Below are 281,466 nucleotides of genomic sequence, written 5' to 3' on the forward strand. Positions count from 1 at the left end.
TTTTTTCTTTCCTTCTTTCTTTCTTTCTTTTCCCCCTATTTTGTAAGCTTTAAAAGTAATAAATATCATTTTTAAAAAAACAACAAATGGAATTTGGCAAACAGTTTTGTAAAGGAATTGAGGCTATTTATTCAGACCAACGTGCAAAAATAATTATCAATGGTAACATCACAGAAGAATGTGTAATAAGAAAAGGAACAAGACAAGGATGTCCACTATCCCCACTGATATTTATTTTGGTTATGGAGGTGTTGAACAAAAAAATAAGAGAAGATAAAAACATAAAAGAAATAAACTCTAAGGGAAAAAGCATATAAGGTAAAGGCAGACTGCCTCCAAAAATGGCAAAGAGATATTTCCAAATTCATCTGGCAGGGTAAAAGACCAAGAATTAAACATAAACTATTGGTTGACATTAAAGAAAGGGGGAGGGTTCCCTGCCAGGTATAATATTATATTATGAGATGGCCTGTTTTACTTGGATTAGGGAGTGGTGTGTATTACAAGACCCAGACCTTTTAGATTTAGAAGGCCATGACAACTGATACAGTTGGCATGCGTACTTAGGATACTACAAAGTCAAGATTCACAAGAACTTCTTAAAGCATATCATAAGAAAACCGCTTTATACGGTCTGGGCGAAATATAAAGAACTGTTGGAACCCAAAACTGGTGGATATCACCTCTAGAAGCGACGGCCGTAAAAAGAAAGAACATGAGAGAAAATTGGCCAGCATATAAACTATTATTAAAGGAGGAAGAGAACCAATTGAAACTTAAAAACTTTGACTTCTGGGTTAGCGCCATCGGCAATGGCGGAATTCCTCTGATCGGGAGGAATTTGCCTTGTGGAAATTCGGGTCTGGCTGTCACGGCGAAGGCGGAGACCCTTCAAAAATCACAGGCAGGTGAAGCCTGTGAACGTGGGATTCGGCAGGCTCCTTTAGCGCCCCCCTACTCACGGGGAAACCCGGTTTCGGGGGTCCGGAGCGACGTGGGGTGAGCGGCGTGGTGCTTCGAATCGACTGCTTTTTCCATGGAGCGAAGCCGCACAGCCGTTGCCGGAGAGCGCTGACTTTTTCCTGTGGACAATTTGATTTAAAAGCAACTACCCGTGAGTAAAGTGAAGAATTGGACCTTTAAAAAGTTCTAATTTGGTACCGAAGTGGGGAGGCTCAAAACAGGAAGTCCGCCTCCCCTTTTTGTAAATAGATCAAAGCAAAGAGGTTGCAAGCTAGAGCCCTGGAAAGTCTACTGTAAATGATTGAACTTTCACCAGAAAAGGAAAAATTTTAAACCCCCTGGGAAGCGGGAGAAAAGGGGGGAGGGTTTGGACTGTATATATTCCTGCAGGAGAGAGTGAAGGAAATTATATACCACTGCTCTTAACCTGGAAACGGACTGCCAAATAAGACTGTTGTGTATTGGAATGTTCATTGACTGAATAGAACGTGTGTTGACAGCTAGCAAAATAGAGAGCTACATTGTTTCAATTGTCTCCGTCTGAGTTTAAAAGGAGTAAAAGTATCTGAAAACTGAAACTAATTTTTAACTGTGTTAAAAAAAAAGCAACTGTTTCCCTCTAGAGGAAACCTTTGTAATTGCTACAAGAGCTACATTAGGGACTTTCCAGTTGAAAAAATAAAAACTGTCTGACTGTGGGATTGACCTTGGACTTTTCAAGTGTTATGGCAGATGGGAAGGAAAAAACAGATTCGTCAATCCCAGAAAAAACAACAAGATCTGGGAAGACTTGGCAACAAACTAGGAGAGCCTCAGCATCTGGCCCCTCTGTCTCCTCTGCGGCTGTACTAGCACTTTCTAAACCAAGAGGAATGTCATCAGAAGAGGCCCTAGCGCTTGCATTAAGTAAGATAAATGCTTCATTGGAACAGCTTAATAAAAAAGTGGATGCTGCAGCTGCCAAAATTGACCTTAATACAGAAACTTTAAATAAATTGGGACAAAAGGTGAATACTAATACAGAATCTATTGGGAAATTGATACAGGAATCTACTTTGATACGGCAGACTGCAGAAGAAGCCAAGGAAAAGGTAGCTGTTGTGGAAGGTAAAAATACACAATTGGAAAAAGAGAGTGTACCAGTCCTACAGAGGCAACTTGAGGATCATAGGTTGACGCTTTCTATGATTGAGCTTAAGGAAAAACAGACAAATTTGAGGATCAGAGCTCTACCTGAATTGGAGAAGGATAGTTTAATAGATTTTCTCACGCAGGAGCTTGTGGATTTTTGGGACCTGGATTTTGAGCAGGAGGGCTTTGAAATTGTGAGAGCCTTTAGACTAGGAAGAGGAGGGAAGAAAGAGAAGAATAGAATAAGAGACTGTTTGATTACCCTCTGAACTAAAGAAGAGAGAGATAAAATTTTGGGCTGGCATTACCTGAAGCCTCTGGAAGTACTACAGTCAAGAGTGGAAATTTTTAAAGACATCCCGAAATATCTTTTGGATCTTAGGTCCAATTACAGTGACTTGGTTGCCCTGCTGAGAAAGAACAAAATCAATTTTAGGTGGGAATTTCCCCAAGGTCTATCCTTCAGTTTCAAAGGAAGGAAAATAAAAATAAGATCAGTAGAAGATAAAGTTAAATTTTTGAATAACTTCGAAGAAGACCTGCAGAAGGAGCTTGGAAAAGAGTCAAGAGCATCGGACAGAAGATCACCAGACAGAGGACTAGAACAAAAAGCATTGGACAGAAGATCACCAAAAAGAGGAATATTGGACATAGCAAAACTACACTTTGGACTGGACAATTCAGTGAATGTGATACCAACACCACCAACAGAAGAAGAGCAAGCACTGGGTGCAGTTGGAGGAAAATCAGAGTAATTACATCATGGCATTGCAAATATTAAGTTGGAATGTTAATGGACTGAACTCCCCCGAAAAAAGGCGCAGAGTCTTTCATTTATTGAAAAAGGAACAATTGGACTTGATTTGTCTACAAGAAACACATGTGATAAGGCTACACAGGAAGATACTGAGTAATAAAAGACTGGGCCTTGAATTTATTTTATCAGATAAAGTTAAAAAAAGAGGAGTTCTCCTATATGCAATGGAGAGCCTATCACCGAAATTTATATTTAAAGATGATCAAGGAAGATTTATTGCAATTGAAATCCAGTCACAAGGAGATAAATTTTTGATAGTAGGCATTTATGCACCAAATGAAGGAATAGTGGAATTTTTTAAGAAACTACATGAGACTTTGATGGACTATTTGGATTACAATATGATTTTGATGAGAGATATGAATGGAGTGGTGTCTACAAATATGGACAAGGCACAGAGACAGGTAGTTACCAAAGATGGTAGACTACCAAAAACATTTTTTGACATGACTGAAAATATGGATTTAGTTGACATCTGGAGAATGAAGAACCCTCTAGGAAGAGAGGGAGCTTTCTTCTTGGAGGCTAAAATGACATGGACAAGAATTGACCAAATTTGGGTAACTAGAGGACTGGTTCCCAAGACCAGCAAAGTGGAAATTTGCCCCCAAACTTGTTCTGATCATAATGCTGTGAAGATGGAAATGAAATTGACGCCAATTGGTTCCTTCAGATGGAGGATGAATGATGCTTTGTTTAGGAATGAAGAAGTGACCAAGAAGGCCCAAAAAACCTTGAGAGATTATTTTGAGATAAATATGAACACCACTGTTGAAAAAAGAGTGATCTGGGATGCAAGTAAAGCGGTTATGAGAGGATTTTTGATACAACAAAATGCAATTAAGAAGAGAACTCAAAATGAAAAAAATGAAACTTAAAAACTTTGATGAAATAAGAGAATATTTGTCTGATTGGCTTCAATACATTCAAAGCAGATTAAAAAAAGGGATTTGCGGCAGAACCCTCCGGACTAGAAACAGATCTGATAAACTCAAATGTGAAAACTCTTTCTAAAATGTATTCTCCTAAATGTATTATCCTAAATTCAGGTAGGTAGCCGTGTTGGTCTGACGCAGTCAGTCTCTCTCTTAAAAATAAAAAAAATAAAAATATTAACAAAAAATTAACAAAAAACCTAACCCTAACCCTACGTTACAAATAAATGTTGGAGATGTGGAGAAGCAGTAGGAACAACATTGCATATGTGGTGGACATGCAAAAAAATTAGTGAGTTCTGGGACATAGTTTATACAGAACTTAAAAGAATGTTTAAAGTTTCGTTCTTAAAAAACCCAGAGACCTTCCTTCTGGGAATCTCAGGTTCTGACATACCCAAGAATGCAAGGGAAATATTTTCATATGCCACTGTAGCATCAAGAATCCTGATAGCCTCAAACTGGAAAGGAGGGAAAGTACCATCAAAGTTGGAATGGCAACAAAAATTAATGGAATATGCAGAATTGGCTAAATTAACAGGGAAAATTAGAGAATATACAGATCAAAGGTTTATTGAAAAATGGGGCATGTATAAAAACTATCTTATGTAAGAAAATATAAATCTCTTAATGTTTAATAGCAATAACTTAGATAAACAGTGCATTAAGCAAATAAATACTTGAAGATTTATGGAGTTGATGGGAAGTCACTGGACCTTATGAAGATGGTGACAAAATGTAACAATTTTTTTATTACGATTATATTACGATGATTCCCAAACCCGACACTGATAGATTGAATATAAAAAATTACAGACCCATATCATTACTAAACAATGATTACAAAATTTTTGCAGAAGTATTGGCAAATAGACTTAAAAATGTTTAACAAATCTTATACACAGCGATCAAGCAGGATTTCTCCCGAATAGACAACTAAAGGATAACGTAAGGCATATTATAAATATTATTGAGTATCTGGAACTTAAGAATGAAATACCTGCGGCGCTGATTTTTATCGATGCTGAAAAAGCATTTGATAATGTACCATGGCAGTTTTTATTAAAATGTATGGAGATGGCGGGGCTAGAGGGCACATTTATGGAGGGAATAAGAGCGATTTACTCGAACCAAACAGCCAAATTGATTATCAACAATAATTTAACAGACTCATTTAAAATATTGAAGGGAACGAGACAGGGGTGCCCTCTATTTTCTCTTCTATTTATAATGGTGTTGGAGGTAATTGCAAATAAAATAAGGACAACATCAGAGATACGAGGAATTAAAATTGGTATTAAGTAATACAAACTGAAAGTGTATGCAGAAGACTTGGTGTTAGACTTGGAACTATTAGAGGAATTTGGTAAAGTATCTGGTTTCAAGTTAAAATAAAGACCAAAATGATGACTAAAATTCTGGGGAAAAATATAAGAGAGCAATTAGAGTTACAAAATGGAATTAAAGTGGTAAAAAGAGTAAAATATCTGGGAATTTGGTTAACTATGAAAAATATAAATTTAATTGGTGATAACTATATTACAACTTGGAAAGAGATAAAAAAGGATTTAGACATGTGGAATAGGGTAAAACTTTCATGGTCGGGAAGAATGGTGGCAATTAAGATGAATATACTCCTGAAAATGTTGTTCTTGTTTCTTTTCTTTTTTTTAATAATTTTTATTAATTTTACAACATAAACAAAAAACAAACAAACATAAGACGACTTCCCCATACCTCCCCTTCACTGCATCCTTGTTTTAAATTTTTTTAGCAATCCTTCATCCATTTTTATATTTAATTCTCTTTAAAATTTTCTTAAGCTTAAATTTTTACAGCTGTAATTCTTTATATCAAATCCCTTGACATCTTAACATTCCGAAATTTTACAACAATTTTTAAGATAAATTTTAAATTTTTTCCAGTCCTCTTCCACTGTCTCTCTCCTCTGGTCACGAATTCTGCCGGTCATCTCTGCCAGTCCCATAAATTCAGTCACCTTGGTCTGCCATTCTTCCAGAGTAGGTAGTTCTTTAGTCTTCCAGTACTTTGCCAAAAGAATTCTTGCTGCTGTTGTTGCGTACATAAAAAATGTTCTATCTTTCTTTGAAATCATTTGGCCTACCATGCCCAAGAGAAAAGCCTCCGGTTTCTTTGCAAATGTCCACTTAAGGATTTTCTTAATTTCATTATAGATCATTTCCCAGTAGGCCTTAATCTTCGGGCAGGTCCACCAAAGATGATAAAAAGTTCCTTCGCATTCATTACACTTCCAACAGTTGTTATTGGGCAAATGATATATCTTTGCAAGCTTGACTGGGGTCATATACCACCTATAGATCATTTTCATTATATTCTCTTTTAAGGCACTACATGCCGTGAATTTAATACCTGTGGTCCATAACTGCTCCCAGTCAGCAAACATAATATCATGACCAATATCTTGTGCCCACTTAATCATAGCTGATTTGACCGTTTCATCCTGTGTGTTCCATTTTAGCAGCAGATTATACATTCTAGACAAATTCTTAGTATTGGGTTCTAACAATTCTGTTTCTAGCTTTGACCTCTCCTTCTGGAATCCTAGTTTCCTGTCCTGCTTAAAGGTCTCATTAATCTGGTAATAATGTAACCAATCTCGGACTTTAGGTTTTAATTTCTCAAAACTCTGTAGTTTCAACTTTTCACCCTCATATTCTATAATTTCACAATATTTTGGCCAGTCTGAATCCATGTTCAGTCTTTTTACCGCCTTAGCTTCCATTGGTGACAACCACCTGGGGGTTTTACTCTCCAACAAATCTTTATATCGATTCCATACATTATAGAGTGCTTTCCTGACAATATGGTTTTTAAAGTTTCTATGAACCTTTACCTTGTCGTACCATAAGTATGCATGCCAACCAAAGTTATTGTCGTAGCCTTCCAGATCCAAGATATCTGTATTCTCAAGAAGTAGCCATTGTTTTGAAGGGAGAAGGAAAGGTTAACAGAATATTATAAAAGAAGCAAACGGGCTGCAGTTGTGGTCAGGCAGCTAGCAGAAACCGCAAATGTGTCAGCTCTGAAGCTGCTTCCTGTTTTCAGCTCTGCAGACTGGGAGCTGTTTCCTGTTTGAGCTATCGGTTTTAGAAATGTTTTAGAAATGTTTTTAGAAATGCAAAACATATATGCAGGGGATGAAAAAGGTTTCTCTCAATATTCTCTGTACCTCGTACCTAAGAAATCTGCACCTAGGCTCTGTACTTTGTACCTAAGAAAGGTTGCTCTCAAATACTATCTGCAGTAAAATCCTGTGCTAATCCTGTGCTAATCTTACTTCTGCAAATTTGGCCAGACAGTTAGCACATCGCCAGCTAAATTTGTCTGGCAGGTCAAAAGTCCATTTCTTAGCTTGCAAAAATATTTTAGCTGCTGTTTGCAGATTTAACCAGGCCCCTTCTTCCTGCCTTGTGCTTACTAATGCAAAAATAAGAAAAGACACGTGTAAGCAGAAGGGGAGGGGGGAGTGCTTAGCTAGCAGAAAGGCACGTATGAGGAATGTTTAGCAAGCATTAAAAATGTGTTTAGCAAGCAATATAGATGTGCCATATAAGGGAATAAGTTGAACATTTGCCAGCTGATTGGGCAAATCTGGAAAGGGTATGGGAGGGGGAAGAGTGTTCAGAAAAGTATAAGAACGTCTGCTGAAGTGTTTTGCTTTACAGCCAGTCTTTCAGGAGGGATCCTGCTGGTTGTCACTCTGCGCAGATTGCAATAAACTCTTTTCTCCAAAGAAGAAGTTGCTTTCCTGGTACTTTTGTTCCCTCCATGGTCCAGGGGATGGCGAGGCTAATGGATCCCTAGGTAAATAAGGCTTCATTTCTTTGGGGGCTCGTCCGGGATCAGCCCCCTCCCCAATACGGACCGGAGGGCCAGGCTCGACCTCGGTGAACAGCTCGGATCAGCGGTTGCAGGCTTCAGCGCGCACCCCATCAGATTCGTGGGGGAAGCCGGCCACACCGCTCCAGAGTGGAGACACAGGTCGAGGGAGAAAAGAGAACTGGCCAGGAGGGGTCCGCAGCGGAAAAAGGTAAGCCCGACGGGAAGGGCAGCCTGACAGGAAAAGGGCAGGAGGCTTGATCAACCTCCCCTGGTTGTGGCAGGGTGTCACAGGCAGTAGAGTGCCACCAGCAAAATAAGGGGATTGGTTGTGCAGTGCAGTGCCAGCCACCAGGAATAAGGGGACTGGTTGTGCAGGAGAGTGCCACCAGCAGAAGTTGGGAACAGAAGAGGGAGGGATATATATATTGTGATTTTTTTGGTGTGTTCTGTGTGGTGTGTGTGTACCAGGTATTATGTTATGTTTTAATAGTTGGATTTTGTTACCAGGTATTATGTTATGTTTTAATAGTTGGATTTTGTTGAGGTTTTAGTTATTGTTATACTGTCTTGTGTTTGGTTTGGTGTGCGAATTAGATTGGCCCACCCAATCTAATTGGGCCAAGCGATTGAGTGTGTGAGAGAATTTTTACTGTGAATAGGAGCGGAGTATTTGGAAGAGGCCTGCTGGCCTCTGCTACGAATGGTTCGTCTTGCCAGTGGTAAGAGATGGCGTGCTCATTGGCTATTGGAAACAGGGGTTTGATGAGGTTACCATATTGAAACATCCCACTTCCCCGTTGTGGCTCTTCTCCCACACCACTGTCCAGCACGCGTGGGCAGTGCTCCTACGGGAAGTTGCAGAGACGGTCGAATTCTATCAAGTTCTGGACTGCTCTTGCTGTTGGGGGGGAGTAACCAACTGTCATTCGGGGGGTAGAGCATTGTACCAACCTCATCTGATGGACCAGGTTCTAATCTTAATCCAGGCGTTAGATGGGACGGAACCTATCTTAATGCAAGTGTTGCAGGGGTGGGAGCCTTAATTAGGTGTGCATTGAAATTGCTGAACAAGTGCCAGTAAGAGTTGCCACCCCAGGATTTCAGCTTCCATATGCTCTGGTCAGTAGGGAGGCAGCACGAGAGTTCAATCCACCCAACAGGGTTAGTAGGAAAGTTGACCCACATAGTGGGAGCATCAGCTCACCGGTGGGCTCTCATCCTTGAGGCTCAACAGGTAATCGAGCACAAATATCAGTGGGCTCTTCAACAATGAGCACACCCCCTGAATATTGCTGGGAGGAACCATGGAGTGATTGGGGATGGTGGATGGGAGTTATTTCAACTGCCCTTGCCACATGGATGTGTCTCTTTTTCTGCTGGCATGAGCGTCATAGGCTCTGCGGGAGACGACGGCCCGATCCTTCTATCCCCTTGATGATCCTCCTAGTATTCCTTGTTCTCATAGTTGCAGGAGACAAGGAAGGTGCTGCACCTGGTAAACATGGACAGATGGGGACTAGGTTATTGAATAAAACATCACGAGGAGAAAATTATCATAAGATGTGGAAAGACAATATTTATATCAAGGATATGTTCAAGTTCACCACAATGTTAAATCTTTCCAATTGTTGGCTGTGTATGCATATACCACCTTATGCTAAATGGCCAGGTTTGATGCTACATGGAATTCCCATTGGTAACATCTTCAACATAGAGAGGAGTTTGTGTGTTAGTTCATTCTCATTGCTGTATGTTTATCCCAGATAATAATGTCAGCATTTCGGCCACAATTGACCACATGGAAACAATGATAGCTGAGAACCCGCTAAAAAATCACAGAAGGTGATCCATGGAATTGGTTATATTCTTGGCTGCCCGATAGTGGTTGGATCAGGAATATTATGGTATTAATAGCAGGGTCACTTATAATCCTTTTGCTTCTCTGCTTTTGTATTCCCTGCTTGATGCAATGCTTGCAGAATATGATGGAAAAGATGATGTCTCGCATGATGGGACCTCGTGTGATTGCTTTTATGAGAGGATATAGACCCATACCCCAGAACGAATCTAAATAATAGATTGTTCAAAAGAAGAGGAGGGAGTGAAGGGAGAAGGAAAGGTTAACAGAATATTATAAAAGAAGCAAACGGGCTGCAGTTGTGGTCAGGCAGCTAGCAGAAACCGCAAATGTGTCAGCTCTGAAGCTGCTTCCTGTTTTCAGCTCTGCAGACTGGGAGCTGTTTCCTGTTTGAGCTATCGGTTTTAGAAATGTTTTAGAAATGTTTTTAGGAATGCAAAACATATATGCAGGGGATGAAAAAGGTTTCTCTCAATATTCTCTGTACCTCGTACCTAAGAAATCTGCACCTAGGCTCTGTACTTTGTACCTAAGAAAGGTTGCTCTCAAATACTATCTGCAGTAAAATCCTGTGCTAATCCTGTGCTAATCTTACTTCTGCAAATTTGGCCAGACAGTTAGCACATCGCCAGCTAAATTTGTCTGGCAGGTCAAAAGTCCATTTCTTAGCTTGCAAAAATATTTTAGCTGCTGTTTGCAGATTTAACCAGGCCCCTTCTTCCTGCCTTGTGCTTACTAATGCAAAAATAAGAAAAGACACGTGTAAGCAGAAGGGGAGGGGGGGAGTGCTTAGCTAGCAGAAAGGCACGTATGAGGAATGTTTAGCAAGCATTAAAAATGTGTTTAGCAAGCAATATAGATGTGCCATATAAGGGAATAAGTTGAACATTTGCCAGCTGATTGGGCAAATCTGGAAAGGGTATGGGAGGGGGAAGAGTGTTCAGAAAAGTATAAGAACGTCTGCTGAAGTGTTTTGCTTTACAGCCAGTCTTTCAGGAGGGATCCTGCTGGTTGTCACTCTGCGCAGATTGCAATAAACTCTTTTCTCCAAAGAAGAAGTTGCTTTCCTGGTACTTTTGTTCCCTCCATGGTCCAGGGGATGGCGAGGCTAATGGATCCCTAGGTAAATAAGGCTTCAGTTTCAGCCAGCAAAAAGCTGCTGCTTCATAATAAAGTCTTAAGTCCGGCAGGGCGAAACCCCCTCTATCCTTTGCATCAGTCAAAATCTTAAATTTTATTCTGGGCTTTTTGCCCTGCCAGACAAATTTAGATATATCTTTCTGCCACTTCTTGAAACAGTCCATCTTATCTAAAATTTGCAATGTCTGGAACAAAAATAACAATCTCGGCAATACATTCATCTTGATAACAGCAATTCGGCCTAACAAGGAAAGTCTCAGCCTAGACCATATATCAAGATCTTTCTTCACTTCCAACCAACATTTCTCATAATTATCTTTAAATAGGTTCACATTCTTAGATGTTAAATTCACCCCCAGATATTTCACTCTTTTTGCAATTTCCAAACCGGTTTCTCTTTGGAAGCTATCTTTTCCCCCCATCGTTAGATTTTTTTCCAGCACCTTTGTCTTATGTTTATTTAATTTAAAACCTGCTACTTGACCAAATATTTCAATTAATTCCAGAACTCTTTTTGTACTGGCTTCTGGCTGTTGCAATGTCAAAACTAAAAATGTTGTTCTTGTTTCAAAATATTCCAGCGATTAGGGGAACCTCGATATTCAAGGAGTGGCAAAAAAAAATCTTTCAAAATTTATTTGGCGGGGAAAAAGGCCGAGAATCAAATTTAAACTACTTACGGACCGGAAAGAAAGAGGATTCTCTGTGCCAAATCTGAGATTATATTTTGAAGCCTTTTGTCTCTGTTGGATTAAGGAGTGGATTAATTTAAAGAACACGGACTTGCTGGATTTAGAAGGCTTTAACAATAGATTTGGATGGCACGCATACCTGTGGCTCAACAAAGAAAAGGTGCATAAAGGTTTTTTGAACCATATTATCAGAGGACCATTGTACGAGGTTTGGGAGAAAAATAAAAAACTTTTGGAACGAAACCCTGGTGGTTATCACCGATCGATATTTTAACAACTAAAAAAATAAATATGGAAGGGAAAAGAATGACTTATGAAGATCTACTGTTAAGAACAGAAAAAGGATGGAAAATTAGAACATATGAAGAACTAAAACATAGATTAACAGGCTGGTTGCAATTTCACCAAATAAACGCATTATGGAACGAAGATAAAAAGATAGGGATGAATGAAAAAAAGTCTAAATATCAGACAGAAATATTAGAAGGTAAAACTAAACTCCTATCTAAAATGTATAATCTTTTGTTAGAATGGGATACCAAAGATAAAATTAGAGAAAATTTGGAAAAAATTATGTACCGATGGTACATCACACCGGTGAAATTGGAAAAAATGTATAAAACTAGAAATAAAGCTTGCTGGAAATGTAAGACCAAGGAAGGGAATTTCTACCATATGTGGTGGACTTGTGAGGAAATCAAAAAGTTCTGGGAACTTATATACAATGAATTAAAAAAAAAATTAGATATACTTTTTCTAAAAAACTGGAAGCCTTCTTACTGGGAATAATTGGAGATGAAATTCAAAAAGAGGACCAGACAGTATTTCAATATGCGACAGCGGCTGCCAAAAAAGGAAGACTCCAGACATTCCAACTGTTAAAGACTGGCAAATAAAATTATTTGAACATGTGGAACTAGCAAAAATGACACAAAAAATTAGATACCAAAAAGGTACAAAGTTTATTAGTGATTGGAGTAAATTTATAACATATATTGAAGGAAATTTTAGAAGTTTAAGAACCACAGTAGGTTTAACATAAATCTTGTGACGTGTAGATTATTAACAACAAAACTGCAAAAAAGAAGATATATCAAGAAGCCCGAAACCGGGAGAGAGGGAGGTCAATATGCGTTTGTAGGGGTGATATCTACAAGATGATGTAACTAAAGAAGGATTGTAATGGAAATTTATATTATTTTATGTTGTTTATTTATGTTTGTCTTTGTTTTTTGTTTGTCTAATTAAAATCAATAAAAAAGAAATTAAAATAATAATAATAAGTGGGGTAAGAAAGGGGAGCCAACTTACTTCATAGCTGGAGCTGCTCAAAACAAAGGCTCACAGACTATGCTTTTAAATTTGCTGCCAAGAATGGGATTTTGAAACTGTTCAACTCACACAGGTGGGTGCCTGGAGGGATAAATTGCAATTATTCTCTCTTGCCTATTAAAACCCATTCCACAGTTATGAGTTTGGGGTAGGTTGGGGCACCAGTCAAATGAGTTCTTGATGATGATCAGAGGCCACTTTGCTGTGTTGCGTCACTTCAAAGGGATGAGGTAGGTTGCAATTAGCTGCATCCAGGTGACAAGGTGGGCTGCTTGTCAGCCAGAAGGGAGAAATGCTGAGAGAGCTTGGGGAGAGACATGTTTTGCTTCTGCGCTTAGGGCTCCCCAACCATGAATGGGCATTTATGGTTACCTGGAAGTAAATACAAACAAACTCAGTGGTGTTTGTTTCTGCTGTGTACATTCAACTTGTAAAACACATTTGGCTTTAATGAATGATACACAGACAGCTGAAATACAAGCGTTCACTTTTAATTAACACTAACGATTTTTTTGAAAATTCTCAAAAAACTGTCAAACAAGCCTATCTTTCCCCTTCCTCTCCTCCTGCAAGCACCTCCTCGCTCATATCCAGAAAAAAATCTGTATCCGCCCCGCCCCCCCATATCCCTCCCGATTTCCCTTAACCTCGCCCCCACCAGAGGCAGCATTCATTTGCATGATTAGTGGCAAACCTGTAATTTCACTACGTTGACTCACCTTATGTTATGCATGATCGCTGTATAATGTAACAATGCAAACAAGCCACACGGGGTTTGCAAAACCCAGTATGTTTCCAGTTTCCAGATATTTATATACTTCTTCTGCATTGAATGTTTTTTTTTTCTCATTGGTGCTCTCTGAATAAGGTCATTAGCTATAACATTAAGATCAATTTCCTGAGAGATCTGTTTATGTCTATTTTGAACAATTTTTTTGCATGCATCCTTGTCTCTTGATGTGTTTTGAAGATAAACATTCATGCTATTTGCTGCAGACCAGAAGATGTCACAGTGTGCTTTGTTACCAAATTACTAAAGATCCACTTACAGCTTTCCCCACAAATATCTTGGTACTGTTGTCCTGGTTTTCCCTTCACATCAGGAGCCATAGTTTTTGAAGACTCCTCCTCTCCCGTTGCTAAGTTTCCTGCCATGGAATAAGTAGTAGAGATTTGCATGCCAAGAACCCATGACCCAGCAGTTCCCTATGGAGTGAATAATTACACAAGACACGCAGCATGAACTATAGGTTTATGGGTTTGAATAGGCCACAACTTTTATTGGTTACAGATGTGAATGGTTTGGCATAGGCATTGGGTGAAGCCAAATTATTTCACCACATCTGCTTGTGGGGATTTCACCGCATCTTGTGGGGATGATTAGGGAGGCAGGAGAGGATATATTTAATGATATCCTTCCTAACTTGTGCTAGCAAGTTCCAAACACTCCCCTTTTAAAATTACGCAGCGATCAGCTTGTTGCTGACTCATCTTAGGCTTATTATTAAAGATTCCTTCCTGGTAAAACCCCTTCTAATCCCTCTTCAAAAGAATAAACACAGGAATCTGATTAACATTAATATAAAAGTATCTTACTCACAGATTCATTCAGGTTCACAGACATATCCCTGAAGGCAGGCTTAGGTTACATAACAAGTAGAACTATTCCATAAAGAAGTTAGTCCCAAGTGACTGCAGCTAAGCAGTCACTTCTTCAAACACACAGCAACATACAAAATGGAGAACACACACTGATCAGAACATGGAGGCTGTGTGCTCCTCCATGCTAGTATAACAGACAACTCCCTCTTCAAGTCATATGTAGTGGAAGTCTGTCCCAGCTCAGGAGGAAACAGTAAGTTTTCTCCTGAGAGGTACAAAGCATCTCCTAACATGTCCACTGCAGGAATGTTGTACTTGACTGCTGTAAGTTTTACATCGCACACATCTAAGGGTAAACCACCACAGGGCCCCCCTATGACCTACATCAAATAGAGGTACCCCCCAAAGGGTCCTCACTGAAGGAATGTTATGGCCCTAGCCCCCACCTGGATGTCAGATAGAAGTTCCCGCTCACAGATCCCTTTAAGAGGATCCCTTTAACCTTGGAGGAGCAGGCAGAGGCTACAACCTCCCCTGCACCCAAGACCAAGGCTTACCCAATGCCTAAACTCACAAAGTTGTGATGATTGCTATGAGGTAGGCGAAAACTAAATGGCCAGTGCCAATTTGCCAAGTGGAAAAATTCCTGCCTGGCCCTGAATATGGCAGCCGATTTGGTCCACAGCAAGGTCAAAGTGTAAACTGAAGCAAAATTAAAGGGTGGGAGATCTGGTGAAAGAAGGCAGAGTGAGGAGAGCCCATCTTGGCTGCAATTTAACCCCCCCCCCCAGATGGTGCTGATTGGCTGCCTGGGCCCACCCCTGGGATAGCCCATCCAAAACCTGCTGGCACTGTCCAGTCGCAAGCAGGCAGGCCATGCAACCCTTGCCATTTGCCGGATCACCGCTGGGCCCGTGGTTGGGCCACAACACTGCCTACCAGATAAGGTGAGCAGATTTCCCCTAGCGCTGCATTCAGGTCTGCATTCAGGTCTCTGCTGCAGGATGTTGTGGGTGTACTTTCACCAGTGAAAGCATCAGTCTAACAAATATTATTCCTAGTCCATGGTATCAGGAAAACAAACAAACAAGGAATCTGTGTCACTTCTAAAGGCAAACTGTATTTATTCTTTTTTAAAGTAAAAGTTTTCATAAGCCAGAACCTACTTCCTCAGATGCATGAGTCAGGTTCAATTACAGAGCTTAAAGCCACTAAGAACAAGCTCAAAAGAGCTTAGCTTCAACATGGCGTATTACTAAAATGAATAACCCCAAAATAGAAATAGACTGGAAAGAGAAGTTGCTGAATTGCGACTTCTTACCAAACTTAAAACCATGGAGAGACCTGGTCTGAATAGTGACATTGGATTCTTATCTCATTATACATGATAAAGCTATTTTTAGCCATCTCACCCCTTGCTTTTTCTTGTTAGACCAAATTGCAGTCATTAACAGTGGTCAACAGGTTTGCCACACCTATCAGCTAATCACCTATTCCCACCACCCTTCTGAGTAATACCCCTCCCCACCCTCTCACTATATATAAGGGTCTGGTGACTTCTGCTTCAGTGTATCTGAAGAAGTGTGCATGCACACGAAAGCTCATACCAATAACAAACTCAGTTGGTCTCTAAGGTGCTGCTGGAAGGAATATTTTTTTTTGTTCCAAAAATAGTTTGTTTATGATGGTCTGTTTCTTTTTATTGAGAAATCTGTTGTCATCTTTTGGAACTCTCTCTCCCTCTCTCTCTGGAGGTAGGCTCTGATCTACAAAAGCTTACAGTAATATCAACAGTCATTAAAATTACAGAGTTTCTGTTTTTTTCATGGTGATTGAGACACACCCAACCCCTCAACTGTAATAAAATTGTTATCGTCCCTGTGAAATAAGTTAAATATTTTGTTTATATTTAAAATGTGAGAACAGATATGATAGCTATCTTCAAATATCTTGAGTGCTGTCACATCGAAGAGGGAACAAGCTTTTTTCTCTCCTGCTCTGGAGGGTAGGACTCAAACTAATGGATTCAAGTTACAAGAAAGGAGATTCTGACTAAACATCAGGAAGAAGTTTCTGATAGTAAGAGTTGTTTGACAGTGGAACAGACTTCCTTGGGAGGTGGTGGACTCTCCTTCCTTGGAGGTTTTTAAGCAGAGAAGAAGAAGAAGAAGAGTTTGGATTTGATATCCCGCCTTTCACTCCCCTTCAGGAGTCTCAAAGCGGCTAACATTCTCCTTTCCCTTCCTCCCCCACAACAGACACTCTGTGAGGTGAGTGGGGCTGAGAGACTTCAGAGGAGTGTGACTGGCCCAAGGTCACCCAGCAGCTGCATGTGGAGGAGCGGAGACGCGAACCCGGTTCCCCAGATTACGAGACTACTGCTCTTAACCACTACACCACACTGGTTGGGTGGCCATCTGTCATGGATGCTGTAGTTGACATTCCTGCATTACAGGGGATTGGACTGGGTGGCCCTTGGGTCCCTTCCAATTCTAAGATTCTATGATATTATGGAGGCTCTTGACTTACCTAGTTCAGACTGCTTTTCAGTTTTCAGTCTGTTGGGCCCTACTGAGGTCTTGCAGTCTGTTTCTCCACATAAAGGGGATGGAGTCAGGCAGAGCTGGCACACCTGGTTTTGCCGCTTGAGGCATAACGGATCGAGCTGCCCCACCCTGTCGCCACTTTACCACCTGACTGCTGCTTCCCCTGCTGGTGAAGAAGCAGTGCCAGCATTGGTGCAGATTTCCAGCAACATCTTGACAAAATCTCGTGAGATCTCACCAGAAATCAGCACCGATGCTTCCGCCACTTCACCAGTGATTGAGGCAGCAGGGTGGGCAGGGGGACACTGCCTTGCCTCTGGGACTTCTGACGCCCAAGACGGTGTCACCACTCTGCCTCATTGGTGGGCTAGGCCTGGAGCCAAGTTTAAGGGCCAAGCCATCTTGTGAGGCAGAGTATAAATTCTTAATAAACAAACAGATAAACAAATACTGGAAAGCAGGATCAGTGCCCCTGGGTGACCATGGAAATTGTAGTATGACACAACAGAGAGATGGGGTAATACTGTGCTGCTGCAGCCGCTGTTCTAACCAAGTTCATTATGCGAGTCTAACAATATGCTTCTTAACAAAATAAAAAAATTCCTTCCACTAGCACCTTAGAAACCAACTAAGTTTGTTATTGGTATGAGCTTTCGTGCCCACTTAGTAGTATGCTTCTTAGTAGCTGCTGCCTGGGGGTGGGGCTGAGCTCCCTGAGGGAAATTCAAGCGTGGATTTGCAGCCCCCCCTGAAATTTACACCTGTGAGTTGGAATATAGTTTATAACGTTGAATGCAAAGACCTCATATATACTTTATAGAAACATCATATATACTTTATAAACATAACAAAAATTTCAGAATATTCCTGCACAAATTTGGCCCCGTGATAGACCACAGTTGGCTGATGACAGCCTTTCATGCTATTCTCTTCCCTTCAATTATTACAGTTCCACATACTATAATTAACCATACTGGTGGTGCAATAAAAATAAATGGTTCACATTGAATTAATCCCTGGAAGGCTTAATTCCAACACTATTATTATATGGTCTCAGACCATTAGCCTTATTGTCCTGTATAAAAGGGTGTTGCAAGTATATGTCTATGTAAATTAAAAGCCAACAGAGAAGGAGCATCCTACACAGCCAGAAGTGCTAGACGGAGACAAGTGCCAGAGTGAGAGAGAGAAGGCAGGATAATGTTTGGCATACGATTATATTTGATTGCTCTGCTGGTGGGTCTTTTGATTCTGTACTTCCTGAAACAGCTCTGGTGGTCACGCAGACGCTTCCCTCCAGGGCCCCTTCCACTTCCTGCCATTGGAAGCATGTGGCGGACTGCGATCAGGCTCTATCAAGAGACATTCACTAAGGTACTTTTTTCTAAATAATTGGCTGAGAAGGAGAATTCATGAAGCGAAGCATGAATTATTTTCTTCTTGTGCTAACTGTGGTTAACTATGGTCTTTGTGAAATCTTCTGGCATGAATTGTACATGGGAAATCAGTGTGTAATATCTAGGAGACTAAGGGTGCAGTCTTCCAGGACGTGGTGGATGTTCAAAGGCAGTTAGTTTAAGCACTCATGTTATTTTCACACCAACCCTGCAGTTGGGCTGAGAGCTAGAGACTAGCCCAAGGTCACTCAGTGAGCTTTGGGGCAGAATTGTGCTTTCTACCTGCTTCTCCCCAATCCCAGTCCAACACTCTGCCCATTGGAAAGTCATCAAAGAAAAGCATCTCGCCAGGGCTGGTACTCTAACAAATTTAACCTGAAAGGCATTTTGAAAGTGTCTGGCACACTCAAGAACTGACTTCTTGTTAGCATCTTTGAGTTACAAAAAGACCTCTGAAGTGTCTTCAGAGGCCAGTGCATTCTCACACACTTGTGGGTAGATTCAGGGACAGAAAATCTGATAGCTTAGTTCAGACTGGAGAATAAATAGGCTTCTTCTTTTTTCAGCTGCCCAGATAAAAAGTGAAATGTGCAAATACCGGTACTTTAAAATCCGATTCACAGTATGAATGACCAATGCCAAATGGGCAAACCCCCTCTTGCTCAAAAAAATTAAAGGTACAGGAAAGGTTAGCTATGTAGGCATGCTAGGATTGAAACATGAGGTTGTACAATGAGAGTGGCTCAGAAAACTTTACAATGAAACATGAGGTTGTACAATGAGAGTGGCTCAGAAAACTCAAAAGAGGGAAGAAAAAAGCTAAGCAATTTATCAGGAGCTAGTGATCTGTGTGTTTGTTTCAACTCAGAAGCATATCCAGTTGAGCCACAACGATGTGTTCCCTTTAACTTCCAGCTAGGAGGCATATAAGCTCATAAACACATGTGCTGATGCATTTATCTGTTTCAAAATGTTGCTGCACCAGCATTACTCAAGCAGCTGCTAGCAGTTGGCCCCAAAGGGAGATGGTTTACCAGTTAGTGATGTTACCAGGCACACCCATTAGAAACCTACCACACAGCTGGCTGAAACAGCAAATGTGTTACCAAAGTAGGTGGCATAAAACAAAGAGCAGAGGCATCTCTGGGTGCTGTCCTATCTGTTTGCAACATCGCTTTATGCATGATAAAGTATACCCTAGATGCTGCTATGCCATCAAACCAAGTCTGCATACTTCTCCTTTCTGCAGATCCTCTGGCACAGCTCACCAGCTCTTCTTAATGAATATATTCACACTGTATGTTGTTGTTCAACTCCCCTCAGTTAGTACTTCCCCACCCTCCCTGAATTCTAGAAACCTGAGGTCCCTTTTAGGCATGTATGCAGGTAGCTGATTACCTGTGCACAGACCTTTTTTATGAAGGGGGGGCAGGAGATGCAAGTTTTCTGATATATCAGACTTGCGCAAAACAGTATGCTAAAAATCAGTGTGTGTCTCGCTTGGCCCCACCAGTAGCCCACCCTCCTTCAGTTCTGGAAACCTGAGGTCCATTGTAGGCATGTACACATGGATTTGTTCACCTGTGTGTACACAGACAGTCCCCGCCCCGAGATAGTTTTCTGATATACCAGGCTTGTACAAAACAGTGGTTTGAAGGGGGAAATGTGGGGAAATGGCCAGCAGACCACAGAGGAATGTCTTGTTAGCAAAAGTAGGGGAATGTGATGATTAGGGATGGAGGGGAAATTCAAATTATTTAAAGAGCAGCCAGATAACTTCACGGCTTACTAGCAGTCCAGGTATACAGGTAGTGATAGGAGTGGCTGGATGGATCAGGCAAAAGTGGGGCCAGTGGGGCCAGGCAAAAAGAAGAGTGGCTGTCTACGTCGCCTCCAGACTTGAAGCACTTAGGTGTGGCTGCCTCGTTCTCAAACAATCTTTGGAAGCCCTGGGTGAAGGGATGAGGGCAAACAGACTGAAGCTGAATTGAGAAGTTGGAGGTGATACTCCATGCCAAGTGAGACAATGCTCATATTCCAAGTTAGATTTCAAGCCCGGGCACAACTGAAGTGAATTGATTACTGGTATATCCCTTCATTTTGCTGTGTCTTTTAATGCTATGGGAGCAACTACATTCTTTGCGAGCAGCTCCAACTGGAACAACTTGTAATTTGCTGTAACCCTGAATGTGTTGGAATATGAGTACTACGCAGCTGCAAACAAGCAGCTCGATGTTTACATCACATGATGTGGCTAGCCCTGGGAAAGGATGTACCAGGCAGTTCACAGGGCGGTTCACAGGGATTTGTTCTTTGTGTAATATGAGACCTTCCTGTTGCTTTTGTGAAGGAAGTCTCTCGCAGTTGCTCAGAGGAGACTGAACTGATCGGGCATGTTTTGTACAATTGTATAGTCAGAAATAAACCGTAGATGAGACTTTCTGACTTTCTTCTTTCTCCTGCTGGTATGCAAGGATCAAAGGGGGTGTGCATCTTCCACGCAGGGAGATGTTGCCTATCAAGATCTTCCTGGACTGCGGGGAAGCCGGCCAGGGTAGATCACCGGTAAACAAGCCCCGGGAGCCGGGGAGAGGGGCCAGCCTCTCCCGAGGGGGCAAGTTTTCCAACAGAATGTTGCTGCAATCATTCTTCCTTCTGGTTTTATTTCCATTTCCATTGGATGAGATGGCAGGACATCCAGAACTGGGATCATCAGTGTGTTGTTGTTGTTGTTGTTGTTGTTAAAACTAATAGGAGTGTGCCAGATTTAGATTGGATCACAGTTTGATTTGATTTCCACTTCCCAATCTACTATTTGCCTACTTGTGCAAATTAAACAAATACAAATGGTTGCCATATATTTTGACCTTTGCAGCAAATCTGCTTTAGAAAGCTATGATCTGAATTTGTTAAAAACAACCACCACCAAACATGAATTTTCCCATCGTGTCATCTTATTCTGCCTTCCAGTTAAAAACACCCAGCCCACATTAACAGACCAGCAGGTTAGCAGACACAATAAGGATATGAAAACTTGGGGCAGTTGTCCATGGAAGAGCCTTTGCTTTTTGAATAAAGCCATGCAGAAACTGACAATAACCTTGCAAGCGTATGATGGAATAGGCCTACAAGCATGCATGGATATGCACTGTATCAAAAATCAGATTACCATTATGTATCCTACTTTGGTGCCATGAATAAAGAGAACTGGATATAACCAGAAGACACAGACTAGGTGAGAGAACCTGAAGTTCACAAATTAACCTGAAAGAACTGTGTGACTAATGTCTCTCCTCTCTTTTTATCCAAATGGCAGTGGACAAAACAAAATGGAAACACGGAGCAACCTGTGATGCCTTTCCTTAGAGCCGTAGCAAATGAAAAGGGTAAGTTGTTCCAAGGAAGAAGTCTACTGGTCTTCTCTCCAGAGACATCTTAAGAGAGCAGTTCCCAAGTGTTAAAATGTAAGACCTGAGCCTTTCTGGTGTTCTGTTGAAGGTTGTAAGAGGTTTAATTGCAAGGTATAAGTAGTAGTCATCATACCTGTTAAATATTAAAAGTAATTATTTGGGGTTCATTTGTAAAGGGCATGACCCAAATACAAAAGTGGGTCATGACCTACAAGTTGGGAAATGCTTCCTTAAGCCAGCCCTGTGATAGAATCCCTAACAATTGAAGGGTTGTTTTGTTTTTGTTTATATTCCACCCATAATCAGAAGATCTCAGGGCAGGTCACAATCAGCTACAATATCAATTAAACAACAAAAATAATAACACCCAGCCCAAAATCGCGAACATTTCTCAGCTGAATATTAGTTACCAAAAGCCTTCACAAAAAGCCATGTTTTCTACTGGCATCTGAGTGAGAGCAACACAAAAGGGAGTTGAATTTCATGGGCTAGGGAGCTGAGGATCTCGAGCGCCAAAACACAGAAAGCCCACCCATGCCTTATTTCCAAAGGTATCGTACCTTTGGGTGGAATGCTGAGGATGGCTCCCCAGGAGGTCTTAATTCAAGGGCAGGACTATACAGAGAAAGGTCTCTAGATTATTCAATGCTTTCTAGATTATTCGTAACACCTGGCTTTTGGATCAGATATGTTTCGGTAGCCGATGCAATTCTTTCACAACAGATGTAACATGGCTCTGACTAGTTTATTATAATTTATATAATTTATTATAATTTATAAAAAATTATTAATATAGTGACTCATAGCCAAGCTGCCTATTTCACTAGTTGCAATTTCCAAGCAGATCTTACTGCAATGATCCAAACAGGAGGTTATCAGAGCATGCATTTCTGTGGCTAGTCTTGTTTGAGGAACATCTATAGCTGCCAAACAAACCAGGGCTGGGGGAAGACACTGTGCCCCCTGAGATCCTTGGGTTTCCAGTGATGAGACAAAGTCCAATAGTTACTTTCATAACTTGGAAGTCAAGTGCAGCTAGGGTGAGAATCCTGCAAGTGACGCCACAGTCATCACCAGATGCATGCTTTCCAAATTATAATTTCAAAACGAAAGCCAGGTGAATCCCCACAGGGGAATGTTACAGCCTTGGTGGTAGACATTGACAGCAGAAACCAAGTGTTCAAAGGTGCAGCTGAGTACTGTATCTACTTTGTTTAGAACAGCTAGTCCTTATGCCATAAACCTTGCTAACCACAGTCTCCACAAATGACAGAGAGTTTTGAATCTTTGTATTCCGTGAATAGTTGGCTTGAATATAGTATCTCTAAGAGGCATTTCATACAATACTTTTAATGGTCTCAGATCTTGTATTTTCCAATGAACGCATCTGGAAGCAGCAGAGACAGATTGGGCAGTCTGTTATGAAGAAGCTGGCGATGAGGAAGCAAGGGTTGGAGCACTATATAAATGAGGAGGCCCATCAGCTTGTGGGTACCTTTGCCCATGTAAAAGGTATGTGATACTACTAGATGATTTTATTTGTTCATATGAGTATTTATATTAACACCACCCTCACAAAAAGTGTCAGGGCAGTGTACAGCAATATAAAACCATTAAAAGCACCATTAAAATGACTAGCATGATTATAATAATCATAAAAATGATTATGCTGGCAGATATATTAGTCTCCAGGTTTTGCTTTGTTTCCTTTGCAATCTATGCATATTTTGGAGCAGAATTTGGTGCATTTTAGTTGCTTTTTAATATGTTAAGAAAATTGCTTCTTTAGTCCCACTATGAAATTTTACTTTTAGTATTATCGTGAAAACAGGATCGATGTCTTCACTTCATATAGCTGCAAAAATCTTCACTTGCAGGGCAGCCATTTGACCCTTTGTTACCCATCACTAATTCAGTGTGCAATGTGGTATGCGCTATGGCTTTTGGACATCGGTATTGTGCTGAAGACGAAAATTTCCAGAAGCTCACTGAAGCTATTGATCTTGCCTTAAAATGTGGAGGTAGCTTCATTTATGCTGTAAGTAGACTTTTTCTTTCCAGCTGAGTCACACAGGTGTCCCCAGAGCCCTAGCCTCCTGCTAGCATTCAGAGAGACACTGTGGTTGGTCACAGATGAAGGGAACCTGACCTGAAATGCCCCTTCAGCCTTGGGGCAAACACTATTCATCAGTATAACCCATTTCACAGAGATATTATGAAAAAAGTGGAGAGCCATACATTAGGTTATTTCAAGGAAAGATGGGGTTAATTTTAACTAATGATCATTCTTAGGCTACGTACGCATTCCATTTTCTCCTTCATGGATCACTGCTTTGTTGTGGCGAAGCAGCTTGAAAAACTCAAAGAAGCTATGAGCTATGCCGTGCAGGGCCACCCAAGATGGACAGGTCATAGTGGAAAGTTTTGACCAAACGTGATCCACCTGGAGCAGGAACCGGCAAGCTACTCCAGTATCCCTGCCAAGAAAACTCAATGGACAAAGACAACAGGCATATAAAAGTTATGACGCTGGAAGATGAGCCCCTCAGGTTGGAAGGCTTCCAACATGCTAATGAGGAGGAGCAGAGGACAAGTACAAGTAGATTCAGAGCTGATGAAGCGGCTGGGCCAAAGCCGAAAGGCCGCTCAGTTGCAGATATGCCTGGAAGCGAAAGGAAAATCCAATGCTGTAAAGAAAAATATTGCATAGGAACCTGGAATGTAAGAACCATGAACCTTGGTAAGCTGGATGTAGTAAAAAATGAGATGACAAGAATAAATATTGATTAATAAATATTTTAATATAAATATATAATAAATATTTTAAATACATATTTAATATTAAATATTTAATAAATATTGAATAGTGCTCACTGAAAGGACAGATTTTGAAGCTGAGGCTCCAATACTTCACCTCATGAGAAGAGAAGACTCCCTTGAAAAGACCCTGATGTTGAGAAAGACTGAGGGCACAAGGAGAAGGGGACAACAGAGAAGAAGATGGTTGGACAGTGTTCTCGAAGCTACGAACATGAGTATGACCAAACTGTGGGAGGCAGTGGAAGACAGAAGTGCCTGGCGTGCTTTGGTCCATGGGGTCATGAAGAGTTGGATACGACTAAACAACAGCAACACAAACTCTGCATCTGAAGCCCGCATTCCCAGCATGCTTGCACTCCTGTCTTGCCGACGTCTACACTGGCTTGATCATGTACGTAGATGGCAGAATCCCCAGGGACATGCTCTGTGAGGAGCTGGCTTCAGGCACCAGGCCATCTGGCAGACCAACTCTGTACTACAAAGATATCTGCAAACATCAGACATGAAGGCTAGCAACATCACTCTCTCACACACCCTTTGTAGGAATCCCTTGCAGATGACCACAGTGCTTGGAGACCGTCCGGTCATGTATCCACAGCAGTGACCAGAGGAGGAATGACTGATGGGAGGAGCTCAGAGACAAGAAATGCCATAGTGCATCCAGAGACCTCGCCTGTCTCTAGTGCAGAGGAGACATCCCCAAAAGTAATGTCATCCTCCTCCATCTGCTAAACCAAGTTTATTGCTTTGCAATACTGCAGGTGAACTTCTGGGAAAGTGATAAGAGGAGAAGGATAACATCACATTCTGCAATGTGTTCCTCACCCAGAGATTAGGAAATGGACAGTACTCCATTGACTCTCTTCCCTTGGAGGTGGAAGATGGGCAGGAAGATTGCTGGTAGGGAGGGAAGCTGTGATACCTTCCATATTAGGCAGCCCTACATCCTCATAATCCTGAATTAATCCAGAGTAAATGGATTAGGTTCTCTGTATGTTCGTTAGACAGCCATAAAGATATTATGGGTTAGTGCTGGTACTGCCCAAATGCAATGGGAATCGTGTAGAATAAAATTCTGCTCTTATATATTATTAATAAATATAATTTGCATGTTTTGGGAAAGCCACAAATACCAGTGTTCCCACAACTACTACTGTACCAGAAATATGGGAGAGAGTGATTTGTTCCAATGTCAAATTTTCATTTACAACTTCTACTAGGGTAAACTAGTGGATATGGGAATCAGAAAAAGGTGTTTCACTCACTGAGCTCCAAAATACCGGGATGCCAGCAGGTTAGGAGAGGCTGATCTCAACCATGATAACAAACAGGCGTCCAAAAGAAGTTGGGTCATGGAACATGTTACTTGGCTTCTTCATGGTAATTATTGGATTTTGTTTTTATATTCTTCAAAGCTCCGTGAAATGTTCCCTTGGGTCCTGAAGCGTCTTCCAGGGCCACACAAGAAGGCTCTGTCCTCTAGGGAGTTTGTGCTTTTATTTGCAAAGGAAGAGATGAAGAAGCATAAAGAACATCATCTCCTACGTGAGCCACAGGATTTCACTGATTTCTATCTACTTCAAATGGAGAAAGTAAGTATCTGTTTTGTATGTGAACATGGTTAATTCAAAGAGCCATTACATTCCCTGCAAGGATTGTAAGGCAACCATCAGGATTTTCTGGGTTGCTGATAATATTTGCATTCAGTCCCCCCTCAATGGCACTTCCCAGAGATTATTGTTAGCTAGTAAAGTGGATTACAAACCCCACATGAGCATGCATTGAGAATAATAAAAGAAATTTTTTCATATGTTTGATGGCAAATATGCTTGAATGGTCAAGGGTATTCAAATACATTCTTTGTGTAATTATGATATTTAAAGGACTAAAGATTAGTCTCCTTTCCAAATTAAAACATGTTCTGAGATTGCAGAAAAGATAATATTTTTTTATTCACCCTGATTATGTGAATTTATTTCTTACAATTTTGACTTTCCCTTTAAGCGAACTGAAATGCAGCCTACTTCAAAATCAACACTTCTCTGAATCTTACAGTGCAGTTCTTCAGCAAAGTAATGTGTACAAAAATGCATATACTAGGATAGTGAGCATATAAATGTATATATTAGTGTGTGGGGGGGAAATGTCAGAAAAGTGCACATTAGGCAAAATTACACTTATTTATTAAGAGAAATTAGCACTAAGATGCTGATGGAATTTCATGTGAACTTTTTTTTTTAAAAAAAGAAATTTGCAAACTAGTGAGGAAATGTGGAGAACCAAACTTAAGGTTGAGAAAATGAGAATGCGCGGCAAATTTATCTATTATTTAACTCAAATTCCACTTAGAACTCCCATCAGTTCTAAAAAAATTTAAAGGGAGGAAGGATCTTTAAGCAGAGCTCCATAGGGACAGGTTTCTGTGGGCTCAGTGGGAAAGTTGAGAAAGACGGATCCCAGAATCCACTTTATAGGGTCCAGGGGGATCCAAATCGAAAGTTAGTTCAGGCAAAACCAGAGAAAAGGGTTTGAGAATAAAACACTGATGTCTTAACCTTACAAGGAAGTAATCTAAAACACAAGAAATTTCATTTTTCCTGCTTCCATTCTGTTCCATGGCTCTGCAAAAAGAAGACCCTGTTTCCCCAGCACATTGGTGGGGGGGGGGGGAGTTGTGTGCATAAAGATCCTCAGCAACCCAGATTTGATATGCATGAATCTACTACACACTTACTTCCTCATAATCTCAAAATGTTTGGGAAGAACTGCTGCTTTGCTGTCTGCTGTTTCAGAAGGATGCCCAAGATGTCCTTTTTTTAACCCACCCACCCCTTCAATGTCAGTGTAGGATTACTAATTAAGGTACAGAACTGCATGCAAGGATTTCTTCATGCTCACCTGTCATGCCGGGATGGCCAGGATGCAATTTGTTACGGATAATCTTTCATCTTTCTATTGCCATCAACAGAGCCAGGGTGACCCCAACTCTGTCTATAATGCAGAGAACCTGGCCCAGTGTATACTTGACCTCTTTATAGCAGGGACAGAGACGACTGCTACTACTCTGCAGTGGGCACTGCTCCTCATGGCAACTCATCCAGATATCCAAGGTGAGTCCTGTGCGATGCCTTTCATGCAGCAATGTTTTGGTTAAGGGTGTGAGGCCTTATGAAATATGAAGAAAAATGACAAGATTCTATCTACTTTCAACCGTCTGTATGGAGAAACAGCTGAGTTAAGAATCTTAACAGTGAACCAACAGGCCAACAGGTACAAACAAGAGGGATAGCTCAGATTTCCTTTTTGCCAGGTCCCCTGCAATTTGCCCTGGTTCTGGAGTTTCCAGACTGAAATATATTTGGAGTCCTGCAGTGATTTCATGCTCTTTATTGCAGCTTGTAAAACAGTGACCGAGTTTCCTCCCAAACCTCAGGCTTTTATATACATTAATTACACAATGAGTCCCGTCTGATTGGCTGATTCTGCTTCCCTCCTGGAGCCTGATTGGTCTTCTCCTGCAGGCCAATCAGTTGTTGCATTCTAGGATCCTACCTGCCTATTGTTCTAGGATCCAAGCTTAGTACGTAACACAGACAGACCTGCTCCTATGCCCATTGATTTGGGATAATGGGAAAACAATTCTCTCCACTTTACTCAGGATAGTTTACTCTTCTATTTTCCTGACTCAAGCCCTCTCTCTCTCCCCCTTCAACCCCACACCCTGTAGCAGAATCTCCCTCTAGTTTCCAACTTCCCTTTCTATTTCTGACTAAAGGAATTGTGAAAATGAGATGGTTCCAATTTCTCCAAGCTTTGGACTGTATGTAAAAAAAAAACTTGTTTTATCTATAGTCAGTTCTGTCCAAGTGGAATCCAACTGCATCTGCAGGGAACTGATGTGCATAGGAAGACAACCATATTTTGAAGTGTATTTCAGCACCACTGAGTTTCCTTTAAAATGCCTGGATTTTCCACTTCACTCCATAGCTCAATTGCCTTTCAGGTTTCTTTAATGTAATTGTTAGAAGCAATACAAAAAAGAGAGCACAATTTCAGGCAATATTAGCAAAGCGTCCAGAATAAAGCTTCCATTCCCACCATTTTCATCAGAGAAAGTCCACAAAGAGGTGGAAGGTGTTTTGGGTTCCTCTCGGTCAGTCTGCTATCAAGATTGGAAGAAAATGCCATTCACCAGTGCTGTGATTCACGAGATCCAACGCTTAAAATATGCCTCCTTATTCAGTATCATCAGACAATATGCAAAGGATGTGAACATCTTTGGATTTCTCATGCCCAGGGTAAGGAAAATTGATACGGTTGCATTCCATATTCCATGAGTAAGGAGCAATGTAGAAGCTTCTGTGTAGCGCATAGACTGAAGGGCAAGCAATTCAATATCCCTTCCCCTGAAAAAATGTATTGCAGTGACCCAGGGTTAATATTCTTTCTAAAATAACATCCCCCCTGCCCTGCCCCACATTCTTCAAAAGAAAAACTGCATGAACAGTGCCTTAACACCAAACGCTCTTCATTTGGTTCCACTGATGGCCATAGCATCTGTGCCAGATTCAAGAATGAGGATTTGAAACAGAACAGCGAATAATGTGTTTTCAGTTTATTCTTGCTGAAATATTTTCCCTAGTGGTTTCACAACAGGACTCTTCTTCCCTAGCTTTTTGGCAATCTCCCTGAATATGCTTTTTATTACCACTCAGATGAAGCTTGGGTATAGAAGAAGTGCGCAAAGATTTGTACTGGGAACGAGGGACAACCTGAATAGTGCTGGCCTGGATGCATTCTAAGTCAATTTTCATTCATTTCAGGGAACTTTTATTAACCCAGATCTGAACTCTGCTGTTCTTGATAATAAGCAATGGAAGACCCCTGAAGAATTCAACCCAAATCATTTTTTGGACAAAGATGGGAATTTTGTGGCCAGGGGAGAATTTCTGCTATTTGGTTCAGGTAAATGTAGCAGTGATCTATTATTATTATTTTTATAGTTGCTGGGTTGTTTCAGAGAGGCAGATGCTTCTGTAAGGTTTTTATTTCCAAAGAATCCATGATTATTTGCTGCTCATAGCATTGGGGTCATGCTGCTCATGATCGTTGGACACTGAATTACTCTTATGAGTCTTTACTCATAGTGCTTTCAGGCCTCAAGTTTACCAGCTTATCAATGTAGATTTGCTTTCACATTTCTATACACTAGGGGTTCGTTAGTTACTGGTGGATAGCTCAGTCTGTAGATCGTGAGATTCTTAATCTTAGGGTCATTTGTTTGAGCCATGTGTTGGGCAAAAGATTCCTGCATTGCATGAAGGTTGGATTAGACGATCCTCGTGGTCCCTTCCAACTCTATGATTCTATGAGTTTGTGGGCCAAAGCAAGCCTCCCCCCCCCCCCATGGCAGCCCAAAGTTGAAAAAGGAGGTGTGGAGATAGCAGGAGTTATAACAACAAGGGGAGCTGCTGATGGAACACTTTGGGTAGTGGCAAAGGAGCTTCACCTCCCAACCTGTGTTCCCTACCCAGAGTCAAAACTAGTTGTTGTCTATGGTAGATGTACCTGGAGAATAAGGCTCCATAGGTAATACTCATTTCTTGCCTTTCCTTTCTTTCTTCCACAGTGGATTCTGTGTGCTTGGAGGAGCAGCTTGCAAGAATTGAGCTCTTCATTTTCTTCAGCAATTTGTTGAGGGCGTTCATCTTCCAGCTGCCAAGTGGTGTGAAAAAATCCAGTGAACAGCACAAAGTGGGACTGACAACCTATCCCCATTCTTATAAACTCGTTGCCATTCCTCGCAGCAGGGCATCATAAACTATCAACACAGTTTGAGCAGCCTATTTATTACCATAAATTTATCGGTTCTGCTCTGAGGTGGAACTTCTATCAAAAGTTGCATTAGACCTACGATATAATACATTGCTAAATCAATTTCTGTTGCCGAATACAGTTCTTCTTCTTTGTTTGCTGTTCATACACAAGTACTCAGTACAGATTTCTTGTGATGTTTAAAACCAGATGTTTATCAGTTTGTGCTTTTCAAAGAACATAAGGAATGCTTATTTATTGAATAAACTTGCTGCTATGGTTTATTTTATCAGCTCGTAGGAGATTGCATATGCTCTCTTAGGTGATGAATTACATCCTAAAAGATATCAGTAGTAGAGTTTGCAGGCCAAAGCCCTGTGACCCCATTGTTGCAGTAGCAACAAATAACTGGACGGGACAATAAGTATATATCGGGATCAAACAGGACACAACTTTGTTGATTATCGATTTGAATGGTTTGGCATCAGAATCGAGCATGTTGCTGCCCAAGGATTAAGGCTTTCTGGGAAATGATATATAATGTAATGAAAAAGATGTTTAAATACACTTTCCTGAAGAAACCAGAGGCCTTTCTCCTGGGTATGGTAAGCCATGTGGTGTTAAAAAAGGACAGAACTTTGTTTTTGTATGCCACAACAGCAGCAAGGATCCTTATTGCAAAGTATTGGAAGACATCAGATCTACCCACTCTGGAAGAATGGCAGATGAAGATGACAGACTACATGGGACTCGCAGAGATGACGGGCAGAATCCGAGACCAGGAGAAAGAGACAGTGGAAGAAGATTGGAAGAAATTTAAGGACTATTTTAATAAATATTACAAGATTAAAGAATGTTAGATTGACATGGATTTAAAAATATTGGTTTTCAGAGATATTAGAGTAAGAAAAGAAATGGAATTAGTAAAAAACTTTTGGGAAATAAGGGAATGGACTTGCTGATGGAATAATGAAATTAGAATACAAAATGGTGAGGTATGAGGAAGTCGGGGAAATAAGGTTGAGAAAATAAGTTTTGAAATTATACTTGTTATTTTTTGTTTGTGTTTGTTTTCATTGTAGTTGTTTTGTATTTGTATGTTCTTATTGGAAAATCTAATAAATATTATTTAAAAAAAAAAAAAAAAGAATTGAGCACGTTGCCTCCAAAAGGGGTAGTAGTGTAGACCCCCTTTTTAAGGAATAGTCACACCATTATCTTTCTTGTCTAATGATGCATTAACCACACTCTCAGCCACCCAGCCAACCCCTGTTGGCTAGCCAGAATAAGCCATGATGGGCAAGGGTCAACAGAGCATGGAGTTGGCCGAACTGCTGCAAGAGTCTTGTCCACATCCTCGGGGCATTAAAGCTAAAACCATTTCCATGAAACTGGGTAATATGGTGCACTGCACAGTTCATCAGATCTGTCACAACAGCAACATTATGCCTGTTCTGCCCCCCACAAGGGTCAGCCATTAATCTGTGTATTAGTATTAGGTAGAAGGAATAACAACACTGGCCCTTTTAGAAAAGATAGCGCCTTTCCCCACTTTTTAAACCTCAAGGCAGGTTGAGAAATGTAGGCACAGCAATATTCTAGTTCCTATTGGGTCTGCCTCTCAGAGCAGCAAAATACCTCCCTGCTTCCTTTGTTTCAGTCTAGTGCAGGCATGTCCAAAGTCTGGCCTAGTGGCTTAATCCAGCCCGCTGGTAGGTTTTATCCAGCCCCTGTGGCAGTTAATTTCCTTGGGGGGGGGGTGTCGTAAAAGAAGGTCAACAACTTCAATCCTAAAAAAGTTCAAGAACTTTGGTGTAAAATCCCAAGAAAAATCTCTTCAATCCTAAAAAAAGCTCAGCAACTTTGGTCAGCCCTCATGCATGTTCACTTCATCAAATCGGGCCCCCTTTGGAAAAGAGTTTGGACATCCCTGGTCTACTGCTTGCAAACCTAGAAAGAAGGGTGAACTCATTTGTTCTTACATAACCCCATGAACTCCAAAGACAACTTCATCCTATTGGAATATGATTAATATTTCTATTTGTGCCTTGATTCTCTTCAATAAATCTATGAATGAGAGCTTTGTGGACTTTTGCCCTATACTATCCAGATCGAGAGAGAAGTCTCAGGACGGAATAATGGCGACCCAAGCTTACGTATCCCAAGAGTGCAGTTGTGCTCATGTCCTGCTTGTGGGCACCCCCTAGACATCTGGTTGGTCTGATCCAGTGGGGCTCCTCTTCTCTTCCAATTTTGCTTTAGTTAGCAATTGTGTCTGGGTGATGTGAGAGTGAAACCTACGTTTTGTTAATAGAGCATATTTCTTGCTCCGCTTCCAACTGATACATCTGAGGAGGTGTTAGTAGTCACAGCAATAGAATGACTTGTTCACACCCATTTTATCTATGTTCTAGATCTCCATGAGTAGAGTGATTATTATTAGTCCTCGCAACAGAATGGGCTGTAGACGCCTGTTTTATCTACGTTTTGGATCTCAGTGACTAGGATGTTACATGTCTTCTCTCACCAAAATTGTCACTGTTGCCAGCTGAGGGAACTTAATAGTAGCCTGGACATTTTACCTTCTTCTTTGGTGACTAATGTCTCCCCTGCTCATTGTTTCTTGCTTAGAAAAACTTTCCTACAAAACTAAATTTCAATCTCTCTAGGGAGGAAAAATTATCATAGAAAATGTATTATCCCCTACCTTCTGCTATATGATAAGTAGACATGGTTATTTAGCAAAGGCTAAATAAACAAACAAACAAATAAATAAATAAATAAATAAATAAATGATTTTTTTTTTTAAAAGCACAAAAATGGATTTTTCTTTGAATTGGATAAAAGTTCATGCTTATACAGAAACTACAAAAGAGGCAAGGGCAGGGTGGACATATGCCCTTACTTTACAGTCCTCTGAAGGGCTCTCCAAACCAAATCCACTTAACAACAACAACAACAACTTATTATTTATACCCCGCCCATTTGGCTGGGTTTCCCCAGCCACTTTGAAGGTGGCTCCCAACAAAATATCAAAAACACAATAAAACATTAACAACTTCCCTAAACAGATAAAGATAACCTGAGGAACTGAGGGCAGGGAGCTGAAGTTGCTCATCAGCAAATAGCAGCTGACAGCAGACTAAATGGGCACACATGCCCCAGAGTACAGATGCCTTCAGGAGAGTGAGATGTATTGTATTTAAATTATTTCTAAATTTGCATTAATTTGAATCAAATTTCTCCTCCAACCCTACTCTCACAACAACCTTGCAAAATAGGTTATCATCATCATAAACTTTATTGCCCTAGCCAAAGGCCATGGCATCATTCACAAAGGGAACAAAAAGAAAAGCAATAAAAACCATAAAAACATCAGGCACTGCAGATACAATAAACCACGATCACGTCTCCTAAAAATTATTTGTTGCATACGATAGAATAGCAAGGGGTTCTCAGGTAGGATGTGCCAGCTTAAATATCCAAATCACCTTTGCATTTGACCGCTATTTTACAAAATAGGTTATGCTGAGAGTGTCTGCTCTAAAGTCACCCAGTGATCTTTCATGGTTGAGGGCTCATCCACACTTAGCTTTTGCCCTGTGCTTTCTAGACATGGGTTGGGGCTTTAAACTCTGCCAGTGGCACTTTCACCATGGAAACGCGCTCTTAAATGCTTCATCTGATCACTACACCAAACTGGTATTTTAGTCTAACTGGGTTGCCAGCTGGGGCTCACCCAGACTTCAATCAAGTTTCCTGCCTATTAGAACTCTTCAGGCCTTCCTCTTTCTCCTCCTGCACACTCCCAGTTCTGCATCTAAGCAGTTTACCCTGTCCCCACCTTTGGCATGCCCAAGATGAGTTTCCTACATGTTCAAGCCAAGATGCAAATCTCAGTACCAAAGCTGCATTACCCCAAAGGCCTTGCTCATTCTTTCCCTTGTGCCACTGCAGCTTGAAGGAGTGTGCCTTTGGGGTGAATGTATGATGCTAAGAAGTTTATAATTTTCATTTATATACATAATATTTTGCCAAGTTTAAACATTTTCAATTTCGACTCCCTCCCCCTCTGCAGTTCCTTTCATTTATTTCGGTCCTTTCCTGCATGCACCAAATTGTCTTAACTTATTCTTTTATATGTCTATTCTAGTATATATCTCACATATATTTTAAAAGCTGCAGGTTTTTAAAATAGTCCTGTCAATGTCTTGATCTGTTTACAGTTTGTTTATAAATATTCAATAAACAACTACCATTCCTTTCTAAAAAAATTGTTGTCTTGATTTCTTATTCTTCCTGTAAGTTTCATAATTTCTGTATGCGCCATTCTTTTCTGTTTCAAATTTTCTTTCATCGGGACCTCTTCATCCTTCTGCTTTGGGGCAAATAACATTCTTGCAACTGTAGTCGCATGCATAAATCAATTTCTATACTGCTTGGGTAGTTCTAATCCTATAATTCCCAAGAGAAAAGCTTCTTTTTGTTGTTGTTGTTTCTTTATGAATGCTAACTTAAACATCTTTTTGAATTAATTATACAGTCGTTCCTTGGTTCTCAAACACCTTGGTACTCGTACATTTTGGCTCCTGAACACCCAAAAAATTGGAAGTAAGTGTTCTGGTTTTCGAACGTTTTTTGGAAGCTGAACGTCCGATTTGGCTTCTGCTTGAGTGCAGGAAGCTCCTGCAGCCAATCGGAGGCCATGCCTTGGTTTTTGAACATCTTATACATTTTAGACATTACTTTAACATTACAATTTAACAGGTTTCTCTAATTGTGATAATTGTCCCCCAAACCCCCACTTCATATCATTTTTAAATATTTCATGATGCTATTGTAACCATGTTGTTAACATTCCTGGTAAATCCTTAAACTCTTTTAATTTAAATTCTCCACCCTCCTCTCTTACTAAATTTCTATAAGTCACCCAACTTTCCATCATTCCCCCCCCCACCCATTGCTATGGCTTTCAAAGGTGAAAGTCAAAGTGGTGTTTTAGTTTCCAATAATTTTTTATATCTGTCCCATATTCTATACATTTTTTCCTAATTACAGTGGTACCTCGGATTAAGTACTTAATTCGTTCCGGAGATCCGTTCTTAAACTGAAGCACCACTTTAGCTAATGGGGCCTCCTGCTGCTGCTGCGCCGCTGAAGCACAATTTCTGTTCTCATCCTGAAGCAAAGTTCTTAACCCGAGGTACTATTTCTGGGTTAGCAGAGTCTGTAACCTGAAGCATATGTAACCTGAAGCGTATGTAACCCGAGGTACATGGTTTGTAAAACCTTTACGTACTTTCACTTTTTCATACCACAGATAAGCATGCCAACCAAAAATATTATCATGACCTTCCAAATCTAAAATATGCAGATTCTTCAATAGCAACCATTTATTCAACCAGCACAGACAAGATGCTTCATAATATAATCTCATATCCTGCAGGGAAAAACCTCCTCCATCTTTTGTGTCTATCAATGTTTTATATTTTATTCTTGGTTTTTTCCCTTGCCAGATATATTTAGAAATACCTTTTTGCCATTTTTTGAAGCAATCTGTCTTGCCGATCACTGGTACTGATTGAAAAAAAAAAAAAAAATCTTCATAATACATTCATCTTTATGGTCGACTCTCCTCCCAGCAACGAAAGTTTTATTCTACCCCATAGCCTCCCAGGTTTTCAAATAGTTATCTTTATATAGATTTGTATTTTTCACTGTTAACCATACACCGAAATACTTAACCTTCTTTTCGATCTTTAGACCTGATATATTTTGTCATTTATTTTTACTCTCATCATTCATGTTTTTTACCAGGAGCTTGGTTTTATCTTTGTTAATTTTCAGACCTGTTATCTCTCCAAATGATGTTGAACTTAACGACCTCCAAGCAGGGGTCGTGCATCCCATTTCGCTGCTTGAGGCAAAACAGCAAGTCCTGCCCTGCTGCTAATACCTGCTGATTATGGTGCCACTTCTCTGCCAGCCCTGCTGCCTCTGCCACTGGCAAAAAAATGGCACTGAGATAAGTACGAATTTCAGGCGAGAGTTTGCTTAATTTGGGTGAGATCTCACCAAAATTGTACAAGATCTTGTGTGCTCTGCAAGATCTCATCCAATTTTGTGGTGGCCTTCTGCTGCCCAAGGCCACCACTTCAGTCTGCCTAATGGCAGAGCCAGCTCTGCCTTCAAGTCTCTTCCATCTCCATGATTCTCTATGAAAGCTTGAATAATGCAGATAAACTAGGAGAGCTAAACCAGGATACAGTTAAACTAGGACATCAGCAGTATATTTGGATTACCATGATAATATGGACTCCGATCTGAATTTTAATGAAATAGGAGGGTTAAAATAAAAAAAAGAGTTTCTGGAATTTTATTTAATCACATGTAATGTGTGGGTTATAATATTAAACAAAATATGAACAAGGAGCTTCTGGAATTGTCTAGTATAATTATAACATTGTGTAATGTATCATGGCTCAGAAGTGTTACTAAGTGTGTGTTGCAATTATAATATGCAATTAAGGACTTTGAGTAGTTATAGGATTATACAATTTATTTTAGTTTCAACAAATTATGGGAAGGTGTGTGGAATTAATGTTATGCAGGTTTTTTTTTAAAAAAAGTGCTTAGATAGCGAGTTATGAGCAATTGTATATTTAATATGCCTGTGCATTTATAAGGCTGAACTACTTGCACAGTGTTGGTGTCTATAGGGTGTTAGTTTTTAGAGGTTTCTGCAATATATTCAAGTCCTTGTCAATTCTGAGTGACTATTTATATTTGGATTGTTGTTGTTGTTTAGTCATTTAGTCATGTCCGACTCTTCGTGACCCCATGGACCAGAGCATGCCAGGCACTCCTGTCTTCCACTGCTTCCCGCAGTTTGGTCAAACTCATGCTGGTAACTTCAAAAACACTATCCAACCATCTCGTCCTCTGCTGTCCCCTTCTCTTTGTGCCCTCCATCTTTCCCAACATCAGGGTCTTTTCCAGGGAGTCTTCTCTTCTCATGAGGTGGCCAAAGTATTGGAGCCTCAGCTACAGGATCTGTCCTTCCAGGGAGCACCCAGGGCTGATTTCCTTAAGAATGGATAGGTTTGATCTTCTTGCAGTCCATGGGACTCTCAAGAGTCTCCTCCAGCACCATATTTGGATTAGATTAGGACAAAATAAGCCTATTATGAATTAATATGTAATGGGCATGTTTGAGTGAACATGTAACAGAATAGAGACAGAATCAATGGGAAGGTTATTTACAAATTATTTCAAAGCATAGTAATACTTTTTTTAAAAAAAGTTTTAATAACAAACTTGAGAAAACTAGGAATAGAACAAAAAACTATCTGGGGTGGAGTAAGCTTAGCTGATGCTGCTAAATTGTTCAAGCCTGGGTAGTGTGTATGGAGGTCCTGGGCTCCCCAGACGATAAGACCTCCCTCTCGGCCTCACTGACGTGGTTTTAAAACGACCAAACCAATACATTTAGCACCAGCCTTGCAGCAGGAGTTGCCAGAAGGAGGCATACAAGACACTATCCAACCACCTTAGGGACTCCACTCTGGATTTATATAAATTGTTCAAAATGTAGTTAAAAGAAAAATAGATTGTGAGTGGCTCCAAAAGGACCTCTCCAAAGTGAGTGAATGGGTGGTAAAATGGGAAATTGGATTCAATGCAAACAAGTGTAAAAGTGATGCATGCTGGGGTAAAACAGTCTTCATTTCACACATACACTCATGGGGTTTGAAATGGTGATGGCTGATCAGGGTCAAGACCTTAGGGTCTCAGTAGATAGCTCAGTGAAGATGTTGACCCAGTGTGCTGCAGCTGTGAAAAGGGCAAATTCTCTATCCTTTTTCTCCATGACATGCAGAAGCTCATAATTACCATCGTCAGATTTTATTGGTCAACCAAATGCAGGTTATAGCACAAACACAAACAAACAAAAAACAGACAAGTCTCAAAAACCTATTATAAAACCTATGGTTTCCTTTCACTTCCTTTCCACAAGGTCTACTGAGCTTCTGCACAGGGTTGCCTTGCAGCGCCCTCTGGTGTCACATTTTAATAATGCATCATTAACGTTTCAAAAAGAACATCATATGGCCATATGGTTATCAGAACCATTCCTCAACTCTCCTTTTTAGTGTTAAAAACAATGAGTGTAGATCTACCCCCAGTGCATGTAAACTGAGCTGGCTGGACCAATGGTCTGATCTGGCATAAGGCCAAATACTATGTTCAGAATGCTGGGGAGTTCCCCCCCCCCCAAACCACATTATTAGACACTCAGCTAGAATGTATACGAGAGATCAGGAAAGGTACCACCAGGGCAAAGAAGTTGCCAGCATGCTTAACAAGCGGCATCAAAGTGTATGCTTTAGCTGAGATTCCTGCACTGCAGGGGGTTAATGACCCCTGGATCCCTTCCAACTCTACAATTCTATGATTCTGTGATTCAAAGAAGCTATCAGAAGAAAGAAGTCTTCCTTCAGAACAGGGAAGCCCCATCCAAATGAGGAGAAGAAGAAAGGACACAAACTTTGGCAAAATAAATGCAAGCTCCACAATAAGCAATGCTAAAAGCATAAAGACCAGCAACAACATTCTTTGCACATGTAACAGGAGACAGCAAAGGATACTGCAGAAGTGGGGACTGATAAACATGAATTAAGTTGCCTGCAGGCTGAGTTAACAAGTATCCCTTAATGGTTGCCACTCTATAAAGACAGGGTGTGGGAAACTGGCTAACTCAACAGTAGCCCCCAAACCCCAATGCAGTAGCACCCCCCTGTGGGCTGATGCCAGGGACTGGACTGCAGAAGAGGCTTGGGAACCGGCCCCTCCTTCTCCTCTGCTTCCCTTGGAGGAGGAGTGGGAGTGGGGGGATCAGCCCCCCTTCCCATGTAGTTTCCAGAGAAGAGGGAGACAGGATTGTTTTACAGCAGAATGCTGAGCTGCCAAGTTTTGAGATCTTAGGCTGTGGGTAGGCAAACTAAGGCCCAGGGGCTGGATCCGGCTCAATCACCTTCTAAATCCGGCCCGCAGATGGTCCGGGAATCAGCGTGTTTTTACATGGGTAGAATGTGTCCTTTTATTTAAAATGCATCTCTGGGCCTCGGTCCAGTATATCTGAAGGAGCATCTCCAACCCCATCGTTCAGCCCGGACACTGAGGTCCAGCACCGAGGGCCTTCTGGCGGTTCCCTCACTGCGAGAAGCCAAGTTACAGGGAACCATGCAGAGGGCCTTCTTGGTAGTGGCACCCACCCTGTGGAACGCCCTCTCACCAGATGTCAAAGAGAACAACAACTACCAGACTTTTAGAAAACATCTGAAGGCAGCCCTGTTTAGGGAAGCTTTTAATGTTTGATGCATTACTGTATTTTAATATTTTGTTGGAAGCTGTCCAGAGTGGCTGGGGAAGCCCAGCCAGATGGGCGGGGTATAAATAAATTATTATTATTATTATTATTATTATTATTATTATTATTATTATTATTATTTGTGGGGCATAGGAATTCATTCATTTCCCCCCAAAATATATTCCTGTCCCCCACAAGGTCTGAGGGACAGTGGAATGGCCCCTTGCTGAAAAAGTTTGCTGACCCCTGTCTTAGGCAAAGGAGGGGGAGTTGGAGAACTGCCAACAGAGAGTTCTTTGGACAGCATAGAAGCTTGCACTCGTCCCTGACTCAGAATTCAAGAGCAAAGGGCCCAAGGACAATGGACTCCTGAAGCCTCCTATAGAGCCACAGGCTGTTGCTGGGGAAGGAATGGGAGGGCTCAGAGTGAGCAACATTACTGTGGAGTTAAGACGGAGCTGTTTGTCTAGCTCTACAATTGCTGAATAAAATGCCCACAAAATATGAACGTTCTTGTTTCTTCTTTGATCCTTGATGCTGCCGGGGGAGGAGAGAACCCTTTGAGTCTGACGGGTGATCACATCTCCAAAAAGCAGTGCCAAAGACATCAGACTTGCAGCTTGCCATCAATTCTCTGGGGCAAAAGGTTCCATAAAATGCCAACGAGGCTGCAGTAGAAACCATAAACTCTCATAACCAGATGAATACAGTTCCTGGAATTGCTGGAGCAGAAGCAATAACCAAGTCAGTGTAATAGGTTTGCACCTGTGGCGTTTGCCTCCTAGGTGGGTCATAAGGAAAGGGTTAAATGAGTGTGATGTGATTGGCCAAAGAGAAACTGATAGGAGGGGTTAGAGTTAGAGTGGGAGTTGTGTGAAAGTCAGTTGAGAGTTGGGAGTTGAAGAAGGAGGAGGGAGAATAGTCTGTGGGTTGGTTGAGTTGTGTGGTGAGAGAATGAGAGGAATTGTTAGGTGGAGTCAGATAGATAGTTGGAATAATCAGTTTGAAGTTGTTAGGAACACATAGGACAGTTAAGGAACTAAGATTAAGAAACTGCCAAGAAAAATTAACTGAAACCATAAGCTTGTTCATGCCTATAAATAAACTTGATTATTAGTTAATGTTAACAACTGTCTAGACTCCGTGTATTAGATTTCGACCAGCTTCGGCCATCTGAAGCTGGCACAGGCTTGTCCTTATCTTGAGCCCAAGCAGAGCGTTCCGGCAACGAAAGGATAAGCAGGTATTTGTGCTACATGCTGAAGTTTATTTCTCAACTATACCGAGAACAAACAAACAGACATCTTGCAACTCCTCTCGAAACAAAGAACCGAGAGAACACTGAAAAACAGGAAACCAGTGTACTTCACATCCAGTCTCCCATTCCAATACCTGTGACCACAAAAGTGGTAGGCAAGTGTTCTGTTTGTAGTTGCAAACAGAAACCAACATCCTCCCCCTTTCTGTGAACATCACTGGGCAGCATGTTCGTACAATATCAGTACAAACCCAACTTCTGCACATAGGTACAGTGTTGATCCCTTGATACAACCTTGGACAATACATCAGCAGGAATTTCATTACCTGGCATATAGGACACCGTTACGAGTCCCTTCTGAACACATTCCCTAGCATGTTGCAATTTCAATTGCAAGTGCTTCGTGCTTTGCTTACAACCTTCAGAATTCAGCAAAGCCAAACATGCTTTGTTGTCCTGGTAAACCTGGATTGGACATTTGACAGGAATTTTCATGTCTTTGCACAATTGTAACAACCATTCACAATCTTTAAGTGAATAAGACAGTGCATTCAGCTCAGCTTCACAAGTACTTAAGCTAACTGTTGCTTGCTTCTTGCATGACCAAATAGACCCTGATTGTACATGTAGCAAACTCCAGACGTACTTTTCCTGTCTGTAGTGTCACCACCCAAACTTGCATCTGCAAATATCTCAAGACCACCAGACTTCCGATTGTTAAATCTCAGTCTGTAATGCATAGTGCCTTTCAAATAGCAAGCTATGCATTTCAGAGCTTTCCAATCCTTAACAGTAGGATTGTTGACTTGTCTGCTTAGCAAATTACAGCTAACAGCAATGTCAGGTCTTGAACATCTGGCAATGAAGTTTAGTTTGCCTAGCGCACTCCTGTACAGTATAGTGTCAGAAAATGCTCCTTCAGTGTCATCTACTTGATAACCTGTTGTCATCGGTGTATCTACAGGGTTAGCATCCATCAGGTTTAGTTTGCTTAACACATCAGCAATTTTCCGTGACTGGTGTACTAGAATGTTACCTTCTTGATCTCTCTCTATCTCCAGAGATAGGTAGTTGTTTACCTCACCAAGATCTTTCATGTCAAAGTGCTCTTTCAGTTGAGCTAGGGCGTCATTGTACATCGTGATATCTTTCCAAAAGAACAAAATATCATCAACATAAAACAAGCAATACAGCTTCTTTTGCCCCTCCTCTTTGACAAATACACATGGATCAGCTTTCCCTTGCTGAAAACCTAGAGAAAACAATACTTCAGTGAGTTTAGTGTGCTAACACCGTGCACTTTGTTTGAGACCATAAAGGGATTTCTTCAGAGAACAAACAAATCCCTGTTTTACCTGTACGCCATCAGGTGGAAGCATATACAGTGATTCACCTAGAGATCCGTACAAAAATGCTGTATTCACATCGTGGTGAGAAACGTGTAGATTCTCCTCTGCAGCAAGCTTGAGCATAAGCCTAATGCTCTCATACCTCATGGTGGGTGAGTAGGTCTCATGATAGTCTTCACCTGGTACCTGTGAAAAACCAATCTGGCTTTGTGTCTGACTATCTTGCCATTTTGATCTGTCTTCGCTTTGAAGACCCATTTGCTTCCAAGCAGTTTCATTCCTGGAACTACTGGAACTAGCTCCCATGTTTTGTTCCTCTCTAAGGAATCAAGCTCAGCCTTCATGGCATTTAACCATGGCTCAGCATCCTTTGAATCCAAAGCCTCGATTTCTTGGAAACTTGAAGGTTCAAATACCTTCTTGGAGCTTTTAACAGCTGCTACTGCTGTTTTAGCAAATTCATCAGCAAATCTCTTTGGAGGTCTGCCTTTAGTGGCTCTTTGTGACCTGCGAATTAGCCATAGGTCTTCAACACTCTCCTCTTCCTTCTTAGGAGAAAAGTGACCTATTGTGAACAATGGTTCCTCCAATTCTTGATCAGAGCCTTCAGAGGGTCGCAAAGAGGCTTTCGCACTCTTGAAATCCTCTGAATCATCTGATTCAGTCTCATATTCAGGATCAGGACCTTCATCAGTGGGTGTGGGTTGTGGCGGCAGCTGTGGCTGTGGCTGCTGCTGTTGCTGTGGCTGTTGCCTATCCTCAGTCTCATCACTGTCATCAGGATAACATTGGAAAATTCCCACATTCTCCCCCCACTTGGCATTGTACTCAACACTTCTTGTGAGCCTAATTGTCTTAGAGTCAGTCATCATTACTCTGTAAGAACCTTTCTGATACCCTAGAAAGATACCATGCAATCCATGCTTGCCTAACTTGGAGCTTTGTGGTGTGTGTACCCACATGTCAGAACCAAAAATTCTCATGTGTTTGATGTATGGTTTCTTGCCAAACATCTTCTCATAGGGGGTACAACCAATCGATGATGATAACCTCCGATTGTAACTGTAAACAAAACAGGCCAAAGATTCCGCCCAATAACTCTCTGGAAGATTGACATCATGCAGCAATGTTTTTAACCCTTGAAGCAATGTTTGATTTACTCTCTCGCAAAGTCCATTCTGCCATGGCGAGCGAGGACTAGACAAATCATGCTGAATTCCTTTCTCAGTCAGAAAAGCTTCAAACTGCTGAGAAGTGAATTCCCCCCCCCACGACCAGTGAAAAGAGTTTTTATCCTCTTACCATGCACATTTTCCAACCAAGCACAGAATTCCTTGAACCTTTGAAATGCCTCTGATTTCTGCTTGAGATTGAACACATAAATATACCTGGAACATGCATCAATGAGAACCATGAAGTACCTGTTTCCACCTAAAGAGGGGGACGGTGGACCAACCAAATCAGCATGAACAACCTGGTATGGTTCTGTAGCTTGTCTACTAGACACCTTACCTTTCACAGCCATTTTCACCTTGTTTGCTGCGCATGCCTTACACTTCATGTGGTACCTGCAGGGTTTAATAGTCATACCTTCAACCAAGGCAGGCATTTTGGATACTGCCTCAAAATGTAAATGACCAAATTTCCTGTGAAAATCATGAATACATCCTGCATGCAAAACCTTGTTAGAACCTGCAATGCAACAAGTTTCATCCTGCACATCATCATCAAAATACAATACAAACAAACGATCAACATATTCAGCATACAATACATAATCGTTTTTCTTTGTGATGGTGCACTTTTTGTTCTTGAAGGAAATGTCAATGTTCTGTTCATTCAGCTGCGCAACGCTGAGTAGATTGTGTGCAGCCTCTGGAATGTAGAGAACATTGTGTATTGACAAGTCCAAACTGTGAAGAACAACAGTTCCGTAACCTTGACTGGATATCGTGTGGTCATCCGCCTGGTGAATCGCACCTTCCTGCGGTGTAAAAGACACGAACAGTCGCTTGTCATTGCATAAGTGGCGGGTCGCTCCTGAATCCACAACGAAGAAAGATCTAGACGTCTTGTGGACCTTTGGGACTTTTGTAGAGAAGCGTGAGACCATCGCCTTGTGCTGCGTTGTCCTGGACACCGGACCTTTGCCTTTGCTTTTTCCACGCGATGAGCTTTCACTGTGCTGCTCTGTCTTGGCCCTGGGATATCTGCATTCCCTCTTCATATGGCTAGACGTCCACACAAGTAGCATTTCACTGCCTTCAAAGCTTTGGCGCCATCTGGTGGTTCCACTGCATTCTGGGATGACGTCTGTGAAGAATCCCCCTTACTGATGCAGCTAGCACCCCGGCGGTCTGCTTCATTGAGAACAACAGCAGTAACATGGGCTACCGTGAGCTGAGCAGTTGGTAGAACAGCAGTCTGTGTGACAATGGACTCCCAACTTGAACCCAAAGAATGTAGTATCATTCAGCCTCTGGAAAAGTGAGACCTCTCTGTTGCAGCTCATGTCTCAGATTCTGCATCTCCATCAGATGAGTACGCACATCTGCACCTTCAGCAAGTGCCATATCATGCAACTTGGCATAGTAGAACAAAGAAGCACCAGCCTCTGTTCTCAAATGAGCGTCTCACAAAGTGTCCCAAATTTCTTTGGCTGAGGCCTTATCACGCAATAGGCATAGCTCTTATGGGGATACCAGCAACGTAAGAGTTCCCCTTGCTTTTGAATCCTTAGCTCTCCATTCATCTGTCAATGGAGCTGGGGGGGTGCCTGTTATGACATCAAACAGACCCTCTTTTCGCAGAAGAGCCTCTGCGTACAATACTCACTCTGCATAATTCTTTTTATCGAGCTTTAGAATCCCAAAAGCATCATGAAGGGCTGCTGGCCTCAACTTCTCGGCTGCGGCTCCAATCTGGTGGAACGCTCTGTCACAAGAGACTAGGGCCCTGCGGGACCTGACATCTTTCCGCAGGGCCTGCAAGACAGAGTTGTTCCACCAGGCCTTTGGTCAGGGCACAGCCTGACTCCCTCCTCTGGCAACCTGCACAGAATCTTGCTTAATCGGTTGCCATTAATTTGATTTTAATTAATTTTTATAATGAAATATTTTTAGAATGTGTGATTATTTGATTGTTTGATTATTTGATTATTGTTAGCCGCCCGGAGCCCGGCTTCGGCTGGGGAGGGCGGGATATAAATAAAATTTATTATTATTATTATTATTATTATTATTATTATTATTATTATTCTGCGTCATCAATCAAGCTGCTTTCTAGCCGGCTGCGTCTGTGTACAGCAGCTGCATCCAAAAGCACTTTCAAAAGTACATTCTTTTCCAAGCCTCTGCCGAGCCTCTGGAGCCTCTGCCGCGGCAAACGGCTTAAAAGTTCAAAGTCCAGCCCTAAAGCCATTAATTAGGAACTGGCAGGCTTCCCATAGTAAGAGCACATACCTCTAATCAATCTTCTTGACGCGCAGAGCAGATAACGTCCGATCCGTTCCTCTGTTCCTCTGCCAGCAGCCATTAGTCCAATTCCGTTTTTCTGGGCCTGGAACAAAAAATGTGAGATTTCGACCAGCTTCGGCCCATCTGAAGCTGGCACAGGCTCGTTCCGGCAACGAAAGGATAAGCAGGTATTTGTGCTACATGCTGAAGTTTATTTCTCAACTATACTGAGAACACACAAACAGACATCTTGCAACTCCTCTCAAAACAAAGAACCGAGAGAACACTGAAATACAGGAAACCAGTGTACTTCACATCCAGTCTCCCATTCCCGTGGGAACCCAACAGTAACTCTGACTGTGGAATGTAAACAATTGTCTTGTGACAAGCATTTTGCTGCACAGTGAGGGAAACAGAAACCAACAGGGAAACGGGTTGGTGGCAGCGAAGAAAGCAATCGCAGTGGTGGCACAGGGTCAATAGACTGTCAAACGTCCGGGGACCCTGTGTAATTGTCACAGAAGTGGTGGTACAGCGGTGGGATAACATCAATACCTGTGACCACAAAAGTGGTAGGCAAGTGTCAGGGGTTCAGGAGCAGAGACACAGGAGAAGGAGCAAATGGAGAGTGAGGAGGAGGAATACGAGGGGGGTGTAGGCAGTGACAGTGGTCAGAGAGATTCCAAGAGTCTCTCCAGCGAATCGGAAGATTCACAGAGAGCAGCGCCGATGGCCAGGGCAAGGGGGGTGCCAAGGGGGAAACCCCAGAAGGAAGGGGCCAGCGGGGACTCCCTGAGCAGCAGTTGGAAATCAGGACCAGCGTCCCCACCAGAGCGTAGTGGGGGGAGGAGTCCCAGGCATCGGGACCAGTCTTCCCACCACCAGAGGGAGGAGATGAGTCAGGATTGGCCACGCCTCCATCGGAGAGCGGGGAAACGGTCAAGAGGAAAGTCACCGGCTGGGCGCGCGCGCCAAGTTCAAATGCACAGCAGGTAGCCCGGATAGGGAGCCAGGTCCCAAAGCCCGCCGGAAGGAGGCAAAATGACTACCGAAGAACACATAGCAAGCCTGCGGAACGCAGTAACACAACTTAATGCGGAGATTTTGGCATCCAGGAAAAAGGAGGCGGAAGCAGCGGCTACTTGCCAGGATCTGTGAGCCAGGTTAGAAGCGTTGTCTACACAGGGGCTGCCGGGACCCAGACCAGAGGGGATTGGGCTGGGGAAGAGAGGAGCGAGCCTTGTGTCTCCGTTCGATGGGGATCTGCAGCAGTATCCTAACTTCAAAGCAGACTTGATTTATGCACTAAAGTTGCTGGAAAAGGATTTTAGAGATGAGGAGGAGAGAGTCGGCTTCATAGTCAGTCATTTGCGTGGAGCAGCTAAAGCATGGTTGCGCAATCTCTGGAGAGATAAGGATCCAGCCCTCCAAAATGTGGCTGCCTTCATTAAAGCGATGGATGCGTGTTTTTTGTCAGAGATTGATGTGGATATCGCCAGGAGGGAGGTTCATGGACTAAGACAAGGCAGAGCCACTGTAAGACAATATCACTCCCGCTTTTTTGCACTGGTGAACGCGCTGGGGTGGGAGAAAGAGTCAGCTGCCGTCAGAGACCTGTTCTGGGAGGGGCTGAATGGAGCTGTGAAAGACGAAATTGCAAGGGGGGAGAGACCCCAGTCCACTAAAGACGTGGTGGAGAGGGCGCTCACGATTGGAGTGAGGCTGGAAGAACGCCCTTGGGGCAAGGAGGAAGGGCGTTGGGGACGCACGCCAGCAAGAGCACCGCCCTCCTTTCCCAGGGAAATGGTGCGCGCTCAATCCACGCCTCCGCTGGGAGGAGGAGAGGAGCCGATGGAGATAGGTGGTGCTAAGGCTCAGTCAGCAACCGGAGCCCTGACGCAGGGAGCAGTCAAAACGAAGCCTCCTAGAGGGAACAGGAAATGTTACATCTGCGACAGTGCTCAGCACATGGCGAAAGAGTGTCCCCGGAGGATCCACAAGCACACTGCAGCTTCAGCAACAGTAACAGAATCAGTTCAGCAGACTGCACCACAGCAGGGAAACGACACTGTCTGGCTGGAAATGGAGCCACTGGGGCCCAGCCAGACGTATCAGTGAAGCAGTCCCCAGGCATCTTACAGCCCACAGACCCCCTCCCACCCAAACCAGTGGTGCAGCTCACCGCATCCCTCCAGCTTCCAAATGGGCTCATCATGGAAGTCCCCATTTCCATTGACTCTGGCAGCAATGCAGACTTTATAGGAGTGGATTTCATCAAGCAACATGGCATAGCGCTCCTGCCTGCCACGATGCCCCTGAAAGTAGTGACAGTAGACGGCAGAGAGCTACTGGGGGGACAAGTGCTACAGCAAACACCACCAATGGTGATGCGAATTGGAAACCACCGCGAAGTCATCAGCTTCAATGTTACACACCTGTCAGACACACCCATAGTGTTGGGCATGAGTTGGCTGGACCGGCACAGTCCGGCATTAGCATGGTACCAGCGCCAATTGACTTTCTGCTCCTCCTACTGCGCAGCAAACTGCATACTGCCCACCCAGGAAGATGAGGGGCTGGAAGATGGGCCACAGTTGCACTTGGGCAGGCTGCAAGCGGTACCCGACAAGTACAGAGACTTTTTGGAGGTTTTCTGCGAGAAGGAGGCGGACAAGCTACCCCCCCCAGACCATACGACTGCAAGATTGACCTCCTGCCGGGGGCGACGCTGCCGACGGGAAAACTGTATTCCATGTCTGAAGATGAACTGCAGGAACTCAGGGAGTTCATAGACCTCAACTTGAAGCGGGGATTCATCCGGGAGTCCAAAGCAGTGGGGGGCAGCCCCGTGTTTTTTGTGAAGAAAAAAGACACGCCCCAAAAGAGGCTTGTAGTTGATTTCAGAATTTTGAATTCGAAAACCAAGCCCACAGCCTTCCCCATGCCCAAGATCGATGACCTCCTGGCGACGGTGAGGAAGGGTCGCATCTTTACCAAGTTGGATCTACGCGGAGTGTACAATCTCATACGCGTGCGGGAGGGCGACGAGTGGAAGACGACCATGTTTACGCCGCTAGGCACCTATGAATATAGAGTTATGCCTTTTGGATTACAAAATGGCTCCCACTGTTTTCAAGCCTTCATGCACCACGTCTTAGCGGGTCTCCTCTACAAGAAGTGTGTCTGCTTCCTGGACGACATCCTGATCTTCTCGGAGTCGCAGAAGGCTCACGAGAGAGATGTCAAGGAAGTCCTGCAGCGGCTGAGGGAGCACAGGCTTTACGCCAAGCTGGAGAAGTGCCAGTTCGACAGGACGGAGGTGGATTTCCTGGGCTACAAGCTGTCCGACAAGGGACTCGCCATGGACAGCGCCAAGGTACGTTCAGTGCTGGACTGGAAGAGCCCACGCAATCGGAAGGAAGTCCAGAGGTTTGTCGGCTTTGCCAACTTTTATCGCAAATTCATCAATGGTTTCGCAATGCAGACAGCGGCCATCACCGACACCCTCAGCTCCAAGAAGAAGAAGTTCATCTGGACGGAGCAGGCGGAGCAGTCCTTTCAGAAGCTCAAGCGTCTCTTCGCGTCCGAAGAACAACTGCTACACGTGAACCCCAGCAGGCCCATGAGGGTGGAGACGGACGCCTCAGACAGGGCAGTGGGGGCCGTCCTGTTGCAGCAAGACCACCAGGGGGACTGGAGGCCGTGCGCTTTCTACTCCAGAAAACTCAGCAAGTCGGAGCAGAACTACACCATCTGGGACAGGGAGTTGCTGGCCATACATGCAGCCTTCAAGGCGTGGCGGCACTTCCTCATCGGAGCCAAACACACGGTGCAGGTCCGCACGGACCATAAGAACTTGGAATACTGGCGCACGGCGAGGTTCCTGAACCAGAGACACATCCGCTGGGCGGAGTTCTTTGCAGATTTCGACTTCAGGATAGAATACATCCCAGGGGACAACAACATTATGGCGGACGCACTGTCCAGGAAACCGCAGTATCTCGAGGAAGAGGCACCGGCGGCGGCCAAGCACATTTTCGCGCCCAAGGCGTGGGCATGCGCCTCAGCCACAGTGGACCTGGACGCAGTGCATCGCGCGCTGCAGACGGACTCCTTCGCTCGAGCCAAGATGGAGGAGGTGCGCAGCGGCACGGCGAGGGACGACGAGTTCCAAATACGCGACGGACTGCTCATCCGCAGAGGGGCTCTCTACGTACCGGGAGACGACCTCCGCGCGAGAGTACTGCAACAGCTGCACGACGCGCCCAGCGCTGGGCACTTCGGCAAGGAGAAGACGGTGGAATTAGTAGCCAGAGACTTTTGGTGGCCCAAGATGCGGGGGGAAATCGCGGACTACGTCAATAGGTGCGACACCTGCCAAAGGGCCAAGCCAGTACACAGGCCGCCGGCGGGCCTGTTGGAACCGCTACAGACACCGTTCGAACCGTGGGAGAGGGTGGCTCTGGACTTTATCACGGATCTGCCCAGCTCGAGAGGCAAGACAGCAGTACTCGTGGTAGTAGACTTGTTCACCAAGATGGCCCACTTCATTCCTTGCGCGAAGGTGGCCACGGCGGAGCAGACCGCTAAGCTGTTCATCGACCACGTGTTCAAGGTGCACGGCCTGCCACGGTCTATCTTGTCCGACCGGGGGCGCCAGTTCATCTCCAACTTCTGGCAGAAGCTGATGGGCATCCTGAACGTCAAGGTCAGCCTGGCGTCGGCGAGACACCCGCAGACCAACGGACAGGCGGAGAGGGTCAACGCCATCATGCAGCAGTACCTGAGATGCTACGCGAACCAACAGCCATCGACCTGGGTGGACTACCTACCGCTGGCCGAGTTTGCCTACAACAACACGAAGCACGTGTCCACGGGGGTGACACCGTTTTTCGCCAACAATGGGCGGCATCCCAGAACCTTCCCGGGGTTGGAGAAAGTGAGGGAGGGGGAGCCGCAGGGAGCAGAGGCCGTGGCAGCGGAGTTGCAGGAGGTCCACGAGCAGCTCAGGAGGCAGTTAGAGCTAGCAAAACAGGCTTACAAAGTGCAGGCAGACAGACACAGGAGAGTTGGGGAGGACATCCGGGTGGGAGACTGGGTCTGGTTAGCAGCCCAGGCAGTCCCGGCCAGATCGTTGGCCAAGAAGAAACTCAGACACAAGCAGCTAGGGCCGTACCAAGTCGAGGCGCAGATCAACCCAGTGGCCTTCCGGTTGACACTCCCGGAGGGGTCCAGGATGCACCCGGTCTTTCATAGATCAGTGCTCACGCCCTACAAGGCCCCTCACAGGTTTCAGGCGCCAGGGACAGCACCAGAACCACTCAGGGAAGCGCCCACGACAGGGGGGTCACCCAGAGGGGAGCCACTCAATGAAGCCACAGAGATTTTAGACTCAAGGTGGGGGGAGGAAGGGATTGAATATCTCCTCGCCACAGAGGACACCCCGGCCAGCGCCAACAGGTGGGTGCCGGATTATGCACTGGAGGAACAGTGGCTCAAAGACGAATTCCATACACTTTTCCCGGACAAGCCCATGCCAGCGGACTTTTTCGACGACTGTCTGTTCACACCCACACTCTCGGCCAGCACTTTCCGGGGTTTCTCTTCAGCTGAGGAGTCGGCCCCGGGAGACAGTTCCCCAGAGGGATCGCTCTCAGGGTCTGGCACGGGGGGATCTTATTGGTGGGAGGACCAGCCCGAGGTGGGCTGGCGCAGAGACCTGCTGAAGGGACCTTGGGACGAGGGGTCACCCCTGGCGACAGGGGGAGAGGGGGTCTTGGGTGATTTGGGGGCGGCTCCAGGTTTCGAGCACACCGCCCAGGAGATGGAAGCAGAGGAGATCGCCGTCGATGAGCCCATGCAGGACTTCCCGGACTTATCCCGATGGCTGCAAGCCACCGGGGACGAACTGTATCCAGCGCTCACCCCCACAACACTGGAGCTCCCGGAACCCACACCTGGAGAGGGGGAGGGGGAAGGGGGGGCTTCGAGGGGGGGATGGATGTCAGGGGTTCAGGAGCAGAGACACAGGAGAAGGAGCAAATGGAGAGTGAGGAGGAGGAATACGAGGGGGGTGTAGGCAGTGACAGTGGTCAGAGAGATTCCACGAGTCTCTCCAGCGAATCGGAAGATTCACAGAGAGGAGCGCCGATGGCCAGGGCAAGGGGGGTGCCAAGGGGGAAACCCCAGAAGGAAGGGGCCAGCGGGGACTCCCTGAGCAGCAGTTGGAAATCAGGACCAGCGTCCCCACCAGAGCGTAGTGGGGGGGAGGAGTCCCAGGCATCGGGACCAGTCTTCTCACCACCAGAGGGAGGAGATGAGTCAGGATTGGCCACGCCTCCATCGGAGAGCGGGGAAACGGTCAAGAGAAAAGTCACCGGCTGGGCGCGCGCGCCAAGTTCAAATGTACAGGCGAGCGGCACAGCAGGTAGCCCGGATAGGGAGCCAGGTCCCAAAGCCCGCCGGAAGGAAGGGCAAGACTCGGGGGTCAGCGTCAGAAGAGTCCAGGAGGGAGGAAACCCCAGGGGGCAGAAGGACCCAGAGGAGGAAGGAACAGCGCAGGAGGTGGAGCCGTGCTAGGATCTTAAACTGGTGTGGAAGGGGCAGTGACTCAGAGGGGACTTCGCCTATCTAGAGTCTAGACGTAGGGTTGCACGCTCTGGCTTTAAAATGGAAATTATACTTCAATAAAGACTTTTGTACATAATATCAGCCTGGTGTTGGTCCTCTGTGAGCTGGGACCTAGAGGCAGCCCTGACAGCAAGTGTTGAGATAACATCTATATGCCGGTGGGATCCAATCAATACCCTATGGTGGGATATTTAGGTTGTTGCGCCTAGCCATCACGAAAGTGACGGCAGCAGCGGGATCCAAATCAAACGCTTGAAGTGGGATCATATAGAGACGCCTGTGTTGGGGAAAACAATACACCTGGAGGGAGAAGGGTAAATCAGTGAAGTGATTACCTAGCCCAAGTGTGTAGTTGTAAATACCCAAGATAAGCCGCAAAGCCAAGATAACAAAGAGAAAGAGAGCTCAAAGTCTGTTCTGGTAGAGGGTTTAGGCTCGTGGTCAGAGGAAGTGAAGCTTGAAGGGTTAGGGAGAAAACCTATAGCAGAACTTTGGGACCAGAGTCTTGAGAGAAGCCTAACCAGAAGGAACAGTACTGAGAGGAAATTTCTCTTATTTTGTTAATTTACTGATAATTCTCACTCACACAATATGCCACCCAAAAAGTTAAGAAACCATGTGAGGGAAACAACTTATGAAAGCTCTGAAGGAGAGGAGAATGGAAATCCTCAGAGGAAAGAGCAGAGTTTAGAAAATGTAACTAATATTCACCCTGAGGCAAGAGATCCAAAATTCTCTGAAGAATTTGTAAAGTGGAAGTTAGAACAAGAATATAAGTTGGAATTAGAAAATATTAGATCTGCACAAGAAATAGAAAGAATTAAAGCTGAGAGCGAAAAAATTAAGGCTGAGCAGGAGAGCAAAAGAATTAGGGCTGTGCAGGAGAGGGAAAGTGAGAGCGAAAGAATGCAATTTCAGCTGGAGATGAGGAAACTGAAATTAGCAGCTATGGAGAATCAAAATAATAGTAATAACACCAGTAGTCAAACTCAAGTGAAGGTAGATTTAAAGCGTTTTCTTGAGTTTAAGGAAAAAGATAGCCCTGAGGCTTTTTTTATATCATTTGAAAGAGCTTGTCAAGATTTTCAAGTGAAAGATGAAGTTAAGATGAAGATACTTAGAGCCAGGATAAGTGGGGCATTAGCTGAAATCTATGCTCAAATAGCTGAGGACGAATCCCAAAACTTTGATATAATGTGTTCTCCTTCATGGAGAGCATGTGTTGCGGTGGGGGCCGCCAGGACACTCCAAAGTTGTGGGGTAGGCTAATTGACCATTGGCCACTGGTGCGATTGGGCTTCCCTTATCGTTGGGAAGAGGTTAATGTTGCCATTTGTTGATTGACAGCCAGAAATGCTAAAACTCCTTGCACAAGGCTAGGGCTTCCTCTTTTCGCCCGTGCATCGGATTGCCCGTCCCCCCTCCCTAAGATTAGGGTTGTTTGCTTGACCTTGCTATGGGGTCATCTGCTCTTGGGGCAGGGGCCCAGTAGGATTTTTTTCCATCTGGCTGACTGGCTGGTGCCATTTGGTTTTTGCCTACTGCGTAGCAAATTGTCACAACTTGTAAGGTTGTGGTTAGGCATTGGTTTATGATTTGGTTGGTTGAGGGGCATGGATTGGCTGTGCCTGCCCCTCTAATGCTGCTGCTGCAAGGGATTCCGTTAAAGGAATTGGGGGCTAACTATTGTTTGTCCACCCTGTCAAGGGGGCTCGGGCCACTGCAAGAGCTCCTGGCTGTATTTGGGGTGGGCTGAGGGCAGGTTCCCTGCTCCGTCGCTAGCCCCAAGTGTATTCCCCTTTTCTGACTTTCGCAGGTCTGCGGAATGTCAGACTGTCCCCCATGCTGGGGGCAGCTAGTTGCAACCAATGCCTAAGCAACCACTCACATGTTTGTATTTTAATAAAGTTGTGGCCAAAATTGTGCCAAAAACCTTAAACTAAATTTTTGGTGTGATGTGTGAGTTATTGGGGTGGCCCTGGGGACCTCGACATGCAAATTTAAGCAACTAATATACACCAGGTTTGGGATTACCTCAGAACAACTGAGAAAGAAATTTAGAAGTGTGACTAAAGTGAGGCAGGAGACATATGCTCAGCTTGGGGCTAAAATCTCAAACTACCTCACAAAATGGTTAGAACAGGAGAGGGCAGACTCTGTTCCAAAAATCAGAGAAGTGTTTGCTCTGGAACAATTTTTTGAAACGATAAACGGCCAATCAAAATATCATATAAAGGAAAGACACCCTCAAACGCTTCAAGAAGCCGCTAACTTAGCTGACCAAATAAATGAAATAAGGGACCATAGGTTTGATGAACCAAGTTTTGGCGGGAAAGTGTGGGGGACTAACAGAAATAAATTCCAACAGTCAAAGGGAAACCCATCTTCAGAGAAAGACAAGGGAAAAGCCTCTCCTCCCTCCAAGAGGGGAGGTGTTGTGGGCGGGATGAGATTTCTGTGCCATGCGGGGGCGTTATGTCCCCTGCCCCGCTCACTTGGCTGGCGCACCCACGCCCACAGGTAAGCGCCCAACCGGGCAGCTTGGAGGGGGCGTGGATTGCAGTTTAAGTTACTGCTGCGCCAGCCCTTCTGCCTCATTTTCCGCCTTCCCCTCGCAAGTCACAAAAGTTTTAATTGTAGAGCTGGAGGGGAAAAGTCTGGCAGTATTAGCCCTCAGAAAAAAAATGTATTGTATCAAAGCAGCTGAGGAGAGCTAAGCTAGTCAGGATAGGCCAAAGCCTGCTGAAGTGGTGGAGGCTAAAGTGGCACATTGCTATGCTATAAAACAAGACAATCTTCTTTTGAAAAATGCCGGGGAAGATATTTGGATTGAAGGGAGGAGATTTCTAGGGTTAAAAGACACACGTTCGCAAGTCACTATTGTCCACCCAGAGATCATCTGTCCCACCAAAATAATTCCAGGGAAAGTTATGCAATTAAAAGGAATTTCAAAAAACCCTGAGGTATTACCAGTGGCAGAGATCCATGTTAAGTTCCAAGATTGGTCAGGACAGTGGCAGGTTGCTATTTCTGAGGAGATTCCTACTGCTGTGCTGATCGGATGGGATCTCTTAGAGCATGTACAGAGTTCTTTTGGAGTTACTCGCTCCAAAGGGGGGCAACAGTCACCCGATGCTGAAGGGAATGCTACTGTTGCCAAAGGAGACAGAGCTGAGGAACAGAACTCTGAGGGGAGAAATGAAGCCCTGCTGGTTCCTTTATTAAAAAACCAAAAATATAGTTTTGCCCAAGAACAGGAAGAAGATGCTGATTTAGTTAATTGCTTTGAGGCAGCCAAATCTGAAATGCCTTTAACCCCTGAAAGACCTGAGCGATTCTGTCTAAGCAATGGACCATTATATAAAGAAGTCCTTGCCATACCATCAAGAGGGGAGCAATTGTGCAATCTACAAGAAATAAAGATAGCACCTACATTATCCTTTAACCAGCAGGTGGAGGTTAAACAGATCCTACAAGATTATAAGGAAATTTTCAGTAATACTCCAGGTAGAGCTAAGGGAGTTGTACATCATATCAACACCGGGGATGCCAAGCCCATTGCTGTAAACTCCTATAGGATAACTGGAGAATACGTGGGGAAAGTTAGCAATGAGGTAAGGGAGATGTTGAAGGCAGGGATCATAACTCCTTTGGAAAGCCCCAGGGCAGCACCCATAGTGTTATTAAACAAACCTGATGGATCTATCAGATTTTGACTGGATTATAGGAAGCTGAACCATGTCACTAAAGCAGATGCATATCCAATGCCGTGTTTAGATGACCTGATCGAAGCCATAGGCCAGTGTCATTACATCACCTGCCTAGACTTAACAAAGGGGTACTATCAAGTAAAAATGGACCCTAGGGACCAGGAGAAAACTGTGTTCAGAAGTCCCTTAGGGCTGTTTGAGTCTAAAGTAATGCCCTTTGGATTAAAGAATGTGCCAGCAACTTTTCAACGATTGGTGGGTGAACAAAATTCTGAACGGATTAAGAGAGTTCACAGTTGCTTATTTAGACGATATTGCTGTGTACAGTCCAACTTGGGATAAACACAAAGAGCACTTAGGGATAGTGCTACAGCGAATTAAAGAGGCGGACTTAACCATCAAAGCTAGCAAATGCCAGATAGGGGGCTCGTTCAATACCTGGGACACATGGTGGGAGGAGGAGTGATGAAACCTTTAGAGACAAAGATAGAAGCCATTTCAAACTGGCCTACCCCTACCTCCAAGAAGAAAGTCAGAGCTTTCCTAGGCCTAGCCGGTTATTATCGAAAATCTATTCCAAATTTTAGTGAGTTAGCAGTGCCTTTATCTGACCTAACTCAGAAGAAGGAGCCAGATAAGGTCAAATAGACAGCAGCGTGTCAGCAGGCCTTTGATGCCTTAAAAAGCGCCTTGACATCAGATCCAGTCATTGTTGCTCCTAATTATGATCGTGAGTTCACCGTCTTCACTGATGCGTCCAATGCCAGGATTGGGGCCGTCATGTGCCAACAAGGAGAGAAGGACGACCTGCATCCCACCACCTTCATAAGCAAGAAATTACTTCCAAGTGTTACGGAAAAAATCTGGGTGCGAGGCTGCTCTGCCACCCAGCTCGTCGGACTAAGTCCGCGGGTCCCTGTGGAGGAAAATGAGCTCAGCCGGAGACAGGAGCAAGCTGCAGAAGATCTAAGTTTATTGCGCAACAGGTTCAAGGCGAGATTGAACAGCGAGAAAGGGGTGACATGAGTTTTTGAAACTTCCCTCCATGTCCCAGAATACAGTGAATACATTAAAGAGAGGTTGGGTTCACAGATTACATCATGAATACATTAAAGAGAGGTTGGGTTACAGAGATTAACATACCGAGGAGGGAGGGGGAATATGCAGAGCTGGAGATATGCGCGGATAAGCGCTTCCTGAGTATCGGTGATGAGAGGACAATAGTCCAAATATGTAAAGTCTGGCACCTGGTATTGCCTGGAGGAAAGGTTGGGTAGAGTGATTTGACCGGATTAGGGTCTTTCTGAGTACGTGACTCCTCGCTTGAGGGATTATGGAGACAGAGGAGGTGTCATGGAGTCCGGAAGAAACTGAGTCGATCGACACTAAAATTACGGAAATCGGAGCTGCGGTTGATTTTATACTAATTTTAGAAGGTTTCAGTCCGTTTCAGTCCATTCTTATATTGATAATTAAAGTCGGAAATAAAATGGATACATTGTTGCGAGATTTGACACTTTTATGGGTTCACGAGTTTCGGTTCCATTGTTCTCCCAGCGGGGAGCCGTCAGCCGCTTGCCAAGAGATCAAATGAGGCATGCAGGAGCTCACTGAGCTGGCTCTGCAAAGTGAATGCATGGTTCTGATTGGGTAGAACGCAGCCATTGTAGCGAATGGAGGATACAACTTGATACGGTCAACCCACAGTAAAGATGGAGCGAGAGAGAGGCTTAAGGAAAAGAGGGGCTTATTTCGCCCGTATAGAGAAAGGGAAAAGCACTTTATTTATGGGGCTAGGGGTATAGTGTGGTGCTTATGCAACGGTGTGGGGGCTGAGGGGTCTAGGTAGGGCTGGGTGCCCTTTAGGTCATCGCCTCGGACCCTCTAGTGACCAGCGGAAGGGTAAAGGAAGGGAGGTACCCCCCCTTTCCATATCACAAGGGAAAGACATTTTTCGACCATTGAGAAAGAATACCTTGCCATCGTGTGGGCATTACAGAAACTGAAGCCGTACATATGGGGCCGAACTTTTATCTTATGTACTGACCATTCACACTTGCTGTGGCTGAGAACAATGAAGAATAACAATGGCTGAGAACAATGAAGAAGTAAGTTGATGAGGTGGGCCCTATCACTGCAAGACTTTAATTTTACAATTAAAAATATGAAAGGGACCCTGAACACCGTTGGAACTTCTGGGTTTACACCTGCTTTACATTCTACTTTTGCATGAAGCAGTGATGAAATTTCTAAATTATAAAAGGCAATAGAAAGTGAAAATCTCCAGGAAGGTGAGATCCTTGGTTATACCTGCCAATACAGTGGGACCTTGGTTCTCAAACGCCTTGGTTCTCAAACTCCGAAAACCGGAAGTGTTCCAGTTTTCAAATGATTTTTGGGAAGCTGAACGTTTGATACGGTTATCGACTATTCCGGGGCACCTTGGTTTTCGAACATTTCAGAAGTCAAACGGACTTCTGGAATTGATTAAGTTTGGTGCTTTTGTTTTTGCTATTTATTTTGCATTATTATTGGGGCTTTCAGACTGACTGTTCCTGTTCTTTGGAACAGCATTCTGAATATGACAAGCACCCACTCACTGTACTTTCCAGAAAAAAATGAATACACTTTTTTAAACCCATATTTAGGGTCAGTCCCCACGCTCTCAGATGAGCCCCCTCCAAAGAGAGAGGGAGAGAACCAAAAAAGAATCAGAAAGAGAGAACGTACACATGCACACTTTGCTTTTCCTAAGGGTTGGGGTAAAAGTTGAGCAGTACAAATTGAGCAGAAAGAGGAAGTAGGAAAGACTATCACCCTTCCACATTTCTCCTTCAGTTCTGTGCACTATTCAAGGGAGAACAGAGACCAAGGAGGCAGCAAGAGGGGGAGGGGCTGAAGGGCTCAGGCTTCTCACTGCACCCATGGACAGCGCTGGACTTCCAGGATCAGACACTTCATGCTTTTCTGCACCCAGTACTGGGGAGCAATAGTGGGTGAAGTCTATAGTCCTGCCTGAGAGCTTGCCATGGGCATTTGCACTAGAGAGGATTTTGGTGTGATCTGGCAAGGCTTTTCTCATATTCATTTTTATTACATGAGCGGTTGGTACAAAACCATTTCCCAAATATTTGTGCCATAAAATCGGTCTTAAGATAGCCTGGATTCTAACTGCAATTCATATAAATCAGGCATGTCCAGACAGTAGATCCCCTGCTGAACCTGGTCGATCGCGGGATGAATCAAAGTGGGCAATGAATGTCTGTATCCCCCCAAAAAACCTGGTCAATCCACCCTCCAAAAATCTCAACAACTCTGGGCAATCCTCCCCTTCAACCCACCCATCCCACACGTGCACCTCCTCTCTCCAATGACAATGGGTAGATCACTGCCAGTTCTTTTATACTGGGAGTAGATCACAGTCCCTTGGAAGTTCAATGTGTCTAATATAAATCACACATCCTCTCATTTGTGTGACACATATTAGAATGCTTATAGTGTTCAGTTGTATTATATGACTTGCAATCACATTCCAAGGCTATTTGCACATGGTATCACACCCCTTGTTGCTTATTTGTTTTTAATAACTGAGCATATATAAGCAGAGAGTACTGCTGATGTCTCTGAGGAAAGCAAAAAGCCCTTAGAGAAAGAGAGTTGAACCTGACCAGGCAACCTAGAAAGAATTAAGGAGAAAGAGACAGCAAGAGAAGGATGGGGATATGGGCACTTTTGATTGCTCTGCTGGTGGCTCTTCTGATTCTGAACTTCAAGAAACTGCTCTGGTCAAACAGGCATTACCCTCCAGGCCCTCCTAAGGTTCCTCTCATTGTAGTCTTGTGGAACTTTGGATGGAAGATTCATGAAGATACTCTCATTAAGGTACTTACATCTTAGTTATAATTCAGTCTGATGCCAGCAATTGTTTTATCTATTTCCCCCAACAATTGTGATATTTCAGTTTCAACATAAGCCTCCGTTGTCAGAAGCTGTAAGCAATACAAATAATAGTAATAATGTAAAATAGTATTATTATTATTATTAATATTGAAAAGCACAAAACCATACACAAGTTGAAAATATGCATTAAAAATTACAGATCAAAAATATTTATTGTATACTGTTAAACTGAGGAAGGAGGAGAGAACACCCTCAAAAGAAGAATGGTTTATGAAAATCTTGGAATATGCAGAGATGGCAAAAATTGAAAAAAGATAAAAATTTAGAATCTTTTAAAGAAGCTTGGAAAACCTTTCCAGTCTACAGTGGTACTTCAGGTTAAGTACTTAATTGGTTCCGGAAGTCTGTTTTTAACCTGAAGCATTCTTAACCTGAAGCACACTTTCCCATTGAAAGTAATGGCAAAGTGGATTGATCCATTCCAGAAGATGAAAAACACCCCCTAAAACAGCAATTTAACACGAATTTTACTGTCTAACAAGACCATTGATCCATAAAATGAAGGCAATAATCAATATACTGTATTATAAAATAAATAGTATTGTAGATGAAAAAAATAACTTTTATGTTTTTCTTACATGCCGATGATTGTTTGGATGGGGGGGGGCTTTTATCCATTTCTGCAGTCATGCAGTCAACCAGTAGCTGAATCCCAAACCCCACACGATCCCCAAACAAGAAGCTGAACCCCAAACCCCACACGATCCCCAAAACAATGGCAGAAGACAGAGTCCCCCAGAAGTCCCCCAAACGAAGGAGCAAAGCAGAGGCAAAGGCACAGGGCACACATACATAAACAAATCCCAAAATCCCTTGCAGAATCCCAAAATTTTCCACTCCCCGCTCCCACAGGGTAGATGGGCTTACCTGGCTAGGTGCCACCCATCTTGCTATGGCTGGGGGTAGGGCAAGGGTTGGTAAAGGGCTTTTTGGCCCAGGCTCACCTTTGTTTTCTTAACAGCTTCATTGCTCTTGGTCTTTGTTTGGTAAGTGTTCCTTACCTAACTTTGGGGCTGGGATGCGACCTGCTGGGCATCCTGCGGATGTCGGGGCCTGGCTCCTGGCATTCGTGGAGGCCTCCAAGAGCTCGGAAAACTTACTTCCGGGTTAAAATCATTCATAACACAAAATAAACTTAACTTGAAGCGTTTGTAACTCGAGGTACCACTGTATACAAAAAGTTATTTCCCATATGCAAAGACCACAGCGGGGTTTGAAGTGTAAGAAAACAGCAGAATATATTAAGAAACATGTTAGAGAGTGTTAACTTTAAAATGCAATTGTATGTAATTCGAGTTATAAGCATTGATGTTGGGTGAGAGGGCAGTAGCTTGTTTTGTTGAAGTGGAATATAATTATTGAGTAACAAATATAACGTTCTACAGTGGTACCGCTGGTTGCGAATGGGATCCTGAAAAGAACGCAACACAGCATGCGTGAACAGCGAAACCTGGAAGTAACCCTTTCCGGTACTTCTGGGTGGCTGCGGAACGCAACCTGAAAACGTGCAACCTGAAGCAAACGTAACATGAGGTATGACTGTATATGGAAAAATTCTATATTCCGATTGTTTTGTTAATTGGAATATTATTATTATTATTATTATTATTATTAACCACCCAATAACACCCTATGTACAACACATTGCAAGTAATCTTACCTTGAGGTTACCAAGGTTAAGAAATGTAACTTTCTATATGAAAAAAGAATAAAATATTATTACAGAAAAAAGACAGACCTCAGCATTCATTCACAGCAGCCTCTCAACAGGTACTAACCTCCATGCCCTATTCAATCTTTTTCACTCAAACCAGAAGCACTTATAAAAAACAAATTATAAACTAAAATACCAAAATCTTCTTAAAGGATCTCTGCGGTAAACTAGGGTTGCCATTTTTTAGGAAATTGTTGAGCTTTTTTCATTGGGTTGCCATACATCTGGGTGTTCCCTGACATTTTGCCGATTCCTGTCAGGAAATGTCAGGAATTTTCCCTATGTATGGCAAGCCTACTGTAGGGGTCAGATGGGATTGCCATGAGGAATTATAAAATATACATCAAGCCATCGTGTCCACGATGAAAGCATTGTGTTGACTGGGTTTGATATGTTGACGATAATTTCTGATTAAATCCCATAAGATCCTACATTCATGTCCTTTCCATGCCCTTTTGCCTCTGCTGCCCATTTCTCCTCGCTCTCCACAAATCACGTACACACTTAGACAGGCAGGCGTCCTGTGTCCTCAAAGACTGGGCAGTTTCGTCTTTGTAGTTTCTAATAGGTAATATTAGGATGTTAATCTTAGGGCCAGGAAACAGATCTCACATGAAGGTGATAGTGATTGTTGTCCTCCTGGCCATCCTCCTTATCATGTGTACTGATTGTTTATGACCTCCGGGGTTGCTGTATTCGCTCCTTTGTAGAATTCATTCATTTACCCCAAAAGTATGCATGGATAACTAGTGTTTATAGTTTAACTTTGTCCCCACTTGAGGTTTTTTTGAAATGCTCAGAAGAAACCTGATTGGTTCTTGGGAACACTCTGTAAAAAGCTTTTTGTGAATAAAAATGGCCTGGGCCAGGGGCTGCACATCGTTATTAACCAGGGTTCAATCCTTCCTTTACTTTGCAAACGCAACACCTACAGTAAGTGCTAATCTCCAGGTAATACTCTCTCCAAGATTACAAGGCCAGGGCTGTGAAATCAGCTTCAGAGAGTCATTTAGAAAGCTGTGAAACTAATGGCACTTGGAAAGGAAGTCTTGCTACCACTTACAAATTGAAAATACAACATTTTATGTTGCCTTGTGTTTTCCCCTGATTTCACATAGCTACCCAAGCTGCCATTATCCTACTTTGTATGGTTTTGTGCTTTTCAGTATTAATCTGAATCTTGCCCCTTTATACTAGTTTTAATGTCTTATGTGTGTCGTTCATAGCTGCTGGTTGAAGGGCACTCATCTCCAAAACACATTGTGTAACACAAGAAGCTGAATTAATAAAACAGCTTATTACAGTATGTTCTTGATCTTGTCTTCCTTTTGTTCTATTGCATTTTGCGACATGGCCTAGAACAGGTATGTCCAACTTTCAAGAGACTGAGATCTACTCCCACTATAAAGAAACTGGCGGTGATCTACCAAATTTGTTGAGCTTTTTTAGGGAGCCAAAGTTCTTGAGCTTTCAGGGGGGTTCGGGGACCCCCAAGATCTACCACAGACACAGCACAATCTACTAGTAGATCCCGATCTACCTGTTGGACATCCCTGGTCTAGAATACTGTGTACTTCTAACAGACAGAAGGGCAACAAGTTCAATTGGCAATGAAGCAGGAGCACACCAGCCTTTCTCAGCAACAGCTCACGTGTAACTAGAGAAGACAAGAGACAAACAGAACAGGCACCTTTCCACTGCCTCCTCCGCAAGCATTAACTCTTTGTCAGGCCATAGTTTATTTAATTTGTTTCTTAAACACAATTCTGAGCTTTTTCAGCAAAAACTCTTCAAAACATACAAAATTACTCAGCCATCAGATATGAACATATTAACTTTTAAAACATTGGAATTGGTAATATTCTCTAGCCCAGACATGTATCATCTTAATTCCTTCCCATATATTTTTATGGTGGTGATGCTCCTGCTGTGACCCACCGTGGGTCTGAACACTGACCCAGGGCTCTAGCCCAGCTTATGCCAACCTGGTACCCTCCAGATGTTTTGGACTATGATGCCCATCTGCTCTAACCACCATGGCCAATAGTCAGGGATGTTGGGAGTTGCAGTTCAAAAGCATCTGGTGGGCTACAGGTCAGTGGCGTAGCGTGGGGGGTGCAGGGGGGGCCGGCCGCACCGGGCGCAACATCTGGGGTTAGGGCAAATCCACGGGTTAGGGGGCGCAAATCCACGGGTTAGGGGGCGCAAATCCACGGGTTAGGGGGCGCAAATTACTTGCCTTGCCCCGGGTGCTGACAACCCACGCTACGCCACTGCTACAGGTTCCACATCCCTGAACACACAAAGATTGTGGCAAGATCATTTTCTGGCAGTGACTTGTGCATCTTCTTGTCTGTCGCAGGAGGGCTGGTTACTATGAAGTGTCTCTGCTGCTTTGATCCTAGGCAGGGAGGGAGTAAAACAAATGGGTTGGAATTATAGGAGGGAGGGAGGGAGGGAGGGAGGGAGGGAGGGAGGGAGGGGGGGAGGAAGGAAGGAAGGAAGGAAGGAAGGAAGGAAGGGGAGGAGGAGGAGGGGAAAAGATGTTAGCAAGAGAACTGCACATAGTGAGAAACTGCAGAGGTGAGGGAGGATGACGTTCTCGTATTAAGTTGAAATCTCCAACTGCGTTTTTTGAACACATCATTCCTCTCTTCTCTTTTGAACCAAATGGTAGCTGGGAAAGCAACATGGAAATATTTACACCATATGGTTTGGACATCTACCCATTGTAGTACTGTCTGGATTCCAAGCAGTGAAAGAAGCGCTCATTGACCACTCTGAAGAATTAGATGAGCGACCAGAGACTCCTTTCCTTAGGACTCTGATAAAAGGGAAGGGTAAGTAGTGCAGAATAGGAATTTCTACTGGTATTTTCTGAAGATGAAACATTTAAAGGGCTGTCCAGAAAAACAGAACAAAGGTTCTCTATTACTGCTGCACACAACGGGAAATGCATTACCTAGGAGCCAACACCTAGGGGCTGTTTACATAGATAAACCCAACTCCCTTCTTAGCTTTGCTAGGAATAATTGGTGAATCAAAGCATCTATTTTGCTGATGAATGCTTGCTTACAAAAAGCTAAATGTTGACAATGTACAGCAGGGCTTTCAGTAGACTCATGATATGCTCTGGTGTGGTCTGTTGCTCTGGCTGAGAAACTGACCCACCAGGTTAGGGTGGCCAGAAGCAAGTTAAGTCCTTTATCCTTCTACAACACCTGCCATCCATTTGTCTCCCAAATGAGAAGTGAAATTTGATCGTGACGGCCTTCCATGGAAAAATCTAAACTTGTCGACATCACACTGTATCAGATACCAGTTTTCTTTTCAAAAATCAAAACGGTAGAGCTGTCGAGAAATCTCACTTTTTGCTGATACTGTAAAGTGCACATGCGTGTGACGTCATTCTGAGCATCTGCGCATGTGCGAGCGGCAAAACCCTGAAGTAGCCTGTTCTGTTACTTCCGGGTCGCCGTGGGAGGCAACCTGAAAAGATTTAACCCGAAGCGACTTTAACCCGAGGTATGATTGTTGTTTTTTCTCACTGATTTTCCATAGGTATTGCATTATCAAATGGTCACACCTGGAGGCAACAGAGACGCTTTGTTGTAGTTACTCTGCGGAAGCTGTGGCGGGAAAAGAAAGGCATGGAGCAGCAAGTAGCAGAGGAGGCCCATCAGCTCGAGGAGGTTTTTGCACGTTCAAAGGGTATGTGATGTTAAGTGATGGTGCTGAGCTGGCATATGGAGATATATTTGTGTCCTACCTCTGTCCATTTTAGAAAGGAATGTGATATGCTTTTCTTGGTTCCTAATGGAGATCCCAGCAGTTTCTCTTGTCCACCATGAAACCCACTCTCAGTATGAACTGGACCAGCTGAGCTAACATTAGTATAACTTTATTTTGCAGGACAGCCACTTGACCCCTCCATGCCCATCGCTACTTCAGTCTCCAACGTGATAAGTGCTGTGGCTTTTGGGCACCGGTTTGCTCTTGAAGATGAAAGGCTCCAGAAGCTGATAGAAGCCATAGATTTTTCCCTACAATTTGCATGTAGCTTTGGTTATGGTGTGAGTAGTCATTTCCATTCCTGCCAAACAGGTCTCCCAAGGACATTAATACCAAAAATCAGTATTCTGATAGAGGGTTGGAGAAGTGAGATCAAGTTTAAATTGATCTGAGATAAGGGCCACTTACTATCTCACAGCCTGATCAATTGCTCATAATTATCATTGAGATAAAAAACACGTACAACCCCCCCCCCAATAAAACAGCAACAAAAGAAGACTTTGTCCACCACAGGAGACTCTTTGGAGGGAAGATGGGACAAAAATGGAACAATGACCATCAGAACAGGTCATCGAGAGCCCACCAAGGGGAAGAGAGGCGAACAAAATAATCTTCTCAAGAAGGGAATTACATCGTTTTGTTGCCATCATGGAAAACTAAATGTGTCTACTCTATACCCACCTAGGAGTGGCAATCATGATGGCATCCATGGTGAGGCCCCTGCAGCCACCACTTGGCTGGATTTTTTTTTTAATGAAAGAGAGACCAGCAACTCAAGCACTATCGCTATTGCTGAGGAAAGCAGCCCCCTTCTGGATGATCAACTAAACCCTTTCCTCAAATTTAAGTTCAGTTCTCCACATTTCTACATCCATTCCTAATCTGTAAAAAAAAAAAAAAGTACTCATGAAACATACTTGAATTCCCCCCATCCCTATTCTCCACCCACCTCCAACTACCACAAACGGGCACTAACTTGTTCCAGGAGAGGTCCTGAGATAGTGCCCAGTTTTGAAATTATGCCGGGGAGCTGGACAAATATTTTGAGCCATAGTTTTCTTTCACATTTTCAGCTAGGGATAATTCACAGAATCCAATCATTGTGGGATTCCAGAGAAGCTATAGATACCTTCCTTCTTCTTAGTGAGACTCAAACTAATATGCTAGCCCTGAAGAAGAATGCAGATCATGTTTTATAAGTGCAATTCCAAAGCACAAAGGGTGTGACCAAGCTTCCTCATGGTAATGGCAGCATTTCTGCTATCTTTCCTTTAGCTTTATGAAATGCTCCCATGGCTCATGAAACATCTCCCAGGGCCCCACAAGAAGCCTTTCTCCTGCGTGGAGATGGTGCGTTCATTTGCAAAGGAGGAGATAGAGAAGCATAAGGAGAATCAGTCTCTGTATGAGCCACAGGATCTCATTGATTTCTATCTATTTCAGATGGAGAAAGTAAGTATCTGCTTGAAACTGAATGCTGCTCTTCCAAGGAATCATTATATTCCATGTTATGAGTGAACAGAGAGAGGAGCTGAGGGAAGTCTGGGGGGGGGCTGGTTTTCTATTTGGGGAGGGGAAAATAGGGGGGGATGAGGATGATATGTTTTTGATTAATTGTTATGTTGAAATCTTTAATAAAAAATAAATAAATATAAGTGAATACTAATCTCTTGCCAGGACACCAATATCTCTCTCTGCCCCCCCCCCCAAATTCCCTCATAGTCATTTTAATTGCTAAAGTGAGTTGACATCCTTCCATAGGCATCTACTAAAATAGCTAGGAAAGGATAGATATTTTCATGTACAAATGTGAATGCAAATGAGTATCTGCTTCAAAACTGTAGGCAGCTCATTCAAGGGATCATTATATTCCCTGTTATATGTGAATACTAATCCCTTGCCTGGAAACCAGTACAGTGGTACCTTGGTTCTCAAACTTAATCCGTTCCAGAAGTCTGTTCCAAAATCAAAGTGTTCCAAAACTGAGGCACGCTTTCCCACAGAAAGTAATGGAAAATGAATTAATCCATTCCAGACTTTTCTAAACAACCCCTAAAACAGCAATTTAACATGATTTTTTCTATCTAATGAGGCCATTGATCCATAAAATGAAAGCTGTAATCACTGTACTGTACTATAAAATAAATAAAACAGTATTGTGGATGGATAAAAATTAAAATTAAAATTCTTTCTTACCTGTGCTGATGATAGTCATTGTTTGGATGGTGGGTTTTTATCCATTTCTGTAGTCACACAATCAATCAATCAATCAATCAATCAGTCAATCATAAAATGAAGAACAAGCTACAGTCACAAAAATGAAAAAGCCACACAAACAAAACGCAAAAAAATAGCAAAAACAAAACCACCAAATATAAGCTCCAAATATCACCTCAGAACACTTCAATCAGAAATGGAAGGCTTTGATTACAATGGGGGGGGGGACAAATTAGCAGCGCAACAGTGAAAATGGAAGCTCAGGAGCACATTCAGCTTCCGAAGCAAAGTTCGTAAACCGAAACATTGACTTCCAGGTTTGCAGCATTCAAGTTCCAAGTTGTTCGGGAACTAAGCTGTTCGAAAACCGAGGTACCAGTGTATCTTTTTTTCTGAATCTCAGTTGAAAATCGCATTGAGTTCCCTCCAAATATTTCTCATAGTCAATTTAGTTGCTCAAGTGGGTTGACATCCATCCATAAGCAAATATAGAAATGTCTAGGAAATGTGAGTGTAAAGGAGTGGAAACTTAAGTGTATTATGGGGTCTTCCTTTGGAGCATTTTTTGGATTGATGTTTATCTGACATTCAAATGTGGACTGAGAAAACAGAAAATCCAAAACAAAATATTCTTAAACTAAACTGAGGATGCCTCCATGAAGTTTTAAATTTATTTTTCTGTCGAACGAGTGTGTTGGTAATAGTAGCCTGTGAGGAGATTTCACCCCTCCCATATCCAAGAATCTCCTGAGGTCTCTGCTGACTCTACAGAGAGGAGGAGCAATGTACTGCTCTCTACTTAATTAGTCAAGTGAGTGAATGTGTGAGAGAGAGTCAGTCAGTGTGTCGGAGAGAGAGTGCAAGAGATCGTGTTTATAGATAAGATTGCTGCTAAGAGCAGCTGCAGGCACTCACAGTATAGCATTGATTTATGCTCAGATTATTTAGCTCTGTATATAGTTTTGTATTATAGCTGTAGTTATAGAATAAAAGGAGGATACTTTACAGAGCTGCTCTCCGAGTGGTTTATACTCTGCAAGACTCTGCAAAACGCTGCTGCGCAACGGCTGTATTATTGAGACAGAGAATCCGGTGCTCTCAGCTCTAAGCTGTGAGTCCACAGCACTGTGACCTGTTCCTGTGAGAAAGGAGGTCTCTGGCGGTGCTACCCAGCTCGCCTAGCCCAGTCGGGGTTGAGGTGCATGAGTCCAGTTGGTGCACTGGCTCAAGGGCGATGCTGACATCGGTTATGGGCCCAGTCGTCTGACCAGTCGTTGTTCCAGTCATCCCAGTCGTCCCAGTCGCCAGAGGTGTCTGTTGCTGATTGCTGGACGGTGGAACGGAGGCTGCATGCTGGACTGATTTGTGGTGCCTAGAAGCAGAGCTGTGTTGGAGCAGAGTGCTCAAGCTGCCACTGTTGCTGTTGCTGCTGCTTGATTTATGGAGGTATGTTGCTGACTGCCAAAGAAAGAAGATAGCATCCCTGTTTGCCTGTTAATTGCGCTCTGAGTGGGAGAGAGAGTGGCTGAAGAAGTCCAAGGCTTTATCTGTGTTTGCACGAGGGAAGTGTCTTGCTCTAAGTAATAGCAGACATGGCCTGTGCACATTCTGGCCAGATGGCTCTATCCTTTCCCCTCCTCACGCCTGAAAACTATGCAGTTTGGCAAGTTAAGATGAAAGCGCTTTTACAGAGGGAAAAGCTATTTCACACGATAGAAGATGACCCTCCAGATAAGGATGATGATGATTGGGCTGAGTGGCATGCTGCAGATATGAAAGCCCGAGGGACAATTGTTTTGAGTGTTTCAGACCACTTGCTGGTGAACTTAGAGGGTCAAGAGACTGCACAAGCTGTTTGGCATAAGTTGAGAGATATGCATCTGAGACAAAATGCTGGTTCCAGTGTGATTTTCTTCAAGAAGCTGTGCAGGTTACAGTTGCAGAAAGGTGGTGATTTGCCTAGCCATCTATCTCAGTTAAAGCGTCTCAGACAGGACCTTGTTCAGCGAGACCTGGCTATTTCAGAGGCTGTGTTTGCAATGCTGATGATAAATAGCCTAGATGATTCTTACGATGGAGTAGCTGCCCAGATTTCTACAATGCCTTCTGACCGGCTAACAGAAGATTATGTGTCTAGCGTGCTCTTGAATGAGTGGGATCGCAGACAGGCTGTTAAAGAAAGCCGGGACTGTGCTGTTAAAAATGTGCTTGAAAATGTGCCTGAGTCTTCAGCAGGGGAAAGTGAAAGTGAAACTGCTGCTGTTAAAGCACTAAAGTTGAGGCGGTGCTTTTCATGTGGAGCACAAGGCCATTTGAGTTTTCAGTGCTGCAAGAAATCTTCAAAGAAGAAGGGAAACTTCAGAGGCAGAGGGGGAGGACGATGAAATCCCCAAGCACCTGCTACTTCAAAGGCCTTGATCTCTCGCTGCTCTAATCAACGTGGGCGGAGTTTCTTTGTGATCGACTCTGGCTGTTCCAACCACGTAGCCAAAGATAAGGATCTCTTTGTTCAGCTTGAGAAGCAAGAGAAAGAAATTCATCAAGCAGATGGGACAGTTCTCACGAGTGAGGCTAAGGGAACTGTGTTCTTAAAGAGCCTGAATGCAACTATTAAGAATGTCCTGTATGCGCCTGATATTCAGGACAATTTGTTGAGTGTTTCCCAGCTTGATCATCAGGGTTTTAAGGTGGTGTTTGCTAAATCTCGCTGTGAAATTCATCGAGATGGCAAGCTCATTCTATATGCAAAATGTGTAAATGGTCTGTATCAATTGCCTTTTATTTCAGGTACAGGTACTGCAGAAGCAACTGTGAAAGAGTGTTGCAATTTGTATGTTGATAAGAATGAGAAGTTGCATGACCAATGTATTCATTATTACCACCGTGTTTATGGTCATTTGAATTTCCAGGCTGTGGCAAAAATGCCTGATATGGTTCAGGGTACGAAGCTGAAAGAATGTCCCTACCACATGAAATGTGTTTCTTGTGCTGAGAGTAAGGCAAAGCAAGCTCCCAAAGGTACAGAGTCTGGGAGAGAGGCCAAGAAACCATACGAAGTCATTCATGCAGACTTAGTGGGGCCTCTAGCGCTCTCTAGAGGCAATTCAAGGTTTTTCATGGTTTTGATAGACTCCTACTCTAAATATGTTTGGGTCTATTTGCTGCAGAAAAAGTCTGAAGCCTTTACCAAGTTTCGTCAGTTTTGTAAATGGCTCAGGAATGTACATAATGAGAATGTATGTTGTATTTTCACAGACAGGGGTGGAGAGTTTTGTTCAGAAGAGTTTGAGGCTTTTCTTTCTGAACAGGGCATTGAGCATAGGACTGCCACGCCCAGATCGCCCTGGCAGAATGGTTTATGTGAGAGAATGAACCAGACCCTGCAGCAAGGAATCAGAACATTGTTACATGATTCGGGGCTGCCCAATCCTTTTTGGGCTGAAGCTCTTTCGTTTTTCTGTTACGTGTATAACAGGAGGTACCAGTCTAGTGTAAATTGCACCCCATATGAGATGCTTCACGGAAGGAAGCCATGTGTGAAGCACTTTAAAATTTTTGGTTCAGAGGTTTGGGTGCACACCTCGCAGGGTGACAAACTGAGTAAGCGTGGAGAACATGGTGTTTTCCTAGGATATGAGAAAGGGTCTTATCGTGTCCTGATCACAGACATGAAAACCATAAGGCTGACCAGGAGTATTGATGACAACCCACAATGGGACAGAGTTGGCGTTTTTCAGTGCCATCCCATTTGTGATGATGGTGCAAAAGGGGCAAAGACAGTTAAGAGGGAGGCAAGTTCTGTTGTAGTTGGCGATAATTCTGATGCCAATGTAGACCCAGATGGTGGCACAGATTATCAGAGCCCAAAAGCCTCAGGTGAGTCTGACGCTGATTCAGACTTAGCAGCTTCATATACTTTAGCTCCCCATTCTCCCAAATAGGAGGAAGCACCAGAACAAGAGGATCAAAGAGTTTTGCGCAGATCCGAGAAAACCACCATGGGTGTACCACCGAAAAGGTTTTCTGAAGAGTTTGCTAAGGCTGCGGTCACATGCAACTCTGGTGGGGTTTTTAAACCTAGCATGAAGTGTGCTGAGAGTAGTAGCACAAAACGCTGCATTTATTTCCTTACCTGATATTTGAAGGAGCAAGCATATGTTTAAAGTGGTTTGTTCAAATCTGCCTAATTAGAAATGTCAATTTGTATCTAAGAGGAAGAAATGTGTGTGAAGATTTTTCCAGAAGCTGCTTATTCATTTGTGTATTCACAATGTGTATTTTGTGTGAGTTACAGGTTGAGATTTATGTTTTAACTCTTTCCTAATAGACACAGAGTGATTGCAGTAACTGTTTAATGATGTGATAAAGTGTCTTAGATAAGGGGGAGAGAGATACCTGCAAATATGTTACCAAGGTTGTAAGCAGAGAACAACTTTTGGAGTGTGTGTGTAAATTGCAGTTATGTTAAAGATTCCTGAATGGTCAGATGAAATGGGGGAGGATGAGGAGATTTCACCCCTCCCATATCCAAGAATCTCCTGAGGTCTCTGCTGACTCTACAGAGAGGAGGAGCAATGTACTGCTCTCTACTTAATTAGTCAAGTGAGTGAATGTGTGAGAGTCAGTCAGTGTGTCAGAGAGAGAGTGCAAGAGATCGTGTTTATAGATAAGATTGCTGCTAAGAGCAGCTGCAGGCACTCACAGTATAGCATTGATTTATGCTCAGATTATTTAGCTCTGTATATAGTTTTGTATTATAGCTGTAGTTATAGAATAAAAGGAGGATACTTTACAGAGCTGCTCTCCGAGTGGTTTATACTCTGCAAGACTCTGCAAAACGCTGCTGCGCAACGGCTGTATTATTGAGACAGTGAATCCGGTGCTCTCAGCTCTAAGCTGTGAGTCCACAGCACTGTGACCTGTTCCTGTGAGAAAGGAGGTCTCTGGCGGTGCTACCCAGCTCGCCTAGCCCAGTCGGGGTTGAGGTGCATGAGTCCAGTTGGTGCACTGGCTCAAGGGCGATGCTGACAGCCTGTTGGTTTTTGGTGAGTTTACCAGAAGTCTGGTAGGGACTTCTGACAGGAGCTTTACAAGATTGTTTTTGATAGCAAAGCCTACCTCATATATTTGACATTCTTGTTCAGATAGACCTTTCCAGAAGAATGTGTAGCCTCCTTTTTCTTCCTTCAGTTGTCCCTTGCCTGCTCTTTGAGTCTCTTGAAGCACTGCAGTATTGATGTTAAAACGTCACATCTCTCTTGCAATGATGGCAGTTCTGCGTTCAGGATGCTCATTATCTGTGTTATATCTGTCCATATATTCCATGTTCCAAAGTTCAATTGTCTTTTACCACCGCTGGGTGGTGACCCCACTGGGCACGGTAATCCAGTCAGGGGAAAAGAGAGGCAGACTATGTTTAGGGCACCTTTTGTAGCCCCTCCCCCATTTTGGAGTGAGCAGAGTAGATCCTAAAAAGGGCTGCTCAGTCATGGATACAGCTGCCAAGCTGTGAATTTGTTTTATGTCTGTAAATCAGTGCACACTGACCAATGAACAGTCTTCGCAGTAAGGCTCTGTTCTGATGGCATGAGTTGTCATGGCAACCGGTAAATTCTTATCTGCTGCAGCTTTCATCCACCTTTGCAGCCGTTGTAACATACCACTTGTTATCACCCACCTGATCTGCCGTTGATGACTTCTTGGTTCATTCTTTGTCTAGCTGCTCCCCTTTGACCTTACTGCCTTGGGTGACCCTGCTGGGAGTATGAGATTCCCAATGGCTTCACTCACAGGGGTCATAGGAATGTGCAAGCCCACTCACCACGAAAAGGTGATGATCCAGCGAGTGAGGGCAGCAACAGTGTGTGTGTGTGTGGGGGGGTGGCAGCAGCTTCCCATTTCACCTTAGGCACTATAAGAGGACACCCCACCTTTCATGAAGCATGTGTGGGTGGTATGGTAATAAGTGGGGGAAAGAAGATAAAGTGCTGAAGGACAGAATGTAATGCATGTAAATGACATGTCACTTTCCCCATTTTCAACACCAGAGCAGGAATGACCCAGAGTCCACCTATGATGAAGAAAACTTGGCCCAGTGCATTTTTGACCTCTTTGTAGGAGGGTCGGACACAACTACATGTTCTCTGAAATGGGCACTTCTCCTCCTGGCAAGTCATCCAGATATCCAAGGTGAGAGAGGAGAGCCAGGGCTTCTCTTGACCACTAGGGTGGAGCATAGTTCTTTAAAGGTTTCATAAGGAAGCCTACAATAGTAGGGTTGGAAGGGACCCCAAGGGTCTTCTAATACAACCCCCTGCAATGCAGGAATCAACACATTCCCCCCTCCAGTTTGATACCATACCACAACCTGTTTTCTTTTGCAAATCTGCTAGCAGTTTCTTTATGCAGCAAATGTACAAGAATGCCCCTGCTGTGAGATAAGTGACTGAGCCTCATTCCTGCCTCTCCGTGCTCCATTACATGAGGGATGCAGGTGGCACTGTGGTCTAAAGCACTGAGCCTCTAGGGATTGCTGATTAGAAGGTTGGCAGTTTGAATCCATAAGACAGGTGAGCTCCTGTTGCTCTGTCCCAGCTTCTGCCAACGTAGCAGTTCGAAAGCATGCCAGTGTAAGTAAACAGGTAGTCAATCCCAGAAACCAGCAACTCAGCACAGTAAAAGATATTTTTTGCAGATTTACCCCTTGATCCATGTCTGTTGAACTTCCTGGCACAACTTAGTCTCAAAGTTTAGTTCATTAAATGTTACTCCTTTTTTTACAGTTCATTAAATGTTTACTCCCCCCCCCAAAGGACTTTCATTGGTGATATTTTCCAATTCAAAATTCTGAATATGTGGCTTGTTTCCACTTTACACCTGTGAATTTTCACTTACAACACCTTCACTTGATAAGCCTTTCGTTAGTAAGCCAAACGTTCCCTGCTCTTGAAGACAGGGAAGTCAAAAAACTGCATGCCAAAGCACACTAAGTGGTGTCTCAGTGCTTTTCGCAAGGAGAGCAGTAACTGCTGCTCTTTTATTTTTATTTTTTTAAATGATATTTTATTAAGTTTTCACAATAAAGAAGTTATAAGACAATCAATGAGAAAAACACAAGAAAAAATACAAAAGCACAATAATACAAAAATACAAAAATACAAAAATACAGACAATTAACATGGGGGGGGGGGAAAGAAAAACAAAAAAGAAAAACAAAAATCCCTCTTTTTTTTAAATTTCTCCTCTTTAGTTAACTTATTTTCCTGACTTCCTCACGTCTCCCTTTTTTGTATTCCACTTAAAAATTGGTTCAGCAAATTCATATCCTATTGGTTTATCCTTAATTATTTTTCCTCACATATTTTAACTTTGAACTTTCATCTAATATCAATCCACTCTTACATAATCTTTTACCTTATTACTAGAACCCCTTCATTTCATTTCAATGTCATCAACATTCAAAAAATTTACAATGTTTCTGTAAGTAGATTTTGAATTTCCTCCAATCTTCTTCCACCAACTCTTCTCCCTGGTCTCGAATTCTGCCAGTCATTTCCGCCACTTCCCTGTAGTCCATTACTTGCATCTGCCATTCTTCCAGGGTGGGTAGGTCTTGTGTCTTCCAATGCTTTGCGATGAGTATTCTTGCTGCTGCTGTTGCATACATAAAGAAAGTTCTATCCTTCTTTGGCACCAATTGGCCGACTATGCCCAGGAGAGAGGCCTCTGGTTTTTTCAGGTTATCTCCAGGGCCGGACGGGTTAACCTCCAAATACTATAGAACTTTGAAAGACTATTTAATTCAACCACTAAAGGAGGTTTGCAACGAAATTATGGAGGGGGGGGGGAAGCGCCAGAGTCGTGGAAAGAAGCTTATATCACACTTATACCGAAAACTGAGTCTGAAAAGACACAAGTTAAGAACTACTGCCCCATATCCTTGCTTAACGTGGATTACAAAATTTTTGCAGATATTCTGGCTAAAAGATTGAAAAAAGTATTAGCAGAGGTGATACATAAAGACCAGGCTGGCTTTCTCCCTGGTAGACATCTATCTGATAATATGAGGAATGTAATTAATATTTTGGAAAAGTTACAAGCGAATATTAACACAAAAGCAGTCTTGATATTTGTAGAAGCGGAGAAAGCCTTTGACAATATTTCTTGGAGTTTTACGAAGAAAAATCTTCAGGGGATGGGAGTTGGACAAAACTTTGAAAACGGTATAGGTGCTGTGATGGGTTAAGGGGCTGCTTGTGCGTAAATGGTTGAGTTCTCAACTCATGCAATCAGTTTCTAAACTCTCCCAGTCCGCGGAGCCATGGATGCATGGCTACCTCAATCGCTGGCAGAATCCGTCAGTGGGCGCTTCCGGAATTTACGCCAACATAAGAGTTCCTTAACGGAAACCCTCCTTCTGGATTCTCTGCGTGACAGTTTCCTGCGCAGAGTAGGCGTCCCCAGCGGAGGTCCTGAAACCTCTCCGCTGTTCTCACTGGAAGTATCTTGGAGCCATCCCTCCGACTGAGTTTCTGCGGGAACTCTCTCTCTCCCCCTGCTGGTTCCTTCCTCAGCATCCGAGGGTCTCCTAGCCTCCTTGAGCCCTTCCACCACCTGACTCTCCGATGGCAGTTCCCTGACATCCACCTCCCCTCCAGGACCCCCCTCACCACCCGTTTCCCCCTCTTCTCTGGGTGGTGAGGCTGGGAACCCTATGAAAGACTCCTCCTCATCTTCGGATGACTCGAAAACCGCCCTCCACCTACTACTGTCCCTTCTTCCCGAATACTCTTCCCCCTCTGATTCTTCTTCCTCTTCTTGTCCTGATTTTGGGAACCCCTCGAACTCCCCCTCTTCGTCAGTGGTGCCGAAGTGTTCCTCCCAGAACCTAGCCAAGGGCTGAGGCTTCCTTGGGTTCCGGAGATGAAACGTTCCTACTAAAATCTCATCATCAACCGTTTCTGCCGGTACCCAGGTATTTTCGGACTCTGGTTCCCCTTCCCATTCCACTAAGTACTCCACCTGTTTACCCTTCCACCGAGAGTCGAGTATTTCTGCTACATGACTGCTGCTTTCCCTCTCTTCTACCTCCGGTGCCGCGGGAACCTCACCTTCCCGTCCCAAAAATTCCCGCCCCTCCCGGTATGGTGACAGTAATGACCTATGGAATACTGGATGCAGTTTCATGTTGTCTGGCAACCTGAGTCTGAAGGCCACCGGATTGACCTGTTGTATAACTTCGAAGGGTCCCAGTCGTTTCGGCCTCAATTTCTTGCACCCGCCCTTGAATGGTAACCCTTTTGTTGACAACCACACCCGGTCCCCCACCCTTATGGTCTCGCCTTTCCTTCTGCTCCTATCTGCCTGCTTCTTGTATTCTTCCTTGGCCCTATCCAAATTCATCTTGAGCTGTTGATGTATGGCTTCCATTTCTTCCACGAAATGTTCCGCTGCCGGTACACTCCATCTTTCCCCTCCTTCCCCTGGAAAGGCCCTAGGGTGACACCCGTAATTGGCCATAAATGGACTCATGCCCGTGGACACATTTTCCGCGTTATTGTAGGCGAATTCGGCCAGGGCCAATTTCTCTACCCAATCATTCTCTCTGTCATTTACATAACACCTCAGATATTGTTGCAGAATACTGTTTGCCCTTTCCGCCTGCCCATTTGTTTCTGGGTGTCTGGCGGTCGAGAAATTGACCTCTACGTGCAGTAAGCTCATGAGCTTCCTCCAGAACCTGGACGTAAATTGTTTCCCTCTGTCTGAGACCACCCTCAAGGGGGCGCCATGCAACCTAAAAATGTGTTCTATAAACAACCTGGCGGTTTCTTCCGCTGTTACCACATGTGAGCAAGCTATAAAGTGGCACATCTTGGTTAACAGGTCTCCCACTACCATTACCACAGTCTTTCCCTTGGATTTTGGTAAATCCGTCATAAAATCTATGGAAACTGCTTCCCATGGCCGTTCGGGTGTGGGTAATGGTTCCAGCAAACCCGCCGGTGCTGCCCTCTCCCCCTTTGCTCGCTGGCAGTGGTCGCACCCCCTTACATACTCTCGTACATCTTCCCTCACCTTGGGCCACCAGAACTGCCTGGTAACTAACCACATGGTTTTGTGCTGCCCAAAGTGCCCTGCGGTGGGGCTGTCGTGTAGCTGTTTGAGTACTCTACCCCTCAATTCCCCTTCCGGTATGTACAATGTCCCTTTGTAATACAACGCCCCATTCCTTTCTTCAAACCCCCCTGTGTTCTCCCTGGCTCTCCTGAGCCCTCTGAGCTTATCTTGGGCGTATTCATCGTTCTCTGTCCCTTCTACCAGTTCCCTTTGCCCCACCAATGCTGCTCCACAAACCCAGTGGTCCTCTGGGATAATATGCCTTTCCTCGGGCGCTCCCTCCCCCTCCATATACTCTGGCTTTCGGGAGAGAGCGTCCGCCCTGATGTTCTCTGGTCCCGGTACATAGCGAATCTCAAAATGGAATTTGGAGAACTCCTGTGCCCATCTCACTTGTCTCTGGTTCAGTACTCGGGCCGTTCTCCAATATTCCAGATTTTTGTGGTCCGTGCACACCTGCACCTTGTGCTGCACTCCAATCAGCAGGTGTCGCCACCGTCGAAAAGCTTCATGAATGGCGAGCAGTTCCCGGTCGTACACTGTGTAGTTCCTTTCGGATTTATTCAACTTCCGCGAGAAGAAGGCACACGGTCTCCAGTCCAACTCATCTTTTCCCGGCTGGAGAAGCACCGCCCCTACCGCTCGATCAGATGCATCCGTCTCTACCCTCATTGGCTTCTGTAGATCTACGTGCAAGAGCTGCTCCTCCGACGCAAACACTTTCTTTAGCTGTTCAAACGCTCGCTGCACCTCTTCCGTCCAGGCGAATTTCTTCTTACTACTGAGACAATCGGTGATGGGCGCCATTAAGTGGGCAAAGTTTTTGATGAACTTCCGATAGAAGTTTCCAAACCCCAGGAATCTCTGCACGTCCTTCCTGGTTCTGGGTGTCTTCCATTCCAGTACCGCTTGGACTTTACTGGGATCCATGGCCAATCCCTTGTCTGACAAACCGTACCCCAGGAACTCCACCTCTCTGGTATGGAACTGGCACTTCTCCAGTTTTACCCACAGCTGGTTTGCTTGCAGCCTGCTTAGGACCTCCCGGACATCTCGGACATGCTGCTCCTCGTCCTCTGAGTTCACTAACACATCGTCTAAGAAGGCCACACAGTTCTTTTAGAGCAGAGGTCCCAGGACGTGATGCATGAAGGACTGGAAGCAGGCTGAGCCCGCCTGTAATCCGAAAGCATTACGAGATACTCAAAGGCCCCCAAGGGGGTGAACATGGTGGTCTTCCATTCATCCCCCTTCCTCATCCGTATCAGGTTATACGCCCCCCTCAGGTCCAGCTTGGTAAAAATCTTTTCCTTCCTCACCCTGGTCAGAATGTCGTCAATCCTGGGCATGGGAAAGGCCACTGGTTCTGACACCGAATTGACGGCCCGGAAGTCCACGACCAGCCTGGGTTTCTTCGAGTCCTTTTTGTCCACAAAAAACACTGGGCTGCCCCCCACCGCTCTTGACTCCCTGATGAACCCTCGTTTCAGGTTCTTGTCTATGAACTCCCTTAACTCCTGCATCTCCCTGTCCGACATAGCGTACAGTTTGCCCACTGGTAGCTGGGCTCCCGGGAGTAGGTTAATTTGACAGTCAAAGGGTCTATGTGGGGGCAGTCTATCTGCTTCCTTCTCGCTGAAAACATCACTCAGGTCTGCGTATTGTGGTGGTATTTCTCCCTTTTCTCCCACCACCATCCCAGCCAGACTTGCCCTAGCCAACCCCTGAGTTTCTCTTCCCTTGCAGTGTTCTAGGCAATGAGCTGACCCAAAAGAGACTGTCCGCTGGTGCCATCCCACTAGCGGGTCATGTAACGCCAGCCAGCTCATCCCTAATATGATGGGCGGCCCCGCCAGAGTGGCTACGTGAAATGCAATGACTTCCGTGTGCCTTGCCACCCTCATTGTCATGGGGACCGTTTGTTGGCTCACTTCCCCTCCCAGAAGTTCCCTCCCATCAATCGTGGTCACCTGCAAGGAATTCCTTAAGGGCAGCGTCTGTATCTGGTGCTCTGATGCAAACTCCTTACTCATGAAATTGCAGGAGCTGCCTGAGTCTAACAGGGCTTTTATCGTGAGTGGATGTCCATTGGGTAGCTCTAGCAGCACCTCTACGACTAGAGCCGCTCTTGGGGGTTCAGGCTTGGGCACGTTCACTGATCCTTGGCCTGGCTGCTGTGCCCTGTCGCTGGCAGCCAGGCGTTGGCTTTTACCTGCTCCTTAACCCCCTCCTCCTCACTCCCAACAGCTCCCACCATTCCTTGCCATCCCTTCCTTTGTGGGCACACTCTGGCAAAATGTCCTGGCTGTTGACAGAGGAAGCATTTTTGGCGCTCTTCCCCTCCTTCTTCCGCCCTTCGTGGACGTTTGAAATTCCACGCGCGCGCAGTCCCAATCTCCATTGGTTCCACTGGCGGGGAAGGTTGCTCCGGCATCTCAGGAATGCGGAAATCACTCCAACGCTCTTCTCTCCCTTCCCGCTTCTCCAGAGCCCTTGCCTCTTGGCGTGCTCCAATCGCAAGAGCCGATTTGGTCAGCTGATCCATAGACTCTGGCCGGGGCGCGCGGGAAAGTTCATCTTTCACCGCCGGGGATAGCCCTTCTTCAAACAGCATTTGAATCGGGTCCGAAGACAGGTCCCACCCCAATTTATGTATGAGCATGGTAAACTGTGTCCAATACTCTCGGACGGACTGATTCCCCTGTTTGCATGCCATTAACTGTCTGCGTACCACGCCCTGTTCAATCTGGCTGGAAAACATCAAGTCCATCGCGATAAAGAATTTCCTCAAGTCTTTTAGGGCATCATTATTCGATGCCATCAGGGGCCTCCCCCATTCTCTAGCTCCCCCCTCGAGGTGCCCAATCACAAAAGCTACTTTCGATTCCTCATCGGCAAAGTCATCAAACTGCAGGTTCAGTGCGTACTGCATTTCTGTCTTAAAGGCTTGGTAGCTTCTTGGGTCACCCCCGAATTTCTGTACCAACCCCGGTACCTTCCTTGCGATGGGGGTGGGCTTCCCCTGTGCATCCTGAGCTCTCCTCTCCTCGAGACGCGCCGTTAGCAGTGCCAGCTGGTGTTCCAACGCTCTGTTTCTCTCCTCCAGAGTTGGTCCCGCTCCAGCTCCTCCCGCTGCTCCGTCTCCAGTTGGGTTGCTCATGATGCCTCTCTTTCGCACACGCAGCGTCGAAGACTGACGGATTGCTGTGTTGGGTTAAGGGGCTGCTTGTGTGTAAATGGTTGAGTTCTCAACTCATGCAATCAGTTTCTAAACTCTCCCAGTCCGCGGAGCCATGGATGCATGGCTACCTCAATCGCTGGCAGAATCCGTCAGTGGGCACTTCCGGAATTTACGCCAACATAAGAGTTCCTTAACGGAAACCCTCCTTCTGGATTCTCTGCGTGACAGTTTCCTGCGTGGAGTAGGCGTCCCCAGCGGAGGTCCTGAAACCTCTCCGCTGTTCTCACTGGAAGTATCTTGGAGCCATCCCTCCGACTGAGTTCCTGCGGGAACTCTCTCTCTCCCCCTGCTGGTTCCTTCCTCAGCATCTGAGGGTCTCCTAGCCTCCTTGAGCCCTTCCACCACCTGACTCTCCGATGGCAGTTCCCTGACAGGTGCAATTTATTCCGAACAAAAGGCTAAATTGATAGTCAATAATGTGGTGACAGAAGAATTTAAAATTGAGAAAGGGACACAACAAGGCTGCCCAATTTCCCCATTGCTCTTTATTTTGGTCCTGGAGGTTTTGCTAAATATGATTAGAAGGGACCACTTGATTCAAGGTATCCAGGTCGGAGTTAAACAATATAAACTTAAAGCTTTTGCAGATGACCTAGTATTGACATTACAGGAGCCAGTATCTAGTACTAAGAGGGCTCTAGAACTAATCCAGGAATTTGGTCAAGTGGCAGGTTTTAAATTGAATAAGTTAAAAACCGGTAACTGCTGCTCTTTTAATCCTTAAGTTACAGGAGTCAGTCTTTCAAGAGGTAGGTTATTGGCCTCCTCTAGCTATTCAGTTTCTGGGTCAGTACTCCGGAACTCTGGCGGCCTGTCATTTCCCCTTCTGTTTGCACATACACGGTTACAGTTCAAATGTCGCCCGGGGATGGGGAGTTCTGACTGCTTGCTTAGGGCATCTTATGAGATTTTCTATACAAGTTTCTGGGCTCAGAAACCTACCCCCCTACCTCCACCACTTTGATGCTTCCAAAAAACCTCACACAACTGTTTTTACACTGGATTTTTATCCAGACAAATTTCTTTCTCCTGCTTGTCACCCTACAATAAAAAAAACCTGCAGAGCAGAAAGAGACTCCGAGGGTCACCCAAGCCATCCCTCTGTAATGCAGGGAATGCCAACCAAAGCATAGTAGTAGTCGTATAATGGTAGTAATATAATAATTGAAGGAAAATTCCCATTTCTTCCTCAAACAATCTCTGCTGAAAGCCTTCATTGAACAAGAGTCCACCATCTGGATAAGTATTCCAGCAAAAGTGGATCATTTAACTTTCACCAGAATGCTATTCTTTCAGCTTGTATCACTGGTGATTACTACCTGTTCAATCTCTGCGATAGAAATTTCAAGGTTGGGGGTGTTCCAAGAAAACTCTTTGGATTCCTGACCAGGGAACGGTGAAGATATGGAGCAAATGAATTTGCCCTGGGCTGAATGAAACTTGCTGCTTGCAGTTTGCAAAGCACATTTGCAAAGCAACTTCCTCCTGAACACGTTATCATGTACAGAAAGCTGGCAAGACATTGTCATGTCTTCTGTTTCACAATTTTGGAAAACTTTGTGAGAATGATGTATCATGGTATCCTAACACCTACTAAATTAGCAAAAATGTATAGAACTGCTACAAATATTTGTTGGATATGTAAAGATAAAGAAGGCACCCTCCACCATACATGGTGACCTGCAAGATAACAAAAGCATTTTGGGAAATGATATATAATGAGTTGAAAAAAATATTTAAAATAACCTTTGTGAAAAAACCCAGAAGCGTTTTTACTAGGAATCTAAGGTGCAGAAATACCAAAGGAGCAGAAATGACTATGTATGCGACAACAGCAGCACCGATACTTTTGGCTCTGAGAAGGAAAAAAGATAAAGTCCTTACCAGAGAGGAATGGTTGATAAAAATGATGGACTACGCCAAAATGGCAAAAATGACCGGAAAGATTAGAAACCAAGAAGAATAACTTTAATAAGGAATGGGGAAAATTTGTAAGTTCCCTTGGAGAACACTGTACACAATTAAAAACATTGGCAGCATTGTAACAACACTTGTAATGTAACAACAACTATGGTAAGAATGGAATTTTAGGAAAAACTGGAGAACATTATATGATGCAGTTGAATGGAATCCATGGAATCTCAGCTCAGGGAAGTCCAAGGATTCAGAGAATCGTATATGTTTATGATTATGACTTTTATTTGAATGTGAATGTTAATTGTAAAACTGAACAATAATTTTAAAAATACAATGTGTTTAACTGAATTGCTTCTTTGATATGTATTGATCCAGCCCTGCTCTGGAGGGTAGGACTCAAATCAATGGCTTCATGTTACAAAAAAGAAGATTCAGAAATAAACATATGGAAAAACTTACTGACAGTAAGAGCTTTTTGACAGTGGAATGGTCTCCCTTGGGAGATGGGGACTCTCCTCCTTGGAGGTATTTAAGCAGAAGTTGGATGGCCATGTGTCATGGATGTCTTGAGCTGAGATTCCAGCATTGGAGGGAGTTGGACTAGATGGCCCTCAGGGTCCCTTACAACTCTACAATTCACTGGGACCCGGAGGAATGCCATGACCTGGAACCAAATGTAGACACCCACTGGGGTAAGCAGAGCATGTAGGCAGTTCGGATCATACATTTCAGAGAGTGGTTACAGTACGAATATTTCTGCTCTAAGTCGGTTTCTAAGAAGCACTGTCCTTGTCCTTCTCCACTGATGGAACTCTAACGTGGAGTCAGAAGCACTTTCCACCCACAACCCATCCCAAGAACCAGATTTACAAGGATTAAGAAGACCTGTGCCATTCAAGAAGGCCTGTAGCTTGCCCACACTACCAAATTACAGTAGCATCTGATCTATAAGATGCAAGGCCAAAATGGAGGAGGTGCAATAATAATAATCAAAATATCTTTCAAACGCGGATGTCCCGCCCCACAATGAAGTAGTAACCATAGCTGTAATTAGCACAATCTCTGTTTCTCATTGGAACATAATGAACCATGAGTCAAGCACATATGTTATGGCCACAAGTCCATATGCCAGGGATCATTGAGGGTTTTGAGGCATGATGGCATGCACTGGCTGAACACCAAGAAATGGTGGGAGGTACAATCTGGGGAATTTCCAAGGGATGAAGACTAGGAGCCCGGGAACTGATGATCAGACAGGGACAGTGTGTGGCACAGAAAAGTCCAGAAGCAGAAGCAGAGGCAGACGTAGGAGATAGGAGAGGCCAAGAGGCAGAGATGAGCCAGGCTAGTGAAGGAACCAGGGTGTCTCCCCCTCCTGCTGCAACAAGCTCCCCTCTCCCGGTGTCTCCCAGGACCAGAAGAGGGATGAAGAGGGAGGAGCAGAGAAGGGTGCATCAGTGGAGTCTTAGATAGCATGGAAAGGACCTGGGGAAGGAGGAGAGCTAAACAGCTGTGGGAAGGAGGGGACGTTCACCCTCCACAACTGCCTCATGGGGGCAAGATGTACTGAAAAGAGTTGCTGTGGCCTGGCACCTGTGAGCAGGCCTTGCTTCTTCTAATATTCTAATTATTCTAACAAGAGTTATCTTCTTCTTGTTGTTGTTGTTTAGTCATTTAGTCGTATCCAACTCTTCGTGACCCCATGGACCAGAGCACGCCAGGCACTCCTGTCTTCCATTGCCTCCCGCAGTTTGGTCAAACTCATGTTCATCTCTTCGAGAACACTGTCCAACCATCTCGTCCTCTGTCGTCCCCTTCTCCTTGTGCCCTCCATCTTTCCCAACATCAGGGTCTTTTCCAGGGAGTCTTCTCTTCTCATGAGGTGGCCAAAGTATTGGAGCCTCAGCTTCACGATCTGTCCTTCCAGTGAGCACTCAGGGCTGATTTCCTTAAGAATGGAGAGGTTTGATCTTCTGGCAGTCCATGGGACTCTCAAGAGCCTCCTCCAGCACCATAATTCAAAAGCATCAATTCTTCGGTGATCAGCCTTCTTTATGGTCCAGCTCTCGCTTCCATACATCTCTACTGGGAAAACCGTAGCTTTAACTATACGGAACGTTGTTGGCAAGGTGATGTCTCTGCTTTTTAAGAGGCTGTCTAGGTTTGTCATTGCTTTTCTCCCAAGAAGCAGGAGTCTTTTAATTTCGTGACTTCTGTCACCATCTGCGGTGATCATGGAGCCCCAAAAAGTAAAGTCTCTCACTGCCTCCATTTCTTCCCCTTCTATTTGCCAGGAGGTGATGGGCCCAGTGGCCATGATCTTCGTTTTTTTGATGTTGAGCTTCGTTTTGCACTCTCCTCTTTCACCCTCATTAAAAGGTTCTTTAATTCCTCCTCACTTTCTGCCATCAAGGTTGTGTCATCTGCCTATATGAGGTTGTTGATATTTCTTCTGGCAATCTTAATTCCGGCTTGGGATTCATCCAGCCCAGCCTTTCACATGAAGAATTCTGCATATAAGTTAAATAAGCAGGGAGACAATATACGGTAATTGGTAATTACATTTATTGTGATGATGGGTTTCAAGAGTAACTCTCACTGGCTTGAAATCAACAGGGGAGCAGAGGCCAGAGCAGGGAAACTGAGGAGAGTAGAAAAGAGGCACGTAGGTGTTTGTGTACAGCATATAGTAACAGCTAACCCATATTGCACCACGTACAAGTCTTTAAGTACATGTGGGAGGATTATAGAGAGCATAATCTCACTTAAGAGTAGACATGATGAAATTGCCTGACATGACTAATTTAGTTTCCTTAATTCCAATGAGTGTACTGTGAGCATGATCCTACATAAATAAGCCCCAAAGATCCCAAATTTTGTTGCAGGACTTGCTGCTTCTGTCACTCGTGTCAATGAATCACAATAGGTTCAGAATCCCCCAAGTGGATCAGGATGTGTATTCCTCATCAGCAGAAGCGTGTAGAAACCTTTTTGAAATTATGATTTAATCAGAGACATACGTTACAGCTTAATTGCCAGGAATTAAAAGAATAATATCAGCACCAATCATTCTGTGTAACTTCAAAGAGCAAGAAGGCATGGCAGGAGGCCTGAGGAGCAAGTGCAGAATGTTAATGAGAGATAAAGCACTGATTATGGCATCTCTAAGAAGCACAAAACACTGCTTCTCTCAGCAAGCTCTTCCAACATCTTTTGGGCATGGACTCATGTAGCAAAGGACTCCTCCAGAAAACTTTTTGATTATGCATTCATCCTGATTTGTGCTCATAATAATTTCAAGGTGGTTACATTCAACTCCATTTTCAATACTATTTATGCCTGCATAGATTTTTGAGGTGGTCATACAGTTTCATTTCCATTCTATCACATCCTTTAACTTTCTACTGAAAACTACATATGCACAGACTTCTTTTTGTCGCACTTTTGCAATAGATATAGTTTCCCCAGACAGCAATAATGTGGGAGTGTTCAGGAAGCATTACAGAAGAACTAACAAAGCAGAATATTCTTGTCAAGAATATGGTGCAGAATTCACCCTCAATAAAAATCCTGCCTGGTGGAACCAGTAGAAGTAGTAACTGGTTGACATTACACATTCTATCCTTAAAAACGGTGTGGGGGAAATTGGCTGAATTGGGTTTCTTTGCTGAAACTTTTCAGCATACTGACTAAAACAAATAAATAAATAACCAAAATAAAAACAAAGAAAGGAAAAGATAGAGAGAGAGAAATGCCAAGCCCTCTCTCAAAGGTAGGTCTTAACTCTTGTCTCCCACAGAAGGGAGTGGACCCTCCCAGCTCTCACCTGGGTGCTTCCCTTTCTTCCCCCACCCTCCCACCCTGCCTCTCACACAGGGTCTTTCACTGGCCAGATATCAACTTCATGCGTGTATTCAAAATATTCTAAATGTTCATTCCAGTATGATATAGCCATTTCCGAACTTGAGAGGAGAGGGGGTTGCGGGCCACCCCCTCCCACACACGTGGGGGCTGGCCTTTTGCCCCCACGAGAACAAGGGAATCCCTGGTTGTGCCTGCGACCCTGCCCGCCAATCGGTGGGGTTGGGAGGCTGGTCAAAATATGAAGCTCGCCTATGCTCTGCTGCTTATTCCATAGCCTTCTTTGGTGCCCTTCGAATAGGGGAGTTAGTCTGTGAGGGAGGGGTTGCCCACTGCCAGAGGGGCATCCTCTTAAGTGATCTGACCCTATCTAGGACGGACCTAATCATTCAAGTACGGAGCTCTAAGACGGACCAACAGGGTAGGGGGGCCCTCCTTTGGTTACCAGCCGCACAAGGTAGTGGACCCTGCCCGGTTAGGGATACGAGGCGTTTCCTCTACTTAAGACCCAATAGCCCCGGCCCTTTCTTAATTCACGCGGATGGATCGCTTTTGACCAGACACCAATTTACGCGGGTGATGCGCATGGCTTTGGCAGCATGCAGGCTGCCCGCGGCTGAATTTGTGGCTCACTCCTTTCGGATTGGGGCAGCTACCACTGCAGTACACCTCAGGCTATCTACGGAGAGGATAAAGGACTTGGGGCGGTGGAAATCTAATGCATACAAAGCTTATGTGAGAAAGAATCTATGACTAGCGGTTGGGCTCCTGACCTTGGTTTTTCTGTCTATTTGCTTTTCAGAATACATGAGGGTGCGCATTTGGTTGGTGGGCCACAGCATTGTGCATTGGGCCAAGAATCGAGCCACGAGTACCGGGTTGGGGCAAAACTTGAACTTACCTGCAAATGTTGAGCTGGCATGGATAGCGCAAAGAGGGATGCGCTGGAGCAAATTCAAGCCAGCCGTGATGGCGAGAGCCACCTCTGAGGGCCCACCTGATGCCCTGGTTATCCAGTTGGGGGGAAACGACCTAGCATACTGCAAAGCTATTGACTTGAGATGGAACATTTTTGACGATTTTGCTGATCTGATGGCGGTTTATCCAAACATTACTATCTTGTGGTCCTCGTTGCTGGAGAGGAGGACATGGAGGGATTGTTTGAGCCCGGTTGGAATCAATAAAGCAAGAAAGGTCTTGGAGCGGGCTGTGGCACGTAGAGTGGTGGCTCTGGGTGGGTGCGTCATAGGCCACCCAGGCATCCAGTACAGCAACGAGGCCCTCTACAGATGGGATGGCGTGCATCTGTCAGATGCTGGAAACGATATTTGGTTGGGGGACATCATAGCAGGGATTAGGAGTTGGTTACAGGTTTGAAGGTACTGGCGGCAAGCTTTGCTCGATTGGCGGTTAGGCATTGGCAGGGGTAATTTTTATGCAAATGAAGGGGGAGAAGGAAGCGCCATCATCTTCCCCCAATGAAAAGGGTAGTCTGGTAGAGGACTCCGGGGGGCGTGGCCTTGTCCAAAACCTAGGGAGGTAAGGGCTCCGGCACACCCCTGAGCAGTGACACCCGTGGGATCCTAGTTGGCATACTTCAACAGGACTCCCACGGCTTGTGGATAACCCTTCCCGGTCTCCATGCCGGGTAGTCGATAGGAGCCAATGCCTAAGGCCAATACCTTTCAATTCCTGCAATCAATAAAGTTGTGGCCTTTTTATGCCCATTAACCTTAAATAATGTGTCCGGTGTCTTCATTTCACATGGGGGGAGGGGACTTGCCACGAAACCAATTGTATTCCGCGATAATATCCAGCTGTTCCTTGTTCTGCTAGGTGATATTTTTCCCCATCTTCGGCCCCAGACATTGCTATGAGTCAAGAATAGTCTTCCTCCAATCCAGGATGATGACTTTATCTCTCCCCCCCCCCAAAAAAATTCCAACCTTTCCTCCATGTTTGAAAACAATAAATCCTTCATTTTTATTTAAACAGGAAACTCTCCACTGTAGTCATTTATTTTAAAAAATCCGTAGTTATTTACTTGTTGTATATTCATTATTTTACACCTGTGTTTATATCTTGTGATCCCATTTCCTGTAGGGAAATTTATCAAGAGAAAAAGAAAAGCACTTCCATTTCTACTACTTCCATTCTTTTCCCAATAGCGTCACCAGAAGCTTGATAGGTTTTTCCTCTAAATTGCCTCCAAATTATACCCAGAATCCTTTCTGCATCATCTTGTAATTCTCTGCTTTAGAGAGACTAAGCAGCTCTTACATGCAAAGGCATGAACTTCAGAAACATTGTTTGTTCTGAGATGGCAACTTTTCCCATTGATTTCTGTAAGTATTTATTTTCACTGATTTTTCGTAGGTATTTTATTTTCAAATGGTCACACCTGGAGGCAACAAAGACAGTTTGGTGTAGTTACTATGTGGAAGTTGGGGTTGGGGAAGAAAGGCATGGAGCACCAAGTAGCAGAGGAGGCCCATCAGCTTGTGGAAGTTTTGCATGTTTGCACGTTCAAAGGGTATGTGATGAGGGGTGATGGTGCTGAACTGGCGTATGAAGATATATTTGTGTACTACCTCTGTCCATTTTAGAAAGGAATGTGGTATGTTTTTCTTGGTTCCTAATGGAGATCCCAGAAATTTCTCTTGGCCACCATGAACTCCCACTCTCAGCATGAACAGGAGCAGCTGAACAAACATAGGTATAACTTTATTTTGCAGGACAACCACTTGACCCCTCCATGCCCATCGCTAATTCAGTCTCCAACGTGATATGTCTTGTGGCTTTTGGGCAGTGGTTTGCTCTTTAAGATGAACGGTTCCAGAAGCTGATGGAAGCCATGGATTTTGTCATAAAAAAATTAAGCAGCTTTTGGCATATCGTGAGTAGTTGTTTTCATTTCTCCTAAGCCAAACAGGTCCCCCTGAATACCACAAATCAGGGCCTTAATACCACAAATCAATATTTTGGAATTTAGTATGATAGAGGATAGAGGGTTGAGCAGTGGCAATGATGATGGTGCCTATAGTGAGGCCCCTGCAGCCAAAACCTTGGCTGGAATTTTTTTTAATGAAAGAGAGACTTGCAACTTAAGCACTGTCCCTACTGCTAAGGAAAGCCGCTCCCTCCTGTATGACCCAACTAAACTCTTTTTCCAAACTTAAGTTCAGTTCTCCACATTTCTACATCCCTTCCGGATCTTTTTAAAAAAAGGACTCATGAAACTTCATCAGCATTTTAGTGCTAATTTCTCCTAATGCACACACACGTGAGCAATTTTGCCCGAAGCAAGGCCTGTGCGTTATTTTCACTACTGTATGCATTTTTAGGCACACATGAGCATATTATTTGCATTTCCATTTTTGTACGCATCACTTGACTGGGAAACTACAGACAACTTTATATCAGTGTTCTAGGCACATTTGAAACAAGGAATTTCATTAGTGTGAGCAGTTTCTGACTTCTGGGCACAGTTCTAAGCCTAAAATTTCCGATTAAAACTGCAGAGTGGAAGGAAAGGAGGACCTTTTTCTGCCTCCTCACTTCCAGCCACTCTTTGAAGACTGGAGAAGAGACTGTCTTAAGAATATTAGGGGGTCAGGTAGGGCAAGCATGGCTTTGTTTTTTACAGTAATCAGATGAGGACTAGGCCATGTGAAAAATGAATATAAGATTTTAGCTGCAGTTCATTCATTTTCAGCTTTGTATTCTTGTTATTAAAAAGGCACGCCTAAACATTCCGTTGCACCACCCATAATCTAGGTTTAAGGTGCCATTTAGCTCAGAGCTTTCATATCTCAGTTTCTAACACTGCTTTATATCAGTCCAACTTTAATTTTCTAACTCCTTATGTATTCAGAAAATGTAATTGATCTTTAATGAGAAAACAAGGAAGGAGAAAAAACATCCTTCTTCAAGGTTTAGTTTTTTGTGATGAAAGATCAGAATTACCGGTACTTGACTGACAAACTGGAAGATTTAATAAATACAATTAAAAAAAATAAAAATGAAGAAGTGTACATTTTGAATGATGGCTGTCTTTCCATTTGTGTATTAGGCAAATTTGCTTTTAAATGTGAACTTACTTGAATTCCCCAAACACCCACCTACCATAAAAGGCCACTAACTTGTTCCAGGAGGGGTCCCCTGATTGTGCCCAGTTTTGGAATGATGCCTGGGAGCTGGGAAAATATTTTGAGAGATAGTTTTCTTTCACATTTTCAGCTAGGGATAATTCACAGAATCCAATCATTGTGAGATTCCAGAAAAGCGATAGACACCTTCCTTCTTCTTAGTGAGAAACTAATATGCTAGCCCTGAAGAATAATGCAGATCATGTTTTTTAAAGTGCTAATCCAAAGCACAAACGGTGTGACCAAGCTTCCTCATCGTAATGGCAGCATTTCTGCTATCTTTCCTTTAGCTTTGTGAAATTCTCCCATGGCTCATGAAACATCTCCCAGGGCCCCACAAGAAGGCCTTGTCCTGCATGGAGATGGTGCTTTCATTAGCAAAGGAGGAGATAGAGAAGCATAAGGAGAATCAGTCTCTGCATGATCCACAAGATCTCATTGATTTCTCTCTACTTCAGATGGAGAAAGTAAGTATCAGCTTTGAAGCTGAATACTGCTCATCCAAGGAATAATTACATTCCCTGTTATAAGTGAATACTAATCTCTTGCCTGGAAACCATCATCTTTTTTCCTGAATCTCAGTTGAAAATGGCATTGAGTTCCCCCCAAATATTTCTCATAGTCAATTTAGTTGCTAAAGTGGGTTGACATCCATCCATAAGCATCTATAGAAATGGCTAGGAAATGTGAGCTTAAAGGACTGGAAACTTAAGTGTGTTAAGGGGTCTTGCTTTGGAGCATTTTTTGGATTGATGTTCATCCGACATTCAAATGTGGACTGAAAAAACAGAAAATCCTAAACAAAATGCTCGTAAACTAGAGTATGACTTCAAATTCCTGTCTCATCCATCTTCACATACTAGAAAGGCCAAAATATATTTTCATCCTTCCCTCTTTGAACAATGCTTATCATGATGACAAACGAATGTTTAAATATGTTTAGTGTTAAGTACCATATTTCACCATAATTGTCACATTTTTATGCCAATTATTCTTTTCAAAAAAAGGGGGGTGCGACGATTATTTGGTGAAAAACCAAGGAATGACCCTTAATCAAGGAAACAGTGTTTATGAAGAAACATAATTATGTTTATAATGCTTATTACTTATTACTAACTGTTTTTGTGTGATTAGGATACACAGAATGCGTGTGAACAGGCACACAAAGGATAATAGGTGGTCCAAACTGGGGCAAGGCATTCTCATGCACGCTTACAATGCCCTGTGACCATTATGTGGTGAATGCCTTTGGAGTGATTTTAAGGCTTGAAAAAAGGAACTCGACTATTATATGGTGGTGACCATTAGGCAGTGAAATATGTAGCACACATTTTGAATATCTGCTGCCAGAGTTTCCATTGGATCCCTCTCTTCATGCCAGTATTGTGTTATTATGCCAACCCACAGATCCTAAAATCTAGCACCAGCAGCTACCGCTGTAAATACAGGAAAGTGTGTGTGGGTTTCTTATCATAACCAGCTATGAAGCAGAGGGCCGGTCCACCCACAAGGCAGGCTGTGAGAGCTGCCTTGGGCAGTGGAATGCCAACAGGAGGCATCTCTGGTGGTGTGCTGCCTAGCCATCTGAAGAATTAGACGAGCGACTCCTTTCCTCATGACTATGAGAAAACATTTAAAGGGCTGTCCAGAACAAAGGTTCTCTATTACTGTTGCACTCAACAGGAAATGGGTTACCTAGGAGCGAAGAACTAGGGGCTGAGGTCCCTTCAGTGCCCCTCTAAAATATGGATTGCAACTAGCAAGTGCTCTGTGGAAGTAGTGCACTGTGATTTGATTCAACTGCAGGTAGAAGTTTGTTGGCTTTTGCAATTGTAATGCATTTACTATCCTGGCCCTCATTGCTGGATTAATAAGAGCTTCAACTCAGAGTTCTTTCTGAAGGCTTTGACACCTACATCAGATTGGTACCTTCCCAAGGCACAGGTTACAAGGAGTAGCAATTCCATGAGAGGGAAAGATACCCATATTAAATACCAGATGACTCTTGGGGTACTGGAAGTAGATCACAGTCTCTTGGGAGTTCAATGTGCCTGATATAAAGCACACTTCGTCACATCTGCGTGACACATATCAAAATGATTATAGCATTTGATTGTACTAGTGTTTGATTGTATCACATTCCAAGGCTACCTACAAATGGTGTCACACCCCTTGTTGCTCCCCTTGTTGCTTATTGGTTTTAATAACTGAGCATATAAAAACAGAGAATACTGCTGATGTCTTTGATGAAAGCAAAAACTCCTTAGAGAAAGAGAGTTGAACCTGACCAGGCAACCTAGAAAGAATTAAGGAGAAAGAGACAGCAAGAAAAGGATGGAGATACGGGCACTTTTGATTGCTCTGCTGGTGGCTCTTCTGATTCTGCACTACCTGAAACAGCTCTGGTCACGCAGGCATTATCCTCCAGGACTTCTCCAGCTTCCTCTCATTGGAGCCACATGGAGGTTTGGATTCAAGATTGATGAAAATACTCTCATTCAGGTACTTATTGCTTAGTAATAACTCAGTCTGATGCCAGCAATTGTTTTATCTATTTCCCCCAACAATTGTGATATTTCAGCTTCAACGATGGCATGGGTTAAAATGGTAAATGCCATAGGCCTCCGTTGTCAGAAGCTGTAAGCAATACAAAAAATAGTAATAATGTAAATAGTATTATTAATAATATTGAAAAGCACAAAACCATATAAAAGTTGAAAATGCGCATTAAAAACTACAGATCAAAAATATTTATTGTATACTGTTAAACTGAGGAAGGAGGAGAGAACACCCTCAAAAGAAGAATGCTTTATGAAAATCTTGGAATATGCAGAGATGGCAAAAATTGATAAAAGATACAAATTTAGAATCTTTTAAAGAAGATTGGAAAACCTTTCCGGTCTATATAAAAAGTTATTTCCCATATGCAATGACCACAGCGGGGTTTAAAGTGTAAGAAAACAGCAGAATATATTAAGAAACATGTTGGAGAGGATGAAATTATAGAATCATAGAATCATAGAGTTGGAAGAGACCACAAGGGCCATCGAGTCCAACCCCCTGCCAAGCAGGAAACACCATCAGAGCACTCCTGACATATGGTTGTCAAGCCTCTGCTTAAAGACCTTCAAAGAAGGAGACTCCACCACACTCCTTGGCAGCAAATTCCACTGTCGAACAGCTCTTACTGTCAGGAAGTTCTTCCTAATGTTTAGGTGGAATCTTCTTTCTTGTAGTTTAGATCCATTGCTCCGTGTCCGCTTCTCTGGAGCAGCAGAAAACAACCTTTCTCCCTCCTCTATGTGACATCCTTTTATATATTTGAACATGGCTATCATATCACCCCTTAACCTCCTCTTCTCCAGGCTAAACATGCCCAGCTCCCTTAGCCGTTCCTCATAAGGCATCGTTAGATAAGATGAATTAGATAAGATGGAACTTTAAAATGCAATCGTATGTAATTCGAGTTATAAACATTGATATTGGGTGAGTGGGAAATCACTTGTTTTGTTGAATTGGAATATAGTGGTACCTCGGGTTAAGTACCTAATTCGTTCCGGAGGTCCATTCTTAACCTGAAACAGTTCTTAACCTGAAGCACCACTTTAGCTAATGGGGCCTCCTGCTGCTGCTGCGCCGCCAGAGCATGATTTCTGTTCTCATCCTGAAGCAAAGTTCTTAACCCGAGGTACTATTTCTAGGTTAGCAGAGTCTGTAACCTGAAGTGTGTGTAACCCGAGGTACCACTGTATAATTGAGTAACAAATGTAACTTTCTATATGGAAAATTTATATGTTCCAATTCTTTGTTAATTGGAATATTATTATTATTATTATTAACCACCCAATAACAGCCCCCCGTCACAAAAAAGAACCACATTTTAAAAGGGCATAGGGTGTCAATGAAATCAACCAAAGGCCTAGTTAAAAAGGAAGGTTTTGCCAGGTGAACTTCCCTGGCGAGAGCATTCCACAGACGGGGAGTCACTGCAGAGCAGGTCCATTCTTGTGTTGCCACCCTCTGGACCTCTTATGGAGGAGGAACACAAGGAAGGGCCTCAGAAGATGATTTCAGGGTCTGGGTAAGATCATATTGAAAGAGGCGGTCCTTGAGGTATTGTGGTCCTGAGCCATTTAAGGCTTTCTAGGTCAAAACCAGCACTTTGAATTGGGTCCAGAAACTAATTGGTAGCTGGTGCAGCCGGACCAGGAGCGATGTAATATGCTCTTGTTCCAGTGAGCAACCTGGCCGCTGAGTTCTGCACTAGCTGAAGTTTCCGAACTGTCTTCAGAGGCAGCCCTAGGTACAACACATTGCAAGTAATCTTACCTTGAGGTTACCAAGGTTAAGAAATGTAACTTTCTATATGAAAAAAGAATAAAATATTATTACAGAAAAAAGACAGACCTCAGCATTCATTCACAGCAGCCTCTCAACAGGCACTAACCTCCATGCCCTATTCACTCTTTTTCACTCAAACCAGAAGCACTTATAAAAAACAAATTATAAACTAAAATACCAAAATCTTCTTAAAGGATCTCTACGGTAAACTAGGGTTGCCATTTTTTAGGAAATTTTTGAGCTTTTTCCATTGGGTTGCCATACATCTGGGTGTTCCCTGACGTTTTGCCGATTCCTGTCAGGACATGTCAGGAATTTTCCCTATGTATGGCAAGCCTACAGTAAGTGCTAGTCTCCAGGTAATACTCTCTCCAAGATTACAAGGCCAGTGCTGTGAAATCAGCTTCAGAGAGTCATTTAGAAAGCACCAACTGCAGCTGTGAAACTAATGGCACTTGGAAAGGAAGTCTTGCTACCACTTACAAATTGACCCATAGAAAATACAACAACGTTTTATGTTGCCTTGTGTTTTCTCCTGATTTCACATAGCTACCCATGCTGCCATTATCCTACTTTGTATGGTTTTGTGCTTTTCAGTATTAATCGGAATCTTGCCCCTTTATACTAGTTTTAATGTCTTATGTGTGTCGTTCATAGCTGCTGGTTGAAGGGCACTCATCTCCAAAACAGATTGTGTAACACAAGAAGCTGAATTAATAAAACAGCTTATTACAGTATGTTCTTGATCTTGTCTTCCTTTTGTTCTATTGCATTTTGCGACATGGCCTAGAACAGGTACGTCCAACTTTCAAGAGACTGAGATCTTGTGCCTCTACCGCCGTTTGCAGGTTTCTCTTACGCACAGCAACCCAGGTCATGTGGGCGGGGAGGGGGGGTTGCAGTGATTTTTAGGAAGTCACTAGCTTGCACCAGGCGTCCTACTGGGAAGATCCAGTTTTCTGAGTGCATGTTCTGGAAGTTGGGCAATAGGGGCAGTACAGGATTCCTTTTGGTGTACCGACCTCCCCGCTGCACCATTCCCTGTCTGAGCTACTTCAGGTCATGGCGGATTTTCTCCTGGAGACACCTAGTTTGGTTGTCCTAGGGGATTTTAACATCCATGCCAACACGACATTACAAGGGGCTGCTCGGGACTTCGTGGAAAGCATGGCCTCCATGGGGCTGTCCCTGAATAAGTTTGGCCCAACTCATAATCAGGGACATGCCTTAGACCTGGTGTTCACCTCTAGTGACGTGGGTGCTCTGACACTAAGTAAAAGTGAAACAAAAGAAGTGCCATGGTCGGATCACTTCCTGGTGCAACTGGACTTCTCCGCGACCCTTCCCCTCTGCAGGGAGGTGGGACCAATTCGGATGGTCCGCCCCCGCCACTTAATGGATCCAAATGGTTTCCAGAGAGTGGTAGAGGATGCTTTATCCCATGTTGATGGCCTTTCAGCTGATTCCCTGGTGGCCCGCTGGAATGCGGAGTTAACCAGGGCTATCGACTGTCTGGCTCCGAAGCGCCCTCTCCGATTGCATGGAGCCCGGACAGCTCCGTGGTTTTCTTTGGAGCTGAGGGCGATGAAACAATCGCTGAGACGGCTAGAGCGTCGGTGGCAAAAAACTCACTCCGAATCTGACCGGACACAGGTTAGAGCTCAACGTCAAGCCTACCAAGTGGCGATAGCGACGGCGAAGAAGACTTTCTTCACCGCCTCTATTGCATCTGCAGAAAATAGTAGCAGGAGACTTTTTCAGGTGGTTCGTAATTTAACAGAACCACCTTTACCACCGGGGCTTTGTAAAGACCCCAAGATCTCCTGCAACGATTTTGCAAAGTTTTTTGCAGATAAAATCACTCATATTCGGAAGGAGCTAGACACCACCGTGGGAGCAGGGCTGGGGCGGGAGAGTGCTAGAGCTCTGTCTGGTCAAGTTGCATGGAATCAATTTCAATCCATTACCCCCGAGGATGTGGACAGGCTGCTTGGACGCGTGAAACCAACCACCTGTCTCCTGGATCCTTGCCCATCCTGGCTAATAAAAGCAAGCCAGGAAGGGCTGGGCGATGGGCTCTGCGGGGTGGTGAATGCTTCCCTCTGTGAGGGAACATTCCCAGATCCGCTGAAAGAGGCGGTCATTAAACCGCTTCTTAAAAAACAATCTTTAGACCCGGCCAGTATGGCCAACTATCGCCCAGTCTCAAATCTTCCATTCTTGGGCAAGGTGATTGAGCGCATGGTTGCTGAACAACTCCAGGCACGCCTTCCACTTGGGATTCAGGCCTCATCATGGGATTAAAACTGCCTTGGTCGCACTGGTTGATGATCTCCGGCGAGCTAGGGAGAAAGGTGAGAGTTGTTTCCTAGTTCTGCTGGATCTCTCAGCGGCCTTTGATACAATCGACCATAACATCCTTCTGGACCGTCTAGAGGGGCTGGGAGCTGGGGGCACTGTTATACAGTGGTTTCGCTCCTTCCTCCTGGGCCGTGTTCAGAAAGTGGTGGTGGGGGATGAGTGTTCAGACCCCTGGGCCCTCACTTGTGGGGTGCCTCAGGGTTCCATCCTCTCCCCCATGCTTTTTAACATCTATATGAAGCCACTGGGAGAGATCATCAGGGGGTTTGGACTGGGTGTCCATCAATATGCAGATGATACCCAGCTCTACCTCTCTTTCAAATCAGAACCAGTGAAGGCGGTGAAGGTCCTGTGTGAGTGCCTGGAGGCGGTTGGAGGATGGATGGCAGCTAAGGCGGTTGGAGGATGGATGGCAGCTAATGGATTGAGGTTGAATCCTGACAAGACAGAAGTACTGTTTTTGGGGGACAGGGGGCGGGCTGGTGTGGAGGACTCCCTGGTCCTGAATAGGGTAACTGTGCCCCTGAAGGACCAGGTGCGCAGCCTGGGAGTCATTTTGGACTCACAGCTGTCCATGGAGGCACAGGTCAATTCTGTATCCAGGGCAGCTGTCTACCAACTCCACCTGGTACGCAGGCTGAGACCCTACCTGCCTGCGGACTGTCTCGCCAGAGTGGTGCATGCTCTAGTTATCTCCCACTTGGACTACTGCAATGCACTCTACGTGGGGCTACCTTTGAAGGTGACTCGGAAACTACAACTAATCCAGAATGTGGCAGCTAGACTGGTGACTGGGGGCGGCCGCCGAGACCACATAACACCAGTCTTGAAAGACCTACATTGGCTCCCAGTACATTTCCGAGCACAATTCAAAGTGCTGGTGTTGACCTTTAAAGCCCTAAACGGCCTCGGCCCAGTATACCTGAAGGAGCATCTCCACCCCCATCATTCTGCCCGGACGCTGAGGTCCAGCGCCGAGGGCCTTCTGGCGGTTCCCTCATTACGAGAAGCAAAGCTACAGGGAACCAGGCAGAGGGCCTTCTCGGTAGTGGCGCCCGCCCTGTGGAACGCCCTCCCATCAGATGTCAAAGCGATAAATAACTACCTGACATTCAGAAGACATCTTAAGGCAGCCCTGTTCAGGGAAGTTTTTAATCTGTGATATTTTAGTGTATTTTTGGTTTTTATGGAAGCCGCCCAGAGTGGCTGGGGAAACGCAGCCAGATGGGCGGGGTAAAAATAATAAATTATTATTATTATTATTATTGTTGTTGTTGTTGTTGTTGTTGTTGTTGTTGTTGTTGTTGTTGTTATCTACTCCCACTATAAAGAAACTGGTGGTGGTATACCAAATTTGTTGAGCTTTTTTAGGGAGCCAAAGTTCTTGAGCTTTCAGGGGGTTTAGGGACCCCCAAGATCTACCACAGACACAGCACAATCTACTAGTAGATCCCGATCTACCTGTTGGACATCCCTGGTCTAGAATACTGTGTACTTCTAGCAGACAGAAGGGCAACAAGTTCAATTGGCAATGAAGCAGGAGCACATCAGCCTTTCTCAGCAGCAGCTCACGTGCAACTAGAGAAGACGAGACAAACAGAACAGGCACCTTTCCATTGCCTCCTCCGCAAGCATTAACTCTTTGTCAGACCCTCCAGATGTTTTGGAGTACAATGCCCATCTGCCCAACCACCGTGGCCAATAGTCAGGGATGGTGGGAGTGTTAGTTCAAAAGCATCTGGTGGGCTACAGGTTCCACATCCCTGCACACACAAAGATTGTGGCAAGATCATTTTCTGGCAATGACTTGTGCATTTTCTTGTCTGTCGCAGGAGGGCTGGTTACTATGAAGTGTCTCTGCTGCTCTGATCCTAGGCAGAGGCAACACGGCTCAGAGGGAGTAAAACAAATGGGTTGGAATTATGGGAGGGAGGGAGGGAGGGAGGGGAGGAGGAGGAGGAGGGGGGAAGATGATAGCAAGAGAACTGCACATAGTGAGAAGCTACAGAGGTGAGGGAGGATGACGTTCTCGTTTTAAGTTGAAATCTCCAACTGCATTTTTTGAACACATCATTCCTCTCTTCTCTTTTGACCCAAATGGTAGCTGGGAAAGCAACATGGAAATATTTACACCATATGGTTAGGACATCTACCCATTGTAGTACTGTCTGGATTCCAAGCAGTGAAAGAAGCACTCATTGACCACTCTGAAGAATTAGATGAGCGACCAGAGACTCCTTTACTTAGGACTCTGATAAAAGGAAAGGGTAAGTAGTGAAGAATAAGAATTTCTACTGGTATTTTCCCAAGATGAAACATTTAAAGGGCTGTCCAGAAAAACAGAACAAAGGTTCTCTATTACTGCTGCACACAACGGGAAATGCATTACCTAGGAGCTAGGACCTAGGGTCTGAGGTCATTCAGAGTGGCTAGTCCTCATGCTATCAAATGACACGTTCATTTGGGTGCATGAAAACCTGGCTTCAGCACGTGTGAAGATTTGATTGATTATGACATCTCTAAGAAACACAATACACTGCTTCTCTCAACAAGCTCTTCCAACATGTTTTGGGCATGGACTCATGTGGCAAATATAACATGTGAACTTTGCAATCACATAGTTACTATCATCATTATAAATTATGAATTGCATTTTGCATGTATGCCTCAAGGCAACTTACAGAGATATAAAAACAGTTTAAACTATGAATAATCATAGTTTAGAGGTCCCTGGCCCTAAGTAAGTCAGATTATCCTCCACCACGGCCAGGGCCTTCTCAGTGATGGCTCTGACCTGGTGGAATGCTCTGTCCCATGAGACCAGGGCCCTGCAGGATTTAACTTCCTTCCATAGGGCCTGTAAGACAGAGCTATTCTGCCTGGCTTTCAATTTGAACTTAGCCTGATCTTTTATTCGCCTTACTCCCCTCTCCTCCCCTTTATATGAAGATTACCTGCTCTGGGATACCACAGCTAATTCTCCCCTGGTCTCCTCTCTGTCCCAAATAGGACTAATTTATCCAGCTAGCCCTGGTGATCATCTAATGTTTATTGGCTGGATTTCCCCCCTAAATTGATTTTTGAATTCTGAATTAAGTGTTTTAAATTTGTTGTTAGCCACCCTGAGCCCAGTTTTCTGAACTTCGAAGGGTGGGATGTAAATAAAAAAATATTATTATTATTTATTATAACAAATTTTAAAACAGTACAAAAATCAACAACAACTAAATATGGGTTAAAACAATAAAAGGTATACACCTATTGAAGTGACCTTTGCACACGACTGGGAAAGCTTGTTGGGAAAAAAATGTCTTCCTTTTTTTTTGGAAAGTACAGAGTCATATTCTGAATGCAGTTCCAAAGAACAGGGACATTCACTCTGAAAGACACAATGTGAATTACTGTGGGGCTGGCCTGCCCAATAATTCCTATCACTAACTCCACAGTTTATTCCTGGTGCTAAGTGCTCCTCCAGAAAACGTTTTTTTAATTGCACATTCATAATGATTTGAGCTCATAATACTTTCAAGGTGGTTATATCCAATTCCATTGTCAATACTATTTATGCCTGCAAAGATTTTGAAGTAATCATACAATTTCATTTCCATTCTATCACATCCTTTAAAGGTAAAGGTACCCCTGCCTGTACGGGCCAGTTGTGTCCGACTCTGGGGTTGCGCGCCCATCTCGCTTAAGAGGCCGGGGGCCATTGGTGTCCGGAGACACTTCCGGGTCACGTGGCCAGCGTGACGAAGCTGCTCTGGCGAGCCTGAACCAGGGCAGCGCACGGAAACGCCATTACCTTCCCGCTATAAAGCGGTACCTATTTATCTACTTGCACTTAAGGGTGCTTTCGAAGTGCTAGGTGGGCAGGAGATGGGACCGAACGATGGGAGCTCACCCCGCCACGGGGATTCGAACCGCCGGCCATGCGATCGGCAAGTCCTAGGCGCTGAGGTTTTACCCACAGCGCCACCCGCGTCCCTATCACATCCTTTAACTTTCTGCTGAAAAGTACAAATGCACAAACTTATTTTTGTCCCACTTTCATTGCAATATAGTTTCCCCAGACAGAAATAATGCAGTAGTGTTGAGGCAGCGTTGCAGAAGAATTAACAAAGCAGAATATATCCACCATTGATGCATTACGTCTTGTCAAAAATATGGTGCAGAATTCACCCTCAGTAAAAAAATCCAAACCTGTCTAGCTGGACCAGTAGAAGTAGTAACTGGTTGACACCACACATTATATACTTAAAAACAGTGTCAAAAAATTGGCTGAATTGGGTTTGTTTGGTTTTCCATACTTTTTATTGAAACTTTTCAGAAACACTAAACAAACAAACAAACAAAAGTAAAAGAGAGATAGAAATGCCAAGCCCTCTCTCAAAGTAGGTCTTAACTCTTGACTCACACAGAAGGGAGTGGACCCTCCCAGCTCTCACCTGGGTGCTTCCCTTTCTTCCCCCACCCTCCCACCCTGGGAGATCTTTCCTTCTCTGCCTCTCACACAGGGTCTTCCACCAGCCGGCTATCACCTCCAAGTGTGTACCCAATAGTCCTCCATTCCAGTATGGTGACTTTATCTCCCAAAAAATTCCAACCATTTCTCCACGTTTTTTTAAAAAAACCAAATCCTTCATTTCTATTTAAACAGGAATCTCTGCACTGTAGTCATATACAATATTAAAAAATAATCCATAGTTAATTACTTGTTGTATATTTATTATTTTACACCTAGTTTTATACCATACTGATGTCTTATTAACAACTCACTCTCCACCTTAACAGTCTGCCTTGAAAACCTGCATCTGTCTCCTTAATAGAGGAGCATATTCGTTCCCACAATCAGAGAGGTAAATTTCACTTTGCAGTTGGCATTTACACCAAAGGGGCGAAGAAGTTAAAAGTAATATAAAATGAGAATTCTTAACCATCGGAACAACCTTATCAGTTTAGAATATTTCTTAGTTGCAAATAATAAAAACATGCTTTTTGTTTTGTTTTCTGCCTGTTAATAATTGCCTCTTCTTGTGCCAGCAGATAGCTTGCTTTCCAAGTGAAAGTTCAATTGGTAGATTTATATCCTGGCTATCATTAATCACCACATAATCATCTCTGTCGGTGGAGTGTCGGCAGTAGACATTTAGTCAGCCATCTTTCTTCATGGAAGTCCCTTAACTGAATAGGGTTTGTGATTTGAATTTACTGTTAGTATTTAACATTATGAGAAAACTCAGGTGATACATGCTAGTTCACTATTTGTTGCAGAAATCACCACTGTTTACATAGATAAACCCAACTCCCTTCTTAGCTTTGCTAGGAATAATTGGTGAATCAAAGCATCTATTTTGCTGATAAATGCTTGCTTACAAAAAGCTAAATGTTGACACTGTACAGCAGGGCTTTCAGTAGACTCATGATATGCTCTGGTGTGGTCTGTTGCTCTGACTGAGAAACTGACCCACCAGGTTAGGGTGGCCAGAAGCAAGTTAAATCCTTTATCCTTCTACAACACCTGCCATCCATTTGTCTCCCAAATGAGAAGTGAAATTTGATTGTGACGGCCTTCCATGGAAAAATCTAAACTTGTCGACATCACACTGTATCAGATACCAGTTTTCTCTTCAAAAATCAAAACAGTAGAGCTGTCAAGAAATCTCACTTTTTGCTGATACTGTAAAGTGCACATGCGTGTGACGTCATTCTGAGCATCTGCGCATGTGCGAGCGGCAAAACCCTGAAGTAGCCTGTTCTGTTACTTCCGGGTCGCCGTGGGAGGCAACCTGAAAAGATTTAACCTGAAGCGACTTTAACCCGAGGTATGATTGTTGTTTTTTCTCACTGATTTTCCATAGGTATTGCATTATCAAATGGTCACACCTGGAGGCAACAGAGACGCTTTGTTGTAGTCACTCTGCGGAAGCTGTGGCGGGAAAAGAAAGGCATGGAGCAGCAAGTAGCAGAGGAGGCCCATCAGCTCGTGGAGGCTTTTGCACGTTCAAAGGGTATGTGATGCTGAGCTGGCATATGGAGATATATTTGTGTCCTACCTCTGTCCATTTTAGAAAGGAATGTGATATGCTTTTCTTGGTTCCTAATGGAGATCCCAGCAGTTTCTCTTGGCCACCATGAAACCCCACTCTCAGTATGAACTGGACCAGCTGAGCTAACATTAGTATAACTTTATTTTGCAGGACAGCCACTTGACCCTTCCATGCCCATCGCTACTTCAGTCTCCAACACGATAAGTGCTGTGGCTTTTGGGCACCGGTTTGCTCTTGAAGATGAAAGGCTCCAGGAGCTGATAGAAGCCATAGATTTTTCCCTACAATTTGTATGTAGCTTTGGTTATGCTGTGAGTAGTCATTTCCATTCCTGCCAAAGGGCTTTAATACCTCCCAAGGGCTTTAATACCACAAATCAATATTCTGATAGAGGGTTGGAGAAGTGAGATCAGGTTTAAATTGAGTTGAGATAAAGGCCACTTACTATCTCACAGCCTGATCAATTGCTCATGATTATCATTGAGATAAAAAACACGCACAACCCCCCCCCCCCATAAAACAGCAACAAGTGAAGACTTTGTCCACCACAGGAGACTCTTTAGAGGGAAGATGGGACAAAAATGGAACAATGACCATCAGAACAGGTCATCGAGAGCCCACCAAGGGGAAGAGAGGCGAACAAAATAATCTTCTCAAGAAGGGAATTACATCGTTTTGTTGCCATCATGGAAAACTAAATGTGTCTACTCTATACCCACCTAGCAGTGGCAATCATGATGGCATCCATGGTGAGGCCCCTGCAGCCACCACTTGGCTGGAATTTTTTTTAAATGAAAGAGAGACCAGCAACTCAAGCACTATCGCTATTGCTGAGGAAAGCAGCCCCCTTCTGGATGATCAACTAAACCCTTTCCTCAAATTTAAGTTCAGTTCTCCACATTTCTACATCCATTCCTAATCTGTAAAAAAAAAAAAAGGTACTCATGAAACTTACTTGAATTTTCCCCCATCCCTATTCTCCACCCACCCTCACCTACCACAAAAGGGCACTAGCTTGTTCCAGGAGAGGTCCTGAGATCGTGCCCAGTTTTGAAATTATCCCGGGGAGCTGGACAAATATTTTGAGCCATAGTTTTCTTTCACATTTTCAGCTAGGGATAATTCACAGAATCCAATCATTGTGGGATTCCAGAGAAGCTATAGATACCTTCCTTCTTCTTAGTGAGACTCAAACTAATATGCTAGCCCTGAAGAAGAATGCAGATCATGTTTTATAAGTGCAATTCCAAAGCACAAATGGTTTGAACAAGCTTCCTCATGGTAATGGCAGCATTTCTGCTATCTTTCCTTTAGCTTTATGAAATGCTCCCATGGCTCATGAAACATCTCCCAGGGCCCCACAAGAAGGCTTTCTCCTGCGTGGAGATGGTGCGTTCATTTGCAAAGGAGGAGATAGAGAAGCATAAGGAGAATCAGTCTCTGTATGAGCCACAGGATCTCATTGATTTCTATCTACTTCAGATGGAGAAAGTAAGTATCTGCTTGAAACTGAATGCTGCTCATCCAAGGAATCATTATATTCCATGTTATGAGTGAATACTAATCCTGAAAAAAACAGAGAGAGGAGCTGAGGGAAGTCTTTCTTTTTGGGGAGGGGAAAATAGGGGGGGATTGAGGATTGTATGTTTTTGATTAATTGTTATGTTGAAATCTTTAATAAAAAATAAAGACATAAATATAAGTGAATACTAATCTCTTGCCAGGACACCAATATCTCTCTCTGCCCCCCCCATTCCCTCATAGTCATTTTAAGCAATTGCTAAAGTGAGTTGACATCCTTCCATAGGCATCTACTAAAATAGCTAGGAAAGGATAGATATTTTCATGTACAAATGTGAATGCAAATGAGTATCTGCTTCAAAACTGTAGGCAGCTCATTCAAAGAATCATTATATTCCCTGTTATATGTGAATACTAATCCCTTGCCTGGAAACCAGTACAGTGGTACCTTGGTTCTCAAACTTAATCCGTTCCAGAAGTCTGTTCCAAAACCAAAGTGTTCCAAAACTGAGGCATGCTTTCCCATAGAAAGTAATGGAAAACGAATTAATCCATTCCAGACTTTTATAAACAACCTCTAAAACAGCAATTTAACGTGAATTTTACTATCTAATGAGGCCATTGATTAATAAAATGAAAGCAGTAATCACTGTACTATACTATAAAATAAATAAAACACTATTGTGGATGGATAAAAATTAAAATTAAAATTCTTTCTTACCTGCGCTGATGATAGTCATTGTTTGGATGGTGGATTTTTATCCATTTCCGTAGTCACACAATCAATCAATCAATCAATCAATCAATAATAAAATGAAGAATAAGCTACAGTCACAAAAATGAAAAGGCCACACAAACAAAAACGTAAAAAAAGCAAAAATAAATGCACCAAATATAAGCTCCAAATATCACCTCAGAACACTTCAGAAATCAGAAATGGAAAGCTTTGATTACAATGGGGAGGGGGCAGAAATTAGCAGCGCAACAGTGAAAATGGAAGCAAAGTTCGCAAACCAAAACATTGACTTCCAGGTTTGCAGCATTCAAGTTCCAAGTTGTTCGGAAACTAAGTTGTTCGAAAACCGAGGTACCACTGTGTCTTTTTTTTCCAAATCTCAGTTGAAAATCGCATTGAGTTTCCTCCAAATATTTATCATAGTCAATTTAGTTGCTCATCCATCCATAAGCATCTACAGAAATGTCTAGGAAATGTGAGTGTAAAGGAGTGGAAACTTAAGTGTACTATGGGGTCTTGCTTTGGAGCATTTTTTGGACTGATGTTTATCTGACATTCAAATGTGGACTGAGAAAACAGAAAATTCAAGACAAAATTTTCTTAAGCTTAACTCTGACTTTAAATACCTGTCTCATCCATCTTCATATACTAGAAAGGACAAAATATATTTTCATCTTTCCCTCTTTGAACAATGCTTATTATGGTGACAAAAGAATGGTTAAATATGTTTAGTGGGAAGTGCCATATTTCATCACATAATTGTCACATTTTTATGCCAATTATTCTTTTCAAAAAAGGGAGTTGTGACAATTATGTGGTGAAAAACTAAGGCATGACCCTTATGCGAGGAAACAGTTTTATTAACAAACATACTTATGGTAACATTGCTTATTACTTGTTACTAACTGTTTTTGGTGTGATTAGGATGCACAGAATACTTGTGAACAGGTAAAGGTAGTCCAAATCAGGGCAAGGCAATTTCATGCACACTGAGAATGTCCTGTGACTATTGTGTGTTGAATGCTTTGGGACTGATTTTAAGGCTTGAGAAAAGTAGCTCAACTATTATGTGGTGGTGACCATTAGGCAGTGAAAAACGGTAGCACACATTTGAAATATCTGATGGCAGTGTTTCCACTGGATCCCTCTCTTCATGCCAGTGTTGGCTTATTACGCCAACCCACAGATCCTGAAATCTAGCACTAGCAGCTACCGCTGTAAATACAGGAAATTGTGTGTGGGTTTCTTTTCATAACCAGCTATGAAGCACAGGGCCAGTCCACCCATGAGGCAGGCTGTGACAGCTGCCTTGGGCAGTGGAATGCCAACAGGAGGCATCTCTGGGGGTGTGCTGCCTAGCCAGCTGCTAGTGGAGAAGCAAAGGGGGCAGCTTCTGGCAAGATTTCACCAAAATCTTCCAAGATCTCACCGAGCCCCCTGTTGTTGCCACTTTGTGGACCCTGCTGTGCAACCCAGGTAAGGCAGGCAGCAGCAACAGGATTTATTCTTCATCTTTGGTGATCACTCATAGCCAAGATTGTCTTCCATAAATACGGTTTTAACAATGAGTCCGCAAGTCACTGTGGAGGCCAATTCTGGATTCACACGTCCTTCCACAGTGCAGACATTGGTTTCCAGAAGGGAGATGATCCTGGTGTGGATTTGCCAAGCATGCCTTCCTCTTAGCAGGTTTCTCCCTTGTGTCCTGAGTTTGTGTATCTTCAAAGCCCACGACACCTTTGGTAAAGGCTGTTCTCCAACTGGAGTGCTCACAGGCAAGTTTTTCCCAATTGTTGGTGTTAATTCTACATTTTTAAAAAATTGCCTTAAGACAGTGTTTAAACCTCATTTGTTGACCACCAGCATTACACTTTCCATTTTTAGTTTGGAATAGAGTAGTTGCTTTGGAAAACGATCATCAGGCATCCACACAACATGACCAGTCCAATGAAGTTGATGTTGAAGAATTATTGGTTCAACACTGGTGATCTTTGCTTTCAGCCTGCTCAGATTAAACAGCTTTCCATCTGTTTAATATATGATATCTACTCTGGTGGGGAGTTTCCCTTCAACAAAGTGTAGGCTCATGGCAATGAAAATAATGAATAGTGTTGGGGCAATAACACAACCCTGTTTAACACCTGATCCCACTGTGAATGGTTCACTCTGAGAGCCATTGTTATCCTTGATTGTGGCTGTCATATTATCATGGAGGAGCCAAATGTTGTTCACAAATTTATCTGGGCAGCCAATCTTCAGAAGGACAGTCCACAGAGCATTATGATTTACAGTGTCAAAAGCCTAAGTTAGGTCAATAAACGCCATATACAAGGGTTGGTTTTGCTCTCAGCATTTTTCTCGAAGCTGTCTAGTGGTGAAAATCATGTCCACTGTCCCCCTAGAAGGCCAAAAACCATTTTGGGATTCAGGAAGGGTCACCTTGGATATTGTTAAGGGACGGTTTGCTAAGATCCTTGCAAGAATTTTGCCAGCCACAGCTAATAGAGAAATGCCTCAATTCTGTCACCTTTTAAAAAGAGATTGATAATTTTGGCATCCCTAAAGTCTGCTGGGTTTTCTTCTCTCTCCCAGATTTTTTCGATGAGCTTGTGAAGTTGTTGTGTAAGTTCAATTCCACCCACTTTGAAGACTTCAGCAGGTATTCTGTCAGGTCCACTGGCTTTGTTGTTTTTCATTTGGTTAATGGCTGTACACAACTCTCTCAGATTTGGAGATACTGCAAGCTCATCTCTAACTTGTTTTTGCAGAATTTGTGAGAGGACCTCAGCAACTATGGGGGAGTTGCGGTTAAGGAGAGGTTGGTAATGTTCTTTCCAGTGTAGTGCAGTAGCTTCTTTATCTTTTAGAATTGTGGTACTGTCTGCTGAGCATAGAGGGCATATGCCATGATTTATTGGCCCATACATGGTCTTTGTGGCTTTAAAGAAATTCTGTGCATCATGAGTGTCAGCTAAGCGCTGGATCTCTTGAGCTTTTTTTAATCCACTAGGTGTTTTTTAGTTCTCTGGTTCTTCTTTGAACCTCAGCCTTAGCGTTGGCACAGGTTTTTTTTCCTTAGTGGCACAGTTTCTGTCTCTTTGTCAGATCTGAAAGGCCTTCCTTTTCTTGTCAATCATGCATTCAATCTCACTGTCTTTCTCATCAAACCGGTCCTCATGTTTCTTGGTTTGCTATCCGATACTTTGTTCACAGGCTGCAATAATGGATGTTTTTAGCTTGGTCCAATATTCCTCGATGTTATCAGGGAATTCTGAATGCAGATGGTCCTTAAGAGTTGTTTGGAAGCAGATTCAGAAATTTGGGGAAGTGGCGGGATTTAAATTAAACAGGAATAAAACAAAACTACCAGTTAAAAACTTGAAGGAAGAAGAAAAAAAGGAATTGGAGCAAAACACTGAGATAGATGTCCATAAAATGGTTAAATATTTAGGGATATGGCTAACATCAAGAAATATAAACTTATACAAAGACAATTATGAAAAAAAATGGCTTGAGATAAAAAGAAATTTAGAAATATGGAGCAGAATGAATCTCTCACTGTTAGGAAAAAGAGTGGCAGCTAAAATGAATGTGCTGCCAAAAATGCTATTCCCCTTCCAATCAGTCCCAGTAATTGTGAAAGATGAATGTTTTAAAAAATGGCAGAAATAAATTTCTAAGTTTATGGGGGGGGGGCAAAAGGCCAAAGATAAAATATAAGATACTTACAGACATAAAAGATAAAGGCGGTTTTGCCCTCCCAGACCTTAAATTGTATTATGAAGCTGCATGCCTAGTATGGATTAGGGACTGGATGAAGTTGGAAAAGCAAGAAGCATTAGAATTGGAAGGACATGACAATAGATTTGGCTGGCACACATACTTATGGTATGGGAAAGGGAAGGTTCATAAAAGTATCTAAAACTATATAATTAGGAAATCATTAATGAGAGTATGGGAGAGATATAAAGATTTGTTAGAACAGAAGACCCCTTGGTGGCTTTCACAACATGAAGCTTTACTGCTCAAACCACTTGGAAAGAAAGGAAAGTGGCTTCCTTATGCTGACTTGTTAAAGGATCAAGAAGGAAAATGGAAACTAAGAGATTATGAGGAAATAAAAGACCACTTTCAGAGTTGGTTACACTATTGGCAACTACATGAAATATACAAAGAAGACAATAAGAAAGGATAGGTAGCCGTGTTGGTCTGCCATAGTCAAAACAAAACAAATTCCTTCCAGTAGCACCTTAAAGACCAACTAAGTCAGTTCTTGGTATGAGCTTTCGTGTGCATGCACACTTCAGTATCTGAAGAAGTGTGCATGCACACGAAAGCTCATACCAAGAACTGACTTAGTTGGTCTTTAAGGTGCTACTGGAAGGAATTTGTTTTGTTTTGAATAAGAAAGGATTTAGCTATACGACATCTAGATTCCAAAAGGAAGTTGTAGAAGGGAAGGTGAAGCTGCTGAAAGATGCATATAGTATTCTGCTAGAATGGGAAACAAAAAATGAAGAGGTGAAATCAGTTATGATTAAATGGACACAAGATATAGAACACAAAATAATGCTTGAAGTTTGGGAAAGATTGTGGAAAACTGATTCAAAATATACAGATTGCTCTTTGCTGAAAGAAAATTACATGAAAATGATGTATAGATGATATATAACACGAGTGCAGATAGGAAGAATGTATAAAACTGTTTCAAATATGTGTTGGAAATGTAAGGAAAAAGAAAGGACTTTTTACCATATGTGGTGGAATTGTAGCAAAATTTAAAAAATTCTGAACAAAAAATTCCTTCCAGTAGCACCTTAAAGACCAACTAAGTTAGTTCTAGGTATGAGCTTTCGTGTGCATGCACACTTCTTCAGATACGAAGGTGCTACTGGAAGGAATTTTTTGTTTTGACTATGGCAGACCAACACGGCTACCTATCTGTAACTAAAAAATTCTGGGAAATGATATACAATGAGTTGAATAAAATGTTCCAATTAACATTTATAAAAAAGCCTGAAGCATTTTTGTTAGGGATTGTAGGAAAAGACCTGCCAAGGAAATTGAAAAACATTTTCATGTATGGGACAACAGCGGCAAGAGTCTTAATAGCACAAGGATGGAAGAATGAAGAAATCCTGACCAAAGAACTGTGAGGAAAGATGGCGTCTGGCACGTTTCTGCTGCGCCACTGGACGTCCGTGCCGATCGAAAACTTGAGCTCCCTTAGCTCTCTTAGCATAGTCCTTGCAGAGTTCAGCAGCGGGAGAAGCTGTTGCCTTGTGTGTGTATAATAAATCAGACTGAATGCAGGCTTCTTGCTTATCTCCAACAGTCATTTAATGCGTAGAAAAACATCGTAAATCAGCCCGGCGAAAGAGCAGGCATCCTTTTGCCTCTCAGTCAAAACCGAAAGAGAACTCACACACAAAGAAGGATTCCCGTATGTGAACATAACCACGCCTCAGAATGTGAGACGTCACACAGAACTGTTTAACCCTGTAAGTTCTGATTCTCCTCACAAGAACTGTGGCAAGAGAAACTGATGGATTATGTGGAACTGGTGAAATTGACATACAAACTACGTGATAAGGACAGCTGTGATTTTAAAGAAGAATGGGAACCCTTTACAAAGTACTTAAATAAAAAAGAAAATGAACAGGACTCCTTGGCAGGTTTTGAAGAAACATTCACAACCCTTTTATTGGTAATATATAGATAGATAAATTAAGGATATCTACAATTTTATAACATGCAGAGATATTATGTGCTGAAAAACCAGAGAGAGGAGCTGAGGGAAGTCAGGGTGGGTTTTTTCTTTTTGGGGAGGGGGGAGGGAAAATGGGGGGGGGGGAATGAGGATGATGTATTTTTGATAAAACGTTATGTTGAAATTCCTAATAAAAAATATTTTTTAAAAAATAGAGCTGTTTGGAAGCAATTCCGGTTAATGGGGACCTTGAAGGGCTTGAGTGTTCATTTTGCACCTTGGTTTCCTTCCTTGAAGCCTGTGTTGAGGTATAATCTTGATAGCCATTGTGGAACGTATTAGTCGGTGATCTGTACAACATATGTCGGCACTCGTCATAGCTCTGGTAAGGAGCACATCATGGAAATCTTTAGCACAGACAATAAAATAGAGTAAGAGGTGCCAGTGGTTTGACTGAGGATGCCTCCATGAAGTTTTAAATTTATTTTTTGTTGAACGAGTGTGTTGGTAATAGTAGTAGTAATAGTAGTAATTGGTTTTTGGTGACAGATAGGTAGCCGTGTTGGTCTGCCATAGTCAAAACAAAACAAATTCAGATCTGAAGAAGTGTGCATGCACACGAAAGCTCATACCAAGAACTGACTTAGTTGGTCTTTAAGGTGCTACTGGAAGGAATTTGTTTTGTTTTGGTTTTTGGTGAGTTTACCAGAAGTCTGGTAGGGACTTCTGACAGACTTCTGTTTTTGATAGCGAAGCCTACCTCATGTATTTGATGTTCTTGTTCCAATAGACCTTTCCAGAAGAATGTGTAGCCTCCTTTTTCTTCCTTCAGTTGTCCCTTGCCTGCTCTTTGAGTCTCTTGAAGCACTGCAGTATTGATGTTAAAACGTCACATCTCTCTTGCAATGATGGCAGTTCTGCGTTCAGGATGCTCATTATCTGTGTTATATCTGTCCATATATTCCATGTTCCAAAGTTCAATTGTCTTTTACCACCGCTGGGTGGTGACCCCACTGGGCGTGGTAATCCAGTCAGGGAAAAAGAGAGGCAGACTATGTTTAGGGCACCTTTTGTAGCCCCTCCCCCATTTTGGAGTGAGCAGAGTAGATCCTAAAAAGGGCTGCACAGTCATGGATACAGCTGCCAAGCTGCTCAACTGCCTTGTTCCTTGAGTCAGAATGACTGAATCTGTATCCACCGCCCATGTGCTGTTTCATGACTAAGGGCTTCCAGATTTCACAATCCTGCCCCTGTTACCATATGCTGATCACCATGGAACTTTGGGTGTTTGGGTTTGGGATGGGTTTTTTGGAAGACGCCTGTACATGAATTTGTTTTATGTCTGTAGATCAGTGCACACTAACCAATGAACAGTCTTCGCAGTAAAGCTCTGTTCTGATGGCATGAGTTGTCATGGCGACCAGTAAATAGCGTTGTAACATACCACTTCTTATCACCCGCCTGTTCTGCCGTTGATGACTTCTTGGGTCATTCTTTGTCTAGCTGCTCCCCTTTGACCTTACCGCCTTGGGTGACCCTGCTGGGAGTACGAGATTCCCAATGGCTTCACTCACAAGGGTCATAGGAATGTGCAAGCCCACTCACCACGAAAAGGTGATGATCCAGCGAGTGAGGGCAGCAGCAGTAAGGGGGGGTGTGGCAGCAGCTTCCCATTTCACCTTAGGCACTATAAGAGGACACCCCACCTCTCATGAAGCATGTGTGGGTGGTATGGTAATAAGTGGGGGAAAGAAGATAAAGTGCTGAAGGACAGAATGTAATGCATGTAAATGACATGTCACTTTCCCCATTTTCAACACCAGAGCAGGAATGACCCAGAGTCCACCTATGATGAAGAAAACCTGGCCCAGTGCATTTTTGACCTCTTTGTAGGAGGGTCGGACACAACTAGGAGTTCTCTGAAATGGGCACTTCTCCTCCTGGCAAGTTATCCAGATATCCAAGGTGAGAGAGGAGAGCCAGGGCTTCTCTTGACCACTAGGGTGGAGCATAGTTCTTTAAAGGTTTCATATTGGAAAGAGTTAAGAGTTTATGATGTAAATTATGGAAGGTAAACAATACTGAAATAAGCTAAATGTTTTTGACTTACATGTCTGGAAATATATTTTTCCCACCAACATTTTCCTACATAGTTTCTAGAACCTATAATCAACAGAAGGAAAAAAGTAAAATGCCCAGAAAGCTGGGACTGGGGCGAAACCATGGGCCTTGCCCTAAATTCACTGAATGAGCAGAATAGTCATGTAACAGAATAAAATGTCTCTAGGAAGTTTATAGTTGGAGATGAGTTTAATGGCAATGCTCTGTCATTTGTTATAAGGAAGCCTACAATAGTAGGGTAGGAAGGGACCCCAAGGGTCTTCTAATACAACCCCCTGCAATGCAGGAATCAACGCATTCCCCCCTCCAGTTTGATACCATACCACCACCTGTTTTGTTTTGCAAATCTGCTAGCAGTTTCTTTATGCAGCAAATGTACAAGAATGCCCCTGCTGTGAAATAAGTAACTGAGCCTCATTCCTGCCTCTCCATGCTCCATTACATGAGGGATGCGGGTGGCACTGTGGTCTAAAGCACTGAGCCTCTAGGGACTGCTGATTAGAAGGTTGGCAGTTCGAATCCATAAGACAGGTGAGCTCCTGTTGCTCTGTCCCAGCTTCTGCCAACGTAGCAGTTCGAAAGCATGCCAGTGTAAGTAAACAGGAAATATTGAGGGCTGGGGGTGGAGAATGAATATATGACAGCCTTTGATCCCAGCCCTTCAGCAAATCCAGACAGTTCTAGCAACCAGAAACTACTGAGATGAGCTTCACTTTCAACCTTTTCTTACCTGGGATCTAAGCGGGGAAGGACCATATAGACTGACTTAAACTCTTTGGAGGGCGAGGTGGGCTTTGAATGCAAGAACCTGGGACTCATTCACAGAGATTTATGGAATATGTTCAAGGGAAATAAATGTCCAACTGAAATAAAATGCAGTATTAACAATAAACCTGTTTCCATCATTCTCTTCAGATAAAATGCACAAGGAAATAGAAGATGTCATAGGTTCTGCTCACTCAATCTGCTATCAAGATAAGAAGAAACTGCCCTACACCAATGCTGTGATTCATGAGATGCAGCGCTTTAAATCTGCCGGTGTTTTGGGGTTCCCTAGGCAATGTACAAAGGATTTGAAGCTGCGTGGTTTTCTCATTCCCAAGGTACAACAGTATGATATAGCTGCACTCCTGTAGCCCAAGGACAAAGAGCAGCAGAAGGTTTCATATTGAGAGATGCAGCCAGCCGTACAGGAACTTCCTGCCTAGTCAAAAATCTGAAGGGCAAGAGCAGGAGCTCCATCTGCAGACATGTTTCACCATTGGCAAGTGCCATTCCATGGGGCAATTGTGGCAGGGGAGAAGCATGTAGTGGCCAGAGGTCTCAGCCTGCTTGTGAGCTTTCATTTTAAAAGACGTAGGGGAAAGTCCTCTTGTGTTCCTGCCTGTACAGAAAGTTTTTACAGTGATGAATACAACGCCACCCACCATAATAATAATAATAATAATAATAATAATAATAATAATAATAATTCAGATCAGTCTCTGCAATGATTAGTCTTGGGATAGTGTGGGACAACAAAAAAAAGTATTGATGTGAATGCATTCCAAGTCACTTCTTTCTTATTTGCAGGGGACTATTATTGTTCCCGATCTGCGCTCTGTTCTTCTTGATCCAACACGATGGGAGACACCTGCAGAGTTCAACCCAAATCATTTTTTGGACAAGGATGGACAATTCGTGAACAGAGAAGAATATCTCCCATTTGGTGCAGGTAAACACAGAAGACCAAGCTACGTTGTGATCTGTAGATGTGCTTACTGGTCTGCTTCCAGGAAATGACATCAGCAGCAGCACAGGAGGGAGTGGGCCGGAGCAGAAGGAGCACCTTTCTGGCTGGAGTGGCACTGCTGGTCAGCAGAATGGGGCAAGGCACTGGCAAGTTAAGGGGATCTCTAGGTTGGTGGCTTGGGACCCACACATGCACATACACTTATGTGGTCTCCATCTGCACCTCCCAACATTTGCCACCCCTGCCCTGTCCCTGAGAGAGGCAGCACTGCCAGCACCAGGATAGTGCTGTTCCCCATCTCACATCACCACTGCAAGCCACCCAACTTCTCTTCAGGCAGCAATGCTAGTTCCTACCAAGGTGAAGTAAACCTGGCAGGAGAGTTTGCTCCATGGTCTTAACCCCTTTCTGCATTGCTGATTTGGGCAGTTGACCAAACTTTTCCTTTCATTTTTAAAAATCAAGTTTTATTGAAAGTTTTATACGTGAGACAAAATAAAAACCATGCTAATCTAAAAGGGAAAATAGAAAAAAAAATAGGAAAGGAAGAAATGATCGAAAAGAAATAAAGGAAATTACAAGGTCCTCTATCAAAATTAAATCTTCACCCTTATTCTGCACACAGAAAAGTGAGCCCTCCCAGTTCTCACTGGAGCTAGAGCCTCTTACACTGGCTTCTAGCCCTGGGAGATGCTCTCTGCCCTGCCCCTCCCCCAGGACCCTTCATCTTCAATCCATCCTCTTCCTGAATGTATCTTCCTTGATATGAGATTTTACAGAATAAAATATAAGTATAACAAGAAGAAAGAAAGGTTAGCACTGACCAGACTAGAAAATTGACAGCAGCCTGGATGTTTTCCCTATCCTAACTATGTCTATTTTGCCAAAGTGTTATGCAGAATGTTTATAGCTACAAAGCAATGAACATCGGAAAGTAAATTATTGCTCACTTGCTGCCTTCTTCTTGTCTCCTCCTCAGGGGCTCGCATTTGTTTGGGAATGCAGATGGCAAAGATCGAAATATTCATCTTCCTGACCAGCCTGCTGAGGGCATTCAGTTTTCAGCTGCCAGAAGGAGTCAAAGAGCTCAATCAAAAGGCTATAATAGGGACTACAGCACATCCCCATCCTTATAAACTCTGTGCTGTTCCCCGCTTCAACACATAAAAAAATAGGAAAATATTAGGGGCTGCACCCCTGCTTCCTGCACTCGGTGACCCCTTGGCCACTCCTGACACTTGAACCCCCTAGAATTTCCCCTTCCCTTCCCATCTCATTCCACTAAGGTCTCTTTTCACCTTTGCAGCTCCATTTCTGAAGCCACTTCTCTCATTTTTTGCAGCTCTGCTTTGCATCCGTTTCCCCCTTCACCCCATCTCCTCCTTTTCTTCAGGCCCTTTCATGCCCCTGCTTTCATCTTCATCCCTCTCCCAATGCCTCCTTACTCCCTCCTTTTTGACAACTTCCTTTGCATCCCCATTCTTACTCTTGCTCCCTTTTCTCCTCCCCCTCCCCCTTCCTTTTCTCAAATCTCCCTAACATACACATTCCCACACCTCCTCCTCTCTCCCTCTTCTGCAGCCCCCTTCTAACACCCCCCCATGCTATGTTATTGTATCTTTAAGATGAGTAGACTCCTAAGAGCAAGGCTATCAGCTTCTCCAGTTGAAGAATGTTAAGTTTCTTTGATGGCTGCTGTACATGTGTGCTTGTTAATAAAATATCTCTTCTAAATCACTACATTGAACCCAGAACCCGGAGCGCGGACCACGCAAGGTATCAGGAGTGAAATAGGTTGTGTGGAGGCACTATGCAATATTTGAAGGCTTCACATCCTTTATCACAGTTAAGGAATGGAAGGGGGAGAAGTTTGAAACAGACATTCCCCTGACTTCCACTAGCCTTTCCTTCAACGGCAGAAGTTTGAGTAAAATGGAGATGGTGGAAAACTGAGATTGACGGAAACCAGCCGTCAACAGTGGTGTGCAGCATAGAAAAAACACAGAGACAGCGAGTATCTTCAGGGTGGAGGGCAGCTCACTTGAGCGTTCCTTCTCTCTGGTATTTTTATTATCCTCTCCTTTCTCTAACAGCCTACGTGGCCATCTGCCAATGTCCCACGTCACATCGCCCGATCATGGCTATACAACACTCATTACCATATATGGTATTACTGCCCAGCAGGAACACAACTCCATATAAAGTCAATACACTCAATACACTGCAAAGCACGGACATGCCGCGTTACAGAGGTCAGCGAGGCACCAGCGGCACTACAAGCCTCTGCCATGGCTTCATGGCTCCCACATGCCCTCTTTCTTTATTTTATTAATCATAGTCATATATTTCTTTACCAATATGTTTATATCGAGCATGATAGGCAACCCTTGTAACGCCTGAAGCAGGCCGTTGACGGGAGAACCATGCAGTACATACAGAGATTAAAGAAGGAATACATTGTATACAGCAACACAAAATAATGCAAATAACTACTATAAGGATCACTGAAATCACTAAATGTCAAAGCCAACTCTAATCCGGAAGCCAAGAATATAACCATGCCCATGGATCAACGGAAGGAGGGCGGGCAAGCGGATTGTGAGCTACCATGGTTTCCATATGATCAATCGTCGCAGATATGCTGACATTATTATCAGGAATAAACATACAACAATGAGAATGAACAAGTGCACATACCCCCCCTTTTGAGGCCAAAATGACACCCAACACATAAAGATTTTGTAATACCACCTCTCTCATTTCAGACACCTCCTGGTTGAGATTCTTCAATGCTTTTATGGTATCATTGAATAATCCTTCAGTCCAATTTGCTAGCCGATGGAGGTCCCTATAGTTCATTGCTGCACCCACTGGGGGCAGCAAGGCTCGAGAAATCTGGGTATATTGATTTATGGGTGAATTAACCTCCCGGCGATTTCGTAGTCTAAGAGAAGATGGTAACTTATCAACCTTCTACAACAACGGGACCACAATACCCAATGTACATGTGCCTGTGAGGTTTCGAGGAATGGCTTTGTATGCTTTTTTGCCACAAAGCAACCATAACTCTCTTTGGAGTAACTAGCTGATATTACTACTCTGTTGGGACCAATTAAAGGCTGCAGTAAATAAAGAACTGATATGAAATTGCTCATCAGTGGCATTTGCTAAGCTAGGAATAGAAGAATTCTGGTTCCAAGCCACATGGTAGGCTTCCTTTCTAGTTTTTAGCCATGCACTGGTGTCACTCCTATAGCACTGAGATTGGTCACTGTATGTTCCTGTAAGAGAACAAGAGCTATTAAAAGTGAAATTCAATGTATATTGACAGTTTGGATATATGCCCCATGATTCTTCTCCCTCATCAATTTGAAAGCAAATGGGGGCAGGCTCATGGAGGGTCAATTGTACTGGAGGCCAAAAAGTTTGGTTAGGGGATATAACATTTGTAAATTGAAAAGATCCATTAAGAGGCACACCATGAAGCATTAAGCCTGAACGATGGGCAAAAGGGGGCATATGCATACACAACCAACATTTAGAAGCATGTAATAAACTGGCAAACATAATCATATCTTGTACAAAAATATTATTCCTCCAAATCTTATGATTTTCTCCCCTAAAAGTCTTATTCAACAATGCTGTTCTTCTAGTTTGAGAGTGGCTGAGCCGTGGATACTGCCAGCCAGAGTCATTCATACTTTTAGGCCAAGTGCCTTGGAACCAGATAGATTGTTCTGGTGGGCAATATGAGTGACTGTGGTAAATGATTCCTATGGCCACCTCCGGACAACCCTCATGATAATTTGAGGCTGCCCCATTCTCTTTTAGGAACATGTAACCCAATGTTGTTTGGCAGCCAGTGGCACAGATGCAACTTCCAACTTGTGTCAGATAGGCCATGTTGATGTATTTGGAGCGGCGGTTGTACTTCAAAACTGCAGTCATGTTCCATTGCCACCCATATGTGGACACACAAATAGGCAGCGTGGCGCGTGGTGGCAATACCTAAGCAATGCCTGTACGACGAGGACACCCTTCGTAGCTTGGCATATTTCCCAGGCAATTGGCTGCAAAACTGTATCCATAAGTGGTGGACCATGCATAGGTGGGTTTGCCTAACTTATATGGTGTGGCGTGGCCAGGTAACATGGCAGGAAACACTGGTACTACTGTAGATGGCACAGGTAACCAGGGCACCTGAATGGGGTGATGACGGTAGGTGCAATCAGAGAATTCTGACAGCAGCAGCTTGCCAGCTCATAAGGTGAAATATGGTGGTTTCAACTGGACTGGGTCGTCTGCTTCTCTTCCTTGTATGACGGTGCAGCAAAGGATGGCGAGGCAGATGGTGAGGAAGGCACTTCCGCAGTTAAAGGGACTCGCCATGGCCGTATGCATCGAGCTGGAACCCACAAAGGCTTGTCCCCGACGTCCACTGCCGTGTACCCTCGTCCCCATGTGATCAGCGGAACAGGTCCATGCCACGCGGGATCAGGCAAGCGGCGGTACACCACCAAGCGGCGGTGGAGTGCCTCCTCCTTCCTAAAATGCTATTCAGCGGGGGTATGGGTCCTATTATGTGGATATAAAAGATGGTTAAGTACAAAAAGAACTTGGTGGACCACCGAAGGGATATCTGCTGTTGGTTTGCTTCGGCAACCAAGCTGCTAAATCAACAGTGTTTTGAACGTCATGTGCGCTCTTTCCACTATAGCTTGTCCTGTGAAGTTAAAGGGTATACCATGAGTTAATTTCACATTCCACAACATACAAAATTCAGAAAATGTTTTAGAAATATATGCTGGACCATTATCAGTTTTGATGCGCGCAGGTTTACCCATGACTGAGAAACAGCGAATAGTGTGCTGGATCACATGACGAGCTGTTTCCCTCCTCATGGGTGTAGCCCATATGAATCCAGAGTGGGTGTCCACCGTGAGGTGAACCTTGGAGAGTGGAGCCAACACAGGTGTGTGTGTGACATCCATCTGCCAACAGGCCAATGCAGACGTGCCCCTAGGATTGACAGCATCAAAAGGAATGGCCAGCGGTGATTTAGAACAAGAAGCACATTGGGAAACAATATCCCTTCCTTGGGCCAAAGGAATAGAAAACTGCTTTGCCAATGCTTTCGCAGGGAGGTGAAAGGTGTTATGACATAGTACAGGATTAGAAAAGAGAGAAAAGGCAGAAATGTCCCTCAACGCTGCATCTGCTCTTGCATTGCCCTCTGCTAAATACCCTGGGTGTGATGTGTGGGAGCGAAGATGTGCAACATAATAAGGGAACTCTCTGTGCTGAAGTAAGGCTTGCAGGGCAAGAAACAAAGAAAACAAGTCAGAATCCAAGGAAGGAGTTACATAACATATTGGTAAAACAGCAAAAAGGCGATATACATACTGAGTATCCACAATGAAATTGAAAGGTTGAGTAGAAAAGGATTGAAAGGCAAGAATCACAGCCGCTAGCTCAGCTCGCTGAGCAGAAGACTGTGGAGGGGTAAACAAACATTTCCATTTCCCTCCCTCCTCCCACGTCACCACCCTCCTACTTTTTGTTCCATCCGTGAAGAGGGTCAATGCAGAGGGAAGAGGTGTGAGAGACAAGGGGGTGGCCAAAACATAGGTGACTTGTGTCAGGAAAGTCAAATGGTCATCCTTCGGAGGATTGAAAATGATGACACCTACAAAATCAGCCAAGGCGATTTGCACGGCAGCATTAGTTATCAATAAGTGCTGCTGTTCAGTCTGCGAGAAAGGCAAATAAATTGATGCAACATAAAAACCGCTCAAGGCCATGGCACGAGAACATCCTTTAATGACAATGTCTGATGTGGATTCAATTACTGAATAAATGTTTTTTGGTGGGGTATGTGGCAAATGTAGCCATTCTATAATGCAGATAGTCTTCCTCTTGTCCGTCTGAGCATATAAAATTCCTGTTGGCAACAATGGTGTGGCAAACACTGCCAGATGCAGCTCGTGTGCAGAGGCTTCTGTGATCCTGTCCACGAGAGTAGATCGCAGGTGCTGATTAACAGTCTGTAATGCAGTGATCATTGCTGGGGTGACCTGGATTACATCTGCTGGATCCTTGTGTCCCGCGAGCGCCGAAAACAATGGTGATAATGTACTGGTGGGTAATGCAAGGAAAGAGCAAACCCAATTCAAATGTCCAAGAAGTTGCTGTAATTCCACAAGCTTCATGCTTGAAGGGATAGTCAATTGGGGAACAATAGGCAGTGCTGCTTGTGCAGTGACTTTATGTCCCAAGTAGGTGGCGGGCAATGTCAATTGAATTTTTTCAGGCGCTACGCAGAGTCCCACTTCCGCCAATGTGGCGGAAAGTTCTTGAAAAATGGCGGGCGGGAGTTTCTTCGCAGCAGTCAAAATGTCGTCCATGTAATGATAACATATCACCTCTGGGTGTCGCATGCGGAAAGGTTTCAATGCTTCCCCCACAAAATGTTGACAAAGTATAGGGGAGTTCCGCATGCCCTGAGGCAGGACAACCCACTGATATCACTGGGTGGGCTGCGAATTGTTATATACTGGCAATGTAAAAGCAAACCGTTCCCTGTCTGTTGGGACCAGTGGGATAGAAAAGAAACAGTCCTTTAAATCAATCACCGCCAACTGATATTCACGCAGGGGCATATTTGGATTTGGCATGCCAGGTTGTAAAGTCCCCATTGGCTGCATTTGTTCATTGACTTTTCACAGATCCTACAAAAGGCACCATTTCCCCGATTTCTTTTTAATGACGAAAATTGGGGTGTTCCAGGGGAATGAGGACGGTTCAATACGGCCGAAAGTCAATTGTTCAGAAATAAGCTGGGCCGCCGCTGCAGATTTTTCTTTTGGTAGGGGCCACTGTTCTACCCACACCGGGGTATTGGTGATCCATCGTAACGGCAGTGCCGTGTGAGGAAGTGCAGGGGCGGCCCTTAGAATAAATTTGACTCCAATTTGGTGTCTGCAATGGCCAAAATATCGCGCCCCCATAAGGAAACTGGAATGTCCATTATCAACGGATGGAGGGTGATCTGAACCCCGCTATCGCTTTGGTTGAAAATTGGGTGGACACTGCGCCATGCCGGTGATTCACCTCCCACACCAATAACTTGTGTGGCTGGACAAGTGGGCCAACTGGATGGCTAAGCAGATTTGGCCACAACTGTTACATCTGCCCCCGTGTCCACCACCCCCACAATGCGCCAACCTCCCACTGTCAGAGACACAGAAGGGCGTGAGGCTGTAATGTCCATGGCTGCTGCAATCAGGGGTGGTTGTTCAGATGGGGGGAAGATGATAATCTTTGCCACTGGAGTATTTGACTGTATCCTGCATGGACGATCTGCGTATAGCGTGATCTCAGGGAAATTCACATATGGTCCATGTTTTAACATTGGCACCGCATGAATTCCTGCTGCTTGCGCGGATAATAAAGGCAATACCAGGCAAGTGGCATGATTGTCCAACCCTGCTTCAGCGAGGACATGAGTCTTTAAAGGGCAGAAAGGCAAATGGAATTCCACGTCCTGGGTCAGGCGAAGCCGTGGTGCTGTTTTCCTGGACTCCGGGGTGTCCCCTATTGGTTTGTCTGGGCCTGGGGTGGGCCTGGCTGCCGGTTTCGCTGCTGTTGTCCTTGCTGATTTCGGGCAGTGTGCTGACCCTGCTGTTGGTTTTGGGGAAGCTATCTGCATTGATTGGCCCAATGAAAGCCTTTTTTGCAGATTGGACATTTGGTAGAAGGACGCCGGGGCTGTTGCATGGATCTGCATTGCGCCTTAAAGTGTCCTGGTTTGCCACACTGGAAACAAGTTTTTTTTTTTTTTAAGAATAATATTTATTCAGGTTTTAAAACATTACAAAAAAAAGAAGAAAACACAATACAGAAAAACAAGACATTTCCAAGAAAAAATGCAAAAAATAAAAAAGCAAAAAAGCAAAAATAGATAAAAAGGAAAAAAATAATTAGAAAATACATACAATCAAAACAGAAAAAAACAAGTTAAACCTTTACATAATTTTCTTTCTATGACTTATTTCCTTGACCTCCTCACACCTCCCCTCTTTGTTTTCTAGTTCAAATAGATATTTCAGCAAATCCTTCATCTTTATTTTTATCCTAATAATTTATCTTAATATACTGTAATTTTCCATTCTCTCTTTCACCAATTAGCCATCCACTTTTACTTTATTTAATCTTATTTCTCATTAAAACTGATATATTTAAACCTATTCTCTTAAAACATTTCCCCTAGGGTCATAAAAATTCCATTCCACGATTTCTCCATCTCTCATTAAAAGCAATTTTTTAAATAAAAAAAATCTCAATATATACACTTTAAATTCCCAATTTTCTTTCACCGTCTCCCCTCCCCGGTCTCGGCCCCTTCCAACAGTTCCATCGGCTTACAACAGTCCATCAACCTGGAGATTTTAAATCCGAAGCTCTTAAGTCTTTTTCATGTCCCATCTGCTGATCTTCTTGATAATCTTTAATATTAAAAAGCAGTTCTGGGGGAGCTCCAACCCAACGATGGTCATATTCCTTCTTATCAAGTCTGCCAGATTTCTATAATTAAAGATAAGGCCCATAAAGTATTCCCAATCTTGTTTCACACTTCTTCCGAGTCCAAAGGCCCCAGAAACTTCGATCCCCTCCTGGCTCAAATTCATATCCCAAAAGTCATTTGATCCCCACATAGGGTGATCTCTCCACTTTTCATTTTCCAAATCAAGCCAGGCTCCCATCTCCAAAAACTGGCTTCTCCTAATTACAGTCATGTAAGGCCTCAACTTGTAATCCTCCAATTGTCTCTGTAGGGTTAAAGCTCCCCCTTGCATCACTTTAACAACAACTTTCTCCTTCTCTGGTTCTTCAATTTGTTCAATTGAGAAAGATTCTTGTGCCGGATTCTTGTCGACTTCTTTACTAATGCCCACTTTTGTTCCCAAAATATCAACGCTGTTAGCCATGGCTTCTATCTGTTCATGCAGCTTTCCCAACAGATAAAATATCCTATTCAATACAAGCGTAACTTCTTTCTCCACCGACATCCTTGAAATGTCCAAGGTCAAAGCTAGTTTCTCAGAGTTTTTATCTTTAGGCTAGTTTCCCAGCTGCATTCTTGTGACAATGTCCCAAAACTCCCTCTAGAGGAAAGCAGTCTATCAATCCTTCCAGCACAGTCCCAAAAGTCTCAAAAGTAAATTAATAACAATTCCAGTTACCTTTCCTTCTTTTTAAACGCAGAAACGGACAATGGAAACAAAGTCTTTCTTTGTATCTTAACAGCTAGCTGTCAAATTTGACAGCTGTCAAACCTGTCTATTCACCGTCGATTGGCTCCTCGTGGACCTCTCCCGGGTTTGGAGACGTAACGCTTCAGTTCCTAAATTTTACCTTCTCCAGCAGGCTTCCGCTACTTCCAAAAGGAGTATAAGTAATAGTTTCAATCAGTGAAGTTTTAATCCTTTACGTAGAACTTTCCAAGACCTTAGTTAACAAACTCTTTGCTTCAGTCTATTTACAAAAGGGGGAGGTGGACTTCCTGTTTAGACCTTCCCCCGTTCCTTGCCAAATTAAATTGTTTTAAAAACCCAATTTCCCGTTCTACTCACGGGTTGTTGTTTGAAATCCAATTGTCCACAAGAAAAAGTCAGCGCTCTCCGGCAACGGCTGTGCGGCTTCACTCCGTAAAAATAGCGGTCGATTCAAAACACCGCGCCACTCACCCACGTCGTTTCGGAGCCCCAAAAAGGGGTTTCCCTGCGGGTAGGGGGGGTGCTCCTGGTGTCAGCTGAATCCCACGTTCCCAGGCTTCCTCTGACTGGGATTTTTAAAGGGTCTCCGCCTTTGCCGCGGCGGCAAGACCCGATTTTCGTGGAGCGGGTTTCTCTAAGTCAGAGGAGCTCCGCCATTGCCGATGGCGCTAACCCGGAAGTCCTCCACACTGGAAACAAGTTTTATCAGTGGCTACAGGCTGGTTTTTATTTAGCGCCGCCGCCAGCAGATGAGCCTTGTGGGTGGCTGTACCCACAGACTGACAAATGTGAAGCATGGCTGCTGCATCTGTGGTAGGATTGTGTATTATTGGTCGTAATGCAACTTTACAATCCTCATTTGCATTTTCAAAGGCCAATTGTTTGATAATTATTTGTTTGGCTTCAGGATTATCAACTTGGCGACTCACTGCTGTAATCAGCCTGTCCGTAAAGGAAGAATATGACTCTTTTGCCTCTTGCCTGATTGAACCCCATCGAGACTGAATACTGGTGGGTTCTGGAATTTTTCTCATTGCTTCTTTAGCAGCAAGGGCGGTATCCCTCAATAAGATCTGCAGCAGTGTGGCTTGCACCGAAGCCACAACAAAAGGACCACGCCCCATCATAGCATCTATGACATCACCGAGGGTAATGTTAGGGTTATTCCCTCTGGTTTGTTGGAATAAAGCCGGAGCATAAGCACGGCAGGCGGTTTCCCATTCGTAGGCAAACAATACGCCCGCTGATGGATGTAACAAAGTACTGGCCAGAAGCTTTATGTCATCAGGAACCAAAAGCTGGGCGAATGTGGCTTCCAAAAGCGCCTGAATATATGGAGCTTGGAGTCCATTGGTCTTTACTGACTGCTGCAACTCTTTCAAGATCTTAAAGTCAAAAGGTTCATGTTGGGCTTGGGTGCCTGCCGGGGCACCAGCGAGGGGCAATATAACGGGAAATGCCACAGTATCCTGAGATAAGGAACAGGCAAGAACCGCACGTTGAAAAGGTGTAGCCGGTTCCACTGACGCCGTAACAGGATCAATGCCTACTAGGCCGTGTTATTTCTGAATAATGGGGTCCCCTGGTGATGAGCTGTAATCCGGAGGCTTAGTGTCCAGTGGTACCGGCAGGGCGAGTGCCAGAACAGACGGCAACACGGCAGGCTGGATTAAAGAGGCCGGAGGCCATGGAGATATTTTTTGGTGATAAAGAGCCCATGGTGTAACGAACCTTGCACCATGCATTCAGAACTCAAACGCCGATGCTAGGGTGTCCATGAAAATGAATCCTGATTTTATCGCAGTCTTTTAATTCCAAAGTTCCATCCTGGGGATACCAGGGACAATGTTCATCGATGGCCAGAATAAGCTGTATCAAATCGCCCTCAGGAACTTCCAATTTGTTGGAGGAGAGGAGAAATTTTAAGTCTTTAAAAAATTTCTGTTGTGGAATAGACAAGGAGCTGCCCATTTTTCCAAAATCAAGATGAAAGGGATCGATTCACCGGGATCCGAAGATGCGTGGCGCCTGTAACCCTTGCCGGGCGTGGAGAGTCGATGGTGTGGAGGCACTATGCAATATTTGAAGGCTTCACATCCTTTATCACAGTTAAGGAATGGAAGGTGGAGAAGTTTGAAACAGACATTCCCCTGACTTCCACTAGCCTTTCCTTCAACGGCAGAAGTTTGAGTAAAATGGAGATGGTGGAAAACTGAGATTGACGGAAACCAGCCATCAACAGTGGTGTGCAGCATAGAAAAAACACAGAGACAGCGAGTATCTTCAGGGTGGAGGGCAGCTCACTTGAGCGTTCCTTCTCTCTGGTATTTTTATTATCCTCTCCTTTCTCTAACAGCCTATGTGGCCATCTGCCAATGTCCCACGTCACATCGCCCGATCATGGCTATACAACACTCATTACCATATACGGTATTACTGCCCAGCGGGAACACAACTCCATATAAAGTCAATACATTCAATACACTGCAAAGCATGGACATGCCGCATTACCGAGGTCAGCGAGGCACCAGTGGCACTACAAGCCTCTGCCATGGCTTCATGGCTCCCACATGAGATAACTGTGGCTTTAGGAATAATGGAGGGATGGAGGAACACTGAACAATTGGTGTGTGTGTGTGTGTGTGTGTAACATTTTAACAAGGAGAAACAGCAAAGATGGGTACGGAAGCAATCACCCGAAAGCTAAGAATACAGAAGAATTAAATGGAAAGTGGAATTAAAGAGGACAAAGAGACTTTGGAAAACAATATGGATGAAGGATTGCCAGAACAGAAGGATGAAATGGTGGAGCTGGAGGCAACAGATGGTGTAATGAAGAAGTCCTTCACAAAAGGTGACTAGAGGACTGAAACAGCCAAATGGCGGTGTTGTGATGTTGGAGGAGTGGAAGGAAGCCACAGATGAAGAGATGAAGAGACATCAATTAGATGTTGGGGGCTCCTACTCCTTTTAACTTTTTAAACTTTTTAATCTTTTAACCCTCTTCTTATCAAAAGTTTGGCAGCCTGGGGTTTTATATCTGACAACTTGTGAAGTTGGCACTGTAAGTTAGATCGAACGAAGTTGAACAGCTTAACAGCCGCTGCCCAGCCTATTTCAAGGACTCATAACTCCAGATGGATTTACAGCAACTTATTACAAAGAAATGAGGGACTCCCTGACGGTACCACTTAAAGAAGTTATGAATAATACAGTAGTGCCCCGCAAGACGAATGCCTCGCAAGACAAAAAACTCGCTAGACGAAAGGTTTTTTCGCCCGCGATTTGCCTCGCAAGACGAATTCCCCTATGGGCTTGCTTCGCAAAACGAAAACGTCTCGCGACTTTGTTTCCTTTGTGTAAAAACCGTTAAAACCAAGGGTGCTTAGCTTGAGCAGCTGCAGTTGCGACTTGACTTCGAGGAGCAACTGTTAGCACATGGTTTGGTAGCCTTTTCTCAGACTTTGCTCACTTTTGAAGATTTTCCAAAACTTTTCCAGAACTTTTCCAGAACTTCTCTTTCATCCATTTGGTAAGTTAAACTTTTAAAACTTTTTTGGGGGGTTTTGGATTTTGGGTTGGGGTGTTTGGGATTCAAGGACTTGGTGTTGGGAAGGGGTTTGCGATAATCTGGGGGCTTGTGGGCCTTTTTGGGGAATTTTTATGATTTTCTGTGACCACTGGGCCAGGTTGATTTTTTTTGAAAAATTTTCTGAGTTTGAATTTCTGAGTGCTGGCCATGTTGTTATTTTTTGAAATTTTTTTTTGTCTGGGTGGGGAAGCAGTTGGGGAGGGGTTTGCAGCAGTTGGGGAGGGGCTGGGGGAGCAGCTGGGAGGGGTTTGCAATTTCTGTGTTGTGGGTGGGTTGGTGCGTGTCTGTGGGAGCAGTTGAGGTTTTTGAAGACATTGGTGATTTTTGAAGCTTTTCCTAAACTTATTTTGCAGCCATTTGAGGTTTCTGAGGACGTCGGTGGTTGATTGTTGAAGCTTTTCCAGAACTTCTCTTTCATCCATTTGGTAAGCTAAACTTTTAAAACTTTTTTGGGGGGTTTTTGGATTTTGGATTTGGGGTTGGGGTGCTTGGGATTCAAGGCCTTGGTTCTGGGTTTTAATTTCTGTGTGGTGGGTGGCTGGCTGCTTTTGTATTTTTTGGGTTTGAAGCACATCACTGATTTTTTTTTCTGTTTCTGAGTTTACGAAGGTAGGAGCTGTGCTGCCATGGGACCCAAGAAGACTGCTGCTGCGGTGGCCGGCGAGAGGAAGAAGGAGAAGGTGACGCTGGAAATGAAGAAGGAGATCATCTGGAAGCACGACGGCGGAATGCGTGTGACGGACATCGCCAGGGAGTACGGCAGGAACCCATCGACCATCGGGACCATCCTGAAGATGAGGGAGAAGATCCTGGCGACTGATGCAGCCAAGGGAGTCACCAGGATCGTGAAGAATCGCCCAGCTGTCCTGGAGGAGGTCGAGAAGTTGCTGCTCATCTGGATAGAAGAGAAGCAGCGTGCAGGGGACACAGTGTCTGAGGCCGTCATTTGTGAGAAGGCCAAGGCCTTGCACGCTGACCTCATCCGGGAACAGCCAGGAACCTCAGCCGAGCCAGAAGTCTTCAAGGCTAGCAGAGGTTGGTTTGACCGGTTCAAGACAAGATCTGGCATCCACAGTGTGGTCAGGCATGGAGAGGCTGCCAGTTCTGATGTTCCTGCGGCTGAAGACTTTGCAGCGGAGTTCCTGGAGGTTGTGACGACGGAGGGCTACGTTCTGCAGGCAGAGGCTGCGCAGGAGCAGGCCTCACTGGAAGAGGAGGAAGCAACTGAGGAACGGCTGTCCTCCGAAAGACTGAGGGACATTTGCCAGAAGTGGAAGGAGGTGCAGACTTTTGCAGATCTACACCACCATGAGAAGCACGTGGCACATGACGCTGGGAACTTTTATGATACGAGGGTCATGACATATGAAGGACAATGTAAGAAACATAATAAATATTTTGGAATATTTGACTGCCAGTAATGAGAGACAAGCCGTTTTAATGTTTGTGGATGCAGAGAAAGCGTTTGATAATGTTTCATGGGAATTTATGTTGAAAAATTTGGAAATGATGGAAGTGGGAGAAGATTTTTACAATGGCATAAAGGCAATATATTCAGAACAGAGAGCAAAATTGATCGTAAATAATGTAATTACAGAGGATGTGAATATAAAGAAAGGTACAAGACAGGGATGCCCTCTTTCACCACTGTTATTCATTACGGTTCTGGAGGTCCTGCTTAGTTCAATTAGGCAAAATGAACTAATAAAGGGGGTAACAGTAGGTCAAAACCAATACAAAGTTAAAGCCTTTGCCGATGATCTGGTAATTATGGTGGAAGATCCGACAAGTAGTCTAAAAGAAGTTATAAAAGAAATTGACCAATTTGGAAGAGTGGCCGGATTTGTATTAAATAAGAGGAAAACTAAACTTATGGTGAAGAATTTGGACCAAAGTTTGATAGAAGAAGTGCAAAGAGAAACAGAGATGGAAGTGACGAAGAAGATAAAATACTTAGGAATATGGTTAACCCAAAAAACATTGATTTATTTCAAAACAATTATGTGACAACTTGGAACACTATTAAGAGAGACCTCGAAGTGTGGAGTAGGATGAAACTATCTTTTGGGGGCAGAATTTCTTCAATCAAGATGAGTGTGCTTCCAAAGATGTTGTTTTTATTTCAAATGATTCCAATAATCAAGGGGACAAAGATCTTCAGAGAGTGGCAAAGAATGATTTCAAAATATATCTGGCAGGGCAAAAAGCCACGAATACAATTTAAGTTACTAACTGATGCGAAAGAAAGAGGTGGCTTTGCCCTGCCAGACCTGAAACTTTATTATGAAGCATCTTGTCTCTGTTGGATAAAGGACTGGATAACACTAAAAAAATAATAAGTTATTGGACTTGGAAGGGTTTGACAACAGGTTTGGTTGGCACGCCTACTTATGGTTGGGGAAGAAGAAAGCTCATAAAAGTTTTGCCAATCATATTTTCAGAGGTGCCCTAATAGAAATATGGGATAGGTACCAAAATATTTTGGAACCAAATGTACCTCATTGGTTATCCCCACTGGAGGTCATGAGTGTTAAAAAGACAAACATGAGAGAGGACTGGATGACTTATGGAGATATTGTAATTAAAGAAGGGGGGAAATGGAAATTGAAGCCATATGAACAAGTTAAAAAATATGTATATGATTGGTTGCACTACTTCCAAACAAATGAAATGTTTAAAAAGGATTGTAAAGAGAGGAGATATATTGAAGGAGAGTCTAGATTTCAGAAAGAGATAATAAACAATGACTACAAGGTATTGTCAAAAATGTATAAAATGCTATTGGAATGGCAAACAAAAGACGAAGAAGTCAAATCGGTTATGATACATTGGGCCAGGGACTTTGGTTATAATATACAGCTAGCAGATTGGGAGAAGGTATGGAAGGAAAATATGAAATTCACTGCATGTATGACGATAAAGGAAAACATTATGAAAATGGTATATAGATGGTACATCACTCCCGTTAAACTAGCAAAAATGTATAAGACATGTAACAAATGTTGGAAATGTAAGGAAAGGGAAGGGTCGTTTTATCATATGTGGTGGGAGTGTAAGAAAGTAAAAGGCTTCTGGGAAATGATATATAATGAGTTGAAAAAGATGTTTAAATATACGTTTGTGAAGAAACCAGAAGCCTTTTTGTTAGGAATTACAGGAAGAGAAATTAACAGAAGTGATCATAAACTTTTTCAATATGCAGTGACTGCGGCAAGAATCTTAATGGCTCAAAAATGGAAACAAGAAGAATTACCAACATTGGAAGAATGGAGACGGAAATTGATAGACTTTGCTGAATTAGATAAACTGACAGGAAAAATCAGATATCAAAAAGATCACAAGTTCACTCAGGACTGGAGAAAGTTTACGATTTATCTGGAAAACATTTGTGATGAACAGACAACGCTAGTTGGATTTAAAGAGGCTTTGTGAGGAGAAAGGGTATTGTAAGAGGGAAAAGAGCCGTAAAGATTTATAAACTGGCAATACAATTATAAAGGAAATGTGGACTAAATTTAAAATTATGAGGATTGCGGAGGGAGCGGGGGGAAGTCTAAAAGAATTTCGTATTATATTGGATATGAATGTGTTTATATAAATTTGTAAAAGAAAAATCTTTTTAAAAAAAACTAATAAAAAAAACCACATAACTCTAAACAATTTAATTAATCTTCTGAACTTTTCCGAACTGACTCTGACTCAGGCTTTGACTCGGCGTTTTAAATGAGCTAAGGGAGGTGAAACTGTGTTGCAGGAGTGTTCCGCTTGTGCTTGCCTCTGCCCTCTTGGCTTGTGGGCCCAACTGTGCTGTGTGCCTGCTCTGTCTACCCAGTTGTGGGTCTGGCTGTCCTGCATGCCAGCGGTGCTCCTGGACTGAGACAGACTGGTTGAGTGCTCGGCATGGAGCCTGGGTCAAGATATATTACTCTGCAGATGACTCAATTGAAAGGCTCCTAGGGAAGCTGGGGGGGGGAGGGGTTCCACCCTCAAGATGCCAGAGACTCTTAAGCCACAGGGCTAGCAGCTGGTTGTAGCAGAGGAGAGGTATCATCCTGTGGCCCTGAGAACACCAGCTGTGGGGGAAACCAGAGGATTCCTGATGCCAAGAGGAACACTTTCTCTGCCACTACAAGTGCTAGTGCAACAGCAAGAGGAGGGCCCCCTGGGACCATCGGGCATGGCATTGACATCAAACAGGGCATTTACTGAGCCTGCCCTGCCTTCTTTGCCCATCCCCTGAGGTCGCCTGGATGTTCAGGTTGGCAGATTCAGAGATCATTCAGAGATCATTCGAGTAGACTTGAGCTGGCGCGTGATGCTACAAGAACTTCGTCTGCTACAAGAACCCCTTTCCTTTCCTTTCCTTTCCTTTCCTTTCCTTTCCTTCCCTTCCCTTCCCTTCCCTTCCCTTCCCTTCCCTTCCCTTCCCTTTCCTTTCCCCCTCCCTTTGCCATTTGTTTTAGTTTTTTTATAGTTCATTGTTCCATGATAATATTTAAGTTTTGCTTGCTTACTGTTAGCTGTTTGATTTTTGTTCTCCTGCTATTTAGGTGTTTTTTTCTTCCCTTAATGTACGTTATATGGTAGTTCTGTTTAGCTGTGGAATGTTTTGGGGTTTATTTTTTAATTTAATTAATTGGTTTGTTTAATATTAGAATAGTAGGCTGACAAAGAATATAATAGTTTCATACAATCAGAGAAGTAGCTGATGTTTAGCTGGTTTGTTCTACTCGACTAATTAGAATTATCGAGTTGTTGATACTATAAACAGAATAACTCTCTTGTGGGGACACAATTAGTGCCAGCACCGTCCGTTAAGAGTTTGGGTGTAATCTTCAACACCTCCCTTTCCATGGAGGCGCAGATTGCAGCTATAACAAAGGCAGTATTTTTTCATCTCCGCCAAGCTAAGCAGTTGGCTCCTTACCTCTCTCGCCCTGACCTAGCCACTGTGATCCACACGACGGTCACCTCCAGACTGGATTATTGTAACTCACTCTACGTGGGGCTGCCCTTGAGACTGACACAGAAACTCCAGAGAGTGCAGAATGCCGCGGTGAGACTCCTTACGGGATCCTCGCTGCGAGATCACATTCACCCAGTGCTATACCAGCTGCACTGGCTCCTGGTGGAGTACAGGATTAGGTTTAAGGTGCTGGTTTTAACCTTCAAAGCCCTATACCCCCTAGGACCCTTGTACCTACGGGACTGCCTCTCCTGGTATGTCCCACAGAAGAACCTACAAACAAAAATATCTTGAAGGTCCCAGGCCACAGAGAGGTTAGGCTGGCCTCAACCAGAGCCAGGGCTTTTTCGGCTGTGGCTCCAATCTGGTGGAACGCTCTGTCACAAGAGACTAGGGCCCTGCGGGACTTGACATCTTTCCGCAGGGCCTGCAAGTCAGAGCTGTTCCACCAGGCCTTTGGCCAGGGCACAGCCTGACTCCCTCCTTTGGCAATCCTCACAGAACTCTAGCCCAATGGTTGCCATTAATCTAATTTGAATTAATTTTATAATGAAATGAATTTAGAATGTTTTTTCATTTTACTGTTGTTAGCCGCTCTGAGCCCGGCTTCGGCTGGGGAGGGTGGGATATAAATAAATTATTATTATTATTATTATTATTATTATTATTATTATTATTATCCTAAGCTGGCAGAGTTAGAGTTGGGAGAGAAAGGAGTCTGCACACAACTTGGAGTGAATTTAGAGAGGAAAGCTATCAAACCTCTGGAATTTTTCTTGGAAAAAGAATGGAAGAAGTGCAAATGGAAGGGCTATTTTTTTCACAACCATGATGGAAATTCACAGCAATCACAACAGGTTCAGGTTGTGTCCTTCAGAGCAGGAGAAATCAAGCTTGCTCCCTCTTCCAAGTGACAGCCCTGGAGATATTTGAAGGTGGCTCTCATATCTCCTCTCGGTCTCCTCTTCTCCAGGATAAGGATGGGCAGATATTTCTATCTTGGCCTGCAACCCTTTAAGCAGAAAGCAGACCCTGGAATTTTAAGCATGCAAAGACTCTTTGCATCTTTCCTCATGCCCTGCTCAGAATCAGTCTATCATTTTGAAGGTATTCAGTTGGATTGGTCAGAGGGAAGAGTGAATTTAGAGTATAAGCTGTCATGTCAGAACCCTCTCTTGGGCTCAAGGGAGAGAAACATATTGCACCCATGAATTTATATGTAAACAATGCTTGTTGTTTAACTGTTGCCAGCCTGACAAGTAAAGATTTATCTTCACCTATTTGTGTAAAACATTTTTTAAAATCGCAAATAGCTAACAAAGCTTATGGGCTCAGTCATGGCCAGCAGGTGGTGATAGAGAATGGCAAGAAGATTTTGAAGTCAATCCCAGAAACCAGCAACTCAGCACAGTAAAAGATATTTTTTGCAGATTTACCCCTTGATCCATGTCTGTTGAACTTCCTGGCACAACTTAGTCTCAAAGTTTAGTTCATTAAATTTTACTCTTTTTTTTACAGTTCATTAAATGTTTACTCCCCCCCCCCCCGGACTTTCATTGGTGATATTTTCCAATTCAAAATTCTGAATATGTGGCTTGATTCCACTTTACACCTGTGAATTTTCACTTACAACACCTTCACTTGATAAGCCTTTCGTTAGTAAGCCAAACGTTCCCTGCTCTTGAAGACAGGGAAGTCCAAAATCTGCATGCCAAAGCACACTAAGTGGTGTCTCAGTGCTTTTCGCTAGGAGAGCAGTAACTGTTGCTCTTTTAATCCTTTAGTCACAGGAGTCAGTCTTTCAAGAGGTAGGTTATTGGCCTCCTCTAGCTATTCAGTTTCTGGGTCAGTACTCCGGAACTCTGGCGGCCTGTCGTTTCCCCTTCTGTTTGCACATACACGGTTACAGTTCAAATGTTGCCCGGGGATGGGGAGTTCTGACTGCTTGCTTAGGGCATCTTATGAGATTTTCTAAACAAGTTTCTGGGCTCAGAAACCTACCCCCCTACCTCCACCACTTTGATGCTTCCAAAAAACCTCACACAACTGTTTTTACACTCGATTTTTATCCAGACAAATTTCTTTCTTCTGCTTGTCACCCTACAATAAAAAAACAGCTGCAGAGCAGAAAGAGACCTCCGAGGGTTGCCCAAGCCATCCCTCTGTAATGCAGGGAATGCCAACCAAAGCATAGTAGTAGTCGTATAATGGTAGTAATATAATAATTGAAGGAAAATTCCAATTTCTTCCTCAAACAATCTCTGCTGAAAGCCTTCAATGAACAAGAGTCCACAATCTAGTTAAGTGTTTCAGCAAAAGTGGATCATTTAACTTTCACCAGAATGCTATTCTTTCAGCTTGTATCACTGGTGATTACTACCTGTTCAATCTCTGGGATAGAAATTTCAAGGTTGGGGGTGTTCCAAGAAAACTCCTTGGATTCTTGACCAGGGAACGGTGGAGATATGGAGCAAATGAATTTGCCCTGGGTTGAATGAAACTTGCTGCTTGCAGTTTGCAAAGCACATTTGCAAAGCAACTTCCTCCTGAACACGTTATCATGTACAGAAAGCTGGCAAGACATTGTCATGTCTCCTATTTCACAATTTTGGGGCTGGAAAAAAAATATAAAGGTGTAAAAGAGTTTGCTTTTCTGAAACTCTCTGCAACAACACTGTCTTCTTCACTTGAGGTCTTCTGTGGACAACAAGCTTAATATGAGTCAGCAGTGTGATGCAACTACAAAAAAGCTAATGCTGTTATAGGCTGCATCAGCAGATATATAGTGTCCAGATTAAGGGAAGTAATAGTTTTCTCCTGGGACTAGGCTACATTTGTAAAGATAAAGCTCTTTCTATGTACCATATTTTTCGCTCTATAACACGCACCTGACTGTAACACGCACATAGTTTTTAGAGGAGGAAAACAAGAAAAAAAAGTCTAAATGAAACAGTGGATGTATGATTTTTGTGGTTCATGCTGTGGCCACAGACATGTGATCTGATGGTGAGTTGGGGTAGCCCAGTTCAAAAATCCTGAGGATCCATGTGGCTCCATGCTTTGTAACCACGTTTTTGCGCCATTGCGGCCCCATGAAACAGTGGGTGCGTGTGTGTTTTTTGGTGCAGGCTGTAACCATGGACATGCTATGTGATCTGATGGTGAATTTGGGGTGACCCAGTGCAAAAATCCTGAGGATCCATGCTTTGTAACCACGTTTTAAGTGGGGAGGAAGTAAAAGCATGCAAGGGACAAGGAGCACACGTGGGGTGGGTGGAGGAGCTTTTCGGGGAGCTGAGCGGGGAGGAAAAGAGCACTGTTGCTTTAAAGGTATACTTAAGGTATTTGCCCTGTGCCTGGGGTTTTTTTCCATTTAACAGTTTGCAGCCTGTTCCTTCTGCTCCTTGTTTTGAGGCAGAATATTTTTTTATATATATATAAATATTTATTAAAGTTTTTAAATATCAATGCACAAATAATAAACAGTCTTACTTCTGTCACAAACATAATTTCATCACTTCTTTGGACTCCCTCACGTCTCCCGCTCCCATTTACATCGTTAAAAGTTTTTTCCAGACAAATTATCAACTTGTTTACAATCTCATGTCCACTCATTCAAATATAATCTAGCACTTCTTCCAAAAAATTTTATATTTTCTTTAATCTCACTTATCATCAAATTTAAATCTAATTTAGTGGTGGCCAATTTTTTATAATCTAGCATCCTTCTTAACATTCAACCAAATTACAATGTTTTTGTAGATACATCTTGAATTTCTCCCAGTCTTCCTCCATCTTCTCTTCTCCCAGATCACGGATTCTGCCGGTCATCTCGGCCAGTTGCATATAGTCCATCAGCTGCATCTGCCACTCTTCCAGTGTGGGTAGATCTTGAGTTTTCCAGTTTTTTGCGATGAGTATCCTTGCTGCCGTTGTTGCATACATAAAGAATGTTCGGTCCTTCTTTAACACCTTCTGGCCGACAATACCCAGAAGGAAGGCCTCTGGTTTCTTAGTGAAGGTATATTTAAATACCTTTTTCAGCTCATTATATATCATTTCCCAGAAGACCTTCACCCTAGGGCATGTCCACCAGAGGTGAAAGAATGTTCCTTCATTTTCTTTACATTTCCAACATTTATTATCAGACGAATGGTATATTTTGGCGAGTTTAACTGGGGTCATGTACCATCTATATATAATTTTCATTACATTTTCCTTCAGAGCATTACATGCGGTGAAGTTCAGCCCAGTGGTCCACAACCTTTCCCAGTCCTCAAACATAATGTTATGCCCAATGTCCTGTGCCCACTTTATCATAGCTGATTTAACCATTTCGTCTTGTGTATTCCATTCTAACAGCAAGTTATACATTCTAGATAGTACCTTAGTCTTTGGTTCTAACAATTCTGTTTCTAACTTCGATTTCTCCACCTGGAACCCTAACTTTTTGTCATTTTTAAAAACTTCTTTAATCTGAGCATAATGTAACCAGTCTCGCACCTTATCCTTCATTTTCTCCAAACTCTGCAATTTCCAATTGTCTCCATCTTTTTCTAATATTTCCCAATATTTTGGCCATTTGGCCTCCATATTGGGTCTTTTTCGGGCCTTAGCTTCCAGAGGTGAAAGCCACCTTGGAGTTTTATTTTCCAATAAGTCTTTATATTTTGTCCAGACGTTAAACACTGCTTTCCTGACAATATGGTTCTTAAAGGCCTTATTGATCTTAACTTTGTCATACCATAAGTATGCATGCCAACCAAAAGCATTGTTAAAACCTTCCAGGTCCAGTACGTCAGTGTCTTTGAGAAGTAGCCAGTCTTTTAGCCAGCAGAAAGCTGCGGCTTCATAGTACAACTTTAAGTCTGGCAGGGCAAAGCCCCCTCTTTCTTTCGCGTCTGTTAATATCTTAAACTTAATTCTGGGCTTTTTGCCCTGCCAGACAAATTTAGATATATCTTTCTGTGTTTTGAGGCAGAATAGATTTGAGCAAGTGAGGAGGACTTGGATTGCAGGGGATTCGCCATTAGCTGTGTAAAAAACGCTCCTCCTTGCAGCCTTCTACTTTGTTTGTACACGTGGCTACTGGTATCAGTGATAAGCAGCCACCAGCAGCAATAGAATGGAGCACAAAAAAGCGATAGGGGCACTAGGACCCAGACAATGCTAAAATCTATCCTGCCTGAAAACAGCTGAGAAGCGGGGGATTTGCCTAGTTTTCCCCTCTCCCTCATCCCGTGCCCTCCCCAGCCTTTTTTTTTTACTTCCCGGTTTTCACTGCGCTCATGACTGAGAGCTCCAGGTTGGGGTTTTTTTTTGCTGCTGGTTGCTTAAATTTTGTCCTTCCTGATCCAAGCCCTCCTGTCCCTCTGCAGCCTCACTGCTCTGTTTAGAGAGTGCGTGGACCTTTGCTAGCTGAGGCTGCAGCAGCTGTTGCTGGCTACTTTAAAAGTGCCTGCTGGCTTTGAACTGCCTGCCTCCTCCCAGCTCGCTATGGCTCCCGTCTGTCCCTCCTCCCGTGTAAGCGGCTGTTGCCCGCTTTGCTGCCATGGCTCTCCTTCCCTCCCTCCTCGCCACCTCCTCCGAGCCATAGGTCGCTTTAAAGCAAGCAAAGCGAGAGCCTCATAGAGCGTGTAAGCGGCTCTCGCTTTGCTTACCTTCAGAGAGCCCCTCCTCCTGGCTGTAAAGCAAGCAAAGCTAGAGCCGTGCAAAGCCCTGCAAGCGGCTCCCGCTTTGCTTGACTGACTCCGATCCAGTGCATTCGCTCCGTAACACGCACAGGCATTTTCCCTTACTTTCTAGGAGCAAAAAAGTATGCTAAAGATGAATAAGTTAAATCAGTGATGACACAATAGACAAGAGATATTGGGTATAATATACCATTCTCATCTTTGGGAAAGTTATGGAGGGAAGATTTAAAATTCACAGCATGCTATACATGGAAAACTTTGTGAGAATGATGTATCGTGGTATCCTAACGCCTACTAAATTAGCAAAAATGTATAGAACTGCTACAAATATTTGTTGGATATGTAAAGATAAAGAAGGCACCCTCCAGCATACATGGTGACCTGCAAGATAACAAAAGCATTTTGGGAAATGATATATAATGAGTTGGAAAAAATATTTAAAATAACCTTTGTGAAGAAATCCAGAAGCATTTTTACTAGGAATCTAAGGTGTAAAAATACCAAAGGAGCAGAAACGACTATGTATGTGACGACAGCAGCGCCGATACTTTTGGCTCTGAGAAGGAAAAAAGATAAAGTCCTTACCAGAGAGGAATGGTTGATAAAAATGATGGACTACGCCAAAATGGCAAAAATGACAGGAAAGATTAGAAACCAAGAAGAATAACTTTAATAAGGAATGGGGAAAATTTGTAAGTTCCCTTGGAGAACACTGTACACAATTAAAAACATTGACAGCAATGTAACAACACTTGTAATGTAACAAGAACTATGGTAAGAATGGAATTTTAGGAAAAACTGGAGAACATTATATGATGCAGTTGAATGGAATCCATGGAATCTCAGCTCAGGGAAGTCCAAGGATTCAGAGAATCGTATATGTTTATGATTATGACTTTTATTTGAATGTGAATGTTAATTGTAAAACTGAACAATAATTTAAAAAATACAATGTGTTTAACTGAATTGCTTCTTTGATATGTATTGATCCAGCCCTGCTCTGGAGGGTAGGACTCAAATCAATGGCTTCATGTTACAAAAAAGAAGATTCAGAAATAAACATATGGAAAAACTTACTGACAGTAAGAGCTTTTTGACAGTGGAATGGTCTCCCTTGGGAGATGGGGACTCTCCTCCTTGGAGGTATTTAAGCAGAAGTTGGATGGCCATGTGTCATGGATGTCTTGAGCTGAGATTCCAGCATTGGAGGGAGTTGGACTAGATGGCCCTCAGGGTCCCTTACAACTCTACAATTCACTGGGACCTGGGGGAATGCCATGACCTGGAACCAAATGTAGACACCCACTGGGGTAAGCAGAGCATGTAGGCAGTTCGGATCATACATTGCTTTCAGAGAGTGATTACAGTACAAATATTTCTGCTCTAAGTCGGTTTCTAAGAAGCACTGTCCTTGTCCTTCTCCACTGATGGAACTCTAACGTGGAGTCAGAAGCACTTTCCACCCACAACCCATCCCAAGAACCAGATTTACAAAGATTAAGAAGACCTGTGCCATTCAAGAAGGCCTGTAGCTGGCCCACACTACCAAATCAACATGGCAAATTACAGTAGCATCTGATCTATAAGATGCAAGGCCAAAATGGAGGAGGTGCAATAATAATAATCAAAATATCTTTCAAACACGGATGTCCCGCCCCACAATGAAGTAGTAACCATAGTCGTAATTAGTACAATCTCTGTTTCTCATTGGAACCTAATGAACCATGAGTCAAGCACATATGTTATGGCCACAAGTCCATATGCCAGGGATCATTGAGGGTTTTGAGGCATGATGGCATGCACTGGCTGAACACCAAGAAATGGTGGGAGGTACAATCTGGGGAATTTCCAAGGGATGAAGACTGAGAGCCTGGGAATTGATGATCAGACAGGGACAGTGTGTGGCAGAGAAAAGTCCAGAAGCAGAAGCAGAGGCAGAAGTAGGAGATAGGAGAGGCCAAGAGGCAGAGATGAGCCAGGCTAGTGAAGGAACCAGGGTGTCTCCCCCTCCTGCTGCAACAAGCTCCCCTCTCCCGGTGTCTCCCAGGACCAGAAGAGGGATGAAGAGGGAGGAGCAGAGAAGGGCAATTCAGTGGAGTCTTAGATAGCATGGAAAGGACCTGGGGAAGGAGGAGAGCTAAACAGCTGTGGGAAGGAGGGGATGTTCACTCTCCACAACTGCCTCATGGGGGAAAAGCCTACTGAAAAGAGTTGCTGTGGCCTGGCACCTGTGAGCAGGCCTTGCTTCTTCTAATATTCTAATTATTCTAACAAGAGTTATCTTCTTCTTCTTGTTGTTGTTTAGTCATTTAGTCGTATCCAACTCTTCGTGACCCCATGGACCAGAGCACGCCAGGCACTCCTGTCTTCCATTGCCTCCCGCAGTTTGGTCAAACTCATGTTCATCTCTTCGAGAACACTGTCCAACCATCTCATCCTCTGTCGTCCCCTTCTCCTTGTGCCCTCCATCTTTCCCAACATCAGGGTCTTTTCCAGGGAGTCTTCTCTTCTCATGAGGTGGCCAAAGTATTGGAGCCTCAGCTTCACGATCTGTCCTTCCAGTGAGCACTCAGGGCTGATTTCCTTAAGAATGAAGAGGTTTGGTCTTCTTGCAGTCCATGAGACTCTCAAGAGCTCTCCAGCACCATAATTCAAAAGCATCACTTCTTCGGCGATCAGCCTTCTTGATGGTCCAGCTCTCACTTCCATACATCTCTACTGGGAAAACTGTAGCTTTAACTATACGGACCTTTGTTGGCAAGGTGATGTCTCTGCTTTTTAAGAAGCTGTCTAGGTTTGTCATTGCTTTTCTCCCAAGAAGCAGGAGTCTTTTAATTTCGTTACTGCTGTCACCATCTGCAGTGATCATGGAGCCCAAGAAAGTAAAATCTCTCACTGCTTCCATTTCTTCCCCTTCTATTTGCCAGGAGGTGATGGGCCCAGTTGCCATGATCTTTGTTTTTTTGATATTGAGCTTCAGACTATATTTTGCGCTCTCCTCTTTCACCCTCATTAAAAGGTTCTTTAATTCCTCCTCACTTTCTGCCATCAAGGTTGTGTCTGTTGGGCTACTGCCAGGGAGACAAAGGCCATCATGCCCCCACGCCGTCTCCGTTGCGATCCATCGACATCTGGTAGTAACGCAGTATCAGTCAATTAGTGACACGAGCCTCAGAAATAACATGCCACATTCCAAGGCTGGTGTACGCTCTTTCAGCAGAGTTCACACAATGAAAGGTGCACTCAGGAGAGCATTATTTACCACTTTATTCAGCGTTGATCAGAACAAAGAAAAAACATGACTGCCTGTCTGCGATGTTCAGGCACAGAGAGAAAACGAAAGCATATACAAAACATAAACTTCCTGTGAACAGGAAATACGCAGGCTGTGACACAACAACCTGCTCTCTTTTTAAGGTGGAACGGAAATATCCTAACATCCTCCACCTTTCCGTGTAACCTGTAGTACCTGTGGTTCAACCCAATTGCAACTTCTGTACATAAACTTTAAGTTGTTCTCTGTTAACAACCTTAGACAACAGATCAGCAGGAATTTCATTTCCTGCCATGTAGGACACCTGAATGAGTCCTTTCTGAATACACTCTCTTGCACGATGTAGCTTAATCTGCAAGTACTTGGTTCTTTGCTTGCAACTCTCTGAGTTCAGAAAAGCCATAAAGGATCTATTGTCTTGATACACTTGTATAGGACATTTCACAAAAACTCTGATGTCCTTAAACAGTTGCATCAACCATTCACAATCCATGAGTGAATATGACAGAGCATTGAGTTCTGCTTCACAGGAACTTAGGCTTACTGTCGTCTTCTTCTTGCACAACCAGTCAAACAGACAGTGGTTGTACATGTAGCATACTCCAGAAGTGCTTGTACCATCTGTGGTGTCACTTCCAAAACTAGCATCTGCAAAGATTTCAAGACCTCCAGTCTTCTGACTGGTGAACCTCAGCCTGTAGTGCAAAGTCCCTTTCAAATAGCGGGCTATGCGCTTCAGAGCTTTCCAATCCTGAACAGTAGGATTGTTAGCATGTCTACTAAGCAGGTTAGTGCTTATAGCTATGTCAGGTCTTGAACATCTAGCAATGAAATTCAGCTTGCCTAGAATGCATCTGTACAGCGTAGTGTCAGAAAACGCTTCAGCAGTACTATCTACCTGGTAACCTGTCACCATCGGTGTGTCTGCTGGGTTTGCACCAACCAAATTCAACCTGGTTAAAACATCAGCAATTTTCTGTGTTTGGTGTACCAGAAAATTACCTGCTCGGTCCCTCTCCACCTGCAGAGAAAGATAGTTGGATACCTCACCAAGATCCTTCATGTCAAAGTGCTCCTTCAGCTGAGCTAGGGTGCTTTGGTACAAAGCTTGATTCTTCCAAAACATCAGAAGATCATCAACAAAACATAAACAATACGGTTTGTTTTGCCCCTCCTCTTTGACAAACACACATGGATCAGCTTTGCCCTGGTGAAAGCCTAGAGAAAGCAATGACTCAGTGAGTTTTGTGTTCCAACACCTGGCACTCTGCTTGAGACCATATAAGGATTTCCGAAGTTTACAGACCATTCCCTTCTGTATCTGCATTCCATCAGGTGGAAGCATATACAGCTCCTCCCCCAAAACCCTGTACAAAAAAGCTATATTAATGTCTTGATGGGAAACGTGCAGTTTCTCCTCTGCAGCAATCTTGAGCATCAGCCGAATGCTCTCATACTTGACGGTGGGTGAGTAGGTCTCGTGGTAATCCTGTCCTGGTACCTGTGAAAAACCTCTGGCAACCAATCTGGCTTTGTGTCTGACAACCTTGCAATTCTGGTCTGTCTTGGCCTTGAAGACCCATTTGCTGCCAACCAGTCTCATTCTTGGGTCTACCGGTACCAGCTCCCAAGTTTGGTTCCTGTTCAAGGAATCAACTTCAGCCTTCATGGCATTAAGCCAAGGCTCAGCATCTTTAGAGGTTAACTCCTGAACCTCTTTGAAGCTTGAAGGTTCCCACACCTTCTCTGAGCTACTAAGAACAGCAGTTGCCGTCTTAGCAAACTCATCAGCAAATCTCTTTGGAGGTTTGCCTTTTGTCGCCTTTTCAGATCTGCGTACTAGACGAAAGTCTTCTTCACTCATCCCCTCCTTCTTAGGAGAAAATTGACCAATGGTGAACAGTGGTTCTTCCAGTTCATTGTCACATCAGATGGTCTGACTGAGGCCTTTGCGCTCTTGTAGTCTGCTGAGTCATCACTGTCGCTGACACCAGCAGCAGCGCCGCCCACTGAGCTGGAATCCAAACTCTGATCATCATCATCATCATCAGCCTCAGCTTCCTCTTTTACCTCAACATTATCTGCTTTTTTTACATCACCTTGATCTTCCTCTGGGTAACTCTGGAAAATTCCCACATTTTCCCACCACTTAGGATTGTACTCAACACTCTTTGTGAACTTAATGGATTTAGAATCAGTCATCCATACCCTGTATGCACCCTTTTTGTACCCCATGAACAAACCATGTGCCCCACACTTCCCAAGCTTGTTGCTCTGTGGGGTGTGTACCCACATGTCAGAACCAAAGATTCTCATGTGCTTGACGTAAGGTTTCTTACCAAACATCTTCTCATAAGGAGTACAACCAATAGGTGATGACAGTCTCCTGTTAAAAGTATAAACAAACAAGTTCAAAGACTCCCCCCAAAACTTCTCAGGGAGATTGGCATCATGCAACAAGGTTTTCATGCCTTGAAGCAATGTTTGCTTTGCTTGCTCACAAATCTCCCATGGGGATCCAGGACTTGAGAGGCTATGCTGGATTCCCTTCTCAGTCAGGAAAGCTTCAAACTGCCGAGAAGTAAATTCAGCCTCTTAATTAGTAAACAAACAGCCAATATGTTTACTGTGAACATTCTCCAACCAAGCACAGAATGCCTTGAACCTAGGAAATGCTTCTGATTTCTGCTGGAGCATAAACACATGAATGTACCTGGAAAAAGAGTCAATTAAAACCACGAAGTACCTTGCTCCACCCACAGAGGGCGCAAGTGGACCAACCAGGTCTGCATGGACTAGCTGGTAGGGTTTGGAAGACTGCCTGCTAGACTACTTGCCTTTTGGAGCAACCTTCACCTTGTTCTCTGCACAAGATACACATTTCATGTGATACTTACAGGGCTTGATGTTCAAACCCTGAACCAATCCAGGCATCTTGGCCAGCGCCTGCCAAGACATGTGACCAAATCTTCTGTGTGCCTCGTGAATACATCCTGCATGAAGAACTTTGTTAGTTTGTGCAACACAGCAAGAATCAACATTAGACACAGCAACACCATTGTCATCATAAGTTATACAGAACAAACCATCTATAAACTTTGCATGCAAAATGTCCTCTTTGCCTTTCCTGATGACACAGACGCTCCTCTTGAAGCAAATCTCAAAGCCACACCCAGTCAGCTGTGGGACACTGAGCAAATTGTCTGCAGAATCTGGAACATAAAGTACATCTTTGATGGTTGTGTGCATACTTGCCAGTTTCACAGTCCCGACTCCTGCAATTCGCAACGTCTTTCCATCAGCCTGGTGGATCTCTCCATCTTGAGGTGTGAAGGAGATAAAAAGATGCCGATCCTTTGATAGATGGCAGGTAGCTCCAGAGTCAACAATAAATCTTCCTTTGACTTTTGGGGATGCAGTGCCAGCAAACAGAACCTTGTTTTCCACTGGCTTGGGCTGCTGCTGCTTGCCCCCCTGCTCCTGGCCATCAAATTTGCCTTTGGCCTTCGGTGAAGCAGTGCCAGCTAAAAAAGCCTTGTTTTTCCCTGACGTGGGCTTTCCACCCCCTTCTGCTTCGGGCCATCTGCAGGCATCTGTCTCTGTTTACTTCTGGCCTTCCGGCCTCCGCAAAGACGATGAACTTGGTTCTCATGAGAAACAGAGCTCTCAGCTGCCGACTCCTTGGCTCCCCCTGGAGGCTGGAATGCTGCCTGGGATGACATCACAGTCAGCTCCCCCTGCAGCTTGCAACCGGTGCCCTCAGCATCCCTGCTATCACTCTCGATCTGGAAAACAACCAGGACCTCCGATGCAGTCAAACTCTGGGCTGGGATGACCGGCAGATGGGCTACTTTCAAAGCATTCCACATCTGACGTGCTGTCGTGTTGCCAGCCAGCGTTGCAATTTCCTCCAGAGAGACGGACAAGACCATTACGTCTATGGCCCTTGAATCTTGGGCCTTCCATCTATCTGTCAGAGGAACTGGAGGTGCTTCACACACAGTATGCCACACTCCAAACTGTCTCAGTAAGCTCTCACACCACACTGCCCAGTCCTGATAGTTGCGGCCATTTAGCTTGGGGCACTGAGCAGCATCTGAGGCTTGTAAAAACTCCATTCCAGGGTTTTACTTGAGCCGTGAGCCTTTATGCCTTCTTATCACAGCAACTCATAAATCTTGAGTCCTGCTTGGCTCGACTCCCAGGCCAATTAGCCAGCCTGCGGGATCCATGCAGTCACTGTAGTAGCTTGTAACGCTACGCAGTCCCTCACAGAGCTCAGTGAGGCAGCAGTATAACCATATATGGAGTTGTGTTTCCTCTGGGCAGTGATTACCTTATATGGTGATGGGAGTGTACATCATTACCAGGCGATGTAACGTGATACATTGCCAGATGACCATGCTGTTTGTGAGGACAAAGGATAATAAAAAGTTAACGGACAAGAGCAAAGTCGAAGGAGCTGCCCCTCCATCCTGAAAATCCAGCTTCAGGATGGAGCTGCCCCCCCATCCTGAAAATACTTGCTGCCTCTTTGTGTCTTTTTTCTACGCTATGCTAAGCACCATCTCATGACGGCAGGACTTCCGCCACCAGCTGGACTTCAAAGAGACTCTGCCGCGGCAACGAAAAGCCTTTGCCTTTCTCCACATACCTCACACAGTCTGTCGCAGTCTTACTCTCCTGTAAGTGCCGTGAATCTGGGCCCGGAACCTTTTGCTGGGATACTGCCAGGGAGACAAAGGCCATCATGCCTCCACGCTGTCTCTGTTGCGATCCATCGACCTTTGGTAGTAATGCAGTATCAGTCAATTAGCGACACGAGCCTCAGAAATAACATGCCACATTCCAAGGCTGGTGCACGCTCTTTCAGCAGAGTTCGCACAACGAAAGGTGCACTCAGGAGAGCATTATTTACAACTTTATTCAGCGTTGATCAGAACAAAGAAAAAACATGACTGCCTGTCTGCAATGTTCAGGCACAGAGAGAAAACGAAAGCATATACAAAACATAAACTTCCTGTGAACAGGAAATACGCAGGCTGTGACACAACAACCTGCTCCCTTTTTAAGGTGGAACGGAAATATTCTAACAGTGTCATCTGCCTGTTTGAAGTTGCTGATATTTCTTCTGGCAATCTTAATTCCGGTTTGGGATTCATGCAGCCCAGCCTTTCGCATGATGAATTCTGCATATAAGTTAAATAAGCAGGGAGACAATACATGGTAATTGGTAATTACATTTATTGTGATGATGAGTTTCTTTTTTTAAAAAAATATGATATTTATTAAAGTTTCAAGACAATTACAAAAATGAAAAAGGAAGAAAAAAACAAAAAACAAAAAGTACAAGATACAAAAAATAAAATAAAACAACAATTAAAAACATTTCAGTCTTTCCGTGTCTTATCTTTCATTTACTTATTTCCCTGACCTCCTCACACCTCCCTCTTTTGTATTCTGGTTCAATAGTTGTTTCAGCAAGTCCTTGCCCTTTTTGCATTTATCTTAATGCTTTATCATAGTTTATTATAACTTTACATTTTTACATGTTACCAATCCATTTTTACATATCTCTTAATAGCATTATTGCTAAAACCACTTCGCTTCATTCCAACCTCCCCCTAACATTCCTTGATTTTACAATGTTTCTGTAAATAGACTTTAAATTTCTTCCAATCTTTTTCTACTGACTCTTCTCCCTGGTCTCGGATTCTGCCAGTCATTTCCGCCAGTTCCATGTACTCCATCACCTTCATCTGCCATTCTTCCTGGGTGGGTAGATCTTGTGTCTTCCAATACTTCACAATGAGTATTCTTGCTGCTGTTGTTGCATACATAAAGTTCTATCCTTCTTTGGCACCAATTGGCCGACCATGCCCAGGAGAAAGGCCTCTGGTTTTTTCAGGAAAGTATATTTATATACCTTTTTCATTTCGTTATAAATCATCTCCCAGAAAGCCTTAATCCTTGGGCACGTCCACCAAAGGTGAAAGAATGTACCTTCATTTTCTTTACATTTCCAACATTTATTGTCGGGCAAATGATATATTTTTGCAAGCTTGACTGGGGTCATGTACCACCTATATATCATTTTCATAATATTCTCTCTTAAGGCATTACATGCCATGAATTTCATACCTGTGGTCCATAACTGTTCCCAGTCAGCAAACATAATGTTGTGTCCAACATCTTGTGCCCATTTTATCATAACAGATTTCACCATTTCATCCTGTGTGTTCCATTTCAACAGCAAGTTATACATTCTTGACAAATTCTTACTTTTAGGTTCTAACAGTTCTGTTTCCAATTTTGATTTTTCCACCTGGAAGATTGTGATGATGAGTTTCAAGAGTAACTCTCACTGGCTTGAAATCAACAGGGGAGCAGAGGCCAGAGCAGGGAAACTGAGGAGAGTAGAAAAGAGGCACGTAGGTGTTTGTGTACAGCATAGTAACAGCTAACCAATATTGCACCACGCACAAGTCTTTAAGTACATGTGGGAGGATTATAGAGAGCATAATCTCACTTAAGAGTAGGCATGATGAAATTGCCTGACATGACTAATTTAGTTTCATTAATTCCAATGAGTGTACTGTGAGCATGATCTTACATAATTAAGCCCCAAAGATCCCAAATTTTGATGCAGGACTGAATCACAATAGGTTCAGAATCCCCCAAGTGGATCAGGATGTCTATTCCTCATCAGCAGAAGCATGTAGAAACATTTTTGAAATTATGATTTAATCATAGACATACGTTACAGCTCAATTGACAGGAATTAAAAGAATGATATCAATCATTCTGTGTAACTTCAAAGAGCAAGAAGGCATGGCAGGAAGCCTGAGGAGCAAGTGCAGAATGTTAATGAGAGATAAAGCACTGACTCCTTTCCCAGCTGGATTTTCCCGCTGGATATCTTTTTAAATTAAGTGTGGCTAGTCCTCATGCCATCATATGACACATTAGTTTGGGTGTATGAAAACCTGGCTTCAGCACATGTGGAGATTTGGTTGATTATGGCATCTCTAAGAAGCACAAAACACTGCTTCTCTCGGCAAGCTCTTCCAACATCTTTTTGAAATTATGATTTAATCATAGACATACATTACAGCTCAATTGCCAGGAATTAAAAGAATAATATCAGCACCAATCATTCTGTGTAACTTCAAAGAGCAAGAAGGCATGGCAGGAAGCCTGAGGAGCAAGTGCAGAATGTTAATGAGAGATAAAGCACTGATTATGGCATCTCTAAGAAACACAAAACACTGCTTCTCTCAGCAAGCTCTTCCAACATCTTTTAGGCACGGACTCATGTAGCAAAGGACTCCTCCAGAAAACTTTTTGATTATGCATTCATCCTGATTTGTGCTCATAATAATTTCAAGGTGGTTACATCCAACTCCATTTTCAATACTATTTATGCCTGCATAGATTTTTGAGGTGGTCATACAGTTTCATTTCCATTCTATCACATCCTTTAACTTTCTACTGAAAACTACATATGCACAGACTTCTTTTTGTCGCACTTTTGCAATAGATATAGTTTCCCCAGACAGCAATAATGTGGGAGTGTTCAGGAAGCATTACAGAAGAACTAACAAAGCAGAATATTCTTGTCAAGAATATGGTGCAGAATTCACCCTCAATAAAAATCCTGCCTGGTGGAACCAGTAGAAGTAGTAACTGGTTGACATTACACATTTTATCCTTAAAAATGGTGTGGGGAAAACTGGCTGAATTGGGTTTCTTTGCTGAAACTTTTCAGCATACTGACTAAAACAAATAAATAAATAACCAAAATAAAAACAAAGAAAGGAAAAGAGAGAGAGAGAGAGAGAGAAAGAGAAATGCCAAGCCCTCTCTCAAAGGTAGGTCTTAACTCTTGTCTCACACAGAAGGGAGTGGACCCTCCCAGCTCTCACCTGGGTGCTTCCCTTTCTTCCCCCACCCTCCCACCCTGCCTCTCACACAGGGTCTTTCACTGGCCAGATATCAACTTCATGTGTGTATTCAAAATATTCTAAATGTTCGTTCCAGTATGAGTCAATAATAGTCCTCTTCCAATCCAGGATGATGACTTTATCTCTCCGCCCCCCGCAAAAAAAAAATCCAACCTTTCCTCCATAATTGAAAACAATAAATCCTTCATTTTTATTTAAACAGGAAACTCTCCACTGTAGTCATTTATTTTAAAAAATCCATAGTTATTTACTTGTTGTATATTCATTATTTTACACCTGTGTTTATATCTTGTGATCCCATTTCCTGTATGGAAATTTATCAAGAGAAAAAGAAAAGCACTTCCATTTCTACTACTTCCATTCTTTTCCCAATAGGGTCACCAGAAGCTTGATAGGTTTTTCCTCTAAATTCCCTCCAAATTATACCCAGAATCCTTTCTGCATCATCTTGTAATTCTCTGCTTTAGAGAGACTAAGCAGCTCTTACATGCAAAGGCATGAACTTCAGTAAACATTGTTTGTTCTGAGATGGCAACTTTTCACATTGATTTCTGTAAGTATTTATTTCTCACTGATTTTTCGTAGGTATTTTATTTTCAAATGGTCACACCTGGAGGCAAGAAAGACAGTTTGGTGTTCTTACTATGCGGAAGCTGGGGCTGGGGAAGAAAGGCATGGAGCACCAAGTAGCAGAGGAGGCTCATCAGCTTGTGGAGGTTTTGCACGTTTGCACGTTCAAAGGGTATGTGATGAGGGGTGATGGTGCTGAACTGGCGTATGAAGATATATTTGTGTACTACCTCTGTCCATTTTAGAAAGGAATGTGGTATGTTTTTCTTGGTTCCTAATGGAGATCCCAGAAATTTCTCTTGGCCACCATGAACTCCCACTCTCAGTATGAACAGGAGCAGCTGAGCTAACATTAGTACAGTATAACTTTATTTTGCAGGACAACCACTTGACCCCTCCATGCCCATCGCTAATTCAGTCTCCAACGTGATATGTCCTGTGGCTTTTGGGCAGTGGTTTGCTCTTGAAGATGAACGGTTCCAGAAGCTGATGGAAGCCATGGATTTTGTCATAAAAAAATTAAGCAGCTTTTGGCATATCGTGAGTAGTTGTTTTCATTTCTCCTATGCCAAACAGGTCCCCCTGAATACCACAAATCAGGGCCTTAATACCACAAATCAATATTTTGGAATTTAGTATGATAGAGTGTTGTGTATTGAGTCAAAGGATTTTATATCTCTATTATTATTGTCTGTATTTACATTAGGGTAAAGTAACTGCCTTTTGGTTCCAGAGGGTACAGCTACTATTGGTTCATTTAAGCTGCTGTATTTGGATCCTCTGTCTTATTGGTTGCCTCCAAAAGGCAGGACTGTGATTGCCTGATATTGTTCCCTCCAAAATGTATCCTTTCTAGCTTGTTCCCTGTCCCTATAAATGTAGCTCTCCCCTCCTCAAGTTTTAGTCTTGTTGCGTTAATAAAGAAGTGTTACTAGAGAACTGTCTCCAGCATATTATGTCAAGAGAGCTGAAATCACAAACCCCACGTCACAACAACTGGCGACGAGGATGGGATCCGGAATGCTGAGGAGCGGTTAAACGCAGCCCTGCCTCAGATTGTAGCTAAGAACAAGACTCACTGGCCGGCTGAGAAGTCGACCCTGCCCACAGGGCAATGGAGAGTCCAAGGGTATTGGAGCCCTTCCAGCCATCAGAGCCCCACACGTGGGAAGACTACGTCGAACGCTTCAAGTTCTTCGCAGTGGCTCAAGGGATCACCGATGCCAGCAAAAGAAGGGCCACATTCCTGAGCTACTGTGGGCCTGAGACCTTCAAGCTGGCCAAGGCATTGCTTGCCCCAGCGAAGCTAAGTGAGACATCTCTCAAAGATATTCTTGCCTGCCTAACAAGCCATTTAGCGCCTACTGAGACCAAGATGGCCCGGCGGATGGAGTTTCATAAGAGGCAGCAGCGTGCTGGGGAGTCTGTATCTGCATTTCTAGCTGAACTGCGGAAGCTCGCTCAGCACTGCGACTTCCAAGATCTGGAAGAGACTCTCCTGGATCGGTTTGTCGGTGGTCTGAGCAGCAAGAAAGCCAGAAGACGCATCGTGGCCTAAGAGGTAACCTAAGAGGTTACCCTTGCTTCAGCCTTGAAGGAGGCCACCGCCACGGAGAATTATGAAAGAGAGGAGCTTGATGCCAGTCGCAGGGCCCCTAAGCCACAGATAGAAGTTGCGCATGCCATGGACGAGCTAGAGGCTACTCCGAGCCAGAGCCCAGTTCGTGGGGTCGAGTCAGTGCGTCAGGCCTGCACAGTGCACAAAGATCACCGAGGCAGGTGCCCTGGTTGTGGCGGAAACCATGAGCGGAAGAGTTGTCGTTTCCGGGATGCTATGTGCCGGACGTGCGGAAAGACAGGTCTCATCGCCAGGGTCTGTAGATCGGCGGCGTTGGGAGCGACAGGAGCACCTAGACTGGAACATCGCAGATCGGCCACAGCAAACCATGTTCTAAAGGACTGCAACTACGTAACGGAGATCAACGGGAGGGTCGTGCAGTTTCCAGCGCAAGGCAAGGCACACGTCAAGGTGAAGATTGAGGGTCAGCTGTGCGACATGGAGGTGGACTCCGGATCGGGATTCACTATCGTGTCGGACCAGACCGCGAGGACATTCTTCCCCAGGGGTAAGTTGCCCCCTCTGGAGCCCTTCCCGGCAACTTTGCAGTCATACTCAGCGGGCCGCATCCATGTCATGGGAATGTGTGCCGTGAGAGTACAGTTCCGGGACAAACAGGCAGTACTCAAACTGGTGATTGCGAAGGGCAGTCGCCCCAGTCTCTTGGGCACTGACTGGTTTCCCGCCCTGGGACTGAGTATATCAGGGCTTAATTCAATCCAAACCTGCCCCGAGATGGGCGAGGCATTATACAAAGAATTTGCTGGTCTCTTTAATGGAAAACTGGGTTGTTATAAATGGCCCCCAGTTGACTTCGAATTGGACCCTGGGGTGGCCCCAATCCGACTCAAACCAAGGCGAGTGCCATTTGCACTGCAACCCAAGATCGAAGCAGAGCTGGATAAATTGGTCAAGCAGGGAGTTCTCTCACCCGTGGACTCCGCTAAGTGGGAGACTCCAATCGTCACGCCCCTTAAAGCAAATGGGGAAGTTAGGATCTGTGCTGATTACAAATGTACTATCAATAAGGCACTCAGGGGAAATTCATACCCCATTCCAGTCGTATCACATCTGTTGGCTAAACTGGCTGGGGGCAAGGTGTTCGCCAAACTTGACCTGGCACAAGCTTACCAACAGCTGCCAGTAACCCCACAATCAGCGGAAGCACAGACTATTGTCACACACATAAAGGGGCGTTCAGAGTTAACAGATTACAATTTGGAGTTTGTGTGGCCCCAGGGATTTTTCAAGGGCTCATGGAACGCCTGTTAAGAGGTCTGCCGGGGGTCTTGCCATTTTTTGATGACGTTTTGATTGCTGGAAAAGACCCACAGGAACTGGTTGCGCGTGTCCGTGCAGTGTTGCTCAAGTTCAAGGAGGTGGGGTTGCAACTAAAAAAGGAAAAATGCAGTTTTGGGGTGCCAACTGTGGAATTCTTGGGGTTTAAAATTGATGCATCAGGCATCCACCCCACAGATGCTAAGGTTAAGGCCATCATCATTCTCCATTGAAACGGACCACAAACCACTGTTGGGGTTGTTCAACCCGAACAAACAAACGCCACAAATTCTCTCCCCCAGAATGTTACGTTGGTCTATATTCCTGAACGGGTTCCAGTACACCTTGACCCATGTGCCGGGGAAACGGTTGTGCCACGCTGTTGCGCTGAGTCGATCGCCCCTTCCTGGCGGGAGCAATGAGGATCCTGCTCCAGCGGAGCACATAATGATGCTGGAAACACTTCCGGGGGCTCCTGTAACGGCTACTGATATTGCTGAGAAAACGAGGAAAGATGCTGTTCTCTCCTGTGTGCTCACTTGGGTGGGGAGGGGGTGGCCAGGTGGTCTGCATGAAGACAAATTCAGGCCTTATGCGACAAGGCAGCACGAGTTATCCATGCATAAGGGTTGTCTCCTGTGGGGAGATAGGGTGATCATCCCAGCACCACTGAGAAACAGGGTTCTTGAGACGCTTCACATGGGACACCCGGGAATGGTCAGGATGAAGTCGCTAGCCCGATGTTATGTGTGGTGGCCTGGAATGGACCAGAACATAGAGCAATGGGTACGAACATGCAAGGCATGCCAAGAGGTGCGGCCAGAAGTGGCCAGAGCACCAGTTCACTGGTGGGAGCAGTCCAGATCTCCCTGGAGCCGGCTGCACTTAGATTTTGCTGGGCCATTCCAGGGGAAGGCCTTTTTGGTTATCGTCGATGCATATTCCAAATGGTTAGAAGTGGTGATGGTCCCTAGCATGGCATCAGCTGCCGTAATCAAGGTGTTGAGGCAGCTGTTTGCAACCCACGGGTTACCTGAGACCATTGTATCAGATAATGGGGCAGCTTTTGTATCCCAAGAATTCAAGGCATTCTTGGCTGATAACTTCATAAGAGGGGTCACATCCGCGCCCTTTCACCCATCCTCCAATGGGCAGGCGGAGCGCATGGTAAGAACAGCCAAAGAATCCATTGTGCGCTTAATGGAGGGTAACTGGTCAGCTCGCATTGCGCAAATGTTATTTTTGCAGCATGCGACGCCATGTACTGCAACGGGCAAGTCGCCAGCTGAGCTGCTCTTGGGTAGAAGATTGGTAACGGTGTTGGATTATGTCCACCCGGATAAATTGCCAAACCGTAATTCAAGAGCAAACCCCCAGGCTGAGACTGACACAACAAGGTATTTCGCCCCTGAAGATCTGGTCTGGGTGAGGAACTATTCACGAGGTTCGCGGTGGGTGCCTGGTGTGGTCACCCGGGCTAGTGGACCTGTGTCCTATTATGTGACCTTGGAAAATGGGCAAGTTTGGAAGAGACATATAGATCAGCTGAGGCGCTGGGCGCTCAGCAGGGAGGAGTCTGATAATTCATCCCTGGCTAACGACGCAGAGCTGCAAGACCAGAGTGAAAATGGCCCAGAGGTGCAATCACCAGGGGCTTCAGCAAATGAACCAGGGTCTGCTAGTCCTCAGGATGATGAGGTACAGGTAGGGGACCCTGAGATGTCTGGGACTCCATCTGTTCCTGACGAAACCCCTATAGCAGCCCTCCTACCACAGGTGACACCCAATCCATAACCGGCAACACCTGTTGTCAGGAGATCAAGTAGAAGTTGTAGGACCCCACAGTACCTGAGAGATTACGTCTGCTGTGCTCACTAGGGGGGGAGGGGTGTTGTGTATTGAGTCAAAGGATTTTATATCTGTATTATTATTGTCTGTATTTGCATTAGGGTAAAGTAACTGCCTTTTGGTTCCAGAGGGTACAGCTACTATTGGTTCATTTAAGCTGCTGTATTTGGATCCTCTGTCTTATTGGTTGCCTCCAAAAGGCAGGACTGTGATTGCCTGATATTGTTCCCTCCAAAATGTATCCTTTCTAGCTTGTTCCCTGTCCCTATAAATGTAGCTCTCCCCTCCTCAAGTTTTAGTCTTGTTGCGTTAATAAAGAAGTGTTACTAGAGAACTGTCTCCAGCATATTATGTCAAGAGAGCTGAAATCACAAACCCCACGTCACAACAAGAGGATAGAGGGTTGAGCAGTGGCAATGATGATGGTGCCTATAGTGAGGCCCCTGCAGCCAAAACCTTGGCTGGAATTTTTTTTAATGAAAGAGAGACTTGCAACTTAAGCACTGTCCCTACTGCTAAGGAAAGCAGCTCCCTCCTGTATGACCCAACTAAACTCTTTTTCCAAACTTAAGTTCAGTTCTCCACATTTCTACATCCCTTCCGGATCTTTTTAAAAAAAGGACTCATGAAACTTCATCAGCATTTTAGTGCTAATTTCTCCTAATGCACACACACGTGAGCAATTTTGCCCGAAGCAAGGCCTGTGTGTTATTTTCACTACTGTATGCATTTTTAGGCACACATGAGCATATTATTTGCATTTCCATTTTTGTATGCATCACTTGACTGGGAAACTACAGACAACTTTAAATTAGTGTTCTAGGCACATTTGAAACAAGGAATTTCATTAGTGTGAGCAGTTTCTGACTTCTGGGCACAGTTCTAAGCCTAAAATTTCCGATTAAAACTGCAGAGTGGAAGGAAAGGAGGACCTTTTTCTGCCTCCTCACTTCCAGCCACTCTTTGAAGACTGGAGAAGAGACTGTCTTAAGAATATTAGGGAGTCAGGTAGGGCAAGCAGGGCTTTGTTTTTTACAGTATTCAGATGAGGACTAGGCCATGTGAAAAATGAATATAAGATTTTAGCTGCAGTTCATTCATTTTCAGCTTTGTATTCTTGTTATTAAAAAGGCACGCCTAAACATTCCGTTGCACCACCCATAATCTAGGCTTAAGGTGCCATTTAGCTCAGAGCTTTCATATCTCAGTTTCTAACACTGCTTTATATCAGTCCAACTTTAATTTTCTAGCTCCTTATGTATTCAGAAAATGTAAGTAATTGATCTTTAATGAGAAAACAAGGAAGGAGAAAAAACATCCTTCTTCAAGGTTTAGTTTTTTTGTGATGAAAGACCAGAATTACTTGACTGGCAAACTGGAAGATTTAATAAATACAATTAAAAATTAAAAAAATGGAGAAGTGTACATTTTGAATGATGGCTGTCTTTCCATTTGTGTATTAGGCAAATTTGCTTTTAAATGCGAAATTACTTGAATTCCCCCACACCCTATTCTCCACCCACCCCCACCTACTACAAAAGGCCACTAACTTGTTCCAGGAGGGGTCCTCTGATTGTGCCCAGTTTTGGAATGATGCCTGGGAGCTGGGAAAATATTTTGAGCCATAGTTTTCTTTCACATTTTCAGCTAGGGATAATTCACAGAATCCAATCATTGTGAGATTCCAGAAAAGCAATAGACACCTTCCTTCTTCTTAGTGAGAAACTAATATGCTAGCCCTGAAGAAGAATGCAGATCGTGTTTTTAAAGTGCTAATCCAAAGCACAAACGGTGTGACCAAGCTTCCTCATGGGAATGGCAGCATTTCTGCTATCTTTCATTTAGCTTTGTGAAATTCTTCCATGGCTCATGAAACATATCCCAGGGCCCCACAAGAAGGCCTTGTCCTGCATGGAGATGGTGCTTTCATTTGCAAAGGAGGAGATAGAGAATCATAGAATCATAGAATCATAGAGTTGGAAGAGACCACAAGGGCCATCGAGTCCAACCCCCTGCCAAGCAGGAAACACCATCAGAGCACTCCTGACATATGGTTGTTAAGCCTCTGCTTAAAGACCTCCAAAGAAGGAGACTCCACCACACTCCTTGGCAGCAAATTCCACTGTCGAACAGCTCTTACTGTCAGGAAGTTCTTCCTAATGTTTAGGTGGAATCTTCTTTCTTGTAGTTTGGAACCATTGCTCCGTGTCCCTTCTCTGTAGCAGCAGAAAACAACCTTTCTCCCTCCTCTATGTGACATCCTTTTATATATTTGAACATGGCTATCATATCACCCCTTAACCTCCTCTTCTCCAGGCTAAACATGCCCAGCTCCCTTAGCCGTTCCTCATAAGGCATCGTTACCAGGCCTTTGACCATTTTGGTTGCCCTCCTCTGGACATGTTCCAGTTTGTCAGTGTCCTTCTTGAATTGTGGTGCCCAGAACTGGACACAGTACTCCAGGTGAGGTCTGACCAGAGCAGAATACAGTGGCACTATTACTTCCCTTGATCTAGATGCTATACTCCTATTGATGCAGCCCAGAATTGCATTGGCTTTTTTAGCTGCCGCGTCACACTGTTGGCTCATGTCAAGTTTGTGGTCAACCAAGACTCCTAGATCCTTTTCACATGTACTGCTCTCAAGCCAGGTGTCACCCATCTTGTATTTGTGCCTCTCATTTTTTTTGCCCAAGTGCAATACTTTACATTTCTCCCTGTTAAAATTCATCTTGTTTGTTTTGGCCCAGTTCTCTAATCTGTCAAGTTCGTTTTGAAGTGTGATCCTGTCCTCTGGGGTGTTAGCCACCCCTCCCAGTTTGGTGTCATCTGCAAATTTGATCAGGATGCCCTTGAGTCCATCATCCAAGTCGTTGATAAAGATGTTGAATAAGACCGGGCCCAAGACAGAACCCTGTGGCACCCCACTAGTCACTCTTCTCCAGGATGAAGAGGAACCATTGATGAGCACCCTTTGAGTTCGGTCAGTCAGCCAGTTACAAATCCACTGAGTGGTAGCATAGTCAAGTCCGTATAGATGCTATACTCCTATTGATGCAGCCCAGAATTGCATTGGCTTTTTTAGCTGCCGCGTCACACTGTTGGCTCATGTTGTTAGCCGCCCTGAGCCCGGCTTCGGCTGGGGAGGGCGGGATATAAATAAAATTTATTATTATTATTATTATTATTATTATTATTATTATTATTATTTTACCAGCTTCTTTACAAGAATATCGTGGGGCACCTTGTCAACTTACTTGAATTCCCCAAACACCCACCTACCATAAAAGGCCACTAACTTGTTCCAGGAGGGGTCCCCTGATTGTGCCCAGTTTTGGAATGATGCCTGGGAGCTGGGAAAATATTTATCAGCTTTGAAGCTGAATACTGCTCATCCAAGGAATAATTACATTCCCTGTTATAAGTGAATACTAATCTCTTGCCTGGAACCATCATCTTTTTTCCTGAATCTCAGTTGAAAATGGCATTGAGTTCCCCCCAAATATTTCTCATAGGCAATTTAGTTGCTAAAGTGGGTTGACATCCATCCATAAGCATCTATAGAAATGGCTAGGAAATGTGAGCTTAAAGGACTGGAAACTTAAGTGTGTTAAGGGGTCTTGCTTTGGAGCATTTTTTGGATTGATGTTTATCCGACATTCAAATGTGGACTGAAAAAACAGAAAATCCTAAACAAAATGCTCGTAAACTAGAGTATGACTTCAAATTCCTGTCTCATCCATCTTCACATACTAGAAAGGCCAAAATATATTTTCATCCTTCCCTCTTTGAACAATGCTTATCATGATGACAAACGAATGTTTAAATATGTTTAGTGTTAAGTACCATATTTCACCATAATTGTCACATTTTTATGCCAATTATTCTTTTCAAAAAAGGGGGGGGGGTGCGACGATTATTTGGTGAAAAACCAAGGAACGACCCTTAATCGAGGAAACAGTCTTTATGAAGAAACATAATTATGTTTATATTGCTTATTACTTGTTACTAACAGTTTTTGGTGTGATTAGGATACACAGAATGCGTGTGAACAGGCACACAAAGGATAATAGGTGGTCCGAATTGGGGCAAGGCATTCTCATGCACGCTTACAATGCCCTGTGACCATTATGTGGTGAATGCCTTTGGGAATGATTTGAAAAAAGGAACTCGACTATTATATGGTGGTGACCATTAGGCAGTGAAATATATAGCACACATTTTGAATATCTGCTGCCAGAGTTTCCGTTGGATCCCTCTCTTCATGCCAGTATTGTGTTATTATGCCAACCCACAGATCCTAAAATCTAGCACCAGCAGCTACCGCTGTAAATACAGGAAGGTGTGTGGGGGTTTCTTATCATAACCAGCTATGAAGCAGAGGGCCGGTCCACCCACAAGGCAGGCTGTGACAGCTGCCTTGGGCAGTGGAATGCCAACAGGAGGCATCTCTGGGGTTGTGCTGCCTAGCCATCTGAAGAATTAGAGGAGCGACTCCTTTCCTCATGACTATGAGAAAACATTTAAAGGGCTGTCCAGAACAATGGTTGTCTATTACTGTTGCACTCAACAGGAAATGGGTTACCTAGGAGCGAAGAACTAGGGGCTGAGGTCCCTTCAGTGCCCCTCTAAAATATTTGAGGGGGCCTGCTCCCCCAAATTTAATGGCAATTGCCATTCTAATGGTGGACGTGAGCCACATTATGTGACTGATTATACGAGGTGGGGCTCACTTGCCCCCTTCCCCATATTTTATTCAAGTTGGCACCCCTGATGGATTGCAACTAGCAAGTGCTCTGTGGAAGTAGCAATTGTACTGCACTGTGATTCGATTCAACTGCAGGTAGAAGTTTGTTGGCTTTTGCAATTGTAATGCATTTACTATCCTGGCCCTCATTGCTGGATTAATAAGAGCTTGAACTCAGAGTTCTTTCTGAAGGCTTTGACGCCTACATCAGATTGGTACCTTCCCAAGGCACAGGTTACAAGGAGTAGCAATTCCATAAGAGGGAAAGATACCCATATTAAATAGCAGATGACTCTCGGGGTACTGGAAGTAGATCACAGTCTCTTGGGAGTTCAATGTGCCTGATATAAAGCACACTTTGTCACATCTGCGTGACACATATTAAAATGATTATAGCCTTTGATTGTACTAGTTTTTGATTGTATCACATTCCAAGGCTACTTACAAATGGTGTCACACCCCTTGTTGCTCCCCTTGTTGCTTATTGGTTTTAATAACTGAGCATATAAAAACAGAGAATACTGCTGATGTCTTTGATGAAAGCAAAAACTCCTTAGAGAAAGAGAGTTGAACCTGACCTGGCAACCTAGAAAGAATTAAGGAGAAAGAGACAGCAAGAAAAGGATGGAGGTATGGGCACTTTTGATTGCTCTGCTGGTGGCTCTTCTGATTCTGCACTACCTGAAACAGCTCTGGTCACGCAGGCATTATCCTCCAGGACTTCTCCAGCTTCCTCTCATTGGAGCCGCATGGAGGTTTGGATTCAAGATTGATGAAAATACTCTCATTCAGGTACTTATTGCTTAGTAATAACTCAGTCTGATGCCAGCAATTGTTTTATCTATTTCCCCCAACAATTGTGATATTTCAGCTTCAATGATGGCATGGGTTAAAATGGTAAATGCCATAAGCCTCCGTTGTCAGAAGCTGTAAGCAATACAAAAAATAGTAATAATGTAAATAGTATTATTAATAATATTGAAAAGCACAAAACCATATAAAAGTTGAAAATGCGCATTAAAAACTACAGATCAAAAATATTTATTGTATACTGTTAAACTGAGGAAGGAGGAGAGAACACCCTCAAAGGAAGAATGCTTTATGAAAATCTTGGAATATGCAGAGATGGCAAAAATTGATAAAAGATACAAATTTAGAATCTTTTAAAGAAGATTGGAAAACCTTTCCGGTCTATATAAAAAGTTATTTCCCATATGCAATGACCACAGCGGGGTTTAAAGTGTAAGAAAACAGCAGAATATATTAAGAAACATGTTAGAGAGGATCAAATTAGATAAGATGGAACTTTGTTAAATTTCCAGTTAACAAACTAATCATATCACATTAATTCCAAATTATACCAATACATAATAAACTCCAAAGATTTAGCCGAATTTTAATTTTTTTTGGGGGGGGGGTACCTGTGCTTCGAGTTCAGAAAGGGTCCAATCATTTCATATTTCTGCTGCTTTGATGTTCACAAGTCCCATCTTTCCATCTCTTTGTTGTTATCTTTTACAAATCCCGTCTTCCAATATTCTTGTTGTTATCATTTTTTCTTCTTAATAACCTCTGAGTTATCTCCACAAGCGAGTTGAAGCAAACATTATTATAGTCCTGTGTGGATTTTCACGCTGATCCAAAAGTCCTATTCAAACGGCAGGCGCCATTTCAGCAGTTCCCATAAAATACAGTCTAAGCGTCTGCTCATTAACTTTCCCAGACTAGTTGCTCCATAAATCAGCCTTTCCAGGGGAGTTCTTGCCAAATCAAACGTAGAATTCAGATATGATAACAGAACAGTGGCTCCCTCCCCCTTTGACTGTAAATCTTGCAACAAAGTCAGTCTCATAATGGCGGTTCCCAATTAGAACTGCGTCATCCAAAAGCCTTTTGTTACCTTTCCAGATCTTCCGCAAAACAGAGCCTTTAGTTGATAATTTTATTTCCACACAGTTTATTTTCCCATCTCACTTGCTATCAGTCATGTGACGGTTCTTCTTGGGGAGGGGTTGTTAGGTAAATCATATTGAAAAAGTGAAAAGTTTACCCCCCCTTTCCGATCCGTTTCAACATACCAACATAGTTGTGATTCTTTGATGTAGTCTTCTGTTCAGTCCAACCCGTCACTCAGCTTCTCAGTGGTCGATTTAATTAGCAATCAGTACACCCTTTCCTTCACTCGAAAGATGTGCATTTACTCTTCTCCAATTATTTATCTTGAGCAATGCAACTAGGATCACAATCAGAAGTAACGTCCGAAGATCCAAAAACTCACTCGAGGGCTTTCCGTCCAGTGCCCCCACCCCCTCCTTTCGAACTCGGGGGTGATTTATTGGAAACTGCGGACGAGGCAGCATTTTCCCATCCCCTGGGAAAACTCGTGAGGCTAATTTACTCCCATCATTAGCCTCTTAACCTGTCCGTTCTTAACCTGAAGCACCACTTTAGCTAATGGGGCCTCCTGCTGCTGCCGCGCCGCCAAGCATGATTTCTGTTCTCATCCTGAAGCAAAGTTCTTAACCCGAGGTACTATTTCTAGGTTAGCAGAGTCTGTAACCTGAAGTGTATGTAACCTGAAGTGTGTGTAACCCGAGGTACCACTGTATAATTCTTGAGTAACAAATGTAACTTTCTATATGGAAAATTTATATGTTCCAATTCTTTGTTAATTGGAACATCATCATCATCATCATTATTATTATTATTAACCACCCAATAACACCCCACCCCCGCCACAAAAAAGAACCACATTTTAAAAGGGCATAGGATGTCAATGAAATCAACCAAAGGCCTAGTTAAAAAGGAAGGTTTTGCCAGGTGAACTTCCCTGGCGAGAGCATTCCACAGACGGGGAGTCACTGCAGAGCAGGTCCATTCTTGTGTTGCCACCCTCTGGACCTCTTATGGAGGAGGAACACAAGGAAGGGCCTCAGAAGATGATTTCAGGGTCTGGGTAAGATCATATTGAAAGAGGCGGTCCTTGAGGTATTGTGGTCCTGAGCCATTTAAGGCTTTCTAGGTCAAAACCAGCACTTTGAATTGGGTCCAGAAACTAATTGGTAGCTGGTGCAGCCGGACCAGGAGCGATGTAATATGCTCTTGTTCCAGTGAGCAACCTGGCCGCTGAATTCTGCACTAGCTGAAGTTTCCGAACTGTCTTCAGAGGCAGCCCTAGGTACAACACATTGCAAGTAATCTTACCTTGAGGTTACCAAGGTTAAGAAATGTAACTTTCTATATGAAAAAAGAATAAAATATTATTACAGAAAAAAGACAGACCTCAGCATTCATTCACAGCAGCCTCTCAACAGGCACTAACCTCCATGCCCTATTCAATCTTTTTCACTCAAACCAGAAGCACTTATAAAAAACAAATTATAAACTAAAATACCAAAATCTTCTTAAAGGATCTCTACGGTAAACTAGGGTTGCCATTTTTTAGGAAATTGTTGAGCTTTTTCCATTGGGTTGCCATACATCTGGGCGTTCCCTGACATTTTGCCGATTCCTGTCAGGACATGTCAGGAATTTTCCCTATGTATGGCAAGCCTACAGTAAGTGCTAGTCTCCAGGTAATAATCTCTCCAAGATTACAAGGCCAGTGCTGTGAAATCAGCTTCAGAGAGTCATTTAGAAAGCACCAACTGCAGCTGTGAAACTAATGGGACTTGGAAAGGAAGTCTTACTACCACTTACAAATTGACCCATAGAAAATACAACAACGTTTTATGTTGCCTTGTGTTTTCCCCTGATTTCACATAGCTACCCATGCTGCCATTATCCTACTTTGTATGGTTTTGTGCTTTTCAGTATTAATCTGAATCTTGCCTCTTTATACTAGTTTTAATGTCTTATGTGTGTCGTTCATAGCTGCTGGTTGAAGGGCACTCATCTCCAAAACACATTGTGTAACACAAGAAGCTGAATTATTAAAACAGCTTGTTACAGTATGTTCTTGATCTTGTCTTCCTTTTGTTCTATTGCATGTTGCAACATGGCCTAGAACAAGCATGTCCAGCTTTCAAGAGACTGAGATCTACTCCCACTATAAAGAAACTGAGTTGGTCTTTAAGGTGCTACTGGAAGGAATTTTTTTTATTTTGTTTTGACCATGGCAGACCAACACGGCTACCTATCTGTAACTATAAAGAAACTGGCAGTGATCTACCAAATTTGTTGAGCTTTTTTAGGGAGCCAAAGTTCTTGAGCTTTCAGGAGGGTTTGGTGGGCCCCCAAGATCTACCACAGACACACCTCGATCTTCTAGTAGATCCCGATCTACCTGTTGGACATCCCTGGTCTAGAATGCTGTGTACTTCTCCCCTTCCAACAGACGGAAGGGCAACAAGTTCGATTGGCTATGAAGCAGGAGCACATCAGCCTTTCTCAGCAGCAGCTCACGTGTAACTAGAGAAGACAAGAGACAAACAGAACAGGCACCTTTCCATTGCCTCCTCTGCAAGCATTTACTCTTTGTCAGACCATAGTTTAGTTTATTTGTTTGTTTCTTAAATACAATTATGAGCCTTTTTTCAGCGAAAGCTCTTCAAAAAATACAAAATTACTCAACCATCAGATATGAACATATTAACTTTTAAAACATTGGAATTGGTAATATTCTCTAGCCCAGACATGTATCATCTTAATTCCTTCCCATATATTTTTATGGTGGTGATGCTCCTGCTGTGACCCACCGTGGGTCTGAACACTGACCCAGGGCTCTAGCCCAGCTTATGCCAACCTGGTACCCTCCAGATGTTTTGGACTATGATGCCCATCTGCTCTAACCACCATGGCCAATAGTCAGGGATGTTGGGAGTTGCAGTTCAAAAGCATCTGGTGGGCTACAGGTTCCACATCCCTGCACACACAAAGATTGTGGCAAGATCATTTTCTGGCAATGACTTGTGCATCTTCTTGTCTGTCGCAGGAGGGCTGGTTACTATGAAGTGTCTCTGCTGCTCTGATCCTAGGCAGAGGCAACATGGCTCGGAGGGAGTAAAACAAATGGGTTGGAATTATGGGAGGGAGGGAGGGAGGGAGGGAGGGGAGGGGTAGGAGGAGGAGGGGAAAGGATGATAGCAAGTGAACTGCACATAGTGAGAAACTGCAGAGGTGAGGGAGGATGACGTTCTCGTTTTAAGTTGAAATATCCAACTGCATTTTTTGAACACATCATTCCTCTTTTCTCTTTTGAACCAAATGGTAGCTGGGAAAGCAACATGGAAATATTTACACCCTATGGATAGGACATCTACCCATTGTAGTACTGTCTGGATTCCAAGCAGTGAAAGAAGCGCTCATTGACCACTCTGAAGAATTAGATGAGCGACCAGAGACTCCTTTCCTTAGGACTCTGATAAAAGGAAAGGGTAAGTAGTGAAGAATAAGAATTTCTACTGGTTCTCTATTACTGCTGCACACAATGGGAAATGCATTACCTAGGAGCCAACACCTAGGGGCTGAGGCCATTCAGAGTGGCTAGTCCTCATGCTATCATATGACACATTCGTTTGGGTGCATGAAAACCTGGCTTCAGCACGTGTGAAGATTTGATTGATTATGACATCTCTAAGAAACACAACACACTGCTTCTCTCAACAAGCTCTTCCAACATGTTTTGGGCATGGACTCATGTGGCAAATATAACATGTGAACTTTGCAATCACATAGTTACTATCATCTTTATACATTATGAATTGCTTCTTGCATGTATGTCTCAAGGCAATTTACAGAGATATAAAAACAGTTTAAACTATGAATAATCATAGTTTAGAAGTCCCGGGTCCTAAGTAAGTCAGATTATCCTCTACCAGGGGCAGGGCCTTCTCAGTGATGGCTCCGACCTGGTGGAATGCTCTGTCCCATGAGACCAGGGCCCTGCAGGATTTAACTTCCTTCCACAGGGCCTGTGTTGTTGTTGTTTAGTCGTTTAGTCATGTCCGACTCTTCGTGACCCCATGGACCAGAGCACGCCAGGCACTCCTGTCTTCCACTGCCTCCCGCAGTTTAGTCAAACTCATGCTGGTAGCTTCAAGAACACTGTCCAACCATCTCGTCCTCTGTCGTCCCCTTCTCCTTGTGCCCTCCATCTTTCCCAACATCAGGGTCTTTTCCAGGGAGTCTTCTCTTCTCATAAGGTGGCCAAAGTATTGGAGCCTCAGCTTCACGATCTGTCCTTCCAGTGAGCACTCAGGGCTGATTTCCTTAAGAATGCCTGTAAGACAGAGCTATTCTGCCTGGCTTTCAATTTGAATTTAGCCTGGTCTTTTATTCCCCTTCCTCCCCTCCCCTCCCCTTTTTATGAAGACTACCCGCTCTGGGATCCCACAGCTAATTCTCCCCTGGTCTCCTCTCTGTCCCAAATAGGACTAATTTAGCCAGCTAGCCCTGGTGATCATCTAATGTTAATTGGCTGGATTTCCCCCCTAAATTGATTTTTGAATTCTGAATTTATTGTTATTCATGATTTATACTGTATTTTATGCTGTTTTTTGTTGCATCAATTAAGTGTTTTAAATTTGTTGTTAGCCGCCCTGAGCCCAGTTTTCTGAACTGGGAAGGGTGGGGTATAAATAAAAAAATATTATTATTATTTATTATAAAAGGTTTTAAAACAGTACAAAAACCAACAACAACTCAATATGGGTTAAAACAATAAAAGGTATACACCTATTGAAGTGACCTTTGTACACGACTGGGAAAGCTTGTTGGGGGAAAAATGTCTTCCTTTTTTTGGGAAAGTGCAGAGTCATATTCTGAATGCAGTTCCAAAGAACAGGGACATTCACTCTGAAAGACACAATGTGAATTACTGTGGGGCTGGCCTGCCTAATAATTCCTTTCACTAACTCCACAGTTTATTACTGGTGCTAAGGGCTCCCCCAGAAAACGTTTTTGAATTGCACATTCATAATGATTTGTGCTCATAATACTTTCAAGGTGGTTGTATCCAACTTCATTGTCAATACTATTTATGCCTGCAAAGATTTTGAGGTGATCATACAGTTTCATTTCGATTCTGTTACATCCTTTAACTTTCTGCTGAAAACTACAAATGCACAAACTTGTTTTTGTCCCACTTTTGTTGCAATATAGTTTCCCCAGACAGAAATAATGCAGTAGTGTTGAGGCAGCGTTGCAGAAGAATTAACAAAGCAGAATATATCGACCATTGATGCATTACGTCTTGTCAAAAATATGGTGCAGAATTCACCCTCAGTAAAAAACCCCAAACCTGTCTAGCTGGACCAGTAGAAGTAGTAACTGGTTGACACCACACATTATATCCTTAAAAACAGTGTCGAAAAATTGGCTGAATTGGGTTTGTTTGGTTTTCCATACTTTTTATTGAAACTTTTCAGAAACACTAACTAAGCAAACAAACAAAAAAAGTAAAAGAGAGAAAGAAACGCCAAGCTCTCTCTCTCAAAGGTAGATCTTAACTCTTGTCTCACACAGAAGGGAGTGGACCCTCCCAGCTCTCACCTGGGTGCTTCCCTTTCTTCCCCCAGTCTCCCACCCTGGGAGATCTTTCCTTCTCTGCCTCTCACACAGGGTCTTCCACCAGCCGGCTATCACCTTCAAGTGTGTACCCAATAGTCCTCCTCCATTCCAGTATGGTGACTTTATCTCCCAAAAAATTCCAACCATTCCTCCATGTTGTTGTTTTTTTATAAAAAACAAATTCTTCATTTCTATTTAAACAGGAATCTCTGCACTGTAGTCATATACAGTGGTACCTCAGGTTAAGTATTTAATTCATTCCGGAGGTCCGTACTTAACCTGAAACTGTTCTTAACCTGCACCACTTTAACTAATGGGGCCTCCTGCTGCCGCCGCGCCGCCAGAGCCCGATTTCTGTTCTCATCCTGAAGCAAAGTTCTTAACCTGAAGCACTATTTTTGGGTTAGCGGAGTCTATAACCTGAAGCGTATGTAACCTGAAGTTTATGTAACCTGAGGTACCACTGTACAATATTAAAAAAATAACCCATAGTTATTTACTTGTTGTGTATTCATTATTTTACACCCAGTTTTATATCGTGTGATCCCATTTCCTGTAGGCAGTGATTTTCCATCCTAATTTAGCAAGAGAGAAAGAAAAAAGCTCCTTCCATTTCCACCACTTCCATTCTTTTCCCAATAGCATCACCAGAAGCTTGATAGATAGAAGTGAAATTTGATCGTGATGGCCTTCCATGGAAAGATCTAAACTTGTCGACATCACACTGTATCAGATACCAGTTTTCTCTTCAAAAATCAAAACGGTAGAGCTGTCGAGAAATCTCACTTTTTGCTGATACTGTGACGTCATTCTGAGCATCTGCGCATGTGCGAGCAGCAAAACCCTGAAGTAGCCTGTTCCGTTACTTCCGGGTCGCCGTGGGAGGCAACCTGAAAAGATTTAAGATTTAACCCGAAGCGACTTTAACCCGAGGTATGATTGTTGTTGTTTCTCACTGATTTTCCATAGGTATTGCATTTTCAAATGGTCACACCTGGAGGCAACAGAGACGCTTTGTTGTAGTTACTCTGCGGAAGCTGTGGCGGGAAAAGAAAGGCATGGAGCAGCAAGTAGCAGAGGAGGCCCATCAGCTCGTGGAGGCTTTTGCACGTTCAAAGGGTATGTGATGCTAAGTGATGGTGCTGAGCTGGCATATGGAGATATATTTGTGTCCTACCTCTGTCCATTTTAGAAAGGAATGTGATATGCTTTTCTTGGTTCCTAATGGAGATCCCAGCAGTTTCTCTTGTCCACCATGAAACCCCACTCTCAGTATGAACTGGACCAGCTGAGCTAACATTAGTATAACTTTATTTTGCAGGACAGCCACTTGACCCCTCCATGCCCATCGCTACTTCAGTCTCCAACGTGATATGTGCTGTGGCTTTTGGGCACCGGTTTGCTCTTGAAGATGAACGGTTCCAGGAGCTGATAGAAGCCATAGAATTTATCCTACAATTTGTATGTAGCTTTGGTTATGCTGTGAGTAGTCATTTCCATTCCTGCCAAAGGGCTTTAATACCTCCCAAGGGCTTTAATACCACAAATCAATATTCTGATAGAGGGTTGGAGAAGTGAGATCAGGTTTAAATTGATCTGAGATAAGGGCCACTTACTATCTCACAGCCTGATCAATTGCTCATGATTATCATTGAGATAAAAAACACACCAAAACCCCCCATAAAAAAACAACAAAAGAAGACTTTGTCCACCACAGGAGACTCTTTAGAGGGAAGATGGGACAAAAATGGAAAAATGACCTTGAGAACAGGTCATCTAGAGCCCACCAAAGGGAACAGAGGTGAACAAAATAATCTTCTCAAGAAGGGAATTACATAGTTTTGTTGCCATCATAGTAAACTAAATGTGTCTACTCTATACCCACCTAGCAGTGGCAATCATGATGGCGTCCATGGTGAGGCCCCTGCAGCCACCACTTGGCTGGAATTCTTTTTTAATGAAAGAGAGACCAGCAACTCAAGCACTATCGCTATTGCTGAGGAAAGCAGCCCCCTTCTGGATGATCAACTAAACCCTTTCCTCAAATTTAAGTTCAGTTCTCCACATTTCTACATCCATTCTAATCTGTAAAAAAAAAAAGTACTCATGAAACTTACCGTACTTGAATTTTCCCCCATCCCAATTCTCCACCCACCTCCAACTACCACAAAAGGGCACTAGCTTGTTCCAGGAGAGGTCCTGAGATAGTGCCCAGTTTTGAAATTATGCCGGGGAGCTGGAAAAATATTTTGAGCCATAGTTTTCTTTCACATTTTCAGCTAGGGATAATTCACAGAATCCAATCATTGTGGGATTCCAGAGAAGCTATAGACACCTTCCTTTTTTAAAATAATAATAATAATAATATTTATTACTTTTCCAACAATTTAAACATTACAAAAAATAAAAAAGAACAATACAATACAATACACAGACACTACATAACACTAACACATTAAACTAACAAAACAAAACAAAAACAATTTAAAAAACGTCAAATAATTTCAATATCTTATCTTTCATTCACTTATTTCCACGACCTCCTCACACCTCCCTTTTTGTATTCCACTTCTGTTAATTATTTCAGCAATTTCTTTCCATCTTCCTCTGTTTTCTATCCTATCTTAGCACATTCTAACCTTATTTTCCCTTTAATACTCTATTAATCTGTTTATACTTAATTCCTTATAACATTTCTACTAAAGCCGTATAACTTCATTCCAACATTTTTCTAACATTCATCTTTAATACTCTATTAATCTATTTATACTTAATTCCTTATAACATTTCTACTAAAGCCATATAACTTCATTCCAACAATTTTCTAACATTCATTAAATTTACAGTATTTCCGTAAATAATCTTTAAACTTTTTCCAGTCTTCTTCCACCGACTCTTCTCCCTGGTCTCGGATTCTGCCAGTCATTTCCGCCAGTTCCGTATAGTCCGTATAGTCCATCAACTTCATCCTAGTGATCTTCTATCCGATGCTCTTGGCTCTTTTCCAAGTCCCTTCTGTAGATCTTCTTCGTATTTATACAAAAACTTTACTTTATCTTCTACTGATCTTATTTTTGTTTTCCTTCCTTTGAAACTGAAGGATAGACCTTGGGGAAACTCCCACCTAAAGATGATTTTGTTCCTTCTCAGCAGGGCAACAATATCTCCGTAGTTAGGCCTAAAATCCACAAGATATTTCGGGACGTCTTTAAAAATGTCCACTCTTGACTGTTGTACTTCTAGGTTCTTCTGGTAATGCCAACCCAAGATTCTATCTCTCTCTTCTTTAATTCGAAGGGTGATCAAGCAGTCTCTTAATCTATTCTTCTCTTTTTTCCCTCCTCTTCCAAGTCTGAAGGCCCTCACAATTCTAAACTCTTCTTGGCCCAAGTCCAAGTCCCAAAAGCCAGCAGATTCCTGTATGAGAAAATCTGTCAAGCTTTCCTTCTCCAATTCAGGTAGGGCTCTGATCCTCAAATTCGTCTGTTTTTCTTTAAGTTCAATCATAACAAGCGTCAACTTATGTTCATCAAGTTGCCTCTGTAGGGCTGGGACTCTCTCTCTCTCAAGTTGTGTTACTTTACATTCAGCAGCAACGGCTTTCTCCCTGGCTTCCTCCGCAGTCTGCCGTATCAAAGTAGATTCCTGTATCAATTTCTGGATAGTTTCTGTATTGGTGTTCACCTTTTGTCCCAAATTATTTATACTTTCTGTATTTAAGTCAATTTTAATAGTTGCAACATCCACTTTCACATTTATTGTGTCTGTTTTCTTGTTAAGCTGTTCCAGTGAATCATTTATTTTATCTAATGCAGCCGCTAAGGCTTCTTCTGTCGACATTCCTCTTGATTTTGAGTGTACTGATGCAAAAGCAGCAGCAGAAGAGGCAGAGGGGCCTGATGTTGAGCCTCTCCTGGATTGCTGCCAAGTCCTCCCAGACCTTAATGTTTTTTCAGCAATTGACTGGTCTGTTTTTTCCTTTCCATTTGCCATAACACTTAAAAAATTCAAGGTCAGTCCCAGAGTCTCACAGTTCTTTATCTTGCAGCTGGAAATTCCCCTAGCCCAGCTCTTGTAAAGCAACCAGTTTCAAAGGCTTCCACTAGGGGGAAACAGTTTCTATTTATATTAATCAGTAATGTCCTCTTTTAAACACAGTTTCCAACAATCCAAAGTTAGTTTCAATTTTCAGTTACTTTTACTCCTTTTTAAAAGCAGCCGGAGACAATAGAAACAATGTATTTCTCTTATTTAGCTAGCTGTCAATGAACGTTCTAAACACTGTCAATAAGCATTCCAAAAGACGTCAGTCCTGCTAGCAGCCCGTTTCCAGAGTCAGAGTGGCAGTATTTTAGCTCTCTTCACTCTCTCCTGCAGGCATACTCAATCCACAACTTTCCCCCCTCTTCTCCTGCCTCCAAGGGGGGGTTTAATGTTCTTTACCAGTGGAAATTTAGTCCTTTACAGTAGGCTTTCCAAGACTTCAGCTTGCAGCCTCATTGCTTCAGTCTATTTACAAAAGGGGAAGGCGGACTTCCTGTATTGAACCTCCCCGTTATAATGCCAAATTAAACTTTTAAAAATCCAATTCTCCCGCTTCAGCTCTACTCACGGGTAATTACTTTAAAATCAAATTGTCCACAGGAAAAGGTCAGCGCTCTCTGGCAACAGCTATGCGGCATCGCTCTGTGGAAGAAGCAGACGATTCGAAGCACCACGCCGCTCACCCCACATCGCTCCGGACCCCCGAAACCGGGTTTCCCTGAGAGTAGGGGAGGCGCAAAAGGTGCCTGCCGAATCTCACGCTCACAGGCTTCTCCCACCTGTGATTTTTTATGGGTCTCCGCCTTCGCCGTGGCGGCCAGACCCAGATTCCCACGGGGCAAATTCCTCCCGATCAGAGGAATTCCGCCATTACCGGAGGCACCAACCCGGAAGTCCCCTATAGACACCTTCCTTCTTCTTAGTGAGACTCAAATTAATATGCTAGCCCTGAAGAATAATGCAGAACATGTTTTATAAGTGCAATTCCAAAGCACAAATGGTTTGAACAAGCTTCCTCATGGTAATGGCAGCATTTCTGCTATCTTTCCTTTAGCTTTATGAAATGCTCCCATGGCTCATGAAACATCTCCCAGGGCCCCACAAGAAGGTTTTCTCCTGCGTGGAGATGGTGCATTCATTTGCAAAGGAGGAGATAGAGAAGCATAAGGAGAATCAGTCTCTGTATGAGCCACAGGATCTCATTGATTTCTATCTATTTCAGATGGAGAAAGTAAGTATCTGCTTGAAACCAAATGCTGCTCATCCAAGGAATTATTATATTCCATGTTATGAGTGAACAGAGAGAGGAGCTGAGGGAAGTCTGGGGGGTGGGGGGAGGGCTGGTTTTCTTTTTGGGGAGGGGAAAATAGGGGGGAATGAGGATGATATGTTTTTGATTAATTGTTATGTTGAAATCTTTAACAAAAAATAAAAAATAAATATAAGTGAATACTAATCTCTTGCCAGGACACCAATATCTCTCTCTGCCCCCTTCCATGTCAACTACAGTCACAAAAATGAAAAAGACACACAAACAAAAAAGCAAAAAATAGCAAAAACAAAAGCACCAAATATAAGCTCCAAATATCACCTCAGAACACTTCAATCGGAAATGGAAGGCTTTGATTACAATGGGGGAGGGGGGCACAAATTAGCAGTGCAACAGTGAAAATGGAAGCTCAGGAGCACATTCAGCTTCCGAAGCAAAGTTCATAAACCGAAACATTGACTTCCCGGTTTGCAGCATTCAAGTTCCAAGTTCTTCAGGAACTTGAATGTTGTTCAGGAACTTGAATTGTCTTTTACCACCGCTGGGTGGGGACCCCACTGGGCATGGTAATCCAGTCAGGGAAAAAGAGAGGCAGACTATGTTTAGGGCACCTTTTGTAGCCCCTCCCCCATTTTAGAGTGAGCAGAGTAGATCCTAAAAAGGGCTGCTCGGTCATGGATACAGCTGCCAAGCTGCTCAACTGCCTTGTTCCTTGAGTCAGAATGACTGAATCTGTATCCACCGTCCATGTGCTGTTTCATGACTAAGGGCTTCCAGATTTCACAATCCTGCCCCTGTTACCATATGCTGATCACCATGGAACTTTTGGTGTTTGGGTTTGGGATGGGTTTTTTGGAAGACGCCTGTACGTGAATTTGTTTTATGTCTGTAAATCAGTGCACACTGACCAATGAACAGTCTTTGCAGTAAGGCTCTGTTCTGATGGCATGAGTTGTCATGGCAACCGGTAAATTCTTATCTGCTGCAGCTTTCATCCACTTTTACAGCCGTTGTAACATACCGCTTGTTATCACCCACCTGTTCGGCCGTTGATGACTTCTTGGGTCATTCTTTGTCTAGCTGCTCCCCTTTGACCTTACCGCCTTGGGTGACCCTGCTGGGAGTACGAGATTCCCAATGGCTTCACTCACAAGGGTCATAGGAGTGTGCAAGCCCACTCACCACGAAAAGGTGATGATCCAGCGAGTGAGGGCAGCAACAGTAAGGGGGGGGGGGTGGCAGCAGCTTCCCATTTCACCTTAGGCACTATAAGAGGACACCCCACCTCTCATGAAGCATGTGTGGGTGGTATGGTAATAAGTGGGGGAAAGAAGATAAAGTGCTGAAGGACAGAATGTAATGCATGTAAATGACATGTCACTTTCCCCATTTTCAACACCAGAGCAGGAATGACCCAGAGTCCACCTATGATGAAGAAAACTTGGCCCAGTGCATTTTTGACCTCTTTGTAGCAGGGTCGGACACAACTACATGTTCTCTGAAATGGGCGCTTCTCCTCCTGGCAAGTCATCCAGGTATCCAAGGTGAGAGAGGAGAGCCAGGGCTTCTCTTGACCACTAGGGTGGAGCATAGTTCTTTAAAGGTTTCATAAGGAAGCCTACAATAGTATGGTTGGAAGGGACCCAAAGGGTCTTCTAATACAACCCCCTGCAATGCAGGAATCAACGCATTCCCCCCTCCAGTTTGATTCCATTCCACAACCTGTTTTGTTTTGCAAATCTGCTAGCAGTTTCTTTATGCAGCAAATGTACAAGAATGCCCCTGCTGTGAGATAAGTGACTGAGCCTCATTCCTGCCTCTCCGTGCACCATTACATGAGGGATGCGGGTGGCACTGTGGTCTAAAGCACTGAGCCTCTAAGGATTGCTGATTAGAAGGTTGGCAGTTCGAATCCATAAGACAGGTGAGCTCCTGTTGCTCTGTCCCAGCTTCTGCCAACGTAGCAGTTCGAAAGCATGCCAGTGTAAGTAAACAGGTAGTGCTGCGGTGGGAAGGTAATCAGCATTTCTGTGTGCTCTGGCACTCATCATGGTGTCCAGTTGTGCCAGAAGTGGTTTAGTCATGCTGGCCACATGACCCGGAATGCTGTCTGTGGCTAAACACCAGCTCCCGAGGCCTGAAAGCAAGATGAGCGAAGCACCCCATAGTCTCCTTTGATTGGACTTAACCATCTAGGGGTCCTTTACCTTTACCTTTATATGAGTGATGCTAGCCAAAGATCAGATGAGGAAATGAGTATTAATGAAACTAAGTAAGAAATATTGAGGGCTGGGGGTGGAGAATGAATATATGACAGCCTTTGATCCCAGCCCTTCAGCAAATCCAGCCAGCTCTGGTAACCAGAAACAACTGCGGTGAGCTTCACTTTCAGCCTTTTCACACCTGGGATCTAGAGTGGGGAAGAACCATGTACACAGACGAGCTCTTTGGAGGACCAGGTGACCTAAAAATGCAAGAAACTGGGACTCATTCACAGAGATTTATGGAATATGTTCAAGGGAATTAAATGTCCATCTGAAATAAAAAGCAGTATTCACAATAAAACTTCTGTTTCCATCATTCTCTTCAGATAAAATGCACAAGGAAATAGAAGATGTCATAGGTTCTGCTCACTCAATCTGCTATCAAGACAAGCAGAAACTGCCCTACACTAACGCTGTCATTCATGAACTACAGCGCTTTAAACCTGCCGGTGTTTTTGGCTTACCTAGGCAATGTACAAAGGATTTGAAGCTGCGTGGTTTTCTCATTCCCAAGGTATAACATTGTGATATAGCTGCACTCCTGTAGCCCAAGAACAAAGAGCAGCAGAAGGTTTCATATTGAGAGATGCACCCAGCCGTACAGGAACTTCCTGTCTAGTCAAAAATCTGAAGGGCAAGAGCAGGAGCTCCATCTGCAGACAGGTTTCACCATTGGCAAGTGCCATTCCATGGGGCAATTGTGGCAGGGGAGAAGCATGTAGTGGCCAGAGGTCTCAGCCTGCTTGTGAGCTTTCATTTTAAAAGAGGTGGGGGAAAGCCCTCTTGTGTTCCTGCCTGTACAGAAAGTTTTTACAGTGATGAATACAAAGCCACCCACCATAATAATAATAATAATAATAATAATAATAATAATAATAATAATAATTCAGATCAGTCTCTGCAATGATTAGTCTTGGGATAGTGTGGGACAATTAAAAAAAAGTATTGATGTGAATGCATTCCAAGTCACTTGTTTCTTATTTGCAGGGGACTATGATTATTCCCGATCTGCGCTCTGTTCTTCTTGATCCAGCACGATGGGAGACACCTGCAAAGTTCAACCCAAATCATTTTTTGGACAAGGATGGACAATTCGTGAACAGAGAAGAATATCTGCCTTTTGGTGCAGGTAAATGCAGAAGACCAAGCTATGTTGTGATCTGTAGATGTGCTTAGTGGTCTGCTTCCAGGAAATGACATCAGCAGCAGCACAGGAGGGAGTGGGCCGGAGCAGAAGGAGCACCTTTCTGGCTGGAGTGGCACTGCTGGTCAGCAGAATGGGGCAAGGCACTGGCAAGTTAAGGGGATCTCTAGGTTGGTGGCTTGGGACCCACACATGCACATACACTTATGTGGTCTCCATCTGCACCTCCCAACATTTGCCACCCCTGCCCTGTCCCTGAGAGAGGCAGCACTGCCAGCGCCAGGATAGTGCTGTTCCCCATCTCACATCACCACTGCAAGCCACCCAACTTCTCTTCAGGCAGCAATGCTAGTTCCTACCAAGGTGAAGTAAACCTGGCAGGAGAGTTTGCTCCATGGTCTTAACCCCTTTCTGCATTGCTGATTTGGGCAGTTGACCAAACATTTCCTTTCATTTTTTAAAATCAAGTTTTATTAAAAAGCTTTATACATAAGACACAATAAAAATATACTAATCTAAAAGGGAAAATAGAAAAAGAAATAGGAAAGAAAAAATAGAAAAGAAATAAAGGAAATTACAGAGTCCTCTATCAAAATTAAATCTTCACCCTTATTCTGCACACAGAAAAGTGAGCCCTCCCAGTTCTCACTGGAGCTAGAGCCTCTTACACTGGCTTCTAGCCCTGGGAGATGTCTGCCCTGCCCCTCCCACAGGACCCTTCATCTTCAATCCATCCTCTTCCCGAATGTATCTTCCTTGATATGAGATAGGGAACTTCAAATTACAGAACAAACATAAGTATAACAAGAAGAAAGAAAGGTTAGCACTGACCAGGCTAGAAAACTGACAGCAGCCTGGATGTTTTCCCTATCCTAACTATGTCTATTTTGCCAAAGTGTTATGCAGAATGTTTATAGCTACAAAGCAATGAACATGGGAAAGTAAATTCTTGCTCACTTGCTGCCTTCTTCTTGTCTCCTCCTCAGGGGCTCGCATTTGTTTGGGAATGCAGATGGCAAAGATCGAAATATTCATCTTCCTGACCAGCCTGCTGAGGGCATTCAGCTTCCAGCTGCCAGAAGGAGTCAAAGAGCTCAATCAAGAGGCTATAATAGGGATTATAGCACAGCCCCATCCGTATAAACTCTGTGCTGTTCCCCGCTTCAACACATAAGAAAATAGGAAAATATTAGGGGCTGCCCCCCTGCTTCCTCCACTTAGCGCCCCCTTGACCACTCCTGACACATGAACCCCCTAGAATTTCCCCTTCCCTTCCCATCTCATCCCATGCAGCTACTGAGGTCTCTTTTCACCTTCGCAGCTCCATTTCTGAAGCCACTTCTCTCTTATCTTCTGCAGCTCTGCTTTGCATCCGTTTTCCCCTTCACCCCATCTCCTCCATTTCTTCAGGCCCTTTCATGCCCCTGCTTTCATCTTCATCCCTCTCCCAATGCCTCCTTACTCCCTCCTTTTTGACAACTTCCTTTGCTTCCCCATTCTTACTCTCGCAACCTTTTCTCCTCTCCCTCCCCTTCCTTTTCTCAAATCTCCCTAAGCGCCCAAATCGCACCTAAGCGCCCTCTGCGACCCCGTCGAAACCGGGCTCCCTGGTTTACCGAGGAGCTCCGGAAAATGAAGTGGGACCTCAGGGGGCTAGAGTGAGTATGGCAGGGTGCCCACGACGGAGCCTCAAGAACATTTTATAGGGTTTTTACGAAAACCTACAAGATGGCAGTGAAGGCCGCTAAGAAGTCTTACTTCTCGGCCTCCATTGCATCTGCTAGCTCTCACCTGGCACAATTATTTAGTATAATTAGGTCTTTAACATCCCTCGAGGGACAGCCAAATTTAAATAACAATTTGACACACAGTTGTGAGGCATTTGCGAGCTTTTTTGCAGAGAAGGTCCTGTTGCTCCGCCGTGACCCCCCTGCCAATTTGGATACAATAACGGAACTGGAGCCTCCTTGACTGTCCTCGGGTCCAGTATTGGACCACTTTGACCGGATATCCCCAACCGATGTGGACAGACTCCTCCGAGCTGGAAAGCCCACCACCTGTCCTCTTGACCCATGCCAGTCCTGGCAGATTAGAGCATGTCCAGATGAGGTGCGGGCCCCCCTAGGAGACATCATTAGTTTGTCCCTTGGCACCGGGACATTCCCAGGGGAACTGAAGGAGGCAGGGGTGCGCCCGCTCTTAAAGAAAATATTATTAGATCCTTTAGATCTATCCAATTACTGCCTGGTTTCGAATCTTCCGTTCCTGGGTAAGGTGATTGAGAGAGCGGTTGCTGAACAGCTTGATGGGTTTCTGCATGAAACATCGGCTCTGGATCCATTCCACTCCGGCTTCCGCGCTGGTCATGAGACCGAGACAGCTCTGGTCACCCTAACAGATGATCTCCACAGGCAGCTGGATCGAGGCGGGTTGGGGCTGCTGATTCTTCTAGACCTGTCAGTAGCCTTTGACATGGTCGATCACGAACTCCTGGACCACTGCCTTGCCAACGTGGGGATCCAGGGCACAGTCCTTCAATGGCTGCGCTCATTTCTCTCTGGTCGGGGACAGAGGGTGGCGCTTGGGGGGGGGAATTGTCTTCGTGCCACTCCTTGGTGTGTGGAGTGCCTCAGGGTGCGATACTCTCCCCGCTGCTTTTCAACATCTTTATGTGTCCCCTCACCCAGCTTGTCCAGTTTTGGGTTGGGCTGCCATCAGTATGCTGATGACACCCAACTCTATCTGTTGATGGATGGCCATCCTGACTCGGCCCCAGACGCACTGATCAGATGTTTAGAAACTGTGGCTGGATGGTTACGTGAGACTGGTTGAAGTTAAATCCTTCAAAGACAGAGGTCCTTTGGCTGGTTCGGGACGATATGGGATTGGGGGGCAAGTACCATCTCTTGCGGGGACACAATTAGTGCCAGCACTATTCGTTAAGAGTTTGGGTGTAATCTTCGACACCTCCCTTTCCATGGAGGCGCAGATTGCAGCTATAACGAAGGCAGCATTTTTTCATCTCCGCCAAGCTAAGCAGTTGGCTCCTTACCTCTCTCGCTCTGACCTAGCCACTGTGATCCACACGACGGTCACCTCCAGACTGGATTATTGTAACTCACTCTATGTGGGGCTGCCCTTGAGACTGACCCAGAAACTCCAGAGAGTGCAGAATGCTGTGGCGAGACTCCTTACGGGGTCCTCGCTGTGAGATCACATTCACCCAGTGCTATACCAGCTGCACTGGCTCCCGGTGGAGTACAGGATTAGGTTTAAGGTGCTGGTTTTAACCTTCAAAGCCCTATACGGCCTAGGACCCTTGTACCTACGGGACCGCCTCTCCTGGTATGTCCCACAGAAGAACTTATGGTTTTCAGACAAAAACATCTTGAAGGTCCCAGGCCACAGAGAGGTTAGGCTGGCCTCAACCAGAGCCAGGGCTTTCTCGGCTGTGGCTCCGATCTGGTGGAACGCTCTGTCACAAGAGACTAGGGCCCTGCGGGACTTGACATCTTTCCGCAGGGCCTGCAAGACAAAGCTGTTCCACCAGGCCTTTGGCCAGGGCACAGCCTAACTCCCTCCTTTGGCAATCCTCACAGAACTCTAGCCCAATGGTTGCCATTAATCTAATTTGAATTAATTTTATAATGAAATGAATTTAGAATGTTTTTTCATTTTACTGTTGTTAGCCGCTCTGAGCCCGGCTTCGGCTGGGGAGGGTGGGATATAAATAAATCATTATTATTATTATTATTATTATTATTATTATTAATATTATCCTAAGCTGGCAGAGTTAGAGTTGGGAGAGAAAGGAGTCTGCGCACAACTTGGAGTGAATTTAGAGAGGAAAGCTATCAAACCTCTGGAATTTTTCTTGGAAAAAGAATGGAAGAAGTGCAAATGGAAGGGCTATTTTTTTCACAACCAAGATGGAAATTCACAGCAAACACAACAGGTTCAGGTTGTGTCCTTCAGAGCAGGAGAAATCAAGCTTGCTCCCTCTTCCAAGTGACAGCCCTGGAGATATTTGAAGGTGGCTCTCATATCTCCTCTCAGTCTCCTCTTCTCCAGGATAAGGATGGGCAGATATTTCTATCTTGGCCTGCAACCCTTTAAGCAGAAAGCAGACCCTGGAATTTTAAGCATGCAAAGACTCTTTGCATCTTTCCTCATGCCCTGCTCAGAATCAGTCTCTCATTTTGAAGGTATTCAGTTGGATTGGTCAGAGGGAAGAGTGAATTTAGAGTATAAGCTGTCATGTCAGAACCCTCTCTTGGGCTCAAGGGAGAGAAACATATTGCACCCATGAATTTATATGTAAACAATGCTTGTTGTTTAACTGTTGCCAGCCTGACAAGTAAAGATTTATCTTCACCTATTTGAGTAAAACATTTTTTAAAATCACAAATAGCTAACAAAGCTTATGGGCTCAGTCATGGCCAGCAGGTGGTGATAGAGAATGGCAAGAAGATTTTGAAGTCAATCCCAGAAACCAGCAACTCAGCACAGTAAAAGATATTTTTTGCAGATTTACCCCTTGATCCATGTCTGTTGAACTTCCTGGCACAACTTAGTCTCAAAGTTTAGTTCATTAAATTTTACTCTTTTTTTTTTTACAGTTCATTAAATGTTTCCTCCCCCCCCCAAAGGACTTTCATTGGTGATATTTTCCAATTCAAAATTCTGAATATGTGGCTTGTTTCCACTTTACACCTGTGAATTTTCACTTACAACACCTTCACTTGATAAGCCTTTCGTTAGTAAGCCAAACGTTCCCTGCTCTTGAAGACAGGGAAGTCCAAAATCTGCATGCCAAAGCACACTAAGTGGTGTCTCAGTGCTTTTCGCTAGGAGAGCAGTAACTGTTGCTCTTTTAATCCTTTAGTCACAGGAGTCAGTCTTTCAAGAGGTAGGTTATTGGCCTCCTCTAGCTATTCAGTTTCTGGGTCAGTACTCCGGAACTCTGGCGGCCTGTCATTTTCCCTTCTGTTTGCACATACACGGTTACAGTTCAAATGTCTCCCGGGAACGGGGAGTTCTGACTGCTTGCTTAGGGCATCTTATGAGATTTTCTAAACAAGTTTCTGGGCTCAGAAACCTACCCCCTACCTCCACCACTTTGATGCTTCCAAAAAACCTCACACAACTGTTTTTACACTGGATTTTTATCCAGACAAATTTCTTTCTTCTGCTTGTCACCCTACAATAAAAAAACAGCTGCAGAGCAGAAAGAGACCTCCGAGGGTTGCCCAAGCCATCCCTCTGTAATGCAGGGAATGCCAACCAAAGCATAGTAGTAGTCGTATAATGGTAGTAATATAATAATTGAAGGAAAATTCCAATTTCTTCCTCAAACAATCTCTGCTGAAAGCCATCAATGAACAAGAGTCCACAATCTAGTTAAGTGTTTCAGCAAAAGTGGATCATTTAACTTTCACCAGAATGCTATTCTTTCAGCTTGTATCACTGGTGATTACCACCTGTTCAGTCTCTGGGATAGAAATTTCAAGGTTGGGGGTGTTCCAAGAAAACTCCTTGGATTCTTGACTAGGGAACGGTGGAGCTATGGAGCAAATGAATTTGCCGTGGGCTGAATGAAACTTGCTGCTTGCAGTTTGCAAAGCACATTTGAAAAGCAACTTCCTCCTGAACACGTTATCATGTACAGAAAGCTGGCAAGACATTGTCATGTCTCCTGTTTCACAATTTTGGGGCTGGAAAAAACATATAAAGGTGTAAAAGAGTTTGCTTTTCTGAAACTCTCTGCAACAACACTGTCTCCTTCACGTGAGGTCTTCTGTGGACAACAAGCTTAATATGAGTCAGCAGTGTGATGCAATTACAAAAAAGCTAATGCTGTTCTAGGCTGCATCAGCAGATATATAGTGTCCAGATTAAGGGAAGTAATAGTTTTCTCCTGGGACTAGGCTACATTTGTAAAGATAAAGCTCTTTCTATGCATTATAACACTATGACACCAGATGGCGCAGTGGAGTCCCATTTTTCCCCAAAGTAACTTCCCTGTATGAAGTTTACAATGCATTTAAGTGGGGAATGATATCAGTAATAAAAATGAATGTGAAGTTACTTTCCAAAATGTATAAACTGTTGCTAGAATGGTATGCTAAAGATGAATAAATTAAATCAGTGATGATACAATAGACAAGAGATATTGGGCATAATATACCATTTTCATCTTTGGGAAAGTTATGGAGGGAAGATTTAAAATTCACAGCATTCTATGCATGGAAAACTTTGTGAGAATGATGTATCGTGGTATCTAACACCTACTAAATTAGCAAAAATGTATAGAACTGCTACAAATATTTGTTGGATATGTAAAGATAAAGAAGGCACCCTCCACCATACATGGTGACCTGCAAGATAACAAAAGCATTTTGGGAAATGATATATAATGAGTTGAAAAAAATATTTAAAATAACCTTTGTGAAGAAATCCAGAAGCGTTTTTACTAGGAATCTATGGTTCAGAAATACCAAGGAGCAGAAACTGAGGGTTTTGAGGCATGATGGCATGCACTGGCTGAACACCAAGAAATGGTGGGAAGTACGACCTGGGGAATTTCCAAGGGATGAAGAATGTGAGCCCAGGGATTGGTGATCAGACAGGGACAGTGTGTGGCACAGAAAAGTCCAGAAGCAGAAGCAGAGGCAGAAGTAGGAGATAGGAGAGGCCAAGAGGCAGAGATGAGTCAGGCTAGTGAAGGAACCAGGGTGTCCTCCCTCCTACCACAACAAGCTCCCCTCTCCCGGTGTCTCCCAGGACCAGAAGAGGGATGAAGAGGGAGGAGCAGAGAAGGGTGCATCAGTGGAGTCTTAGATAGCATGGAAAGGACCTGGGGAAGGAGGAGAGCTAAACAGCTGTGGGAAGGAGGGGATGTCCACCCTCCACAACTGCCTCATGGGGGCAAGACCTACTGAAAAGAGTTGCTGTGGCCTGGCACCTGTCAGCAGGCCTTGCTTCTTCTAATATTCTAATTATTGTAATAAGAGTTATCTTCTTCTTGTTGTTGTTGTTTAGTCATTTAGTCATATCCAACTCTTTGTGACCCCATGGACCAGAGCACGCCAGGCACTCCTGTCTTCCATTGCCTCCCGCAGTTTGGTCAAACTCATGTTCATCTCTTTGAGAACACTGTCCAACCATCTCATCCTCTGTTGTCCCCTTCTCCTTGTGCCCTCCATCTTTCCCGATATCAGCGTCTTTTCCAGGGAGTCTTCTCTTCTCATGAGGTGGCCAAAGTATTGGAGCCTCAGCTTCACGATCTGTCCTTCCAGTGAGCACTCAGGGCTGATTTCCTTAAGAATTGAGAGGTTTGATCTTCTGGCAGTCCATGGGACTCTCAAGAGCCTCCTCCAGCACCATAATTCAAAAGCATCAATTCTTCGGCGATCAGCCTTCTTGATGGTCCAGCTCTCGCTTCCATACATCTCTACTGGGAAAACCGTAGTTTTAGCTATACGGAACTTTGTTGGCAAGGTGATGTCTCTGATTTTTAAGAAGCTGTCTAGGTTTGTCATTGCTTTTCTCCCAAGAAGCAGGAGTCTTTTAATTTCGTTACTGCTGTCACCATCTGCAGTGATCATGGAGCCCAAGAAAGTAAAATCTCTCACTGCCTCCATTTCTTCCCCTTCTATTTGCCAGGAGATGATCGGCCCAGTGGCCATGATCTTTGTTTTTTTGATGTTGAGCTTCAGACCATATTTTGCGCTCTCCTCTTTCACCCTCATTAAAAGGTTCTTTAATTCCTCCTCACTTTCTGCCATTAAGGTTGTGTCATCTGCCTATCTGAGGTTGTTGATATTTCTTCTGGCAATCTTAATTCCGGCTAGGGATTCATCCAGCCCAGCCTTTCGCATAATGAATTCTGCATATAAGTTAAATAAGCAGGGAGACAATATACGGTAATTGGTAATTACATTTATTGTGATGATGGGTTTCAAGAGTAACTCTCACTGGCTTGAAATTATCAGGGGAGCAGAATTTGTGAACTAATGGGAGGTCAGAGCAGGGAAACTGAGGAGAGTAGAAAAGAGGCACGTAGGTGTTTGTGTACAGCATATAGTAACAGCTAACCAATATTGCACCACGTACAAGTCTTTAAGTACATGTGGGAGGATTATAGAGAGCATAATCTCACTTAAGAGTAGACATGATGAAATTGCCTGACATGACTAATTTAGTACACTCATTAATTCCATTGAGTGTACTGTGAGCATGATCTTACATAAATAAGCCCCAAAGATCCCAAATTTTGTTGCAGGACTTGCTGCTTCTGCCACTCGTGTGAATGAATCACAATAGGTTCAGAATCCCCCAAGTAATAATAATAATAATAATAATAATAATAATAATAATAATAATTTATTATTTATACTCCGCCCATCTGGCTGGGCCTCCCCAGCCACACTGGGCGGCTTCCATAGAAACCAAAAATACAGTAAAATCACATGTTAAAAACTTCCCTGAACAGGGCTGCCTTAAGATGTCTTCTGAATGTCAGGTAGTTGTTTATCGCTTTGACATCTGCTGGAAGGGCGTTCCACAGGGCGGGGGCCACTACCGAGAAGGCCCTCTGCTTGGTTCCCTGTAGCTTTGCTTCTCGCAATGAGGGAACCACCAGAAGGCCCTCGGCGCTGGACCTCAGTGTCCGGGCAGAATGATGGGGGTGTAGACACTCCTTCAGGTATACTGGACCGGGGCTGTTTAGGGCTTTAAAGGTCAGCGCCAACACTTTGAATTGTGCTCGGAAACATACTGGGAGCCAATGTAGGTCTTTCAAGACCGGTGTTATACGGTCTCGGCGGCCGCCCCCAGTCACCAGTCTAGCTGCCACATTCTGGATTAGTTGTAGTTTCTGAGTCACCTTCAAAGGTAGCCCCACGTAGAGTGCATTGCAGTAGTCCAAGCGGGAGATAACCAGAGCATGCACCACTCTGGCGAGACAGTCCACAGGCAGATAGGGTCTCAGCCTACGTACCAGATGGAGCTGGTAAACAGCTGCCCTGGACACAGATTTGACCTGTGCCTCCATGGACAGCTGTGAGTCCAAAATGACTCCCAGGCTGCGCACCTGGTCCTTCAGGGGCACAGTTACCCCATTCAGGACCAGGGAATCCTCCACACCTGCCCACCTCCTGTCCCCCCAAAACAGTACTTCTGTCTTGTCAGGATTCAACCTCAATCTGTTAGCCACCATCCATCCTCCAACCGCCTCCAGACACTCACACAGGACCTTCACCGCCTTCACTGGTTCTGATTTAAAAGAGAGGTAGAGCTGGGTATCATCTGCATACTGATGAACACCCAGCCCAACCCTCCTGATGATCTCTCCCAGCGGCTGCATGTAAATGTTGAAAAGCATGGGGGAGAGGACAGAACCCTGAGGCACCCCACAAGTGAGAGCCCAGGGGTCTGAACACTCATCCCCACCACCACTTTCTGAACACGGCCCAGGAGGAAGGAGCGGAACCACTGTATGACAGTGCCCCCAGCTCCCAGCCCCTCAATACAGTCCAGAAGGATGTTATGGTCGATGGTATCAAACGCCGCTGAGAGATCCAGCAGAACTAGGAAACAGCTCTCACCTTTGTCCCTAGCCCGCCGGAGATCATCAACCAGTGCGACCAAGGCAGTTTCAGTCCCATGATGAGGCCTGAATCCCGACTGGAAGGGATCCAAATGGTCCGCTTCTTCCAGGCGTGCCTGGAGTTGTTCAGCAACCACTCGCTCAATCACCTTGCCCAAGAATGGAAGATTTGAGACTGGGCGATAGTTGGCCATCGTGGCCGCATCTAAATATGGTTTTTTAAGAAGCGGTTTAATAACCACCTCTTTCAGTGGGTCTGGGAAGGCTCCCTCACGGAGGGAAGCATTCACCACCCCACAAAGCCCATCGCCCAGTCCTTCCCGGCTAGCTTTTATAAGGATGGGCAAGGATCCAGGATCCAGGTGGTTGGTTTCACTCGTCCAAGCAGCCTGTCCACATTCTCGGAGGTAACAGATTGGAATTGATCCTACTCAACTTGACTAGACAGAACTCTAGCACTCTCCCGCCCTGGCCCTGCTCCCACGGTGGAGTCTACTTCTTCCCGAATCTGAGCGATTTTACCTGCAAAAAATTTTGCAAAATCATTGCAGGAGAACATGTGGCCCGTACTGGGCCCTGATGTTGCAGGTGGTTCCGCTAAATTGTGAACCACCTGAAAAAGTCTCCTGCTGCTGTTTTCTGCAGATGCAATAGAGGCGGTGAAGAAATTCTTCTTCGCCTTTGTTATCGCCACTTGGTAGGCTCGACGTTGAGCTCTAACCTGTGTCCGGTCAGATTCGGAATGAGTTATCCGCCACCGGCGCTCTAGCCGTCTCAACGATTGTTTCATTGCCCTCAGATCCATGGAAAACCACGGAGCTATCCGGGCTCCATGCAATCGGAGAGGACGCTTTGGAGCCAAACAGTCAATAGCCCTGGTTAGCTCCACATTCCAGTGGGCCACCAGGGAATCAGCTGAAAGGCCATCAACATGGGATAAAGCATCCCCTACCACTCTCTGGAAACCATTTGGATCCATTAAGTGGTGGGGGCGGACCATCCGAATTGGTCCCACCTCCCTGCAGAGGGGATGGGTTGCAGAGAAGTCCAGTTGCACCAGGAAGTGATCTGACCATGGCACTTCTTTCGTTTCGCTTTTACTTAGTGTCAGATCACCAACATCCATAGAGGTGAACACCAGGTCCAAGGCATGTCCGCGGCTATGGGTTGGGCCAGACTTATTCAGGGACAGCCCCATGGAGGCCATGCTTTCCACGAAGTCCCGAGCGGCCCCTTGTAAGGCCGTGTCGGCATGGATGTTAAAATCCCCTAGGACGACCAAGCTAGGTGTCTCCAGGAGAACATCCGCCACGACCTGAAGCAGCTTGGGCAGGGAATCCTTGGTGCAGCGGGGAGGTCGGTACACCAAAAGGAATCTTGTACTGCCCCATTGCCCAACTTCCAGAACATGCACTCAGAGAACTGGGTCTTCCCAATAGGACGCCTGGTGCAAACTAATGACTTCCTAAAAATCACTGCAACCCCCCCTCCCCGCCCACATGACCTGGGTTGCTGTGTGTAAGAGAAACCTGGTGGACAAGCAGCGGCAAGGACAGGCCCATCTGCTTCATCCAACCAAGTCTCTGTTACACATGCCAGGTCATTCCTCCATCCATGATCAAGTCATGGATGGCAGTGGTCTTATGAATCATTGACCTGGCATTGCACAGCATTGCACAGCAGCACCTTCAGGTCATGTAGGTATCCGTTGCTGATTCTAGTATCCATCCGGTCAGGACCAGACCCGGAGGCAGGAATAGTCCTCAGACAATGACTAAACCTGCCCCCTCTGTAATGACATGGTCTAGTCTTAGCGTAACTCCTCCTCCTACCCATGATCACTGAGATCGTTTTTCCCAGTGCATCCCCCCCCTGTGGAACATGCCCCAGCCATTTTGTGGGCTGGGGCCCACTCCCCGGCAGCCCTGACCCCTCCCCCTAAGAACAAAATAACATCTTAAACAAACAAACAAAACCAATAAAACAATACAAACAAAAAATGCAAAAATTACAAAAAACCATCAAAATAAATAAATAAAAAATATTCCCCAAGCCCAACCAAACATCCATCCCTCCCCCACCCACCACATACAAAAAATCCAAAAGAATTTTTTTTAAAACATTTTAAAAACACTCTGTGCCCCTCTGGCAGTAACAGCAACTGTCCTAGTGAGGCATGTCAGGCCCCACCCTGGGCCAGGTGGTAAGTCGCAAGAGCAGGGCCCTCAGGCACTCATTCAGGGGAGTCCTCTCAGGCAGCAGGCAGCACACACCAAGCAGTCCTTGTGAGGCTTCAGGCCCCCGCCCCAGGCCAGATGGTAAGTGGCAAGAGCAGGGCCCTCAGGCACTCACTCAGGGGAGTCCTCCTGGGCAGCAGGCAGCAAGCACCAAGCAGTCCTTGTGAGGCTTCAGGCCCCGCCCCAGGCCAGATGGTGGATCAGGATGTCTATTCCTCATCAGCAGAAGCATGTAGAAACCTTTTTGAAATTATGATTTAATCATAGACATATGTTACAGCTCAATTGCCAGGAATTGCCAGCATGTTTCTTGCTGCGCAACTGGACATCCGTGCCGATCGAAAACAACTTCAGCTCCCTTGGCTCTCTTACTTAAGGCTTTAGCAGAGTTCACGCAGCAGGGAAAACTGTTACCTTGTGTGGGTAATAAATCAGACTGAAAGCTGGCTTTCTAATCTCCAACAGTCTTTAATGAGTAGCACAACATCATAAATCAGCCCGGCGAATTGGCTGGCATCCTTCCGCTTCTCCGTCAAAAACGAAAGAGCTGACACACACAGAGAAACATTCCCGTATGTGAATATAGCCATGCCTCAGAATGTGAGACGTAACTCAGAACTGTTTAACCCTGTAAGTTCTGATTCTCCTCACACCCCCTCTCATCTCGCATCCTGAGGGAAACTGTGAGCATTGTTAGAATTCAAGCTCGGTCAGAGGTATGTGCCTATCTGCAGGCACCGGCTGAATTCCTTTGACCTCCCTCCGGCGACTCCCGGCAGGAATGCACACACGAGGTCCGTTCCGGCGATTTTCCTCAGGCTGTGAGAAAAACACACCAACTGCTTCTCCTCCTTCTCCTCCTCCCTGCATATCCCCAGGGAGGGGAATGAGACTCAGACAGAAATTTATCTACATTGCTTTTATTCCTGTCTTTAGCAGTCATACAGTCAAAGATGTCTGCTCTCTTCAACAAACAGAGAGAAACTCCAAACTCCACCCATGTACATCCTGTACAGATCATAAGACACACACTGAGCTCATATCCTGTGCTCAATAAGGATGGACTGCCCCTTTGTTTCCATGGCAGCAGTCACACACATCCTGTCTGGCTTTGCAGCCACTAGCAGCTGTTTGAGCTGTTAGAGCCTTTGCTTGCTGCAGCATTGCTGCTTTAGAATAACACTCCCAAACCCAACCCTTCACAGAGTTGGACTCCATGGGCGTTCTGACCTCTGCACAGACATCCGGAACTTCTTGCCAAGCTCTTTGGCAAAACCTTGCATCTGTCTATCTGTCTGTGCACAGCTCTCGGCCTGATTGCCCTCTGGCAGCTTCGTGGTCGAGCACACATCTACAGACCTCATTGAGTTCAACTTCTTTCCCATTGCCTCTTGCCCCTTCCTGGCTTTTGTCTCAGGCAACTGTTGAACCTCCTCAAAACTCTCATATTCACACTGTGCGAAACCAACCCACGCACTGGTGACCTGAAACCTCTCAGGTGGTACCCCCTTTGTCGTGCGTGCGGAACGTCTGAGCACTGTCTCAGGTGCTCTCTCTGACCCACTGGGGCCAGCAAGTGTGTCACTGGTACCAGAAGACTCCCCCGCTGACTTACTGCGTCTTCGGGCCTTCTGCACTTTGCTAACGGGAGACGAAGGCTCACTCTTGGGCTCTCTTTTAACAACCTGTGGAGATGCCCAACCCTGTTCTTGATCCTGGTCCACGACCTGGTCCTCATCAACAGGTTCAGCTTCTGCCTCTCCCTCCTCCTCAGAATCAGACAGACATTCTGAGAGAACATCAGGATTCGCATGGATCCTTGACCAACCATTCTGCTCACAGAACTCAGCATTTTTGCTGATTAGAAGCCTGGACTGATCACCTTTTGGATAGGCAAACCTCCACCCCTTTGTCGCAGGCTCGTACCCACAAAAGATCATTCTCTGGGACCTCGGGTCACCTTTTTTCGTTGAGCCTTTGGCACAAGCACCCAAGCTTCACAACCAAACACACGGAAGAAATGCACCTTCAGCTTCTTCCGGTGCAGCAAGAAATACGGGGTGTCACCTACCACTGTATTGTACGACCTGTTCAATGTGAAATTGGCCATCTTCCAAGCCTCGCCCCAAAAGCTCTGAGGCAAACCAGAGTCAAACAGTAGAGTGTCAGCTGCTTCAGCCAGTGCCTTGCTCCTGCGCTTCGCCACGCCACTCTCCTGAGGAGAAGTAGCAACCGTCAACCTGTGACATATTCCCTTCTGGTGGAAGAAACTCTGCAGAGCAGACCCAGTGAACTGCTCGCCTCGGTCACTCTGAAAACCCTGCACCTTGGTGGAAAACTGTGGTTCCACTGCCGCAACCCAGTCTTTGATCAGTTGCTCTGGCTCGCTTTGCTGTTTCAGCGAGAAGACCCACACGTTCTGGGTAAAATCATCTCTCAGAGTAAGCACAAACCTGGCCCGGCCCAGGCTCGGCCTTGGCATGGGACCACTAAGGTGCACAAGCTCAAAAGGCTTTGTGGTTACCCTCTCCAATCTGGGATAACTGCATCTTTTTACCTTCGCCCTTCTGCATGCCCTACAATCTAGGGATTTATCACATGCTTTCATCTTGCAACCTACAGTGCATTCGGGCAACTTCTGGATATCTTTCCAACAGCCATGCGACATTCTCCTGTGCCACAAATGAGCACATGAATCATGAATGGGAACATTTGCACACTTCGCCTGTGCTTCCTCAGCGTCCCCCTTACCCTCCAGAGGTGTCTCCAGAACAAAGAGGTTGTTCTGACATGCAACACTGACCAGTTGTCTCCCACCCCTGGAAATAGAACAGACATTATTTTCAAAGCAAATCTTGTACCCTTCCTGTAAAAGAGAAGATACAGATAAAAGACAATATTTCATTCCAGGCACAACGTAGGCCTCCAGCTCCACCTGTAAAAAAGAAACAAACACATTGCCAACAGTGGTTAATTGTCTCTGTGAGCCATCAGCAAGAGTGACTGTTTCCCCAGTTGAAACAGCCCTGCAGTTCCACATTTCATCACTAGATGGCGATGGCATCAGATGATGGCTGGCTCCTGAGTCAATGACCCAACGCAGCATTCTGCCCTCACTGGAGTTGTTCTCTAGCGTTGCCATGGAGGCAGCTAGGTGATAAGGACCGTCCTGACTTCCTGTGTCACGTCCTCCCTTCGCATTCCCACGCTGGCCCCCTCTCCTAGGATGGCTGCCATTGAAACCTGGCTGACTGCCATGGGAAACGACCTTGTAGACATCCTGCCCAGCCTCTCTGGCTCTCCGCGCACAGGATCGATGCAAATGTTCAACGGACCCACAGATAAAGCAGTGACGAGTGGAAAAAGCCTGAACTGTGCCTTCCGCTGGCTTGGCCCCCCCCCTCTGCTGCAACCGGCAGGGCTCTCTACGCCAGGTCGGCCTCCTCTGAGACGCCGTTCCTGTTCGTCACACAAGCGACCAGTCACATACTGAAGCGTAAGATCGGCTGGATTCATCGATTCCAAAGTTAGACACAAATTGTCATAACTTTTGTCCAAAGAGCTGAGCAAAATATAAACTTTCAGTTCCTCAGAAAAGTTGACTTGCAACAGTCTCAGCTGCTTGAAAACAGAAAGCATCTCAGTCACATGCTGTCTGATGCTATCACCAGGACACAGCTTCATCTCAAACAAGCGTCTGGTAGTGTGGATTTTTGCCCCAGCTGTGGTCCTGTGGTGCACTCTCTCTAGTGCCTGGTAGGCCTCATGAGCAGTCTCCAGCCCCTCTACCAAAGGCAGTTGTGAGCCCTCCAAACTGAGCACGATAGCTCCCAGGGCTTTCTGATTCTTTCTCTGCGAAGCATGGGCAGCTGCGATATCTGCTGCCGAAGCACCAGCTGCAGCTTGCTGTGGAGGCCCTCGGACCGCCTCCCACAGACCCTTGGCTACCAGCCATGCCTTCAGCTTGCTGGACCACTCCTCCCAATTTCTTCCATTTAATTTTTCAAACTGTTACCTTGTGTGGGTAATAAATCAGACTGAAAGCTGGCTTTCTTTCTAATCTCCCAAAGTCTTTAATGAGTAGCACAACATCATAAATCGGCCCGGCGAATTGGCTGGCATCCTTCCGCTTCTCTGTCAAAAACGAAAGAGCTGACACACACACAGAGAAACATTCCCGTATGTGAATATAGCCACGCCTCAGAATGTGAGACGTCACTCAGAACTGTTTAACCCTGTAAGTTCTGATTCTCCTCACACACCAATCATTCTGTGTAACTTCAAAGAGCAAGAAGGCATGGCAGGAAGCCTGAGGAGCAAGTGCAGAATGTTAATGAGAGATAAAGCACTGACTCCTTTCCCAGCTGGATTTTCCCGCTGGATATCTTTTTAAATTAAGTGTGGCTAGTCCTCATGCCATCATATGACACATTAGTTTGGGTGTATGAAAACCTGGCTTCAGCACATGTGGAGATTTGGTTGATTATGGCATCTCTAAGAAGCACAAAACACTGCTTCTCTCGGCAAGCTCTTCCAACATCTTTTGGGCACAGACTCATGTAGCAAAGGACTCCTCCAGAAAACTTTTTGATTATGCATTCATCCTGATTTGTGCTCATAATAATTTCAAGGTGGTTACATCCAACTCCATTTTCAATACTATTTATGCCTGCATAGATTTTTGAGGTGGTCATACAGTTTCATTTCCATTCTATCACATCCTTTAACTTTCTACTGAAAACTACATATGCACAGACTTCTTTTTGTCACACTTTTGCAATAGATATAGTTTCCCCAGACAGCAATAATGCGGGAGTGTTCAGGAAGCATTACAGAAGAACTAACAAAGAGGAATATTCTTGTCAAGAATATGGTGCAGAATTCACCCTCAATAAAAATCCTGCCTGGTGGAATCAGTAGAACTAGTAACTGGTTGACATTACACATTCTATCCTTAAAAACGGTGTGGGGGAAATTGGCTGAATTGGGTTTCTTTGCTGAAACTTTTCAGCATACTGACTAAAACAAATAAATAAATAACCAAAATAAAAACAAAGAAAGGAAAAGATAGAGAGAAATGCCAAGCCCTCTCTCAAAGGTAGGTCTTAACTCTTGTCTCCCACAGAAGGGAGTGGACCCTCCCAGCTCTCACCTGGGTGCTTCCCTTTCTCCCCCCACCCTCCCACCCTGCCTCTCACACAGGGTCTTTCACTGGCCAGATATCAACTTCATGTGTGTATTCAAAATATTCTAAATGTTCATTCCAGTATGATATAGCCATTTCCGAACTTGAGAGGAGAGGGGGTTGCGGGCCACCCCCTCCCACACACGTGGGGGCTGGCCTTTTGCCCCTGCGAGAACAAGGGAATCCCTGGGCGTGCCTGCGACCCTGCCCGCCAATCGGTGGGCTTGGGAGGCTGGTCAAAATATGAAGCTCGCCTATGCTCTGCCGCTTATTCCATAGCCTTCTTTGGTGCCCTTCGAATAGGGGAGTTAGTCTGTGAGGGAGGGGTTGCCCACTGTCAGAGGGGCATCCTCTTAAGTGATCTGACCCTATCTAGGACGGACCTAATCATTCAAGTACGGAGCTCTAAGACGGACCAACAGGGTAGGGGGGCCCTCCTTCGGTTACCAGCCACACAAGGTAGTGGACCCTGCCCGGTTAGGGATACGAGGCGTTTCCTCTACTTAAGACCCAATAGCCCCGGCCCTTTCTTAATTCACGCGGATGGATCGCTTTTGGCCAGACACCAATTTACGCGGGTGATGCGCATGGCTTTGGCAGCATGCAGGCTGCCCGCGGCTGAATTTCTGGCTCACTCCTTTCGGATTGGGGCAGCTACCACTGCAGTACACCTCGGGCTATCTACGGAGAGGATAAAGGACTTGGGGCGGTGGAAATCTAATGCATACAAAGCTTATGTGAGAAAGAATCTATGACTAGCGGTTGGGCTCCTGACCTTGGTTTTTCTGTCTATTTGCTTTTCAGAATACATGAGGGTGCGCATTTGGTTGGTGGGCCACAGCATTGTGCATTGGGCCAAGAATCGAGCCACGAGTACCGGGTTGGGGCAAAACTTGAACTTACCTGCAAATGTTGAGCTGGCATGGATAGCGCAAAGAGGGATGCGCTGGAGCAAATTCAAGCCAGCCGTGATGGCGAGAGCCGCCTCTGAGGGCCCACCTGATGCCCTGGTTATCCAGTTGGGGGGAAACGACCTAGCGTACCGCAAAGCTATTGACTTGAGATGGAACATTTTTGACGATTTTGAGATCCTCCCAAGCAAGCTTTGCTGCCTCAAACGTTAGGCAGGAGCTCCAGCTGGTTTCTCCCCCACACACAGGCACGACGTGGCAACAGCTTCCAAAGCTTGGCTAGCTCCCATAACCTGCTGAGATAAGATGGCGCCCGGCACGCTTCCCCTGTGCCGAGGGACGCCTGTGCCGATAGAAAAAAACTTGAGCTCTCTTAGCAGAGTCCTTAGCAAAGTTCTTAGCAGCGGCAGGAAGCGCTGCCAAAAACGAAAAGAAGATCACACACAAAGAAAGATTCCCGTACGTGAACATAACCACGCCTCAGAATGTGAGACGTCATACAGAACTGTTTAACCCTGTAAGTTCTGATTCTCCTCACAGGTTTGAAGGTACTGGCGGCAAGCTTTGCTCGATTGGCGGTTAGGCATTGGCAGGGGTAATTGTTATGCAAATGAAGGGGGAGAAGGAAGCGCCATCACCTTCCCCCACTGAAAAAGGTAGTCTGGTAGAGGACTCCGGGGGGCGTGGCCTTGTCCGAAACCTAGGGAGGTAAGGGGTCTGGCACGCCCCTGAGCGGTGACACCCGTGGGATCCTAGTTGGCGTACTTCAACAGGACTCCAACGGCTTGTGGATAACACTTCCCGGTCTCCATGCCGGGTAGTCGATAGGAGCCAATGCCTAAGGCCAATACCTTTCAATTCCTGTAATCAATAAAGTTGTGGCCTTTTTATGCCCATTAACCTTAAATAATGTGTCCAGTGTCTTCATTTCACATGGGGGGAGGGGAGTTGCCACGCAACCAATTGTATTCCGAGATAATATCCAGCTGTTCCTTGTTCTGCTAGGTGATATTTCCCCCCATCTTCAGCCCCAGACATTGCTATGGGTCAAGAATAGTCTTCCTCCAATCCAGGATGATGACTTTATCTCTCCCCCCCCAAAAAAAATTTCCAACCTTTCCCCCATGTTTGAAAACAATAAATCCTTCATTTTTATTTAAACAGGAAACTCTCCACTGTAGTCATTTATTTTAAAAAATCCGTAGTTATTTACTTGTTGTATATTCATTATTTTACACCTGTGTTTATATCTTGTGATCCCATTTCCTGTAGGGAAATTTATCAAGAGAAAAAGAAAAGCACTTCCATTTCTACTACTTCCATTCTTTTCCCAATAGCGTCACCAGAAGCTTGATAGGTTTTTCCTCTAAATTCCCTCCAAATTATACCCAGAATCCTTTCTGCATCATCTTGTAATTCTCTGCTTTAGAGAGACTAAGCAGCTCTTACATGCAAAGGCATGAACTTCAGAAACATTGTTTGTTCTGAGATGGCAACTTTTCACATTGATTTCTGTAAGTATTTATTTCTCACTGATTTTTCGTAGGTATTTTATTTTCAAATGGTCACACCTGGAGGCAACAAAGACAGTTTGGTGTTCTTACTATGCGGAAGCTGGGGCTGGGGAAGAAAGGCATGGAGACCAAATAGCAGAGGAGGCTCATCAGCTTGTGGAGGTTTTGCACGTTTGCACGTTCAAAGGGTATGTGATGAGGGGTGATGGTGCTGAACTGGCGTATGAAGATATATTTGTGTACTACCTCTGTCCATTTTAGAAAGGAATGTGATATGTTTTTCTTGGTTCCTAATGGAGATCCCAGAAATTTCTCTTGGCCACCATGAACTCCCACTCTCAGCATGAACAGGAGCAGCTGAGCTAACATAAGTATAACTTTATTTTGCAGGACAACCACTTGACCCCTCCATGCCCATCACTAATTCAGTCTTCCAACGTGATATGTCCTGTGGCTTTTGGGCACCAGTTTGCTCTTGAAGATGAACAGTTCCAGAAGCTGATGGAAGCCATGGATTTTGTCATAAAAAAATTAAGTAGCTTTTGGCATATCGTGAGTAGTTATTTTCATTTCTCCTAAGCCAAACAGGTCCCCCTGAATACCACAAATCAGGGCCTTAATACCACAAATCAATATTTTGGAATCCATTATGAGGATAGAGGGTTGAAGAAGTGACATCATGTTTAAATTGATTTGAGATAAGGGCCACTTACTATCTCTCCGCCTGCTCAATTTCTTATGATTATCATTAAGATAAAATAAAATAAAAAGCATGAGTAAGAAGACTTTGTGCACCACAAAGGAGTCTTTGGAGGAACGATGGGATAAAAATGGAACAATGACCTTCAGAACAGGTCATCTAGAGCCCACCAAAGGGGACAGAGGTGAGCAAAATAATCTTTTCACTAAGGGAATTACATACTTTTGTTGCCATCATGGAAAGCTAAATGTGTCTACTCTCTACTCACTTAGCAGTGGCAATGATGATGGTGCCTATAGTGAGGCCCCTGCAGCCAAAACCTTGGCTGGAATTTTTTTAAATGAAAGAGAGACTTGCAACTTAAGCACTGTCCCTACTGCTAAGGAAAGCAGCTCCCTCCTGTATGACCCAACTAAACTCTTTTTCCAAACTTAAGTTCAGTTCTCCACATTTCTACATCCCTTCCGGATCTTTTTTAAAAAAGGACTCATGAAACTTCATCAGCATTTTAGTGCTAATTTCTCCTAATGCACACACACGTGAGCAATTTTGCCCGAAGCAAGGCCTGTGTGTTATTTTCACTACTGTATGCATTTTTAGGCACACATGAGCATATTATTTGCATTTCCATTTTTGTACGCATCACTTGACTGGGAAACTACAGACAACTTTATATCAGTGTTCTAGGCACATTTGAAACAAGGAATTTCATTAGTGTGAGCAGTTTCTGACTTCTGGGCACAGTTCTAAGCCTAAAATTTCTGATTAAAACTGCAGAGTGGAAGGAAAGGAGGACCTTTTTCTGCCTCCTCACTTCCAGCCACTCTTTGAAGACTGGAGAAGAGACTGTCTTAAGAATATTAGGGAGTCAGGTAGGGCAAGCAGGGCTTTGTTTTTTACAGTATTCAGATGAGGACTAGGCCATGTGAAAAATGAATATAAGATTTTAGCTGCAGTTCATTCATTTTCAGCTTTGTATTCTTGTTATTAAAAAGGCACGCCTAAACATTCCGTTGCACCACCCATAATCTAGGCTTAAGGTGCCATTTAGCTCAGAGCTTTCATATCTCAGTTTCTAACACTGCTTTATATCAGTCCAACTTTAATTTTCTAGCTCCTTATGTATTCAGAAAATGTAAGTAATTGATCTTTAATGAGAAAACAAGGAAGGAGAAAAAACATCCTTCTTCAAGGTTTAGTTTTTTGTGATGAAAGATCAGAATTACTTGACTGGCAAACTGGAAGATTTAATAAATACAATTAAAAATTAAAAAAAATGGAGAAGTGTACATTTTGAATGATGGCTGTCTTTCCATTTGTGTATTAGGCAAATTTGCTTTTAAATGCGAACTTACTTGAATTCCCCCACACCCTATTCTCCACCCACCCCCACCTACTACAAAAGGCCACTAACTTGTTCCAGGAGGGGTCCTCTGATTGTGCCCAGTTTTGGAATGATGCCTGGGAGCTGGGAAAATATTTTGAGCCATAGTTTTCTTTCACATTTTCAGCTAGGGATAATTCACAGAATCCAATCATTGTGAGATTCCAGAAAAGCAATAGACACCTTCCTTCTTCTTAGTGAGAAACTAATATGCTAGCCCTGAAGAAGAATGCAGATCGTGTTTTTAAAGTGCTAATCCAAAGCACAAACGGTGTGACCAAGCTTCCTCATTGTAATGGCAGCATTTCTGCTATCTTTCCTTTAGCTTTGTGAAATTCTTCCATGGCTCATGAAACATATCCCAGGGCCCCACAAGAAGGCCTTGTCCTGCATGGAGATGGTGCTTTCATTTGCAAAGGAGGAGATAGAGAATCATAGAATCATAGAATCATAGAGTTGGAAGAGACCACAAGGGCCATCGAGTCCAACCCCCTGCCAAGCAGGAAACACCATCAGAGCACTCCTGACATATGGTTGTCAAGCCTCTGCTTAAAGACCTCCAAAGAAGGAGACTCCACCACACTCCTTGGCAGCAAATTCCACTGTCGAACAGCTCTTACTGTCAGGAAGTTCTTCCTAATGTTTAGGTGGAATCTTCTTTCTTGTAGTTTGGAACCATTGCTCCGTGTCCCTTCTCTGTAGCAGCAGAAAACAACCTTTCTCCCTCCTCTATGTGACATCCTTTTATATATTTGAACATGGCTATCATATCACCCCTTAACCTCCTCTTCTCCAGGCTAAACATGCCCAGCTCCCTTAGCCGTTCCTCATAAGGCATCGTTACCAGGCCTTTGACCATTTTGGTTGCCCTCCTCTGGACATGTTCCAGTTTGTCCGTGTCCTTCTTGAATTGTGGTGCCCAGAACTGGACACAGTACTCCAGGTGAGGTCTGACCAGAGCAGAATACAGTGGCACTATTACTTCCCTTGATCTAGATGCTATACTCCTATTGATGCAGCCCAGAATTGCATTGGCTTTTTTAGCTGCCGCGTCACACTGTTGGCTCATGTCAAGTTTGTGGTCAACCAAGACTCCTAGATCCTTTTCACATGTACTGCTCTCAAGCCAGGTGTCACCCATCTTGTATTTGTGCCTCTCATTTTTTTTGCCCAAGTGCAATACTTTACATTTCTCCCTGTTAAAATTCATCTTGTTTGTTTTGGCCCAGTTCTCTAATCTGTCAAGTTCGTTTTGAAGTGTGATCCTGTCCTCTGGGATGTTAGCCACCCCTCCCAGTTTGGTGTCATCTGCAAATTTGATCAGGATGCCCTTGAGTCCATCATCCAAGTCGTTGATAAAGATGTTGAATAAGACCGGGCCCAAGACAGAACCCTGTGGCACCCCACTAGTCACTCTTCTCCAGGATGAAGAGGAACCATTGATGAGCACCCTTTGAGTTCGGTCAGTCAGCCAGTTACAAATCCACTGAGTGGTAGCATAGTCAAGTCCGTATTTTACCAGCTTCTTTACAAGAATATCATGGGGCACCTTGTCAAATGCCTTGCTGAAATCAAGGTAGGCTACATCCACTGCGTTCCCTTCATCTACCAGGCTTGTAATTCTCTCAAAAAACGAGATCAGGTTAGTCTGAAATGACTTATTTTTCAGAAATCCATGCTGACTATTGGTGATCACAGTATTCCTTTCCAGGTGCTCACAGACTGTTTGCTTAATGATCTGCTCCAGAATCTTCCCTGGTATTGATGTCAGACTGACTGGGCGGTAATTATTTGGGGCCTCTCTTTTCCCCTTTTTGAAAATAGGGACAACATTTGCCCTCCTCCAGTCTGCCGGGACTTTGCCTGTTCTCCAGGAATTCTCAAAGATGACTGCCAGTGGTTCTGAGATCACATCTGCCAGTTCTTTTAATACTCTTGGATGCAGTTCATCTGGCCCTGGAGACTTGAATACATCTAAACTAGCCAAGTATTCTTGTACTATCTCCTTAGTTATTCTGGGCTGTGTTTCCTCTGCTGAATCATTTGCTCCAAATTCTTCAGGTCGGGCATTGTTTTCTTTATCGGAGAAGACTGAGGCAAAGAAGGCATTGAGGAGTTCAGCCCTTTCTGTGTCCCCTGTTTGCATTTCACCATCTTCTCCTCTGAGTGACCCCACTGTTTCTTTGTTCTTCCTTTTGCTACGAACATACCCATAAAAGCCTATTTTGTTGCTTTTAAGCTCTCTAGCAAGCCTGAGTTCATTCTGTGCTTTAGCTTTTCTGACTTTGTGTCTACACGTGCTGGCTATTTGTTTGAATTCCTCTTTGGTGGTTTCCCCCCTTTTCCATTTTTTGTACACATCCTTTTTTAATCTTAACTCAGTTAAAAGTTCTTTAGATAGCCACCCTGGCTTCTTTAGGCACCTTCCATCTTTCCGTCTCATTGGTATTGCCTGAAGTTGTGCTTTTACTATCTCCCTCTTAACAAACTCCCAGCCATCATGAACTCCCTTTCCTTTTAGTATTACTGTCCATGGGATCTCACCCAGCACTTCCCTAAGTTTTATGAAGTTGGCTTTCTTAAAGTCAAGAAATTGAGTCCTAGTATGCTTGGCTGCTCCTTTCCGCTGTATAGTAAACTTCAGAAGAGCATGATCACTCGCGCCTAATGATCCTTCCACTTCTACCCCACTAACCAGGTCATCAATATTGGTTAGGACCAGATCTAAAATGGCTGTTCCTCTTGTTGCTTCTCCCACTTTCTGGACAATGAAGTTGTCTGCAAGGCCAGTGAGGAATCTGTTTGACCTTATGCTCTTGGCTGAGTTTGACATCCAGCAAATATCCGGGTAATTGAAGTCCCCCATTACTACTATCTCCCTTCCTTTGCATGCTTGGCCATCTGTTCCAGGAAGGCATCATCTATGTCCTCCGTTTGGCTTGGGGATCTATAGTAAACTCCCACAATGAGGTCACTGTTATTCTTCTCTCCCTTAATTTTGACCCAAATGCTCTCACTTTGGCTTTGAGGTTCTAAATCTTGGATATCTTCACAGGTATACACATCCCTGACATATAACGCCTCCTCCTCCTTTCTTGTCTGGTCTGTTTCTCTGAAATAGATTGTATCCTTCCATTATTACATTCCAGTCATGGGACTTATCCCACCAGGTTTCAGTGATGCCTATTATGTCATATTTAGTTTGCTGTGCCAAGAGCTCAAGCTCATCTTGTTTATTTCCCATGCTTTGGTTATTACTGTACAGACATTGAAGTCCATTAATCATTCCCCCGTGTCTCTTATTTAAAGATTTTTTCCTCCCACCACTAGGTCTGCGTGCTGTTTGTTCCATTTGGTCTATGACATTTGGATGATCATCTTCATCAATTGATAGACTCCTACCTTCAGGAGCACTGTCTCCCTCCCCCACATAAGTCAGTTTAAAGCCCTCCTGATGAGGTTTCTGAGATTTTTGGCAAAAACATTCCTCCCAACCGTTGTGAGGTGCAGCCCATCACTTGCCAGAAGTCCATCTTCAAGAAACTGCAGTCCGTGATCTAAGAATCCAAACCGTTCCTGTTTACACCATTTGCGAAGCCAGCTGTTCACTTCCACTATTTTTCTCTCTCTCCCTGGGCCACGTCATTCAACTGGGAGGACAGATGAGATGACAATTTGTGCATTTAATTGCTTCAATTTCCTGCCCAGAGCCTCATAGTCTCTTTTGATCTTCTGGAGGCTATTACTTGCAGTGTCATTGGTTCCCACATGAACCAAGAGGAAGAGGTATTTGTCAGTGGGTTTTATGATTCCTTGCAGTCGTTCAGTTACATCTTGGATCTTAGCCCCGGGGCGACAGCACACTTCCCGAGATATCTTGTCAGGTCCACAGATCACTGCTTCTGTTCCCCTCAGTAGAGAATCCCCTATCACCACTACACGCCTCCTCTTAGGTTTGGTCAGGGTTCTTCCGTGAGCTGTCCATTCCAAGGTCTCCTGCACATTCCCTGAGGACTGACTTTGCTGCTCGTCTTCATATACCTGATTGACTGTAATGAGGGAGAGATCTTCAAATGGAGTCTGCTCTTCATCTTCCATGCTAGGGGAGAGGACCTCAAAGCGATTGTGTATTTCTAAACAATCAGAGCGAACCCTGGGCCTCCTACGTCTTTGAGTCACGTTTCTCCATATATCTGGCTCCTGTGTTGGTGAGCTAGCCTCCTTCTCAGGAGAGTCCCCTGTCTCCTCCTTGGTGGAGACGGTGTGCTCTGTTGCTTCCAAGAAGAGCTCCAGCTCTCTAATTCTTTGGAATGTAGCTACACGTTCCTCCAGTTGCTGGACTTTGTCTTTTAAGAGGGCAATCAACATGCAATTGCTGCAGGTAAAGCTGCCTGCAACCTTTGGCAAGATGGCAAACATTGCGCAGGAACCACAGGTGACTACAGCTGTTCCCTCACTCTCCATCTTGAGAATGTGTCGTTGGGGGTGGCTACAGCGGTCCTCCATCATAAGATGCGTGCAGACAGGACAAATAACTTCCCCCCCAAAAAACCTAGGTCTCCCTCAACAAACGTTTGAGACTAGCTCCGCTAAATCTAAAAGATGGATCAAACACAAAGAAACACACACACGAGAAAACCCTTTTTGCTCCTTCTTCAGCTGCTGCCCTGCAGCTCTGATAAGCTCCCCCCACAGCTAATCACCTGCCTCAACAGAAACCCTGCCCCCTCTGACCTTTGCACAGGGAGAGCAGCTAATCAGCCACAAAGAAACACACACACAAACACACACACACACACACACACACACACACACGAGAAAACCCTTTTTGCTCCTTCTTCAGCTGCTGCCCTGCAAGCTCTGATAAGCTCTTCCCACAGCTACTCACCTGCCTCAACAGAAACCCTGCCCCCTCTGACTTTTGCACAGGGAGAGCAGCTAATCAGCCACAAAGAAACACACACACACACACACACACGAGAAAACCCTTTTTGCTCCTTCTTCAGCTGCTGCCCTGCAAGCTCAGAGAAGCATAAGGAGAATCTGTCTCTGCATGAGACACAAGATCTCATTGATTTCTCTCTACTTCAGATGGAGAAAGTAAGTATCAGCTTTGAAGCTGAATACTGCGCATCCAAGGAATAATTACATTCCCTGTTATAAGTGAATACTAATCTCTTGCCTGGAAAGCAGGATCTTTTTTCCTGAATCTCAGTTGAAAATGGCATTGAGTTCCCCCCAAATATTTCTCATACTCAATTTAGTTGCTAAAGTGGGTTGACATCCATCCATAAGCATCTATAGAAATGGCTAGGAAATGTGAGCTTAAAGGACTGGAAACTTAAGTGTGTTAAGGGGTCTTGCTTTGGAGCATTTTTTGGATTGATGTTCATCCGACATTCAAATGTGGACTGAAAAAAGATAAAATCCTAAACAAAATGCTCTTAAACTAGAGTATGACTTCAAATTCCTGTCTCATCCATCTTCACATACTAGAAAGGCCAAAATATATTTTCACTCTTCCCTCTTTGAACAATGCTTATCATGATGACAAACGAATGTTTAAATATGTTTAGTGTTAAGTACCATATTTCACTATAATTGTCACATTTTTATGCCAATTATTCTTTTCAAAAAGGGGGGGGGGTTGCGATGATTATTTGGTGAAAAACCAAGGAAAGACCCTTAATCGAGGAAACAGTCTTTATGAAGAAACATAATTATGTTTATAATGCTTATTACTTATTACTAACTGCTTTTGTGTGATTAGGATGCACAGAATATGTGTGAACAGGCACACAAAGGATAATAGGTGGTCCAAACTGGGGCAAGGCATTCTCATGCACGCTTACAATGCCCTGTGACCATTATGTGGTGAATGCCTTTGGAGTGATTTTAAGGCTTGAAAAAAGGAACTCGACTATTATATGGTGGTGACCATTAGGCAGTGAAATATGTAGCACACATTTTGAATATGTGATGCCAGAGTTTCCGTTGGATCCCTCTCTTCATGCCAGTATTGTGTTATTATGCCAACCCACAGATCCTAAAATCTAGCACCAGCAGCTACCGCTGTAAATACAGGAAAGTGTGTGTGGGTTTCTTATCATAACCAGCTATGAAGCAGAGGGCCGGTCCACCCACAAGGCAGGCTGTGACAGCTGCCTTGGGCAGCGGAATGCCAACAGGAGGCATCTCTGGGGGTGTGCTGCCTAGCCATCTGAAGGATTAGACGAGCGACTCCTTTCCTCATGACTATGAGAAAACATTTAAAGGGCTGTCCAGAACAAAGGTTCTCTATTACTGTTGCACTCAACAGGAAATGGGTTACCTAGGAGCGAAGAACTAGGGGCTGAGGTCCCTTCAGTGCCCCTCTAAAATATTTGAGGGGGCCTGGCTCCCCCAAATTTAATGGCAATTGCCATTCTAATGGTGGACATGAGCCACATTATGTGATTGATTATACGAGGTGGGGCTCACTTGCCCCCTTCCCCATATTTTATTCAAGTTGGCACCCCTGATGGATTGCAACTAGCAAGTGCTGTGTGGAACTAGCAATTGTACTGCACTGTGATTTGATTCAACTGCAGGTAGAAGTTTGTTGGCTTTTGCAATTGTAATGCATTTACTATCCTGGCCCTCATTGCTGGATTAATAAGAGCTTGAACTCAGCGTTCTTTCTGAAGGCTTTGACACCTACATCAGATTGGTACCTTCCCAAGGCACAGGTTACAAGGAGTAGCAATTCCATAAGAGGGAAAGATACCCATATTAAATACCAGATGACTCTCGAGGTACTGGAAAGCCATTTCCGACTCAGGAGGAGAGGGGGTTGCGGGCAAAACCCCCTCCCACCCTCGTGGGGGCTGGCCCTTTGCCCCCGTGAGACCCAGGGAATTCCCGGGGCGTGCCTCCCAATCGGCCCGCCAATCGGCGGGCTGAAGGGGGCGTGACCAAAGCCGTACTTAAGGCCAGGCACGCATCAGGATCTCCCTCTTCCCCTCCTTTCGCCAGCTGTGAGGTTTTGCCTTCTTGGACCCATAAGCGGTTTTTTGTGCGGTTTTTGTGGTTTCAAGGGGTTTTTTGCTTGTTTTTCGGCTTCGGATTGGCGCGAGCCTCAACTGGGGTTTTTCACGGACGTGCGGCGGAATTTAGAGGAATTTAGCGTTGGTGACGGTCGCAGCGCGCTGTCGGGGCTTCTGGTTCAGCGCTTCAAGATACCTGGTGAAGTATTTGGGGAGCGTTGGGGGCTTGGATCGGGGCGAGCTGCCGGAGGCGCAGTTTCTGCCCATTGGAGGTTTTTTCCCCTGTTGTCCGTTTATTTTGCGGTGCAGTCTATCTCACGCACAGGGCAGGCGCGAAGCGCTCGGCACCTTTTTCCCTGTTAACTCTGCCAGATCTACCTCCCTGCCCCGGTGCTCTTCACTGCCCTCACCTTATTAAAGCTGGCTCCCTTCCCCTTTTCGCCTACTTTACCTTCCCTCCTGCTAAAAACTCCAGCTGCCCCTGCCTGCTCCCTTCCTTTTCCGCTTGCTTACCTTCCTGCCTGCTGCCTGCTAACTCCGGTCGGCGTGCTGGGCTGCATTGTTGCTAGGGATATCGTTGCTCCACGCTGCTGCGTGATGGGCATTGGGAAGCTTCAGCGGCCATTTTTAGTGAGGGCATCGGCGCCATCTTAGGTGCACACGTGGCTGAAGCGGGGGCAGCCATCTTTTGTCAGGACACGTGGTAAGGGTACCTTGTCGCCACCATTTTGCGTCGCACCCACTGAAGCCGAGGCAGCCATTTTAAGTGAGGCGCGGGCATTGGCAGGACAATTTTAAACAAAAAATTGCGGCTCTGAATTTCGGTTTCGCAGCGGTTTTTCCTTTATTTGGGTTTGGTTTTTCCATTGCTGGGGTTATAGGAGGAACGGTAGGGGATTGTTGCAGGCATTAATATTACAGGGTTCTCCTGTGATTGAGGCAGTGCTGAGTGCCAGCAAATATTAGGCGTTGCTTCCCCTTGAGCTCCTCAGTCCTTTGCGCATAGGTTTTAAAGTCGGACAATTCTATAGCCAGTAAACAATCAGGCTTCCTTTTCCTGGTGGTGGATCGCAGCAAACTTAGGGGGAACACTGCCACCTAGTGGCCGGAAATATATAGGCAGCGCTGTTGTAAGGTATCCTTTTAAAGCGCTTATTTTCAGTGGAGCAGCTAGAAGTTAGTTGCAGGCAGGTTGCCTACTTCCCAGTTTGCGTGTTGATATTGAATATATACAGTGGTGCCCCGCAAGACGAACGCCTCGCAAGATGGAAAACCCGCTAGACGAAAGGGTTTTCCGTTTTGTAGGCGCTTCGCTAAACGAATTTCCCTATGGGGTTGCTTCGCAAGACGAAAAAATCTTGCGAGTTCCCGTGGGGTTTTTTCGCTTTTTTTCGCCCTTTCCCTAAGCGCTAAGCCGCTTATCAGCTGTTCCGCTGATAAGCCGCTTCACAGCTGATCGCTAAAAGCCGCTAGACTGCTAATAGCGCTAATCCGCTAAGCTGTCAATGGGCTTGCTTCGCAAGACGAAAAAACCGCTAGACGAAGAGAATCGCGGAACGGATTCTTTTCGTCTTGCGAGGCACCACTGTATATAGAATAAATAATCAGCAATTATAATAATTATATAATAATAATAATAAATAAATAAATAAAAAGGGGGGAGAAATAAAATTAAATAAATAGACAAATAAATAAAATAAATAAATGAATAAATAGATAAATAAATTAATTAATTAATTAATAAAAATTTTAAAATTTGGTACAAATAACAGATTATTATTATAATAATAAGAATAATTATAAAATAAATAAAATAATAATTTAATAATAATAATAATAATAATAATAATAATAATAATAATAATAACAACCTAAATATTTTGTCAGCGTAGATCATACTGAACTTGCTCTCTTTCTGTCGGTTGGTATTTCGCTTGTGATTTAGGAATGGCTTCCAGTGGTGACCAGCAGCCTTCCACCTCTGGCACCCAGCCTGCATCCAATAGTTCTGGGGGCGCACAGTTACCGGCCATGCCCTGCGACCCTCAGGCTTTTGCTTAATTTTTTATGGCTTTCGAAACCTTTTACAGACAATGCAGGCCTAGGGGAGCACTGGCGCTTCCAGCACCGGAACTATCACAAGAGGTGATACCTGATACTCCCCTTAATAACTAAGGGCAGCAGAGCACCACGACAATTACTGTGGGCAACTCACATTCCGTGCCCACAGTAGCAAGCCGCTCTAATACCCGGGCTCAGACAGCTATCTCTAGGAAGACAGGCCATAGCACGGGTAAAGGGAAGGCACCAGCAAAGGGGAAGGCGGCTACCAAGGGAACCAGCTGCAACACCCTCTCACAGCCTGTAGACATTCCTAGTGTCTTTCAGGATCAACAGCCCCATCACAGCTCAACAGAGGAAAGTGCGTGTTCCGGCTCGGAAGGGGAGCAGCTGGAACCCCCAAGTGATCAGCCCGCGGCCAGCACTAGCGCACCAATTAACGAGGCCCAAGGGGGTAAGAGAAAAGCCAAGAGAAAGCATACATCGGCGAAGAGGAAACGGAACAAGCAGTCTGAAACCGAGGATGAATCAGGTACGTCTTCCTCCAAATCAGATACCGAGGACCACATGGACGAGTACTGGGGGACTGGCGAGAGTAATCATGGGATTCCGCTTTGGGCACATGAAAGGAGGGCCAACTCCCACCGCAAAACTTTCAATGGTGTGTTGGAATGGAGGGATGGGGCATTGGTCGAGGATGTAAAAATATCCACCAACCAGGCCACTGATTTCATACTGGGGAACCATCTGTCCCAAAAGAAGAAGAATAAGATCCTCAACGGGGACTATGTCGATATCTTTACCCTTCTTCCCCCTGCCAAGCTAACGGGAAAAGGCGAAAAGAGGCGCACCTTTGGCAAAAGGAGGTATAGAACGCCTAGGGCGGAACGCACTTTTGAGAATTGGTTAGATGGGTACCAGGTCTTCATGGGAGTCGTTTGCGCCGCTTATCCCCGGCGATCTATGGATTTAGTGGCCTACCTGGCTCACGTGAGACGGGCGCACTCTCTCGCAGGAGAGAACGCTGCTTTAACGTATGATGAGAATTTTCGTAGGAATGCCTCTCTTCTGCCATCCACCCGTTGGGACCTAACTGATCCTAATTACTGGGGAGAGGACGTCAATCCCTACATTGAAAAGAAAAACCTGGACCCAGCCAAAGCGGGTAAGACTGAAGCAAAATGGCGCCGCCAGTGCTAGGAGTTCAATCGGGAGGTGTGTGTGCTCGCCCCTTTTGTAAGTATACCCATGAGTGTGAGCGGTGCTGGGGAAACCACCCCGCCTCCTCGTGTTTTAAGAATAAGCAGCAGCCCTTTCGGGGGGCAGGGGGTACTTCCACGGCAATGCCAGAGGTGCCCCCGGACCCTCCCACCAGGGACCCGGTAGCCGCCAGTAATTACAACCTCGGTCTAGCTTCCTCCCCTATTCGTCTGCAGCCCCTAAAAACTATGCTTGATCAATATCCCGACAGAAAAGCGGCACAATACCTCTGGGAGGGGTTTTTGGGCATTGTACCAAAAAAGGCCCCAGGGGAATTCCGTATGACCCATAACCTCTCTTACCCTAGGGGCCACTCTGTTAATGACACAATACCCCAGGAACTTTGTACAGTGAAATACGCCTCCTTTGATAAGGCAGTAAAAATGATCCGCAAGTTTGGGCAAAGGGCCCTTTTGGCCAAGTGCGACATTGAGTCGGCATTCCGCCTTCTCCCAGTACATCCCGATGATTTCCATTGGTTGGGTTTTAGATTTGAGGGGGCGTATTTCATTGACAAAGCTATGCCGATGGGCTGCTCCGTAGCTTGCGCTGCCTTTGAGACCTTCAGCACGTTCCTTGATTGGGCCTTACGCCACAGGACCGGATCGTCTGGGGTGTCTCATTACCTGGATGAATTTATTTTGGTGGCAAATAGTGCCCAACGGTGCTCTGCCCTCTTGGAGGCTTTCACTACCTTGGCAGGGGAACTGGGGGTGCCCCTGGCCGCTGATAAAACGGAAGCTCCAGCAACTACTTTAGTCTACCTGGGTATCGAGTTAGACACAGTGGCCCAAACATCTAGGTTGCCCAAGGAAAAACTGGCTGCCCTTAAGGCTTTGATCGAACAATTACTGCCACTAAGGAAGATTACCCTGAGGCAAATTCAGTCCCTTCTGGGTCACTTAAACTTCGCTTGTAGGGTGGTAGCACCAGGCCGCCCTTTCTGTGGCCGCTTGGCCAGATTGGCAGCAGGACTCAGAGCACCCCAGCACAGGGTTCGTCTCTCCAAAGAAGTTAAGGCGGATTTGGGTGTCTGGCTTCGATTCCTTGACAAATACAACGGGATATCCTTATGGCAAGATTCCATGGCGCTTGAGGCAGACTTCCAGGTCCAGTCTGATGCTGCGGGGTCTTTGGGTTTTGGGGTATATTTTAGGGGCCAGTGGTGCGCACAGAAGTAGCTGGCTGAATGGCAGGGCCAGTCCATCACCCGGGACCTCACTTTCCTGGAGTTTTTCCCTATTGTAGTGGCAGTACACCTTTGGGAAGAGCAGTTTCGCAACCATAGGGTTTGTTTCAATACGGATAACCAGGCAGTAGTTGGGGTTCTTGCCAGAAAGTCTGCGTGCTCCACCAGGGTAGGAAACCTTCTAAGATCCTTTGTCCTCCTGTGCCTGGAACAGAATATATATTTCTCGGCCAAATTCGTGCCTGGCGTTAATAATGACATCGCTGACGCTCTGTCTCGCTTTCAGATGGAGCGCTTCCGCTCATTAGCGCCGGACGCAGAGCCATCATCAATGCCTTTCCTGGAGCATCTCTGGAGTCTTGGGAGCGCGAAGTGATCAAGGGAGTATTCGGAGCTGTGGCCCCTTCCACAATGAGATCATATAAAAAGGCTTGGGCCGATTTTTTAAAGTTTAGGAGGGGTATAGCCAGCACAAGGCAGCATTCCATTCCCACAACGAAGGAGGTTCTCCGTTACTTAGCTCACCTGAAACAGCTTGGCAGGGCACCAAAGACGCTTAACATTCAATCTGCAGGAATATCTTATTTTTGTAAAGCCTTTTTCGCCACCGACCCGTGCGCTGCATTTATCGTGCGCAAGTCTTTGGAAGGTTGGCGTAGGCAGCAACCTCCCGGATCAGATAAGAGGAGGCCCATAACTTATGACATCTTGACCCGGATTCACAAAACTTTGTGAGCCATATGCTGGTCAAAATATGAAGCTCGCTTATTCTCGGCCGCTTACTCCATCGCCTTCTTTGGTGCCTTACGGGGCGGTGAGGTAGTCTGCGAGGGGGGTGACGCCCATTCCCAAAGGGGCATTATGTTAGGTGATATAACCCTCTCCGAGTCTGACCTCTTTGTTCGGGTGCGCAGCTCCAAGACTGACCAACAGGGAAAGGGGGCCCTCCTTCGATTACCAGTGGCACAGGGCATGGGACCCTGTCCAGTTAGGGACTTGAGGCGCTTCCTATATTTAAGACCCAATGGCCCTGGCCCCCTTCTGGTACACGCGGATGGATCCCTCTTGGCCAGACACCAATTCACCCGTGTGATGCGCATGGCATTATCGGCGTGTGGGCTGCCCGCGGCCGAATTCGCGGCTCACTCCTTTCGAATTGGGGTGGCTACCACTGCGGTGCACCTAGGGCTCTCCACCGAAAGGATAAAAGATCTGGGGAGATGGAAATCGGATGCGTACAGAGTTTACGTCAGGAAGAATCTCTGACTAGCATGGGTGTGCCTGACCTTGGTCTTTTCTATCTATTGCCTTACAGAACGCAGGAAAGTACGCATCTGGTTGGTGGGCCACAGCATAGTGCATTGGGCCAGGATGCTGGCCATAGACTCCGGGCTGGGGCAGAATTTGAACCTTCCCGAAAAGGTGGAACTGGTTTGGATAGCGCGTAGAGGGATGCGTTGGAGTGAATTCAAGCTAGCAGTGATGACAAGAGCGGCCGCTCAGGGGCCACCCGATGCCTTGGTGGTACAATTGGGGGGAAATGACCTGGCGTACCACAAAGCTATTGACCTAAGATGGAATATTTTTGATGATTTTGCGGAGCTGATGGCGGTTTACCTGAAAATGACTATCTTGTGGTCCTCGTTGCTTGAGAGGAGGACATGGAGGGATTGTGTGAGCCCGGTGGGGATCAATAAGGCAAGAAAGGTCTTGGAGCGCACAGTGGAACGTAGAGTGGCAGCCCTGGGGGGGGGGTGCATCATAGAGCACCCAGGCATCCAGTACAGCAACGAGGCCCTCTACAGATGGAATGGCGTGCATCTGTCAGATGCCGGTAATGATTTGTGGTTGGGGGACATAGTGGCAGGGATTAGGAGTTGGTTACAGGGTTGAGGGTATTGGCGGCGAGCGCTGCTCGAGTGGTGGTTAGGCATTGGCAGGGGTTAATTGTTATGCAAATGGACGGGGGGAAGGAACTGCCATCACCTTCCCCCAATGGAAGGGGTAGTTCGGCCTTGTCCGAAACCTGGGAAGGTAAGGGCCTCCGGCACGCCCCCGAGCGGTGACACCCATGGGATCCTAGTTGGTGTACTTCAACAGGACCCCCACGGCTTGTGGGCAACCCCTCCCGGTCACCATGCCGGGTAGTCGATAGGTGCCAATGCCTAAGGCCAATACCTTCAATTCTCTAATCAATAAAGTTGTGGCCTTTTTACGCCCATTAACCTTAATTAACGTGTCCGTGTCTTTATTTCACATGGGGGAGGGGACTTGCCACGCAAGTAGATCACAGTCTCTTGGGAGTTCAATGTGCCTGATATAAAGCACACTTCGTCACATCTGCGTTACACATATTAAAATGATTATAGCATTTGATTGTACTAGTGTTTGATTGTATCACATTCCAAGGCTACCTACAAATGGTGTCACACCCCTTGTTGCTCCCCTTGTTGCTTATTGGTTTTAATAACTGAGCATATAAAAACAGAGAATGTCTTTGATGAAAGCAAAAACTCCTTAGAGAAAGAGAGTTGAACCTGACCAGGCAACCTAGAAAGAATTAAGGAGAAAGAGACAGCAAGAAAAGGATGGAGGTATGGGCACTTTTGATTGCTCTGCTGGTGGCTCTTCTGATTCTGCACTACCTGAAACAGCTCTGGTCACGCAGGCATTATCCTCCAGGACTTCTCCAGCTTCCTCTCATTGGAGCCACATGGAGGTTTGGATTCAAGATAGATGAAAATACTCTCATTCAGGTACTTATTGCTTAGTAATAACACAGTCTGATGCCAGCAATTGTTTTATCTATTTCCCCCAACAATTGTGATATTTCAGCTTCAACGATGGCATGCGTTAAAATGGTAAATGCCATAAGCCTCCGTTGTCAGAAGCTGTAAGCAATACAAAAAATAGTAATAATGTAAATAGTATTATTAATAATATTGAAAAGCACAAAACCATATAAAAGTTGAAAATGCGCATTAAAAACTACAGATCAAAAATATTTATTGTATACTGTTAAACTGAGGAAGGAGGAGAGAACACCCTCAAAAGAAGAATGCTTTATGAAAATCTTGGAATATGCAGAGATGGCAAAAATTGATAAAAGATACAAATTTAGAATCTTTTAAAGAAGATTGGAAAACCTTTCCGGTCTATATAAAAAGTTATTTCCCATATGCAATGACCACAGCGGGGTTTAAAGTGTAAGAAAACAGCAGAATATATTAAGAAACATGTTGGAGAGGATGAAATTATAGAATCATAGAATCATAGAATCATAGAGTTGGAAGAGACCACAAGGGCCATCAAGTCCAACCCCCTGCCAAGCAGGAAACACCATCAGAGCACTCCTGACATATGGTTGTCAAGCCTCTGCTTAAAGACCTTCAAAGAAGGAGACTCCACCACACTCCTTGGCAGCAAATTCCACTGTCGAACAGCTCTTACTGTCAGGAAGTTCTTCCTAATGTTTAGGTGGAATCTTCTTTCTTGTAGTTTGGATCCATTGCTCCGTGTCCGCTTCTCTGGAGCAGCAGAAAACAACCTTTCTCCCTCCTCTATGTGACATCCTTTTATATATTTGAACATGGCTATCATATCACCCCTTAACCTCCTCTTCTCCAGGCTAAACATGCCCAGCTCCCTTAGCCGTTCCTCATAAGGCATCGTTAAATTAGATAAGATGGAACTTTAAAATGCAATCGTATGTGTCGAGTTATAAAAATTGATATTGGGTGAGTGGGAAATCACTTGTTTTGTTGAATTGGAATATAGTGGTACCTCGGGTTAAGTACCTAATTCGTTCCGGAGGTCCATTCTTAACCTGAAACAGTTCTTAACCTGAAGCACCACTTTAGCTAATGGGGCCTCCTGCTGCTGCCGCGCCGCCAGAGCATGATTTCTGTTCTCATCCTGAAGCAAAGTTCTTAACCCAAGGTACTATTTCTAGGTTAGCAGAGTCTGTAACCTGAAGCGTATGTAACCTGAAGTGTGTGTAACCCGAGGTACCACTGTATAATTGTTGAGTAACAAATGTAACTTTCTATATGGAAAATTTATATGTTCCAATTCTTTGTTAATTGGAACATCATCATTATTATTATTATTATTATTATTATTAACCACCCAATAATACGCCCCCACAGGAAAAAATCAGATTTTAAAAGGGCATAGGATGTCAATGAAATCAACCAAAGGCCTAGTTAAAAAGGAAGGTTTTGCCAGGTGAACTTCCCTGGCGAGAGCATTCCACAGACGGGGAGTCACTGCAGAGCAGGTCCATTCTTGTGTTGCCACCCTCTGGACCTCTTATGGAGGAGGAACACAAGGAAGGGCCTCAGAAGATGATTTCAGGGTCTGGGTAAGATCATATTGAAAGAGGCGGTCCTTGAGGTATTGTGGTCCTGAGCCATTTAAGGCTTTCTAGGTCAAAACCAGCACTTTGAATTGGGTCCAGAAACTAATTGGTAGCTGGTGCAGCCGGACCAGGAGCGATGTAATATGCTCTTGTTCCAGTGAGCAACCTGGCCGCTGAATTCTGCACTAGCTGAAGTTTCCGAACTGTCTTCAGAGGCAGCCCTAGGTACAACACATTGCAAGTAATCTTACCTTGAGGTTACCAAGGTTAAGAAATGTAACTTTCTATATGAAAAAAGAATAAAATATTATTACAGAAAAAAGACAGACCTCAGTATTCATTCACAGCAGCCTCTCAACAGGCACTAACCTCCATGCCCTATTCAATCTTTTTCACTCAAACCAGAAGCACTTATAAAAAACAAATTATAAACTAAAATACCAAAATCTTCTTAAAGGATCTCTACGGTAAACTAGGGTTGCCATTTTTTAGGAAATTGTTGAGCTTTTTCCATTGGGTTGCCATACATCTGGGTGTTCCCTGACGTTTTGCCGATTCCTGTCAGGACATGTCAGGAATTTTCCCTATGTATGGCAAGCCTACAGTAAGTGCTAGTCTCCAGGTAATAATCTCTCCAAGATTACAAGGCCAGTGCTGTGAAATCAGCTTCAGAGAGTCATTTAGAAAGCACCAACTGCAGCTGTGAAACTAATGGCACTTGGAAAGGAAGTCTTGCTACCACTTACAAGTTGACCCATAGAAAATACAACAACGTTTTATGTTGCCATTATCCTACTTTGTATGGTTTTGTGCTTTTCAGTATTAATCTGAATCTTGCCTCTTTATACTAGTTTTAATGTCTTATGTGTGTCGTTCATAGCTGCTGGTTGAAGGGCACTCATCTCCAAAACACATTGTGTAACACAAGAAGCTGAATTATTAAAACAGCTTATTACAGTATGTTCTTGATCTTGTCTTCCTTTTGTTCTATTGCATTTTGCGACATGGCCTAGAACAGGTATGTCCAACTTTCAAGAGACTGAGATCTACTCCCACTATAAAAAAAACCAAACTGGCGGTGATCTACCAAATTTGTTGAGCTTTTTTAGGGAGCCAAAGTTCTTGAGCTTTCAGGGGGGTTCGGGGACCCCCAAGATCTACCACAGACACAGCACAATCTACTAGTAGATCCCGATCTACCTGTTGGACATCCCTGGCGTGGAATACTGTGTACTTCTCCCCTTCCAACAGACGGAAGGGCAACAAGTTCGATTGGCTATGAAGCAGGAGCACATCAGCCTTTCTCAGCAGCAGCTCACGTGTAACTAGAGAAGACAAGAGACAAACAGAACAGGCACCTTTCCATTACTTCCTCTGCAAGCATTTACTCTTTGTCAGACCATCCAGATGTTTTGGAGTACAATGCCCATCTGCCCAACCACCGTGGTCAGGGATGGTGGGAGTTCTAGTTCAAAAGCATCTGGTGGGCTACAGGTTCCACATCCCTGCACACACAAAGATTGTGGCAAGATCATTTTCTGGCAATGACTTGTGCATCTTCTTGTCTGTCGCAGGAGGGCTGGTTACTATGAAGTGTCTCTGCTGCTCTGATCCTAGGCAGAGGCAACATGGCTCGGAGGGAGTAAAAAAATTGGTTGGAATTATGGGAGGGAGGGAGTGGGGAGGGAGGAAGGGGAGGAGGAGGAGGAGCGGAAAAGATGTTAGCAAGTGAACTGCACATAGTGAGAAACTGCAGAGGTGAGGGAGGATGACGTTCTAGTATTAGGTTGAAATATCCAACTGTGTTTTTTGAACACTTCATTCCTCTCTTCTCTTTTGAACCAAATGGTAGCTGGGAAAGCAACATGGAAATATTTACACCCTATGGATAGGACATCTACCCATTGTAGTACTGTCTGGATTCCAAGCAGTGAAAGAAGCGCTCATTGACCACTCTGAAGAATTAGACGAGCGACCAGAGACTCCTTTCCTTAGGACTTTGATAAAAGGAAAGGGTAAGTAGTGAAGAATAAGAATTTCTACTGGTATTTTCTGAAGATGAAACATTTAAAGGGCTGTCCAGAAAAAAACAGAACAAAGGTTCTCTATTACTGCTGCACACAACGGGAAATGCATTACCTAGGAGCTAGGAGCTAGGGGCTGAGGTCATTCAGAGTGGCTAGTCCTCATGCTATCAAATGACACATTCGTTTGGGTCCTTGAAAACCTGGCTTCAGCACATGTGAAGATTTGATTGATTATGACATCTCTAAGAAACACAACACACTGCTTCTCTCAACAAGCTCTTCCAACATGTTTTGGGCATGGACTCATGTGGCAAATATAACATGTGAACTTTGCAATCACATAGTTACTATCATCATTATACATTATGAATTGCTTCTTGCATGTGTGTCTGAAGGCAATTTACAGAGATATAAAAACAGTTTAAACTATGAATAATCATAGTTTAGAAGTCCCGGGTCCTAAGTAAGTCAGATTATCCTCTACCAGGGGCAGGGCCTTCTCAGTGATGGCTCCGACCTGGTGGAATGCTCTGTCCCATGAGACGAGGGCCCTGCAGGATTTAACTTCCTTCCACAGGGCCTGTGTTGTTGTTGTTTAGTCGTTTAGTCGTGTCCAGCTCTTCGTGACCCCATGGACCAGAGCACGCCAGGCACTCCTGTCTTCCACTGCCTCCCACAGTTTGGTCAAACTCATGCTGGTAGCTTCAAGAACACTGTCCAACCATCTCGTCCTCTGTCGTCCCCTTCTCCTTGTGCCCTCCATCTTTCCCAACATCAGGGTCTTTTCCAGGGAGTCTTCTCTTCTCATAAGGTGGCCAAAGTATTGGAGCCTCAGCTTCACGATCTGTCCTTCCAGTGAGCACTCAGGGCTGATTTCCTTAAGAATGCCTGTAAGACAGAGCTATTCTGCCTGGCTTTCAATTTGAATTTAGCCTGGTCTTTTATTCCCCTTCCTCCCCTCCCCTCCCCTTTTTATGAAGACTACCCGCTCTGGGATCCCACAGCTAATTCTCCCCTGGTCTCCTCTCTGTCCCAAGTAGGACTAATTTAGCCAGCTAGCCCTGGTGATCATCTAATGTTTATTGGCTGGATTTCCCCCCTAAATTGATTTTTGAATTCTGAATTTATTGTTATTCATGTTTTATACTGTATTTTATGCTGTTTTTTGTTGCATCAATTAAGTGTTTTAAATTTTTGTTAGCCGCCCTGAGCCCAGTTTTCTGAACTGGGAAGGGTGGGGTATAAATAAAAAAATATTATTATTATTTATTATAAAAGGTTTTAAAACAGTACAAAAACCAACAACAACTAAATATGGGTTAAATATGGGTCACTATTGAAGTGACCTTTGTACACGACTGGGAAAGCTGGTTGGGGGAAAAATGTCTTCCTTTTTTTGGGAAAGTGCAGAGTCATATTCTGAATGCAGTTCCAAAGAACAGGGATATTCACTCTGAAAGACACAATGTGAATTACTGTGGGGCTGGCCTGCCTAATAATTCCTTTCACTAACTCCACAGTTTATTACTGGTGCTAAGGGCTCCCCCAGAAAACGTTTTTGAATTGCACATTCATAATGATTTGTGCTCATAATACTTTCAAGGTGGTTGTATCCAACTTCATTGTCAATACTATTTATGCCTGCAAAGATTTTGAGGTGATCATACAGTTTCATTTCCATTCTGTCACATCCTTTAACTTTCTGCTGAAAAGTACAAATGCACAAACTTATTTTTGTCCCACTTTCATTGCAATATAGTTTCCCCAGACAGAAATAATGCAGTAGTGTTGAGGCAGCGTTGCAGAAGAATTAACAAAGCAGAATATATCGACCATTGATGCATTACGTCTTGTCAAAAATATGGTGCAGAATTCACCCTCAGTAAAAAACCCCAAACCTGTCTAGCTGGACCAGTAGAAGTAGTAACTGGTTGACACCACACATTATATCCTTAAAAACAGTGTCGAAAAATTGGCTGAATTGGGTTTGTTTGGTTTTCCATACTTTTTATTGAAACTTTTCAGAAACACTAACTAAGCAAACAAACAAAAAAAGTAAAAGAGAGAAAGAAACGCCAAGCTCTCTCTCTCAAAGGTAGATGTTAACTCTTGTCTCACACAGAAGGGAGTGGACCCTCCCAGCTCTCACCTGGGTGCTTCCCTTTCTTCCCCCACCCTCCCACCTTGGGAGATCTTTCCTTCTCTGCCTCTCACACAGGGTCTTCCACCAGCCGGCTATCACCTCCAAGTGTGTACCCAATAATCCTCCTCCATTCCAGTATGGTGACTTTATCTCCCAAAAAATTCCAACCATTCCTCCATGTTGTTGTTTTTTTATAAAAAACAAATTCTTCATTTCTATTTAAACAGGAATCTCTGCACTGTAGTCATATACAGTGGTACCTCAGGTTAAGTATTTAATTCGTTCCGGAGGTCCGTACTTAACCTGAAACTGTTCTTAACCTGAAGCACCACTTTAGCTAATGGGGCCTCCTGCTGCTGCCGCGCCGCCAGAGCCCGATTTCTGTTCTCATCCTGAAGCAAAGTTCTTAACCTGAAGCACTATTTTTGGGTTAGCAGAGTCTGTAACCTGAAGCGTATGTAACCTGAAGTGTATGTAACCTGAAGTACCACTGTACAATATTGAAAAATAACCCATAGTTATTTACTTGTTGTATATTCATTATTTTACACCCAGTTTTATATCTTGTGATCCCATTTCATGTAGGCAGTGATTTTCCATCCTAATTTAGCAAGAGAGAAAGAAAAAAGCTCCTTCCATTTCCACCACTTCCATTCTTTTCCCAATAGCATCACCAGAAGCTTGAGAGATAGAAGTGAAATTTGATCGTGATGGCCTTCCATGGAAAGATCTAAACTTGTCGACATCACACTGTATCAGATACCAGTTTTCTCTTCAAAAATCAAAACGGTAGAGCTGTCGAGAAATCTCACTTTTTGCTGATACTGTAAAGTGCACATGCGTGTGACGTCATTCTGAGCATCTGTGCATGTGCGAGCGGCAAAACCCTGAAGTAACCTGTTCTGTTACTTCCGGGTCGCCGTGGGAGGCAACCTGAAAAGATTTAACCCGAAGCGACTTTAACCCGAGGTATGATTGTTGTTGTTTCTCACTGATTTTCCATAGGTATTGCATTATCAAATGGTCACACCTGGACGCAACAGAGACACCTTGTTGTAGTTACTCTGCGGAAGCTGTGGCGGGAAAAGAAAGGCATGGAGCAGCAAGTAGCAGAGGAGGCCCATCAGCTCGTGGAGGTTTTTGCACATTCAAAGGGTATGTGATGCTAAATGATGGTGCTGAGCTGGCATATGGAGATATATTTGTGTCCTACCTCTGTCCATTTTAGAAAGGAATGTGATATGCTTTTCTTGGTTCCTAATGGAGATCCCAGCAGTTTCTCTTGTCCACCATGAAACCCCACTCTCAGTATGAACTGGACCAGCTGAGCTAACATTAGTATAACTTTATTTTGCAGGACAGCCACTTGACCCCTCCATGCCCATCATTAATTCAGTCTCCAACGTGATATGTGCTGTGGCTTTTGGGCACCGGTTTGCTCTTGAAGATGAACGGTTCCAGAAGCTGATAGAAGCCATAGATTTTTCCATACAATTTACATGTAGCTTTGGTTATGCTGTGAGTAGTCATTTCCATTCCTGCCAAACAGGTCTCCCAAGGACCTTAATACCACAAATCAGTATTCTGATAGAGGGTTGGAGAAGTGAGATCAAGTTTAAATTGATCTGAGATAAGGGCTACTTACTATCTCACAGCCTGATTCATTGCTCATGATTATCATGGAGATAAAAAACACGCACAACCCCCCCCCCCCCAATAAAACAGCAACAAAAGAAGACTTTGTCCACCACAGGAGACTCTTTGGAGGGAAGATGGGACAAAAATGGAACAATGACCATCAGAACAGGTCATCGAGAGCCCACCAAGGGGAAGAGAGGCGAACAAAATAATCTTCTCAAGAAGGGAATTACATCGTTTTGTTGCCATCATGGAAAACTAAATGTGTCTACTCTATACCCACCTAGCAGTGGCAATCATGATGGCATTCATGGTGAGGCCCCTGCAGCCACCACTTGGCTGGAATTTTTTTTAAATGAAAGAGAGACCAGCAACTCAAGCACTATCGCTATTGCTGAGGAAAGCAGCCCCCTTCTGGATGATCAACTAAACCCTTTCCTCAAATTTAAGTTCAGTTCTCCACATTTCTACATCCATTCCTAATCTGTAAAAAAAAGTACTCATGAAACATACTTGAATTCCCCCCATCCCTATTCTCCACCCACCTCCAACTACCACAAACGGGCACTAACTTGTTCCAGGAGAGGTCCTGAGATAGTGCCCAGTTTTGAAATTATGCCGGGGAGCTGGACAAATATTTTGAGCCATAGTTTTCTTTCACATTTTCAGCTAGGGATAATTCACAGAATCCAATCATTGTGGGATTCCAGAGAAGCTATAGACACCTTCCTTCTTCTTAGTGAGACTCAAATTAATATGCTAGCCCTGAAGAAGAATGCAGATCATGTTTTATAAGTGCAATTCCAAAGCACAAATGGTTTGAACAAGCTTCCTCATGGTAATGGCAGCATTTCTGCTATCTTTCCTTTAGCTTTATGAAATGCTCCCATGGCTCATGAAACATCTCCCAGGGCCCCACAAGAAGGCTTTCTCCTGCGTGGAAATGGTGCGTTCGTTTGCAAAGGAGGAGATAGAGAAGCATAAGGAGAATCAGTCTCTGTATGAGCCACAGGATCTCATTGATTTCTATCTACTTCAGATGGAGAAAGTAAGTATCTGCTTGAAACTGAATGCTGCTCATCCAAGGAATCATTATATTCCATGTTATGAGTGAACAGAGAGAGGAGCTGAGGGAAGTCGGGGGGGTCTGGTTTTCTATTTGGGGAGGGGAAAATAGGGGGGGATGAGGATGATATGTTTTTGATTAATTGTTATGTTGAAATCTTTAATAAAAAAATAAATAAATATAAGTGAATACTAATCTCTTGCCAGGACACCAATATCTCTCTCTGCCCCCCACCCCCAAATTCCCTCATAGTCATTTTAATTGCTAAAGTGAGTTGACATCCTTCCATAGGCATCTACTAAAATAGCTAGGAAAGGATAGATATTTTCATGTACAAATGTGAATGCAAATGAGTATCTGCTTCAAAACTGTAGGCAGCTCATTCAAGGAATCATTATATTCCCTGTTATATGTGAATACTAATCCCTTGCCTGGAAACCAGTACAGTGGTACCTTGGTTCTCAAACTTAATCCGTTCCAGAAGTCTGTTCCAAAATCAAAGGGTTCCAAAACTGAGACATGCTTTCCCACAGAAAGTAATGGAAAAAGAATTAATCCATTCCAGACTTTTATAAACAACCCCTAAAACAGCAATTTAACAAGATTTTTTCTATCTAATGAGGCCATTGATCCATAAAATGAAAGCTGTAATCACTGTACTGTACTATAAAATAAATAAAACAGTATTGTGGATGGATAAAAATTAAAATTAAAATTCTTTCTTACCTGTGCTGATGATAGTCATTGTTTGGATGGTGGGTTTTTATCCATTTCTGTAGTCACACAATCAATCAATCAATCAATCAATCAGTCAATCATAAAATGAAGAACAAGCTACAGTCACAAAAATGAAAAAGCCACACAAACAAAACGCAAAAAAATAGCAAAAACAAAACCACCAAATATAAGCTCCAAATATCACCTCAGAACACTTCAATCAGAAATGGAAGGCTTTGATTACAATGGGGGGGGGGGACAAATTAGCAGCGCAACAGTGAAAATGGAAGCTCAGGAGTACATTCAGCTTCCAAAGCAAAGTTCGTGAACCGAAACATTGACTTCCAGGTTTGCAGCATTCAAGTTCCAAGTTGTTCAGGAACTAAGCTGTTCGAAAACCGAGGTACCAGTGTATCTTTTTTCTGAATCTCAGTTGAAAATGGCATTGAGTTCCCTCCAAATATTTCTCATAGTCAATTTAGTTGCTCAAGTGGGTTGACATCCATCCATAAGCAAATATAGAAATGTCTAGGAAATGTGAGTGTAAAGGAGTGGAAACTTAAGTGTATTATGGGGTCTTCCTTTGGAGCATTTTTTGGATTGATGTTATCTGACATTCAAATGTGGACTGAGAAAACAGAAAATCCAAAACAAAATATTCTTAAACTAAACTGAGGATGCCTCCATGAAGTTTTAAATTTATTTTTCTGTCGAACGAGTGTGTTGGTAATAGTAGCCTGTTGGTTTTTGGTGAGTTTACCAGAAGTCTGGTAGGGACTTCTGACAGGAGCTTTACAAGATTGTTTTTGATAGCAAAGCCTACCTCATATATTTGACATTCTTGTTCAGATAGACCTTTCCAGAAGAATGTGTAGCCTCCTTTTTCTTCCTTCAGTTGTCCCTTGCCTGCTCTTTGAGTCACTTGAAGCACTGCAGTATTGATGTTAAAACGTCACATCTCTCTTGCAATGATGGCAGTTCTGCGTTCAGGATGCTCATTATCTGTGTTATATCTGTCCATATATTCCATGTTCCAAAGTTCAATTGTCTTTTACCACCCCTGGGTGGTGACCCCACTGGGCGTGGTAATCCAGTCAGGGAAAAAGAGAGGCAGACTATGTTTAGGGCACCTTTTCTAGCCCCTCCCCCATTTTGGAGTGAGCAGAGTAGATCCTAAAAAGGGCTGCTCAGTCATGGATACAGCTGCCAAGCTGCTCAACTGCCTTGTTCCTTGAGTCAGAATGACTGAATCTGTATCCACCGCCCATGTGCTGTTTCATGACTAAGGGCTTCCAGATTTCACAATCCTGCCCCTGTTACCATATGCTGATCACCATGGAACTTTTGGTGTTTGGGTTTGGGATGGATTTTTTGGAAGATGCCTGTACGTGAATTTGTTTTATGTCTGTAAATCAGTGCACACTGACCAATGAACAGTCTTTGCAGTAAGGCTCTGTTCTGATGGCATGAGTTGTCATGGCAACCGGTAAATTCTTATCTGCTGCAGCTTTCATCCACCTTTACAGCCGTTGTAACATACCGCTTGTTATCACCCACCTGTTCGGCCGTTGATGACTTCTTGGGTCATTCTTTGTCTAGCTGCTCCCCTTTGACCTTACCGCCTTGGGTGACCCTGCTGGGAGTACGAGATTCCCAATGGCTTCACTCACAAGGGTCATAGGAGTGTGCAAGCCCACTCACCACGAAAAGGTGATGATCCAGCGAGTGAGGGCAGCAGCAGTAAGGGGGGGTGTGGCAGCAGCTTCCCATTTCACCTTAGGCACTATAAGAGGACACCCCACCTCTCATGAAGCATGTGTGGCCACCCTGGTATGGTAATAAGTGGGGGAAGGAAGATAAAGTGCTGAAGGACAGAATGTAATGCATGTAAATGACATGTCACTTTCCCCATTTTCAACACCAGAGCAGGAATGACCCAGAGTCCACCTATGATGAAGAAAACTTGGCCCAGTGCATTTTTGACCTCTTTGTAGGAGGGTCGGACACAACTACATGTTCTCTGAAATGGGCACTTCTCCTCCTGGCAAGTCATCCAGATATCCAAGGTGAGAGAGGAGAGCCAGGGCTTCTCTTGACCACTAGGGTGGAGCATAGTTCTTTAAAGGTTTCATAAGGAAGCCTACAATAGTAGGGTTGGAAGGGACCCCAGGGGTCTTCTAATGCAACCCCCTGCAATGCAGGAATCAACACATTCCCCCCTCCAGTTTGATACTATACCACAACCTGTTTTCTTTTGCAAATCTGCTAGCAGTTTCTTTATGCAGCAAATGTACAAGAATGCCCCTGCTGTGAGATAAGTGACTGAGCCTCATTCCTGCCTCTCCGTGCTCCATTACATGAGGGATGCAGGTGGCACTGTGGTCTAAAGCACTGAGCCTCTAGGGATTGCTGATTAGAAGGTTGGCAGTTTGAATGCATAAGACAGGTGAGCTCCTGTTGCTCTGTCCCAACTTCTGCCAACGTAGCAGTTCGAAAGCATGCCAGTGTAAGTAAACAGGTAGTGCTGCGGTGGTGCCAGAAGTGGTTTAGTCATGCTGGCCACATGACCCGGAATGCTGTCTGTGGATAAACACCAGCTCCCTAGGCCTGAAAGCAAGATGAGCGAAGCACCCCATAGTCTCCTTTGATTGGACTTAACCATCTAGGGGTCCTTTACCTTTACCTTTATATGAGTGATGCTAGCCAAAGATCAGATGAGGAAATGAGTATTAGTGAAACTAAGTAGGAAATATTGAGGGCTGGGGGTGGAGAATGAATATATGACAGCCTTTGATCCCAGCCCTTCAGCAAATCCAGCCAGCTCTGGTAACCAGAAACAACTGCGGTGAGCTTCACTTTCAGCCTTTTCACACCTGGGATCTAGAGTGGGGAAGAATCATGTACACAGACAAGCTCTTTGGAGGACCAGGTGACCTAAAAATGCAAGAAACTGGACTTATTCACAGAGATTTATGGAATATGTTCAAGGGAATTAAATGTCCATCTGAAATAAAAAGCAGTATTCACAATAAAACTTCTGTTTCCATCATTCTCTTCAGATAAAATGCACAAGGAAATAGAAGATGTCATAGGTTCTGCTCACTCAATCTGCTATCAAGATAAGAAGAAACTGCCCTACACCAATGCTGTGATTCATGAGATGCAGCGCTTTAAATTTGTCGGGTTTTTTGGGTTCCCTAGGCAATGTACAAAGGATTTCAAGCTGCGTGGTTTTCTCATTCCCAAGGTATAACAATGTGATATAGCTGCACTCCTGTAGCCCAAGAGCAAAGAGCAGCAGAAGGTTTCATATTGAGAGATGCTGCCAGCCATACAGGAACTTCCTGAAGTATCCAGAGGTCTCATCTGGGTTGTGAGCTTTCATTTTAAAAGAGGTGGAGGAAAGCCCTCTTGTGTTCCTGCCTGTACAGAAAGTTTTTACAGTGATGAATACAAAGCCACCCACCATAATAATAATAATAATAATAATAATAATAATAATAATTCAGATCAGTCTCTGCAATGATTAGTCTTGGGATAGTGTGGGACAATAAAAAAAAAGTATTGATGTGAATGCATTCCAAGTCACTTGTTTCTTATTTGCAGGGGACTATGATTATTCCCGATCTGCGCTCTGTTCTTCTTGATCCAACACGATGGGAGACACCTGCAAAGTTCAACCCAAATCATTTTTTGGACAAGGATGGACAATTCGTGAACAGAGAAGAATATCTGCCTTTTGGTGCAGGTAAATGCAGAAGACCAAGCTATGTTGTGATCTGTAGATGTGCTTACTGGTCTGCTTCCAGGAAATGACATCAGCAGCAGCACAGGAGGGAGTGGGCCGGAGCAGAAGGAGCACCTTTCTGGCTGGAGTGGCACTGCTGGTCAGCAGAATGGGGCAAGGCACTGGCAAGTTAAGGGGATCTCTAGGTTGGTGGCTTGGGACCCACACATGCACATACACTTATGTGGTCTCCATCTGCACCTCCCAACATTTGCCACCCCTGCCCTGTCCCTGAGAGAGGCAGCACTGCCAGCGCCAGGATAGTGCTGTTCCCCATCTCACATCACCACTGCAAGCCACCCAACTTCTCTTCAGGCAGCAATGCTAGTTCCTACCAAGGTGAAGTAAACCTGGCAGGAGAGTTTGCTCCATGGTCTTAACCCCTTTCTGCATTGCTGATTTGGGCAGTTGACCAAACATTTCCTTTCATTTTTTAAAATCAAGTTTTATTAAAAAGCTTTATACATAAGACACAATAAAAATATACTAATCTAAAAGGGAAAATAGAAAAATAAATAGGAAAGAAAAAATAGAAAAGAAATAAAGGAAATTACAGAGTCCTCTATCAAAATTAAATCTTCACCCTTATTCTGCACACAGAAAAGTGAGCCCTCCCAGTTCTCACTGGAGCTAGAGCCTCTTACACTGGCTTCTAGCCCTGGGAGATGCTCTCTGCCCTGCCCCTCCCCCAGGACCCTTCATCTTCAATCCATCCTCTTCCTGAATGTATCTTCCTTGATATGAGATAGGGAACTTCAAATTACAGAACAAAACATAAGTATAACAAGAAGAAAGAAAGGTTAGCACTGACCAGGCTAGAAAACTGACAGCAGCCTGGATGTTTTCCCGATACTAACTATGTCTATTTTGCCAAAGTGTTATGCAGAATGCTTATAGCTACAAAGCAATGAACATGGGAAAGTAAATTCTTGCTCACTTGCTGCCTTCTTCTTGTCTCCTCCTCAGGGGCTCGCATTTGTTTGGGAATGCAGATGGCAAAGATCGAAATATTCATCTTCCTGACCAGCCTGCTGAGGGCATTCAGTTTTCAGCTGCCAGAAGGAGTCAAAGAGCTCAATCAAGAGGCTATACTAGGGATTTTAGCACATCCCCATCCGTATAAACTCTGTGCTGTTCCTCGTTGCAACACATAAAAAAATAGGAAAATATTAGGGGCTGCACCCCTGCTTCCTGCACTCGGTGATCCCTTGGCCACTCCTGACACATGAACCCCCTAGAATTTCCCCTTCCCTTCCCATCTCATCCCATGCAGCTACTGAGGTCTCTTTTCACCTTCGCAGCTCCATTTCTGAAGCCACTTCTCTCTTATCTTCTGCAGCTCTGCTTTGCATCCGTTTTCCCCTTCACCCCATCTCCTCCTTTTCTTCAGGCCCTTTCATGCCCCTGCTTTCATCTTCATCCCTCTCCCAATGCCTCCTTACTCCCTCCTTTTTGACAACTTCCTTTGCATCCCCATTCTTACTCTCGCAACCTTTTCTCCTCTCCCTCCCCTTCCTTTCCTCAAATCTCCCTAAGCGCCCAAATCGCACCTAAGCGCCCTCTGCGACCCCGTCAAAACCGGGCTCCCTGGTTTACCGAGGAGCTCCGGAAAATGAAGTGGGACCTCAGGGGGCTAGAGCGAGTATGGCAGGGTGCCCACGATGGAGCCTCAAGAACATTTTATAGGGTTTTTACGAAAACCTACAAGATGGCAGTGAAGGCCGCTAAGAAGTCTTACTTCTCGGCCTCCATTGCATCTGCTAGCTCTCGCCTGGCACAATTATTTAGTATAATTAGGTCTTTAACATCCCTCGAGGGACAGCCAAATTTAAATAACAATTTGACACACAGTTGTTTGGCATTTGCGAGCTTTTTTGCGGAGAAGGTCCTGCTGCTCTGCCGTGACCCCCCTGCCAATTTGGATACAATAACGGAACTGGAGCCTCCTTGACTGTCCTCGGGTCCAGTATTGGACCACTTTGACCGGATATCCCCAACCGATGTGGACAGACTCCTCCGAGCTGGAAAGCCCACTGCCTGTCCTCTTGACCCATGCCAGTCCTGGCAGATTAGAGCATGTCCAGATGAGGTGCGGGCCCCCCTAGGAGACATGATCAGTTTGTCCCTTGGCACCGGGACATTCCCAGGGGAACTGAAAGAGGCAGGGGTGCGCCCGCTCTTAAAGAAAATATCATTAGATCCTTTGGATCTATCCAATTACCGCCTGGTTTCGAATCTTCCGTTCCTGGGTAAGGTGATTGAGAGAGCGGTTGCTGAACAGCTTGATCGGTTTCTGGATGAAACATCAGCTCTGGATCCATTCCAATCCGGCTTCCCCGCTGGTCATGGGACCGAGACAGCTCTGGTCGCCCTTACACACACATTCCCACACCTCCTCCTCTCTCCCTCTTCTGCAGCCCCCTTCTAACACCCCCCATGCTATGTTATTGTATCTTTAAGATTAGTAAACTCCTAAGAGCAAGGCTATGAGCTTCTCCAGTTGAAGAATGTTAAGTTTCTTTGATGGATACTGTACATGTGTGCTTGTTAATAAAATATCTCTTCTAAATCACTACATTGAACCCAGAACCCGGAACGCGGACCACGCAAGGTATCAGGAGTGAAATAGGTTGTGTGGAGGCACTATGCAATATTTGAAGGCTTCACATCCTTTATCACAGTTAAGGAATGGAAGGGGGAGAAGTTTGAAACAGACGTTCCCCTGACTTCCACTAGCCTTTCCTTCAATGGCAGAAGTTTGAGTAAAATGGAGATGGTGGAAAACTGAGATAACTGTGGCTTTAGGAATAATGGAGGGATGGAGGAACACTGAGCAATTGGTGTGTTTGTATGTGTATGTGTGTTTGTATATATAACATTTTAACAAGGAGAAACAGCAGAGATGGGTACGGAAGCAACCACCCAAAAGCTAAGAAAACAGAAGAATGAAATGGAAAGTGGAATTAAAGAGGACAAAGAGACTTTGGAGAACAATATGGATGAAGGATTGCCAGAACAGAAGGATGAAATGGTGGAGCTGGAGGCAACAGATGGTGTAATGAAGAAGTCCTTCACAAAAGGTGACTAGAGGACTGAAACAGCCAAATGGGGTGTTGTGATGTTAGAGGAGTGGAAGGAAGCCACAGATGAAGAGATGAAGAGACATCAGTTAGATGTTGGGGGCTCCTACTCCTTTTAACTTTTTAAACTTTTTAATCTTTTAACCCTCTTCTTATCAAAAGTTTGGCAACCTGGGGTTTTATATCAGACAACTTGTGAAGTTGGCACTGTAAGTTAGATCTAACGAAGTCGAACAGCTTAACAGCCGCTGCCCAGCCTATTTCAAGGACTCATAACTCTAAACAATTTAATTAATCTTCTGAACTTTTTCCAAACTGACTCTGACTCAGGCTTTGACTCGGCGTTTTAAATAAACTAAGGGAGGTGAAGCTGTGTTGCAGGAGTGTTCCGCTTGTGCTTGCCTCTGCCCTCTTGGCTTGTGGGCCCAACTGTGCTGTGTGCCTGCTCTGTCTTCCCAGTTGTGGGTCCAGCTGTCCTGCATGCCAGCGGTGCTCCTGGACTGAGACAGACTGGTTGAGTGCTCGGCATGGAGCCTGGGTCAAGATATATTACTCTGCAGATGTCTCAACTGAAAGGCACCTAGGGAAGCCAGAGGGGGGGGGGGTTCCACCCTCAAGACGCCAGAGACTCTTAAGCCACAGGGCTGGCAGCTGGTTGTAGCAGAGGAGAGGTATCATCCTGTGGCCCTGAGAACACCAGCTGTAGGGGAAACCAGAGGACTCCTGATGCCAAGTGGAACACTTTCTCTGCCACTACAAGTGCTAGCGCAACAGCAAGAGGAGGGCCCCCTGGGACCATCGGGCATGGCATTGACATCAAACAGGGCATTTATCTGAAGAAAATTTATTGCTCAGATAAGCCTTGGCGTCCAGCCCGCTTCGGCTGCGCAGCTACCAGGCTGGCCTCCGGACTTCAAAAGCCACATTCCAAAGGCTCTGAGCAACAGCAGAGTTCAGCAGCGGCAAGAGAAAGCTGCAAAAACTTCTTCAGTGCTTTCTTCAGTGTGCCCAAACAAAGTCCACTCAGGATCTTAGCAGCTAAAAGCAGTTTTATTTACAGCAGACTATCCATTATCTATCACAGCGAACAGCATCGTGAAAACACGTCCTCTCTCCTCAAAAGCGAAAGTAGAGAGAGAAGAACAATATATAATGCAACCCCCTGCGCTGCGTGAATCCTCTCGCCACTAATATGGCCTTATACTGCGGTTCTCCTGTCGCTGTGGGCTTAAGACAGTAAACCCAGCGGCTACCCACGGCCTGTCTTCCCACCGGCAACTTCGTGAGGGAGAACACGGGGACTTCCGGGTTGGCGCCATCGCCGAATGGCGGACTCCCTCCGAGCTCCGGAGGGAGCCTGCTCGGCAGGGGCTGGGTCCTACTGCGCCGGCGACGCGGGGACCCTTAAAAACCATGGGCGCTGAAACCCATGGACATGGTGACTCGGCTGGCACCTTTTGAGCCCCCCCCCGACCCGCGAAGGAGCCTTTTTAAAGGCTACAGAACGGGTGACAGGGGGGGTGGTGCTTTGAGTCCTCCGCTGCCCCTGCCGAGCGAAGCCGCATGCCATTCGACGGAGAGCGCTGACTTCTTCTATTGGAAATTTGGACTTAAAAGCATAACCCGTGAGTAATCGGAACTTGGATTAAAAAAGGCGAGAAATTTTTAAAGAATTTGGAACGAGCGGGGGAGGCGTAAAAAGGAAGTCAGCCCCCCCTGTTGTAGAGGAGCTAAAGTAAAGGACTTAACATCTAAGATTGAGCGCAACCTTATTTTGATAAAGTTATGAAATTTCGCGATGGAAAATTATAAGATTGAGCTGGAGGAGAAAAGTGGAATTTAATCAAAAAGCAACCCCCCCCCCCGGAACCTGGGAGCGTTTTAGTTAGAGCGCCGGGAGAAGACAAGGAGAGGTTTTGACAGCTGTCAAAGAGCTGTCAAAGCAGAAGAACAAAAATGAGAACTTTGTTACGAGGACTTTGCCGGTTATATTTGTTACAAATTGGATACAAAATGTTTAAAACAAGGAATAATAAGTTACTTTGACTGGTGGACGTGATCTGGAAGGGAACTGAGTTACTACAATCCACCTAGAGGAGCCGAGGGATATTACAAGTTGTTGACATTGAATTTGACAGAACTTTTTATCTCCTGGGAAACTGCAGAAATGGAACACTATTTTGGCTACAGAGGTTTACACACTAAAGTAGACAATAGACTTATTTATTGAAAAATGGAAGGGACTTGGCATCATGTTTCGTTCCTGAATAACAGAGCCTCTGCAGCGGAATTTAGAAGCTTTTGGAATTAGAACATTTGTGCAGGAAAACAGGAAAAGAAAGAGGAGAAAGATTAACAAGAACAACAAGAATAATAAGAATTGGACAAAGTTGGAAGTGGGAGCATTTGGGACATCCAGATTTGAAAGGTTTAAGAAATAAAATTGGAGTTTTTACTCCCAAGTATATAAAAATCTGGATGGAAAAAATGGGCCTTTTTGAGATAGACTCCTTCCAAGATTGGACATTTAAAATTAAAAAAGACTGGTAAAGGACTATGGTTTAAATAAATGTGGGAGCTCCAGGAAGACATCAGATGTTGATTAATATGGGGAACGCAACCAGGAAAAGGGGGAGGGAAATTTGGAATCCAAAGGGTGTAAAATCATATTTTATTTTATTATATTTTAATTTACTATGTATATTAAAGGGGGGAACGCGTGGAAGGGAATAGGTCGATCTTAGGAGGTGGGAAAATATTTTTAAATTGGGTTAATGATAATAAGGTTAAAATTTGGGATAATAAATTGCTGATTTTATTTGTAAGAATTGGAATATAAGAGGGGGAGGGAAGGGGAAGTCCTGGAAAGATGTTATGGAAAATAAGATTTTAAATTTGGATGTTTTTTTTTTATATTGTTATAATTGGAAACTCTTAATAAATATTATTTTTTTAAAAAAAAACAACTTTGTGAGGGAGAACACACCTAGAGACTCCATTGAGTTCATCTCCTTCTGCATCGCCTCATGCCATTTCCTGGCTTCTTCCTGAGGCAGTTTCTGAACATCTTCAAAACTCTCGGGTTCACACTGTGCCATTCTGACCCACATGCTAGTGACGGCAAACCTTTCAGGAGGTTTCCCCTTGGTCGTCCGAGCTGAACGGCGCAGCACTACTTCAGGAACCCCCTCTGACCCACTGGGGCCAGCCAGAACGTCCTTGGCATCAGAGAGCTCCCCCTCTGACTTACTGCGCCTTCTGGACTTCTCAGCCGAACCTGTGGGGGAAGATGGAGCACTGCGTTGCTCAATCTTCACAGCCTTGGGAGAAATTCTCCCCTCTGCCTGCACTGGGTCTGAACTCTGAGCCTCAGTAGCAGGTTCAACCTCTTCCTCTCCTTCATCAGCAGAGTCAAGCAGACTCTCTGACAGGATGTCAGGGTTCCCATGTATCCTTGCCCAGCCACTCTGCTCACAGAATTCAGCACTGTTAATGAGCAGAATCCTGGACTGATTCCCTGACGGATAAGCAAACCTCCACCCCTTGGTCCCTGGCTCATACCCACAGAAAATCATCTTTTGGGACTTGGGTTCACCTTTCTTGCATTTGGCCTTTGGTATGAGGACCCAAGCCTCACAGCCAAAAATGCGGAAGTAGTGCACTTTCGGCTTCTTTCCGTGCAGCAAGAAGTACGGTGTGTCACCTACCACTGAACTGAACGACCTGTTCAGAATAAAGTTGGCCGTTCGCCAAGCCTCCCCCCAAAAACGCTGTGGGAGTCTGGCATCAAACAAAAGAGCTGCGGACATCTCCCCTAGAGTCCTGTTCCGTCTTTCCGCAATCCCGTTCTGTTGGGGACTGTGTGGAGAGGACAATCGGTGTTGAATCCCCTTTTTGCGGAAGAAACTTTGCAGTGCAGACCCGGTGAACTCCCCACCGCGATTGCTCTGAAAGTTTTGCACCCGTGTGGAAAACTGCAGTTCCACAGCCGCAATCCAGTCTTTGATTAGCGGTGCAGCCTCATTTTTGTTTTTCAGCGAGAAAACCCAGCCGTTCCTCGGAAAATCATCTGTCAGTGTGAGCGCATACCTGGCCCCACCCAGACTGGTCACAGAGAACGGACCACACAAATCTGCATGAATTAACTGAAAAGCCCTAGTGGTCACCCTCTCAGACCTTGGTTATGTGCACGTTTTTACCTTTGCAGACTTGCACGCTCTGCAATTTAGAAACTTAGCACATGATTTCATTTTGCACCCTTGCGTACACTCTGGGATCTTCTTCACTGACCCCCAGGACATGTGAGCCATGCGTCGGTGCCATAAGTGAGCACACGCATCATGAACCGGAACGTTGGCACACCGTGCTTGAGCCACCTCTGTGTCACCTGTACCTACAAAAGAAGCATCTATCACAAACAACCTGTCTTTACATTCAACACTGACTAGTTGCTGTCCATTCTTAGAAATAGAACACTTATTGTTCTCAAAACACACTTTGTAGTTCTCAGCAAGAAGGGCGCTGACAGACAGCAACGCGCAGGACAGTCCTGGAACAACAAAAGCCTGGATTGAATCCTGTAAGAAAGAACAAAACCATGAGCCAGTCTGCGTGAGAGCATGTTTAGTCCCATCTGCTAAACACACAGTCTTTCCAGAAGTTACAGAGGTGCAGTTCTCCAGAAATCCTGCAGATGGCACTAAGTGATGCAAAGCACCTGAGTCGATGACAAAAGCCAGCACAGCATCCTGTTGACAACTCTTGACTGCAGCCATAGAGGCTGCCAAATGTTTATGTTCAGTGTCTCTGCCAGCTGCCTTCGGCTTGCCTTTCCCACGCTTTGAAGAAGAGCCCTTTATCTGGTTGCTATGGGAGACGGCCTTCGGCTGTTCCTGTGCCTCCACTGGACATTCTCTCACCAGATGGGAGGGGGAGCCACAGCGATAACAGCGGCAAGAAGCAAAAGCTCTCACAGTCTCCCCTCCAGCTTTTCCTGCATTCCCTGCACCCCCACTCCTGGGAGCACAGCCTGGGCCTGGAGCTTTCCCCCCCAGCTCTCTGTCTGCGGGATTCTTCATCGCAGAGGCGGCCCGCCACGTAATCAAGATTTAATTGGTCGGCCGGCATCGCTTCCAAGGTCAGACACAACTTCTCATAGCTCCTGTCCAATGAGCTCAAAAGAATGTACACTTTGAGCTCCTCAGAGAGAGGGACCTGTAGCTGCCGGAGCCTGTTGAATGCTGCCAGCATCTGGGTTATATGCTCCTGCATTGACCCCCCTGGCTGAACCTTCAACTCAAAAAGGATCCTAGTAGTATGGATTTTGGCCCCAGCCGTCGTTCTCTGGTGGACACGCTCCAAAGCATCCCAGACGGCTTTCGCAGTGCTCAAACCATCAACATGAGGGAGCTGGGATGAATCCAGGGCAAGGATTAAAAGCCCATAAGTCCTCTGGTCCCTTCTCTGTGCTGTAGCTGCCTGCACTCTGGCTGCCTCATCAGCACCAGCAGCTGCTGGGGTAGGTTCAAGTTGAACACAGCCCCACAGGCCTTTCCCTGTGAGCCACGCCCGTGCTCTTCTTGACCAGTCCTCCCAATTTTGCCGATTTAATCTCTCAAAGGGGACATTGAAACTCTCCTGGAGTTCTGCAATCTCCTCCCCCGGTCCCCCCTCGGGGCTTTGGAGTACTCACGTGTACTAAACCGGCTCCGAGGATAGGCCTCTGGTGTCCCTTTGCAGCACACAGCTTGCAGCCAGGCTCCTTGCTTTTCTCCCAGGCAGAGCCTCAAAGCAGGTCTTTCTTCCGACAGCAAAAAACAGCAGCTTCTCAGCTTTCACAGCCTTTGTAAGCACACAGCACTTCAAACAGGCTTCAAAGCAGCTTCCTCTAATTGCAGTAACTATCGTCCATAACCTCTGAAGAAAATTTATTGCTCAGATATTTTTTTTTAAATAATATTTATTAAACTTTCCAATAAAAACATACAAATACAAAACAACTACAATAAAGACAAACGCAAACAAAAAACAAGTATAATTTCAAAACTTATTTTCTCAACCTAATTTCCCCGACTTCCTCATACCTCACCGTTTTGTATTCTAGTTTCATTATCCCATCAGCAACTCCATTCCCTTATTTCCCAAAAGTTTTTTTACTAATTCCATTCCTTTTCTTACTCTAATGTCTCTGAAAACCACAATATTTTTAAGTCCATGTCAATCTAACATTCCTTAATCTTATAATATTTGTTAAGATAGTCCTTAAATTTCTTCCAATCTTCTTCCACTGTCTCTTTCTCCTGGTCTCGGATTCTGCCTGTCATCTCTGTGAGTCCCATGTAATCTGTCATCTTCATCTGCCATTCTTCCAGGGTGGGTAGGTCTGGTGTCTTCCAATACTTTGCAATAAGGATCCTTGCTGCTGTTGTGGCATATAAAAACAAAGTTCTGTCCTTCTTTAACACCACATGGCTGACCATACCCAGGAGAAAGGCCTCTGGTTTCTTCAAGAAAGTGTATTTAAACATCTTTTTCATTTCATTATATATCATTTCCCAGAAAGCCTTAATCCTTGGGCACGTCCACCAGAGGTGAAAGAATGAGCCTTCATTTTCTTTACACTTCCAACATTTATTATCTGACAAGTGGTAAATTTTTGCAAGCTTGACTGGGGTCATATACCACCTATAGATCATTTTCATAATATTTTCTCTCAAGGCGTTACACGCCGTAAATTTCATGCCGGTGGTCCACAACCTTTCCCAGTCAGCAAACAAAATGTTATGACCAATATCTTGCGCCCACTTAATCATAGCTGATTTAACTGTTTCATCCTGCGTATTCCATTTCAACAGCAAGTTATACATTTTTGATAAATTCTTAGTTTTGGGTTCTAACAATTCTGTTTCCAATTTAGATTTCTCCACCTGGAAGCCAATTTTCTTATCCATCTTGTAAACCTCCATTATTTGGTAATAGTGGAGCCAATCTCTCACTTTATCCTTTAATTTCTCAAAACTGCAGTTTGAAGTTACTACCCTTTTATTGCTCAGATAAGCCTTGGCGTCCAGCCCGCTTCGGCTGCGCAGCTACCAGGCCGGCCTCCGGACTTCAAAAGCCACATTCCAAAGGCTCTGAGCAACAGCAGAGTTCAGCAGCGGCAAGAGAAAGCTGCAAAAACTTCTTCAGTGCTTTCTTCAGTGTGCCCAAACAAAGTCCACTCAGGATCTTAGCAGCTAAAAGCAGTTTTATTTACAGCAGACTATCCATTATCTATCACAGCGAACAGCATCGTGAAAACACGTCCTCTCTCCTCAAAAGCGAAAGTAGAGAGAGAAGAACAAAGGCTGGAGACTCTCGGAAATGACGCAGTATCCCCCTCCTCCCAGAAGTAGGCAGGGCGTACACTCTGAGCTGTTTAACCCTGTAAGCTCAGGTTCTCCTCACAATTTACTGAGCCTGCCCCGCCTTCCTTTGCCCATCCCCTAAGGTCACCTGGTTGTTCAGGTTGGCAGATTCAGAGATCATTCAGAGATCATTCAAGTAGACTCGCGCTGGCGCGTGATGCTACAAGAACTTCGTCTGCTACAAGAACCTTTTTTCTTTTCGTTCCTCCCCCCCCCTCTTCCTTTGCCATTTGTTTTAGTTTTTTATAGTTCATTGTTCCATGATAATATTTAAGTTTTGCTTGCTTACTGTTAGATGTTTGATTTTTGTTCTCCTGCTATTTAGGTGTTTTTTCTTCCCTTAATGTACGTTATATGGTAGTTCTGTTTAGCTGTGGAATGTTTTGGGGTTTATTTTTTAATTTAATTAATTGGTTTGTTTAATATTAGAATAGTAGGCTGACAAAGAATATAATAATTTCATACAATCAGAGAGGTAGCTGATGTTTAGCTGGTTTGTTCTACTCGACTAATTAGAGTTATCGAGTTGTTGATCCTATAAACAGAATAACTCTCTTGCGGGGACACAATTAGTGCCAGCACCGTCCGTTAAGAGTTTGGGTGTAATCTTCGACACCTCCCTTTCCATGGAGGCGCAGATTGCAGCTATAACAAAGGCAGCATTTTTTCATCTCCGCCAAGCTAAGCAGTTGGCTCCTTACCTCTCTCGCCCTGACCTAGCCACTGTGATCCACACGACGGTCACCTCCAGACTGGATTATTGTAACTCACTCTACGTGGGGCTGCCCTTGATTATTGTAACTCACTCTACGTGGGGCTGCCCTACCCAGAAACTCCAGCGAGTGCAGAATGCCGTGGCGAGACTCCTTACGGGATCCTCGCTGCGAGATCACATTCACCCAGTGCTATACCAGCTGCACTGGCTCCCGGTGGAGTACAGGATTAGGTTTAAGGTGCTGGTTTTAACCTTCAAAGCCCTATACGGCCTAGGACCCTTGTATCTACGGGACCACCTCTCCTGGTATGTCCCACAGAAGAACTTACAAACAAAAATATCTTGAAGGTCCCAGGCCACAGAGAAGTTACGCTGGCCTCAACCAGAGCCAGGGCTTTTTCGGCTGTGGCTCCGATCTAGTGGAACGCTCTGTCACAAGAGACTAGGGCCCTGCGGGACTTGACATCTTTCCGCAGGGCCTGCAAGACAAAGCTGTTCCACCAGGCCTTTGGCCAGGGCACAGCCTGACTCCCTCCTTTGGCAATCCTCACAGAACTCTAGCCCAATGGTTGCCATTAATCTAATTTGAATTAATTTTATAATGAAATGAATTTAGAATGTTTTTTCATTTTACTGTTGTTAGCCGCTCTGAGCCCGGCTTCGGTTGGGGAGGGTGGGATATAAATAAATTATTATTATTATTATTATTATTATTATTATTATTATTATTATCCTAAGCTGGCAGAGTTAGAGTTGGGAGAGAAAGGAGTCTGCACACAACTTGGAGTGAATTTAGAGAGGAAAGCTATCAAACCTCTGGAATTTTTCTTGGAAAAAGAATGGAAGAAGTGCAAATGGAAGGGCTATTTTTTTCACAACCAAGATGGAAATTCACAGCAATCACAACAGGTTCAGGTTGTGTCCTTCAGAGCAGGAGAAATCAAGCTTGCTCCCTCTTCCAAGTGAGAGCCCTGGAGATATTTGAAGGTGGCTCTCATATCTCCTCTCAGTCTCCTCTTCTCCAGGATAAGGATGGGCAGATATTTCTATCTTGGCCTGCAACCCTTTAAGCAGAAATGCTAGAAATCGACCCTGGAATTTTAAGCATGCAAAGACTCTTTGCATCTTTCCTCATGCCCTGCTCAGAATCAGTCTATCATTTTGAAGGTATTCAGTTGGGTGGGTGGGAGGGAAGAGTGAATTTAGAGTATAAGCTGTCATGTCAGAACCCTCTCTTGGGCTCAAGGGAGAGAAACATATTGCACCCATGAATTTATATGTAAACAATGCTTGTTGTTTAACTGTTGCCAGCCTGACAAGTAAAGATTTATCTTCACCTATTTGTGTAAAACATTTTTTAAAATCACAAATAGCTAACAAAGCTTATGTGCTCAGTCATAGCCAGCAGGTGGTGATAGAGAATGGCAAGAAGATTTTGAAGTCAATCCCAGAAACCAGCAACTCAGCACAGTAAAAGATATTTTTTGCAGATTTACCCCTTGATCCATGTCTGTTGAACTTCCTGGCACAACTTAGTCTCAAAGTTTAGTTCATTAAATTTTACTCTTTTTTTTTACAGTTCATTAAATGTTTCCTCCCCCCCCAAAAGGACTTTCATTGGTGATATTTTCCAATTCAAAATTCTGAATATGTGGCTTGATTCCACTTTACACCTGTGAATTTTCACTTACAACACCTTCACTTGATAAGCCTTTCGTTAGTAAGCCAAACGTTCCCTGCTCTTGAAGACAGGGAAGTCCAAAATCTGCATGCCAAAGCACACTAAGTGGTGTCTCAGTGCTTTTCGTAAGGAGAGCAGTAACTGCTGCTCTTTTAATCCTTTAGTCACAGGAGTCAGTCTTTCAAGAGGTAGGTTCTTGGCCTCCTCTAGCTATTCAGTTTCTGGCGGCCTGTCGTTTCCCCTTCTGTTTGCACATACACGGTTACAGTTCAAATGTCTCCCGGGAACGGGGAGTTCTGACTGCTTGCTTAGGGCATCTTATGAGCCTTTCTAAACAAGTTTCTGGGCTCAGAAACCTACCCCCCTACCTCCACCACTTTGATGCTTCCAAAAACCCTCACACAACTGTTTTTACACTGGATTTTTATCCAGACAAATTTCTTTCTTCTGCTTGTCACCCTACAATAAAAAACAACTGCAGAGCAGAAAGAGACCCCGAGGGTCGCCCAAGTCATCCCTCTGTAATGCAGGGAATGCCAACCAAAGCATAGTAGTAGTCGTATAATGGTAGTAATATAATAGTTGAAGGGAAATTCCCATTTCTTCCTCAAACATTCTCTGCTGAAAGCCTTCAGTGAACAAGAGTCCACAATCTGGTTAAGTGTTTCAGCAAAAGTGGATCATTTAACTTTTACCAGAATGCTATTCTTTCAGCTCGTAAAACTTTGTGAGAATGATGTATCGTGGTATCTAACACCTACTAAATTAGCAAAAATATATAGAACTGCTACAAATATTTGTTGGATATGCAAAGATAAAGAAGGCACCCTCCACCATACATGGTGACCTGCAAGATAACAAAAGCATTTTGGGAAATGATATATAATGAGTTGAAAAAAATATTTAAAATAACCTTTGTGAAAAAACCCAGAAGCGTTTTTACTAGGAATCTAAGGTGCAGAAATACCAAAGGAGTAGAAACGACTATTTATGTATGCGACAACAGCAGCGCCGATACTTTTGGCTCTGAGAAGGAAAAAAGATAAAGTCCTTACCAGAGAGGAATGGTTGATAAAAATGATGGACTACGCCAAAATGGCAAAAATGACCGGAAAGATTAGAAACCAAGAATAATAACTTTAATAAGGAATGGGGAAAATTTGTAAGTTCCCTTGGAGAACACTGTACACAATTAAAAACATTGGGAGCATTGTAACAACACTTGTAATGTAACAAGAACTATGGTAAGAATGGAATTTTAGGAAAAACTGGAGAACGTTATATGATGCAGTTGAATGGAATCCATGGAATCTCAGCTCAGGGAAGTCCAAGGATTCAGAGAATCGTATATGTTTATGATTATGACTTTTATTTTAATGTGAATGTTAATTGTAAAATTGAACAATAATTTAAAAAAATACAATGTGTTTAACTGAATCGCTTCTTTGATATGTATTGATCCAGCCCTGCTCTGGAGGGTAGGACTCAAATCAATGGCTTCATGTTACAAAAAAGAAGATTCAGAAATAAACATATGGAAAAACTTACTGACAGTAAGAGCTTTTTGACAGTGGAATGGTCTCCCTTGGGAGATGGGGACTCTCCTCCTTGGAGGTATTTAAGCAGAAGTTGGATGGCCATGTGTCATGGATGTCTTGAGCTGAGATTCCAGCATTGGAGGGAGTTGGACTAGATGGCCCTCAGGGTCCCTTCCAACTCTACAATTCACTGGGACCTGGGGGAATGCCATGACCTGGAACCAAATGTAGACACCCACTGGGGTAAGCACAGCATGTAGGCAGTTCGGATCATACATTGCTTTCAGAGAGTGATTACAGTACAAATATTTCTGCTCTAAGTCAGTTTCTAAGAAGCACTGTCCTTCTCCTTCTCCACTGATGGAACTCTAACGTGGAGTCAGAAGCACTTTCCACCCACAACCCATCCCAAGAACCAGATTTACAAGGATTAAGAAGACCTGTGCCATTCAAGAAGGCCTGTAGCTGGCCCACACTACCAAATCAACATGGCAAATTACAGTAGCATCTGATCTATAAGATGCAAGGCCAAAATGGAGGAGGTGCAATAATAATAATCAAAATATCTTTCAAACGTGGATGTCCCGCCCCACAATGAAGTAGTAACCATAGCTGTAATTAGTACAATCTCTGTTTCTCATTGGGACGCGGGTGGCGCTGTGGGTAAAACCTCAGTGCCTAGGACTTGCCAATCGTATGGTTGGCGGTTCAAATCCCCGTGGCGGGGTGAGCTCCCGTCGTTTGGTCCCAGCTCCTGCCCACCTAGCAGTTCGAAAGCACCCCTAAGTGCAAGTAGATAAATAGGTACCGCTTTATAGCGGGAAGGTAATGGCGTTTCCGTGCGCTGCCCTGGTTCAGGCTCGCCAGAGCAGCTTCGTCACGCTGGCCACGTGACCCGGAAGTGTCTCCGGACACCGCTGGCTCCCGGCCTCTTAAGCGAGATGAGCACGCAACCCCAGAGTTGGGCACAACTGGCCCTTATGGGCAGGGGTACCTTTACCTTTACCTTTACCTTTACCTGTTTCTCATTGGAAGATAATGAACCATGAGTCAAGCACATATGTTATGGCCACAAGTCCATATGCCAGGGATCATTGAGGGTTTTGAGGCATGATGGCATGCACTGGCTGAACACCAAGAAATGGTGGGAAGTATGACCTGGGGAATTTCCAAGGGATGAAGAATGTGAGCCCGGGGATTGGTGATCAGACAGGGACAGTGTGTGGCACAGAAAAGTCCAGAAGCAGAAGCAGAGGCAGAAGTAGGAGATAGGAGAGGCCAAGAGGCAGTGATGAGCCAGGCTAGTGAAGGAACCAGGGTGTCCTCCCTCCTACCACAACAAGCTCCCCTCTCCCGGTGTCTCCCAGGACCAGAAGAGGGATGAAGAGGGAGGAGCAGAGAAGGGTGCATCAGTGGAGTCTTAGATAGCATGGAAAGGACCTGGGGAAGGAGGAGAGCTAAACAGCTGTGGGAAGGAGGGGATGTTCACTCTCCACAACTGCCTCATGGGGGAAAAGCCTACTGAAAAGAGTTGCTGTGGCCTGGCACCTGTGAGTAGGCCTTGCTTCTTCTAATATTCTAATTATTCCAATAAGAGTTATCTTCTTCTTGTTGTTGTTGTTTAGTCATTTAGTTGTATCCAACTCTTCGTGATCCCATGGACCAGAGCACGCCAGGCACTCCTGTCTTCCATTGCCTCCCGCAGTTTGGTCAAACTCATGTTCATCTCTTCGAGAACACTGTCCAACCATCTCATCCTCTGTCGTCCCCTTCTCCTTGTGCCCTCCATCTTTCCCAACATCAGGGTCTTTTCCAGGGAGTCTTCTCTTCTCATGAGGTGGCCAAAGTATTGGAGCCTCAGCTTCACGATCTGTCCTTCCAGTGAGCACTCAGGGCTGATTTCCTTAAGAATGGAGAGGTTTGGTCTTCTTGCAGTCCATGGGACTCTCAAGAGCTCTCCAGCACCATAATTCGAAAGCATCAATTCTTCGGCGATCAGCCTTCTTGATGGTCCAGCTCTCACTTCCATACATCTCTACTGGGAAAACTGTAGCTTTAACTATACGGAACTTTGTTGGCAAGGTGATGTCTCTGCTTTTTAAGAGGCTGTCTAGGTTTGTCATTGCTTTTCTTCCAAGAAGCAGGAGTCTTTTAATTTCGTGACTGCTGTCACCATCTGCAGTGATCATGGAGCCCAAGAAAGTAAAATCTCTCACTGCCTCCATTTCTTCCCCTTCTATTTGCCAGGAGGTGATGGGCCCAGTTGCCATGATCTTTGTTTTTTTGATATTGAGCTTCAGACTATATTTTGTGCTCTCCTCTTTCACCCTCATTAAAAGGTTCTTTAATTCCTCCTCACTTTCTGCCATCAAGGTTGTGTCTGTTGGGATACTGCCAGGGAGACAAAGGCCATCATGCCCCCACGGCATCTCCGTTGCGATCCATCGACCTCTGGTAGTAACGCAGTATCAGTCAATTAGCAACATGAGCCTCAGAAATAACATGCCACATTCCAAGGCTGGTGCACGCTCTTTCAGCAGAGTTCGCACAATGAAAGGTGCACTCAACAGAGCATTATTTACAACTTGTGTACAGCATAGTAACAGCTAACTAATATTGCACCATGCACGAGTCTTTAAGTACATGTGGGAGGATTATAGAGAGCATAATCCCACTTAAGAGTAGACATGATGAAATTGCCTGACATGACTAATTTAGTTTCATTAATTCCAATGAGTGTACTGTGAGCATGATCTTACATAAATAAGCCCCAAAGATCCCAAATTTTGATGCAGGACTTGCTGCTTCTGTCACTCGTGTGAATGAATCACAATAGGTTCAGAATCCCCCAAGTGGATCAGGATGTCTATTCCTCATCAGCAGAAGCGTGTAGAAACCTTTTTGAAATTATAATTTAATCATAGACATATGTTACAGCTCAGTTGCCAGGAATTAAAAGAATAATATCAGCACCAATCATTCTGTGTAACTTCAAAGAGCAAGAAGGCATGGCAGGAAGCCTGAGGAGCAAGTGCAGAATGTTAATGAGAGATAAAGCACTGACTCCTTTCCCAGCTGGATTTTCCCGCTGGATATCTTTTTAAATTAAGTGTGGCTAGTCCTCATGCCATCATATGACACATTAGTTTGGGCATATGAAAACCTGGCTTCAGCACATGTGGAGATTTGGTTGATTATGACCTCTCTAAGAAGAACAAAACACTGCTTCTCTTGGCAAGCTCTTCCAGCATCTTTTGGGCACAGACTCATGTAGCAAAGGACTCCTCCAGAAAACTTTTTGATAATAATAATAATAATAATAATAATAATAATAATAATAATTTATTTGTACCCCGCCCATCTGTCTGGGTTTCCCCAGCCACTCTGGGCGGCTTCCAACAAAGATGAAAGATACACTAAAATGTCACATATTAAAAACTTCCCTGAACAAGGCTGCCTTCAGACATTCATCATGATTTGTGCTCATAATAATTTCAAGGTGGTTACATCCAACTCCATTTTCAATACTATTTATGCCTGCATAGATTTTTGAGATGGTCATACAGTTTCATTTCCATTCTATCACATCCTTTAACTTTCTACTGAAAACTACATATGCACAGACTTCTTTTTGTCGCACTTTTGCAATAGATATAGTTTCCCCAGACAGCAATAATGTGGGAGTGTTCAGGAAGCATTACAGAAGAACTAACAAAGCAGAATATTCTTGTCAAGTATATGGTGCAGAATTCACCCTCAATAAAAATCCTGCCTGGTGGAACCAGTAGAAGTAGTAACTGGTTGACATTAGTTACAGATAGGTAGCCGTGTTGGTCTGCCATAGTCAAAACAAAACAAATTCCTTCCAGTAGCACCTTAAAGACCAACTAAGTCAGTTCTTGAAGGTATCTGAAGAAGTGTGCATGCACACGAAAGCTCATACCAAGAACTGACTTAGTTGGTCTTTAAGGTGCTACTGGAAGGAATTTGTTTTGTTTTGGTTGACATTACACATTCTATCCTTAAAAACGGTGTGGGGGAAATTGGCTGAATTGGGTTTCTTTGCTGAAACTTTTCAGCATACCGACTAAAACAAATAAATAAATAACCAAAATAAAAACAAAGAAAGGAAAAGAGAGAGAGAGAGAAACGCCAAGCTCTCTCTCTCAAAGGTAGGTCTTAACTCTTGTCTCATACAGAAGGGAGTGGACCCTCCCAGCTCTCACCTGGGTGCTTCCCTTTCTTCCCCCAGTCTCCCACCCTGGGAGATCTTTCCTTCTCTGCCTCTCAAACAGGGTCTTTCACTAGCCAGATATCAACTTCATGCGTGTATTCAAAATATTCTAAATGTTCATTCCAGTATTATATCCAATTGTATTCTGAGATAATATCCAGCTGTTCCTTGTTCTGCTAGGTGATATTTTCTCCCATCTTCAGCCCCAGACACTGCTATGAGTCAAGAATAGTCCTTTTCCAATCCAGGATGATGACTTTATCTCTCCCCCCTCCAAAAAAAAATTCCAACCATTCCTCCATGTTTGAAAACCATAAATCCTTCATTTTTATTTAAACAGGAAACTCTCCGCTGTAGTTATTTAATTTAAAAAAAAGCCCCATAATTATTTACTTGTTGTATATTCATTATTTTACACCCGTATTTATATCTTACGATCCCATTTCATGTAAGGAAATTTATCAAGAGAAAAAGAAAAGCACTTCCATTTCTACCACTTCCATTCTTTTCCCAATAGCGTCACCAGAAGCTTGATAGGTTTTTTGTCTAAATTCCCTCTAAATTATACCTTTCTGCATCATCTTATAATTCTCTGCTTTAGAGAGACTAAGCAGCTCTTACATGCAAAGGCATGAACTTCAGCAAACATTGTTTGTTCTGAGATGGCAACTTTTTACATTGATTTCTGTACGTAATAATTTCTCCTTGATTTTCCATAGGTACTGCATTACCAAATGGTCACAGCTGGAGGCAACAGAGATGCTTTGTTGTACTTTCTCTGGAGAAGCTGTGACAGGAAAAGAAAGAAGCACCAAATAGCAGAGGAGGCCCATCAGCTCGTGGACAGAGATGCTTTGTTGTACTTTCTCTGGAGAAGCTGTGACAGGAAAAGAAAGAAGCACCAAATAGCAGAGGAGGCCCATCAGCTCGTGGAGGTTTTTGCACATTCAAAGGGTATGTGATGCTAAGTGATGGTGCTGAGCCGTCGTATGAAGATATATTTGTGTACTACCTCTGTCCATTTTAGAAAGGAATGTGATAGGTTTTTCTTGGTTCCTAATGGAGATCCCAGCACTTTCTCTTGGCCACCATGAAATCGCACTGTCAGTATGAACAGGAGCAGCTGAACTAACATTAGTATAATTTTATTTTGCAGGGCACCCACTTGACCCTTCCATGCCCATCACTAATTCAGTCTCCAACGTGATATGTGCTGTGGCTTTTGGGCATCGATTTGCTCTTGAAGGTGAAAGGTTCCAGAAACTGATGGAAGCCATGGATTTTCTCCTAAAATTTATAAGTAGCTTTGTTCATGCATTGAGTGGTCATTTTCATTCTTACTAAGCCAAAAAGGTCTTCCAAGGGCCTTAATACCACAAATCAGTATTCTGGAATGCATTTTGATAGAGGATAGAGGGTTGAAGAAATGAGATCAGGTTTAAATTGATCTGAGATAAGGGCCACTTACTACCTCACAGCCTCATCAATTTCTCATGATTATCACTGAGATAAAAAATGTTAGGAATGGCCCTTCCCAGAGTGACAGCGAAGACTCTTGGGAGGCGGTCACGATGGACTTTATCACGGACTTGCTACCCTCTCAGAAAAAAACAGTAGTCTGGCTGGTGGTGGACTTGTTCACGAAAATGGCACACTTTGTGCCGTGTTCAAAGTTGCCATCAGCACAGGAAATGGCGCAGTTGTTTGTCAACCATGTGTTCAAGCTGCATGGGTTGCCATTGCAAGTGATTTCAGATAGAGGGAAACAATTTACCTTGCAATTCTGGATGAGGCTGATGCAGCTGTTGGAGGTGGAAGTGTGTCTGATTGATTCCTGCCCACACTGAGAATGATGCAAGCCTCCCCCGTCCTGGAATGCAGACTATAAATTCCCAAGACAGCACAGGGCAAACATTGGCTCAAGAGGAGGAGGAAGGGCAGGCTGCCCCAGAGTCTCCTCACAGCAGGCAAAATAGTAGAGTACAGGTGCAATGGTAGCACAGCAGGAGGTGGAGCAACCAGTGGAGGATATCCTGCTGGAGTCAACAGCTTCATCCAGTGGGTCCAACTATCTCATCGCTAGAGAACTGAGCCAGAAGGGCTCAGACTGAGCTACTGTGTAAATACTCAATAAATCTAAGAGTAATAAAGCTGCAACCTTGCTGTGTCTTGGTGTGAGAGAGACATTGTAAACCTGACAAAAAACATGAGTAAGAAGACTTTGTCCACCGCAGGAGACTCTTTGGAGGAAAGATGGGATAAAGATGGAACAATGACATTCAGAACCGGTCTCGAGAGCCCACCAAAGGGACCAAAGGTGAACAAATAACCCTTTTAAAAAGGGAATTAAATAGTTTTGTTGCCATCATGGAAAACTAAATTTGTCTACTCTCTACCCACTTAGCAGTTACAATCATGATGGTGTCCATGGTGTGGCCCCTGGGTGCACTTCTAAGCCTAAAATTTCAGATTAAAACTGCAGAGCCTCCCCACCTCCAGCCACTCTCTGAAGAATGGAGAAGAGACACTCTTAAGAATATTAGAGGGTCAGGTAGGGCAAGCATGGCTTTGTTTTCTGCAGTCTTCAGGTGAGGACTAGACCATGTGAAAAATGAATATAAGATTTTAGCTGCAGTTCATTCATTTTCAGTTTGCATTCTTGTTATTAAAAAGCACACCTAAAATTCTGTTTCTGCACCCATAACCTAGGTTTAAGGTGCCATTTAGCTCAGAGCTTTCATATTTCAGTTTCTAACACTGCTTTATATTAGTCAACTTTTCTTTTCTAGCTCCTATGTATTCAGAAAATGTAAGTAAATGATATTTAATGAAAAAACAAGGAAGAAGAAACATCTTTCTTCAAGGTTTAATTTTCTGAGAGGAAAGATCGGCATTAAATGACTGGTGAACTGGAGGATTTAATAAATACAACTAAAAATTTAAAAAATGGAGAAGTGTACATTTTGAACAATAGCTCTCCATTAGTGTATTAGGCAAATTTGCTTTTAAATGCGAACTGACTTGAATTTCCTCATATCCCTATTTTCCACCCACCCCCACCTACCACAAAAGGCCACTAACTTGTTCCAGGAGGGGTCCTCTGATTGTGCCCAGTTTTGGAATGATGCCTGGGAGCTGGGAATATATTTTGAGCCGTTAACTTTCACATTTTCAGCTAGGGATAATTCACAGAATCCAATCATTGTGGGATTCCAGAGAAGCTATAGACACCTTTTTTTTAGTGAGACTCAAACTAATATGCTAGCCCTGAAGAATAATGCAGATCATATTTTTTAAGTGCTAATCCAAAGCACAAATAGTTTGAACACGCTTCCTCATGGTAATGTCAGCATTTCTGCTCTTTCCTTTTTTTTAAAAAAAAATATGTTTTCAAATTTCAAATTATTTTTAGAAATTTCCGTGAAACTTTATCAAACGCCTTTTCCGTGTCCACAAATACAAAAGCTACCTTCTTATTCAGTTTTTCCTGCCTGGCAAGAATCCTGCCTGCTCTTTGTTTATACAATCCTGCAAAACTGTCTTTAATCTTTTTGCCAATATTTGGGCATAAATCTTGTAGTCATTATTGAGTAGTGATATTGGTCTATAATTGGTTATGAACTCTTTATTTCGTACTTATTTTGGGATTACTACTATATGAGCCTTCTTCCAGGTATTGGGAATCTTCCCGTCTTCTAGTATTCTATTTAAGAGTATCATCATAGGTGATAATAGTGATTCCTCTAATTTTTTTGTAATGTATTGCGGTAAGACCGTCCGGGCCCGGGGATTTTCCCAATTTCATCTTATCACTTGATGTAGCTCTGTCATGGTTATTGGGGAGTTTAGGTCTTGGAGCTTTTCTTTCTTAATTTTGGGTATGTCCTTTCCACATAAGTACTCTTTTATTTCATCCTCTGTCTCAGTTCCTACTTTATATAGCTTGTTATAATATTTTATACTTTTTACTTTAACTTTTTAACTTCCTCAGGATTATCTAAAGTTCTTCCTAAATTTTATCAATTAGTTTTTCCTTTTGTCTCTTTTTCAATTGCCAGGCTAGCATCTTTCTGGGTTTATTTGCAAATTCAAACAACCTTTGTTTCATCCATTTTATATTATCCTCGATTTCACTATTTAATATTGCTAATGCCTGTTTGTAGTATTTTTAATTTTTGGCTTACTAGTTCATTTTTTGGTTCTTTTGTTAATAATTTTTCATTTATTCCTATTTCTTTCCTTCTTTGTTCTAGTTTTTGCTCTCTATTTCATTTCCTTATTGCACTTTGTTGTATGTAAAAGCCTCTTATGAAAGCTTTACTTGCATCCCATATTGTTCTGATGTCTGTATCCTGTTCTTTACTTAATTCAAAAAATTCTTTCATTAATTCTTGCGCTTTTTTCACAGTCTTTTCATCGTTTAATATTCTTTCATTAAGTCTCCATCTTTTATTAATTTTCTTATGTTCCTTTAATTCTAATGTGACTGGGTTATGATCTGTAATAATTTTGGTCTGTATTTCTGCTTTTTTTAATTTTAGTTGTTAATTTATTTGTTAGCAATATTCCATCAGTTCTGCCGGCTGAATTTTTTACATCCGAGAAATGTGTATACTGTCTTTCTCCTGGGTTTTTATATCTCCATGCATCAATCAAATTTAGGTTTTCTACCATCTGAAAGAAGGTGTCTGGGAGTCTACCTTTTTGTGATTTTCTTTCTCTCTGTGTCCTATCTAGTTCTACTGATGTAACACTTTTAGGTCTCCCATCAAAATAATTTCCTCTTCTATAAATTCCAGTAAATTAGCTTCTACTTTTCTGAAAAATTCTGTTTTGTTACCATTCGGTGCGTAAATTCCTACTATAATTAAATGTTCTTTACCATTTGTTATTTTTACCCCTAATAATCTACCCTCATCATCCTTAAAGATTTTCTTTGCATCTAGTTTAGGGTTTACCTAGATCACAATTCCCCTTTTCTTTTTTACATCTGAGGATATAAATTCTTGACCCAATCTCTTGTTTACTAAAACCCTTCTATGATTTCTAGTCACATGGGTCTCCTGCAAGCATATGATATCCCATTGTCCTTTCCTCAATACATATTCAATTTTCTTTCTCTTTCTCTTATCATTTAAACCGTTAACATTCCAAAATATAATTTTAAAATTCATTAATCTTTATTTGTTATCTACAATGGTTTCATTGAGTAAATAAAAAAGAAAATAAAAAGAAAGGAAAACTCAGAAGTTTGTGAATTTTGATATTGTTTTTTCCAATCTCTTCCCCCCTCTCTTAATACCTGCTTGTCCCTCTATACTTCTTGTGGTTTTTTCTCGCTCGAACGTTGAATTGCCAGTTAGTTCTTTTTTGTACTTCCTCCAGAATTTTCCCAACTTGTCCACTGATCTAAAAGTTCTTCTTCTGTCCTTGTATGTAAAAGTGATACCCTCAGGAAATTCACATTGGAATCTAATCAAATTCTTCCTGAGTGCATATGTTACTGTCTTATAATTCTTTTTCTCAAAATTCTTTTTGGGATTCCTTAAATATTTTGATGGGCCTGCCATCTATTATTAACTTCACTTGGCCCTTTTGTTGTAATATTTTGTCCTTTAGAAGTCTTGAATTAAATAGAGGAAGAGGAAAGGGCGGAACTCAGACTCAGCAAAAACTAATTTGGAAGCAGACACTGAATGACTGAGCTCCAGAGTGATTTGTGTGTTTTGAGCAATAAACCTGAGTTAATTGCTGCCGGAGTTGTCTCGCTTCTGTGGGAGAGACCCAACCATTACAGGTGGAGGGAAATCCAAGGATTCAGAGAATCCTATATGTTTATGATTATGACTTTTATTTGAATGTAAATGTTAATTGTAAAATTGAATGATAATAAAAATGTGTTTAACTGAATTGCGTCTTTGATGTGTCTAGATCCAGCACTGCTTTGGAGGGTAGGACTCAAATCAGCGGTTTCATGTTACCAAAAAAAAAAAAAAAAAAAGATTCAGAAATAAACATATGAAAAACTTTCTGACAGTAAGAGCTGTTTGACAGTGGAATGGTCTCCCTTGGAAGATTGTGGACTCTCCTTCCTTGGAGGTATTTAAGCAGAAGTTGGATGGCCATCTGTCATGGATGCTTTAGCTGAGATTTCTGCATTGCATGGGGTGGGACGTGGTGGCCCTCAGGGTCCCCTCCAATTCTACAATTCTACAATTCACTGGGACCCAGGTGAATGCCATGACCTAGAACCAAAAGTAGAGACCAACTGGGGTCAGCACAGCATGTAGGCAGTTCGGATCATACATTGCTTTCACAGAGTGATTACAGTACGAATATTTCTGCTCTAAATCAGTACAGTGGTGCCCCGCAAGACGAATGCCTCGCAAGACGGAAAACCCGCTAGACGAAAGGGTTTTCCGTTTTAGAGGTGCTTCGCAAAACGAATTTCCTATGGGCTTGCTTCGCAAGACGAAAATGTCTTGCGATTTCCTGCGGGGTTTTTTCCCTTTCCCCCCTTTTTCTAAGCCTCTAAACCGCTTATCTGCTTATCCGCTAAGCCGATAAGCTGCTAAAAGCCGCTAAAAGCCGCTAAAAGCCGCTAAAAGCCGCTAATAGTGCTAATCCGCTAAGCCGTCAATGGGCTTGCTTCGCAAGACCAAAAAACTGCTAGACAAAGAGACTTGCGGAACGGATTAATTTCATCTTGCGAGGCACCACTGTATCTAAGAAGCACAGAAATGTGTCTCTGTTAATTCTCCTTGACTACTCCTTGACTTTCTAGGTCATCAAGACTGCTTCTTCCACCCTTCCCCTCCACTGCAGGAGAAGGAAGAGCCTCAACATACCCAACTGTTGTCAACATGGGTGGAGAAGGTGGATCGAATATAAGTTGGCACTTATGCTCTTACCCATTGTTTCTCTAGGCTTCTATCTCTCAGCATTTTCTTCCCTGTTTAGAGATAGAAACCTTCACAAATAAAGAAGATTCAGAATCTTTGTGTAAATCAGGAATAAAGGGAGAACAAATATTTATAAGGAGTGAAATTATTCAGGGGTGTTACTCTTCCACTTCAAGCAGTGAATCACCAACTTTTAAAAGCCAATGAGCACATTTGGAATTTTGAATAAGGAGAGAATATATGAATTAGTTAATTTAGTGTGGTGGGAACCATGCATTTGAGTTGGTCCCCACTCTCCCAGATGAACCACTCTCCCACTCTCCCAGATGAGCCACTCTCCCAGATGAGCCACTCTCCAAGAGAGAGAGAGAGATAGAGAACCAAAAAGGAATCAGAAAGAGAGAATGTACACATGCACACTTTGCTTTTCCTAAGGGTCTGGGTTTCATATTCATTTTTTATTTAATGAACATTTGGTACAGAATTCTTTCCCAAATATTTGTGTCACAAAATTGGTCTTAAGATAGCTTGGATTCTAATTACAATTTATATAGATCAAGCACCCTCTCATTTACGTGACCCATACAAGACTGATTATAGATTTCAATTGTATTACATGACTTGCAGTCACGTTCCAAGGCTACTTGCAAATGGTGTCACACCCCTTTTAGCTTATTTGTTTTTAATAACTGAACATATAAAAACAGAGAGTACTGCTGATGTCTTTGAGGAAAGCAAAAACTCCTTAGAGAAAGAGAGTTGAACCTGACCAGGCAACCTAGAAAGAATTAAGGAGAAAGAGACAACAAGAGAAGGATGGAGATACGGGCACTTTTGATTGCTCTGCTGGTGGCTCTTCTGATTCTGCACTACCTGAAACTGCTCTGGTCAAACAGGCATTATCCTCCAGGTCCTCTCCAGCTTCCTCTCGTTGGAGCCATATGGAGCTTTGGATTGAAGATTCATGAAAATACTCTCATTCAGGTACTTCTTGCTTAGTAATAACTCAGTCTGATGTCAGCAATTATCTATTTTCCCCAACAATTATGTTATTTAAACTTAAATAATAGCATGGGTTAAAATGGTAAATGCCATAAGCCTCTGTTATCAGAAACTGTAAGCAATACAAATAATAGTAATAATATAAATGATATTATTATTAATACTGAAAAGCACAAAGCCATAAAAAAGTTTAAAATGTGCATTAAAAACTACTGATCAAAAATATTTATTGTATACTGTTAAACTGAGGAAGGAGGAGAGAACACCCTCAAAGGAAGAATGATTTGTGAAAATCTTGGAATATGCAGAGACGGTAAAAATTGATAAAAGATACAAATTTAGAATCTTTTAAAGAAGATTGGAAAACCTTAACGGTCTATATAAAAAGTTATTTCCCATATGCAAAGACCACAGTGGGGTTTGAAGTGTAAGAAAACAGTAGAATATATTAAGAAACATGTTAGAGAGGATGAAATTAGATAAGATGGAACTTTAAAATGCAATTGTATGTAATTCAAGTTATAAACATTGATATTGAGTGAGTGGGAAATCACTTGTTTTGTTGAATTGGAATATAATTGTTGAGTAACAAATGTAACTTTCTATATGGAAAAAAAGAATAAAATATTATTACAAAAAAAAAAAAGACTGACCACATAGGTCCTCAGCATTCATTCATGGCAGCCTCTCAACAGGTACTAACCTGCATTTGCTATTCAATTTCTGAAGCCTGGGGACATTTTCATCTTGTTTACTCCAACTAGAAGCACTTATAAAAAACAATTTAAATACCAAATTCTTAATGGTTCTCTGCAGTAAACTAGGGTTTCCATATTTTAGGAAACCACAAAAATTGTAGAACTTTTTCCATCCGGGTGCTACCTGACATTTTGCCTGAAACTTGACCCAGTGCTCTAGCCCAGCCTATGGCAACCTGTTACCCACCAGATGTTTTCCACTATGATGCCCATCTGCCCCAACAACCATGGCCAACAGTCAACAATGATGGGAGTTGCAGTTCAAAAGCATCTGGTGCGCTACAGTTTCCACATCCCTGCACACAAAATAATTGTGACAAGATCCTTTTCTGGTACAGGAGGGCTAGTCACTATGAAGTGCCTCTGCTGCTCTGATCCTAGGCCAAGGCAACATAGACGGCAGAGAGTAAAATAAATAAATAAATAAATAAATAATAGAATTGTATTTATATCCTGCCCTACCCAGCTGAAGCCGGGCTCAGAGCAGCTAACAACAATAAAAGCAACACAGCATTCTAAAATCAATTCATTCTAAAATCAATTCAAAATCTAATTAATGGCAACCATTGAGCTAGAGTTCTGTGAGGGTTGAAATGGAGGGAGGGAGGAGGGGGGAGAGATGATAGGAAGAGAACTGCACATAGTGAGAAGCTGCAGAGGTGAGCTAGACTGAAGCTCTCTTATTAAGTTGAAATATCCAACTGTGTTTTTTGAATCCATCATTCCTATCCTTTCTTTTGACCCAAATGGTAGCTGGGAAAGCAATATGGAAATATTTTCACCCTATGGATAGGACATCTACCCATTGTAGTACTGTCTGGATTCCAAGTAGTGAAAGAAGCACTCATTGACCACTCTGAAGAATTAGACGAGCGACCAGAGACTCCTTTCCTTAGGACTCTGATAAAAGGAAAGGGTAAGTAGTGAAGAATAAGAATTTCTACTGGTATTTTCCCAAGAGAAAACATTTAAAGGGCTGTCCAGAACAAAGGTTCTCTATTATTGTTGCACTGCAGGAAATGGGTTACCTAGGAGCGAACAGCTAGGGGCTGAGGTCCCTTCAGTGCCCCTCTAAAATATGTGAAGGGTCCTGGCTCCGCCAAAGTTCATGGCAATTGCCATTCTAATGGTGGGCGTGAGCCACATCATGTAACTGATCATGCGAGGTGGGACTCACTTGCCCCCTTTGAGGCGTTCTCAAAGTAAAGGAAGGATTGAACTCTGATTAATAAGAATACACACAGAGGCTTGAACCAGCAAGACTCTGAGAAGGGTGCGCATAATAATCTCTCCATGCCTCCACTCCTCCGCCCAGGTTGTTTTATTCACAAAGGAACTTTTACATAGTGTTCGTAAGAACCAATCAGATTTCTTCTGAACATTTCAACAAACCCCACTGGGGAAAAGTTAAACTACCAAAACTAATTAAGCACACAGAACTACAAAGGAGTACATTTGGCAACCTTGGGAGGTGATAAACAAGCAATACACATAAGAAGGACGGCCAGGAGGACAGCGATCATTATCACCTTTATGTGAAACCTGTTTCCTGGCCCTAAGATTAACATCCTAAGATTAACATATCAGAAAAGCTACATCAAAGAAGTTTGCCTACTGTCTTTGATGACCCAGGAGCCTGCCTGCCTAAGCAACTGGGCTGTGTACCTGACTTGTGAAAAGAGAGAAATGGGCAGTAGAGGAACAGTAGAGGAAATGGCCAGAGATGCAGGCGGTTGTGGGATTTGATCAGAAATTATTGTCAATGTATCAAACCCAGTCAACACAATGCATTCATCGTGGACACAATGGCTTGATGCATATTTTATAATTCCTCATAGTAATCCCACCTGACCCCACACTCTGGATATTTGCACTCCTACACCCTTCCTGATATTTTATTCAAGTTGGCACCCCTGATGGATTGCAACTAGCAAGATTCAACTGCAGGTAGAAGTTTGTTGCCTGTTGTAATGCATTTACTATCCTGGCCCTCAGTGCTGGATGAAGAGCTTGAACTCTGAGTTCTTTCTGCTGAAGGTCTTGACGCCTACATCAGATTGGTACCTTGCCAAGGCACAGGTTAAAAGAAGTGGCAATTCCATAAGAGGGAAAGATACCCATATTAAATACCAGATGACTTTTGGAGACTGGTGCCTGCATTGGCTGGATGAGGTGGTGGGCTGGATGAGGGCCAATAAAGTGAGTCTGTATCCTGGTAAGATGGAGGTATGGTGGGTGGAGTCTAGTCAATTGTTCAGTTTACTGCTATGGATGGGGTTGAACTCCCCCTGAAAGAACAGGTTCATAGACTACGGGTCTCCTGGATAAATCTTGGCTGCTAGAGGCCCAGTGACCTTAATGCCTTCTACCAGCTTCAGCCAGCAAGGCAGCTTTGGCTAGTAAGACAGCGAAAGTAGTTTCTGGATCAGGATAGCCTAACTACTGTCATCCATGTGCTGGTTATCTCTAGGCTGGATTACACAATGTGCTGCATTTGAGGCTGCCCTTGAAGCAGCGTCTGGCAAAAAATGCAGTGGCTTGACTGCTCATGGGGGCAGGACATAGCCAGCATGTTATGCCACTGGCTGACAATTAGCTAAGTTCAAGGTGCTGGTTGAACAAACAGCCTATACAACTTGAGATCAATATATCCTTTCCAATAAGCTTTTCTATTGAAATCTTTCTCAGTTTTGCTTCTTTTCAGCCCTTGGTTCCTCTGGGAGGATGAGTGGGATATAATTGTAATAATAAATACAGTCAAACCTCAGATCTTGAATGCCTCCATTTTGGAACTTTTCGGCTCCCAAACATCAAAAACCTTGGAAGTAAATGCTCATTTCTTTTCTTTTCTTTTTTAAAAAAATAATATTTATTAACTTTCCAACAATTTAAACACTACAAACAACAAAAAGAAAAATAAATAAATAATACAATACAATACAATACAAAAACACTACCTAACACAAACACATTAAACTAACAGAACAAAACGAAACAAAAACAATTTAAAACACATCAAACTATTTCAATATATTATCTTTCCTTAACTTATTTCAATGACCTCCTCACACCTCCCTTTTTGTATTCCACTTCTTTTAATTGTTTCAGCAATTCCTTTCCATCTTCCTCTGTTTGCTATCCTATAATTTTTAAAACACATTTTAACCTTATTTTCCCCCTTAATACTCCATTAATCTGTTTATATTTGATTCCTTATAACATTTCTACTAAAGCCATATAACTTCATTCTAACATTTTTCTAACATTCATTAATTTTACAGCATTTCTGTAAATAGTCTTTAAACTTTTTCCAGTCTTCTTCCACCGAATCTTCTCCCTGGTCTCGGATTCTGCCAGTCATTTCCACCAATTCCATATAGTCCATCAACTTCATCTGCCATTTTTCCCGGGTGGGTAAATCTTGTGTCTTCCAATACTTCGCAATGAGTATCCTTGCTGCTGTTGTAGCATTCATAAAAGAGTTCTATCCTTCTTTAGCACCAATTGGCCGACCATGCCCAGGAGAAAGGCCTCTGGTTTCTTCAGGAAGGTATATTTGCATACCTTTTTCATTTCGTTATAAATCATCTCCTAGAATGTCTTAATCCTTGGGCATGTCCACCAAAGGTGAAAGAATGTACCTTCAGTCTCATTACATTTCCAACATTATTATCGGGCAAATGATAAATTTTTGCAAGCTTGATTGGTGTCATGTACCACCTATAAGTCATTTTCATTAAATTTTCTCTTAGGGCATTACATGCCGTAAATTTCATACCTGTGGTCCATAACTGTTCCCAGTCAGCCATCATTATGTTATGTCCAACATCTTGTGCCCATTTAATCATAACAGATTTAACCATTTCATCCTGAGTATACCATTTCAACAGCAAGTTATACATTCTTGACAAATTCTTGATTTGTAAATGCTCATTTCTTTTTAATGTTTTTTGGTAGCCGAATTCGGTAAGCCGAATTTGGTAGTCTAACGCAGCCTCCACTTGAGTGCAGGAAGCTCCTGCAACCAATCGGAAGCCACCACTCGGTTGAACGGATTATGTTCAACAACACAGGTTTGACAGTTACAATAATAATAATATGGTATTGGCCCGAATATAAACCGCACCCACCATTGATGCACTACAGTCTTGTCAAGAATATGGTGCAGAATGCACCCTCAATAAAAGCCCCGTCTGGCGGGACCAGTAGAAGTAGTAACTGGTTGACATCACACATTATATCCTTAAAAACAGTGTGTCAAAATTGGCTGAATTGAGTTTGTTTGTTTGTTGAAGCTTTTCAGCATACTAACTAATCTAAATAAATAACAAAAACAAAACAAAAAAGGAAGAGAGAGAGACAGAGGAATGCCAAGCCCTCTCTCAAAGGTATGTCTTAACTCTTGTCTCACACAGAAGGGAGTGGACCCTCCCAGCGCTTACCTGGGTGCTTCACTTTCTTCCCCCAGTCTCCCACCCTGGGAGATCTTTCCTTCTCTGCCTCTCACACAGGCCAGCTATCACCTTCAAGTGTGTACCCTCATTAACCCAGGGCAGAGGATATCGCAAAACAAAACAAAACATAAGCAAAAGCAAAATAGCTAAAAGAAGACGAAAATAATAATTAAAACGTGAAGAGTGAAAGAGAGAAATAAATAAAGACAACTTCTGATTCTTCGTCTGTAAATTATATTTATTCATAATATTTTAGGTGTTCATTCCAGTGTGATATCCAACTGTCTCCCAGGATAATATCCAGCTGTTCCTTGTTCTGCTAGGTGAATATCATCAGCCCTAGATATCGCTAAGTGTCAAGAATAGTCCTCTTCCAATCTTGTATGATGACTTTATCTTTCTCTCCCCCCCCATTCCAACCATTACTCCATGTTTAAAAACAATAAATCATTCATTTTTATTTAAACACGAAGCTTTCCGCTATAGTCATATATTTTAAAAAATAATCTGTTATGTATTGAGTTGAATAGGATCTAAAATGCGGCAGTCTGATTGGTCCTAGAACAATAGGATTCAGAATGCAGCAGTCTGATTGGTCCTAGAACAATGCAGCAGTATGATTGGTCCGCAGGAGCCACCCAATCCAGCTCCAGGTGGAAGTGAATCCACAACCTGATTGGCCTACAGGAGAATCCCGGAATTAGCCAATCACGTGCAGCCCATTGTGTAAATAATGTATATAAAGCAGATATTTTGGGGAACTTTCATTCCTCCTCACCACTATGAGCTGAATAAAGGGCATGAAATCCACTCTCGATTCCGAATATATTTCATAATCCATAGTTATTTACTTGTTGTATATTCATTATTTTACACCCATTTTGATTTTTTGCAATCCCATTTCCTGTAGGAAAATTTAGCAAGAGGGGGAAAAAAGAACTTCCATTTCCACCACTTCCAATTTTCCCAATAGTGTCACTAGAAGCTTGATGGAATTTCCCTCTAAATTCCATCCAATTTGTACCCAGAATCCTTTCTGCATCATCTTGTAATTCTTTGCTGTAGAGAGACTAAGCAGCTCTTACATGCAAAGGCATGAATCATTGTTTGTTCTGAGATGGCAACTTTTTACATTGATATCTGTAAATAATAATTTCTCATTGCTTTGCCAAGGTATTGCATTATCAAATGGTCACACCTGGAGGCAACAGAGACGCTTTGGTGTAGTTTCTATGCGGAAGCTGGGGCTGGGGAAGAAAGGCATGGAGCACCAAATAGCAGAGGAGGCTCATCAGCTCGTGGAGGCTTTTGCACGTTCAAAGGGTATGTGATGCTAAGTGATAGTGCGGAGCTGGCATATGGAGATATATTTGTGTACTACCTCTGTCCATTTTAGAAAGGAATATGATATGTTTTTCTTGGTTCCTAATGGATATCCCAGCAGTTTCTCTTGGCCACCATGAAATCCCACTCTCAGTATGAACAGGAGCAGCTGAACTAACATTAGTATAATTTTATTTTGCAGGACAGCCACTTGATCCCTCCATGCCCATCACTAATTCAGTCTCCAACGTGATATGTGCTGTGTCTTTTGGGCACCGGTTTGCTCTTGAGGATGAACAGTTCCAGAAGCTGATAGAAGCCATGGATTTCTCCCTAAAATTTATAGGAAGCTTTGTTCATGCTGTGAGTAGTCATTTTCATATATACACACACACATAAACACATATACACACACACACATTTTTATTCATTTTTTTAACATATTAGTTTCAACAGTCATACAACATGTCTTCTCACCTTATACAATCTTGTAGACTTCCGTCAATACCTCTAATGATTTTACAGTCTTTATCACTTAATCTGCATTTCTTAATTTCTATATTTCTTACATTTAATTGTCCTTAACTATATTTCTCTTCATAAGCTTTCTTGCAGTATTTCAAATAATCCACTTTACAAAACTTCTTGCAGTCCTACTTGCGTAATCTGTTCATCACAATTACATTTACTCCAGTCTTCTAAGAATCTCTGATCCTGCACGTTTCGAAACCTTCCTGTAAATTTATCTAATTCTGCGTAGTCCATCAACTTCATCTTCTATTCTTCTTTCGTCGGTAGTTCTTCTTGCTTCCATTTTTGTGCCAATAATATTCTTGCTGCTGTCATTGAATATAAAAACAATTTACAATCCTGTTCATTTATATCATCTCCTACAATGCCAAGTAAAAATGCTTCTGGTTTCCTAATAAATGTATATTTCAACATCTTTTTCATCTCATTATATATCATTTCCTGGAAGTTTTTCACTTTTTTACATTCCCACCACATATGATAAAAAGTTCCTTCCTTTTCTTTACATTTCCAACATTTATTACTTACTTTATACATTTTACCTAATTTTACAGGGGTAATATACCACCTAAACATCATTTTCATCACATTTTCTTTTAAAGCATTGCATGCAGTAAATTTTAACCCTTCTTTCCATAGTTTTTCCCAATCTTTCAATTATATATTATATTCAAAGTCTTTGGCCCAATGTATCATAACCGACTTTACCTCCTCATCTTTCAAGTGCCATTCAAGCAGCAATTTATATGTTTTAGACAAAATTTTATACTTATTTTTCAATACCTGTATTTCAAATTTTGATTTATTATCATCAAATACTTTCCCCCTAATATCCTGTTTAAACATTTCATTAACTTGGCAGTAGTGCAGCCAATCATTCACATATCCTTTAACCTCTTCATAAAGTTTCATTTTCCATTTACTTCCTTTTGTATTAATTTTTCATATGTAACCCGATTTTTACTCATATTTATCTTTTTCACACTCATTGCTTCTAATGGAGACAACCCCTGCGGTGTTTTACGTTCTAATAGGTTTTTATACCTATCCCATATTTCGAATAGAGATCTTTGGAATACAGTGGTGCCTCGCAAGACGAAATTAATTCATTCCGCGAGTTGCTTCGTCTTGCGGTTTTTTCGTCTTGTGAAGCACGGCTATTAGCGGCTTAGCGGCTTAGCGGCTTAGCGGCTTAGCAGCTATTAGCGGTTTTGTCTTGCGAAGCAAGCCCATAGGGAAATTCATCTTGCGAAGCACCTCGAAAAACGGAAAACCCTTTCGTCTAGCGAGTTTTTCGTCTTGTGAGGCATTCGTCTTGCAGGGCACCACTGTATATGGTTTCCAAATCCTTTATGGACTTTGTCTTATTATACCATAAATACACGTGCTAACCAAATCTATTATCATAACCTTCCAAATCCAACAAATCTGCATTTTCTAACAACATCCATTCCTTTAACCAACAGAGGCAAGATGCTTCATAGTACAGTTTCAAGTTTGGCAGGGCGAAACCCCCCTCTTTCTTTAACATCTGTTCACAACTTATATTGAATTCTTGGTTTCTTCCCCTGCCAGATATATCTTGAAACCGCCTTTTGCCACTCTTAAAAAATTGCTGCCCCCTTGATTACTGGAATTGATTGAAACGAAAATAACATCTTTGGTAGCACATTCATTTTAATAGCAGAAATCCTTCCCCAAAATGATAATTTCATCCTTCCCCATACTTCCAGATCTTTTTTATTCCATTCTGAAAAAGGTCTATATTCTTTGATGTTAACCAAATTCCTAAATATTTAACTTTTTTAACAGCTTCTATACCAGTTTGTTGCTGCAACATATCCACCAAGTCCTGTTTCATATTTTTAACTATTATTTTAGTTTTCTTTTTGTTCAGTTTATTGTGTCTTTTATTTCTTCTATTTCAATTAGTTCATTCAGTTGGTCTTTCTTTTCTGTTGGAATTTGTTGCACCCCTTTTTAAGAATTCTTCTATCCTCTTTACATCTTCCTTCCCAGCTGTTTTATATAATTGTCTATAAAAGTTCACAAATCCTTTCCTAATTTCTTTTGGATTTTCTATTTCTTTTCCTTCTATAGTAATTTTATTTATTGTATTCTGTTCTTTTCTTTTTTTGATCTGCCAAGCCAATTTCCTGATGTGTTAGCATGTTCAAAGTTTTTTTGTCTCATTCTTTTTATATTCCATTCTACTTCTTGGTTTATTATCATTGCAAACTGACTTTGTAACATTTTAATATTTTGATTTATTTTAGCATCATTTGGTTTTTTGATTAATTTTTTCCCAATTTCCATAACCTGATTTAATATTTCTTTCTTTCCTTTTTCTCTAAATTTATTTCTGATGCTGTTTTGTTGTATAAATAAACCTTGCATCACTGCTTTGCTGGCATCCCACACTACATTCATTTTGGTTTCTTTATTACAGTTATTCAGAAAATATTCTGTTAACATCTTCTGTGCTTTCTCGTTTATTTTTTGATCATCCAATACATTTTCATTTAGTCTCCACTGAAAAGTATTTTCTTCTTTTTCTTTTATCTTACACTTTATTGCATTATGATCCAAAAGTGTCTTTGGTTGTATTTTAATTTTTGTAACTCTTGGTGTTAGTTTGATGGTTATCCATACATAATCGATTCTTGACATTGATTGGTTTCTGAAAAATAAGTAAATTGTTTTTCTAATGGATGTCTCAGTCTCCAAACATCTACCAAATTGCAATTCTCGATCATAGAGAAGAATGTCTTAGGTAGTTTCCCTTCTTTCAATTTTTCTCTTCTCCTTGATCTATCCATTTCCACTAAGACCACTCCATTCATGTATCCCATTATTTAATCCTTTGGTCCACAAATTCAAATAGATTTCTTCCAAATCTTTGTAAAATTCAGTCTTACTACCATTTGGTGCGTACACTCTGACAATTATCAGTTTCTCGCCTTGCCACCTGACTTGTACCGCTATTATCCTGCCTTCTTCATCTTTGAAGATTTGCTGAGCTTCAAATTTACTTTTTATATACAAAACCACTCCCCTCTTCTTGCTCTTGTCTAAATTCATTTTCCAGATTTTTATTAATCAGTACTCTTCTATGTTTCCTAGCCACATGTGTCTCTTGTAAACAAATAATATCCAATTTTTTTTCTTTAGGGAATGTTCAATTTTGTTCCTTTTCTTTTTGTCATTTATGCCATTAACAATCCAAGTCCATACTTTCATTGCCATTTTAAGTTCTCTTTAAAAGTGAAAGAATAAAAGTCTTTAAACTTGTCCTCCTCCTTCTTCTTCCTTCAATACAATACTCCTTCAATACTATCTTTATCTTCCTCTTCCGGACCTGCTGGTCCTGCTGCTGCTGCTTCATCTCCTTTTCCCAACTCTTTGTATATCCTCAGGAATTTGTGCGTTTCACCTACATTTTTAAATTTAAATTTATTTTCTTTGTAATAAAACGAAATTCCTTCCGGAAATTCCCATTTAAATTCAATTCCATTTTTCCTTAGCATCTGTGTCAGTGGTTTATATTGGTCACATTTTTTCAACAACCGAAGTGGGACGTCTTTAAAAATGATCGTAAATACTCCATCAATGCATAATCTTTTTTCTCTATTTTTCTGCAGAATCAAATTTCTCATCTCTCTATCTTTGAATATAATCAATCAATCTCCTGGAAATTTATTTGCTTTAGTAGTCTTTGTTCTAATCCTAAATGCATTCTGTATCATCTTCTTAACCTCCTCCACTTCCATACTTAACCGTTATGCAATTTCCATTGTTAATTTCTCCAAGATGTTTTCTCCATGCACTTCTGGGACTGATCTAAACCTCAAGTTCATTTCTCTTTGCCTCAGTTCATTCATAGCAATCACATCCCACAGTTCTTCCTGAGTATTATTAATTTCTGAAACTTCTTCTTTGACTTCTCTTTTTAAAATAATAATAATAATATTTATTACTTTTAAAACTTACAAAAAAGAAAAAGAAGAAAGATGACAAAAGAAAAAAAAGAACAAAAAAGAGAAAAAAAATACAATACAATATATAAACTATACAAAACACAACCTTAACACATTAAACTAAACACAATAAACTAAACAAAACAATACAAAAACAATTTAAAAGCATACATCATACCTTTTCCATATTCTATCTTTCATTCCCTTGTTTCATCGACCTCCTCTCACCTCCCTTTTTGTATTCTACTTCTATTAGTTGTCTCAGCAATTCCTTTCCCTCTTTCTCTATTTTCTGTCATATAAATGTCTTAACATATTTTTAATCTTATTTTCCATTAAAACTAGTATACTTATTTAAGCTTAACTCCTTAAAACACTTCCACTAAGGCCATAAAATTTCATTCCAACATTTTTCTATCACTCATTAATTTTACAATATTTCTATATATAAACTTTAAATTTTCCAATCTTCTTCCACCATCTCCTCTCCCCGGTCTCGGACTCTGCCAGTCACTTCCGTCAACTCCATACAGTCCATCAACCTGGAGATCTTATGTCCGAGGCTCTTAACTCTTTTCCACGTCCCTTCTGCAGGTCTTCTTCATATTCTTTGATGCTAAAGAGCAGATCTCGGGGAAACTCCGACCTAGCGATGCTTTTATTCCTTCTCGACAGGTCAGCCAAATTTCCATAGTTAAAGCTAAGATCCATAAAGTATTTCAGGGCATGTTTCAAGATTCCACCAAATCCAAAGGCCCCCAGAACTCCAATCTCCTCCTGACCCAAGTCCATGTCCCAAAAGTCAGTTAATCCCTGCATGGGGAGGATCTTTCCAACTTTCCTTTTCCAGTCCAGGCTTTGATCCTCAAAATCTGACTTTTTCTAGTTTCAATCATAAAAGGCCTCTACTTATAGTCCTCAATTTGCCTCTGTAAGGCTGAGGCTCCCACTTGTATTACTTTAGGTTCGACAACAACAACTTTCTCCTTCTCCTTTTCCACAATTTGTCCTGCTAAAGTAAATTCCTGTACCAAATCCTGAATAATTTCTGTATTGGTGCTCACTTTTTGTCCCAAATTAATCACTTTTTGTCCCAAGTTATCAATTTTAGTAGTCAAAACATCCGTCTTCTTGTGAAGTTGTTCCAACGAGTAGCTTATCTTGCATAATGCAGTCACTAAAGCTTCTCCTGTCGACATTCTTAAATGGTCCAAGGTCAATCCCTGATTCTCACAGTTCTTATCATGCAGCTGGAGATTCCCCAGCTCCACTCTTGTAACAGTTTCAAAAGCTCCCTCTAGAGGGAAACAGTCTCCACTTGTATCAATCCTTTCAAGGACAGTTCAAAAAGTAAAGTTAGTTTCAATTTTCAGTTACCTTTCCTCCTTTTTAAACGCAGAAGAGGACAATGGAAACAATATATTTCTCTTATTTAACTAACTGTCAACATACGTTCTCTTCACTGTCAATGAACTCTCCCAAAACGTCAATCTACTGGCAGCCCATTTCCAGGTTCAGAGCAGTGGTAATTTAATTTTTATCACTCTCTCCTGCAGGCTACACAATCCAAAATTTCCCCCCTCTTCTCCTGCTTCCAAGGGGGGTTTAATGATTTCAATCGATGGAAGTTTAATCCTTTACATAAGGCTTTCCAAGACCTTAGCTTGCAGCTTCTTTGCTTCAATCTATTTACAAAAGGGGAAGGCGGACTTCCTGTTTGAGACCTTCCCTTTTCGGTACCAAATTAAGACGTTTGTAAATCCAATTTTCCGTTCTACTCACGGGTAGTTGTTTAAAGTCAAATTGTCCACAGGAAAAAGTCAGCGCTCTCCAGCAACAGCAATGCGGCTTCACTCCATGAAAAAAGCAATCAATTCAAAGCACAGCGCCACTCACCCCACGTTGCTCTGGATCCCCAAAACTGGGTTTACCCATGAGCAGGGGAGGTGCAAAGGGTGCCAGCCGAATCCCACGTTCACAAGCTTCTCCCGCCTGTGATTTTAGTGGGTCTCCGCCTTCGCCGTGGCGGTCAGACCCTGATTTCCACGGAGCAAATTCCTCCCGATCGGAGGAACTCCGCCATTGCCGGAGGTGCCAACCTGGAAGTCTTCTCCTTTGACTTCTCTTCCTCCTTTTTCATATCTCTTACTTCCTGTTTCGTTCGCTTCCTTCCTTCTTCTAAACTCTGTGTTCTTTTAGTTATCTCCCTCATCTGATCTTTCAATTCATTGACAGTCATATCAAAAATTTTATCCATTGATTCCAATCTAGTCTCCAATTTTTTCACTTTGTTTGATGTCTTTTTTAATTTCTGCAATCATTTTAAAAATATCTCCTGTATATTCACTTTCTTGTTTCGATCCCCTCCTCTCCAATGGTGTTCCCCCTTCTCCAACTTTTTTCTGTGTCTTCTCCATCATACTTCTATTATTTTAGATGTTATTTTATTCCTCACCACTAATCCAATTTAGATCCAAATAATAAAATGATGAAACAGGAAAAAAAATATATTTCTTCTGCCACTTGCTTAGCCAATCCACTGTAAAGTTTTATGACTGAAATACAGCAACAGGGTTGCCAAACATAAATAAAGGAAGGAAAGAGTACCAAAACAAAATTAACTTAGTCCAGTTCACAGAACCACCAGTCCATAAAAAATAAAAATAATCAGGAGAGTAGAAGAGTATCAATAATATATATTAAAAAGAAAACCCAAGTCCATTGCCACAAAAAAGAAAAAAGGAGTTAAAACCCTCTCAGTCCCACAATCCAATCTCAGACTGTTACAAAAAGTAAAAAAATAGAAGACAGGAAACTGGTTGTGGAGTGGGTAAAGTAATCCTCTTTCTCCTCTCTGCTCTTCTTCAACAAAATAAGATAAAATAAAAATTACCATTAAAAATATGTCCCTCTTTTGTTCAGGCTTAGCAGTTCCCCAGAAATGCTGCTGTCTGGCACACAAATAGAAACTTAAAAGTAAAAAAAGAGGCTTCTTAATTACAACTACGCAGTTTCCCAAAAGCAAAAGCAAAAGTTTTTCAGAAGTTTCTCCTCCTGCCATCTCAGAGATCCTCAGACAGACAAACCACCCCCATGGTAAGGGTTTTCTACCCCATTATTATTATTATTATTATTATTATTATTATTTAGTTTTAAGTTAAGCAAAGTGTTTATATAAATTTAAAAAGCTCCACTGTAGGAAGACTCACTGCTTTGTTGTTCCGTAGGAACTTCCTGCATATAAGTTGAATCCCAGTCCGGGCTGACCTCCTTTTTTCCACCCTGCTGCTTCTGAATCGCTCTAATTCTTTTAATTTTTATATTCTTTTCACCAATTAAATCTGGATTTTTAATTTTTTAAGAATCACTCGCTGTGCCAGGTAAGCTTGAGGCTGCGCTTCTCAAGAGTAGAAAATGGCATCCCGCGCCAGTGTCTTGATCTTGCCAATCTTTCTGCTCCCAAAGGGAGCGTTTCAGGCAGCGGAGAGACCGCTTCTCGGCTTGCTGGGAACCTGCCTTCTGAGGTTTTGGGGAGCTTGCGGGGCCCTTGCAATACCCCCTTTCCCCCCCTCTGAAAAGCTGGATTCTCCCATAAGGGCTGAATCCCGCTTGCTCCCGGCTTCGCGACCAACTGGAAGTCCCATGAGTAGTCATTTTCGTTCCTACTAAGCCAAACAGGTGTCCCTTAATACCACAAATCAGGGGCTTAATACCACAAATCAGTATTTTGGAATCCATTATGATAGAGGATAGAAGGTTGGAGAAGTGAGATCAGGTTTAAATTGATCTGAGATAAAGGCCACTTACAATCTCACAGCCTGAGCAATTTCTCATGATTATCATTGAGATAAAAAACATGAGTAAGAAAACTTTGTCCACCATAGGAGACTCTTTGGAAGAAAGTTGGTTAAAAATGGAACAATGACCTTCAGAATAGGTCATCGAGAGCCCACCAAGGAGAAGAGAGGGGAACCAAATAATCTTCTCAAGAAGGGAATTACTTAGTTTTGTTGCCATCATGGAAAACTAAATGTGTCTACTCTCTGCCCACTTAGCAGTGTCAATGATGATGGTGTCCAGGGTGAGGCCCCTGCAGCCACCACTTGGCTGGAATTTTTTTTAATGAAAGAGAGACCAGCAACTCAAGCACTATTCCTACTGCTAAGGAAAGCAGCTTCCTTCTGTATAACCCATTTTTCATTTTCATACACACCACTTGACTGGGAAACTACAGGCAACTTTATATCAGCATACTAGGTGCATTTGGAACAAGGAATTTCATTAGTGTGAGCAGTTTCTGAGCTCTGGGTACAGTACTAAGCCTAAGATTTTAGATTAAAACTGCAGAATGGAAGGAAGCGAGGACTTTATCCTGGCTCCTCACTTCTCTCTGAACACCGGAAAGGAGACTCTCTTAAGAATATTAGGGGGTCAGGTAGGGGAAGCATGGCTTTGTTTTCTGCAGTCTTCAGATGAGGACTAGACCATGTGAAAAATGAATATAAGATTTTAGCTGCGGTTCATTCATTTTCAGCTTTGTATTCTTTTTATTAAATAGGCACAATTAAACATTCAATTGCTGCACCCATAATCTAGGTTTAAGGTGCTATTTAGCTTGGAGCTTTCATATCTCAGTTTCTAACACTGTTTTATATTAGTCCAAGTTTTATTTTCTAGCTCCTTATATATTCAGAAAATGTAAGTAATTGATCATTAATGAAACAACAAGGAAGGAGACAAACAAGGAAGGAAGAAAAACATCCTTCTTCAAGGTTTAATTTTTTGAGATGAAAGATCAGTATTACTTGACTGGTGAACAGGGGGATTTAAGAAATAAAATTATAAATTGGAGAAATGCACATTTTGAATGATGGCTTTCTTTCCATTTGTGTATTAGGCAAATTTGCTTTTAAATGCGAACTTACTTGAATTCCCCCCACACCCTATTCTCCACCCACCCCCACCTACTACAAAAGGCCACTAACTTGTTCCAGGAGGGGTCCTCTGATTGTGCCCAGTTTTGGAATGATGCCTGGGAGCTGGGAAAATATTTTGAGAGATAGTTTTCTTTCACATTTTCAGCTAGGGATAATTCACAGAATCCAATCATTGTGGGGTTTGGGAGAAGCTATAGACACCTTCCTTCTTCTTAGTGAGAAACTAATATGCTAGCTATGAAGAATAATGCAGATCATGTTTTTTAAAGTGCTAATCCAAAGCACAAACGGTGTGACCAAGCTTCCTCGTGGTAATGGCAGCATTTCTGCTATCTTTCCTTTAGCTTTGTGAAATTCTCCCATGGCTCATGAAACATCTCCCAGGGCCCCACAAGAAGGCCTTGTCCTGCATGGAGATGGTGCTTTCATTTGCAAAGGAGGAGATAGAGAAGCATAAGGAGAATCAGTCTCTGCATGATCCACAGGATCTCATTGATTTCTATCTACTTCAGATGGAAAAAGTAGGTATCAGCTTTGAAGCTGAATACTGCTCATCCAAGGAATCTTTATATTCCCTGTTATAAGTGAATACTAATCTCTTGCCTGGAAACCAGTATCTTTCCCCCTGAATCTCAGTTGTAAATGGCATTGAGTTCCCGCCAAATATTTTTCATATTCAATTTAGTTGCTAAAGTGGGTTGACATCCATCCATAAGCATCTATAGAAATGGCTAGGAAATGTGAGCTTAAAGGACTGGAAACTGAAGTGTGTTAAGGGGTCTTGCTTTGGAGCATTTTTTGGATTGATGTTTATCCGACATTCAAATGTGGACTGAAAAAACAGAAAATCCTAAACAAAATGCTCGTAAACTAGAGTATGACTTCAAATCCCTATCTCATCTATCGTCATATACTAGAAAGGACAAATATATATTCATCTTTCCCTCTGTGAACAATGTTTATCATAATGACAAACGAATGGTTAAATATGTTTAGTGGTAAGTACCATATTGCAACAAAATTGTCATCTTTTTATGCCAATTATGCAACGATTATTTGGTGAAAAACAAAGGCACAACCCTTATGTGAGGAAACTGTTTTTATTAACAAACATAATTATGTTTCTGTTGCTTATTATTCTATTATTATTATTATTATTATTGCTTGAACAATGTTTATCATAATGACAAATGAATGGTTAAATATGTTTAGCGGTAAGTACCATATTTCACCGCATAATTGTCACATTTTTATGCTAATTATTCATTTTTAAAAAGGAGGGTGCAATGATTATTTGGTGAAAAACCAAGGAACAACCCTTAATTGAGGAAACAGTCTTTATGAAGAAACTTAATTATGTTTATAATGCTTATTACTTGTTACTAACTGTTTTTGGTGTGATTAGGATGCTCAGAATATGTGTGAACAGGTACAGGAAGGATAATAGGTAGTCCAAACTGGGGCAAGGCATTCTCATGCACGCTTAGAATGCCCTGTGACTGTTATGTGGTGAATGCTTTGGGGCTGATTTTAAGGCTTGAAAAAAGGAGCTCAACTATTATATGGTGGTGACCATTAGGCAGTGAAATACGGTAGCACACATTTTGAATATCTGCTGCCAGAGTTTCCATTGGATCCCTCTCTTCGTGCCCGTATTGTGTTATTACGCCAACCCACAGATCCTGAAATCTAGCACCAGCAGCTACCGCTGTAAATACAGGAAAGTGTGTGTGGGTTTTATTTCATAACCAGCTATGAAGTGGAGGGCCGGTCCACCCACGAGGCAGGCTGTGAGAGCTGCCTTGGGCAGTGGAATGCCAACAGGAGGCATCTCTGGGGGTGTGCTGCCTAGCCAGCTGCTAGTGGAGAAGCAAAGGGGGCAGCTTCTGGCAAGATTTCACCAATATCTTCCAAGATCTCACCCAGCCCCCGGTTGTTGTTGCCACTTTGTGAGCACTGCTGTGCAACCCAAGTAAGGCAGGTGGCAGCAACAGTACAGCGATGGTGGCAACACCTTCCCATTTCACCTCAGGCAGTGTAAGAGGACACCCCAACACTCATGAAGCATGTGTGCGTGGTATGGTAATAAGTGGGGGAAATAAAAGAAAGTAAGTGCTGAAGGACAAATTGTTATGAGTGTAAATGATTTGTCACTTTCCCCATTTTCAACACCAGAGCAAGAATGACCCAGAGTCCACCTATGATGAAGAAAACTTGGCTCGGTGTATTTCTGAGCTCTTCATAGCAGGGTCAGACACAACCACGGTTTCTCTGAAATGGGCACTTCTCCTTCTGACAAGTCATCCAGATGTCCAAGGTGAGAGAGGAGAGCCAGGGCTTCTCTTGATCACTAGGGTGGACCATAATTCTTTAAAGGTTTCATATTGGAAAGAGTTAAACGTGAGTTTATGATGGAAATTATGGAAGGCAAATGTTATTGACTTTCATGTCTGGAAAGATCAGTTTTCCCCACCAATATTTTCCTACATAGTTTCTGTAACATATAAATTTCAGAAGCAAAAATGTAAAATGCCCAGAATGCCCTCTCCCCACAGAACATTTCCAGTCTATGATTACTGGGACAGGTAGAGATGGAGGGTCTGAATGTGTAATGGAATTGGGATAAGAGAGGATTGGGGCAGTGGATGGGCCTCCATTGTGAAACTAAGGTCGGCAGTTCGAATCTGCATGACAGGTGAGCTCCTGTTGCTCTGTCCCAGCTTCTGCCAACGGAACAGTTTGAAAGCATGCCAGTGTAAGTAAACAGGTAGTGCTGCGGTGGGAAGGTAATCGGCATTTCTGTGTGCTCTGGCACTCATCATGGTGTCCAGTTGTGCCAGAAATGGTTTAGTCATGCTGGCCACATGACCCGGAATGCTGTCTGTGGATAAACACTAGCTCCCAAGGCCTGAAAGTGTAATTAGCGCCCCCCCCCCCTAGTCTCCTTTGATTGGACTTAGCCGTCCAGGGGTCCTTTACCTTTACCTTTATATGAGTGATGCTAGCCAAAGATCAGGTGAGGAAATGAGGATTAATGAAACTAAGTAGGAGATATTGAGGGCAGGGGGTTTAGAACACACACACAAAGACAGGAAGCCTTTGATCCCAGCCCTTCAGCAAATCCAGCCAGCTCTGGTAACCAGAAACAACTGCGATGAGCTTCACTTTCAGCCTTTTCACACCTGGGATCTAGAGAGGGGAAGAACCATGTACACAGACTTGAGCTCTTTGGAGGACCAGGTGAGCTAAAAATGCAAGAAACTGGGACTCATTCACAGAGATTTATGGAATATGGTCAAGGGAAATAAATGCCCAACTGAAATAAAATGCAGTATTCACAATAAACCTTCTGTTTCCATCATTCTCTTCAGATAAAATGCACAAGGAAATAGAAGATGTCATAGGTTCTGCTCACTCAATCTGCTATCAAGACAAGAAGAAACTGCCCTACACCAATGCTGTGATTCATGAAATTCAGCGCTTTAAATTTGCCAGTTTTTTGGGGTTCCCTAGGCAATGTACAAAGGATTTCAAGCTGCATGGTTTTCTCATTCCCAAGGTATAAGAGTATGATACAGCTGCACTCCTGTAGCCCAAGAACAAAGAGCAGCAAAAGGTTGCATATTGAGAGATGCTGCCAGGCATACAGGAACTTCCTGTCTAGTCAAAAATCTGAAGGGCAAGAGCAGGAGCTCCATCTGCAGACATGTTTCACCATTGGCAAGTGCCATTCCATGGGGCAATTGTGGCAGGGGAGAAGCATGTAGTATCCAGAGGTCTCAGCCTGCTTGTGAGCTTTCATTTAAAAAGAGGTGGCGGAAAGTCCTCTTGTGCAGAAATTTTGTTAAGGTGAAGAATACAAAGCCACCCCCCCAAAAAAATAATAAAAAATCACACAGGTCTCTGCAATGCTTAGTCTCGGGATAGTGTGGGAGAATCCTGAAATGGGTTGATCTGAATGCATTCCAAATCACTTGTTTCTTATTTGCAGGGGACTATTATTGTTGCCGATCTGCGCTCTGTTCTTCTTGATCCAACACGATGGGAGACACCTGCAGAGTTCAACCCAAATCATTTCTTGGACAAGGATGGACAATTTGTGAACAGAGAAGAATATCTGCCATTTGGTGCAGGTAAATGCAGAAGACCAAGCTATGTTGTGATCTGTAGATGTGCTTATCTGTCTGCTTCCAGAAAATGACATCAGCAGCAGCACAGGAGGGAGTGGGCCAGAGCAGAAGGAGCATCTTTCTGGCTGGAGTGGCACTGCTGGTCAGCAGAATGGGGCAAGGCACTGGCAAGTTAAGGGGATCTCTGGGTTGGTGGCTTGGGACCAGAGCCATAGCTAGGTGATATTTCGCCCCTGACAGAACTGTCCAGATTTTGCACCCTAGGCACGGACCAATTAGCTCTTCTTTCCCCCTCTCCTCCATGCCTCACCCGTTCAATTCCTCACACACTTCACCTTGTATTGAATTCTAATAATAATAATAATAATAATAATAATAATAATAATAATAATAAATTTTATTTATATCCCGCCCTCCCCAGCCGAAGCCGGGCTCAGGGCGGCTAACAACAATAAAACAGTACAACAGTACAACACAACACAACACAACACAACACAACACAACACAACACAACACAACACAACACTCTAAAATCATTCATTATAAAATTAATTCAGATCAGACCAATGGCAACCATTGGGCCAGAACTCCGTGAAGATTGCCGAAGGAGGGAGTCAGGCTGTGCCCGCTAAAGGCCTGGTGGAACAGCTCTGTCTTGCAGGCCCTGCGGAAAGATGTCAAGTCCCGCAGGGCCCTAGTCTCTTGTGACAGAGCGTTCCACCAAATCGGAGCCGCAGCCGAAAAAGCCCAGGCTCTAGTTGAGGCCAGCCTAACCTCTCTGTGGCCTGGGACCTTCAAGATGTTTTTATTTGAAGACCGTAAGTTTCTCTGTGGGACATACCAGATCTGCTATCTTTCACAGAAAATACAATATTTAATTTATTATTTCTTAATAAAAGGTTTCATCAAAGAAAATGACATTATGATGGAAGTTGACAGTTTTTTTAATGTAATGAAGTGGTAAAACAATACACAGATTGGTCTAAATGAAACATACAAAAATATCATACTGATTTGTTTCTCAGTGATAACTTTACATTATACTTTCACAATATCTTCCACGCCACTGGTTTGAAGCATGCCTATGAGAGGTGTGACAAAAACGTTGGGCTAAAAAGCAACTCTAACAGAGAGCTTACAAAATGAATTGCACGACACTATTGTATTTTTTTTTTTATAATAATTTTTATTCAGTTTTTAAAACACATAATTAAAGAACAAACACATCACAACATACAAACAAACATAAACAAATCAAACATAAATAAATTCATGATCTTATTTTCTTGTAACTTCTTTCAATCGACTTCCCCTTACCTCCCTTTCGCTGCATCCTTATTTTAAAATTTTTTAGCATGCACGACACTATTGTAGACATACTTCCAACTCTTCAAAAGAAAAGAACTGTTGCTAACACAGATAAAACATTTACCTAGATAATTTCTGACAGTACTCAGTTCTTTTTGAGTACTCAATAATACTTCACATAACAAAGTAGACCAAAGTACGAGATGGCTCAGTTGGTAGTGCAGGAGACTCTTAACCTCAGGGTCATGGGTTTGAGTGCCACGTTAGGCAAAAGATTCCTGCATTGCAGGGCATAGAGCTCGAAGACCCTTGGGATCTCTTCCAACTGTATGATTATCTCTGTCTTTCTCTCTGTGTGGATTGTCACCTTTCTAGTCACACTTCTTTGAAGTCTCTCAGCCCCACTCACCTCACAGAGTGTTTGTTGTGGGGGAGGAAGGGAAAAGAGAATGTTAGCCGCTTTGAGACTCCTTCGGGTAGTGATAAAGCGGGATATCAAATCCAAACTCTTCTTCTTCTAAAGTATGCAATTCTTGTAAATCACCTGAAGTGTCAGAAAGCATCGCACAGGCAGTAAAACCTGGCTTAATTACAAACAGTGGTAAAAGCTAAATAATTGGTGTAGGAACATGAGAGTGTCTTGTAAGAACCATGTGGTCTGAGCTTGGAGTAACTACATCAGACCTCTTTACCCAGTGAGCTTCTCAGTTGGCCTGAGGGAGAACAATAGGTCTGAAGTAAACCTGGCAGGAGAGTTTGCTCCATGGTCTTAACCCCTTTCTGCATTGCTGATTTGGGCAGTTGACCAACGTTTTCCTTTCATTTTTTAAAATCAAGTTTTATTGACATTTTATACGCAAGTCACAATAAAAATCATACTAAACTAAAAGGGAAAATAGAAAAAAAGATGAGGAAAGAAAGTAAAGAAATAAAAGAAGAAAAGGAAATTACAAAGTCCTCTATCAAGAGTAAATCTTCACCCTTATTCTGCACGCAGAAAAGTGAGTCCTCCCAGTTTTCACTTGGGAGCTAGACCCTCTTACCCCGGCTTCTAGTCCTGGGCATTCCTCTCTGCCCTTCCCCTCACATAGGGTCCTGTTAGAATTCCTGCTCTGTGATTGCAGTCATGGGATTGTTGTCCTGACAACAGTTATGGGCCCAGGGATCGGGGCCACAGACCCAGTGCCAGCAGAGGAAGAAAGGGGAGCTGTTTTTATCTCAGTTGGAATCTCCTGGAACTGGCAGTGTAAGGCAAGCCTCTTCAGAGATGGAAGGGAAAAAAGCTGCAAGGAGACAGATTGTGAGTAAAACCTGTGCTTGAAAATGAAAGTAAAGGCAGGCCGGACTGTTTTGTGCCAAAGCCAGCAGCTCGTGCACAGAAGAAGGCAAGGAGCCTTTGAAGTTCTTGCCAGGCAATTAAGGCCGGCAGAAGAAGGCTTGATTTATAGCCGTCTGATAAGGACAGTAAAAGGTTGTTCCATCTTGAACTAAGCTGCGGAACAGACCTTTTGGAAGGGTAAAAATCAAGTCCTTAAGTTAAATAGAGGGAAGCGAAAAGTGGCCTGATGCGGCAGGACTTTGGCAAGAATGTAGCCATGATTTATGTATTACAAAGGGAGGACATATCCCGATGCTTCTGAAGCATTTTCCTGAGAGGAGAATGGGAGTGGTAGAAAGCAAGAGTTGGATTCGTGCTGCGGCAAGACTTTGCCAAAACATTAGCTGGGGTGATTCCTGTTCCGGGGGGAGGATTGTCCAGAATGGAAGTAGAAGAAGGGGATCTGGCTACGACGTGATTCCAAGCATCACTGCAACCAGCAGGTGGCACTGCTAAGGTCGAAGCAGTGGAAAGTTGTTCATGTGAGAAGTTTGGACAGCTTCCAGAAGTCAGGAAGGCTTGCAGCATATCTGACAGGCGACATAAAGCAAGGCCAGAGATGCAGAACTTCAGCACAAATTTGGTGACCAGCTGTTCCAGTGCAGAGGTGCAAGAATCTTTTGTGCTAGATTCTGAGGTGGAGGCACACCTTTGTGGAAGATGGAACTGGTTCACCACGTGTATGCCACAGAAGGATCCGATCCACCAGTTGAATGGAGATTTCTTGGAGGTGCACAGCACCTGGACCATGGAACTGAAAAGCTGTAACGTTGTGATGTCTAACATGTTTTTCATTCCAGGTCGAGAAGCCCAGCTGATGCAGCGTGGCTGTTCTGTTTATGGCAACAAACACAACGCAACCATCCAGAAGAACGAAAGCGACATTATAAATGGCTTGTTCTTACTAGGTTGTGATGTTAACATAGGGGGTGGTGGGAAGGTTGGAGAGACATGTGATGTTATATCTGATAACCATTCTTTTCATGCAGGATGTGTGCATGGGTCTCCCAGTACCTGACACGAAGATGGTCAGGTGTACCAGTGCTCAGGACAAAGCAAAAGGGGGAGGCAATATGGGTATCTTGCAAAGGCACCCTATTGGTGATGATGACAATGACAAGGCAAACCCGGAAAAAGCCAAGATGCCAATGGATGGATCTGACATGTGGGTTCCAAAGTCACAGAGCAATACGCTCAGCAAGCATCGTTTGCAAGGCCTTTCCCTGGATTCAGACAGAGTTTCTGATGGGAACTGTGACAAGATAAACCCGGAAAAAGCCAGGATGCCAAATGGATGGGTGTGACATGAGGCAGGAAGCAAAGATTCTTCTTGGGGCAAGGCTTGTACATAGTACTGAGCCCTAATGCCAAGCGGATTTTATTTTTATTTTTTTAAAAATAATATTTATTACTTTTAAAACTTACAAAAAAGAAACAGAAGAAAAAAGACAAAAAGAAAAAAAACAAGAAAGGAAAAAAAATACAATACAATATATAAACAATACAAAACAGAACATTGACACATTGACCTAAACAAAACAAAACAAAAACAATTTAAAAACATACATCATACCATTTCAGTACTCTATCTTTCATACCCTTGTTTCATCGACCACCTCTCACCTCCCTTTTTGTATTCCACTTCTATTATTTGTTTCAGCAATTCCTTTCCATCTTTCTGTATTTTCTGTCATATAAATATCTTAACTTATTTTTACCCTTATTTTCCATTAATACTATAATGCTTATTTATGCTTAACTACTTATAACATTTCTACTAAAGCCATAAGATTTCATTCCAACATTTTTCTAACACTCAGTAATTTTACAATATTTCTATTTCTAAAAATAAACTTTAAAGTTTTTCCAATCTTCTTCCACCATCTCTTCTCCCTGGTCTCGGATACTGCCAGTCATTCGTCAATTCCATATAGTCCATCAACCTGGTGATCTTCTGTCCGAGGCTCTTAACTCTTTTCTTAACTCCAACCTAACAATGCTTTTATTCCTTCTCGACAGGTCAGCCAAATCTCCATGGTTAAATCTAAAATCCATAAGGTATTTCAGGACATGTTTCAAAATTCCTCCAAATCTAAAGGCCCCCGCAGCTCCAATCTCCTCACGACCCAAGTCCAAATCCCAAAGGTCAGTAAATCCCTGCATGAAGGGATCTATCCAACTTTCCTTCTCCAGTCCAGGCAGGGCTCCGATCCTCAAAATCTGACTTTTTCTAAATTCAATCATAAAAGGCCTCAACTTATAGTCCTCAATTTGCCTCTGTAAGGCTGGGGCTCCCACTTGTATTACTTTAGGTTCAACAACAACAACTTTCTCCTTCGCCTTCTCAACAATTTGCCCTGTCAAAGTAGATTCCTGTATCAGATCCTGAATAATTTCTGTATTGATTTACAGATAGGTAGCCGTGTTGGTCTGCCATAGTCAAAACAAAAAAAATTCCTTCCAATAGCACCTTAAAGACCAACTAAGTCAGTTCTTGGTATGAGCTTTCGTGTGCATGCACACTTCTTCAGATACTTCTGTATTGATGTTCACTTTTTGTCCCAAGTTATCAATTTTAGTAATCATAACATCTGTCTTCTTGTGGAGTTGTTCCAACGAGTGACTTATCTTGCATAATGCAATCACTAAAGCTTCTTCTGTCGACATTCTCAAATAGTCCAAGGTCAATCCCTGATTCTCACAGTCTCTTATCTTGCAGCTGGTTCCCCCAGCTCAGCTCTTATAACAGTTTCAAAGGCTCCCTCTAGAGGGAAACAGTTTCTATTTGTGTCAATCCTTTTAAGCACAGTTCAAACAGTAAATATAGTTTCAATTTTCAGTTACTTTTCCTCCTTTTTAAACGCAGAAGAGGACAATGGAAACAATATATTTCTCTTATTTAGCTAACTGTCAAGATACGTTCTATTCACAGCCAATGAACTTCAAAACGTCAATCTTACTGGCAGCCCCTTTCCAGGTTCAGAGCGGTGGTGATTTAATTTTCATCACTCTCTCCTGCAGGCTTGCGCGATCCAAAATTTTCCCTCTCTTCTCCTGCTTCCAAGGGGGGTTTAATAGTTTTAATCAATGGAAGTTTAATCCTTTGCGGCAGACTTTCCAAGACCTTAGCTTGCAGTGTCTTTGCTTCAATCTATTTACAAAAGGGGAAGGCGGACTTCCTGTTTGAGACCTTCCTCTTTCGGTGCCAAATTAAGACATTTATAGATCCAATTTTCCGTTCTACTCACGGGTAGTTGTTTAAAATTGAATTGTCCACAGGAAAAAGTCAGCGCTCTCCGGCAGCAGCAATGCGGCTTCACTCCGTGAAAGAAGCAATCAATTCGAAGCACCGCGCCGCTCACCCCACGTCGCTCCGGATCCCCGAAACCGGGTCTCCCCACGAGTAGGAGAGGCACAAAAGGTGCCAGCCAAACCCCAAGTTCACAGGCTTCTCCCGCCTGTGATTTTTAGTGGGTCTCCGCCTTCACCGTGGCGGCCAGACCCTGTTTCTACGGAGTAAATTCCTCCCGATCAGAGGAATTCCGCCATTGCCAGAGGCGCTAACCCAGAAGTCCTGATGCCAAGCTGATTTTACTCACTGGGGATGTTGAGTGCAGTGCAGAATGGGAGGGAAATAAGGGTATTTTCCAAGGCTACCCCACTGTGGAAGGCTCTGATACAGAGACTGCTGCTGATGCTAACACTGAAGTAAGTTCCACTGATACAGTGGGGGAGATGCGCCAGGTGCGCAGATCAGGAGGAGCTACAAAGGGTGAAATGCCCACCAGGTATGCTCAGGAGTTTGCTAACACAGCTGTTGCAGATTTAGCTGTGGTTAGTGGCTCGATGCAGGTCTAGGAATCTGAAGTCTTGAAAGGGGCACAGGGTTTGTCCTCAAGGGACGAGAAACCACGCCCAAAGGCTGTAAGGGTAGACACTGTTTCCTTGGAGAAGGAAGCTGGACCACGTCCAGAGGCCGTGTGTGCCAACACTGATTCCTCAGAGAGGAACGTGGCTAGGGTTCTAGTCCCAAAAAAGTCAGGTGTGAGACTTCCTGATAGTCAGAAGGGCTATGACGCCAAGACTAGTCAGAAGTGCAAGATGGTAAGGGCCAAGGCCAATCCAGTTGCAGGTAGTTCCAAGGGTGGAACAAGTGATACAGGGTATACTGTGTGTATGACATCTGTATGGTTGCTGCAGTTACACTGATGACTGCAACACAGTGCGTGAATTGGGGGAATTCCTGATCCATGATTGCAGTCATGGGATTGTTGTCTTTCACATTACGGTGTATGTTTTGACTCCAGAGTGGGAAGTGCCGGAGACAGGATGTTTGTGTTACTGTGTTCTGTGAAGTGGGACTATTGTCCTTTGTTCATTCTCTTTGCTGTCTGATGCTAGAGAGAGAGGGAGCCATGTTGCAGTGCTCTGTGTGTGTTTATATGTGAATAAACATAGATTAGCCAAATGCTGAGTTGCTGAGGCCTGTTACGCAAGCTGCGAAGACTCTGCAGATCCCTAAGTGTGCCGATGTCTGCTATGATGTTCAGGCTGAAGAAAGCTTTTGAAGCTCCCGAACGAATGACCAAGAGGGAGAGAACATGCCAGTCGGGCATGTGTCTCTGCCAGGGTCCTACTCGAGTGTAGGACGAGCTCCTGACAGGCCCTTCATCTGTATTCCATTCCCTTCCTCATTGTATCTTCCTTGATATGAGATAGGGAACTTCAAATTACAGAACAAAACATAAGTATAATAAGAAGAAAGAAAGGTTAGCACTGACCAGGCTAGGAAATCGACAGCAGCTTTGATGTTTTCCCTAGCCTAACTATTTCTAGTTTCCCAAAGGGTTATGTGGAATGTTTACAGCAACAAAGCAATGAACACTGGAAAGTAAATTTTTGCTCACTTACTGCCTTCTTCATATCTCCTCTTCAGGGGCTCGCATTTGTTTGGGAATGCCGATGGCAAAGATCGAAATATTCATCTTCCTGACCAGCCTACTGAGGGCATTCAGTTTTCAGCTGCCAGAAGGAGTCAAAGAACTCAATCAAGAGGCTATAATAGGGATTATAGCACAGCCCCATCCGTATAAACTCTGTGCTGTTCCCCGCTGCAACACATAAGAAAATAGGAAAATATTAGGGGCTGCCCCCCTGCTTCCTCCACTTAGTGACCCCTTGGCCACTCCTGACACTTGAACCCCCTAGCATTTTCCCTTCCCTTCCCATCTCATTCCACTAAGGTTTCTTTTCACCTTTGCAGCTCCATTTCTGAAGCCACTTCTCTCTTATCTTCTGCAGCTCTGCTTTGCATCCATTTTCCCCTTCACCCCATCTCCTCCATTTCTTCAGGCCCTTTCATGCCCCTGCTTTCATCTTCATCCCTCTCCCAATGCCTCCTTACTCCCTCCTTTTTGACAACTTCCTTTGCATCCCCATTCTTACTCTCGCAACCTTTTCTCCTCCCCCTCCCCCTTACTTTTCTCAAATCTCCCTAACATACACATAGGCGCCGACTCCATGGGGCCTGAGGGGGCCCGAGCCCCCTCAAAAATTCGTTTGGGGGGGCTCCGCCCCCCCAATAATTTAAGAAAATTATTAGTTATATTATGCTTTGTAAAATCACAAAATTATGTTGGTATTTTTTATTTTCCTTGTTTGACGATAGTTACCTTTTAAAATACATTCAGTAATGAGTTAAAACAAAGCCACTCCCGATCTCTCGACCCATCAACAATCTCGCGGGGCTGGCGTCAGCCCCGCGAGCAGTGGGGATTCCCCCTAGCTCATTAATATTCACTGCCCACGGCGGCAGCCAATCGGCTGCCGCAAAGGGCGGGCCCTCACAGGTTCACTTAAGGTCGGGGCAGCCCGGGGCTCGCCCCTTTCGTTCCCCCAGCAGCAGTGGTTTGGAGGTCTTGGGCCCCCCCAATATTTTTTATAAGTCGGTATGGGCCCCCGCCCCCCAATATTTGTTATAAGTCGGCGCCCCTGAACATACACATTCCCACACCTCCTCCTCTCTCCCTCTTCTCCTGCCTCCTTACAACACCACTCCCCATGCTGAGAAATGTTATTGTATCTTTAAGATGAGTAGACTCCTAAGAGCAAGACTGTCAGCTTCTCCAGTTGAAGAAGACTAAGTTTCTTTGATGGATACTGTACATGTGTGCTTGTTAATAAAATATCTCTCCTAAATCAGTAAGTTGATCCCGGAACTTCATGTTGAGGACCACACAAGGTATCAGGAGTGAAATACATTGTGTGGAGGCACTATGGAATATTTGAAGGCTTCACATCCTTTATCACAGTTAAAGAACGGGAGAAGTTTAAAACAGATGTTCCCCTGACTTCCACTCTCCTTTCCTTCAATGGCAGAAGTTTGAGTAAAATGGAGATGGAGGAAAGCTGAGATAACTGTGGCTTTAAAATGAAGCAGACCCTAGAATAATGGAGGGATGGAAGAACACTGAGCAAAATAGTAAAGGGTAAAGGGGCCCCTGACCATTAAGTCCAGTCGTGACCGACTCTGGGGTTGTGGCGCTCATCTCGTTTTATTGGCCAAGGAAGCCAGCGTACAGCTTCTGGGTTATGTGGCCATCAGGACTAAGC

At 43.6% G+C, this 281,466-nt stretch overlaps 6 protein-coding genes and 5 long non-coding RNA genes across 18 annotated transcripts; 7 read left to right on the forward strand and 4 right to left on the reverse strand.

Moving 5' to 3' along the window:
• The first annotated feature begins 17,997 nt into the window (after positions 1 to 17,997).
• LOC309342224 (cytochrome P450 2J5-like) lies at positions 17,998 to 30,610 on the forward strand. Of its 4 annotated transcripts, none has more exons than XM_081862626.1 (9): positions 17,998 to 18,254; positions 21,594 to 21,663; positions 23,050 to 23,199; positions 23,565 to 23,725; positions 25,923 to 26,099; positions 27,476 to 27,617; positions 28,618 to 28,805; positions 29,331 to 29,472; positions 30,137 to 30,610. In XM_081862626.1, the coding sequence occupies exons 1-9, from the start codon at positions 18,081 to 18,083 to the stop codon at positions 30,325 to 30,327; spliced, it is 1,395 nt and encodes a 464-aa protein (XP_081718752.1). In that variant the 5' UTR covers positions 17,998 to 18,080; the 3' UTR covers positions 30,328 to 30,610. The 4 variants fall into 4 exon arrangements, with proteins under 4 accessions (XP_081718752.1, XP_081718753.1, XP_081718751.1 ...); XM_081862627.1 differs by lacking the exon at positions 17,998 to 18,254 and adding an exon at positions 20,639 to 20,842; XM_081862625.1 differs by lacking the exon at positions 17,998 to 18,254 and adding an exon at positions 20,640 to 20,992.
• A 29,103-nt stretch (positions 30,611 to 59,713) lies between these two features.
• Positions 59,714 to 117,368, forward strand: LOC309342211 (cytochrome P450 2J2-like). Of its 5 annotated transcripts, none has more exons than XM_081862608.1 (9): positions 59,714 to 59,975; positions 64,445 to 64,607; positions 65,329 to 65,478; positions 65,680 to 65,840; positions 66,835 to 67,011; positions 73,824 to 73,965; positions 114,815 to 115,002; positions 115,472 to 115,613; positions 116,611 to 117,368. In XM_081862608.1, exons 1-9 carry the CDS (start codon positions 59,808 to 59,810, stop codon positions 116,796 to 116,798), a joined length of 1,479 nt encoding a protein of 492 aa, XP_081718734.1. In that variant the 5' UTR covers positions 59,714 to 59,807; the 3' UTR covers positions 116,799 to 117,368. The 5 variants fall into 5 exon arrangements, with proteins under 5 accessions (XP_081718734.1, XP_081718732.1, XP_081718733.1 ...); XM_081862606.1 differs by lacking the exons at positions 66,835 to 67,011; positions 73,824 to 73,965 and adding exons at positions 91,353 to 91,529; positions 113,602 to 113,743 and having other exon boundaries at positions 59,716 to 59,975; XM_081862607.1 differs by lacking the exons at positions 65,329 to 65,478; positions 65,680 to 65,840; positions 66,835 to 67,011; positions 73,824 to 73,965 and adding exons at positions 103,623 to 103,772; positions 103,962 to 104,122; positions 105,126 to 105,302; positions 113,602 to 113,743 and having other exon boundaries at positions 59,716 to 59,975.
• A 197-nt stretch (positions 117,369 to 117,565) lies between these two features.
• LOC309342361 lies at positions 117,566 to 132,156 on the reverse strand. Its single transcript, XR_014156724.1, has 3 exons — positions 132,142 to 132,156; positions 127,477 to 128,030; positions 117,566 to 117,580 (listed from the first exon to the last, which is right to left on the reverse strand). It is a non-coding gene; the product is annotated as an uncharacterized lncRNA (long non-coding RNA).
• Positions 128,951 to 130,041, forward strand: LOC309342747 (putative CENPB DNA-binding domain-containing protein 1; the record flags this gene model as incomplete). Its single annotated transcript, XM_081863574.1, has 3 exons — positions 128,951 to 129,607; positions 129,683 to 129,817; positions 130,015 to 130,041. Exons 1-3 carry the CDS (start codon positions 129,125 to 129,127, stop codon positions 130,039 to 130,041), a joined length of 645 nt encoding a protein of 214 aa, XP_081719700.1. The 5' UTR covers positions 128,951 to 129,124.
• Positions 132,157 to 160,663: 28,507 nt separating the features above from the next.
• On the forward strand, positions 160,664 to 178,252 carry LOC309342213 (cytochrome P450 2J2-like). The gene is made up of 9 exons (XM_081862611.1): positions 160,664 to 161,247; positions 165,668 to 165,830; positions 168,934 to 169,083; positions 169,286 to 169,446; positions 173,063 to 173,239; positions 174,681 to 174,822; positions 175,869 to 176,056; positions 176,530 to 176,671; positions 177,673 to 178,252. Exons 1-9 carry the CDS (start codon positions 161,080 to 161,082, stop codon positions 177,858 to 177,860), a joined length of 1,479 nt encoding a protein of 492 aa, XP_081718737.1. The 5' UTR covers positions 160,664 to 161,079; the 3' UTR covers positions 177,861 to 178,252.
• On the reverse strand, positions 161,255 to 214,451 carry LOC309342431. The gene is made up of 3 exons (XR_014156807.1): positions 213,589 to 214,451; positions 161,877 to 162,889; positions 161,255 to 161,382 (listed from the first exon to the last, which is right to left on the reverse strand). It is a non-coding gene; the product is annotated as an uncharacterized lncRNA (long non-coding RNA).
• Positions 165,867 to 168,128, forward strand: LOC309342439. Its single transcript, XR_014156816.1, has 2 exons — positions 165,867 to 166,374; positions 166,683 to 168,128. It is a non-coding gene; the product is annotated as an uncharacterized lncRNA (long non-coding RNA).
• LOC309342453 lies at positions 170,058 to 172,973 on the reverse strand. The gene is made up of 2 exons (XR_014156830.1): positions 172,917 to 172,973; positions 170,058 to 170,299 (listed from the first exon to the last, which is right to left on the reverse strand). It is a non-coding gene; the product is annotated as an uncharacterized lncRNA (long non-coding RNA).
• On the forward strand, positions 212,260 to 226,777 carry LOC309342214 (cytochrome P450 2J5-like). The gene is made up of 9 exons (XM_081862612.1): positions 212,260 to 212,518; positions 215,975 to 216,137; positions 219,298 to 219,447; positions 219,650 to 219,810; positions 220,802 to 220,978; positions 223,638 to 223,779; positions 224,773 to 224,960; positions 225,320 to 225,461; positions 226,467 to 226,777. Exons 1-9 carry the CDS (start codon positions 212,351 to 212,353, stop codon positions 226,652 to 226,654), a joined length of 1,479 nt encoding a protein of 492 aa, XP_081718738.1. The 5' UTR covers positions 212,260 to 212,350; the 3' UTR covers positions 226,655 to 226,777.
• A 1,534-nt stretch (positions 226,778 to 228,311) lies between these two features.
• On the reverse strand, positions 228,312 to 236,532 carry LOC309342392. The gene is made up of 2 exons (XR_014156767.1): positions 236,034 to 236,532; positions 228,312 to 229,413 (listed from the first exon to the last, which is right to left on the reverse strand). It is a non-coding gene; the product is annotated as an uncharacterized lncRNA (long non-coding RNA).
• A 15,203-nt stretch (positions 236,533 to 251,735) lies between these two features.
• LOC309342210 (cytochrome P450 2J5-like) lies at positions 251,736 to 279,983 on the forward strand. The gene is made up of 9 exons (XM_081862604.1): positions 251,736 to 252,040; positions 253,570 to 253,732; positions 258,444 to 258,593; positions 258,796 to 258,956; positions 268,383 to 268,559; positions 270,214 to 270,355; positions 271,410 to 271,597; positions 272,030 to 272,171; positions 279,791 to 279,983. Exons 1-9 carry the CDS (start codon positions 251,873 to 251,875, stop codon positions 279,976 to 279,978), a joined length of 1,479 nt encoding a protein of 492 aa, XP_081718730.1. The 5' UTR covers positions 251,736 to 251,872; the 3' UTR covers positions 279,979 to 279,983.
• The last annotated feature ends 1,483 nt before the right edge of the window (positions 279,984 to 281,466 follow it).

The sequence above is a fragment of the Podarcis erhardii genome (genome assembly GCF_964252035.2).
Source record: "Podarcis erhardii genome assembly, chromosome: 5".
In the NCBI taxonomy this organism is placed as follows: domain Eukaryota; kingdom Metazoa; phylum Chordata; class Lepidosauria; order Squamata; family Lacertidae; genus Podarcis; species Podarcis erhardii.

Bases quoted from the DNA above. Each gene is read 5' to 3' on its own strand.
- LOC309342224 (XM_081862625.1), top strand. From the start codon at position 20,786: ATGTTGCCTATCAAGATCTTCCTGGACTGCGGGGAAGCCGGCCAGGGT. The intron at 23,726-25,922 runs GTAAGTAGACTT...TATTCTTCAAAG, and splicing joins GAGGTAGCTTCATTTATGCT to CTCCGTGAAATGTTCCCTTG. The intron at 26,100-27,475 runs GTAAGTATCTGT...TGCCATCAACAG, and splicing joins ATCTACTTCAAATGGAGAAA to AGCCAGGGTGACCCCAACTC.
- LOC309342211 (XM_081862608.1), top strand. From the start codon at position 59,808: ATGGGGATATGGGCACTTTTGATTGCTCTGCTGGTGGCTCTTCTGATT. The intron at 65,479-65,679 runs GTATGTGATGTT...TTTATTTTGCAG, and splicing joins GGTTTTTGCACGTTCAAAGG to GACAGCCACTTGACCCCTCC. The intron at 65,841-66,834 runs GTGAGTAGTCAT...TCTTTCCTTTAG, and splicing joins CATGTAGCTTTGGTTATGGT to CTTTATGAAATGCTCCCATG.
- LOC309342213 (XM_081862611.1), top strand. From the start codon at position 161,080: ATGGAGGTATGGGCACTTTTGATTGCTCTGCTGGTGGCTCTTCTGATT. The intron at 161,248-165,667 runs GTACTTATTGCT...ACCAAATGGTAG, and splicing joins ATGAAAATACTCTCATTCAG to CTGGGAAAGCAACATGGAAA. The intron at 176,057-176,529 runs GTATAACATTGT...TCTTATTTGCAG, and splicing joins GTGGTTTTCTCATTCCCAAG to GGGACTATGATTATTCCCGA.
- LOC309342214 (XM_081862612.1), top strand. From the start codon at position 212,351: ATGGAGGTATGGGCACTTTTGATTGCTCTGCTGGTGGCTCTTCTGATT. The intron at 220,979-223,637 runs GTAAGTATCTGC...TTTCAACACCAG, and splicing joins ATCTACTTCAGATGGAGAAA to AGCAGGAATGACCCAGAGTC. The intron at 223,780-224,772 runs GTGAGAGAGGAG...CATTCTCTTCAG, and splicing joins AAGTCATCCAGATATCCAAG to ATAAAATGCACAAGGAAATA.
- LOC309342210 (XM_081862604.1), top strand. From the start codon at position 251,873: ATGGAGATACGGGCACTTTTGATTGCTCTGCTGGTGGCTCTTCTGATT. The intron at 270,356-271,409 runs GTGAGAGAGGAG...CATTCTCTTCAG, and splicing joins AAGTCATCCAGATGTCCAAG to ATAAAATGCACAAGGAAATA. The intron at 271,598-272,029 runs GTATAAGAGTAT...TCTTATTTGCAG, and splicing joins ATGGTTTTCTCATTCCCAAG to GGGACTATTATTGTTGCCGA.